The 288,358-nt window shown below is 36.1% G+C and overlaps 3 protein-coding genes across 7 annotated transcripts in view; 2 read left to right on the top strand and 1 right to left on the bottom strand.

Moving 5' to 3' along the window:
• Positions 1-17,187: 17,187 nt before the first annotated feature.
• On the top strand, positions 17,188-64,719 carry LOC145674192 (ATPase WRNIP1-like). Of its 2 annotated transcripts, none has more exons than XM_081744025.1 (9): positions 17,188-17,314; positions 33,127-33,315; positions 45,201-45,398; positions 45,665-45,894; positions 50,540-50,717; positions 53,322-53,505; positions 56,122-56,236; positions 59,346-59,476; positions 64,534-64,719. In XM_081744025.1, exons 2-9 carry the CDS (start codon positions 33,184-33,186, stop codon positions 64,626-64,628), a joined length of 1,263 nt encoding a protein of 420 aa, XP_081600151.1. In that variant the 5' UTR covers positions 17,188-17,314; positions 33,127-33,183; the 3' UTR covers positions 64,629-64,719. The 2 variants fall into 2 exon arrangements, with proteins under 2 accessions (XP_081600151.1, XP_081600150.1); XM_081744024.1 differs by lacking the exon at positions 17,188-17,314 and adding an exon at positions 19,906-20,325.
• A 7,640-nt stretch (positions 64,720-72,359) lies between these two features.
• LOC145674197 (uncharacterized) lies at positions 72,360-145,984 on the bottom strand. Of its 2 annotated transcripts, none has more exons than XM_081744032.1 (9): positions 145,904-145,984; positions 124,033-124,215; positions 109,552-109,687; positions 105,939-106,113; positions 102,649-102,814; positions 100,968-101,064; positions 97,733-97,999; positions 78,136-78,774; positions 72,360-73,888 (listed from the first exon to the last, which is right to left on the bottom strand). In XM_081744032.1, the coding sequence occupies exons 2-9, from the start codon at positions 124,179-124,181 to the stop codon at positions 73,685-73,687; spliced, it is 1,833 nt and encodes a 610-aa protein (XP_081600158.1). In that variant the 5' UTR covers positions 124,182-124,215; positions 145,904-145,984; the 3' UTR covers positions 72,360-73,684. The 2 variants fall into 2 exon arrangements, with proteins under 2 accessions (XP_081600158.1, XP_081600161.1); XM_081744035.1 differs by having other exon boundaries at positions 124,033-124,210; positions 145,904-145,982.
• A 27,193-nt stretch (positions 145,985-173,177) lies between these two features.
• LOC145674205 (transforming growth factor beta receptor type 3-like) overlaps positions 173,178-288,358 on the top strand; it is a 118,973-nt gene continuing 3,792 nt past the window's right edge. The window contains exons 1-18 of one of the 3 annotated variants that reach the window (XM_081744037.1): positions 173,178-173,375; positions 198,652-198,712; positions 205,759-205,811; positions 211,658-211,769; positions 219,468-219,811; positions 224,250-224,415; positions 232,383-232,509; positions 233,743-233,929; positions 239,820-240,009; positions 241,279-241,422; positions 243,116-243,351; positions 252,984-253,154; positions 256,209-256,344; positions 259,877-260,046; positions 271,851-271,946; positions 273,018-273,153; positions 278,990-279,136; positions 284,655-288,358. The exon at positions 284,655-288,358 is cut by the window's right edge and continues 3,792 nt beyond it. In XM_081744037.1, coding sequence (XP_081600163.1) covers positions 211,682-211,769; positions 219,468-219,811; positions 224,250-224,415; positions 232,383-232,509; positions 233,743-233,929; positions 239,820-240,009; positions 241,279-241,422; positions 243,116-243,351; positions 252,984-253,154; positions 256,209-256,344; positions 259,877-260,046; positions 271,851-271,946; positions 273,018-273,153; positions 278,990-279,136; positions 284,655-284,764 — 2,448 coding nt within the window. In that variant the 5' untranslated portion in view covers positions 173,178-173,375; positions 198,652-198,712; positions 205,759-205,811; positions 211,658-211,681 and the 3' untranslated portion in view covers positions 284,765-288,358. Of the gene's footprint in view, positions 173,376-173,542; positions 173,827-198,651; positions 198,713-205,758; positions 205,812-211,657; positions 211,770-219,467; positions 219,812-224,249; positions 224,416-232,382; positions 232,510-233,742; positions 233,930-239,819; positions 240,010-241,278; positions 241,423-243,115; positions 243,352-252,983; positions 253,155-256,208; positions 256,345-259,876; positions 260,047-271,850; positions 271,947-273,017; positions 273,154-278,989; positions 279,137-284,654 lie in introns of those variants that run through there. The other 2 variants (XM_081744038.1, XM_081744040.1) reach the window with 2 other exon arrangements.

Below are 288,358 nucleotides of genomic sequence, written 5' to 3' on the forward strand. Positions count from 1 at the left end.
GTTGTCTACATAGTCTACACGGGAAAAGGTGCAATGTAGATTACGTATAGATTACAGTAGACAATCGCGTAGACGTAAAATTATAGTTTACGGCACATCACTGGTTTTGCACTATAGGCTAAAGAAGAGGCGGATGATTAATTAAAGTAAATTGTTATCTCGCAAGCCATTCTATTCTATCCTGAGATCACCGTGGCTCACTGATAAAGCTGTTCCCTCCGGTGTGTGGGGTTCCTGGTTTAATCCACTGCTAAATAAGTTTGTGGTGTACATCATTTTGTCCATGGGTTTTGTAGGGTACTCCCGTTTCCTCCCACACTCTCATTCCACACATTCTTTCATCATCATTTACTTGCCTTAATCATTCGTTTTCCTTAGATTAACGTGGAATGTTAAACTGCAAGATTTCTATTTTATACTATTATATTCTAAAATATGTTCTATATTATTCTTGACTGGCAAAAAATAATGATCTTTTTGAATTTTTTTGAGCTAGAGAAGAAAGGGAGTTAACACATCGATGGTGTTTGTCCACCATAAAGCCAATTTGGCGTAAATAGGAGAAAATCAGGCACCCCTTCCACCAGAGGTGAACGCTTTACCACTGAGCCAATACTACTTCAATAAGCAACAGATGAACATATATTTGCGAAAATACTGGTAACCCCAATTGAACGCAATCTGAGAAATGCTCCAGGGAATAATTCTTAGCCTCGGGGTATTTTCTCCTCGACTACACCTGAAATCATCACTGTTCGTCTATATCCTTAAGAGAAAACCATTAGTTAGTTAAATTTGAGTTGAGTTGATTTTGAGCTTAACATCCCATTCAGCAGCGAGGCTATATGAGACGTGCACCTACTGACTAACATGGAATCCGAACCACGTGAGCTCTTGGCGGGAATCGATCCCGGGTCTCCCACATCCTTTTGTTTACATGGAAGCTCAGAAAACCATTTGTATCTCTACGTCCATTTCAATAGTAGTGAAGCGAAAAATAGGTACCACTAAACAAGGGGGCCGATTTCTCTGTAACTTTGTGGGGGGGGGGCATTAAGGTGTATTTGGTTGGACAAGGAGTCTAAAGGATTTTAAGACAAATTCAAATTATGCCAAATATTGAATATTTATAAAAATACATTTGAGCATTCAGGGGGTCCGGGTCCCCCAGAATCGGCGCCCTTGCCACTAAGCTTTGTTGCATGTGGACAAGTGTTTCTACTGAAAGATGCAATGCATTTTCTTCCCAGAAAGAATCTACGTTCTTCTTTCTATACATGTATTGTATATACTGTAGCGAACATGCGAATAAAATGGAGTGAATTATACGTTTATTTTAACAATCATCTTTGAGTATCAAGAAATTCACATTTCTTGTGTGAAGCTGTAGACATCAAGTACGATTTCAGTACAAACTGTTATTCTGGAAATAGAAACGAAGATGTCACAGTAACACACTTTCTCCAGATTAAAATTAAAAACCTGTATGAGTAAACCAGGATGCTTATTCATATATAAGCCCAGAATTAGAAAGTTTACTCGTCCAGTCTTATCCATTTCACACGAGTGAATAGTGTGTCAACGCCGTCGCTCTGCGCGAGGATCCATAGGACCCGGCGCCAGTCTTCAGGGATGTAACTTCAAGAATCAGAGGTCCAGGTAGCTGATCCGGCCAGTCCGAGTGTCCAGAACCGTCTATACCCAGGACGACCTACAGGAAGGACTCCAAGGTTTCAGTCCAGATCCGCTGAAGGTAGACGCCAAAGGACAGCCGCCAGCCGAGTTCGAACCCAGGACTACAAGGTTCCAAGCCGAGCAGCGAGATCAGCGAGTCTGCGAGGCAACGCCATTGAGGAAAGAAGAAGAGGATCCAATTTCCCCGGCGGGTTTGAACCAAGGACCTCGTCAACCGAAGACAAGTGTTAGTGCGTCGCTTAAACGTTCTAAAAGCAATAACAGATTCGCAATCAGTAGCCAGTTCCTTGGACAGCATCAGGCAGTGATATACGTGAGTAGACAAAACCATATTTGAATTGTTTTCTCAAAGAGGTTCATTTGAGGAAAAAGGAAGTCATCACTCTATGACTACGCATAGCCTTGCATTGGCATGTTTTAACTTTCCCGTCTCGATCTAGCCTTCAGCTAACGAGACACCCGGTCATAAACCGAGACCCTTCTGGTCAATGTGTAGACCGGTGTAATCAGAAATTTAAATTCTTCCCCTTTGTTTAAAGAGCTCCGGATCTTTCAGTTTAATCATCCATCTTACCATCATCATCATCTGTTTTATAATAAAATATAAAAACCAACCTTTTAATCTTTTATTTACGTGACAGGCATCCCACTGATGCATAATTAACTTTTCATAACGGCAGTCATAGCACCTAAGTACCGTTATAATACCTAGGTACAGTTGCGAAATCCATTATGTGCAGTACAAAGAGTTTACAGTGCACTTTTTGTGTGTAAATAGTGTATTTAGATTGAATATAATATAGTACTTTGAGCTGATTATGAAACATTAAAATTGACCTTTTTGGCCAGTGCAGTTGAAAGTGATGGTAACAGCTTTATCCAATGTACCTGTACATACAGTATTTTGATAAAATAGATCAATGATCATCAAGAGTATGTTGAAACTACAGTGAGTGTAAAAAGTATTCATACAGGCAATATTTTTTTAAAGAATGAGATTTTATTCCGCTTCCATGATATGTAGGTCAAACTCACTGGGTGATTAAGAAAAGGTGTTCCGAAAGGAAGAATTGGGGGAAGTATAAACAGCAAATGCTATTCCGACCTTGGTTTACAGAGACAAAGAGGGAACGGTATGATAATCCATGAGCAGAAAGTATTCTTACAGTACCAGAACTTTAACATGAATACTTCGCTCTCTGTGTACAGAAACGAATGACGGGCATGTGAAGGCACTCTAGTTTGCTCTACATTCCCGTGCAATGCATTCAAGTTCACAATGTTACCGCGGACTTTGGGAGTGCTGCAGTATGGGGCATAAAGGTCCTAACATTGCAGAAGAGGAACGATGAATTATAATTCGTCTACATAACTAGTGTAAATTACTTTCATAAATTGCAAGCATTGTTGGTAGGCCTAGAGGGACTATTTAAAGTGTTACTGATAGAATGGGACAGAGAAAAACGTTGAAAAACGCACGTAGAACAGGTCGCCAGTGAAATTAAATACGCATTGTCAGTCCTTGATGGTTTGAAAAATTAAAAAAAGCATCCACGTCTGAGTGTGCAGGGCTTGCAAGTGAGCTTTATAATGAACTTAAAGTGCATATCTCACATTCTATCATTCACAATTACGTGAGAAAGCGCTTCTTTCATGTTGGGTAGCCCAAAGAAAATATTTTGTGAGTGAAGTCAATAGGAAAAAAACGTTGATATTTGCCAAAGCGCACTGAAATATACCACAAGAATTCTGGAACCCTGTGATATTTACGGATGAAAGCAAGTTCAACATATTTGCATCGGATGGACGAACCATCGTGTGGAGGCGAAGGAATGCAGAGTTTCAAAAACAAAACCTGAAACTCACAGTGAAATGTGGTGGTAGTTCTATTATGGTTTGGGGGTGTATGAGTGCCTCTGGTGTAGGGTCCTTGTATTTTATAGATGGTACGATGAACCATCATCAGTACATTGACATTTTAAAATCGAACCCCATTCATCTGCTGAACAAATGGGCTTTAGACATAACTTCATATTAATGCAGAACAATTATCCAAAGCATTCCACTTTAAACACACCTTCGGATCTTGTGCAATGCGCCAAAGTAGATGCCAACACCTCCCCAATCCTTCACATTTATCCAATTGAGTATCTATTGGACCAAGTTGACAAACAGATTAGAAAACGACCGATTTCCAATAAACAAGACTTGTAAAATGCTCTGCAAGAGGAATGGCAGAAAATTCCCTCATCAAAGACCAAAGATTTGGTAGCGTCAAAGCCAAAGCGTATTAAAGCTATTATAGCAGCAAAAGGATATCCCATAAACGACTAAAATAGCCCAATATGACGAAAACAAAGACATTAAGTAAAATGTATGAATACTTTTTGTTGATTAATATTTCTTTCTTTTCAATACCATTTTGAATTTACTGCACGCATATTAGCTTCTTTGTTTGCTACAATCCCAATTTGTTTCATATCAGTGTATTTTTGTGTTATCTTTCCTACACTTGAAGAGATAAAATACAAATTTTCAGTTCAACTGGTGTTTGCTCACCGTGATATGTTACATGTTACCATTTTCCAAGGTGTATGAATACTTTTTACATTCACTGTAACTACGAAATCGTATTACATCTAATTGAGCAACACTGTCAGTACTTCACGACGAACAGCAAGCAACAAAAAAGTTTATTTTGAAAGTAATCTGCTTCTAACACCGCGACTTCCTCTCTCTTCGCAAGAAGCAACCCTACCACGCAGGAAGGAAAAAAAAAACGCAAACATCTACGAAAGCAGGAGGAAAAGCGCGCGTACGGTTTTCTTTCTTTTACCATTCCCCGTGAACTCCAAGCGCCTTTGCAGAAGCAACCCTACCAATTCTCTCACACAAGCTGGCACTTTGTGATTCTCAATTCATTTCGATCACGCCAAGCAATTCAGTGGAAAGCACAAATGATTCATTAGAAGAATCGATTCATTTCTGGTAAGAATCATAATTCATTTGATTCACACCATGATTCGTTCATTATGATCGAATCGTTCATGATCGACACAACACTAAATAAGACTATTGTGAGACAAGAAACAGCTTCTAAGTTACAGTGCTCGGACTGTTTGAAGTTATGCCATCTCAAATGTGCTAAATTAGAAGAGACGGATTTAGAATTCATGAAATCAGTGAAACGGCCCTAGCGCTGCAAGATGGTTAATAAGACAAGAAGACGTAGCTTCCATTTAGAATCAGCTTCTTTACCAGAGACAGAATTGCCAACTCTTTCTGATGTGTTTAAGTTGTTACAAGAGCTAAAACAGGAAGTGTCAGATCTAAAGAGATCGAACATTGAAACTGAACGGGAACTTGGAAACTCGTTAGAACTGGCACATAAAAAGTTAGATGAAAACCCGATTTAATCAGGAAACAGGCGGAAACAATACAAACATGTTTAGCGTCTGTAGAACAATTAAAACAGGAAAATGTGACATTAAAGAAAAAATCACGGACATTGAACTGAGAATTGATGAGGTAGATCAATATAACAGACGAAATACATTAGAAATTTATGGTATTAACAAGCAAATTAATGAAAATATATTAGATATTGTAAGGTCTGTGGGGCGAGCATTAGATATGACTGTTACAGATGAAATGATCGATGCTTGCCACAGATTACCTGATTCATCCTCTGGTACTGGTGGTGATATTATTGTAAAATTTGTAAGGCGTACAGATAAAGAAATGTTCATTAAACAAAGAAAAGTGAAAAGAAATTTAAACACAGTACATTTGGGTTATACCTACAATCAGATGATTTAGGTTAATCACTCTCTTACGTCATACAGAAGACGTATCTTTGGTCAAGCTAGAAAGAAGCAACGCGAAAATAACTATGCTTACTTATGGGTTGATTATCCAGGGAATATAAAACTGAGAAAGAAAAAGGAAGATACGTTCGTGTATACTTTAAGAACACTCGAGGATGTTAACAACCTAGTTCCAACCTAATGGATACTTTAAGGATTGATATAGGGGTTTAAATACAAAGTGTCAGGAATTTTATTTAAATACATTAAGCAATAATTTTGATGTAATTGTTATTACCGAAAGTTGGCTGCACAGTAACTTTTATAATAATGAATTATTTGATGATAATTACAAGGTATATTGATGCGATAGAAATAGAAATAAACTTGGTGGTGGGGTGTTGATTGCAATAAGGGATAAGTTCGATTCCAAACTGATAGACTTGAAAAGCGAAACAGAATCTTTAGTTGTAAAAGTAGTTGTACATAGTGTATCATTGCATATTGTGACTGTATACTTTACACCTTCTTCTTCTATTGATAAGTATATGTCTTTTTATAACATGTTTGAGTCGCATCTGGAGTTTCAATATCGTAATATACTAGTTATTGATGATTTTAATTTACCTTTAATTAGTGATTCCAAATATGACTTACAAACCGAAGGTAGCGCATACAAAAATTTGCTAAATTTTATGAACCTGTATAATCTATTCACCTTGAATGATATTAAGAATAGCAATAACAAAACGCTTGATTTAGTTTTAACTAATATTTTAAATACTGTAGTAACTAGAGAAATAATGCCGATGGTATCTGAAGACAAGCAACATCCTGGTCTAAGAATATTAATAAGTACAAAAAGTAATCTTAGTAGGGTCAAGAACGAAACTATTTATTATAACAATTTTCGAAGAGCAGACTTTCTTCAATTGTACAGAATGTTGCGTGATATGAATTGGTCTGCCTTGTATAATGCAGATTGTGTAGAACTATCTATTAGCATATTTTATAATAAAATTAATGAAGTTTATTACTAGTACGGTTCCGAAAATACGAAAAAGAACAAGTAGAAGATATCTATGTTGGTTTACTAAAGAAATCATTAAGATGCTAAAATTAAAAGATTACTATCGGAAACATATTGCGATAGCGGAAGAATATAAGGAATTATTTAGGCAAACAAGGAAAAAGTAAAAACTATGATTAGTAAAGCATACTCAAATTATTTGCGAGAAATAGAAAATAATGTAAAATCTGATCCAAAATCTTTCTGGAACTTCTTAAATAACAAAAAAGTAAATCGTAATGTAATGAACTATTCAATGAAGTTTCAAGATATTCCTCTTGAAACTACAAGTGATATAGCGGAAGGATTTGCTAGATATTTTCAATCTATACACAGATAGCTCTGTACAACATACACATCACGAAAATATTCTACCTTTGTCACCGAACTCGTTATCATTAGGCCTAATTACTGATGTCGAGTATAAAAGTGTCAAAAGAAAACTGAAACCAAAACGCTCATGTGGTCCAGATGGAATACCTCCATATTTACTGAAAGCATGTTCAAATATCTTAATGCGACTGCTATGTACAATCTTTAATCTTATAATAAGCACTCAAGTATTTCCTGAAGACTGGAAAATAAAACGAATTTGCCCAATATTTAAGTCGGGTGATACGTGCAATATTGAAAATTACAGGCCAGTTGCTGTAATTTGCGCTCCGGCTAAGGTTTTGGAACATATCCTATATAGCAGAATTTTTAATCATGTAAAATGCTTTATAGATGTCAATCAACATGTATTTTACCCTGGTCGATCTACAACTACAAATTTAATTAATTTCGTTCAAGTTATACACAGTTCATTTTCAAATAAAACTAGGACACACACGATTTACTTGGATTTTAGTAAAGCCTTTGACAAAATAAATCATAGCATACTTTTAAATAAATTATCATCATATGGATTAACTCTACCTTTTTTAAATTTAATTAAATCATACTTATCTAGAAGGAAATATTTTGTTCAATACAAACAATCGAAATCATTAGAATACGTAGCTACCTTCAGGATCAAGGATCAAATCTGGGTCCATTATTTTTTCTATTGTGTATTAATGACTTACAGTTCTCAATAAAACATTCCAAATACCTTACGTATGCAGACGATGTAAAATTATTTAAAGAAGTAAGGTGTATTATAGATACTATAGAACTGCAAGAAGATCTTGATTTAGTATATAAATGGAGTGTAGAAACTAAGCTTAACCTTAATATTAAAAAATGTGCATTTATGATAATGTCAAGAGCGAAAGAGCAAATATTAATAAGAGCGAATATTAATTGTTATTCATATACTCTTAATGGTGAAAACATGAAAGAAATTACCACATGTAAAGATTTAGGGGTACAAATTACACGTAATTTATCATTTGATAACCATATCACTGAAGTGGTTCTTTATGCCTATACACAGCTTGGTTTCATTATACGGAACACCAGAAATTTAAATGATGTTGTAGCTATTTCTATGGTGTATAATAGCTTGGTTCGGACCAAAATAGAATATACATGCGTTGTTTTGGCTCCATATTATAAATCTCTTCAGGAGAAAATAGAAAGTATTCAAAAGAAATTCCTAAGGTATCTCTATTTTAAAACAATGGGAGCTTCCGCTATAAGAAACAAAATATCGTATAAAACCCTTCTAGATAAATTTAACTATGTTAGTTTGAGTAACAGACGTGTTTCTTCAACAATTATTTCTCTATAAAATTATGAATTCTTATGTTGACAATAGTAATTTCTTACAAAAAATTGGACTCAATGCTAGACCAGGCTATCTACGTAAGCGACATCTGTTGACTGTAGATGTTCCAAGAACTGAAATGTATAAAGGCTCATCATTATATAGAATGTGCAGTAGGTTTAATAGCATATCAGTATTAAACAAAGATCTAGATTTCGCATTACCTCTGTCTCTGTATACAAGGAAGTTGAAAAATATATTGTATTAGAATGTGAATACATGTATTTGCATATACATGTGTAAAGTAATTATTTGATTTTTAATGGTTTCTTTACTTGTAACACTCTTCACGTTCAATGGTTTATACCCCTACGATAGTTATTATTGTCGTTGTCAGATATCTACAGGAACTTTGTCAGTATCATTATATTTACTAATATGTATGATATTATATTATATGAACTATCTATATTATGTACCCTCTGTAATTGGAGATTCTATTCTCCGTTGAAGGACAATAAATAAATAAATAAATAAATAAATAAATTTCACCAGTGGATTTTGGCTACATAATAAATGAAGACCCTGTATAGCGAGATGCTGTTTTCCAGAACCAATCATTGTCCCAAGAATATATACAATTTTCACCTTTATTGCACTTCCAGCCTATGCCATGCATAAGTGTCGGAAGTTTTATAGAACGGCTTTATCCGTCCATTTGTTACCAGAGCAAAAACGGTAGCATATCGAGAAGCGGTTTCTTGCAGTCGTCTCGGAGCCCGAAGTGTTGAAATTAACCATTTCTGGTTTTAACATTTGTCACTATAAAACAAAAATGGTAATAGCGACGAGCAATTTTCTGATATCGATTTAGGATTCCAAGAGAACATATCGTCACAACCCGCAACACTCTTCCGGAACCGGAAATGCATGAGATTTACACTACTTTAGATTTCAATACATATATTCATAGAACAAAAACTAAGAGATATCGAGAAGGTTTTCTGCAATCGATTCAACGTCCCAAGAATAGATTTCACCTCCTTGCTTAACCCTCTATTTAAGCCGAAAGTGGTTCAAATTAACCATTCCCGGTTTCAATCTTCATAGTCATAGAACAAAAACCGTAAGGGATAGCTAGTAATGGCTTTTTGATACGGATTCAACGTCCGAGGAACAATTTATATTTTTGATCTTATTAATCTCTTGCAACCAGGAGTTCTAGTTGTACTACAAGTGTGAGTATTCAATTCAAAATCTTTTGAGTTTTACGTCCCACGGTTAGCCGGTTAGGCTAAAGGAGACGGTGATGATGAGTAATGAATGAAATGGTGGAATGAAGAAAGTGGGAGGAAACGGGAGAACCCCGAGAAAACCCACGCACGCGGTGTTTGTCCACCACAAAGTTCACTTGGCGGGAGCTGGGATCGAACCCGGGACCCCAAGCACCAGAGGTGACGCTCTACCACTGAGCCACCGCGGCCCCTGGTATTCAATTCACTTAGATTGGAAGTCTACCGTAGTTTCACGCTGTGAAACGAAAGTCACTTGTTTCTCTATTGGGAGAGATGTATTACAACATTCAGTTTCAATATTGATCACCATAGAGCAAGCAAGGTAATAGCGAGAAGCGTGAATTCAGTACCTTAAGAACAGACTATCTTAAGTTTTAACCTCTGGTAGAAGTTTACTACCGTTTCTAATTTCAATAGTGATCACCAAAGATCAAAAATGGTAAGAGATAGGGAGATATAGCTTTTTAAAATATGAATTTGGAATTCAAAGATTGTCATCTTGAACTTTATCCCTCTATGTAAACCGGAAGTAGTGAGAAATTTTCCAATTTCATAGTGAAAGAACAATAGTGGAAAGCAGTTTTTGGTATGGATTCTGTGCCACAACAGTAGTTTCCATCTCTATTGCCCTATTGCAACTGAAAGTGATAGATATTACAACCTCATGTTACAATATTGATTCTCGTGGAATGAGAAAGGCACTAAGGTGAAACCAATCTTTTTTATATATAATTTCATAATCAGGGCCGGATCCAGGATTTTCTGACGGAGGGTGTCCCAATAAATACCAGTACATTTGAATCAAATTTAAATGTTGTAAATGCCTATAGACATCTGTTATGTGTGTAAGGAATTGACTTAAAACTATTATTTTTGCAAAGCTCCGCTTTCTTTTAAGCCCGAAACGGAAACATGACATTAAATTTTACGAAAGTATTGCAATTTTCACTGCTAGCTTCTCAATTTTGATAGTGTATATTGACAACGGAGGGGGGTGCACGTGCTCCGGTGCATCCCCTTCTAAATCCGGCCCTGTTCATAATCCTAAGAAAAGATTTCAAGCCCTGCTCGCTGGTCTAGCGGATAGTGCATGTTCCTTTGATGGAGTGGTCCCGAATGGGAAAGCATTGAACATATTGTGGTGGTTCGGATTCCACTTTAAAATGTAGGTACACATTTTGTATAGTTTTGATACTGAAACGGTCACTAAAATTCAACAAACAACCAAATAACAAATACTTTATCTTAGCAGTATTCTTCTACTGAAAGAAGGCACTATGGCTCAGTGATAGAGCGCTTATATCCGGTGTGTTGGTCCCTGGTTTGATTCCCAGCCTAGTAAGTTTGTGTTGGATAATATCGTGTCCATGGGTTTTCTCGTGGTACTCTCGCTTTCTCCCACATTTTATTCCACTAATTCTTATATCATCATTCTATTGCTTTAATCATCCGTCTCCCTTAGCCTAAAGAGCGTAATCTTGTGACGTTAAACTGAAAGATTTAATTTTCTTCTACTGAAACTTGTAGTAGTAAAACCTAATGTGAAAATGAAAATCCACTGTTTTAAATTTGAATTCGCGTTTGAGGAGGTCATTATATTCAGATACAGCTCACAGATAACGAGAAGAACCCTAGCAGAAGTAGTGTGACGTAGGTATGGACTCGCCCATTTTTCGCACGGGGGTTTCAAATGACATCACGGAATAGCACACATATAACTTTACCCGGAGTGGCAGACGAGATCTAAGTATAGACCACACCTCAAAAACCGAAAACGGACTTGACCGTGCCTTTGACCTTTCCCCGCATCCCCTGTTTTACGGTTCTTCTCGTCATCTGTGAACTGTACTTACTATGTTACTTCTCTGGCCTACTGTATATAAAGTATCTTTTAAACAAATAAACCATTGAATAGTATTTTGTTAGTATTAAATTGATTATTTTTCAAAGCAGTTTTTTTTTTTTAGTTATAGAACAGAGGAACCTTTGGAATCAGTATCAGTACATATAACACTGGCCGACGTCAGTTTAGTTACAGAAAGGAGAACCTCTGATTCTGACTAATTTCAGGATGCTGAATTTGAAATTGATAGCCGTTTTACTACATTAGCTTGTATTTTGGCGTTATGCATTGTTGCCAATTTTGCCATTTTGTAGGGACTTCTTCAGTTGTCATCGATGTAACCGGTCTGACAATGCTATTTGAGTAAGAAATAAATTAGATTTTACTCAGTTGGCGACAGATAGGATATATATATATATATATATATATATATATATATATATATATATATATATATATATATATATATATATATATAAAACAATAAATACCGGGAGGACGGGGATGATTGAAATGCTTGACACTTGTGTCCCTTCCCTCCTTTGTGTTTAATATTACACCACTGAAACCGGTTTAAAAAATAGGGTCTATGTGGCAACAATGAGCGGCAAGATGACGCGGGCGAAAAAAGCGCCGACTGCGCCGTTATTGCGTGGCTCAGTCTTGCTCTTATGCATTTCAGTAAGTAATCTCTCAAGTGTATAAGTATTTTGTCGGGAGAATTGACTTGGAATTTTTACGTCAGTAACTTCAGTTTTATTTTACCTATTTTTAGAACTGTTGGCCTGTGTTTTCAGTATATTTTTAGCGGTTTTATGGGATAAGTGGTTGTGCTGTTGCTCTAAGTTTCGCTTTCCTCTGCAAAGTGTCAAGTTCTTCCCGCAGAGGATGTAAAAACTCCCCGGACAGATTTTGTTATATCTGTGGCATATTTATGGTTAAGTCGCAGATTAGATCGATAAATGATGACGTTAGAAAAGTATATTATTTTTATTTTGGCTGCAAGATCGGTGGTCAAGATAAAAGCTGGGTCCCTCATGTGTGTTGTTTGATGTGTTATGCGACTCTGACTGCCTGGCTTAAAGGAACCAAACGAAGGATGCCTTTTGCTGTTCCGATGATATGGAGGAAACCCCGCAATCATTATGATGATTGCTATTTCTGTATGACGAATACAGCAGGAAGTAACAAGAAGGAACAACGTGCCATCGAATACCCAAACTTGCAATCCTCAATCAGACCAGTGCCCCATGAAGAAAATTTACCTGTACCTATTCCGAAAGATTGGGAAACTATCGATATTACAGCGCCTACAGGAAGCGATGAGGACACCAACTCAATATCTGCAGATGAAGATCCGAGAGACAGTTCCTTCCACGTAAAAGATGAGCCTCACTTCATCCTACAACATGAGTTGAATGATTTAATGAGAGAGTTACAACTTTCGAAAGAGAAAGCTCAATTTTTGGGTGTTAGACTCAAAGAGTAGAATTTACTGGCTCCTGGAACTACTTACACTCACTACAGTAAAAGGAACGAGCCCTTTTCAGAATACTACAGAATGGAAGGTTTCCTTTGCGTATGCACGGACATCAATGGTATGATGAATGAATTACAAATTCAACATGATCCATCCGATTGGCGTATTTTCATAGATTCGTGTAAGTACAGTCTGAAACCAGTTTTACTTCATAAAGGAAATAAGCTGCCGTCTATTCCTGTGGCACACTCTGTTTCGATAAAAGAGACTTACGAGAATCTCGCACTCATTTTAAATGGCAAATTCGCGAAGATTTGAAAGTTATTGCAATATTACTTGGTCTGCAAGATGGATTTACAAAGTACTGTTGCTTTTTGTGTCTTTGGGTCTCAAGAGCCACAGGAAAACATTTTTCACAAAAGAGTGCCCCCCCCCCCAGGAGAAACATTTAAGCCTGGTACCAACAGTGCCAAGTATGAGCCTCTGATCGATCCAGCCAAGGTGCTGCTTCCACCTCTTCATATTAAGTTGGGCTTCATGAAGAATTTCGTAAAAGCTATGGACAAAGAAGGTGAAGGATTTAAGTATCTTAGACAGTGTTTTCCAAAACTAAGTGATGGTAAATTAAAAGAAGGAGAGTTCACAGGACCTGTTATTCGCAAACTTATCCATGACGAATTGTTTGAACAGAGTTTAAACGACAAAGAGTTAAATACCTGGCGTGCTTTTGTCCAAGTTGTAAAAGTTTTTTTTTTGGACAAAACTAAAGCTCGAAATTACGAAGCTCTGGTGCAACAACTTCTGGTTGCATATGAAACTCTGGGATGTCGCATGTCCTTGCAAATCCACTTTCTGCACTCCCACCTCAACTTCTTTGCAGAAAATCTTGCAGATGTAAGTGACGAAATGGGAGAACAGTTTCACCAGGATATAAGAACGGTGGAAACACGATATCAAGGACGTTGGGACCCTGAAATGATGGGGGACTATTGCTGGTTGATGAAAAGAGAGGCCCTAATATTTCATAAAAGAAAAAAAGTACAGCAGATGGTGTTATTTGCAGCTCTAAACATTAGACTTTATAAATTACTCTGTGTATGTAAATGCTAATAGGTCTACACTAACAGAATATATATAGCTTTTTAGTACTAATACACAAACAGAACATATAGTTTTTTTAACTGGTTTAATTCAATAAAATAATTTTAAGAATTTTAAAAACTGAATGTTGTTCTTGATCAACTGTCGACATGAAGTTGATTTCCTTTCGGCACACAAACAGCTCATTGGCCGGTACACTTCATGATAGCTCATTTTCCCTATTATGGTAAATCTGGCAACTATGCGTTACACAAAAATGCAACCTAATGTAGTAAAATGGATATCATATTCATATCCAGGGACCTAAAATTAGTCAGAATCAGTGAGTTTTGTTTCTGTAACTTTTCAAAAGTTTAAAAACTTCAGCCTGTGTAATCATTTTGTTTCATATTTTGTTAAAAGCAATTTATTACAGAGGTTTCTTGATACTATCACGATCAGTTTATAGAAGAACCTTCCTTTTGGTAATTACTTTGACATTTCAAAGGTCTTTCACACCATAAATACCAAAATGCTTCTTTACAAACTCTCTAATAGATATATTCATGGACATCCTTTTTTTCTGGATTGTTATCTCTCAGGAAGAGAATAACGCGTTAGTCTTACTCGATTCCTATCACCGTACAGTACCGTCTTATCCGGAATCACTCAGGAGAGTGTGCTGTGCCTACTTTTGTTCTTACTGTATGGACGATTTACCTACTATCTTTTCGTCCTCTTCATCAAATATTCTGCTTTTTGCTGATGAATGTAAACTGTTTAGAGTCATTAACTCTATAGGTGATTCTTCGTTACTTCAATCTGACATTAGATATGCTAAGTAACTGGTGTACTACATGGAATTTAGCTTTAAATCCCAACAAATGTTCTATTCTTTTTACCTCTTTAAAAAAGAATATACTTCTTTAGACTTACAATGTCAACAATATATCTATTAAACGTGTGTCATCTCAAAAAGATCTATTTGTTGTCTTTGGTGAAAAACTCTCCTTTACGGATCATATCTCATCGATCTCATCCAGAGCGATGAAATTATAGATTTCCCGAAATACAAAGTCTCCATGCTCTTACAATATTTTATAAGGCTTATATTTTCCCAATCATTGAATATTGTTCACCTGTATGGAATATGGCAGTACCCACTAACCTAATACCCGGCTCAGTGGTAAAGCGTTCACTTCTGGTGCATGGGTTCCCTGGTTCGATTACACCTCGCGCCAAGTGAACTTTGTGGTGGACAAACACTGTATGCGTGGGTTCCCTCGGTGTTCTCCCGTTTTCTCCCACTTCTTCATTCCACCATTTCATTCATTTCTCATCATCGCTGTCTCCTTTAGCATAACCGGCATAACCATGGGACATAAAACTCAAATATTTCATTTTTTCGAATATACAAGAACTAATTTGCAGTATTATACAATCAATTATCTAACATTACTCAGCAATAAAATCGATGTACTGGATTTACTGAATCACTTAAATATAGTTATAACCCCATCAGAAAGTCGCGGTCGGAAAGAGGGATTACCGCCGTCGACGGTGGCGGGCCGCCGAAGGCAGCCGGCACCCGTCCACGGCGGCACAACGATCTACTTGTTCAAAGTTGCCGACCTTTTGCCGAGGCGGCAAGCGGTCGAAAATCGTCAAGTAAAATTCCCTTTGCCGACTATTGCCGACCGTCAGAGCCGGCAAAACAATCGGAAAGGTCTCTTTCCGACCCTCTGCCGACTCCTTATGCCAGCCTCTTGTCAACGGTGGCTCCGGCGCATTTACTGCGCCTTTACGGTTGTTTGCCGACTGCTCGGCAAGACAACTTTCCGACGGCGGTGCCGGGGCATTTAATGCTCATTTCCGGCTGTTTGCCGACCGCTCGCCAAGGCAACTATTCGTAGCGGTCGAAAATCGCGCTGAAAGATGCCGGCGCCGGCAATCCGACCGCGGCATGTGGTCGGCATGGACAAATTGTCCGACTATAGGCGGCAGAATCCTGATGGGGAACTAGTGCTGCTTTGCTTAACAGCACAACACAATCAACTCCTATGAAATTCCTATGTTCAGAGTAATTCAGCATCAAATTCAATAGTTTGCCAATTCACGGTAGTTCCAGTCGATTGAAAACCGACAAATCACTTCAAATAATTATTAATATTATTAAATGATGTCTCGAAGAAGAAAGCCCTCCTCGCTAGTCTAGTGGCTACTGTGTCTGCCTTTGGTGCATGCGGTCCCGGCTTCCATTACCAGTAATGCATTACGGGCACCGGTAATGCATTACCGGTGTTAGAATACAAACACTTAATATGACAATTTTCACTTTCAATGCATTACAAAAGAAAGAAAAGGCTAGCGTTTAGAAATAATCAATCCAGACCATCAGTGGATATAGGTAACATCTTTTCTTATATTATCTATCAACTTTAAAAAAAAAAAAAAAAAAAAAAAAAAAAAAAACATTTAGAAAACGCACAATAATTACATATCCAATTATGAATGGTTCAGTATATATTAAAAAAAAACTGTTAAACAATAATCCTCTTCAAATTTGCAATAGTATATCATACTCATATTACTAAATCAAAAATTTTCCGGAATTATTTAAAGTTAATATCTGATTATGAACAGGGTGAATGTACTTTAAGGACTTATTTAACCTGAAAATATAGAAATTCTCAAAATATACATCAGAGGGAAAATTTCACAAAACATGAACTCGCTAATTTCAGTGTCAATGCTTGTCATGCACGTAACATTATTTAACATATTTCTTTTCTAATTACCTTTTCTACCCTTTTTTCTCAGTTTCAATCATTAGAAATATTTAAAAAGAAACATAAGTATTTGTTCCACTCTAATGTTTGCAGTTCCGAAATATTTCATCACTATTTTCGTTTTGCACATGGGTTCTTTAGGTATTTAGGCTACTTGTTGTTTGGAAAATAAAATAGCGATCACCATGGCAACGAGAAGGATGTGACGTCACACTATTTCAGTATATTATCCTTCTCCTTCAGCATAAAGGGCATAGACGTATAGACGTAGGACACTAAAAACTTCATATTATCTTTTTAATTTTCGAAGGAAAAACATTCTTTAGCTTTCATGCATGCTTCTTTAGGAAATATAATCCGGGGAGAAATAAAAATGTAAGAGGGATTATAGTGGGACAACATTGTCTAAAGGACATGGCCTGCACACGTGTAATATTTAATCGCAATTCAAATTAATCTTATCTCTGGGTGATAGATTGGCCAACTCCGATGGGACAAATCTCCTCGGAAGTATGAATGAAAGAAGTAGTTTCATTGCCAGGGACGGCTTTAGGATGTTAATTTTGGGTAGGTCCGCTTCCTCGCTTAATGATACACATTTCATTAACAGTAGTGGTTGATGCTATTTGCAGGGGTGTAGCCAAGGGGGGGGGCATCGGGGCTCGGCCCCCCAAATGGTTTCCTGGTCCCCCCAAATGACCAACTTTTAAAACATCATAGTAAAATTATCTCGCTTCATTCATTTAAAAGTAACAAAGTTTATTGACAATTAATAATTTATGGTAAAATAGTATGGAGAAATATTGTTTTTCCATACCGATCGAAATAGTATATATAGTATCTCTTCCTTATACCGATCGAAAAATAGGATACTTTTTTGTGACAGCAGATTACACAATTTACTGCGATTTATATTTGACAGTTTGAAGACAAACGTTTTAACAAGGTACTACAAATACAGCCATAAAACAAAGGTACTAAACTTATTTGTAAGTACAGTATATTTTATATGCTTTAACAAGTGTTTTAAAAGACATAGAGGATGGAAAATTTGGTGAGAAACAATGCTTTTATTCAATTTGGAGTTCATTCGCTCTCTTTTATTTCTACTCAGTATAATAAAATAATTCTGTTTTGTTTTAGTCACGAATAATATAATTTTTTTTTGTCAGGAAACCATAAAGAAATTAAGTGAAATTTCAAAGAAAATCCGTTTTGTGTAGATAGGTTCTGTATACAAGGTCTTAAATTTAAATATAAAGGTAACCAAGAAAAGTTTTGTTGCTTTTTGACCCACCACCTTCGAACATCGATATGTCACCTAACCTGGAAGATCAAAAATAGTCCCCATCAGCATCGACGACCTTCTGAAAACGTTCTGGAAGGCCATGCAATCCATCGCGGTAGAACTTGGTGGGCCGTGAAACGAAGAAAGTATGAGATGCATTTTGGACTTTTACTAGGGATTTGAACTGGCGTCCTCTAAGGTGATTCTCCAAAGAATGGAACAGGTGATAATCGGACGGTGCAATACCCGGGGAATATAGTGGTTGCAATATTGTTTCCCATCTAAGGCGGAAAATGGTGTCCTGAGTCATCCTAGCCGTAAACGAGGACCCATTTGCAATTCAGAAGTGATGGCTCCAGAGTTTTGAGTTTTTGTTGAGCACAGCTCAACTGCTGACAGTACACAGTTGAACTGGTACTCTGACCAGCTGGTAGCAGTTCCCGATGCACGATGCACCAAACACACAGAAGGACCTTCTTCTGGTACAGTGCTGGTTTCTGCTGTTTTGAAATCGGTTCATGGGATGCTAACCAATGATGACGGCGCCGTGGAGCTTCGTATAGGACACACTTTTTATCACATGTCAACTCCCTGTCCAGAAATGGCTCCGAAACAGTAAATAAACACAGGCGACTGCCGCGTTGCCTCTGGCCCGTAGTCAAAATATGAGAGACCCATCGACCCAACTTGTAGTGCTTCACAAGTTGATGGATGTGCTGCCGAATGGTTTCACTACATACTGAATTGTAGTCCCAGTTCCTCTTTGTACATGTGTTGGTCTTCTGGCAGGTGGTGTTTTCGGGTGTTTCGTCATCGTCCTTAAACTTGTTAAACCACCGCTGTACTGTCCGCGTCGTCACGACACCCTCACCAAAGGCCTGGCATATCTTATGACCCGGTACAGCGGCGATTGACCTCCATTTGAACTCGTTCAGCATACATGCTCTTATGACGCTCTGTGGATGTCCCATGTTCCCTCTGTCACTACGCAAGTTCACGGTGTGTCTGAATTGCCACAACCAGGTAGTATGTTGGATATACCCACACCAACAACTGACGTTCGCCTTACCTCCACTTGCATTCAACTCACAGTGTGAGGTCCAATTGAACACAGACCTTCACGAAAAGGGACAGAAATTTCTTGGTTACCTTTATAGTTATGCACAAAAGTATAGCGTTTGGTCCCGGGCAGTAGTTCATGATTAAGCATAATAAAAACTATATTGAATATAATTTATGGATAATAATAATAATAATAATAATAATAATAATAATAATAATAATAATAATAATAATAAGAAGAAGAAGAAGAAGAAGAAGAAGATAAAAGGTGTTTCTATTCTTCCAGAAGGAAACCAAAATTTTCCTTTCTTTCAGGCCTCAAAAACGCTAGCAGCAACACATTTTTTTTGGCTTTGTACATTCTAGCTGGCCCCCCCTCAAAAACGACGGGCCCCCCTACAGAAACCTGCTGGCTACACCCCTGGCTATTTGTTAAAATCAGGGATAATAGTGCGGGGGAACGGCGTTCCCCCACTTGCAAAAAATATGTATGACGTACTCCCAGTTTCTAAAAAAAAAAAAAAAAACTTAAAATGAGCAAAGATGGGCAAGTGGGACGGTTTGACGTCATGCCGCTACCTACCGTCCCCATACCTTTTTAGATTCACTTTTACCCCTGGTTAAAATAATTATCTACCATTAATATAAATATTTGAAAACATATTTACTCTTTATTGTATATTTTAGCGTTTATATATTTTTCAAAATTTTGGTGCAGAACCGTGTCTAACCGCTAAACCCGCCACTGTTCATTGCTTTCTAAAGAAGAAGGGAAATTATTTATCGAACAGGGATATTTTAAATACAATAAATGATGAAAGTAACTATAGCATCTGTGCAATCTGCAAAGTGCGGGAAAAAGTGGCGCAAGTGCAAGGTTCAAAATTAAGTCTTGTCGTGTCCTGTCAAGCTTGGGAGATTTATTTCATATTGACAAAATTGCGTGAATTAGTGAAATTGGAGTGACAATAAATTTAGTATGAGTTCATCTGAGAAAAATGGTGTGAACTGTCCCATATGTAATAAGTGTTTTTCAGTCAATGAAGTGGAGCAGCACGCAAATAGATGTATTTTCTTGAATTCTGAATCACCGAGCACATCTACGAAAAGATCGTATAATACAAATGACAGTCCAGAGAACGATGGTAAACGTATAAAATCCGATTTTGACAGTAACAGTTACCTAGAAGGTGATACGTCTACATCAGCAAATGGAAATTCAAATGAGGCAAGAATATAGGATTAATTTTTGTTATACAGGTTAAGAATACGGGGTTAAACTTGGACGACACTTAGTACAGTTGGAGATATCACTAGAAATGTGTTCAAAAAAATTAAAACTTCAGTACTTACGGGGTGCGTTGGGTTAATGGTCGACCATTCACCTCAGGCGAATGGGGTCCATGGTTCGATCCTAGCTTGCGCCAAGAAGGGTTTGTAGTAAACAAAACACCGTGTGCGTTTGTTTTCTCGATCTATTTTCATTCCACTGTTTCACCGTGGGACGCAAAACTGAAAGCTTTAATTTCTTTCAGTACTTAATCTCCTTGGAGCTGCAAAGCAATTACGTATGTATGTATACGCCACGAAACGAAGTTCGAAAACTGCACCAACTTCCATTCAGATTCACCACCAGGTGAAGTTGCGGGGTACATTCGCAGAGACACTCGTGTCGCGACGGTGGGTGTACAGGTCAAGGAAGACAAATGGGAAAAAAAGGGTTAAGTTTCCTTAAGTTAAGTGGGTAATCCGTTTCTAGCAAAATTTTGACATTTTACCGAAAAGAAATGGTTACGTTGCTCATCTGTGCTTTTTAAAATATAAAGAGGGCGGAAGTTGTGTTTATTTTTCTTTATAAGCGGCTATAAGCACAAAACTTTTTGGCAAGCGGAGGGAACTACTTCGCGCAAGGTTACCACATGGCTGCAGGTGTACAAAGACGTTCCAGTTGGTATCCCTACGCAGAGACGAGAAATTACACTCATATTATTTTCAACAAAATGGGTTCAAACTTCCCTAAACCTAAGTTAACCTTACCCTGCTTATTCCTACCTTACTCTGGGGGGCGCGGTGGCTCAGTGGTAGAGCGTAGGGCGAGCGGACTCCCTTGCTTGGGGTCCGTGGTTCGATCCCAGCTCGCGCCGTGTGGATTTTGTGGTGGACAAACATCGTGCTCGTGGGTTTTCTCGGGGTTCTCCCGTTTCCTCCCACTTTCTTCATTCCACCATTTCACTCATTTCTCATTATCACCGTCTCCTTTAGCCTAACCGGCATAACCGTGGGACGTTAAACTTAAAGATTTCATTTCATTTCATTTTCCTACCTTACTCTGCTCTACCTAACCCTACTCTATTATACTCTTTTAAAGCGACCCTAAAAATGGATGATTTTTAAATTTACGTAGCTGTTATTACGCTTTTTGTCGAAAACCAGGCGGACGACCAACTTCGGAGTAAACGCCAAAAGAAACACCAGCTTGTGCCAAGCAGAGCCCTGCAAACCCAGGTCCGATGACGGCCCGGCCCGGCCCGGCCCGAGGGCCAGGTTCTAACCGGGCCGGGCACATTCCGGGCCGAAACGGGCCGGGATGTTGGCAGCCTGTGTTAATCGTAATGTGTTTGGGAAATTAACTCTTTATTCAAGACTGTAAAGTACTGTACTTCTACTACTCTTATTATTACTACTACTGCTACTGCTATTATTATTATTATTATTATTATTAATAATAATAATAATACAATTACAACTATTACTATTACTACTACTACTGCTACTACTACAACTGCTACGACTTCGCGTCAGAGTTGACATGTCTGGTAGTACATACTTTACAATCTAATTACAGAAAAATCGAAGAAATACTAGTTATTATGGCCAGTCTGCGTAGAATGCGAACAGGTGCTTGACGAGGGGCAATGGTGGCTCAGTAGGTAAAGCATTCACATCTGGTGCTAGAGGTCGTCGGATCGATCCCTCCTCCTGTTATGTGAGCTTTGTGGTGGACAAACACAGTGAGCGTGGGAGTTTTTGGATTAGCCCGTTTTCGTCCACTGTCTTCATTCCACCAATTCATCCATCATCATCCATACGTCTTGAGCCGTAATTGCCTAAAGAACATATGAGAAAGTCAAGTCCTTGAACTACTAATTAGAATTTGTTCCGCTACCATTAGACCAAGGAAGCCGAAACCATGAACTGGCGTGTTCATAAGATTAGCGCAATTTGTAGTAATGTTCAATTAGCACGGCAGATTCCAAATCATATTACATGTTCCTGTATTCTTTATAATTCGATGCTACAATAATAATAACAAAAGACAATGATCAAATAAATCACCCAGACCCCAGAATCGATGAAGTGTTCCTGGAACGGTTCGTAACAAGAAAATAACAGAGCTATATGACGGAATGCGAGGCAGTAAATCAAAACAAAATCCACACATATCATTGTTGAACGAAAAATACCTCAAAAGTCCCCTGAATGATAAATGTATAGATATCAGCTATCAAAAATGCCTTTTAACATCACATATAATAGAAGGGATAGTTAATATTAAGAAAATGAAAATATAAGGTTTCCTAAGAAACCAATAGTGCAAAATGAACATCGCTTTACTGTATGTCCTTGTACGCATCGAATAGCACGGAAACAGAGTTAACAGTCTCAGGCTTTAGAGCATTTCTCCGTTCCTGAGTACTAAAAGCTCTTTGAGTAGACGCACTAGAAGCAGGAATGATGAGATACTGACGCGCTAATTTGCACAATTTTGGTAATGTTTGTTCTTGTTGCTTCCACCACTGCAGTATATCTAGTTCTCTTACACATGATGACATGTTGAGGTAGATGTCTACTTCATCATCAAATTCACCAGAGACTGAATGTCTATCTTCCCAATCCATTAGTTTATTCTTCTTGGTAGGTGGTTCCAAGTTATGCCAACTAGCCTAAAGGAGACGATGATGAGAAATAAATGAAAAAGTGGAATAAATAAAGTGGAAGGAAACAGGAGAACGCCGTGAACCCCCCACACGGTGTTTGTCCACCACAAAGTTCACTTGGCGAGAGCTCGGATCAAGCCAGGGATCTCATACACCAGAGGTGAACGCTCAACCACTGAGCCACCGTTCCAGGAACACCTAATCGACCGTGGCGATTTGGTGATTTATTTGATCATTATATTTTGTTATATTTGTAGCATCATACTATAAACAATACATGAACATGTAACACCATTCGATATTTGCCTTGCTAATTGAACATTACTACAAATTGCACTGATCTTATGAGCACGCCAGTTCATGGGTGTGGTCCAATGGTAGCGTACCAAATTCTGCTTACTAGGTCAAGTACTTTACTTTATCATACGTTCTTTAGGTAACTACGGCTCAGGCTATATGGATGATGATGGAATGAATTGGTGGAAAGAAAACAGTGGGAGGAAGCGGGACCACCCCAGAAACTCCCACGCACACGATGTTTGTCCACCACAAAGCTCACATAGCATGAGCAGGGATTGATCCGACGACCTCTAGCACCAGATGTGAGTGTTTTTTCTATTGAGCCACTGTTCTCTCTCGTAGGTCAAGCATCGGTTTACATTCTACGCAGACCGGCCATAATAACTAGCATTTCTCCATTTTATTCTGTACTTAGAAGGTAAATTCGGTACCACCAGACATGTCAACTCTGACGCGAAGTCGTAGCACTTGTAGTAGTATTAGCAGTGGTCGTAGTAGTAATAGTAGAAATAGTAATAGTAGTAGTAGAAGTAGTAATAGTTATAGTATTACCAGTACATCGCAGTCTTGAATAAACAATCAGTTTCCCAAACACATTACGATTAACATAGGCTGACAGTAAGACCGTACAAACACGGCAAAAATAGAGGTAGTGGAGGACATTAAAAAAACAAATAGGGTGACAACATTAGTTTCCGAACCGTTTTTCAGAGTATCCGGGCCGGCCCGGCCCGGTTAGGGCCCGGTCCACTTTGATATTACTTGAAACGGGTCGAGCCGGGCACCGGGCCGAACCGGGCGCGCCCGACCCGTGCAGGGCTCTGGTGCCAAGTGGTCACTTCAACCTGGCTTGATATATAACGAATGCATGGTAATTAACCAGTTTTTTTTTTTAGCAGTTTCTATATTATGTAAGAGAGAAACTTCCGCAGAAGGCGGCTCCGGATTGGACCTACAAGAGCCTATTTTATTGTTGTATTACTACTTATGTGTGATTATTTTAATACCTTAAATAGAATTACTTTCAGTTTCATTTTCCTTGTTCACTTGTAACTATTAACCACACATATTTCTTATTTTCTTTGCTCTCCTCTAGATACATATTTATCTGTGTTATATCACTGTGTAAAATTAGTACATTCAAACTGTTAAATGTTGCAAACTATACACTATTCAGAAATAACGAAAACAATGAATCCTTATTTTTTTCAGTTTCCAATCAGCACTAGAACAAAACCGTACTAGTGTTATATAAATATACTTTTAGATGCATACAAAGATACTTCTTTTGGCGCGGGAGACCCGGGTTCGATTCCCGGCGGGAGCTCATGTGGTTCGGATTCCACGTTAATCAGTAGGTCCACGTCTCATATAGCCTCGCTGCTGAACGGGACGATAAACTCAAAATCAATCAATCAAAGATACTTCTTTCTTGAACAAGATTGCCACGCAAGGAGATACTTGTATTCATGAAATATAAACTTTACTTAACAGGAAATGCACTCTTATTCTCCTAGAAATTGTTTCTTAAGGGAGGAGTTGCATCAATAAATGGAGATTGACTTTAAGAAGGTTGAGTATAAGTACATTGTGTACACATATAACGTAAAAATTGCAGTATATAAAACAAGAAATTAACTTGTGCAGAGTGTCTTCTAAAGGGCACGAATGCTATCTAACCAAGTCAGCACAGAATCGCAGCAGGGGTGCCCAAACGGAACCGATGGGGTACGTTCGTAAGGAGCAGCCGCGAGAGCGATAGTGGGTATATGCATAAACGAGGATAGTGGAAAAACACTTTGTATGGCTTAGAAATAGGTACCCTGAGTGTGACACAGCTTTGTTACACTTTTATGATCACTTTGTATACTGCCTTCACATGGCAGTTCATTTGATGTTTTCTTTATGGAGTATTAACGTGGTAAAAGGCACATTTTACGTCTCGTATTTCTGCCTTATTATACATGGAAGAGCTAAAATCCCAATATATTTTCCTTATTAGTTCAACCCTATTGTGAAATCAAGTGACATTTCTTCCGTAGATTTTACAAATTTATGCCCAATAAAATAGTATAGCACCCAAAGTGTTGCCCCATCTCCCCACATTTGGTTCAGGTGCAACTCGTCTTTTATTAGTTTCCGCTCTACATTTTGTTTTCCCTCAATTACTCCGGGATGCACGTCTCAGGTTAAACTAATAAGACAGAGGATTTGAAACAGTACCATGTTATGGTGTCTTATTAATACGCAAACTCATATAGTCCAGCATTTAACTTCGCTTTTCTCAATAATTAATCACGATACACTGATAACCTTCATTACCTTTTTCTTGGTATACTCATTTCGTCTGATTCTATTCATTTCTCCGTAAATTTTTATTTCGAGGTCATCTGCTGCTGTTCACCTTATGTAAGATACTAACTTACATATTTGCCATCTATAGAAATGGATTCCTTTAAACTTAATCTTCGTTTGTGAATTAACAATTTTAACCGTATTTCTTCTAAGAAAATGTCCCCGCATTCTTAATTTGCGCCTAGTTTTGTGTGTGGTGGTTCATGAATATAAAATTGAAGGGCATTAATTCCGTCAAAACCTGCAACCTTTTCCACATGACAATATTGAGTTATGAATAGCTTTGGTTAGTGTAGGTTTTGTCAACCTACCTTAGTACACTCATTTGGTGCGGTGGAACTTAGCCCAATTTTTAAGAATAGAATCAGGATTTTTTCATCACTTTTAGTAATAGTATGTTAATACTTCAAATTGAGAAGGTGGTCATTCGTATGGCGGATACTCATAATCGGTCTAAATATTGTGTAAAGAATTTTGATCTGATATTATTTTTCAAAAGTTGAGAGAAAACCCCAGGACTGAGACGGGAATCTAATCCGGATCTTTGACAAGACGTGCGTGTGTTGACCAGTATGTTACTTAGTCCGTTCTTTGAACAGTCAAATTCTTCGCTTGTGCGAGCCATGCTGGCAATGCGGGTATGGCTCAGGGAGCCAACTTGTAGCGTAGTGGTTGATGTACTGGCATGATAAACCGAAGTAACTGTGCATTTCTTGTTAAGTTGTTGAATTTTCATTAAATTCCAGCCTATGGAGAATACCGTGTAAAAAAGATCAGTTGATTCATTTTTCTCATTTCTGGAAAGTAAACTGTGCCTATATAACCACAGATGTCAGATTAGATTAGACTAGGTAAAGTATTCGTCTTTTTAAATCTCTATGTTTCGTGTGTTCTATTAGGTGCGGAATTTACAACCTAGTAATTCGCATGTTACTGAACGATTATTAAAGCTTGTGTTGCGATATAATGCGTAGCAACAATAGAAAATACATAAATGATGACATATTAACGCTTCCTCAACCCTAGAAAGTAAGTGACATACTTAAAAAAAATCATGTTATTGCATTAATTAGTTTGACATGTTCGAAGCAGATTTGAACAATTTCGGTTCCCAGTTTTTACTATGCGTACGCGAGGCCATAGTTGCTTTAGTAGCTATTGGTGGAATATGACTATAATATGATTTCTATTACTACCGTCAGGATACGAGGAGCCGAAACTGCCACACTGCTCTTCATGTAAATACTCTAAATCAGTGGTATTCAACTGGGGGTACGCGAAGATGTTTCTGAGGGTACGTAATGCTACTCCTGGGGATCAGCTGGAAATGTGTGTGAACAGTACACTGAAAATGAAATTCGATAACTTGTCAATTTGTGAGTTTTGTATTTATGCTCGAAAAGAGTACAATGAAATTAGTGACAGTGCTATTTCACAACTTCTTCCATTTTCATCAAAATATTTGTGTGAGCAGTGTTTCTCTGCATTAATATCAATAAGAAACGGAGCACTGAAATTGCTTGAATCCAGAATCAGCTCTTATTCTTTCACTCTCGAAGATTCGACCAAGAATCGAGGAGTTGGCGTCCCGGAAACAAGTTCAGTCATCTCATTAACAGGTTAGTTCTAAAGTTACTTTTAGATTTTAAATTTTTAACATTGTCCTCAGTGTACGAATTATCAAGGAGGAGAGGGGAAAGCCCTCCTCACAAGTAAACCTTACGTTTGGGTGAATCGAGTTGCTGACTGAGACACATATGAGAAAGTAGTAATAAATGTGGTCAGTATTTCAGTGAAGTTGTAGATGCGAAGCTCCAGGGGTTTAGGAGATACAGCTACCAGAACATCACATGGAAGTACAGAATAGTCTTCATACAGTTGGAGGTAAAAGCTCTGTAAGACCTCTTGTAATGATAAAAGGTGAATAACAAGTATATGGGTACATATTAGGACTAGGGGGAAGTCATATAGTAAAGGTATACCTGACGGCGGCCATCTTGAAATCCGCCATTTTGAATTAAGGTTAAGTTTTTAAAATAGGAATAGGGTCATGTGATACATGATTTAAGGCGCAAATTTAATCAGAAGAACAATGGTGATGTTAATTTTGATTTACGCGCAATTGATAAAAAGTTACAGGGAAATTAAATATTGTTGCAACATATGTATTAGTCCTTTACCCCACCTTGTAAATTTTGTTAATGATAATAATTAAATAAAAAGCAGGTGGATAAATATTAGGTCTATGGTAAGAGTTGCCTTGATGGCGGCCATGTTCAAATCCGCCATTTTGAATCAGACAAAAGTTTTAAACAAAACGCATAACATTGACACCTTATTAATAGCAAATTTTACAATAAATCCAACGGTATAACCATTTTGGCTTTATCATTAACCAGCATTTGTTATCGCATAAATAAGTTGCTAATTTAAGGAAAAATGACCAAAGTGGAATTGAGTCATAATTGAACTTGGGTCTTTCTTCCAGAAAAGTCCTCAATTAGTACAATCAATATGTAGTTCAGAAAAGAGTGCATGACTTGCACAAATGCTCTGCTCACAGTGAACACACCTGACAAAGGCAATCGAGTTACACTTGACACATTTGTCGTTAACAATTCCGTCAAAGCAGTAGTCGTAAGGAGCGATCCAACGTCCAGGTTCTGCATTCCAGTCTGATTGAAAGCGAATCGAATCATATTGCGAAAACGAGGAGCACTGAACTGGTAAATTGTAAACAACTGAAGTTGTATGAACCTATCACGGTGCCATATGTTCACGTCACTTTCTGTTACTGCTGTATCAGCCCGAAATCATCTATTGCATTACTCTATTCCCATTTAATTTTTTGCAGGTTAATGATAAAGCAAAAATGGTTATACCGTTGGATTTATGGTAAAATTTGCTATTAATAAGGTGTCAATGTTATGCGTTTTGTTTAAAACTTTTGTCTGATTCAAAATGGCGGATTTGAACATGGCCGCCATCAAGGCAACTCTTACCATAGACCTAATATTTATCCACCTGCTTTTTATTTAATTATTATCATTAACACAAAATTTACAATATGGGGTAAAGGACTAATACATATGCTGCAACAATATTTAATTTCCCTCTAACTTTTTACCAATTGCGCGTAAATCAAAATTAACATCACCATCGTTCTTCTGATTAAATTTGCGCCTTAAATCATGTATCACATGACCCTATTCCTATTTTAAAAACTTAACCTTAATTCAAAATGGCGGATTTTTAAGATGGCTGTCGTCAGGTATACCCTTACTATATGACTTCCCCCTAGTAATAATATGTACCCATATATTTGTTATTCACCTTTTGTCATTACAAGAGGTCTTACAGAGCTTTTACCTCCAACTGTATGAAGACTATTCTGTACTTCCATGTGATGTTCTGGTAGCTGTATCTCCTAAGCCCCTGGAGCTTCGCACCTACAACTTCACTGAAATACTGACCACATTTATTACTACTTTCTCATATATGTCTCAGTCAGCAACTCGATTCACCCAAACGTAAGGTTTACTTGTCAGTAGACTAGACCTCTCCCATATGTTTTGAAATTTCCCATATTAATTTTGTCGGATGTGTATTTTATCCCCCTGTAAATAGTGCTTTGATTGGCACACTGATTGTCCTTCTGTTGGGTCTCTTATTTGCCCTCCTTTTTAATCAACAGAACATGCGCATTAAGCTTAATAAGTTCATTTCGATTTAATTTCTTTTAAACACCTTCAGGGGTACACAATTGGATGACAAACTGTGTCTAGAGGTACGCGAGAGAGAAAAGGGTTAAATAGCACTGCTCTGAACCAATACACTTGCGACATCTGTTCTGAATTTCTTGCAAACAGGACTCCGACTACCCTTTTGATAGCGTTACAACTAGTTGCCTACTGAACACTTCGAAAACGATGTACCTTTAGGAGTTTTTGGAGAATGGATGGCGATCGGAGGATACGAGATCAGGTGGATAGAGTAGTCTAAAAATGTAAATTTCATTGTTCTTTCACCAGCAGATATGACGAAGTATGTAACATGCATTTCCATGACACAACTGTGGAGAGCTTTCTCTGACGTTTTTTCTTTTATGTTTTCTCTCAACTTCGCTAGCAAAGCACACTAAAACAGTGCATTGCATTGATAGTTGAACATTATTGGATGTAGTCTACTAGCAGCATTCTCTTCTTAACCTAAAAGATTGATGCCATATATTTCTGCATTCACTTTTGCACACGGAACTACTTTGGCCTGTAGAAAACACTGCCGAAATTCTTTAAGACTATTCCTTTGTTACAGAATCGTAAGAGTAGATCCATGTTCTATCACTATAGTTTATTCAAGGAACATTCAGTACTTCATGTAAACAAATACACGTGATGATTGTTTCGTTTTATTGGTTAAAAAGCCTTGGAACATTCATGCAGCAGTAGAAAACAGTCCATTGTTAGGTAAACTGTGTTTCAATGTTTTTGTTGCTTATAAGGCTCATCACCAGAAATACAATTTCCTGATAATTGAATGACAGAAACAACACTATATCTAAGAATTAAATTGAATTAATGCAGTAAGAGAGGATATGGATCGTAGAAAGTGACTTTGATCCACCTTACGCGCGAATCACAGTTTACAATACGGCCGCGTGCGGGGAATACGTAAAACACGACAGGGTACAAGCATGTGCTTCTCAAAAGAAGCACTGATCGATAGCCAATCATTCGATGACTGACGGAGTAATACCATTCTTTAATGTTTACATTAGGATCAGAATATTCGTTGAATGAACTTTAGTTACCAGTTTACTCAGGAAATATTGCTATTTGAAAAATATAACCAATGGCATACCTTCCTGACAACTGGTATGAAACTTTTAGAAACAATAGTTTTTACTAATGCGTAGAAAAAATGTCACACTTTTGATATTTTACTTGTAAGCTATTGTTACATCCTGGTTAAGACATGTTTTTTGATGACGTCTTCACGTGAACAAAGAATTATTTTTCTTTATATATATATATATATATATATATATATATATATATATATATATATATATATATATATATATAAAGAAAAATAATTCTTTGTTCACGTTAAGACGTCATCAAAAAACATGTCTTAACCAGGATATATATATATCGGCAGTCTTATATATATATATATATATATATATATATATATATATATATATATATATATATATATATATATATATATATATATATATATATGTCATTCTGAACCATGTACAGGACTCTTCTTTGTTCTCTTGATCTGAAATGAGTGATACTCTGTCCTTTGCATACTTTACTGTATTTTATAAAGATATCTTTTGAGGAGAAATTCACAATGAAAAAAACACCGAGAAACAGTTGGAGCAATTCAGTCTAGTAAGAAGTAGAACATAGGCAAAGCAGTTAACTTTTTGTTATTATTATTGTGACTACTTGGAGAAAATTGACTATATTTCCTTCTTAGCCGCCACTAGCAAGATATAAACGAAGCATATTCGTAGCGATAACGTGTAGAAATCATGTACCTTTCATACGTGTGATATATTGAAGCGCAAATAAAATTACATATATAGTTCTTGTACAGACATGGTTAGGAATATGATTTCTTTTTACCTTGAACTGTAGGTTCGAGGCATATCAGAGTTGATTATGAACATTAGTTTAGTCTAAATTGACATTTTAACCATCTTCTTTAAGGAATAAATATACACTAAACTTATGGTTTTATATATGATTAAATTGCTAATTTTAAATGTCTTGCTGTTATTAAATAGAAAACAATATACTCGTAAATTTTAGTGGACGATAATTAAAACTGTGCTATAATACTTCTGAATTTAAAAAAAAAAAAAAAAAAAAAAAAAAAAAACACTTTGAAGCAAGATTTGAAGCTTTCCTGGCGGCGTATATGATAAAGTTCTTCTCGGGCACCGGAATTTGTGGAATTATTCAGAATCACCTTAACTTCAACATACTTTCTATATGATGGACAGTACTATGAACAAACGGATGGAGTCGCCATGGGATCACCACTTTCACCAGCAGTCGCGAATTTCTTTCTGGAAGATTTTGAGCAAAAAGCATTAGAACTGACACCTTTCAAGCCGTCGTGTTTTTATAGATTCGTAGATGATACGTTTGTCATCTGGCCTCACGGGGAGAAGACACTGCATTTGTTCCTCGAATTTCTTAATAAACAACATAGTAATATCAAGTTCACAATGGAGATTGAAAAGGACGGATGCTTGCCATTCCTGGACATTCTCATCCGCCGGAAGCCCGATGGTAGTCTCGGCCATAGCGTCTACAGGAAACCTACTCACACTGACCTCTATCTCAATGGCAGCAATTTTCATCATAAGTCACAGCGAAACACCGTCATCAGGACACTAGCACATAGAGCGAAAGACATCTCAGACGAAGAATCCCTCCCTCGGGAACTGGATCATCTCAAGAAGACGCTACTCCAGAATAATTACAAGAAGCATGATATCAGTTTGGCCCTGAAAAGGACCTTTTCTGAACAGAGGAAATCCAAAGAAGAAACTGAAGAACCATTGAGTATAGCAGTTTTACCATACACTGGACAACTTACTGGAAAGATCTCCCGGATTCTGAAAAAACACAACATTAAGACCATACACAAGCCGCCACCAAAAATCAGGAACTTACTTCGCCCGATCAAAGATGACTTGGGCTTAAAGACACCAGGCGTGTATCGTATACCCTGTGAATGCGGAAAGGCTTATATAGGACAAACGGGACGCACCATTGAACAACGTTGCAGAGAACATGAAAATTACATTAGATTATTCCATCCAGAAAAATCAGGTTTAGCTGAACACAGTTTAACAGAAGGCCATAAAGTTTTATTTAAGGACACATCCATCATTACCAAGAGCACCAGTTACTGGACCAGGATAGTAGCCGAATCTCTTGCCATAGTTCATGAACCGAACAACGTTAATAGAGACACTGGATTTCAACTCAGCCCCCTGTGGAACCCGGTCATCAGTACCACAGCAAAGAAAATGACACACAAACATCCAGATAACCCTCAGCCAATCAATAGCACGGACTACGGAACATAGCCAGCCAATCACAGCTCCAGTTTTTCAGATTGAACCAGCCAATCAGGAACCAGCATTTTCAGCCAATCAGGAACCAGCATTTTCTCCAACCCAGAGTATATATTACTTATATCCGCTGATCTCTACATAATTGCCCTGATGACGAGAACGATGACAGCTCTCGAAACGTTGGCCTATCCACCAGTTTTCACCTGGCTGATTGCCCGAGAAGAACTTTATCAAAAAAAAACTTTGTTGTAGTTTTTCACAATTAACAATAAGAAGTTCGTATATTATCAACTGTTTCAACAAACCAAAATTTGTTCTGATTTTGCAGGTCTATGATAACTATGTACCAAATGTCGTCACTGGCTCGTCTCCACTTGCTGAGCAGATGAGACCCTCACAGCTTTGTCAGTACGTTGGGCAGGATCATGTTCTTGGCCGAGATAAAATTTTACGCAAGCTTATAGAGAGTCAAGAAATACCGAGTATGATTCTTTGGGGACCACCAGGATGTGGAAAGGTAATTTATTCTTTTGTTGTTTCTTTCTCTCTTGAAACGTTGCAGGCTGAAGTAACAACCTGTGATAAACGACTTCAGTATGTTAGTGCACAGGTATACCATTGATTTCTTTTAGGATTTTAGATTTGTGGATTTTCGACATGTATTGCCATTTAGCCTGTCACGTATGAGGGATTACGTCCCTGGACGAGCACGCTATCAGGGACGTATAAGTTAGGTTCACTCCGGCATTTGCCTGGTGTGAATGAGGAAAACCTCATTCAGGATGGCTGGCTTGAAAAACCTTTTTACACTTTCTCGACAGTGTGTTCCCACCGGGAATCGAATCCGGAATTGCTCGCACCGAAGGCGAGAGCGTTAAGGACTACGCGTTGATTTCATTACGAAAGGCAACACAGACGGTTGGTATTTAATTTATAGATTCATTATAGCTATGTAAAATACACCATCAATTAACTTTCTTAAATTGAATAATTTTTAAAATGAAACTTGTGTTAAAAACATTATTCAAAACATTTCCAATTGTGCCGGATTTGCTGTCTCTTGAACATAATTTATTTACTATTATAAAGTGTGAAGTTAACCGAAATGTCAAACTTACTCAATGAAGAAAAAATGGCATCTTTTGAACATGCATAAATTCCCAGTTTCTTTCATCATAAAGTACATCTTTAATTTAAAAGAAATTCTCTGTGGATTTGTCGTTTTCATACTGTGCTGAGCGTAAGTATCGGAAGTGTCTAATAGAGTGGTTATATCTGTCTGTCGACAGGTATCAGATCAAAAACGAGAGAAATCAAGAAGTGTCTTTATGGATTCGATTCAGTGTCCATAAATAGGTTCCAACTTTTCCGTTAACCCTTATTGAAACCGGAAATAGTAGAAACCAACCGTTTTCAGTTTCAACGTTTATCGCAACGTGACAAAAGCGGTACAGCAGTACAGCGTCAAGATCCATCTCCACCCGCAACACACTAATAAAACAGATAGTGGTAGACATTTACTAATACTTCCGGTTTCAGTATTGATTTCCTTACAGCAAAACGGTTATACATATATCGAGATTTTTTTTTTCGGATGGATTCAGCGTTCTATAAATACGTTCCATTTCTGTTAATCGTTAAAGAATAGGAACGGCAATACGTAGCAAGAAGCGGCTTTTTAAATCGATTCGGATCCCATAATAGATTCCATGTCCGTTAACTCTCAAATCAAGTGGTAGAAATCAATCGTTCCAGTTTCACTGTAAATCGCCATAGAGCTGAAAAGGTAATAGAAAAATAGAGAAACAGGTGCTTTTTTGAAAATGATTCAGCGTCTCAAGAAAACATGCCATCTTCAGCCGTAGTACTACAACAACCAGAAATCGTAAAAAATTAGTAGTAATTCCGGTTTCAATGTTGATCATAGGACAAAAACAGTAATAGATAGCGATAAACGGTTTTTTGGAAACTATTCATACTGCGGCGGCTATCCATAGGTCCTGTTCGATCGAAAAGGTCGAGAGCAAATTATTACTGAACTTTCTCAAATGGTAGTACTAGATTATTTCTGGCTTAGTCACATGTTCTGAAAACCGTGCGTTTTTTTTTTTTTTTTTTTGCAATATGGCCGCCAAGGTCAAAGGTCGCCGAAAACTTACTCTATATCAGAAATCTTTAAATATATTTAAAATGGTTGAGTTTTTTGAAAATAGCCTTCCACAAAAGTTGTTCAGAATTAAATTTCCAGCAAATTCACTATTTTTACATTTTGTCCAGTGGCGTAGCGTGTTCAAAAATTTAGGAGTGCACTATTTCCTAAACTATCTTATAAATACCTGAACCATCTCGTAAATCTCCATATGATAACGAGGTAAGGAGATATTTCAGGGCAGAAAGTTGGGGCATGTTCCTTCCTGTTCCACCTTTTCCCCCCGATGCGACGCTCTTGCTTAAAACCTACCTTTGTTGCAAAGATGCGCGCAAAGTTAAATGCTGATATATAACGTAAATATATACGCTACATTTTATTTTATTTACTTTTACGGTATTTAGTTAAATGTAAGTCATTGTAATTTCTCAGAGGTTTTATTTCATTTAGTAAAAGGAATCGTACTGTATTTAGAATAGCCAGTATTAACTAGTTCTCTTTGTATATAACCTACATTTTATATCTTCTTTCTCTAGTATGTGTTCTGAGTATGAATACTATTTATTTAAAAGAAAATAATTTTATTCTGCAAATATACTTAAATAACATTCTTGCTTATAAGCTTATTGTTTCCTAGAAGAATTAAATTTTAATATCGCAATTCTGAAATATGTATGAAAAATATTAATTTTGTTATTAGTATTATTAGTAACATTTTTGTGTTCATACAAAGAACTTATTGTATGAAGTTGATTGTATTGCTATTTTATCTTACTTTTAATTATATCTTTATTTTAATTGTATGTTTTGTTTTCCCTCCCATCACTTCCTATTGATTATGCTGAACGTACAAGGACTTTATTTCCATTTTTCTTTACAAAGTACAACACTTAGTTGGAATATAATTGCAATTGATGAACAAATAAAGTGATATTGAAGTATTATTTAGTTTAGAATATATACTTTTTTTACACGAATAGGTGCACTTAGATATGATTTATAAAAATAGACGTGACTCGATAACATCAAAATTACGTGAACGGATTTTTACATTCGCTGCTTTCACAACAGCATAATTGACAAGAAGACATGACATCAATGCGACATTTACAAGATGTTTCTTGCGCATTTTTGCAAGTGCAGGGGAATGGGAAGTCGGTAGGAAGAGTTCCAAGTGTCATTTCTGGTATCCATTCGCCATCATTGTATGTGTAGCCATGCTGAAATGGGTCGAGTTCTATGGCTTCATCAAGTATGTATTACCACTTGTAGCACTGAAAGTAAGCTCTTCTGATATGAAGATGTATCGAAGATGAGGTTGGCGGTAATTTGGAGAGATCGAGACGCTTCATGTAATGGTACTGGTGAATTCTATATTTATTCACCGATGAGAATTTACTTGCTGACAATTCTTCTTTGCAGAATTATGTCAGATGCGTGTCATGTTTTTTGCAGTGGTAACAGCAGAAAGTTTAATGTCAATTGTGCTCGTAGTGTCACATCCAGTTGGAGCGTGGGCTGCCGGTAAGACATCAATCACGGGGCTCCGCAAACATTCAGCAAGAATATAGATGGCGTCATAGCGTGAAGTGATCCGAGCGCTACATACTACCCATAATTCTACTAATCCGTGAGTTCTGAAGTCTTTCTAGTAATAATACAAGGCACAAATGAAGGCACCAGTATCAGATGGTGCAAGAATTATGCGCTTAATGCTCAAGTTGAAGACTGCATGCCTAATATGAAAAAATATCCGCTCATCAGCTTCTTCTAACTCGCATTGCAAATGAGGAGTATTATTTCCTTATTTATTATGCGAATGCTTCTTTCCCCCACAAATTTCTAACCCACCAAAACACACACCCGTGCCATGCAATTCATGACTCTGATTCATCAAATAGCCAAGAACATTTGCAGTCTGTACTTATTTTGGGAAGATGCCCAGAATCCATGCATATCTTTTAGCATTGGGGTTTTTGCCATTGATGGTAATTTCAATGGGTTGATTCTCACTTCTTCTGAGGCGTTCGTGCGATTTTACACTATCCTCTTTATACATGTACACATCGAATATGATATCTATGCTGCTTGATTCTTGTGCTATCGGTAAAATTTTACGCAAGATATGATGTGCAGAATCTCCAAACGTCATCAACAACTTTTCAGCCGACGCAGCAACAACACGGGCATGAAGTCAAATGCAGCTTAAGTAGCCAAAGAAGACGCAGAGGGAGTTGAAGTAGGCATTTCAAGCAGTTCTTTTTCCAGTTCCTGGGTCATTTCAGATTTGTTTGATTTGGACATGAAACCGCCTTTTCTTAGGAAGAACGAAGTTGATGTTATTTCGTACCACAATAAGCGATCGAGCGGGTATTCTCTCTCCCTAGCAATGTCAATAATCCTCATACTTTCAGATGTGTCCCTTATGATGTCAAATGTTCTTGTTTTCTTGTTAAGTTTTCGGTTCTTTTAATCCGCGCGAGAGGACTGAACAACTTGCCAATCCGTTTTCGATAATTAAAGAAATTAACGAATCATATTAAAGGTAATAACAGAAACTAAGATAAAATAAAATAACAATACAACCAACTTCATACAATAAGTTCTTTGTATGAACACAAAAATGTTACTAATAATACTAATAACAAAATTAATATTTTTCATACATATTTCAGAATTGCGATATTAAAATTTAATTCTTCTAGGAAACAATAAGCTTATAAGCAAGAATGTAATTTAAGTATATTTGCTGAATAAAATTATTTTCTTTTAAATAAATAGTATTCATACTCAGAACACAGACTTGAGAAAGAAGATATAAAAATGTAGGTTATATACAAAGAGAACTATTAATACTGGCTATTCTAAATACAGTACGATTCCTTTTACTAAATGAAATAAAACCTCTGAGAAATTACAATGACTTACATTTAACTAAATACCGTAAAAGTAAATAAAATAAAATGTAGCGTATACATTTATGTTATATATCAGCATTTAACTTTGCGCGCATTTTTGCAACAAAGGCAGGTTTTAAGCAAGAGCGTCGCATCGGGGGGAGAGGGTGGAACAGGGAGGAACATGCCCCAACTTTTTCCCCTGAAATATTTCCTTACCTCTTTTATCATATGAAAATTTATACGGTTCAGATATTTATAAGAGTCAGTTGAGAGTTGTAGTGAGAGGTTGTGACAGCGGGTAGCTCCAGGACGCATTGAACCGTGACGACATGAAAATAGAAATTCAGGCTTGGCGAGCGAGGATAGGCTTGTGGTATGGGAGAGTGAGATTGCAGTGTACCAACACACAGTGTGAACGAACTGTCTATTCAGGAGTATCTATTTCATGGGAATAGTAATTGCCGTGTTATTGATAATTGGTGGTGTGGAGTTAAACCCAGGCCTGGTTACATTAGAGGATATTATCTCTAAACTTGATGATTTGGACAAGAAAATATCAAACTTTCGTACAACAACGAATGATTTAGATAAACGGGTAGAATACTTGGCTGATGAATTAAGAACAGTGGAGAAAGAAAATAAAGAACTAAAAAGTCAAAATTTGATAGATAAACTTGAAAATTTCTCGCGTAGAAACAATCTTATATTCTACAATATTGAAGAGGGCCAAAAGGAAACATGGGAAGAAAGTGAAAATTTAATCAGGACCAAATTGAGTTGAATCAGTTTGATATAGACCGAGCTCACAGAATGGGTAAGGGAAAAATAGACCAATCATTACTAAATTTGCATTCTATAAAAGAAAAGAGGAAATACTGAAAAAATGCATACCGTGCCAAGGGGACACCTGTGCGTATAAGCGAAGATTTTTCCTATAGTGTTAGAGCCATTAGGAAAGAACTCAACGAATACCGGATTCAAGCTAAGGCATGCGGACAGAGGGCGCGAACGCAATTCGATAAACTTTATATTGATGGGAAACTTTATACTATCCAGGACCTACAAAATACCAATTATAGACAACTAAGTGATACAGTTGGTGCGTGTTCAGTGAGTATGAACAATAGAGACACTTCAAAGAATTCAGCAGTTGCAGGTGCTTCTTGTAGCGTGTGGTCACCTGCGGAGCATGTGGTGGTGAGTGATGAAGAATTTCCAGCTTTGAGACAAACAAGGAATGCAGCTTGAAGGGGGAGAGCTCAACCACGGCCTGGAGGAAGAGGCATCCCTTGACAAACAAGGGAGAATGACCTTCAACAAGGTAAAACTTCTCAAAGTGGGTGCAGTGATGTGTTACGTACTAATGACAGCAAGTGTGTTATAAATAACGCAAAAAAAGATCATTTTCTAATGTATTATATGAATGCAAGATCACTTAGGAACAAAGCATGTGAGTTTTCTAGCAATATTTCCTTGAACAATTATGATATCGTAGCAATAAGAGAGACTTGGTTATCTTCTGATTGTTTTGATTCAGAGTATTTCGATAACAGATACCTAGTGTATCGTAAAGATAGGGACTATAATACAAGTGGTGAAACAAGGGGGGGGGGGGGTTGCTGGCAGTTCAGAACCTGGAAGTAAGTCAAGGAGTTGTTACTGACCAGAGCCCAGAGGGCATTCTCGTGAAAACAATGATTAATTACCACTTTATATTTGTGGTGTGTATTTTAAACCAAACTCAGATCTTTTTCTTATACGAATATATATATATATATATTTTTTTTTCATTTTATCGAAAGTAACTGTACAATAGGTAGCACTATTCTCTTTGTGGGTGTGACATGAATTTGCATGAAATAACTGGTACAAATTTTGATTTTCTACAATCAATCAATAAATCCCAAAGTCTGTATCATTTTATGTTGTATCATAACATGGAGTCACTCAATAATGTTACAAATAGCTTAGGGAGAACACTGGATCTAGTAATAAGTAATATTTCAAATCTAACAGTAGTGAGAGAACCGCACCCATTAATTAAAGAGGATAATTACAACCCCTCTCTTTGTATAAGCTTTCCACATATTAAACTATCTAGACTGAAAAACAAAAGAAATATATTTGGTCTCAATTTTAAGAAAGGAAATTATATAAATCTTTACAATGAGTTAGCGAGAATAGACTGGCAATATCTAAATGAATATACGGACCCAAATAAAGCAGTAGAAGAATTCTATAACACCATTTATGACACATTCGAGAAGTGCATTCCCATGAAAAAATCAATGCCAAAAAGCTTTCCTTGCTGCTTTACTGAAAGTATAATACAAAAGATAAAACTTAAATGGCAACATCGCATAAAATGGCTCGAGGGGAGGAGAATGGCTAATTACCAATATCATTATAACGAGTACTGCAGGTTACGTAGAGAAGTGAAACGTGAAATAGCTATAGCACATAATGACTTTATCTTCAATGCTGAAAATAATATAACCCAAGACCCACAACATTTCTGGGCCTACATTAAAAATAAATCCCGACATCTTTCTACTGGGTCCATGACCTATGACGGACAGAGTCTGACTAAGACTGATGAAATTGCAAAAGCTTTTTCTCAACACTTCCAGTCCATTTACAATCAATCCTCTTCCTTAACTAAAAATTGTATTAACACACATAACAAAAAATATTTACATGAGGAATGCCATAATTTATTCCATATCATGAAAATTAGTATAGGAGACATTGAAAATGCAATAAAGAAACTGAAACCGAATAAAGCAACTGGGTCTGATAATATACCACCTTATATTGTGAAGGATTGTGGTAATATTTTGAAACATCCGCTATATACCTTATTTAATCTCTCAATAAGGACAAATGTTTTTCCAGATATATGGAAAGAATCAATAATATGCCCAGTCCCGAAACCCGGCAATAAAAATAGTATAGAAAACTATCGTGCAGTAACTATATTACCAACAATTGAAAAAGTATTTGAGGGTGTCATTTATGATCAAGTGATGCATCATGTTAAACCTGCAATTTCAATGTATCAACATGGCTTCCTACAGAAAAGATCCACGGTGACTAACTTAATTATAATTTCAGATTTCATAACCTCCTCTTTAGATAACAATGGACAAGTAGACGTTATATGTACGGATTTTAAAAAAAGCATTTGATACTGTGGAACATGATATATTAATTCAAAAACTTGTCACGTTCAATTTTAGTCCCCAAATGATAATTTTTTTCAATCTTACTTACATGAACATAGGCAATATGTATAAAGAATATAAAACTAAAAGCTTTCGCGTAAATTCTGGAGTCCCTCAGGAGTCTAATCTTGGGCCTCTATTGTTTTTATTATTTATTAATGATCTGCCACGTTATATTAAAAAATCTCATAAAATACTTTTTGCAGATGATTTAAAAATATTCGTAGATGTGAAATGTATAGATGACTGTCTACTCTTGCAACAAGATCTGACTAACATACTAAAATGGTGTACTAGCAATAGACTTACAGTAAATATTAATAAGTGTAAAACCATGACATACAGTAGACGTGAGAAAACGTATGACTTTACTTACACAATCAATGGAATAAGTTTAGAAAAATTAGATACAATTAAAGATTTAGGTATTTGACAAAAATTAACCTTTTCGCATCATGTGGCAAATACTACTAAGGATGCATATAGAAATCTTGGGTTTCTTATCAGGACAACCAAAGAATTTACGAATGTTGACTCTCTGAAAACGCTTTACTTTTCTTACGTAAGATCCAAACTTGAATATGCCTCACTTATTTGGAACACTTGCGTGAAAACACACAGTCAAAAAATTGAGCAGATTCAAAGCAAATTCATACGTTTTCTCACATAAAAAGGACAGGATTTTATCCAAAATACGAATCATATGATAATTTACTTGGAAACTTTATACTTCAGACACTTGAACAAAGACGGACGTTGAACGATCTGATTTTCTTGCACAGACTTTTGCACAACAAAATAGACTGTACAGAGATAATTACAAAGATAATGATACAGGTTCCAACCCTCAAAACACGCAAGGGAAATAGTGGCCTGTTCTACTGCAGGAAGGCACGTATAAATGCACTACATATGCCACCTACATGGAGAATTTGTGCTACATACAATAAAATCAGTAGGGATTATAAAGATGTAGATATATTTAATAGTTCTGAAAAGTTGTACAAAAGAGTAATACTGCATATTAAAAAAAAAAAAAAAGTAAACTGTATTATTTTAATTCAACATTTTGTATTATGTAATTATGTATTATTCAATTTTAATCGTATCAATTTTAAAATTATGTACTATATGTAGACACTGCAATTGGGCAGTAATGCCTGTTGTGTCGATAAATAAATAAATAGTTTAGGAAATAGTGCCCCCTAAATTTTTGATCACGTTACGTCACTGGACAAAAAAAGTAAAAATAATGAATTTGCTGGAAATTTAATTCTGAACAACTTTTGTGGAAGGCTATTTTTCAAAAAAAAAAAAAAAAAAAAAAACCCTCAACCATTTTAAATATATTTGAATATTTCTGATATAGAGTAAGTTTTTGGCGACCTTTGACCTTGGCGGCCATATTGCCAAAAAAAAAAAAAGGTTTTCAGAACATGTGACCAAGACAGAAATAATCCACTACTACCATTAGACAAAGTCCAATAATAATTTGCTATCGGAACCTCTACTAGGACCGGAAATGGTAGAAATTTACTGCTTCCGGTTTAAATATTCATCTCTATAGAGCAGAAACGGTAAGAGGTAGCGACAATAGGAATTTCAGATTTAATTGAGTTTCCCAAACTATAAAATATAGTGAGTAATGGCTTTCTGCTGTAGATTCAGAGTGCTAAGAATAAGTTTTATCTAACTAATTCTGTAGCCTATGGAACCCGGATGTTCAATGCCGTCTTCACTAAACTTTCCACTGACTTCCATCGTTAGCCAACTGGATCCAGTTTCTATTTTGTATTCCTATTTCTGCGAGATCCATCTTAATATTGTTCTCCCATCTGCGCCTAGATCTTCCTAATGTTCGTTTTCCGATTGGTCTTCCAGTTAAAACTTTAAAAGCGTTCCTACTTTCTTCCATTCTGGCTACGTGACCTGCCCACCTAGATTTGATGACCCTAACAATGTTTGGTAAACCGTATACATTATGTAGTTCCTCGTTACGAAGTTTCCCCCATTCCCCATTCCCGTTCCTCTTAGGTCCGAATATTCGTCTCAGGATCTTGTTCTCAAATACTTTCAATCTATGTTCGTCTCTTAGAGTTAGCGACCATGTTTCGCAACCATACAGAACAACATGCATAATTATCGTTTTATATATTTCAAGCTTCAAATTCCTAGACAGAATTCGCAACGAAAAGAGATTTTGAACTGAATAATAACACGAATTCCCAGCTTTTAGTCGACATTTAATTTCTTCATAAATATGGTTTTCGTCTGTTAATACTGATCCTAGATATTTGAAAGTATCCACTTTATCAAAAATATTATTTGATATTTTAACACATCCATCATTTGCCGTACTACAATCCCGACGCACTTCCATGTATTTAGTTTTCTCTGCATTTACTTCTAAACCCATGTCCCTACAAGCGTTTAATAAGGCCTCTGCATTTCTTTCTATTGTTCTATCATATCCTGTTAAATTTACATCATCAGCATATGCCATAGCCTAGTGGATACCATTCAACTCTAGGCTCTGATTGCTATGTTTGATTTTCCGTATAGCATACTCCAGGACAGAGTTGAATAATAATGGCGAGAACGCATCTCCTAGTTTCAGGCCATTCTTGACGTGAAAGCTCGTGGACAAAAATTTTCCTACTTGAACTTTATTTTAGAATTCATTCTCTATCTGTATCCCTCTATTGTAATCGGAAGTTACAGATCTGTTTCAATATTGGGTTCGCATAGTTTGGAAATCTACCATAGTTTCACGACTATGAAACGACAATCACTCGTTCATTTTTTTCAAACAAATTTAAGAAAATGAGATAATAAAATTTGGGTTTCATAACAGTTCAGCTACTAGAAAGTGTTGGAATTAAAAGTTATCCTGGAAGTAAAATGATTTTCATTCCGAAATAAGTTGGTCATCCATCGATTATTAGATTTTTTGAATTTTTTCTTATTGCAAGATACTAACTTGAGATTTCTCCAGTTAGTATTTTTTAGAATATGGTTATAATGTCTAGAACTCTGTGAGGTGCGAATCCGTTTAATATTAGTTTGATAATCCACCTATATTGTCTAGAAAAAATTAGTAACATTTCAAATTTAGTACATCATCTAAGGAGAAGTTAGAAGAAATAAATTTATATATGACTTACAAGGAGAAAGCAGACTTTGGTAAATACCACGAGTTATACTATGTCGTTATGTAAAAATGTTCTTGATGCTTCGTGTCTTTACCTATGAAGAGTAAAGGAAGAAGAGTGGGAAATCGCCTTTGGGAATATTTTATATATGCTATAGCCAAAGGAGATTTTCCCCCTTCATCCCCCTTGTAATTCGCACACTGTCCACAGAAATAGACAAGAAGCGTCAAGAACATTTTTGTTTTACATAACGATTGTGGTAACCATAATATAAGTTGTGATATCATATATTTATGGAATAGGTTACATTTTGTTGCTAGTTAACATTGAAAAGTGTTACAACTGATTTGAACATTTCTATTGTTTTATGCATTATAAACATATGGTGAATTAATATTTAACCTATTACAAATGCCTACTTATTGGCAAAAGCGAAAACCAAAGCTGACTCGATCGGGAATCGAACCCGAGACCCTTTGCACGTGAGTCATAATGCTCTTCACTCTGCTAGGCCGTCACTTGATAACTTGACGCGTCGTATCATTTATGCGGCGGGTCGGAAATATTAAGACGCATTTTCTAATCTATTTCTGGCTATTGCTCTCTCCCAGTTTGTGATATTAACACTTTGAATGTCCACTACTACCTCGCGAAGGATGGCCCCGAAGTTCATTTACCAAAGTCTGCTTTCTCCTTGTTAGAACCACAATAGGGAATTCCATAAATAACGACAGGGATAAACAGCGTATACATTTAGAGGCCTTCGTTTCCCCGAGTTGACCAATCTCCCTCCTTCCCCTTCCCCGATCTAAGAAAGATTAAATTACTATTGCCAATATGCTAAAATATTGTCCCAGTGCAGTCCCTTTATATTTGATTAACTCCCTACCCCAAGAAAATTTTATGCATACAGAGATTTCTGTGTATATTCTTTAATATATATATATATATATATGTATATTTTTTGTTTGTTCCAGACAACATTAGCACATATCATAGCAAAACAGTCAAAATCAAGGAGTCAAAACTTAAGATTTGTCAAACTATCTGCAACAATGTCCGGTGTGAATGACGTAAAGGAAGTTGTAAAAGTGGCTAAGAATGAATTGACTGCCTTCAAAAGAAGAACTATTCTTTTCATGGATGAAATTCATCGCTTCAACAAATTACAACAGGTATAACTGTATTAGAGTATTTTTTTTTTTCTTTTTTAAAAATCGGTTTAATTTTACCATAAAAGTACTAAAGTTTTCAGTTGTGAGTTACAAATTTCAATAGTATGAAAAGAAAAAAATCTAAGTTCTTTTCTTTTATCTTTTCCTAAATGAAAGAGCAAGTGAAAAAGGAGGGAGTAGACTTCGGTTTTTCTTTGAACCAAACTTACATGTTACCATCAATGAATTTCATGATCTATATAATTATTGATTTTCTTTTCTTTTAGGATATATTCTTACCACATGTGGAAAGTGGAACCATTATTCTTATTGGGGCGACGACCGAAAACCCTTCATTTAGCCTCAATTCTGCTCTCCTAAGTCGATGTAGAGTAATAGTTTTGGAGAAGTTAGGAGTAGACGATCTTCGTATAATTCTAGATCGAGCTGCCGAAGCTATAGGAGCTAAAATCATTGCTAACCAATCTAAAATTCCTGATAATGTTAAGAAATCAAGGTCATTACTATAACTAATTTATTATTAATGATATACATATTATTAATGATATATAAACTTAAACATCCATAAAATTAAATTTCACATACAGTTTCAAGACATATCCTGCCTCTTGTTCAGTATGTTTGATTAAGTTTCATTGCTAGACTGATTTTTAGAGATTTGTCGTAGTGATTAATTCTGAAAACTAATATTAGAATAACTGGTTTGATGACCTACAATACCACCAGTTTCATTGTTGCCAGCCAGCCAAATCTAAAGTTATATGTTTTTTTTTTTTTTTTTTTTTTTTTAAATTGCACTACATTAGGTTATTAGTTATTTCAAATCTACATTAACGATACCACATTCATTATTCAGTGTTACAAACTAAGGATACTACAATATTACGAACACCAAAATTTTGGAAGTCTACATCAGTAATAATGCAACTGATACGGACAGTATCCACAGTTCCTTGTTGTCGAATACTATGGCCATGATCTGATGTCTTTCGAATAAATAGGAACAACATTACACGGCATTGAAAATTTGTATTTTTGCAAGAGACTTTATCTCGAAAAAATACTTGGATAAGTAGCACGTTCAATCGTGTAGACAGTTTTCTATAGACGTAAAGATCATGTCGTTTACAGCAGTTACAGAGAACTTAATCTATATATATAAAAGAGAACGTACAAATCCTTTGTCCGCTCATCACGCTAATACGGCTGAACCAATTTCTTTTATTTTTGGGGGGTTATTAGGATTTGGACCCTAGATGGTTTTTATCATATCACTTTAATTTTCAATTACCAGTGTCTTGAGATAATTGACCATTCAGGTGTCCATTACGTACAAATCCTTTGTTAGTTCATCATAGGTATAAAAATAAACGTATTTATATGCAACCCGCATGACCGTGTCACTCGGCGGGTTAACATACATGACAGGCGTTATAATGGTTTTTATCATATCACTTGAAAGCGAAAAAGTAAAAATTATCTAAGTAACAAAGTTTATTGCGTTCGGGGGTGACCGCAGCGAAGCGGGGCGGGTTAACATAAATGACAGGCGATATAATGTTAACATTTACTGCAATCTTCTATGGTTTTTATCATATCACTTGAAAGCGAAAAAGTAAAAATTATCTAAGTAACAAAGTTTATTGCGTTCCGGGGTGACCGCAGCGAAGCGGGGTGAACGCTGCTAGTATTATATGTACGAAAAATTTTTTGTAATGTTATAGCAACAAAGAAAAGCAACAAATTCCCATAAATACGCTATTTTAAGCAGTATACGAATCAGTACATGTTTTTCAGATCTCCAGAACGGTTTGAGATATCAAATTGCTGTAAATGACATTATGGTCTTTCCATGTATTGAAAACCTCCGTGCGATTCGATGTGATACTTAAGCCATTTTTCAAAATAAAGCTTTTTTTAAAAACAAGTCGATACTTTTAACCTTTGTACGACTCGGTTAGGAGAGAAACATTATACAACGTTCTTACAGAACTTGGAATACCGAGAAAGCTAATTAGATTAATTAAGATATGTTTAAATGAATCCCAAAGTAAAGTCCGGGTAGGAAAATTTTTGTCCACGAGCTTTTACGTCGAAAATGGCCTGAAACAAGGAGATGCGTTGTCGCCATTATTATTTAACTTCGTTCTGGAATACGCTATAAGGAAAAATCAAAGATAGCAATCAGGGCCTACAGTTGAACGGTATTCACCAGGTTATGGCATATGCTGATGATGTAAATTTAATAGGGGATGATAGGAGAACAATAGAAAGAAATGCAGAGATCTTATTAAACTCTTGCAGGGACATGGGTTTAGAAGTAAATGTAGAAAAAACTAAATACATGGAAGTGCGTCGGGACCGGAATACAGCAAATTATGGATGCGTTAAAATATTAAATAATACTTTTGATAAAGTGGATAGTTTCAAATATCTAGGATCAATATTAACAGAGGAAAATCATATTCACGAAGAAATTAAATGTCCACTAAAAGCAGGGAATTCGTGTTATTATTCGGTTCAAAATCTCTTGTCGTCGCGAATTCTGTCGAGGAATTTGAAACTTAAAATATACAAAACGATAATTATGCCTGTTGTTCTGTATGGCTGCGAAGCATGGTCACTTACTCTGAGGGAAGAACATAGACTGAAAATATTTGAGAACAAGATCCTGAGACGAATATTCGGACCCAAGAGGAACGGGAATGGGGAATGGCGGAAACTTCATAACGAGGAACTACATAATTTATATGGTCTACCCAACATTGTTAGGGTCATCAAGTCTAGGAGGCTTAGGTGGGCGGGTCATGTAGCTAGAATGGAAGAAAGTAGAAACGCTTTCAAAGTCTTGACTGGAATACCAATCGGAAAACGACCATTAGGAAGACCTAGGCGCAGATGGGAGGACAATATTAAGATGGATCTCGCAGAGATTGGAATACAAAGTAGAAACTGGATGCAGTTAGCTAAGGATAGAAGTCAGTGGAGAGCTTTTGTGAACGTGGCATTGAACCTCCGGGTTCCATAGGCCATAGAGTTAGTTAGTTTTAACCTTTGTTTCTTTTTATTCGAAATACGTCATATCATGATCATTTTTCGACACTTTGTATGCATTGTCCCATCCGTCTCAGGTACTGTCTGATACAGAGATTTCCAGAATTTTGATGTCTGAGATCCTAGTTTGTAATGTTGAATAATAAGTGTAGTATTGGAAGTTTTTGTTTAACATGTATATTTGAAATATGTAACTATCTGACGTAGTGCCATTTGAAGAAAATATAACTTTATATTGGGTTGGCAACACTGTTAACTGGTGGTATTGCAGAGTGTCAAACACTGTCAATATTTGCATGCTACGGAATTTCAGCGTTTTTATCAATTAGTTTGAGTTACAGGGCCGTATCAAGATAAATGGTCCATCCTGTATATATATTTAACGGAGAAGATAACTGTTTATGTTGTAAATCACCTTTCGCATACAAATATTGGGATATTAATCATTACGTTTCTATTTGTCAGTACACACTACTAAAATGAAATAATGGAATTTTTAAATTTTACGTCCCACGATTATGCCGACTAGGCTAAATGAGACGGTGATGATAAGAAATGAATGAAGTAATCGAATAAAGAAAAGTGAGAGGAAACGGAATAACCCTGAGAAAACCCACGCACACGGTGTTTGTTCATCACGTTGCTCACTTAATACGAGCTGGGATCGAACCAAGGACTCCCTGTTCACCAAAGGGAAAAGCTCTACTACTGAGCAACCGCGGACTACTTACTTATAGTTACAAGTTCCAACTTAGTATGAAATAGTTGTAAGTAGCGAAGTTACTGATAATTATTGTGAATGTGAATGCATTACTTACACTGAATGCTCACTGAATTGTGACCACTATTTTGTTCCACTTTTTGTTCAGAAGAGGCCTGAACACGTCGTGGCATGGATTCTGGTTGTTGCTATAAGTTTCCACGGGGATCTGACACCATATATATATTCGTGGTGGCATCCCACATTAAGCACATAGATGTTGGAGCAGGAGTCATGGGGCGAAGAGCTCATTCCGCAACATCTCATATATGTTCTATAGAATTAAGATCAGGTGACGTAGAGGTCCAATTCATACGCCGCAGCTCCGTGGAATGTTTCTTAAGCCAGGCAAGTAAGTCTTCGTTTGGTGGCATCATGCATTGTCGCCCTGGAAAATGCTGTCTTTGTGTGGGTAGAAGTTTTGCATTGTAAGGTATACGTGATGCTCTAACACCTGCGGATCATAACGGATATCTTGCTGTGGTCCATACACACCAACGGTTTCAGTACATGCTAACAGAAGCATCCCAAACCCCGCCCTGAGCTGCCTGTACAGTACGCACTTTCACGAGGAGGGATCCATTGCTTCTTTCTGTTGGCGTCACTCATGTACACATCCGTCCCAGAGGAGTAGCACAAACCGTAATTTATTGTACCAACACATCCCCTCTTAAATCGTTCAAGACCCAATTAGCGTGTTCCTGTACCTGAGCGCGACGAAGTCGTTGGTGACGACTCGTAAGGAATGGGTGACGAGTGGGTCATTGTTGTGGAACTGCATGGGTGCCAGTGTAAGCCGTATAGTAGCATGGGATATGGGTATTGGTCATGTAATTTCCGGATACTGATGGTTCATTCGGCTGTCACGAGCTGTTTGGCGCGACGTTCGCCCCACGTTTTTAATTTCGTACGCCCCCGTTCCTACGCTACTTCCGTTTCTTGAAGACCGGTACCATTTTCTTTCCACTCCTTGTATACCTTCATTACGCAAGAACGGGCATACCCGACAAGTATTGCTGTTTGGGTTATTGAAGCACCTATTGCTCGGGTACCCACAATCATGCCCTATTAAAATGCGGATAAAGGATATCCACCTCCCATTATAACAGTGTGCTGTCTGCCAACATGTAGCCTGGAGTGTGTTCTTTCTCTGCGATACTACCAGACGGGGTGGTCATGTAATCAGCTCGGCGGTGAGCCACACTTTCTTGTGTAGAGGGATAGTCGTAATTCAGTGAGCATTCAGTGTATATACGAATACTTAAGATTTAGATTATTATAGTTAGTTATTTCTATTTGTCATTCTAAACTTTTTTTTCCCTCAAAGAATGCTAATAGAAGAAGCTACACTCCAGTGGTTAGCCGAAATCTGCGATGGAGATGCAAGAATTGCGTTGAATAGCTTACAAATGGCAGTTCAGTCACAAGAAGAAATGATCGAAAAAGCATCTAGAGGCTCACGACCTTTTGTGATAAGTTTGGACAGTATTAAGGAAGGCGTAAAGGTATTTTCAAAGCAAAAGAATATGTAAGGTCAATTAAGAAGGTTATATAAAAATTATATACAGAAAAAAATTCCACTAATGAAAATTTGAGCTGATGAAGCTTAGTGAAGAATAGAAACAAAATAACAGATTTAGATTGAATGTTTTAAGTAATTGGTTATACAAATCTCACTCGTTGGACAATCTCTGTGTAATTATTTGAATGTTGAAGCTTCCGATATTAATGGATTTCCTCCTGTCTCGTCAGGCGAGTATGTATAAGTAATTTCTGGAGAGTTATGGTGATTCACTGGGATATTATTGAATTTTACAGCGAGATTTGTATGTTGCAGCCTGACCAATGATATGAGCTTTGGGGTAACTATTATGTACTATGTGATTTCTCCCGGTGCATTATTTTACTTTCTATCAAGACATTAGCAGTTTCCTTTAGTATATGAGGTCTGCGAAACATTGAATTTAAAATGTCATCATTCAGAAAGAATACGAATAGATAAAAGGATAATAACAGAAATGTTTAATGATGTGGCATATATGAATAAGTTAGTCTTTGATAAATATAATTTTCGATTTGTTACATAATTAGATTTACTATAAATATGTTGAAAACAGTCGCAATTACTAAACTCAATTTAGAACTGATTTAAATAATGCTGTGTGTAGCAGACATAGATAAAGAATTTAATCTGTTACTTGCATATACGAGTGTTCTTACAAAAGTTTTAGGCCTAACTATAAAAGAAGTATCTGAGAGTTGAAGTATAGTGTTACTTTTCAGCATAGTCCTCTGATAATTCAAGGCACTTTGCCACCAAGTTTCAAGTGTGATTATACCACTAGTATTATAATTTATTAAAAAATAAAAAAAAATGTCGAAGCTGTCTAAAATAATGTCTGTGACACGCACGACTTTGTCAAAATGAAATTTTTCAACTTTCGAGGTTTGGAAACAATGAAAGTCAGGTGCTAAATTGGACGAATGAGGTAGGAGGGGAATATTCGAAGCCTCATTCGTAAATTTCGTTCTTGGCGACGATGACTTATGGCTGGGAGCATTGTTCTGATTGAAAACGACTTTCATTAAGTTTACCATGGGACTTCTGCCAAATATGATAGTAGGTTTCGTAGGAGTCTGCATATTAGTCTCCAGTTTCTGTTTACTCCCTTTGGAAGATTACCATCCTCTGAATCCCCAAAACAGTAACTATCATCGTCGTTACTGGGGGCACTGACTTGTTATTCATTGGAGGTGGTTGATGAGGAGTGTTTCCATTGTTTGGAAATGTGTTTTGTGACTGGAGTTAGTAATGGTGGATCTACGACTCATCTGTTACGAATCGAGTTAGAAAAGAATTTGGATTTGAGCGGAAAAGCTGAAGATTATTCCTTGAAATGTTACACTTGTCAGCTTTTGGTCAGGGGTTAAACATTTGCCACCGATCTCACTTAAACTTTTTCAATCCCAGATATTGGATCATACTGTCAACGCTCACTGTCTCAGCAATCTGCTTGATGGTCGATCGGCAGTCATTTATGAGACTTATTAGACATTGTTAATATTTTCCTGGGTTATTCCTCCAATTGGCTTTCTGGTGGAGGGTCATCTTCAATACTGGCTTTTTCTTTTGTAAACTGAGGTGCGCATTTCTTCATTATTGCATAAGAAGGGACATTATCACGTAGTGTACAAGTAACTAGGTCTTCCCTGTGTCAGTCGCGCTAAATCTTTTGTAGGAAGATGAGATAATAATAACATTTGCTCTCATTTTTTAGACTCCCAGATATTGGATGATACTGATACGCTCACTGTCTCAGCAATCTGCCTAATGGTCGATCGGCAATCATTTATGAGATATCATTGGACATAGTCATTATTTTCCTGAATTAGTTCTCCATTGGGCTTTCTGGTCGTAAATCATCTTCAATACTGGCTTTTGCTCTCGTAAATTGAGCTACCCATTTTTTTCATTGTGACATAAGAAGGGACATTATCTCGTATTGTACGAGTAACCAAGGTCGTTTTTGTGTCACGCGTTAATTCTTTCGTAGGTAGATAATCAATGGTAACAGTTGCCCTCACATTTTAGACTTCCTAAGTATGTTATGCGTAAGTGTCGGAAGTCTTATAGAACGGCTTTGTTCGTCCATCTGTCGATGGTATCAGAGCAAAAACGGTAAGAGATATGAAGTTTTTTTTTCTTTCTTCAAACGATTCAGCGTCCCAAGGGTATGTTCCTTCTTGTCCACAAGTTCTTTAAACCAGTAACCAGCATCTTTCTTAAATTATAAAGTTTTCCTGTGTTGAAATAGTTGCCTGAACTGTTGAGGAGTGTTGATCTGTTGATCCAAGTGTCATCAATATGTTGTGATCCAATACATAGTGTAAGTTCGTAAATTCAGTTAAATAACCCTTACGAATGATTTTATATATGTTTTTTTTTTTTTTTTTTTTCTGTGAAATTTAATTATTTATAATTCTGAAAATACATATACTCAACTCGATGCCATTAGGTATTTTAGAATTAACTATTGTTTTCGTTGATCAGTTAAGACTCTGACGAAGTAACTCATGCTTAGTTGCGTTTCAATTCCATTTCATTGCAGAAATCGCATCTTCTGTACGATAAGAAGGGAGAAGAACATTACAATACAATTTCAGCTTTACATAAGTCAATAAGAGCTAGTGATGATAATGCAGCATTGTATTGGTTAACTCGAATGTTAGAAGGTGGCGAAGACCCAGTATTCATTGCGCGGAGATTAGTGAGAGCAGCAAGCGAAGATATCGGTAAGGAAGAGCGTTAAAAATAATAAAGTTGATTTAATTTTTCAGTTTATAAGTTTGTATTTTATTATCGTAAATTAACTTGTAATAAGTGTGATGCAGGAATAAATATAATCTGTGTATGGCCATGCCCTAAAGTACCACGTTAAATGATGAGCTTACAGTTTGTATGTTTTGTATGAAGAAGGACATGTTGATGTAAGACATACGAATCACAGGATCAAAATCAATTCCTGTTTTAGATTGGTAGAAACAATGGAGACGAGGGAGGAGGAGCAGAAGCACATGCCATACTGAAGGGATTTACGGAAATGAAAATGATAGGGCAGTATGTTTCGATTACGTGAAGGAAGAAACACCGTGAAGACTTTACGGGAATTAAAATGAGTGGGGAGTATGTTTTGATTGCATGAAGGAAGAAACAATATGAAGACGCTTTTAGTAGTGGAAACTGACAATCTGGTGCGCTTGATTGGAAAAAGTGTACATAATTATTGGTGAAGTTGGTATTCACCATGAAACAGTTCAGCGTATTTCTACTGAGGGTTTGGGGCTGCGGTGGCTCAGCGGTAGGGCGTTCACCTCTTGTGCATGGTGTCCTTAATCTCTGTCCTTAACTAAAACCAGAAGCTAGAAATTCACTACAACTTTCGATTTCAATATTGATCTTCTTAGAGCAAAAACGATAAGAGGCAACGAGACGCGTTTTCTGGAATCGATTTTGTAATCAACTAAACATTTCAAGAATATATTCGATCTTCACTGTAATCTCTTTACTAAAACCGGAGTTGGTAGAAATCAACTAGCACTTCCGGTTTCCATGTTAATTGAAAAGATATCGCGTCTCACAATCAAACTCCTTTACGTGGTGTACACGTAACACGGCATCTTATTAAGATAATCTAATTTTCACAAATAATTCGTAAGAAGGGTGAAGAACATTACATAGTTCGATGAGAAGCAAAGTACTTTTTCGGGTTACTTTACTCTTCATTTCAGGACCATTTACCGACTGGTATTGACACATTTTGTATATAGTATTCATTGGTTAGTATGGGAATATAATGTTAAGATCGAAGTGCCATATTATTTAAAAAGACATCATTGATAACTTAATAGTATTACAAATCAAGAAAACATTTAATACAAGTAAAATTTAAAAATTAATAACGAGTAAACGTTAAGTGAAATTTACTCTTTACAAGCTTTCATCGACATTTTTCTATTCTCATTTCATCTCTCATAAACTGTTTTGTAAATTTCTTTTCATCTTGCTGTTCAGTTCAAACTGTATTTATTTATTTATTTATTTTATTTTATTTTTTTTTTAATTATGTACGTAGAAGTAAAAGTTTTGTTCAAGCATCGATGACTTGTGTCTAATTCTGGTTTGAATTACCTGTGTGTATTCTGTTTTGATTTGTCAGAAACTGTGAGATTCTTTAATGTATTTCTGGTGGATATTAAAGCTGTTTTAATATACCATGTTTGTTACATTTTATGTATGCCCAACTTTGTCGCCTGTGTTGCAATATTAAGTGTGACTAGAGTATTTTTCAACCTGTTGAAACTTTTTTTTTTTTTTTTTAAAGTATGATATGCTTATAACCGTTTTCGTTATCTGCTTTGAATAAAAATTCTGTTTCATTTAATTTTGTTTGTTTTTTAAAAACTTGAAAGTCCTTCTAAATATACTTTGTCTATTTCACAGCTTTAATATTGTAAGCGTGCTAAAAAAGAATTATACAAATACGCTGTGTTATCTGCTTTTTGTGTGTGGGAATGTGTATATGTATGGGTGAGCACTATTAGATTTTTTATTCTTTTTGATAAACAAGTAGTACTCTTCTGCGCTCGCATGCTTTCTTCTATTGTGGTCCGGGTTCGACTTTTGTAAAAGATACTTGCTTCGGATACAAACGCGAGTATGCATTTTCAATACCAATAGTTCGGATTTCACTTTAAACAGTAGGTTCCGTCTCCTATAGCCTAAGTGCCGAAAAGAGATTTTAAACTCTAAGCAGTCCAATCCAATGATAAACGTGTAGGTCTAGGAAGCTTATGTTGTTATTACTTCCCATTTCTTTCACATTCGTAATGTTTGGAAGCACTGAATGAAATTCTTGTAACAAACAAAATCGGAATTTTTCTTGTACAAAAGGGCTTCTACACCAACAGGTGAAACACAATATGCTTTTACATTGATTTTTATTTTTTTTACGTTGTAGCTTCTGCTCCGCCTCGTATCATACAGAAAAGAATCCGGTAGCCTAATACAGATAATAACCAGAACTCAAGACTCCATCCTTCCACTTGCCTCACGTTTTCGAGTAAGAGATGAAGAATAGAGAAGAGTTCTGATGTACACTTATTATAATCCATAGCAACAAAAATTACTGATTATTTTTGTTATGAATTCCTTTCAGGTTTCAATGTTTACTTAGATAAATTGTCGTGATGTATTTTCGTAAGTTAATCTTTGCTTTTATCTTTGTGGTGATGTGATTTTCGTTGTGCTACTAACACTGTAACTCGGAGCAAGACTTTCACATGACAATTTGTAATATATAAAATACTGTTCCAATCAGTAAATCAAAATTACACTTTCTTTTCGTTAAGGGTTGGCTGATCCAATAGCTTCAACGATGGCTGTTTCAGCAATGCAAGCCTGCCAGTTAGTTGGTATGCCAGAATGCGATGTGATACTAGCCCAGTGCGCTGTGTATTTGGCCAGGTAAAATTAATAAACTATATATATATTCTTTTATCGAGCAGGCTTATCCTTTATTAGAAGGTACCGTGTTCGAATCCCGCATTCTACCATCTTCTCTCAAGTTTTTTCCAGGATTTTACCCTCAGACGTACAAGCATATTTGGTTAGTACCTTTCAATATATAGATCCTGATTGACTTCGTTCCAGGAACCTTCCTTACGTGTCATTGCTAATTATTTCTCATATAAAATGACTGTAGAACTGTATCTGAAACTATATTATGAATAAATACAAAATTAACTGTCATGTTCTACATCTCCCGAAAAACTTGACTAGATAAACAATATATCAATTGGGTAACGGTGGTTAGCACACCGACTCCTGTCGCTTTTTTTTTTTCTTTCTTTCTTTTGACCGGAGTTTGCAACTTTTATTTCGAATGCATTTTCAGTTGCCTCTCGATTCTGAGTCAGTATCAGACACTTTGTACTCTCACCGCACCTGCACATAACAAACACATATGTGGTAGCCATTTGGCTTTGTATCTGTCAGTCTTGAATTTAGTAGATTTATCATTTCAGCGCAAAAGTTTTCACGTAATATTAACTTGCTCTTGTAATACCTTATCATTGTTGAAAATCATCGGTATTACTTCAAATATGTATACGATATATTTAGAGGTTTCATATAACGGGCTTCTAGAGGGCAGGCTACTAGTAGTTTGAAGTGTAGTTTTTAGGATTTAGAATCTAGGGATTAGATTTCTGAGCTTTCGGCATCTATGGCCATGTTAGCTTGCCACATATGAGGGATGACGTCCCTCGACAATTACACTATCCGAAGAAAGGGAAGGAAGGAAGCTGCCTGGGACTTCATGTTAGGTACCAGCCCGGCATTTGCCTGATGGGAATGAGGAAAACCGCATTCAGGATGGCTGGGCTGAAAAAGCTTTAACACCGAGTGGATGTGTAGTTTTTTATGCAAAGCCGTTGTTGTGTGGATCACAATCTGTCTGTCAGCAGCCAGACAACACAAGTGAGCATCTAGAGACAATTAAGTGGCTCTGAGCATGGGGCTACGAAAACCCCTTCTTAATGGGGTTACGAAAGCCCGGGTGGTCTTTCCGTTGAATTACCACTTGTGTGGGTAATAATGCATCAATAACCCATTCACAGTGTAGAAGATGGAGAGGCAGAGGGTTCCTACAGCAAACATCTGCAACGCACTACGAAGTATCTAGACATAAGGATCATTTGGGCCGCCCAAACTGACAGAACGGCGACCATAAGTGCAATCAGACCCACCGTAACCCCCATGTGAATGCACGAACACTAAACAGGCGATTACTCAGGCAGGTCTCCGTTCCAGCGTTTCTCTAGCACTCTTCGGTGATGTAGGAAGAGATTGTAGGGCGAGGCAAATGAAGGGTGGTGGTATTCAACGATGAGAGTCGTTGCTTTCGGGGACACAGTGGCACCCGTGTGCGTGTCCTTGGAAAATCCAGTGTATTCGCGCTCGCTATAGGGGAAACCTATACTTGGCACTCTGGTATGGAGGATAATAAGCTACACATTCCGTTTACTTCTGGTCTTCATTCAAGAGAGTATGGCTAATACGCCATACATTCGTGATATCAGCAGCCTTCTCCGATGTTATCTAGATACTTTGAGGAACTCTTTGTCTTCCTGCAGGATAACGTGCATTCTAATATCGCGAGCAGTTCAACGTCCCTTGCTTGGTATATACGTTTTTTTTTTCTGGCTTGGTATATCTTCGAATTCAAGCGTTATCGAACATGCGTTGGATATGTTGGAACAGCGCCTGACCACCAGCATGATTCCGGCAAATACTGTTTCCCCTAAGTACTGTGCTTATGAACACACTATATAATACAGTGGTGATATCACGGGCATGTCGTGGTTACTGCCGCATACTATTGTTGTCTTCTGGTTAACCAAATTTGGGCCAGATATGAAAAAACGATGTGTACGTATGTGCCAGAAATTAGCAGATGCTTTTAGTGAAAGTTTATTTCAGAAAGTTCCTTTCTTGTTTATAAACGGTATTAAGATATTAGTGATTCCAGAAATGTATTGATGCTTTCAAACCGTTTTTACCGAATCAAGTTTATTTAATACTTATACCTACAGTCAGAAAGAAGCGTTCTTTTGGTGAGTGAGAGACGGGGAGAGAATCTCGAAGTTTTAATATATATATATATATATATATATATATATATATATATATATATATATATATATATATATATATATATATATAATATATATGGGCGCTATGCAAATGATTCACGAAACAAAAGAAATTTCTAACTTTCGTATGTTATGCAAATGTTCGTGAATCATTTGCATAGTGCCCATTAATTAAAACTGTCATGTTCTCCATATACGGTATCTTTATTTTGGCATTCTACTTCTCTTAGTAGAACAATAGTATAGGAATTACAACTTTGCAGAAATTTAACAATTTCCTCGTAACTTTAGCTCGAAAACTAAACTAAACATAACATAACAACAACAACAACAACAACAACAACAAAAAAAGGGAGAGAGAGAGAGAAAGGATTGCTCAATAGTTAGCAAATAAACTCACACGTAACTTTTTTTGTTCCATTTGATAGAAGGAATCACCTCATGAAATATGTCCTTGTATTTTCTTTACGTTGGGTAATAACAGTTATTCCAAATAAAATGGACATTAATGTTGATGCAAAAGAAACTGAACAATATGTTAATCTATAAATAAGAAAGTACCATGAAAAAGATTGAAATGGAATTTATAGTATATTATGATGTCATGTTATCATTATGTCTTTCTGAGTTGTCAGCATTACATAAGAAGTCTTATCACTAGTTGGAAGTATTTTTCACGTCTGTGCTTTTAAAATCTTAATCGCTAAAAACACTTTCTTTTACGCTTTTACACTTATTTTTAAGAAAAGATACGTATAAGTACGAAGACATTTAATAAGCATACGTAGCGTTTTATGGTCATGTAAACATCTCGAATTATTTGATTCTTCATGTATTTGTGGAATTTTTTTTTTTTTTTCTTCTAACATGATGTTGTTCGGATTGTTTACATATTCATTTTATTGCGCATTATTTTATAGAGCTCCAAAATCAACAGAAGTATACTTGGCGTTAGAGAGAACCAAACAGTATATACGTGATCATAAAGGACCTTTGCCTGGTGTTCCGTTACATCTTCGTAATGCACCAACAAAACTTATGAAGGACCTTGGTAAGTGTATCTTAAAATCTCTGTAATACTTTTTAAAACAAATATAAATGTTAACTTAGAAAAGACTCACATCCAGTTCTACTATTTCTCTGTTAAAACTGCATACTATTTTTCCATAGTACTGCGCTGAGGCCATGAATGCTAATACTCTACTCCTACCGCAAACTTGAATACATTACTGAGACATTAGTTAGTTATTTTGGTCCTGTAACAGAGAAAACACAGAGTATTCAAAAAGCACTAAAAATATCGAGTATTTAGGAAGCACTAAAAATATTTAAACACTTTGAAGTTTAAACTATGTCCATTCACTTTTAAGGTGTGAAAATAGTATTCGTAAGATTTTTTGTCATCTTATGAGTTACTTTCCCTTCTTACTAACATCTTTCACTGAATACACATAACTGGGTTATTTTAACGGAAAAAGTGCATATAGTAAAAGATGTTATTAAGAAGTGAAAGTGTCTCATGACAAAAGAGCTCTTTCGTGGTTAAGCGGCTAGCGTACGCGCCTTTGGCGTGGGAGATCCGGGTTCAATTCCCGGCGGGAGCTTATGTGGTTCGGATTCCACGTTAATCAGTAGGTCCACGTCTCATATAGCCTCGCTGCTGAACGGGACGTAAAACTCAAAGCCAACTCAAAATGACAAAAATTCTTACGAATACTGTTTTCATACCTTAAAAGTGAATGGACATAGTTTAAAGTTTCAAGTGTTTAAATATTTGTAGTGCTTTTAGAATACTTAAGGTGTTTTCTTTATTACAGGACCAAAATCTATCTAATGTCTTCCAATTTACGGTAGTAGTGTTTGCGACCATGGCCCCAGAACGGGTCGAAATATCGAAGAACAGTATGAAGTTAAGAAATATAATAGCATCGGATGTAAGATGACCTGTGTCTTTTCTCTGTCAAATATGAATTCTAGAGAATCTAAAAGTTGTGTGTTCACTTAAAAAAAAATCCATTGTCTTAAATATGTGTATTTAATTATGTGTTCAGTTTCTTTTTTAACCTGAACAACATACTTTTGTTTTGTCTTGATATGAAAATGTGTCAATTCGCGAGTACTTCCCTATCTAAAATATACATTCTTAATTTAGGAACTATATACCTCTAAAGTTGCAATCACACTTAATTGTTTGCATACTTCCACAAAACATACAATCACCAAATTTCGCATACATGTTCATCATGTGATGTGAATAACGGGAAAATTCTGATATCTTGAAAAAGGCGACATTTCCATGTAAATGAAGGGTCGAAATTTTTCGTCGTTTCAAAATGCTGGTTTTTATAGTAATTGCACACATCATAGAAACGTCACATTTTGTCAGGCAGTGAAGCTAGGAACATAGTTTGTGTTAGAAAAAAGAGCATTAAAATTCGTTTTCGTTTGTCGTTTTCATTTGGCGGCGCAAATCGAGAAAATGTGAAATTTGTAATGGCTGTTGCTAGAACGTCGAAATTTCGAGCTGATGTTTATTCTGATGCCTAGTTTTCGAATGCGTGCTTAAATTTGAAAAAAAAAAAAATAGTAATCTTCGGGGTTAGAAAGTGTTAAAAATATTTTAAGGGGACGTCTAATTCTAGACAACTCGTAGATATGGTGGAAACACGAAATTGCGTTAGAATATGTAGATTGCAGCCTAAGTAAGGAGAAAAATCGGACATGTTGGAAAAGTCATCATCTTCGATTCAATATGGCGGCTCAAAAATTTGTAACCATGAAAATTGTAAGTTGTGCTCTCGGTAGGTAAGTCAGGTTTTGCTATATTATTAAGGATGAAGTGTAGTTTAAGTGAAGAAACAAATCATTGGAGAAGTCGCCATCTTGAATGCGAAGTTGCCATGTTGTTGAATTGGCTTGATCTGCCTTGTTATTTGCTAGAACAAATATAAATCAACGTAGTAACTTGGCTCTGAGGTATCTCGTCTGCTTTCTAAGTAGCAGGTCTGGGTTCGATTCCCAGCGAAACCTTGTTTTCACTTGCGTTTTTTTTCTTATCATCATTGCTTCGTGTTACCAAAGTACAGGGTGTCCGAGAAGTCCTTCCCTGATTACAGAAATTGATAACTCAGGCTAGAAATAAGATAGAAATATGAAACTGGTGTTGAATTGTTTACAAACTATAAAAGTTTTAGTCACATCAGTACACTTCCACATGAGCACCCTTGGTAGCACATCTAGGCGATATTCAATTTCCATCCACACATTAGCCAACATCACTGGAGGGATCGATGCAACGACTGTGGTTATTCGTTGCTGCAGGGTTTCAAGATCTGGTACACGTGTTCGGTAAACCTCATCCTTGACATAACCCCATAAAAAGAAGTCTAATGGGGTTATGTCAGGAGAGTGTGTCAGGAGCCTCCAACGTGTCTGCTAAGGTTCTTGGTCGACCAGACCTCGGAAGGTCAGCAACCGACCCTGTGTTCTTGAACTTCTCATACCAGGCTTTAATGCTCTTGACATCAGGTGGAGTCCTCCCAAATGTTGTCTGGAACTGTCTCTGCACCGTGATTGGTGATCGTGTCTCATGGTACCACAGGACACACTGTGCCTTCTCCTGGTTGGTTGGCATGGCTTCTTGGGCTTCTTACTTACGTACTACAAACCTAAAACAAAAAAAATTGAGACTTGGTAAAACAGAACAAACCTAACACAGACAAAAACTTTTATAGTTTGTAAACAATTCAACACCAGTTTCATATTTCTATCTTATTTCTAGCCTGAGTTATCAATTTCTGTAATCAGGGAAGGACTTCTCGGACACCCTGTAGTTTCTGTTTGTATTGCGCGAACAAAATATTTTCGTTATTATATCCGGAGATACTACATTCGTGTGAAGCTTCGAGACGACACGGAAGTCTTTAAATACAAACATATGTAGCTTTGGAGATGGGGCATCCCCTGTGTTTCTTTCAGAAACAATGTTCCGAGGGGCACATTTGGTATTCCGGGTGGCACTGCTAATAATATTCTATTTATTATGGTATTATAGATGTATTATTTTGGTCTTCTCCGGGGGCACTCACAGAGCTTGAGGGGACAGTGCCCCCAAAAATATACAGTTCTGGAAGAAACACTGGGCATCACTTTCTCGGTATAGTGTCCAGACCAGACAACAATACAGTTTGTCTCGCGACAACAGTGTGTGCCTCAAACCGGAAAGGATGCGAGAAATCGAAGAAAAAAAAATCTCCCTTTTATGACCCTTGTGGATTCTCGTTAAAATACATGCATATACCAATTTTGGAGTCTATAGCACAACTAGCCTCCAAACCGAAAGTACGTCAATATCTGAACAACTGTTTGGAAAATAGCCATAATAGATGCCGAAAAAGCATGATTATAAATTTTAAGCAGACTCACACACACACACACACACACAAACGCCTTTTGGCAGTTGTCTCGTCGGCAGCTTACATAGTTATAAATATGAGATACGTGGGAAAGTGCCACTTTCGATTCAATAGTTTGTCTGTTCGGCAAAGTGGAAATCAAATTCCATGCATAATAGACGTTCCAAGAAAGAAAAAAAGTAAGAGAAGTTGGAAGGTATTGAACCCGGGTCTCCTAGTTCGTAACCTCATATGTTTAGGCTGGACTACTCAATTTCTTACATTTTTAATCTTTTTTTTCTACTTACTGCTCACATAGTACATATGGGGCTAGTGTAGATGGAATTACACCTCTGAAGTCGAAATACTAATGACCTTATATATGTGCTCTTTTAAAGGATATCGTAATGAATAAAATGTCTTGTTAATTCTTTATATTAATGAATGGGATTTTGAAAAATTGGTTGTTATTATTTTTTTATTTTTATATAATTTAGTAGTGGGGAGAAACGCTGCAGTTTTTTTTTTTTTTTTTTTTTTTAATACGTGAATATGTTTGTTTGTTTGTAGCTTTCTTACTGTTTCCAAGAGTTATGTCTGTTGGATATCATAGTGTTTCAATGAGAGTTTTTTTTTTTTTTTTTGTATCGTTTTGTTTCCTTAGGTTAAATATGTGAGTACTTCAGTTTAATTATTCTTTCTATCTTCAAATGAAAGAGTATTTATATATATAAATTGGTGTAGTACATGATGTTTCAATACGGTTTGGTCTGATAGGTGAAATTTTATTTGTGAGATGCGTTTGACCATTCGTATTTGTTTTCAAACGCAGTATTTAAATGCGAGTAATAGTGTAAATCTAGGTTTTCTTTTACTATTTGTTAATGAGTAAAATGTCTAATTTTAGGGAATTATTATTGTTATATATCTGTAATGTCTAAACATAGTTAATTGTTCTCATACTTCCCGAAAACATAAAAACAGAACATTTCGCGACATGTTCAGCATGTCGTGTGAGTAACGGGACAATTCGGATATCGTGAGAAGGGCGCAATTTTCGTTGCAAATGAAGTGTGGAAATTGTTCATAGTTTCCAAACGCTTGTTTTTAAGGTAGTTCGCATGCTTGTGAATAGACTTGCTGTGCGTTATGTACCATGTGGAAGTAATAGAATGGTTATTATTGGACGTAGTAGCTTGGGCAAGAAGTAAGACGTCCGCTTACTAGTAGGACTTCCGGTTTCGATCTCAGAAAAAACTTGTTTTCCTCTCGTATTTTTTCCTTTCATGATTGTTTTGTATTAGAATCGTAGTTTGTATTAGAAATTAGAATCTTTTCTGGCTGAAAAAATTTGTGCGCCTTAGAAACTGCACTTGGATCGTTTGAACCTAGAGAAAGCATAAACTGTTTATCTTGTCAAAATTATTTTATGAGAAACCGAACTCAGTCTACGATGACCGAGTAATTTAAAATAAAATTTTAAAAAGCATCAGTAGAAGAAGAGGAAATGAAAGGAAGGGATTCACAGTCAGATGAAAGGAATTATCTGTATTCCCAACTTAAAGCAACATTGACACTATAAGTACTTTTGGAGGTCTCATTTTTGTTCTAAAAGAAAGAAAAATTCTAATTCTAGTTATATAAGTGCATAACAGATTTGTTGCCTTTCTGTTGTAACTAACTAGAATATTATTCTTGCTCTCATATGGGTCAGGTTACGGTAAAGGCTACTGTGTAGATCCGAAGAAAGTACCTTGGATGAAGTACCTTCCGGAAGGAATGGAGAACATAAACTTCTTTCAGAAGTAATTCCTGTACATTTCTATGCTGTATGTATATTTTCAATGTAAATAAGATAGTTATATTTCTGTTTTTAATAAAACCACAATTTTTTAAGACAGCTTTGAGTATTTTTTAAAATGAAATTAAAAATACGAAATACGCTCACTTAGTAAAGTTAATTCTTACATATTTTCTTCTGGTTTATCTCACTCTTTCTCTTAATATAAATGGCATGCTGTTTGTAATAGAGTTCCGAGCCATACATTTCGTCCTTCTTTTCATTTCTCGTCCTACCAGCTAAGATTATTCTAGAAAATACAAATTAAGTATGTAAGTAATTTAAAATGGGATGACATTGGGGAACTTCTTTATTTCTTAATGTATGGTGAATTGTTTCTTTTAATGTGTAGAAATTGTGTGGCCAAAATAGAACTTTGCTTATCATGTGAAACTGATGTTTAATACTTAACCAATTACGTATCCACTCAGTAGAAACAAACAAACAAACAAACAAACAAACAAACGCGCACACACACACACACACACACACAAATATATATACAGTGCGTTCCACGAATAACAGTAAGGTCCACCTCCTGAAGAAACGAAGGCAGATAGAAACATGAAACCTTTTGGAACCTTCAAGGAACTTAAAAGGCAACATTATGCTGAGAAGGAGAATCCCCCACAAGGAGGGCTAAAGGGGGTTACTGGGGGTAACTCAAAAATTTTAAATAGCAACCCCCATTGTGTGGTACCTCGTTTGAAAGGTAATCACGAGTAAAGACCACTTGTGAAAATTGTAAGTCGCTAGCATGTCCGTAGCCAACATGGCGGCCATCCGTAAAGGACGGTCGAAGTGCGTTCAACGAATAACACTAAAGCTCGTCTCCAGAAGAAACGAAGGCAGATAGAAACATGAAACCTTTTGGAACCTTCAAGGAACTTAAAAGGCAACATTATCCTGAGAAGGAGAATCCTCCACAAGGGGGGCTAAAGGAGGTTACTGGGGTAACTCAAAAATTTTAAATAGCAACCCCCATCGTGTAGTAGCTCGTTTGAAAGGTATCACGTGTATTGACCTGTTCTGGAAAGTGCATGTTGATTGCATGTTCGTAGCCAACATGGCTGCCATCCGTAAACTATGATCGAAGAAACATTGCAACCCTGTAAGCAGAGAGTAACATAGTATGATTTGGAACATATCTCATTAATGCAGGAGATGCTCGAAGTGTGCACCGCCCACTTCCTGGCAGTAATGTAAACGTTGGACGAACTCCTCTCGAACACGGGTAAAAGTCATTACCGGTATAGAATGACAGGCATCAACTATGCGTTGGCGCAACTCCGCAATGCTGTTCGGCTGCGTGCGGAACACTATAGTCTTCAAATAGCCCCAGAGAAAAAAGTCGGGTGGAACAAGGTCTGGCGAACGGGCTGGCCATTCAATGGTGCCGCGACGACCAATCCATCGTCGCGGAAACTCACTATCTAAATAGTCACGTACAAGGCGGTGAAAATGGGCAGGACAACCGTCATGCTGAAAAACGGGCGGAATCTCCAAATTCTTGCGGATTCTCTTCCATTGCCTCGACAATCAACGGTGCAATAAAGTCTTGCAGCAGCGCCAGGTACTTCTAACCCGTTAATATTCCATCGATGAAGAGGGGCCCGATTATGTGATTACCTAAGATACCCGCCCAGACATTCAGCGACTCTGGGTGTTGAGTGTTGCCTTCACGAAATACATGAGGGTTTGTGTCACACCAATATCGGCAGTTATGCCTGTTGACCTTGCCATTCAAGTAGAACGTACTCTCATCGCTGAAACACACATTTGTCAGCACAATGGTCCCACGTGCCAATGCCTCACACATCTGCTCACAAAACTCGATACGCATATGGGGATCATGTTCACTTAACTCCTGGGCCATATGTAGTTTGTATGGATGGAAGGTTGTTTTTTTTTTTTAATTTTTTTTTTTAAGATTCTGTATGTCGTTGTGCGTGACACACCATACGTTTGAGCCACAGTTGTTATGGACTGTTGAGGATGCACATTCAGCTCCGCCAACACTTGTATCTGTGTTTCTTCCGTAGCAACACTAGGGTTTCGAGGTTTTGGGGCATTGGTCACACTGCCTGTCGTAAAGAATTTGATTAATAAATGGCGTACAGAAGAAACACTAATTGGGTTGTGCACATTTTGTTCATTGAACAGCCGTGCTGTTGCACTGTACGAACGATTCGTAGCACCAAAGAGTAACACAATTTCAATTCTCTGTTCAAGAGACCACATTATGTATGCAATGTAGGATGGTCAAACGCACCAGCACAAACACACGTCTACGTCCTTCAGACCTACTGTTCCGGGTTGTAATGTAGCACACTGTTGGTCGGAAAAGCACATCTGATAGTGGTGCACGAGTAAACAGAGTAGCTTTGCTAAAGTACGTGTATCCAACACCAAAGCGCCTCCACGGGCAACTCGTCGTCATGAACTACATCTCCTCGTCCGTAAGAGTAGCAGTTCGACAGTAGCGCAATGGTAAAGTGTTGGTTCAGTACACGTGCGGTCCGGGGTTCGAGCCTCGGAGGGTTCAGATTTTTCAATAATAGTATGGTACTCTCTTTTCTATCGGTTTCAGTTCAATTTGCATGTTTTGTATTTGCAATACTGTTATAGTGTTAGTTGTGTGGTATGTGTATTGTGCATTCGTTCCGAACTAGACCTACGTTAGACTTTAGAGTTTGTTGTGGACACGGTCTGGTCTCTATACGCGATTACCTTTCAAACAAGGTACCACACGATGGGGTTGCTATTTAAAATTTTTGAGTTACCCCCAGTAACCCCCTTTAGCCCCCCTTGTGGGGGATTCTCCTTCTCAGCATAATGTTGCCTTTTAAGTTCCTTGAAGGTTCCAAAAGGTTTCATGTTTCTATCTGCCTTCGTTTCTTCTGGAGACGAGCTTTAGTGTTATTCGTTGAACGCATTTCGACCGTCCTTTACGGATGGCCGCCATGTTGGCTACGGACATGCTAGCGACTTACAATTTTCACAAGTGGTCTTTACTCGTGATTACCTTTCAAACGAGATACCACACGATGGGGGTTGCTATTTAAATTTTTTGAGTTACCCCCAGTAACCCCCTTTAGCCCTCCTTGTGGGGGATTCTCCTTCTCAGCATAATGTTGCCTTTTAAGTTCCTTGAAGGTTCCAAAAGGTTTCATGTTTCTATCTGCCTTCGTTTCTTCAGGAGGTGGACCTTAGTGTTATTCGTGGAACGCACTGTATATATCTTGTCCCATTCCCTTTGCACAGCTTTCCCAAGTCCTTCCACAGTTGTCACACCCCGTTTTCCCAAAGTCCGCTTAAGCAATCCACAAAAGCCCATAGGACTTGCATATGGAGATTTAACAGGTACCTCATTGAAAGGTATCACCTATATACCACTTGCCTCCTCCATCTCCCTGTAGAATTCGAGGGACGATCGTGAGGTATGTGATGAGGCCTTGTCCATGTGAATGCGCACAAGATTGGCGTCATTTCCGTACATTGTTGGACTCTCATGCTCGTTGATCGCCCGCATGATGTACTCCTGAAAATACTGCGAATTTATTTTGCAGTTCTTCGCCACCCTACGAATCTTCAGTTTACCTCGGTAACAATAGCCAGCAACGACCATGAACCCTTTTGGGATTGATTCTTTACAGACACGAACCCACCTTCTGAAGTTCTTGGCGCCTTCCTCCTGGTACATGATATGATGGCTCTCGGTTTGCCGCAGTTGGAAAGGTAAATCCATGCTTCATCGAGCGTTACGACGTGCATCCACCTTTGTTTTGCCAGATGCCGTTCATACAGCTTTCGGGCGTTACACTTTCGTTCCTTTGGTGGGCATCCGTGAGAAGATGGCCGCGAGCTTTCATGACTTTTTCCAGCTTGAGTTGATGGTGTAAGGTCCGGCTCACAGTCCCCAAAGACACGTCAAGACGATTAGCCATACACCTTTGTGTTGGCGGATTTTCTTACATTGCCATTTTGCGAAGTTTCCTCTACATGGTGGAGGTGGCCTTGGTGCATTTCCGCTTCCTAGGCAATTTCGTTGGTGATCCAAATGGTGGAGCTTCGTTGCCCTTGTACTTTTTAATAACATTTTTTATTCCACTTAAACTGATGTTGCAACCATTCTTCTTGCACCGTTTTCTAATAACAGAAACACTAAAGTGGGCATCATAAAGAGCCGTAACATAGCCTTCCCAAAACCGGCTTAGTTTGGGCGGCATTTTGGTCACAGAGCGGAAACCCACACACTTGGAAACAAGTTTAACACAACACTCACAACAATGGTCCTGTTTTGTGCGTTATTGTCGCCCGCGCGGAAAAACAACTCCGTTCCCAGGAAGCCACTGCACAACACTGCAGGATGCCACGAGCCAGGTCGGGTGAGTGCATTCTGGTCGGGAGGGGGAAGGAACGAAATTGACCAAACGTAGGCTGAACAACCTCTGTATATATATATAAAATCATTTTTATAGTGTAGTACAACTTCTAAATATATTTTAGTTAATATGTTAAAAAAATAATAATCGCGAATTCTTAGTGATTCGAATTTAGTAATTTATCTTTGCAGATGCCTTTATATTCTTTTTATTCTTAAATTTTCTAAGTATTCTGGATGGTAAGTAAACGCTTCTGAAGGACTAACATGGCTGTGTACTGACATATTGGAGGTGGGCGGAAGGTAATCTTTAATGGTATACCAAGCGACAAGAAACGGTCTGGTGATAAGAATAAACCTTGCAGAGTAATAAGGAAAATAGTTGGCCAGTAAGGTTGTGAAGCAGTTGAAGAGATGTTTTTTCATTGGTGTGTGTGTATGTATATGACTGGGGGTAGGGGGCGAAGGAGCATATAGAATGTTCCTGGACACTCTCGAAACGCCTGACACTTTGATGTTGATGTATTGATCCAACTATCAACAGTCCCCGAAGATGAGGGCCCCACCACAGTAGTCGTTAATTACCCAAGACTTCTGATCCAAAGCTGTTCAACTTTCCAACTGTATCTTATAGATTTCTGAGAATAAGTCCACCCATGATTTCTTTATTAATATCCAATCTTACTTGACAAACTATGGTCCTTAAGTGGACCTATCTAAAACCATAATTTTGCATTTTATTCATAAAACACACACACAACTAATTCTATCTTCTACCTAAAATCCTCAAACTCAGCTATCCGGGAACGAATCCTCGACCATCTTCTCCAGCTTCACTTCTATGCTTTTACATATACGTAAACACTTCGTATCTATCGCTCGCACTATCACCTAACTTATCACCAAATACCTTCCTAACCTCCATATGTCACTTAGTTATATACTACCAACAGTCCACTCAGGCATGGTTTCAACACTCTTGAAGAATTCCTAAATTACCCTTTGTAAAATAAATTGTCAGAAGCCTAACATACAATTCCTAATCATAATAGCTCCCAAGTGAAGCAGGATAGTACAGTGATATAGTGCTCACCTCTGGTGCAAGGGATCTCAGTTCGATCTCAGGACATGTGAATTTATGGTGGAGAACATCGTGTCAGTAGGTTTTCTCGAGACCCTTCCATTTCCACCCACATCCTCGTGCTACCATTTCTTTTATAATTATGCACTTTCATCAATCATCCATCTTCAACCTAAAGGACATAAACATAGCACATTAAGGTTGGTTTAAAAGGACAAGTTTTGCCGATAGATGTCACTACATTCTTCGTATCTCTCTCATGTATTTTTTACCTTTCAGAAAAATGCACGGCTTCTCTTATAAATGTCAACTTAGAGACTTCAAATTTTTAGAGAAGGAACTTCATAACCAATCGAAGGCAACAATCCGTGCCGATTTTTTATTTAGAATTTTCTTCATTGTTGAAATGGATATCCAAACCTTTAAAAATATAACTATTTCAACAATGAATAAAATTCTAAATAAATCGGCACGGATTGTTGTCTTCAATAGGTTATGAAGTTTCTTCTGTAAAAATTTGAGGTCTCTAGGTCGAAATTTATAAGAGAAATCGTGAATTTTCATGAAAGGTAAAAAATACATGAGAGAGATACGAAGACTGTAGTGACATCTAACGGCAAAGCTTGTTCCTTTACACCAACCGTAAACTAGAAGTTCCACTTTCATTTTTGCAGACTAGCTCACTTTATCCTCGCCATAAAGAACTTCGCAATTAAAAATAATTATCACATGTATCTTCAAACCAAGGGACACTTGTACGGCCCCTTCATATACCTGGCTATTCGTGGAACGCTTAAAACAAAAATCGTTCACTACTACTCTAAACTTTCATGTAGCCTCGATTTCCGCCACAGCTTCACCTTTCTTATGGGGCGTTTACACTTAGTCGATTTGCGTTCGATTCAGTTGAATTGACGTCACTTTCAACTTAATCGACCGTGTAAACGGGACTTCAACTTAATCGCTTGTTGATCGAAGGCGACTAATCGACTGGCAACTGAATTGAAAGACGTTCTATTTTCTGTGGTTGAAATAATTGAACACATCCATCGATCTAATTAGGTATAGTTGCTTCGATTTAGTGGCAAATGCAGCAAGTCGATTTAGTCGTGCGACTAAATCGACCAAGTGTAAACGCCCCATTACTGAGACATGATGCAGATGTAGAACTGACGACAAAGGTCCTGTGCAATTAAGACTTCTTTTCATCTAGGAACACAGCACCTCAATGAAATGATGAAAAAAAAAAAAAGTTCTTACGGAGATTAGATCGGTTACATATGGTACTTCAGCAATACCATCTTTCTTTCTTTTCTGTCTTTTTTGTAATTGTTTCAAGCTTTGAAAGGGAGTTCTTAAATGACATATCTAATTGTTTCATAGCATGGGCCCAGAAATAAGATTTTTGCTATTCGCTGTTGTTTTTCATTGAAATGGTGAAAAAAAAGTAGTGATCAATTTAGAACACTTCTTAAAAAGTAGAAAAATAAGACTGGATTGGGTAGCGTTTGCTACGATTGAGTTAGAAAGTGAACGTTTTGTCTGAAATTCAGTTATTGTATTTTAGTCATAAAAATGAATGTTTTTACTTCAGTGGGTCAAGTGATGCAATTCCCCGTTTCTTGACACATTTCAGATTCAGTACATAATAAATAAAATGCTTGATATACTGTAAATACACGTTCGAAACAGGGTACTAACTTGGATGCATTCTCAATTTTGACTTCCAAATTTTCTATACTTTTCAGACAACCTGTTGTTTTATCTCGAATTTATTTTTAAGCAATTGGCATTGAAAACACAAAATGAATAAAAACAAGGGAACAAGTTGACCCGAGATTCCCGGTGGGGACACTTGGTCGGAAGGGTGTTACAGCTTATTTAGGCCAGCCATCCTGAGTGACGTTTTTCCTGGGTTTTCCTCATTCACACCAGGCGAATGCCGGGATGATACCTAACGTAATGGTCCCAGGTCGCTTCCTTCTTTTCCCGCTCCTTTGCTTCTCTCTAATTTATCGGGCAGTGTGATCGCCGAGTGACGTCATCCCTCATATATGTAACGGGCTAAATGAACATAGATGTCGAAAGCCCAGAAATCTAATTTCTAATCCTAATCCTTTCTTCTATTCGTACTCAGTTACAGACAACCCTTCCAAGCATTGCAGATGACACCTTTACTATTGCACACATGTGTATTTAGTGTTTGAAACATTGCAACACAGATCGTATTTTCAGCTTTTATTTTTAATTTAACACACAAGAACGACATGGGCAAATTATTTGTAACTTCAACTAAACATACACAATTGAAGACACTACAAACAGAACAATAAGCACATAATTGCTTTACAAATTATATATACGTATATATTTGTAGTAATTTTAAAATACCTTCTGAATAATTCTTATTAGTTATAATTACATTACAATGATGATAATTTTAGTTTTCACAAAATGCATGCATATGATCTATTGTTCTTATATTTCGAAGGATTTTATTACTCTTGGTTATGGTTAGTTATTCACTTGCCTGTCATAACAAACAAACAAACAAAAATCATGATGCTTCAGTATATTCAATTCAAGAAAGACAACGAAATTGAAATACATTAGATATTACGATTAGTAATCATTAGTTTGAGACAATACATTATTAACTTATAAAAATGAAACAATAGTATTGGTAAACAAGTATTGATTCTTTTACTATATCTTCCACAATAATTCAAAATTTACAATTATTAGTAGTAAATATTTATTTTTATATATTTTTATTTATTTCTTCTAACAAGTACAGAGATAAACTTGAACAACTAACTAGGGCACACTAATGATATTTAAAGTGAAATACGGAGAAACAGCCAGTTTATACATTTTTAATATTGAAACTTCCATAATTAGGATATTCGGGAGTATTGTACAATATTTAGGTTACTTTTACTGCTTTAGTGGAATCGAAGAAATGCAAAATTGCACAGTTGTTATGTTTCTAGTAATTAATTACATTAAATAAATAGTAAATCTTACAACTTCATGTTCATGCTACTTTGAAAGTGTGAAGATAGTATTATGCATATCTAAGTCATGTTAAGTGTTAAAAGAGCTAGGTTTACTTACTTAATTTCATGTAGTCAGCAATAAAGACTTCGTCTACACATAGTCCATTGAAACAAGGGGAAAATTTGAGAAAAAATATTTTAACAGCAACAAAATTAAATATTTGAGATTACAGTTGGACTGAGTATAATTTCATTAGCCTCAAATGAATCTATATTTTTCCTTACATAAAACAATAACACTTTAGCAGTTAATTAAGCCATAAAAGAACGTTAAACCCTAAACTAACTAAATACACAAAGTTCTTATAGCCTAAGTTTTCAAAATTAGTCTTTAGACTTGCTTTTGCACTCTGTTTCATCAACTTTATTCCACGTAATCACAATTCATTATTTAAATAAGAGTAAGTACAACTTTTGACTGTAAATATATTGATTATAAACAACAAGTAGATATGATTATATTCTGAAAGCGTTGTAAATAACAAGATTCGTTTCCCTCTCTCATGTTAGTTTCAAGAAGTGTTTAACTTTTTGTATTAGCTCTGGTTTCTTGTCTTTCAGTTTACAAGGCACTCCTTTGTCCCGTAACCATGCAATCAGAGTGGTTACGTTAGCTTTTGCTAGCTGGTCTGTAGAAGCAAGAGCTTCAATGTCTATTTCTTGCTGTATTTGTGGTTTTGTTCGTTGTCTTTTAGGTACGGAATTCTGAAAAAAGAAAAAAAATATTACTTAATGTGTGTAGAATACAAGAATTTTAGTGTAAGTTACAGCTTTTCCTCTATTGAGATCCAATATTTGCTTCCTTGTTTCAGTAGCAAGGTAAAGACCATATCAGTGCCTTTAAAATACTGAATCCACATAAAAAAAAAGTTTCTCGCTGTTTTCAGTTATGTTCTATAGCAATCAATATTGGAATTGGAAGGGGAAGATCGGTCTCAATACAGGCCTAAGGGCGGACATGGAACCTATTGTTGAGTCTCCGAATCCATTGAAAGAAATTGCTCTTTCTCACTTTTTGATCTGACACTTGTCGATAAAACAATAATTCTGTAAGATTTACCATATTTATGCATTTGCAATCATAAAAAGAATTACATAATTAAAAAGAAATATTCAATTAAGAGCTTAGTCAGAGAAATATTGAAGCTTAAAATCATTGAGTAAGTGTAAAAATTGTACTGGCTTTTTTTAGAGAGAGGGGTGGGGAATGCCAATAAATTTTTTGGAGATATGGATCTTGAGGAATGTGCACCGCTGTTATATATTAAATCTACACTTAGCGGTTTTTCTTAATATGCTTTAGAAATTACACACAACTTTTAAATACCGTTTTGAATCGAATATTTGTGTATACATTCATGCGTGTTCACTAAAAACAAAAAAGTGGTTCACCATCATTTTCTAAATGATCTAAGTTTTCTTCGCTATTTTTATATTTTTTAAAGTACCTGAAACTACAGTTCAACGATGTAATTACATAAATATTTTACGGTAGACTAGTGAGGATTTGAATTCTAACATACATGGAATCTATGTTTAAAATTTTCTGTATAATTACGGTTTTTTCTTTCTTTTCTTTTCTCTCTTTCTTTCTTTTTTCTTTTTTTTTTCCCAAATCAAAACCTTCCATACCAAGGCAAGCGTTTTGCCACAGTGCCCCGGCTTTATGGCTTTGCAACTTCAAAATAAATTCCATGAATATATTCTACAATTTGTTACTAACAAAACAAATTTTAATGGAGAAAGGAATTTTTGACAATGCTTTAATAAAGCTTATTTTTCCTATAACTTTCATAATTTCTGTAAACTAATGAAAATGCCATTTATTCAGTTTAAAACTGCGAAACTGTATTCTAATAGCTGGATTTATTAAGATGTTATTGACAAAATAAACCTTTACTGTATGATAATGTAAATTTTACTGTGCTTAATTCAACTTCCTACATTTTAAAACATCAAGTACATATGAAGAGCTTGATTTGGCTGTAGTAGTATTAGTAGTAGTACGAATACTGAAAGGTGGATGTTTTCTTCAACTGCAATCTCGCAAGTGTTTATTTGTTTATGTCCGGACCGATTAATATGTTTATTTGGATCGAGGAACAAACTTCATTAATTTAGAATTATAAGGTAAACTTGTACTTAAATGAAATACAAATACAAATTTATTTAGTATTACTATTCTATTTACTAATTGTGAAAGAAATTCAACCATAATACTGTTTCATCAAGTACGTTTCACAATTATTCTATTTTAGTCTACTGAATAAAAGTCTCTATTTGTATAATACCACAATATTAACGTTTAACGAAAAGAAAATGTCCTAACAGTAGATAGATACTAATCGGTAGACCTCATTAAGCTGAACAGATTGATTATTGTGAGCGTAAGAAACGCATGCGTAGTTTTCGAAAAAAATCAAGAGAAATGAATTTGTTGATGCTGTACGAGAACAGTACCTATTAAAACGAAACTGGTCCTGAAAATTATTATAATCAGACTCTTATGACTCAAGATGCCAATACATGGTATAGGTAATGAGATATAGCCCAAAATTTCCGTTAGTTCTTAAACTTTTATTTCTGTTTAACCAAAATAATGTCAAAAGTTGATACATAAGTCAGCCGATAGATTAAACCAAGCTGAATAAAATGACATGCTTCTGTTTCACGTATATAGCTTTTGATAAAATCGCAAGAAAGAAAAAAGTTATGGCGCTAAAAGATATGCCATTTGTTGCCAATATTGATCAAGTATAACATTCTAGTTTATGGATTTATTTGCTTCGACTATTCTGGGCGTAAGTTATAAGTAAAAAGATGTTAAGAACAAATAATAAAGAAACTAGGTCTTCTTGTTTGATAACAATAAGAAATGATACGGGACGGGACTGTATACCTACTTTTGGGCCACCCCGTGTGTATATATATATATATATATATATATATATCGGGTGTTCTAAAAATGTCGCCAACAGACTACAGAGCACTATTCTATAAGTCAATATATATATATATATATATATATATATATATATATATATATATATATATATATATATATATATATATATATATATTTGTATCTTTCGGGTCCTCGTCTGGAGACATGAATTGCACTATGTGGCAACGTCGCAAATAAAGAAACATAGAGTAGGTCTACCACTCTATCAAATAGTTACATCAACTTATTCCAGAAGACAGCTAAAGTCGTTATAGATTGACACTAGCATCACTTATTAGTGTAGCAATCAATTTAACTGTTTAATGTATTTGTAAAGTAATGTTAATTATTCCAAGTTAATCTGCGACGTTTGTAAAATTTTGATTTCCCATAGCGGCTGAAGGAGGGAATACCATTATGCAGGGTGTCCGGAATAGGACTGGCGGTTTTTACAAGTGTATAGTTTTAATATGGTCAGAAAAAAAAAAAAAAACATTTTAAAGAAGAACTCAAAAAAGTTTATTTGGCCTTACTTACAAGTCATTCTAACTCAGTGGAACTCCACGTGAGCTCCATTTGTGACTCTTTCAATATCTAGCCTGAAGTCAATCTCTCCACTTACTCTGTAACATGTGAGGTGTTACTAAAGGAATTGCATTCCTAATATGGTTCTTCAGTTCATCAAGGTTATGCACCTTTTCACCAGAATACATAAGGTCTTTCAAATACCCCCACAGGAAGAAGTCCAAGAGAGTAACATCAGGAGAGCATGAAGGCCACCTAATGGGCCTATCCAACAGCCAGGAAATTCAGTATCAAGGTACTCCCTCACGTGTAGGCTCCAATGTGGCGGGTCACCATCCACTTGGAATATCACTTGAGGTTGCAAATGTTGTAACTGGGGAACAGCAAAGTGTTGAAGCATGTCTAGGAACACATTTCCTGTTATGGTTTGCTCTATGAACAAGAAGGGGCCTATAACTGCATTATGTGTTAAAGCACATCAAACATTCAATTTGGGACTGTCTCCAGAATGTTCTATGTACGCATGGGGAATCTCAGATCCCCATATCCTAACATTGTGTCTGTTAACACAGGCAGACAAGTGAGAAGTTGCTTCATCAGAAAAAACAACGTTCAATAGGAAATTACGGTCATAACCAATCCTGTCCAGAATTTCAGTAGCAAATGCTAGTCTCTGTGGCTTGTCATTGGGCTTAATTTCTTGCAATAATTGCACCTTATACGCGCGCAAACCTAATCGTTTGTGTACCACATCGTGCACTGTTGATTTGGACTTGCCAATTGCCTGCTCGCTGCGCGAATTGACTTCCTCGGGCTATGTGAGAAACACACTCTTATTGCTTCCTAATTTTCTTCAGACACACGCGATTTACCACCGCTGTGTTGTTTCACTACACTACCCGTTGATAAAAATTGATCCTTCCACGCCTGAATACTGTTGCATGTTGGAGAATCCTTGTGAAAAACAAATCGAAAGTTTTGTTGAACTTAAACAACACTTTTTGTCTCTGCAAACCACCACACGCATTGCGCCTTTTCGACTACCGACGCCATTTCTGTTTATCGGCGATACTAGCGCCGTCACTGGTAGTTGTTCAAATATGAAAATTTGCTGAACAAAACTTTTCGAGTTTTCCTTCAATATAAATGATTTTCTTCTTCTGTATCTCTGACCATATTAAAACTATACACTTTTAAAAACTGTCAGACCCATTCCGGACACCGTATATAACATTTTCGCTTTATTTTGGCCTGTAGAATAGTGCTCTGTGTTCGTGGACGCCTTTTTTGGAACACCCGATATATATATATATAATTATTATATATTTCATTATAATATCTTATTAACTAAATTATATTATTGCTTTTTGTGCTCTCCTAACGGTAACACTCATATTTCTAACAATAACAGATTTTCCTAACAGTTACGAACATACTACTTGTAAATACTTTAAATAAATAAATATTGTAGATAATTAGTTACCTGATTTATTGGTGTTTCTCTCGCCAAATTAACGTCATTTTGTCTTGGAACATAAGTGGAAGTAGGTATACTTTTTCTTTTCGTGGATCCTTGACGATTTCTCATATCTGTTGCCTCTGAACTTTGCGAATTGGAACACAAAGTTCGGAACATAATACCAGACGAAGTAAGGTTTGTCTTCTTGATAACGTCGGTGCTAGAAGAAACAGCATTTGAGCTTGTGATTGTAGCAGGTTTAGATGCTCCTGTTATTTCATTTATGTTTATGGGTACACGTTTTGGTTTGAAAATAGGAACAACAATAGTTTTCATTGCTTGTTGCTTTGTAGGTGCTTCTGCTAATTTAGGGGTAGAGTGAGGAAAAAATCGTGGAGGACTGTCAGCACAGGTAGGCGATTTAGATGTTGTAGAGACCTCGATTGTCTTCGGTGCAGACGCTGTCTCACTACTTCGTTGTTTTTTCTCTCTTTCATTGCACGCTTTCTTGACGGGGACTCCACTCTTTCTGCCTTCGTCAGATATCATGGAAACCTGAGAAGAACTCCGCATATTTCTGTAGGACGTTCTTTGTGGGATGTTAAGTGCGTTTTGTACAAGTCCTAACTTAGGGTCACAAATTAAGTTTGGTTTTTCCACTTCCTGCAAAGCAATAACAATTTAAAACCAAGAGATAAATTTATTTTTACAACTACTGAAAGTAACAAATATAAGAAAAACCCTGTTTCAAAAAGAAACGTATTTCGAATGCATATGTTTATTAAACTTTAAGACATACGAATATGAAATTTTACACACATATTTACGAACGTCTCAAGTTCAAATTTTAAATTACAGATGTTCAATATGCCCTCCATCAGCAACACGAACAATATCACATCGATACTCAAATTCCTCCCATACTCGGGCAAGCATGCCCTGCGTCACTGATGTTATGGGAGTACGGATCCGATGGTGCTTGGGGTCTCGCGTTCCAACCCTGATCCCGCCAAGTGAACTTTGTGGTGGACAAACACCGTGTGCGTGGGTTTTTTCGGGGTTCTTTCGTTTCCTCCCACTTTCTTCATTCCACCGTTTCATTCATTTCTCATCTTCACCGTCTCCTTTAGCCTAACCGGCATAACCGTGGGACGTAAAACTCAAAAATTTCATTTCATTTCAGTACGGATCCGGTTCTTCAACTCTTCCAGGTTCTGTGGGAGTGGTGGTACATAAACGTTGTCTTTAACGAAACCCCACAGGAAGAAGTCAGAGGGTGACAAATCCGGTGACCGTGGAGGCTAGCTGAGACATACTAAGTCGCCAGCTCCTTGACGACCAATCCAACGGTTCGGTAGAGTTTCATTCAGATATTCACGCACTTGGCGACTCCACTGAGGGGATGCCCTGTCTTGTTGAAAAACGAAGTTGTCTTCGTGCAGCCTCGGAAACAACCAGTTTTGTAACATAGCGAGATACTGCTGACTGTTAACCGTGTTTCCATTAAAGAAGAATGGGCCGTAAACAGATGATCGGGATATCGCACAAAACACACTGACTTTGGACGAATCTCGTACATGTTCAATGACTGCATGTGGGTTCTGTAGGCCCCAAATTCGAACATTTTGTTCATTTACCTGACCACTAACACGGAAAGTCGCTTCATCACTGAACACGGTGCGTTGTGCAAAAGTGTTATCATTGTGAATCTCGTTACAAAGTGCCACACGTTTGCGATTGTCATTAGGACGCAGAGCTTGTAACAGTTGTAACTTGTACGGCATCATAACCAACCGACGTCTCAAAACACGCCAAATTGTTGTTGTCGGCACTTGTAACTCCTAACTGGCACGACGAGGTGATTTTCAAAGACTACGTTGGAAAGTAGTTTGAATTCGTGCAACATTTTCTTTAGGAACACGAGGGCGGCCAGGACTCTTTCCTTTACATACACATCCTGTATCGACAAACTGTCGATACCATCTGCGAATGTTCCACCCATTCGGAGGATCAATTTGGTACCTCAACCTGAAACGTCTTTGCACTGTAATCACGGAATTGTATGAAGGAACCACCGTATTTTCCGGTATATAAGCCACACTCACTTTCTCTCGGAAGACAAGTAACTAAAATGGGATGCGTCTAATACAAGAATTTTGGGTATTTAAATGTCAATAAGTTTTCCCGATTCTATGCTGTTTTTTTAAGTCTTCCTTTCTTCCTTACAGTGTGCAATAGAATTCCAGTTATGTACAGTTCAGTAACTTAAAGCAATAACTGCAGTTTAGATACAATCATTCTATTTATGCAATTTCAGTGTGTACGCATTTCTGTGGACACGCATGTTGCCATTCCCAAAAATGCGTTTACACAGTTCACTCCACATTCTTTGAGTGCGTTTTATATGCCGGTAAATATGGTACTATTTAGCAATCTTAATGTCTCAGTTTTTAATTTTTTTTCGTGTCCCATCACTGCCTTGAAGAATTCAGAGTATTTAACTTACCTACGTTTCATAAGCGAACTTACCATCGTTGCTTTATTTAAATATTTCTCACATGTTGAATATTCCAACAATGCATTTTCGCCATCCACATATCCGAAAAAAATCTTAGAATGTTTTTTTAAAAATAACAAATAATTGAATAGTCAAATTAACACATGCGTGTTCTCGGAAACGTAACATGACCAAAAATTTTGGGGAGCATTATATCTACAGAGAACTCATGACTTACCAATATATATATATATATATATATATATATATATTTGAAGAATGGAGGAATTTACTTGTTCTCGCTTCAGTTTAATAGAAATCTAAAACTTCAAAGACGAAAATTAGATTTAAGTAATACAGCAGGCTGGGTAGAACAAGACCTTTACACTTTATGAAATACATTAAAGATTCTATATTCTAGTCAATGAAGTAGGATTCTGCTCCCAGAAGACGTAGCAAATCTTTTCAACACTCGACTAAGTTCCTCAGTTTTTATAAAATCGATAGTTGATTTCTGTTCAATGGCCAAAGAACAAGTTTAGAATCTTCCTTCGCTTATCGTATTCCGCAGGTGAGAAGGATCGTTCAGCTTTTGGTGGAAGTAAATGGCGATGACAAAGCTATTTCAAATTACTAACACATCTGTAGCATACGTATGTAGATAATGCTGAAAAATAAATTGTTATCAGCTTCCACCAAGGAGGAATGATTTGTGTCATTCAACGTAAAAATGAGTTGTGCATAGCTTTAATAAAATCAAAGTTGGGAATGAAACTTGGGCTATGCTTGTAAAACTCTAGAACAGTTGATGTTGCCTTTTCATTCAGTGGATCTCAGCTAAAGTTCACACTGAGTATCCTGGAGTAGTCATTTTTTGTAAATCGGTTCTTTTATTAAAGAATTATATTAACTTGGTAACAAATATTATTTTGTAATCCTCTTCACTGAAGAAAAGGGAAAATCTGTCTGTAACTATCATCTAACTTTCTTAGAATTTGTGTGTTCCCCTTACTGCTACCAGCACTGCGTCCTTGCATGTTTGAATAAGGAAAATTGGAATAATGATTAAAAATAAATATTAGAGGAATTTTAATAGCACTTGTGTAAACTACAAACAGTGTACCTTCCACACTAGTACGTGTATCAGTATTAAATAAATACAAGGAAACATAAATCGATAAATAAAGTATACATAATAGGGAAAACTTTTATGATCACAGCAAACGCTATCGAGATACGTTTGTAAAAAAATACAAAAAAAAATACATGCAGTTTTTTTAAAATTGAAAATCTAAGAAACAAGGATTCGAGCATTACAAAATGGTTGAACTGCATGTTATGTAGAATCTAATGGTAACAAAAATGCAGTCTTTTTAATTAGAAAGTTACAGTTATGAAGCATAAGGCGATAAAACAAACAGAATTTACAGTTTATCTTGAAAGACCGTTGTAACTTCTAAAATGACATACAGTCTACGTAAAACACGCTAAAATTTTGTACAATGCAAATTTCTACAAGGGAAAATTATTTAACATATTGGAATACCACCGTAATAATAGTGTTACCAATAAAGTTGTATTTTTTTAATGGCACTACGTCAGATTTCATATTTCAAATCTACTTGTTAAACGGAAACTTATATTACATTTATTATTCAGTTACATTCTAAGGACACTGTACTACTACAAACATCCAAATTTTCGAAGCCTCTACCAAATATGATAATACAAATAAGATAGTCAATGCAATGCACATCCGAAATACCGTAGTGTCAAATACTATTATCATGATATGATGTATTTCGAACAAATAAGGAAAAGTTACAAAATATCAATAGCATATCCAAATGAAGCTTTCTGTGTTTTAGCCTTCCCTAGAACAAGATATTATGAAGAAATAAACATTTACCATATTAAGGTTGCGTACACTACTGCAAGGGATTGAAATTTTGACTTTACCTAAGGGAGAGACTGATCTACTCAACCTCCCCCACTCCTCTTAGTGCTGTGACATTGAAAATGGATTTTGCGTACATGCAGTATGTTCCATTTGTGATTCTGACATTTGTCTTACGACACATTTTCTTTAGCTCCCAGCGTAAGCATACGCAGGACTGGATTAATGGTTTTGGGGCCCTGGAGCCGACCATTTCAAAGGGGTTCTATGTTACGAATAATTCCAGCGCATACATTTTCTTTGCTGCCTTCCACAGCCTCATAGGCTTGTCGAAACACCGAGAACTTTGCTGTAATATTTTAAGGTGCTTCAAGTTTACAATAATTAGTTTAATTGCATTCATCATTAACAGTTAAATGCGCATATACTGCAGTGTAACACACAAATGCCAAATACAAACCAAATGGTCAACAGTCCCTGTAAAAACACTAATAGAGTAAAAGCAGAAAAATCATATACAAATAGGTAAAGCTGTACAAGGCTACATTGTTAGAAGAGTTTTCTTCCTACATTTTTACTCTGTAAAGGATTCTAGGGATGGGCACGAGTCGAGCTAAAACTCGACTCAACTCGAAGCGAATTCGAGTCGAGTCAAAGGTAATTTTCTAGAGTCGAGTTCCGAACCGAGTCACTGTTTTGAGATGGAGTTGAGTTTGATAAATGGCTCGCTCATTTAGCTCGCTTTAACTCATTTTGAAATCATTACTTGATTAGAATGGAAAGCGCAACCTATGAGAAATGTAAGTATTTTGTCTCGTCTATGGATTTTTATAAGAGACAGCCTCAAATGTTGTGAAGACCAATATAAGTACACACTGTAGTTCTTATCGCCAAGCCTGCGACCTGCAGGGTCGAAGTTTTGATTCCAAGCAGAAGCCCAACCTGGGTAGTGATGTCAACCGGCTCAGCTTGGTTCAACTGAGCGAACAGCTTGAGCCGGCTCGGTTGAGATGAGGCACCGACTCGGCTCAGGTGAGCTGTTGGCTCGGCTCGATAGTGAATGAGCTGTAAACCTAGCCGTTGACAATTCTAAAGCCGGGCCGAGCAGTTTTGAACATGTTTGGCCGTCGCCCTATAACTTTTAACAATTTTTGGCTCGAGCCCGGTATTTGCTTCTTCGGAACTCAAACACAGAACCTCGTGAACAATGTCCTTGCCACCTAGACTTCACGACTACCGAGGTCAGCAGTCAACAAGTTTTTATTATTCGGATACAAACCGTCTATCTTTCATGTTTATACACGGTGTTGTTGTTATAATAATAATAAGAAGAAGAAAAAGAAGACAAAGTAGTAGTAGTAGTAGTAGTAGTAGTAGTAGTAGTAGTAGTAATAAGTATCATTGATAATTATATTGTCTATGTAGAATACTTAAAGAAAGTTCTTGAAACTACACACAGCATTTGGCTCGACTCGACTCGAAACTCGAGTCAAATTCGAGTCGAGTTGGAGGAAATTTTTCGAGTCGAGCTCAAAGATGTCTGTTTCTAGTCGAGTCGAGTTTCAATGAAAACTCGCTCGTGCCCATCCCTAAAGGATTCTATTACATCATTAAACGATACTCTCTGACCAAACATGATTCAATAGATAACAGAGCAAGAGCATTAAGCTTCTGCTACGTCATGTTTGACCTCACTCAAGATTTTAGCCAGTTAAGAAGAACCAGTTTTAGCCAGTAGAACTTAAAGTTTAGAAAAGGATCTTTCGCCAGTACAATTTGTAACAAAAAGAGATAGATAAATTTTGTACACAATGCAGACATTTGGGAAAACTGTTACTTTCATATAATATCAAAAGTATTTTACTTGCTTTGGACATTCTCATTAGCAATAAGAGTGTGTGTATACAATAAGAAATGACGAAACTCTTCGTAAAAATTCGAGTCCACGTCACTATTGTATTTTAGAATAAAATCACTGATGGCTCGAGTTAAATCCTCTTCGTTCATGGAGTTAAATTTGGCAAGAAATCCGAAAGTCTCGTGAAGATTTTTGTATTGAGCTATCCTTCGCTGTAGTTCTGAAGTGAGTGTATCTATGATCGGAAAGAACATTTCCACACGAAATTTATCACTCCTAATAACACCGCTTCTTCTGTGCCACTTTCGTCTAAATGTTCCTTTTTATAGATTTTTCTTTTCATTTCATTACTGTACTTCTGCATGATTTCACAGATCTTTCCATTTCGGTAAACTTTTCTCAGAGGGAAGAAACGTAACTTATCAAGTACATTGACCGCAGTTCCTAGCTCCAAATTTTCACTTTGGAGATACTGACTAGTTTTATCCATTCTGCTTAAAATAACATCCCATAATGTTAACATGAAATAGGTTTCAAGAGTAGTCACTTCTGCAAAATGTTTTTCACATCCTGATGTGTTTCATTGTTTTTCATTGGATCTTCTGTGGTGAATGCTAACACATTGTTCATAGTGGCAAAATATTTCCTGACAACGTGCTGTATTGCTGTTAGTAGACCACCTTGTTCCAGAGTTTCCAAAGTTGCCAGTATTTTCTTTGTTTCGTTAAATTCTTTTTTCTAGCAAATGTCATCGGTGTGTTGATAAACTAAAGAAATTATATATATTTTTTTTGTTGTCATGATTTCCACATAGATGCGTGTTTGTTGCGTAACCAGCCTTTAAACTAATGCCTGTAAATGTGGGAAGTACATTTACAGATAACACTGTATTAGGAAATAAGGGTCACGTTGTAAAATCCTCGTTACTACACGATATAATATGATCTTAATACCATTATTGATTGAAGATAAGAATACTGATGCTGTATTTGATTCTGCTTCATAGATATCAATAATCAGAGAGGATTTAGTTTCACCTAAGGCTAAGATATTGAATATCTACACAAGAATAAAAGGAATTACTCAGAAGTCTCTTTTGATAAACTTGATAGCAATTGTACGTTGCAAAATAAATGGGAGAACATTTTATCGTGCTTTTAGCGCGTTAAGTAATATTTTCAAAGGTATGTTGTTAGGGTATAACTTTTTAGTATCTCAAGAGAGCCCAAATTGCTTTGAATAAGAACGTTTTATTGTTAAGGAGTTTCGGAAACCTCCTAGATTTGCTCTAAGTAACGACAGAAATATTTCAAAGGAATGGTCACCACAAGCTAATTTGGTTTGTATTAGAGGTCCAAAATACCTCCTCCTTCACAAAATAAGTATCGTGTAGACGCTGGCGGAAGAAGACTGAACTCTAGTGAAACCGCGAGCTGGAAAAAAATAGCATGGGTCTGAAGTCTATAATAAGTTGATTGCTATATTCTAGTATTAAAGAGCCGGATCTAAGCCAAAGTTTGTTGGCAATTAGCCCATCATCAAAGGAATAAAAATCGCTATATTTGATGGCTGAGCTCGGCCAGGAAAAGGCTTGACTTTGCCCGCTTTGCATGTTATACATTATTTCTCGGAAACTACTGGCCAGATCTAAACCCAATTTGGTGGGCAAGTATTGTCTAAGGTATAGAGATCGTTATATTTGATAGCTGAACTCGGCCAGGAACAGGCTCAGCTCGACTCAGCTGGACTTTTTCGGTAACTAATGACCGCATCTGAAGGAAATTTGGTGGGTAAAGAGCCCATCGTCTAAGCAATCGCCACTATACTTGGTGGTCGAGCTCGACTAGAGACAGGCTAGGCTCGACTCGGCAAGAGTCTTTGTTCCACAGCTTTGCTCACCTGAGCTCTTGAGTTCGGTTCAAAGAGTATGTTCCCCTTGTTATAATTTAGCATCTAGTCATAATCAAATAACTTCCCAGAAACTCTAAATTTAACCCTATATAAAATTTCAACATATTAGTTATGTGCAGTATTCTTCATCTTTTCAATCTCTCTATGACGTATGTATCAAAATTTACTAATTGCCGCTGCGAATAGAAAGCATTAAACAATGTGTGTTGGCAGTGTGGATTAAAGAAGAGATTCATTCTGTGATCTAGAAGTGGGCAAATGGCCTTGCTTCTGTCGACATCCACAGGAAGCTGGTATTGTTTATGGTGACTGTAATGTCAATGGAAATGGTGCGAAGGTGATGCAAATTGTTTCCTGAAGGACGAACAAATATTTTCGATGAAGATCGGCCCGGTGCCCGTCGTTAGTTAGTGATGCAATATTGGATGACAAAGTGAGTGTTCTGGTGTTGTCCAACCGAAAAATCAATGTTTGTGAAGCAGCCGCTGATTTGAACATTTCTGTCGAGATTGCGCATAAAATCATCCACGAAACCCTGGGATACGCGAAGGTTTCATCGCAATGGGTCCCGTAATAACTCACTGAACACCATCACAACACGGGCATGGCCTATTGCCTGGATTCTCTGACCCGGTACCACAATGAAGGGAACAATTTTCTCTGCGTATTGTTTCTAAAGATGAAAGCTTCGTTTATCACTACACTCCAGAATTCAAGCGGACATCGATAGAATAGAAACACGTCTCCTGTGAGGAAAAAGTTCAGGTTCAATCATCTACAGGAAAACATTCTTGTGACTATCTTTTGGGACTCCAAGCGAATAGTGCTCACAGAGTTTTTGAAGAAAGGGGAAACAGTCAATGCTACACGTCATTGCCAAACATTGGAGAAAATAAAAAACGTAATTCGCCACAAACATCCTTTCTGTCGCTGTCATTCTTCTGGAGGGCATTGCTCGTCCCCATTCGACAACACTAACACAGGCTAAACCTGAAGAAATGAAATAGGAAAGGTTACTGCAAACTTCCTACAGCTCTGACTTGGCCCCGAGTGACTTTCACTTGTTTCCTCAGGTTAAGTCCCAGCTGCAAGGTCAATCTTTTTGAGAATGATTTGGAGGTTCAGACAGCTGTGAAAAGTGTTCATTCCCTGGATCCCCAGTTTTCTGCAGATGGATTTCAAGAACTTGTGCAACGATGGGACAAATGCTTGTGCCGCCTTAGAGATTATGTTGATAAGTGAGAAAGGACCATGCTGTTTGGTGCAACTTGATTTTTTTCTGTACCTCAAGAAAACGTTTTTGGCATCATACGGAAACATTTTCCTTGAACGACCCACGTATATATCCCGTACAATTCGTCACTGACACTTTGCGAAATACTTTCCTCAGGTTCAATCGGTTCTGAATGTGTGTTACTTCCACTGCTACAGAGCAATTGTTCAGCTGGCAGTAAATTACAATGTGCAATTTTTACGAGTTTTTCAGGATCGGCACTTGTGTTCTTATATATCACAGCAAAAAGTCTTTCAGCAGGAACAATGTATCTTGTGGACTTGATTCCTTTTAGTTGCTGTAAGTTCACGTCCATGAAATGTGTAACAAACGGAAGGTCGTATTTGGCTACGTCTTGGTGCGATATAAAAAGGCATTCAATTTGATGGGTATTTTTGATTGCGACGGAATGGGAATCACTGTTTTCAAGAGGCTTTCTTGGACTATAATTTCACAAAACTAACTTTGGTTGTATCCACTTGGAGAACAGTTATGAAAATTTACAGCTATTTACAACGTTTCATATTATCGATAAGAAATGGAATGTCATTAGAAACTATGTGCTTTTAAAATGTTCGAAATAGGTGACAGCATTAATTTATAGTAATAATTGTAAATTTTTGTAATTTTATTCTGTATATGACCACACAAATAGCATTTTAATTTCGATTCGTTTAATACCAGCAATTACACGGGTTGAATTTGTTAATGATATGCCTTTTTTTTATTACTCTTAAGGGTTGGTGGTGTGATATTATTGTTTTAAATGTGCATGCCCCAACAGAAGATAAAGATGACGATATAAAAGACAGTGTTTAACAAAGAAGTAGATGAACGAGTATTTGTCCAACTCTCGCAATACCATATGAAAATTCTAATAGGAGATTTCAATGCGAAAGAGAAAGAGAGTCTGCATAACAAAAGTAATGACAACGGCGTTAGAATCGTGACCTTAGCAACATCAAATACCTTATCGTGAAGAATACAAAATTCCCATATCGCGATGTTCATAAACACACATGGGCCTCGCTAGATGGAAGAAAACACAATCAAATTGAACACGTATTAGTAGATAGAAAAAGACAGTCTAGCATTAACTGATGTTTGGCCGTTCAGATGATCTGACTGTAACACTGATCACTATTTGGTAGCAGCGATAATAAAAGAGATTACCGTTGAATAAAGGAAATATTCAACATCTAAAAACGAAGAGGTTTATTTTAAAGAATTAGAGGAGAACCAGGCTAGAGAGGAATACCAGATTGAGAGGAATAGATTCTCGTTTTTAGAAGTTTTTTGAGAGCACTAGTGTTGAGGATACTTGGGTTCAAATTAAGGATAACAGTAAAATTTCAGCTAGAGAAAAAATGGGGCACGCGGAAATACGTAGGAGCAAAGCATGGTTCGACTAGGAATGTATTAAATTAGCGAAGAAGGGAAAACAGGCGAAACTGCGTTGGGTATAAAAATCGAACAATATAACTACATAAAATTACGTTGACATTAGATGGGAAACTTCCAAAATGTATAGAACAAAGGAACGCGATTTTTTGAAGGCTAAAATTAATGAACTTGAAGATAATAGTTAAAAAAAAAAAAAAATCGAGACATGTATAAGAGCAGCATCGAATTTAAGGCTATCAACCTCGCGCGTATAATTTAAAGAGAAATGACGGAACAATTCTCACTGATACAGATGGCATCTTGAATAGATTGAAAGATTTTTTGACGATTTGCTTAACACGCAGCCAAAAACTAATGTTTGTGGTGAAAGGGAAATGCACACAGCAGAACCATCACTATAAAGAAAAGAAACACAAATCTCCTGGTATAGACGAAATTCCGGCTGAGTTAATTTTAGCTGGAGGCGAAAAATTATGGTACAAGATACAGAAACCCACTCTCTTTATCCGGAACAAGGAGGAATTATCACAAGATTGGAAAGAATGAATCTTTGTTCCGTTTCAAAGGCGACAAAGCAAATTGTAATAATTATCGAAATGTAATAATTCTCTTCTGTCAACATCCTATAAAATCAGCTCAAACATTCTATTATCAAGACTGATCCCATACGCAAATGAAGTTATTGGAGATTATTATTAGTGCGGATTTATACGAAATCGATGAACTATCAACCAAATATTTACCATTCGACAAATACTCTAAAGGAAGTGGGAATACAATACCCCGGTATATCATTTATTGATTTTAGAAAGGCTTACGAATCTTTCAGGAAAGAAATATTGTACGACATATTTGTAGAATTTGGAATATCGAAGAAGCTAGTTAGAGTAATTAAGGTATGCTTAAATGAATCCCAAAGTAAAGTCCGAGTAGGAACATTCTTGTCCACGAGCTTCCACGTCGAGAATGACATGAAACAAGGAGATGCGTTGTCGACATTATTATTCAACTTTATTCTGGAGTATGCTACCGTATAAGGAAAATCAAATATAGCAACCAGAGCCTAGAGCTAAATTGTATTTACCAGGTTATGGTGTATACTGATAATTTAAATCTGATAGGAGAACAATACAAAGAAATGGAGAGGCCTTATTAAACTCTTGCAGGTTTAGAAGTAAATGCAGAATGAACTAAATACTTGAACGTTTGCTGGGATCATAATACAACAAATTATGGATGCGTCAAAGTATCAAATAATACTTTCGATAAAGTGAATACTTTCAAGCATCTAGGATCAAAATCTTATCCACAAAGAACGTAAATGTCGACTGAAAGCAGGGAATTCGTGTTATTATTCAGTTCAAAATCTTTTGTCGTCGCGAATTATGTCGAGGAATTTGAAGTTTAAAATATATAAAACGATAATCATACCTGTTGTTCTGTATGGTTGCGAAACATTGTCACTTACTTTAAGGGAAGAATGCAGACCGAAAATATTTGAGAATCAAATCCTGAAACGAATTCGGACCCAAAAGGAATGGGAATGGGCAATAGCGGAAACTTCATAACGAGGAATTGCATAATTTATACCCCTTGCCAAACATTGTTAAAGTCATCAAATCTAGGAGGCTCAGGGAAGCAGTTATGTAGCGAGAATGGAATAAAGTAGCAACGCTTTCAAAGTTGTGACTAAAAATCCAATACGGAAACGCACATTAGGAAAGCCTAGGCCCAGATGGATCTCTCGAAAATAGTAATACAAAGTAGAAACTAGATCCACTGGGTAGGGATACAACTCATTGTAGAGGCTTTATGAACGTGGCATTGAACTTCCGGGCTCAATAGGCCATAGAGTTAGTTAGTTCTTTTACAGTAAAAATATTTTGTGAAGTATAACGGGAATTCAAAAGGAGCCTTCTTTGTGAATTTCGATGGAGGTGAATATGTTTAATGTTTGTATTTAAAATCCAAAATATAGTTTAGCTAGTACATATGTTTGAAATTATAGTAATTCCTTAATTCCTTAATGAATGAAATTTCTGAATTTAAGATTATTTATTATTAATTAACATATTGAAAGTACACTAACACACGTTCACACAAACACAAAACACAGCTAGATACGTGTGCACAGAAATATATCCTGGCAATAAAAATAGTTGATGGAGAAACAATATCAATAAATTCCTTCAAATTGGAAGCATTTTATATGTCAATTTAATAAATAAAGAAAAATCACTCATAGTTATCAGTGTTAAGACGAAATTCGTTGGATTAAGTTCTGACCCCTTAAGCCCCTATTCTACTAGTTCGAAAATATTATTATAATCTAATTTTCATATCTTCATTCTTATCATCGTGATTAATCCGATTGGATACAAAAGCATGATTAACTAAGCAAATTCATCACCATCACGACGACGAACACGTATTTCAGATTTTGACCGTTCCCGATTTTGAAACCGCTCCTGCGTATATTATAAATCATTACTCGGCTTTGTATATCGCATTGTCATTAACAAATCAAAGTAATAAGTAAAAATTTGTTTTGACTCTCATTGAAACGTGTGAATTGTGAGCGGAGCGAGCAAAAAAATTTTTTAATAAATGTATTTCTTTGCAAACCGACAACAACATTGATTTAGTAGGGCGCCAATACTCATACAGGGTACCGCATTATTTGCTCTTTTCCAACACTTTTTCTTTCTTCTTGCCCGTTCGGCGCCCCCTTGCTATCAGCGCCCGGGGCGACTACCCCGCTCTCCCCCCTCTAGCTGCGGCTCTGGTTGATGTAATTTTTAGTGGGAAAAATTAATATTTTCATATTCATTTTTAATCCTTGTGTAATAAAAACGAGTAAAATAAAACAAATATGTAATAGAAATGGGCAAACATTAAGTATAATTCAAGGAACAGCATATTAAGTCATAATTTAGGAAAAAAGCATAATAAAGCATAAGGGTAAGGAAAAGCAAAGCACAATATACAAAGCATAAAGTTGGTTGCCCTATTGATGATTAAATCATTGAAGACGGCTACTTCGAAAGTACCATGGTTTTTCGTGTCAGATATCACTCCGTAACTTCGCTCTTCAATGTTAAGTATGGTACTGATGTGTAAACGGTGACAGTAGGATCGGCTGCGTTTGACCAGTGGGCAGCCATAACTACGTTTTTATGCTTAATTGCGTAATTTTATGTAAAATATGTCTGCAGAACCACTTCATGCACATGGAGCCCCACTTTCATTTCTTCTTTGAAGGTACTCAGTTCCTGGTTTTATCTTCTTTCGTTGTATGTATGACGCCGACACACCTGTCCAGTTCTGTCACATATTATTGAAAGTCTCAATGAACAGATTTTAGGTTGCCTTTTTTCCACTGATAAACTTCAATCAGTTCCTCAGGATCTTCTGGTTCACACAACGGTCATTGCATGTACCTTTGATGTTCATACAGATCATGCACTTATTAATCATGCATACCTCACTCTCTGGATCGCAAACACTTTCCTCAACAAACACGTTCTTTGCCATTGGTAGATGGTCCTGGCGCGACATTATTCAACGTTTTGCACTTTTCCTATTCTCAGCACATAGTTCTTGCGACTGAAACAACATAAATTTGTCTCTTACAACTTTGCTGCAAAGCTTTAATTTTCTCTGCTTCAATTTACGCATATTGTTTGTGTGACTAAATTAATTTTCTTAAGATTGCATAGAGTAACACGATACTTAATATGCAATAGATATTATTATTCGCCGTGACGTACGTAACAAATACCGCTACTAGCAATGCCTACCCACATAGAGCTGATTATTTCTGTTTTGGCCTGGAAGGTAAGACGATATTTCTATGAAGAATGGTGAAAGTATTGCGCACATGCTGTGTGGGAAAATAACTGAACGATGCTCTTGTCTTTCTATTTCAAAAACGCACATTAATGCACTTTTTGTTAAAAAGAAGCTAATTACTTTACAATAGACAACAATTTCATAACATTCTGCAAAACATGTAACTACACGTCATTCTCTCTCTATAGATGTATACAAGGGCGCTCATCAGGGGGGCAAGGTGGGGCGCTCGCCCCCCAGAGGAAATTGTACTTCAGAATATCGAAAATCCAATAGAATTTTTACATTAGTTACAGCAAAATTTGAAACTATTTTTGAAACGTCGCTTATACTTGCCCCCCTTGGAAACCACAACATGGGCGCCCTTGGATGTATAGCATGTTATGGTGGAAGCATTATGGGTTTTGCCCTTCAGTGTCCTGACTTATTTGCTTTTACCCTAGCAGCACTGTTAATCTTGATATTGCAGAGCAGGGGTGCCCATCCCCCCCAAAACTGATGGCGCACTCCCCCCCAAAGTGATGCCACTTTTGAGCTTGTTTTCAGTTTACCGCAGGCCCTGGAAAATGTAATCGCACAAACAGAAAACTATACAAAATATTATCATTAATTCATTTATTATACATTATGTAGCAATTGAACAGCATTACTTATTAAGTGTCGTACATGGTATAAATAAGAAATAAATAAATGCTCCCAGCAGAAAATGGGTAAATTAGCTACACAAAGCGATAAACCGACCAGCCCATCCTTTCATATAGCAACTTGCGCGGTACTTCATTCATAGAGTTTCTAAGCAGGGGTAGGGGGATTCATTCTCGAGATTTAAAAAAAAAATCGCATCGTGTTCCAATGTTATTCTGACGACAGCTAAATTACTTATTCGACATTAGAGTAAAATTCTTCCCCAATTTTTTTCTCGATGGCACAGCTTGCGCCATTCATCCCTCGTGTGGGCGGCCCTTCTCTCTTAAAACAAACCAACCTTTCCTTTCATACGGCTACTTGCGCGGTACTTCATTCATCGAGTATCGAAGCAGGGGGTACGGGGGTTCACCCCGGAAAATTTTTGAAAATTAGCTTCTCCAAATCGTGTTTTAATGCTATTCCGACAGTAAAATTGCTAGTTCGAAAGTAGAGTAAAATCCCCCCCAAAATTTTTCTCAATGGCGCAGCTTGCGCCATACATCCCCCCTGTGGGCGGCCCTGTTGCAGAGTATATATCGTCGGTGAAGTGGCGTATCTTGATTTTTACGATTTTTCAGGAGAACGATTTAAAGTTTTTTGCTGATCATAATTAGCTTTGTGTTCATTTGATTTTTATTATATAAATTTCAAATTCTGTACAATAAGAGTATGATTATTGTTACATGTAAGGAAAAGTTACGTGCTAAAAATGTTTTAATTTCCACTGGAAAACTCTGCTGGAAGTGCTGGAATCACTTACGCCCTTTCGCCTTTTCATTTTAAAGATCAAGATTAAAGTTACGCCCCACAAATAAATGTGAAAAATAAGATTGGTCTGGTATGTAGAGATACTTTTTTCTAAAATTTCTCCGTTAATAAGAAGCATTTAATAATTATTATAATATAATAATATATTTTTACTATTATTATAACTTTTTATTGTAATTGTTATTGTAATAACTATTATAATAATTGTATTAAATTAACATCTTTATTTATTGGCGATTCATGCAATCATATCTATTACCAGTGCTGCTGAACATAGTATTTGAAATAAATGAATAAACTACAGAAATGAATAATGGATAACGAAATTTAAGATATAGTAACACTAGTACAATTGTAACATGAAAACTGAGAAAAACTATATTACTGTAAAGTCTGTTACAATAGCAAATTTTAAAGAGTTTTTTTGAAAATAACTTTCAATGTGGAAGATTTTTGTAGAAAGACGCAAACTCGGGGTCTCTCACTAGAGGCATATCTCCTTCACACAAAGACATTAAATCCGCATACTTCTGTGGTAGAATCTTGGGGGGACATGAGTGAAGACACTTCAGAGTTTTGGTGAATATAACGTTCCTTGGTAGCGAGATGCTTCGATAAACCATATTTAAAAGGCTGTGTTTCAAATAAATCTTGTCTGGTTGATCCTTGATCACCATTAGTTCTCGTATGTCTGTCCAGTCAATTCCTTCACCATTATCATCCTTCCTTACAGATAGAATCCTCAGATTAGAAGCCACATCTCGGAAATCCAAGAAATCATTGTATCCAAGAGAATGCACGGTATATGGTTTAGCAGATCGTGCAAGTCTAAAAATTGGTAGTAGCTGTGTTGCAATGAAGACATTTCCAGCTGTTTTTAGTGCCGTCGAAATGGTTGAATGAACAGTCTCCTTCATTCTGTCCGTGGTACGATTCAAAGAAATTTAGAGTTATTACTCTGATATGCTGCACCGTAGTAACAGTGTAGAGCATCATGGCTGCAACTATTGAGTTTTTGTTCTGCCCTGTACAACCATCAGCAAACAAGTAAACTTCTTCAACTTGTTTTTCATTCAATTCACGAAGAAAATTGTGTAGGCAAGTGGAGATTTCGCATGCACCTCTGTGGCTTGCTCCTTCGTGCCAAACAAAACATTGACATTCCCTTGTCTTCAGATCATACACAGTCAAATTGTATGTTGATAGTCGTCTTTTATAAAATAGTTTGCTTTCATTTGAAATTGGAAGATAAATGACTTGTTGCAAATCAAACACTGCAGCAACAGTCTTGCATTGGAAGTCCGGTGAATACTTAGCTTCCATTTTCTTCCTTCTTACTGCATCCTTCTCGGCGATATGTTTTTGATATTTGTCAGCTAGTTCACTTTTCTTCTGTTCATCTCCTTCCAGGAAGTTGCTACACAGATCACATGTATCCTTTTTCGGTCGATGAAAAGAAAGGTTCATGCTTTTGAAGATTTTTCTGTATGTCTGGTAAGTTGGTAAAGGAGTGATTTCATCTTTATGATCCTGAATGAATATTCTATACATTTTACTTTTTGTCAAATCTGAATGCAGATACTGTCTTTTCGTATTTTTCCTGCAGTAATGAGATTCGACTTTTGAAAATCTCTTTATGTGTTCTGTTATCATTTTCTCTATTATTTTATCCCTTTCCAGTTGGCTCTGACGTCTTCCTCCTCTCTTTTCTTTCTCAATGATACCTGAGTCTCTTCTTTTAGCTAGAGCAGTTCGCATAGTTTTCTCTGATACTGACATTGTGTTTAAAAACATGGTTTTACACACGGACACTTCTTCTTCCTTCTTTGGTAAAAAGTAATAATTTGTTTTTGATCTTCGAGATTCTTCATTTTGCGTAGTTTTGTGTTTAACGTCAGAAATCTTTACATATCTGTTGATAAATTCTCGCTGAAGTTGAAGGTCACCACTCGCATAAAAGTCCTGAAAATTTTTTTTGTCTTTCCGCATCTGTGATTCTTTACCAAACTTTTCACACTTTCTATCACATCTTGCTTTCACATTTCTTCTCGGAACTAACTTTTTTGTGTATAGGTCAACATACGATTCACCCTTGCTTCGTAAATCCTTGGCAATACTTCTCTTTCTCTTCCGACAACCTTTTTCTTCACTCAATAAATGCTCCTCTTCTCTTGGAGATCCTTCCATTTCATAACTTTCTGGCCGTAGATCCACATTTACATCACCTCCGCATTTCTCTCTCACTTGTGTCTTCACATTACACGAATGTTCAGAGTTCATGCTGATTTTCACAATTCAATGGTTTGTCGAAATGTCTCCAGCACAACATACTGCACAACAGACATGCACCGAACACTTCCCTTTCACAACCTTGTACTTCACACTCCGCTTTATATGTTGGATCAAGGTTAGAGTCGTCCCCATCACAATATAGAATATCAGTGGGATTTAAAATTAAATTTTCGTTTACTTTCTTTCCTTGTATTAATTGTATAAGGGGAACATCATCTTCAGAATTCTCAATTTCAGTGTCACCACCTGTTGCAGTTACATTTTTCCTCATTGACACGTCAGAACACTCTGTGTCTTTCACTATTCCACAATACCACTTTTTATCCGGTAACCAATACATCTTCACACGACAACCAACAGTAATTTCCTTCCCTGAAACACACATCAATTCCTTATCTGCTACAACATTCAGTCCTCCAGTATCCCACTCTACTAGCACATCCATCTTGATAACAACTTCCTCCAACAAAAGCCAGCTGCACAATGCTATTATTCTATATTATAAGTTAAGAAAACTGGAATACGATCATACATCAGTACAGAAAACTGACGGAAACCACTACGTAAATATTGCTTCCGCACTTTTAAACAAAAGAAACCTTGGCGGATTGTCAACAAAGCTTGAAAAATGTTTTTTTCTTTCTGTGGCGGCATTGCAAACAAAGACTTTACCAATATAAGCTTACGCCCGTACGCGGTTTTATTTCTTATCAGCTACTGAAGAAACAAAAAAATGGCGAACGAGCTTATCTTACTTACGCCCCTTGGAAGATTTTTTTATATCGAAAATTTCAAGATACGCCAAGGGTTAGGTGCTTTATCTCCGGAACCAGTGGGAATTCAGCCACGAAATTTTGACAGGTAACAGAGGTGGTTAGTCATATATGAATGATAGGCATAACTCAAAAACGTAATTTTTCAAGTTACGCCACTTCGCCCCTTCACCGACGATATATCAAATAATTTACCGTGTCAATATTTGCATCGTACAAAATTTCAGCGTTAAATGTTGCAAAGGCTTTCAGGACAGATGGTTCACTTTGTATAGTGCATCTACAGATGGTTACAAGTGAAAGTAAGAACAGGTATACACTTATGTCTTCAACTGCACACTGTATGAGAAAGATAATGAATGAATAAATAAAGAGGATCATATAACAGTTAATTTATTAAATTTCTTACCTGATTAGCTTGATATAATTTGCAGCGAGCATATCCCCAGCAAGAATTAATGGCAAAAGGTTCGCCACAAAGTTTTGCACACTTTCTACTTATAGTTTCAATAAATGATCGTAATACTGAGCTATAATATGCGTGCTCTAGGACAACCAATGGTTGCGGCTGAAGGCAGATATGTGGATATGTGTACTCAGTATTGTTCACGAATGATCCAAATCCAACAGTGAAATAAATAATATTTTCTGGATTCTCAGGTAGTCTGTACCCATACTGAAACAAATATTCATTTTTAGTGTAGCCATAACATTTTTTACCTTTTGATATTCAGCACTATTCTGCATTAGCTTATATTTAATTAGGTATATCCTTATGGCTCTACATTAAGATCACTCTCACGACTTTTTAAAAAATTTAATGAATAACTTAAAAGACACTGAAGAATATCAAAAATATAGAAAGTAAACGAGGTATTATCTACTAAATGCTATTAAATAAACTAATAACTCTCTGCAAATCACGATTAAGTAGCCTAAATTAATAACTATCTACAAAACGCTATTAAATAAACTAATTACCAATTCCAGGCCTTTTCTTACAGACCATAAATTTGAGTGCGCAATGTATGACACCATAATTGCTGGACACCCAAATTTATACACAATACGGAGAGTGTTGGAAACAATTATTAGGTCATTTAATATCTAGATACTATTTGGCTCACTATCTACATTCTTGATATTCTTCATTGTCTCTTTAAGTTATTCCCTAAATTAAAAAAAGAAAATAGGTGAACTTAAGGAAGAACCTTAAGTCAATTTATAACTCCGTTTAAATCTTCTTACAATAGTTCGAACAATATTGTGGGATCAATAGTTTTAACAGGACCGGATTAACCCATCTGGAGGCCCGGGGCTAGAAAAAAATGTGGCCCCTGCTGACTTCACTTAATACATTTCTGTGAAAATACAAAGTAGGTATACAGTAGGAAAGTTAAATGAATACACGTAGTTCTACGACATCAGCCATGCTATGCGCTTGAGGACATTGTATTCTACCTTCACAATTCTATCCGACTCCACATATACAGAGTTTATAAACAGACAGAATTTATTGACATAAAAGGAACATAACCTATTGCGCGTCTATGCAGTGACTTAAATTTTCTGCCGAACTGGGACTGGAATTAGATGAGACTGCAGAATGGTTCTATTCAGGAAGAAATTATAAACAACAATTCTCATGCACTATATTCGATCTTCTTTTTTAAAACTGATTTATGCTAATTTATTAAGAAGGCGGATGTTAAACGACAAAATTTGTTTCATATTCCTGGTTATATTTTCTCTTATGATGATGGTTGTATCTTGCATGATTCTTTAGACAGCTACTTGAGATTTTGATCAGAGTGGAGGCCCAGGTCTACACGCCCCCTTCTTAATCTGGTCCTTAGTTGTAAGAGCTTCAAGTCATCAGCAAATGCTGTTATTGTTAGATATCTGAAGAGAGAGCTCATTGATAATAATAATAAAAAAGAAAGAAATGTAGTGGACCAAGATTGGATTCTTGAAGAACACCAATTTAGTTTAATTTAAAATTTTATTTTCTATATATAATTTACCTATTAAGCCTCAGAAGCTCATGAAGTAAAATCTAAAAAGTCCCCATCCCCCTAGGCAAGCAGACAATCTCATTCGTCTTGCTAATCTTTCCCTTTGTGCTGTCTCGTGTAAAGCACTTCATTCCATATTTCAACTCCATTAATAGTAACTTAACCATAATAATTTATGTTATTTTCTTTATTTCATGTCATCGCACTTGTCATTTCTATAATATTAATGGTCACGTTGTGCCATATTTCGTGTTTTGTTTAACTCTGTTTATCATAATGAAATTAATACTTGCTGAACGTCTATATAAATATCTTGTGTTTTATGTATCTACTTACCACATCAAATATTAAGGAACGCAAAGTTCTTTAAATCTTATTAGTTATATGAACACAGAATAAACAATTCATCCCTTAGACCAATCAGCAACCTAAAAGTCCTATCTCATTGCATCTCTTCCCTAAAAGAGACCTAGCCTCTCAGCTAGCAATTATAAAAAGTCTGTATAAGTAACATTACGCATCCGTTGTTATCTAGTTCAGTGAATGCGATGTAAAATCTGCTACTAAGACAAGATTAGGGTGCGAACTTCTGAGAAGATTGGGAGGCAATTCCCCTAACTTCATAGTTTTGGAAGAAAATTCACTCAACTAATAACTTACTGGTAGTGAATAAAGTGACATTATTATCGCAAGTTTGCAAATTAATTCCAGTAATTCACAAGTTATTAACTTGCAATTAATAGGTGAACTAGTGGTTGGCAATAACGATACTCTTAATCTTACATAATTATAGATGTTCAAATACGTTAATTTTCTATGTCGAAAGATTTCAGTGTGAAGAATGTTTTTCTTTTTTTAAACTCTTCTTGCTCCATTCCTCTCCACTTCGAACATTATGATTTCACGCCCTGGACAAGATAATTTCTTATTGATCTTCTACATAATATGTTGATGTTCTGAAATTAGCAGCTTTATATGAGTCATCCACTTCAGAAATATTTTATGAAAAATAATATTGCAATCAACATATAATTTCGTGTATTTAATGTTTATTGTTATTAATACGATATTCAGAGTGGACATATCTTGCTATTTTCCAAGCACTTGAGAAATTAAGTAAGTTTAAATAGAATTTATAAAATGAATTTGGAACTTTTAATTTATTTTGGTGTTTTCACTACGGCAAAATGCAACAGAAAAATGCATTAATCGTTCTACAAAGATTTTAAAAAAAGAAACTAGAATAAAAAATTATGTTCAAAAAGTATAAAAATGGGATCGCATTGGCTCAGTGGTATAGCTCTTACTTCCGGTGCGCGGTGTTCCTGATTCAATCCTTGCTCTCGCCAAGTAGGCTTTGTAGTGGGGAAACACTGTGCGTGGGTTTTCTCGAAGTCTTCCACCTTCCTCCTTTTTCATCATTCCACCAGTTCGTTCACTATCATTAACACCGTCTCGGAGCATAATTGTGGAACGTTGAACACACACAAAATGTAGAAACATCAATTTTGTATTTACTTCATAAAAACGAACTAGGATTTTCTAAACACTTATATGAATATATACAATTGGACGAATTCGTAACAATATTAAACAACATTAAATAAGTTTGTCCAAATAAAATCTTACGCTATTTTTCCAATGCCTTTTAAGATCCTTGTAACTTGAATAAGGACAACTTTCAGGAATTTGCCGGCTGATTGAAATTATTTGAGCAGTCTTCATACTGAAAATATAAAAAAGTAGAAGGGAAACACCTTATATAGTATAAATAAGTAGATAATTTTAGTTTTGAGGAAATAATATATAACAAACTAACATTTTACAAACATGTCTAATTTTTTTAAATAATTGGAAAGTCAGACAACAGTACCTGAAACAAAGATGCAAAATAGTATTACAGAGATACGTCTATATTTCGAGAAAATATTGAATATACTATATAATACTTTTCAGAAACTTTTCGTTTCTGCAAATTAACTTTTTCTGATTAATTTAAAATTTCGTGTGAATATATATATGTATTACATAATTCAAAATTCAGTTGTAAAACGAAAAGTGCGACCTCAAGAACAACTTAATTCTTAATAAACCATCGTGGATTGGGTAAGCCTACCTGTTTAGGATTATTAGACGTTTCATTTCACAAAAATTTGTGATTCTTCTATAACATTTATTATTACAAAAGAAAAAAGCGATAGTGATATTAGTTCAATTGAATCAACCACAAATCGACTATGGGAAAACTGTCTCCTTAACTACGTCAAATCGGCTTAGTGGGCTGTTTAAACAAGAACTTGGGCGAATTAACTTGCAACTGGATTGAAAGAAATTTGAGGTCAATTCAATCCGATCGGTAGTGAAAATGTTTAGAATATCCCCGCGCGTGGTATAAACATGTACATTCACCCGTGGCCGTTTTAGGGGCCCATAATTCCTAAAAGGGATTTTTCCCTTGTTTCCCTTTCCACGTACATTACGGGGCCATGGGCATTATACGATTTAAAGCTGATTTTATTCTGAGGAAAATGACAGAACTAAGAATTTCCGATGAATAGTACTGAAGCAGCAGCTACTTTACTGAAAGTCTACCCCAAAGTGTTAAAAGGGTTAAGTTCTAAAATACCATTTTTTATCTCTAAATATTAAAAAAAAATCTTAATCCTAAACAGTTAAACAATAATGTTTTAAAACTGTTTTCCTTGCTATTACAATTCGGGCTTCGTTGTACAAATATTCTGCTAAATTATGAATGTTGCTATCGTAGCCTGTTGATTGCATTCAGTTCACTACAAATCTAAAATTACCTATGAATTCTGAAACACCTAGAGAAAAAATGCTAGTAACCAACATTTAATTTTGGTTCAAACAGTTGAATAAAACGAGTAATTACAATTGGCTTAGCCGAAACAGAGAACGGCAAGTTAATTAGACATGTGGGTAAATCGAATAAATAAGAAACTCTTTAATGGATCCTATTTCTTTCTTTTCTCAATGTATCAGTTCATTTTATAGCATGTTTCATGTTTGTACGTTTTCAATAAGCAGAGAAATTCTCCCTTTCCAAGCCTTGCAGCCAAAGAACGACCCTGTGATCAACACATTATTATTATTATTATTATTATTATTATTATTATTATTATTATTATTATTATTATTATTATTATTATTATTATTATTATTATTATTATTATTATTTGTAAGATAAACCTCTATATTATAGTCATCGAAAGAGATATTCCATTCGCATCCAAATTATGTCCGCTCTGAAGAAATACACAATTGACCTATTTTGCTCATAAGTACTTACCTTGGAAGAACATGGACTCTAGCATTACTTAGAGAAATTCCGAGAATTGTAGACGAAGGGTCTGACAGGAACTTTTTCACACTTTCTGCGTTGCGAATGTAGTCATTTAACTTCACTTCTGTGAGATGAATCTTAAATGGCCAAACAATGACGTGTACGTCGTCATCTGTTTATACAAAAAATAAATAATTAAAAATAAAATAAATAAATAAATAAAATAAATAAAAATAAAGTATTTATCAAAAGATTTAATATGTTGATGCATATTATGTAATAAAGAACCATAATTTAGTCACCATCATAAAGTATTCTGCCATTATTGGTAGGTCACTTGCCGCAACTAAAAAAGTCCATGCACCATGGTCTTCAGTTAACTTTTTTGTCTTCACGTACGATTTTTCTGTTTATTATCGCACATCAATTGTGGTCTTCTTCACCCCCTCCCTCTCTTTGCTACCCCCTCCAGCATGTCCTTCATGATACAGTTTCTTCTCAGCCAATGTTCCAACCAGTTCTCTCTTTTTTTTTCAATTACATCTAAAATTGTCCTTTTCTCCCCCCCCACACTATTTCTAAGACCTCATTTAGTTTCTGTTCGACCCCAACTAGCTCTCCCCATTCTTCTCCACACTCACAATTCGAAGGCTTCTATTCCATAATTTAATCGCTTTTGTGTAATACCTATGTTTATCCTCCAAACAGTACAGTACTTCACACGAAGCAAATTTTAAATCTATTTCTCAACTCTTTATTCAGTGAGCCACACAATAGACTTTTCTTCCTCTTAAATGCTTTTTCGCTATTTCTATCCTTGCTTTTATTTTACGTTTGTACTTATGTCAGCATTAATAATTCTACCCAGGTAGCGGAAACTAGTCACCTGTTCTATTTTCTACTCTCTTACTTCTATATTTGACACGACCGTTTTGTTCCAATCACCATTACTCTTGTTTCTCTAACATTTATTTTCATCCCATATTCTTTACAACCCTTCCTCAAGTCTTCTTGATTTTCTTTTCAGACTCCGGAAGCGTCATATCAGTTGCAAACTGTATACACTGCATCATTCTACCCCTACCGAAATACCATCTTCATTATGTAGGCTCTCTTTCACTATCTTTTCTAGACGTTAAATAATATCGACAAGAGACTTTTCTGTCGAAATCCCCTTCCAATTGCACTTTCCTCTGTCACGTATTCCTCTTGGCTCAATATAAGCTTCTTATGAGTCTTCGGTCTTCCCATTTCAATCCAACTTTCTTTAGAATTCTCATTCTCAATACCAGTTCATCCGCCTCTTCTAGATCACTAAATACAACATGCACCTATTTCCCCTTTTCTATAAATTTTCCCCAATTACTTTTAATAAACCAAGTGCATCTGTTGTGCCCTCACCCGAACTTCTCCTAATCCTGAACTGATCCTCATCAACTTCTTCCTTTGTTCTTCCATACATCTTCTGTTCAGTGTCCGAAACAATTTTTGCACCATGCTATATAAGACTAATACTTCTGTAATCTTCACATCTCTTTGGATTCGATTTCCTAGTCAACGATATCATGACCGTCTTCAGGAAGTATTTTGGGTACTCTTCTGCCTCATATATTTTATTGCAGAGTCCGAATAATTCTTTCTTGCCTTTGTCTCCCGTATTCTTAATGAGTTTGATTAGTATATTATCTATCCCGGTTGCCTTTCCATTCCTAATCTCGGATATAGCTTTTTAAAACTTATCCCGGAGAATATTAAACTCTATATCATCCTCGCGTAATTCATTTTTTTTTACTTCGTCTAGATCACGCGATCTATTTCTAGTCCCATACACAGTGGCGTATTTAAGGGGGCCTTCGGGCTTAAGACCCCGGAATTTTATTTACTATTTTAAAGTAAATGAAATATCTTGAAGAATTTCCACATTTCCAGGAATAAAGTTAGCAAAACCCCCCTCCCGAAACAAAATCATAATTACGCCACTGCTTTACAAGTCTTCAACATATTCTATTCATTTTCCTAAAACTTCACTCCATTCTTATTTTATACTTTTTTGCGGGGGATACTCCCATTTTTTCTCAAATCCTCATTGCACCAATTCTTCTAAAATCGTTACGGATGTCTGCCTTCTTTAACACACAGGTTATGATTTTAAGTCATGAACCAGCACATGTAATGATTTTATTTTATTTGTTTTTATTTTATCCACTACATTCAATCCCTGCTGTATTTATGCAGTTTCGCACAACACATCAAAAATCCTTTGCCATCTTGATTCTGTTCACAATATTGATGGTCTGTCAATGACTTTTTGTTACTTGATGGCACGTCGGTCCATCTGTTATGAATCGGACCCATCTGTCCTAATGGAATATTCGGGACACCCAATTCCAGGTGGGAGGATTCCCTTGCACCGCCATTGTACGATTCAGAATCATGCATTTTTAGATAGAGCAGATTACAATTCTAAGACAGTAACATGTCACCTCAGCTCAATGGCTAATAGTTTTGGAGATATTCGCCCCCAAAGTTCATTTCCTCATAGTTTTGGCAGCCCTAACTAAGAAACTACTTCTAACCACAGTGAACTTTCTTTTCCTTATTTTGATTTGAGGAATCACCTGTTTCTGATTGTCGGTTTAGTTCATTAACAACCTGTGTACGCAAACCAACCCGGGATATCTTAAACAAAACACAGTGAACAGTTTTCGAATTAGGTAACAGACTATCAATTGCCGCTTTTTACTATAATAACTGTTTTTTCTAATGTATATTAATCTAGTCTGTGAATTTACTAAGCATGGTATGCAAAAGCAAGAATATACTTACAGAAAAGAAACCTCATCTGCCACCCGTAGGGTTCACATTTTGCCCTAAATGAAAATGTCTGAATTCTCCACTGATCACTTTGAGCATGTTACTCTATATCTGCAGAAGTTATGCTTAGCGGGTCATTGTTCGAAAATCGTATCTACTAAATATTATTTACAGAAATTATTTAGACAATGCCCAGACTAAATTTCTTAATAAGTCATTTGGGTGTACAGGTGGATGTCAATTGCTGTCTCTGGTTATATATATATATATATATATATATATATATATATATATATATATATATAAACTAATGAAAATAGTGAAACTACTTATATCGAACAGTTTTGCCATTTCCTCCATCACTCTACCTGTTCCGAAAGCAAAGTCTGAAATGACAATGTTGAACACGCCTCTCGTTTCTACAAATATAGCTAAGTGCTACAATAATTTTAAGATTGTGCACTATTTCTGTTGTTACTTACTGTTCACAGCAATGTCTAACTTCACTGCATTTTGAAAACCTTTAGTTGTAAGGAAATTCCTTCCCTCAATTAGATAGTTTTCCACTTGATTCCAAAATGGAGTTACCTTGGTAATGATCGTATATTTAATACACGATTCATAAATCTCGTTTGACAAGTGAATTAAACAGGAGAACTGAAAAATAAAATTATACATGAGAACTGAAAAGTAAAGTATTACAATAGAAGTCATAGCAATTTAAGTTTAAAAGTGATGGTATTTTGCAGTGGCGGTTGTAGGGGTAGTGACAAGGCGGCATACTAGTATCTATAGATATTAAAATCAGTGTTCCGTCTAGGCATACTTAAGGAGGAAGCATATTTTGACCCCTTCTGAGTTGGCCAACCGCCTGTTCCCCAGGCTAAGATGTGATTACATGTCATTCTTATGCAAGTGCATCCTTTAGAAGTAATCTGAGTTGTAGGGAGTGACTGTAATTTCAATAGTAAAAAATAGGGCAACTTAAGAAAGAGTTGGTGCAAAAGTTTATTTTGGAATACGCAACATATTACAAGAAAAATCAATTATGGTCTTTTATAGTGACAAAAGAATTATACTTGAGTTCTATCCTATTCTTATTTTATACTTGAAAAAATCGAAACAATCTTTTGTGACCTTAAAATGAGACAATTCCGGTTAGTCGGGATATATGGTTACCCTACTTACTGTAGCCCTCTCACATTTTGATTTTGCATCCCCAAATAAAATTATCTGGATGAAAACTTGATTAAAATAAAGAGAGATTGTAGTAATTTGTTATTACAGTTCCATTAAGAATACAAAACATATGTATTAAATTTTATAACGGTGTTCCAATCACTCCCGCAATGATCTACTGGGTTCACTTTCTACAGTTGTATCCATTATTTTGTAGCAATTTCCGATTTCTCTAGGACACTTACGGGTAACGATTCTTACGCACAACTGCCTTACTTTAGAATCGTAAATTTCCACTGCATTTTGCTTTATGTAGAGTTGCTTTGCAGCACCAGCTGCACTCTTTTAAAAAGCCATATATTTTTAATTAACTTTATAAACTCCTTTGTATTAACCCTTTTACATACAGAAGTATCACATTTATGTATTATTATTGTTCCTTTATTGTAAATATATTTATGTAGATTTGGCTTATAATTGTAGCGTTAAATGTGGATATATGTATCTTTTTTAAAGCTCTGCTTAAGTGAATTTTGTGTTACCGCACTGAATTTTCACTGTCAAAATATTTAAATTTAGATTTAGATTTCTTATCGTTCTTTAAAAAAGTAAGGAAATCTTAAAGAAAATGAAGACGGGAAAAATGATAGATCCAGATAGCATACTAATAAAAACATAGAAGATTTTGGGACTACAAGGTATAAATATCGTATTGAATCTGATGCAGAAAATTTATGAACATGAAAAAATGCCAAGTCAATGGAGGAGTAGTGATATTGTATTCATTTTTTTAGGGCAACGAGAATGTAATGGCTGTGGAAACTACAGAGGAATCAAACTAATGTCACATACGATAAAGATTTGGGAGAAAATTGTATTTTGCAGATTACGGGAGGAAGTAATGTACATCAATAGAAGAAGACCAGTTTGGAGGATATGTTACAACGGAGGCAATTTCTATATTAAGACAAACTAGGAAAAATCATCAGAAAAAACAAAACGGATTGTATTCTTTATTAATTTGAAAAAGACCTACGACAGAGTACCACATCAGAAAGTATGGAGATGTTTAAGGAAGAAAGGAGTGCCAGAGAAATACGTAAAGATACCCTAAGATAATAGTGTGGGATTAACTAACTAAATCCCTGTTCAGGTTGAATTATACCAAGGCTCAACCTTAAGTCCGTACCTCTTCAACATTGTCATGGATATTATAGCGGAAGATGTTAGGGATGAAGCTTCCTGTTGTATGATGTTTGCCGATGATATTGTCCTGGGCAACACAAACAGGGAAGTTTACCAATGATATTGTCCTATGTATCACAGGGAAGAAGTTGAAGGGAAACTAGAGAGTTGGGGAAAGTATTTGGAAGACAGAGATCTAAAATTTAGTGGAAACAAAACTAAATAATTATCTCGAATTTAATGGAGAAGGAAATGGGGAAGTAAGGCTACAAGAAGAAAGATTGCATGAAGAGATTTCTTTTTAAATATTTAGGCTCATATGTTGCCAAGAATGGTGACTTGGACATGGAAATAACACAGAGAATGAAAGAGGGATGTTGAAATTGAAAGAAAGTATTTGGAATTATGTGACCCCAAAGTAACGGTAAAGAATAAAGGGATGATTTACAAAATAGTGGTGAACTCAGCAATGATTTAGAAAGCAGAAACACGACCAATAAAGAAAGAACAGGAAAAAATGATTGAATCTTACCGAACTAAGAATGTTACGCTGGGATAACAAGAAGAGCCAGAGTGAGAAATGTGAGTGTAAGGGAAACAACCAAGGTTGTCGAGACATCTAAGAAGATCCCAGAAAGAAGAATGCAGTGGTATAGTCATTTAATGAGAAGTACAAATGACGATGGGGTAAGAATAGTAATGCAATAGAAGTGAATGGGAAGGGAAGTAGGGGAGACCAAGAAGGACATCGTTAGGAATGATCTCAAAGAGAGAATTATTAAGATGAAGAACTCTGAGACAGGGCTTTATGTAAAGAACTCAGCAGAAACGTCGACCCCACTTGAATGGGAAAAGACGAAGATAAAGTTTTCAACATCAATATAACAGGTGTAGAACTTGTCAGTAATTATAAGAATACAAGTAATACTAATACAATAAAATACAAATTACTTAATATGTTTACAATTGCAGTAGATAGTGCAAAAATATATAAAATAATTTCAGCACATAATACTTAAACTTCGAAGATAATACTATAATAATACATAGAACAATATAGTATTTAAACAGCTAGATGGTTTTACATTAATTGTGGTTTCTATGCTTATTCAAAAATGGTTCAAGATTTTATGGAGATATTGTATTTTTGCTTATGTATGTCATTGAGAAAATGCCATGGAGAAAAAAAAAGACCTGAAACTATATCACATATCTATCTACTGTATATATTATTTTTTTCCTTTCTTTCCTGTTTGCTTTCTAAATTATGTTGCTTTATATTATTTTTATGAACAAATACTTGTCTGGGTAATATAGTAAAAATACTTATTTAAGTCTCAAAATGTGGGAATATGCCCAGAAAACATTCTGGAGATTTGACATATAAGAAAAAAACAAAATAATTTATTAGAAAACTAGAAAATGTATGATCGATAAAATGCCATTTTATCTATTGTAATGAGGATTTCGGACGAGAGAGTTTGACTCAATATACCCCTTCAATGAGACGGCCTCCACAGACTCTTTCGGATGGGGCAGCTATGAAGGAGGTGAAGGCTAAATCAGAATAATAGATGTCACGAGAACAGATGAATACTTCATCCTATAAAATTATTTTGAACAGAAACACTAAGGAAATTTAATTAACTATGGGCAGATCTTATGAAATAGAAATACTTTATTATTATTATTATTATTATTATTATTATTATTATTAAATTCGAATCTTACCTCCATCCCTATTTTCTTGAATTGCTCCTCAATTTTCTTAGTTGCGAAATACTCTTTGCTAAGAACAACGTAAATCTTCATTGGATCTCCAAGGACAGGTGTCGCCATAACATTCTCATCAGAGAAAATCAAGTACCTACAAGAATAAGAGTAACATTTATCAAATGAAGTTAAAAAGGAGAACCACCGTTTTGGCCTCTCAAGTGCGAAACAAAATAGTTCTGAGTGTGACAATAGATGATTTTAAAACAAGAAACAAGAAAAAAATCAAATACGATATGAAGAGCCAGGCAAGGGCGCGAAGTTTGTTAAAATAAACCTGAAACTATTAAAAGTCTGTGAAACAATATAAAACCGATACCAATGAAAAGAATTTATTGACAGAAGCAAAATGATATAGATTTCCCTTATCGTACATGCCTGAAATGCAATTCAATGCATTATCATAAGTATTCTGTTATTACTGGCAGGTCACTTGATGCAAATTGAGAAGCTTCAATGCACATCGATCTTCAGCTCGGGGCTTCAAGTTCTGCCTATTCAAAATTCGCCTAATACCTCCTAGTTACGCAACCGTCAATCAAAGCGATGCCACCAAGTTAATTTTCTTATTAGGCGAAAGTTGATTTTATTAAACACTTTGTTTAGCTCACATACGTTCGTAGCCCTGCACCTCATTAATAGTTAACATTTCCTCTTGCAACTATTTTCGCGCTCTTATTAAATAGTCCAATACGTTGGCGGAAATTTTGACAGACCCAGCAAAAATTAGTAGCTTATTGAAACTTGTAGAATAGTTTGCTTTCATCGAATATATCCTAAAAGGAAGACCCGAACATCCCTCTTGAGCTTCATCCAAGTGGTTGTCGTATACAATTTGGCGGCTACCGTCTATAGAACAATCATATTTTCCTTGACTTCTTACCTTAGGTTCAATTCTACGATCTTGGAACTTACAACAAAATATTTTGTGAATAAAATTTCCTTTGTTTGATATATAATTCATCTCTGTAGGTCAGGTAGATACAAAGTTACAAATATTAGAATAGGTTTGATTCAGTAGTAGGGATAGGGGTTGGCCCGACTGTCAGCAAAAATTTAGAGTTACCTTGGTCCGGGCCAACGCCCCCCTTCCCCGAGCCAAATTTTGGGGATCAAGGGTCAAGGTCAACTTTCGACACAGGGCTCTGTACCCAGGGGTGGCCTACCTAAGGTTCATCTTGTTCCATTTCATGGGTATACGTAAATTGCCAAAAATATAAATTTCCGTTGTTTTTGACTCCCCTTTTGAAGAGACCATATTACCTTATATGGTTGTATTGATATGTACAGGGGTCCATTTCCCTTCATAGGACATGGGTACATCGATGCTCTCCCTCTTAAATTTTGGAAGGAATACCTAGGATCACCCCTTAAATCTGGGAATTGTAAAAAACGGTAATTGGTAAATGTTTTCTAGGGCCCACTGTAAAGTTGGGTGGTCCATCTCTTCCCTCTCATGAGTAAAAAAAAAAAAAAAAGTAATTTCGGAGGGTCTTGCTTCCCCTTGATGAGGCCTCATTATCTTATATGGCACGTGGGGTCATTGGTTCGATCCCAGCTTCCGGCAAGTGGGCTTTGTGGTGGACAAACACTGTGCATAAGTTTTTTCGGGGTTCTCTCGTTTCCTCCCACTTTAGTCATTCCGTGATCATCATCCACCTCATCATACCGTTTTCATTAGAGTCAGTGCATATTCAGCAAAAAAAAATAGAAGAAGAAGAAAGAGAGAGAGAGAGAGAGATGTTAAAATAACAAAAATGACTACTACTTTAGCATGTTACTTATATGAGATTTTAACAACCAGAACATTGCCTTTCGAGCATATTACAAATAAGCAGTAACTGGCATTGAGAATTCGCATTGGATTTTATTGCTTGCTATGACTGAGCAATGCATTACGCAGTATATTTGGCATTTATGCCAAGTAACAAATAACATACTATGTTTTCTACAGGGTGTCCAATATACAATGCGACCCGGAGTTTGGGATAGTAGAACTTTTGAACCAGAAGCGGTCCAAAAATAGTGGTTATACCAAAATGAAACTTTGTTCATGCATTTATTTTTAAACTAGGAACCAATGATTGAAGTACAATAGGAACCACATAGTGTTGCCAGATGTAATCGAAGGTGTAAATCAATTTTTTTACAAGTCACGTAAATTGACTCATAACTCATACGTGTAAATGTTCTGTCGTTAATTTTCAGTTTGTATAGTTGGAGTAGCTTTGGAAACTATGGAATGGAAAAAAGAATTTTTCATTTTCACCGGATGAGGCTTCTGTAAGGGGTTACTAGGGAAAACGTTGTTTTCATAGATTAACATTCTGAATTGGCAGCAGTGCTGATGTTTCAGTGCATCAAAAGGTCTGTTATAGGTCTGTCTACATTATGGAATTCCTGAAAACAATGAAAAAGAAACTTTGAAATTATCGTGATAAAACTTTTACTTACATGCACCCGGCAACACTGCTATTCATTGAATCAAAACGAGGGCACTTCCAGAATCTGCAGTAGAACTGACAATTCTGATTTACACCTTCGGTTACATCTGGCAACACTGTGTGGACTTCAATCGTTGCTTCCTCGTTTAAAAATATATGCATGAACAAGGTTTCATTTTGGTATAACCATTATTTGTGGACTGCTTCCGGTTCAAAAGTTCTACTATCCCAAACTCCGGGTTGCATTGTATATTGGACACCCTGTATAATATGCCGCGAAAATAGCTTTGTAAGCCTTTGAATTGTTTGACAAATTACATGAGTAGCAGTTCTACCATCTGTTGTTCTTATATCCTAGCACATAAGAGCAACAAATACGAACAGTATTTATTTTAACACATTATTTTTTGCTATGTAATCATGAAACGTTAAACTAAAAAAACGAAACATTTTATGAACTTTTTGTTAACTCTTTAAATTGGTTCTGAACACTGATTGGCTCGACAGAACAGACTCAGCTAATCATAACAAAAGTTGACAAAAGTGAAACTAAACATCAAAAATCCCTTTCCCTCCCTGGTCCGGCAGAAAACTGTTTTGTTACTAAAACAGATTTGTTCAAGCCAAATTTATTTTTACATGAAAGAGTACACCTTAAACTATTTTTCGAGATAGTTTCCACCAATGTTCAAACACTTGTCATAGCAGGTGACAATCATGTACAAACCTTCCTCAAATAAACATCTCGCCAATGAGGACAACCATAACTCACAGCTTTTTTTCTTTCTTGTGTCGTCGTCAATTTTAAAGCGCTTACCGCCGAGCTCGCGATTGAGGTGCAGAAACAATTGGTAGTCAGACAGTTGCCAAGTTCGGACTGTACGGCGAGTGGTCAAACTGCTCCCAACCAAATCGTCGTATTAACGATTGGGTGGCACTAGTAGTATGGAGACGAGCATTGTCATGAAGCAAGTCAACTTCTTTATTGACCATTACTTTCCTTTTGTTTCGGATTGCATACCGAAGTTTTCTCAGAGTTTCACAGTATCGTTCGGCATTGATGGTTCACCCCTGAGTACGAAGTCAACCAGCGAAACCCCAAACCACTGTGCACGTGAGTTTTTGTGCCGACATTGTCGTTTTGAACTTTTGCTTTGTGGGAAATCCTGTGTGTTGCCATTCCATTGAGTGTTGTTTCGATTCTGGGGTGACATGGCGAAACCACGTTTCGTCACCAGTCACGATTTGGTTTTAAAAGTTCTCTCCTTCCTCGCTGTAGGGCTTCAAAACACTGCAAGTCGTTTTGTTTTGTGAATGTCTATGATCATTTTCGAAACCCAGCGGGAGCACAGTTTGCGACAACCTAAGCGGTCGGTAACAATCTCATGCAAAACAGTTCCCGAAACTAGTGTTGTAAATAGAAAAAAAACCGTTCGTATTTTTTCAGAAATGTACGTTTTTTTTAGAAAAAAAAACATTGCCTCTCGTTTTTTTTCTAAATTTCGTTTTTTTTCAAATAGTCATTTGTAATGCATCTTACGTCTATTTAAGTATGAAATATTTTTATGTAGGTGTAATCACCGTAAAATGCAACATAAATTAAATGCTAGATACTGATACGCTACAAATATTTTACAATTTACATGAATACCATACCTATTAACAATTCGGGTTTCAGCAGTTTTCATCAATATCAACTAAGAAATAAAAGTAGAAATGAAATTTTGTTTTTTCGTGAAAGCAGGCCTTTAATAAGTACGAAAATAATGTCACGAACAGTATAAAATTCAAATAACTTGTCTAAAGGTAAAAACTAATACTAATTTGCTTAATAGTATTTTTCTAAATGTCATATATAAATAATTTGTCGAATAGATATATATGATATGCATATCAGTTGCATATGATATGCACTACCATATATGCAACACGTGCATTTGCGTGGAGTGGCAAGTTTGGATGGTCCGGCAAAATCTGTCATAAGTATATTATTTAAATGAAATATTTCTTGTTGGAAACATACTTCATGATGATGGTAGTTACATTTACTAAGCTGACCTTCTATTTGAATACTACATTCATAAATTATGTTTAGGTTGCATTAGTTTAAGGCCACATGGACAATGCTAAAGCAAATGGTCGAATAAATCGGAGCACAAATTGCTTGATTGTTGCCAAATGCAAGAATTCAATTCTCGAATAGTAGTGAATTTCTGTTCCATTTAGTAAGTTATCACAGTTTTGATATGACAACTAGTCTTGTTTTTGTCAGAAACAAGTTCCTTATCATTGAAGATAAAAACAAGTTTTTTTTTTAAATGTTAGAAGATATAGAAGAAAAATCAAGAAATAAAGATAAAAGAGCTAGTTGCACTGGAATTGCAAACTTACACATTGAGATTGAAGCTCAATAGTGAATTCTATAAAAAGGATTACCATCTTTCCTCTACAGGTATGTTTGCTTTATCTTTCACTAACATAATAGATTAATATTTTTTTTTAAAAAAAAGACACAACGGGATTGCATTTTTAGTAAGTATTTAAGCCTTTCTGAGTGCAACTGCATTTACCCTCACCTTTGTTGTTCATGCTGGAGTAGTATACTTAAAACCATGACTTTTAAGATTTGTTCTTTCTGGAGAAAGGGGGAGGCGGCAAATTATGCCATTGCATGGGGCGACAAATTGACTAGGTCCGGCCCTGATGATATGTATATAAAAGACATGAATATAGGATGACACAATTTGAAGTAATACAGGGTGTTTCAAAATTAATATTAGGGTTTTGAAACTTTGCAATATCTATTACAATTAACTTATAATTATAAATATTATCAAATAAAAGAGCAACTCAAACAGTTTTGTACGCACGCATGCACATGCATTGTTTCCTCTGTCTGCCGTTACAAAGAGCTAGTAGCAAAGATGGAGACTAGAGAGCAGAAGGCTGTTTGTGTTTTAATAAAAACTGAATCTGTACAGGGCAACCGTCTCTGTGAAGAATATTAAGGAGACGCTTGCAACTACGTCCTTATCGTTTGCAGTTGCTACAGGTTTAAAGCCTACGGACTACAGTTTACGTGCCAATTTCGCAAGTGAAATATTGCTGCATAACAATGAAGATTTTCTGGATCGTGGCGTCTTCAGTGATAAATCGACATTTCACCTAAGAGCTAATGTGAACACTCATAATATTTGTATCTGGCCGTCAGCAAATCCTCAGGAGATGGTACACTTGAAACGAGACTCCCCTAAATTGAATGTGTTTTGTGCCATATGGCGGAAAGTTTATGGGCCTTTCTCGCCTATCGACTAGATGTGTGCCGTGTGAGAAATGAATCTCACATTGAACACTTGTAGCAAAGACTGTTGAGGTGCTTTTTTACTTGATGCATTGCTTATAATTGTACGTAATATGTAATAAGTACTATTAAGACTTAAAACCCCAAAATTCATTTTGAAACACCCTGCATTTCTCATCAACAGTGTTGGAACTAAGATGTAAAAAGGAGAGTAAATTTTCCTTATAAAGTTATTGATTACAACAACGATATTATTATTAGTCAAGACTATAACTACAACAACAACACGAGTTAGTAGTCAAAAAAATGTAATCAAATGTATACTCGGTGGCCCAGGTGGCCAAAGTGGCACACACGGGTGTGTCATTTGTTTAATCCACTCCTGTGTGGACACTAATTAAGATATCGGGATATTATTCTTCCAAATTTTGGTTGGACTATAGTTTATCATATTTTTTTCTTCTGGTGTCGAATTTCCTTCTCAAATTTCACCCCAGTCAAAAATTCGAGAATTTTCTGATTTCGAATTTCCTTTACTACTTTTTTCCTTGTAGCTTCCTTCGTTGTAGAAAGACCTCGTTAAGACTTGCCAGATAGATACCTCGGGTGGATACCTAATTGTTGACATCAATTGGACGGGCCTGCGCGCAGTGTTGCCAATTAGGGAAATTAACATTTTCCTAAATTTGGGCAAAAAATTAGAAATTTTTGTTTATAAATCCGTACCTACACGTCCGAGTGCAAGTCAACTTACGCCAATCGAACATTTGTCCTTACTTAACAAACGTAAGTTCAGATCGTTACAATGAGGTAATTAGGGAACGCACGAAAAATTCGTATTTACGTTCTAACCTTGATTTTTCTAGTTTTTCCCTACTTTTCTGTTTACCGTAATATATTTTTGGTAATTAGAAGTTTTGTTCCTTAAATATCGTCATAATACTTGTAGGATATATTAGCGGTGTATCAATGTTTAATTTAAGATAGTTTACGTCTGTCTGGTAGCAGTGTTACCAGCTACAGAAAATTTTAATTCCAGATTTTAGGGGGAAATTTTGGAAAAAAATATCTGTTTTGTCTCTATTATTTCCCTCTTGTTGGCTATATCGGACCAAACGTACCAGTATCTGGAAGTCTTGTCTTTGCTCTACACTACGCACTATAGAAAGTTTCAATAGGATAATTAGGGGAAGTACAGTTGAGGTTTACAGTAGACCTTGTTCTCTAATTGGGAAGATAACTGTGATTTTTTTAAAGGTAGAATGAGATTTTTTTATTGACATGCTTACTTTATTAGATATCGTCACAATACTTGTAGGATATATTAGAGGGATACCAAAGCTTATTTTAAGATGTTTGTGTGTGTCTGATAGTAGTGTTGCCAGCTACAGAAAATTTTAATTCCAGATTTTAGGGGCAAATTTTGGAAAAAAATCCCTTTTTTATTTCTATTATTTCCTTCTTGTTGGCTACATTCGAACAAACGTAACAGTGTCTAACAGCCTCATCCTTAGCCTACACAGCGCACCATAAAAAGTTTCACTAGAATAATTTGGGAAAGTACAGTTGAGGTTTATAATAAACCATATTCTGTAAATGGTAAGAAAATGGTGAATTTCTGAGGTAGAATGAGATTTTTTAAAAATTTCATGCTTACTTTGTTATAAATCACCATGATAGTTGTAGGATATATTCTTGGTGTACTAAGGTTTATTTTCAGATAGTTTTCGCCTGTATGTTGGCAGTGTTTCCAGCCAAAACAATTAATTTCTACTTTTAGGTGAAAAATTCGGAAAATTTCCTTTTCCCCTCTATTATTACCCTCTTACTGGCTACATTGAAACAAACGTACCACTACCTGAAAGCTTCCTCTTTGCCCTACAGAACGCACCATAAAAAGTTTCAATAGGACAATTAGAGAAGCTGTAGCCCCGGCATATTTGATTTTTGCTTGTAAGGCGTAAAAAGTGTCAAAATTTCATGTGTATGATAGAATTTTTTCTTTCCCTCTTTGGATGGAAGCAAGCGACTTCAGGATTTCACTGCACCTTGTCAACACACCAAAGATTCTTTTAGGTGATTTGAACCCATATATCAGGATTGGTACTAGATACAAAAAATTTTGAAATTCCGTTAGGGAATTTTTTGTAAATTTTCACCCCTACATTTCCCTCAATAATTTCCCACCCATTGGCAACACTGCAATGCAACTTACACCAAAAAATAATCACATCCATTTTCTAAAAAACAAGGCCTTAACCATATCAATCGAATGAATGGTTTTTGAGCAATAAGTCACTAACTGGAAATGTAGGAAAACGCCAAAAATGACCTGGGGCCGAAAGGAATAATCACACAATTTTGCTAGTATATAGGTAGAAAGAAACAAAAGATTTGTAAGTTACGAGGGCTTCGACTCAAGTTCTGTTGATTATTTCAATAATCTGTAACGTAAATCAATAAATAATAGTTGCCAGAAAAAAAAAACAGACATTTGAAAAAAAACATGAAAAAGAACGATGTTTTTTATTGAAAAAAAAACTTCACAGAAAAAAAACCGTTTTTTTACAACACTACCCGAAACTTAAAGAAACTCATCTGAAAGCATTATCATTGTGCACCGTCTTTTTCACGAATTTTCTCATTCACGTTCCTTACCAACTCATCAGTCACAACAGAAGACCGTCTATTTCGTGGTTCGTTGTAATACATTGAACCGCCCTTCATTCAACTGCCTTATCTACTTTCGCACCATTCCATCACTCATTGCATTTTCACCGTAAGTATCTACAATTTGACGATGAATTTCGGCCGGCGTAACGTTCCTTGCATTCAGAAACTGAATAACAGAACAAATTTTACAGTCGACTTGTTCAGCAATTGTTTTAAACGTTGTGAACAATCACAGGACACTGTACACTAGCGACAACTCAACCGTACTGGCGTCAGTGGAGAAGCAATGAACCAGTGAAACTAGCGCGCATGCGGGGAGCACCGATACTAGCGCTGGTGGAGTTCAAACGAAACGGTGCGTTCTTACGGACACAGACGAGATGTTTCATTGAGGACGGTTTGGACAGGTTGGCCATCCGCTCTGACAAATATTTGAACATTTGTGGAAACTATGTCGAAAAATAGTTTAAGGTGTGCTTTTTCATGTAAAAATTTATTGGTTTGAGCAATTCTATTTTAGTATTTTTTTAAAAAAAAAAAACTGTACCTACTTTCCAGACACGTCTCGTGTTTTTTTCCCCGTTTCATTAATATAACAACTGGTACATTCACTACACCTTATCATGTAAATCACTCCTCTTCTTTCCGTAAGCTCTTCTTATCTTTCTTCATTCCCTTCTTGCTTCTTCTTTACGCGTAACACATCCAATAGTCTCTTACTCTCTTTCCTGTACGTTGAAACGCTCCCAAATTTCTTCAGTGCTCTCTTATGTCCGTCTTCCCCCATACATTCTGTTCCTCACCATCTTCCACCCTTCTTTTCTTCCCTCCATCTTCGTAAGTTTCTTTTCTATTTTGGTCCTTTCTTATCCTTTCCATCCTTAGCTTCCCTTTATGATATCCGATGGTCTCCAATTCTTGTAAAATTTCTCCATATCTTCTTCTGCCTTCCTTCTGTTACTACTAATCCACATGACCCTCTCTTTTATATTTTCTATGAAGTTCCTCTTTGTTGATCGATTAAAATCGCTCCTTCTATGACAGTTATCTGATGCACACTTCTTCTGGAACAATTCTGTGACTAACTCGTCTCCCAGCCTACTTATTTTAATATCTGAAAACACAATGGCCCATTTCTCTACTACTTCCAATTTGAGTTCTACGCCATTCTCCTGATCTATTTCCTTCACAAATATGTTAAGTTGCCTATGAGTATCCTTCCATATCCCGAAGCAATCATCGACATACCTGTTGAAAAACAAGCTTGTCCTGTCTCTCCTTTTCTTTTGGCTTCCTTTCCCATAGGTTCATAACTATCTCCGCCAATACCTGACTCATTCTTGGTCCTATGCTCAGGCCCTCTTTGATTCTTGTTAACTTCTCTCCTATAACGCAGAAACTGTCTTCAAGGTTTCTTTGAGTTTTTCAACACCCAACTGCGTATTTTTTCTCTTTCCTACCATTTCCTCTATCACTGCTTTCAATATTCAAGCTCGGGAACATTGCCATCGTTCACATCAATGCTAAACAACGACGTTCTTCCCTTTATAATTCCATGTTATCCAGTCTGTCCTTAAGCTCCTTAGAATTTTTAACACTATAACACTCCTGGTCTCTCCTTAAACCTTCGACTACCCTCTTGACCTTCTCCTCCAGCAGTTCACACACATTCCCTCGGCAATCAAGCGCCGGCCTTTGTTTTATTACTTCTTTATGTATCTTAGGAAATCCTTTTATTACTGGAATTCTTCCTTCCTAATTTAAACCTGCTTGGTAACCTTCCTTCTTTAAAGAGCAAGCCATCCTCTCTTTCATTTCTCCCCTTAAGTCTCCCCCTATAACTTCATATGTTCCATCACACAGATCATCTAAATTTGTCTTGTACCATTGCTTTCCCAAAACTACCACTGCACCCTCTTTGTCTGATTGTTACACTATTATATTATTCCTCTTACTCAATTTTTAAGTGTCACCTTAGCTTCTTTAGCAAGGTTTCCTCTTTCCTTTTTATGTTCTTCCATCGTCACAGCCTTTTTCCTAATTTTGTCTCTCTTCTCTTTATCTTCAACCTGCTAATGGTCTGTTCAAGAGGATAAATAAGAGGTAAGACCTGAACCTGCCATATGCTCTTCAATAACACGCATGATGTTCAGAGCTATATGAATCCTCCAAGTTTGATCATAAGTTATGCAGGCATAGCCATTCACACATGCTAATGATTTTGCTTTGCAGTAAAGATTTTCATCAAAAGTTAAAACTGTTCTTCCACATTCAATCTGTCCTCTTTGATTTTGAACGTCCAGACTTGTAACAACTGCCCGTAACAAAACATCGCACAGCTCATGTTACTGACACGTACGGCCGATTTAATTGCGCGCCGCACATAACACCGTAAAATCATGTTATGGTGTTCTGTGTGGCTGAGTTCCGACTTCCCAGTGAAGCCTGTCTTTCTCTGTCACATCAAAGAATGTTAACGTGTAATGAATGGCATATGTTAGTCTTTACGCTTTTCGCACATACACGCGTAATATCAATTCGTAGACAGTCAAGGACTCCGAATTTGAAAATCAGTCGGGTACTTCCACAATTCAAGACTTGGAAATCTCGGAGTATGAAACAAGGGAGTCATTTGGGAAAGGCAGAGGGATACTCCCCTCCTGAGTTTCAGAAATACATGCTTTTTAGCAAATTGTATAATAATATACTAATAAATTAAAGAGAAACTATTATATCGGTGGACAATCTTGCCCCCTCTTCTGGCTAAACTTGAAATGACGCTACTAGTAAGGAATAGCAAGCAGGCTTACCGGGGGTACTTCTTGGAAAATCTTGAAAATTGGCTCACTTGAAAATGCAGTTTTTAGGTATTTTTGAATGAGAATAAATTTTCTTTTCTTCTTTTTTCACAGTGGTAAATATGTATTCTTGAATAAAACTATGGCGGCGTAACTAGGAAGGTTCTAAGGTTTTTATCCCCAATTGAAGTTCTTGTCATTCCATTCTGAACACCGACCATTTGTAATATAAGGAATTTGATTTGTTTTAGCTGAAAATAGTACAGAGAAACACTCATTTAATTTAAGACTTAAAAAGTCCTCAGTGATTTAGTTCCGGAATTTTAAAGTGTTTTCATTGCTGGTAAAGCTTACCCTCTCTCCGTCCTATGAAAATATCGGCCCTATCATTTAAGAAACCGGTGAAATATAAGAAGTTTCCATTTTTTACTTTATTGTTCTTTATATCTCTTTCTCTGTTTTTCTCTTTGTTGTGTGGTTGCTGAGCACACCCACAAAAATTCTGGGGAAATGGTCGAGCACCAGAGAATCCCCGGAACCGGCACCCCTACACACTAGTCGTTCCGGTGTCCAGCGATGGAGAGTCGCAAAAAGAAGTGCTTGCGTTGATCGATTAACAACACAGAGCTGTTCTGTGAGATAGCAGACATCCTGCTTACTACAATCAATTAAAGAAAAATGATGCTTGGAAGGAAATCGCCCATGATTTGTTAAAATCGATGGAGGAGATTAACTGTAAGAATATGGAATTTTTAATTACAGCTTTTAGTACAGAGAGGCCGAAATTGAAGGAATACATGGGGACGGGAAAAATTTAGTATTTAAAATAAATTTTTGAAAACGTACAAATTCACAAACAAAAAACATACATTACTCTAGTTTTTATATCGTTATTTGTTAAACACACACACACTTCTCTTTCATTATTGTGAATGAATTGTTTTTTCCTAATCGTATTTCTTATTTGTTATTATTACCGGTATTTTTGTTAATTTTTCTACTTGCTGTCAATTATAATTTTAAAAATTAGTTTCACTTTTATTGACCACTAAATCAATAAAATGTAGCTAGCAGCAGCCAATTCCACAGAGGAGGACATTATCTCTACTGAACTACGAAAAAGCTCGATAATACAAAACATATGTTACTGGTTACAGTGTGGGCTGACTGTCTACATTTTAGGAATCCCCGAAATATAACAGAACATCGTAACATAATGCCGCATATCGTATCGCACATGTTACTCTGTATGCGCATTGTTCACCTCTGGTGCATGGGGTTCCGGGTTGAAATCCTGCTCCTGCCAAGTGAACTTTGTGGTGGACAAACACCATGTGCGTGGGTTTCCTCGGGGTTCTCCTGTTTCCTCCCACTTTCTTCATTCCATCATTTCATTCATTGCTCATCATCACCGTCTTCTTTAGCCTAGCCGGCATAATCGTGGGACGTAAAACTAAAAAATTTCATTTCATTTTCTGTGCGAGCATTTGTTAGAAGTCTGGACAAAGCTTTACACTTTTTTGACTACAGTCCAGTGGTGGCATTCAGCTGGCATGCACCAGTTCGCCCGAATCGGTTGTTAAAATTGACTTTTCACCTCTAGATCCATTACTTATGGAAAAAAAACTAAGTATATAGAACAAAGCTAAGCAATAAGTCTTGCAATATTTTCACAACCCAAACTGCAGGCGTGTGTATACGCCGTAATCGAATGTAAGATCAAAGTGGCCCAAGAGGTAGTGTGGCAAGCTGACTATTTAACACGGAGACCGACTCCGTCAGTATCTTCAGTCAGTTTTTAGTGGCAGTGGCAATGAGTACTCAACATCTGATACGTGAACTGTTACTGGGCGAGGTCGAACTTGCGGGCATAACATTGCGACAGCAACCGAAAGGATTTGTCATGCGAAAAGGCAAAATGCAGTGAGCCACAACACAGTAACTCGTTGGATCCAGAAATTTCGTGCAGGCTGTAAAATTATCGAAGATCAGTCAAAGTCCAGTCTCCACAAGGTAACAAATTCTGAGGTCATACGGCACATCATTGAGGAAAATTCATCCACAGCACATGACGATTGTCAAAATCAACTTGGCATGTCCCAGTCATTGTAGTGCGCCACCTTCATTAACTTGGGAAAAATCATGAGGATCTACCACATTGTGCCACATGAGTTCATCCTAGCACAGGCCCAGAGAAGAGTGAATGTGAGAAGACAATATTACAAAATTCGCGTGATGTGCGTTTCATGAAACGGATTATCACATGCGACGAAAAGTGGATGTTTTTCCGAAATCTGACTATGCAAGAAAAGTAGTTGAGCAAGGGCCAACTTTCAGAACTGGTCATCAAATAGGGCTGTTTCGAGCATGAGGTCATGCTCTGTGTGTGCTGAAACTATGAAGGGCTAATTCACTTGGAGTTCGTTCCTAACAATCGTACTATCAATGCCACCCTTTATTCCGAACAGTTGCAGCGGAGGTATGCTGCACTACCTGCTGCAACAGGATAACGCAAAAACACATTCTGCTCATAAACTGCAACAAACATTTCAGGAACTTGATAGCACACCTAATATATAGTCTTGACCCTGCCCCTACGGATTACTACCTGTTTCTATCCATAATGCACTTCTCAAAATCATGGTTCTTCGCCAACCAACAGGAGGAGGAAATAGAAGTGACCGACTTCTTTGTCTCCAAGGGCAAGACGTGGAATCAAGCAACTGCCAGGAAGATGGCTATACAAGTGTGTCTTGCACCAAAATACGAGTATTCCAAGATTTATGACTGATACTTGTACTATTTTTTTAAAAAATAAAGGTGTTATATGACTTAATCCTAGTCGCCCTTACTAGTGAAGTTAAATCTTTCAGTTTAACGTCCCACGATTATGCTCCTTAGCCTAAAAGAGACGGATAGATGACTAAGGCAAGTGAAAATGATGGAAAAATTGGTGGAATGAAATTCTGGAAGGAAACGAGAGGATCTTGGGAAAATTCACGGACACGATATTGTCCACCACAAACTTTCTTGGCCAGAGATGGAACCAGGGATCCATGCACCAGAGGTAAGCGCCCCACTATTAAGCCACCGTGTTCCGTTTCACCCTTTGTATTAACACTAAATTATTTTACTATACTAATCATAGAACGGATTTTTAAATGATTTGAATGATTTCACTGCTACAGTCCTGAAACAAAACCAACATATGAAGCCTACTTACCTACATCTAGTTTTCTGACGGTGAAATAGTGTGCTCATATTACCAACAGTCGCAGGTTGTACATTTACTGCAAGACAACACAATTGTTCTGCCTTAGGGGCAGTTGCACAGACGATAGTCTTCAAAGGGCCACTTGGTGATTCTTCCATTTTCCTTGGTTCACAAATTAAACTGCAGTCTACGCTATGAAAAGAAAATGCATTTGTAATGATGCAGAAAAGCAGGTATACAATAGTAATACAACGTAGAAAAAATATTCGTAGCATACGTATATGATTTTGGAAAGTTAATTTCATTAAGCTCAATTAAATGATCGTGGTATTTGTTGCGATTCGTACTTATCTAATGTTTTTATATTTCCCGTAAAAGGCTTTCTTCCGGTTTTTTAATACATAAGAAATATGATACTAATAGGCGCTTTTAAAATATTCTTTATGAGTTAGTGTAACTTTAAAAAATATATCAGAGGAACTGAATTGTCACACACTTTTAACAATGCAATCTAACGATGTAACTTAGTATTCAGAGAGGAAATTCATCAAAAACTTACTCCAATCTTATGTCTAAGAATAATTTGATTTTGGCATCTTGGCCTTCGATGCTGACACACTGATTTAAAAACCACCAAAACTCCAAGTGTCTTGAATTTCAATATGACCTGCAAGGAATTTTAAGAATGTGGAACTTCTAGGAGATGCATAGCCTTCATTAAAATACAGTTAAAAGGTAACAAAGATACATGTAATATATTTGATTCGTTGGATTTAGGTTTTGGCGCCGAGGCTAAATGACACAAGAACCTACACCATAATGTGGATCCGAACCACATGATCAACGGCATTGAGATGTGGGAAGGAAATGGGAATACTACCACATTATCTTTTTCCCAGAAGGGACGAAGGAGGAGAATAAATAAATATGATGGTTCTTCCTGAGGTAAAAAAATCCGGAGGTAAAATAGTCCTCCGTTCGGATCTCCGAGTGCGGACTACTACGGGAAGAATCATCAGAGGACAAAATAATAACTTTCATTTCAGCATGGGAACCTGGAACGTATGAACTCTACGACGCGAGGGAAAACTTGAAAATTTAAAAGTGGAAATGGACAAATGTAAAGTGGACATAGTGGGCTTGAGTGAAGTGAAATGGCCAGGGAAAGATGAGATAGTATCGGGAAATAACAGAATATACTATTCGGGTGGCGATAAGGTCGAGAATGGTGTCGAGATAGCAATGAAGAACGAAGTAAAAACAAGTGTAACCAAAGTGGAATACTGCAGTGACCGCTTGATGTTTGTAAAACTACATGCAAAACCAGTGGATATTATGATAATATAAGTGTATATGCCAACAACCGACCATAATGATAACGAAGTAGAAGTAATGTATGATCAGATCAGTGACATATTGCATCAGGAAGGAAGAGGTACAGTCAACGCCATAGTAATGGGAGACTTCAACAGCGTAGTAGGAGAAGGAGCTGCGAATAAGGTAGTGGGACCATTTGGACTAGGTAGAAGAAACGAACGAGGTCAAATGCTTATCGACTTCTGTAGGCAACATGATCTAGTGGTGATGAATAAATCAAGAAAAGAAAACAACGTGGTTTAAAAGAAAAACCAAGAAAAGAAAACCTGTACACGTGGAAAAGTCCAGGAGATAAGAAATGCTACCAAATCGATTACATTCTTGTGAAGCAATGTTTTAGGCATAGTGTACGACAAGTGAAGACATGCCAGGAGCGGACATTGATTCGGATCACAATCTCCTGGTGGCGGAATAGTAGGGGAACAAAATTGATAAAGTTGCACAGAAAATGAATCCGTAGGAAATTCATTGCCAAAAGCGGCGACAGTTATTTTCTGTAAGTCCTTGCATCTAAGACTTAGAAAAGTATTGTTGCCAACGTGACAAGTAGGTGTGTTGGTCGCCATATTGAATCAAAAATGGCGGATCCAAAATTCATTAAATACTTAAATTCAATTGAAATATTGGCGTATGTGGATAGAAAATTAAAGATTGAAACATCCACAATGTATTAAAAGGTAAGAAAATATATAATACAGAAACATTTGAGGCCAATGAAGATGAAAGTGCAATACGTAAGCGTTATATTAAAATTTATTATAATATATGTATGTATAAAAGTATATGCAGAAGGTAGTTTTCTTATTCCTTTGTTTTCTTTTACTTTTGCAGGTTCTAATTAAAATAATGAAAAGTTGAGATGGACCCCGTTGGAACACTTAGCCCTGCAAAGCGAAAAAAAATATTCATCTGATTGCCTACAGTGTATTATATGTTTGCAGCCAGATATGGAGGATGTACTCAGCCGAAGTACTCCTAGTGCTGTAGCGAGACTAAAGGAAACAATAGCAGAGTGGAGTGCAGTCTCGCAATATGACATTGAGTATGGTGCTATTCTAGAAAGACTTCAACGATCAGTAATCCGTGCTTGTGATAGTGCAGACATTATATTTTGGCATCGTACATGTTACAGTTCTTTTACTCATAAAGGACACATTCAAAGACTAATAAAAAAGGCAAATAACAATGTGAGTAAAGATATGAACCCAATACAACAAACATCAACTGAAATATCAGGCTCTTTACGCAGATCGACAGTGCCCGCAGTGGACTGGAAAAAGTGCATCATTTGTCAAAAGCATGTACATAAAAGAAAGGTATGTCAAGTCCAGACAGTGCAGTCAATGGAAGCAATACGTAAATTAGCACAAACGAACGATGTTCTAAGGTGTCGCGTTGGTTCTGTAGATCTAATCGCAGCAGAAGCAAATTATCACCCCGAATGCAGACGAGAGGAGCAAAGAAGAGAAGGAAACAAGGAAGCAGTAAATGACAGTCCAAAACAATCCGTCTCAAAGGAAGATCCATTGTATGACCTTATTGATGAACTTGATGTTGGATTTGCTAAAAAGTTTGTTTACAGCATGGAAGATATTCGTGAAAGATACTGCGAGCTATGTGAGAGAAGTAGCATTGAAAGACCAAACATATCTCTTAAAAAAATGAAACAAATACTTGAGAATCACTATGGAGAAAGTATAACATTTCAAAAGCAAAGACGACCTAATCTTCCTCTTCTAGTATTTCCATCAATCGAAGTAGGTAAAGCAGTAGAAGCTGTTGTCACGTCCCAACAGAATGAACAAGAAAATGATACCCTTAAGTGGAAAGGAGAATATTCTGATATACGAATATTGTACCACGCAGCTTTAATGATTAAAGAGGCCTTAAATCAGACTCCAGGGGTAAAAGAATACAGTAATCTTTCAAAAGAAAATGCGCATAAGTGTGTTCCAGACACACTATACACGTTTCTCCGTTTTATTTTCGAAGATGCTCAAAAATGCTTAAGAGATGAAAGCAGAGAAAATGCAGTAAGAGAAAGGGATATACTCAACTTTGGCCAAGATATTCTTTACATCCACTCGAAATGTAAGAAGCGTACACCAAAGCATATTGGTATAGGTATGGCAGTACACCATGCAACAAGATCTAAGAAGTTGGTACAATTATTGTATTTTGCAAGGTGCAGTATACCATACACTGTGGTAAGACAAATTGCAACTTCTATAGCGAAACAAAATGTTGAGCAATTCTTGAAAAATGGTGTAGTTATCCCCAGAAACCTTGTACCTCACCAATTTCTCCAATTTGCTTTAGACAACATTGATATTATAGAGGACACTCTAGATGGAAAACAAACATTTCATGCTACACAATGGTAGTTTATCAAAAGGGTCCACTGCAGGAAAAGAAAAGCATCGATGTTCCGAATCTAGTTGGAAGAGACAGAACATTGCCTACAGTTCCTGATGACTTCACCAAAATAATCCATGCGAAGCTACTGAACAGGAAACATATGAAGCCATTGACACATGCATCAATCACTGCATGCTGCGATGCAAGAGAACATGGTATTAGAAAAATGGAATCTGAACTTCCATGGATATTAAGCAGAGCTGCTTCTAACACTCAAGAAAATTTATCTGTCTCAGCTTGGACATCGTTCAACCAGAAGCTCACTGATGATGACACTCCAGTTACTATCGTTGGGTTTTGTCCAATTCTGCCAGCACCAGCTTCAGATTATGATACAATTTGGACAGCTATAATGAGATGCAAGTTGATTTCACAACATTTGGGCCAGCAGCACACTGTCATAACATTTGATCAGGCTCTTTACTGTAAAGCAAATGAGTTGGTATGGTCAAATGAAGAAGAAACCCGTGGCGTGATAATTAGACTTGGAGGATTTTACATGATTATGGTGTACTTGTCAGCTTTAGGCCAACAGTTTGCTGGTTCAGGTCTGGAAGACTGTTGGATTGAAAGTGGAATTTTCTCAGAAGTCACATCGTCAAATAATGAAAGGTAAAATGTATAACCGTGCGATCTGAGCTCACAAACTTACCTTTGAAGCTATTTGACATATATTGATTAATGAATTTGTAGATTGGTTGAACAATTCAGGTCGAGGATGTGAATATGATGTTGTAGAGGAATACGCATTAAGAATTGCTACATCTTTCAACAATGGAGATTATGAATAAGTTAGAAGCACAGTGAAGGAGTTAACTTGTAGTCTTCCTGCATTTGTAACAAAACTACAGGAATTTGTAGATGAGCATGTAAATCAGTTAACTTTCGGATTTTGGTTGACTTACTTGGAGGCAGTGAATACACTTCTCAGCTTTATAAGAGCTGAACGTGAGGGAAACTGGCATAAACACTTAGAAGCTTTCGAAAATATGCTACCTTTGATTGCTGCTGACAACCATACAAACTACACCAGATGGGGGCCAGTTTGCCTTACATGCATGCGAGATTTGCCACACTTTGCCACAGAAGTTTATGCAGAGTTTACTGATGGTCATTTTGGTGTCAAAAGAAGCAAGCTGCCGTTTGTAAAGATAGCAACTGATCAAGCCATTGAACATGTCAACAAGATTTGCAAGGTAGCAGGTGGTATAATAAACATTACTCGGAATGAATCTGCCAGACAGCGATGGGAACTCAGTTTCAATGAACTTGGACATCTGGCTGAAGAGGTAAATAAGCTCTTCAACATTGACATTCAAACACCGTTCAGCCACAATGAACAACATAAGAAACGACTAGAGAGGGACATCACCGATGTAGCATTAATAAAAGAACAACTTGTGCGCTTTCAACTGTTTCGTGATTTCAACAATGATTTCAGAGTGATATCAACAGGAGATGTAATCCCGGAACATACTGCACATGACATTCTCAATGCTTTTGAAAATGGCAAAAGGATTATTGACACTATCATTAAGACACGTCTAATTCCTGAATCCCAAGTTAATATGTTTGAGACTATACCAAAATCAAACCAAAAAACATTCAAAGACATAACGTCACAACGAAGTAAGTCAAAAGTAAGACATCTGGAGTCTGACACACAAGTTAATCAGCGACTAATTACATACATAGCCCGATATCCAAATGTTGATTTTCGATTTCTCTTACAACATGAGTTGTTTGAATATCCTCCATCCCTGTTCAGATCGGACTTTTCACCTATCATTGGTCATAAGGCTGCTTTATTTCAGCTTCTAACACAAAATACAGTAGCCACTGCAAAAAAAAAAAAAAAAAGAATCATCAGTGCTCATTAGCACTGATTATTGATGGTATGGCTTGTGTGCACAAGGTTGGTAAACCAAAGAGTGGTAAAACTTTTGGAGACCTTGCAGATTCTTTCACTGAATTTATATTTTCCAATTATTCAGCAACATGCACTAGGATTGATGTTGTTTTTGATAGGTATGTCTCACCGTCTATTAAATCAAGTACAAGAAATTTTAGATCAGGAAACGCTTTACCCATTAGAAGGATGATCCAAGACAGAGGAACGCCACTTCCTGCATCATGGAGGTATTTTATGTCGCTGCCGCAGAACAAAGAGAACCTTCTAAGTTTTATCAGTGAGGAACTTCTTAAACATTCAAAAAGATTACCAGACAATAAGGTACTAATTCTTGGATCGGAGACATCCCGGACCTTCATTCAGATCAAGAAGAAGCAGACACAAGGATGTTGTTGCTTGGGAAACATGCTTTAGATGAAGGATTTGCATCGCTTATCTTTTCTAGCGACGATACAGATGTATTCGTCCTTCTTGTGTGGCATAATTTATGTCCTCGCGTATGGATGAAGAGAAGCAACCCAACTAGATTAATACCAATCCATAAGATTGTATCTGATATGCCATGTGGTATACGGTCCTCTTTGCTTGCATTTCACAGCATGACAAGCTGTGATACAACCAGTCAAATAAGTAGGCATGGGAAGAAGTCAGCTTGGAAAGTATATTAAGACAACTATGAATTACGAACATCTATGGGACTGGAAAATGAAGTTGTTTCTGATGTGTTCAAGAGAATTGAATATTTCGTTGTCCTCCTTTTCCACTCGAAACCCACTGTATCCGAAGTAAATGATCTTAGATTGAAGCTCTTTCATCAAGGAAAGACTATTCAACAACTGCTGCCAACAGAGGATGCTTTACGCCAGCATATCAATCGAGCAAACTATCAAACGATCGTTTGGAAGAGAGCACTTCAGCAATATCAAAAGCTTCCATCACCTACAGATTGTGGCTGGCAAACGAAAGGGATATCCTACGTACCAATTATGACAATGCTTCCACCAGTTCCTACAGAATATTTGCGTATCACAAGCTGTAAGTGCAAAAAAGAATGTAAATCATCATCTTGTTCATGTAAATATGCAAGACGTTCATGCTCTCCAGCGTGTGACTGTTATAAACAAGTGTGCTAAAATGAGTATGTATCTCAAGACAACTTATCAGACTCAGAAACTGAAGTGAGCGATGAAGAATCGTACTGATTATAGATGACACTGTGAGAATTCAGAAATGAAACGTTCTTTTTGTTTTACAATTACAGTCTTATAATTAACTTTCAGTCCGCTTTCATGTAATGTATTCGATTGAAATACTTTTCAATTTAAAGTATTAACAAAACCGTAACACTAGTACCTCTAACTAGGAATTTCAGTAAGGTGATCTTACAATCTTGACCTTAAACACAAACAAATGGCTTAAACAATGTATACAATTATTTTCATTTTTTGTAAGCATCCTGAGCTTTCATTTGATACCACACATGACTACATTCTGATAAGCATGTATTACGTAATTTGTCATTATTTACGCCATCTTTGAACCAACATGGCGGCCACCCTACCAGTTGCCGAGGTTGGCAACATTACTTTTCTAGCTCTTTATACCAATGTCTATTAAGATAAAATAGTTGCCACTTTTGGCAATGAGAATCCTACGGGGTGACACATTTCTACATTTTGTTACCCTACTAGAAGTGCAAACCTGGTTAAAGTCGATCAAGAAAATGGGAGGAGAAATCGAAAATGGAACTTAGAGTAAGTAAGAAAGTGATGTGATGTGAAAGAAGAAATCGAAGAAAAATTCTGTGCAATGGGCGATGTGGTTGACAATATAGAGAATAGTTGGGGAAAAGTTAAACAGACTACTTGACACACTCCACAATAACATTGGCAGGATGGAAAGAGCACCGAGAAAACCATGGATAACTGAAGCAATGCTTTAAAAGATGGAAGAACGCAGAAGGGTAAAAAAACACGGACATGAATGAATACAGAAGACTGAATAATAAATTGAGAAGAGAAACAGACAAAGCCAAAGAAATGTACATGGAGCAGATATGTGAAGAAATAATGGAACTTCAACAGCGCGGCAGATAAGATCTGATGTGCCAGAAAGCACAAGAGTTAGGAGGGAAAGCTAACAAAAGTACACGAACGTTCGATATCGAAGATCAACAACGTAATATAACCACTGACCATCAAAGAATCCTTAGAATTTGGGAGGAATACATAAAAGATCTGTGTGATCAGAAGAACCGCCCCAAAGATATTGCGATCGAAGCAGAAGAAGAGGTGGATGATGATGAAGAAGGACCCAGTATATTGAAAAGTGAAGTAGTACAAGCAATCAAAGACATGCGAAGGAGAAAGGCCACTGGAGACATTGACATATCAGTAGATTTGCTCAAGGAATTAGGAGACAACGCAATGAAAGTACTGACTTCACGTATTAACAAGATCTACCTGAGAGGAGAATGGCCAAAGGATTTTCTTGATGTTACAATGATTGTATTGCCCAAGAAAGAGCAAGCAAAGAAGTGCAGCGATCACAGAACAATAATCTGATTTCTCACACAGGAAAGATTATTGCACGCATACTGAACAGGCGGTTGGAAAGTAAGGTAGATGAAAGGTTAGAAGAAGATCAATTTAGATTCCGGAAAGGAAAAGGCACCAGAGATGCTATTGGATTGATGAGAATTATATCAGAAAGAATTCTTTATGTAAAGGAAGAGTTGTGTTTGTGCTTCATCGACTGGCGAAAAGCTTTCGACCGAGTTAATTGGACGAAACTTCTGAAAATACTTAAAGAAATCGGAGTCAACTGGAGAGATCGACGACTCATTCAAAACCTGTACATAGGACAACGAGTGAAGTTGCGCTTGAATGAAGGAAAAACCAATAGTGTGGCGATTGGAAGAGGAGTCAGACAAGGATGTAGTTTGTCACCCAATTATTCAACATTTATAGTGAATGTTTAATGAAGGAAGCATTAATGGGAATTAGAGATTTCAAGATTGGAGGGCAGATCATTAACAAGATCAGATATGCAGATGATACGGTTATAATAGCTAAAACCGAAGGAGGACTGCAGGAGATGATTGACAAAATAGTTGACACTGAAAAACTGTATGGAATGGAAATTAACATCGAAAAGTCGAAAGTCATGAGCATTCCCGTGAAAATACGCCCTTACGGATCAGAGTAGAACAAAAAGAACTTGAAGCGGTCGATAATTTCAAGTATCTGGGAAGTATTTTGACGAGACGCTTACTGCACCAAAGAGATCAGGTCAAGAATTGCCATAGCTAAAGAAGCATTCAACAAGAAAAGATCACTCTGAACTAGCAGGCTCAATATTAGACTTAAGAAGAAGTTGGTCAAGTGCTATATATGGAGCATTGGACTGTATGGTTCAGAGACTTGGACATTACGGAAGTTAGAGAATAAATATTTAGAGAGCTTTGAAATGTGGTGTTGGAGGAAGATGGAGAAAATAAAATAGACAGAGAGAGCAACAAACGAAGATGTTTTAAAACGGATAGGAGAGGAGAGGACACTTCTAGCCACCATCCTTCGTAGAAAAGCCAATTGGATTGGACACATCTTGCGAAGAAATTGTCTTCTTCACACTGCCATAGAAGGAAAGATGGAAGGGAAGCGAGTAATAGGAAGAAGAAGAACACAGCTGATCGATGATTTGAAAGATGAAAGAAAATATTGAGAGTTAAAAGAGGAAGCTGAAGATCGACAAAAGTGGAAGAAACATTTCCAGGTCCAAGTCTAAAATTTAAAAAAAATCCTCATTAGTCCCAGGACATGCCAAAAGGCATAATAATAATAATAATAATAATAATAATAATAATAATAATAATAATAATAATAATAATAATAATAATAATAATAATAATAATAATGCAATTATTAAAATTTCAAGCTATGTTATGCATAAGTGTCGGAAATCTTATTGAACGATTTTGTCTTCCGTCCATCTGTCGACAGGTATCAGAAACACCGAGATGCGATTTCTTGGAATTAGTCATTTCAGGTTTCAACGTTTATCGCCATAGAACGAAAACGATAACAGCGAGAAACTGTTTTTCGCAAATGGTTCAGCGTTTCAGGATAATAAATAATGACTATCAATTTAACTCTACTAAAACCGGAAGTGGTTTAAATTTACTATTACTGCCAGTTTCATTACCAGTTTGACCGTTTATCGCCATAGGACGAAAACGGTAAGACCAAGCAGGACCGGTTCTAGACATTTCTTAAGTGTAAGCAAACAATATTTAGGCGCCCCGACCTAAATCATAATAAAAAGAGTAGAAATCTGTAATGAACAAAAATTCTTCAAATAATTGTTACAATTGAAAATTTCTTCAATATATGTAGTCTCCCTGTGAATATTAACGAAAAATGGCGAAATTATAACTAATTGACTATAGATGAAAACTGACAAAAGTTCCAATTTTAATATATTTTTTTATTATTACTATTAAATAAGCACAAGACACAACTAAGATATATACCTAAGCTGTATTTTGACAAGTACAATTAAAAAGTCGAACAGAATAAAACTTATGAGTTACAAGTCTAACATTAACATAGGTTTGGTTTTGACAAAGAAGTATGCTCTTATGCTTCATTAAAAGCACATTTACATAGTATTTTCTAGTGACACGTTTATGGTAATCAGCTTAATTTCTCGTTTTCTTTTTTACTGAAAAGTTCATGTTATAAATAGTATTTAAATACACTTTTCTTGCTGACAAAATATCTTATCATTGCATCCGTATCCATTTCACTGAGTATGTCATTTTCAATGGCCATCAAAGCTAGTTCATTAAATCGTTCTTGAGATATAGTTGATCTCAAATAATTCTTTATTAATTTTAGCTGAATTAGTTTAATACACAACAAATGGCAAAAGTGCGTGCCTTAATCGATATTTAATTTGTCCGATCCAATGGCGGAACTTCCGGTTACCTCACAAAAATTCTTTTTAGTGTCCCTCAGGCATATAAAAGAATTCAGTGTTTCATGTCTCTTTCCAACACATACTTTCGAAATCAAGCAATGTAAACACAAGCAGTGGGGCACCCACGATTTCTCTTTTGGGTTCGAAGATTTTTGAAGTATCCTAAAAAATGCAAATAACTTTGTGTATTTTCCCCATGAAATTGTGCTAATTTTCTTAAAAATTAAAAGTTCTGGGAGATCCAAATTCTCGGACCACAACCGTCGGTGTATCCCTGAACAGAAGTAACTAATAATCAAAACTCTATTTTGCATTAAGACTGTTACCAAATGTTTAAAAAATATCGCTCCATCTAAATTTAATACAAGAGAATGAATTGATAATGATTTTTACACTGTTATAATACAACTAGCGTATGTATACGTTGCTGTGATTGTCAGTGAGAGTTCTAAAAAAAAAAAAAAAAAAAAAAAAAAAAGTGTTACTTAAAATCCTAATGACCTTTCGATTACAGTTTCGTTTTCGAATACAGTCACCCTAGTTATATATGCATATACTGTGTGAAAACTAATTGTATTCAAACAAATTCTGAAATACATTAAATTTATCCCAAACCCGTAACCGAAGAGGCCGTATGCATTTCATTTTAATTTAAAAATTAAATTACTGCAATCAAGTAAAACAAACTTAGTTTCAAAAGCATACTGTCTATAAGCAATATGTGTAGTTGTTTTCCTTTGTTTGTTGATCCATCTTTGGCAATGATATCCTCTAGCAAGGTCGCGGAAGGGTTGTTGGGAGAAGAATGAAGTTGTATTTTGTGCATATGGTGGGATTGTGCAAAAAATGCCACTATCTCCAGTCGTACTGCCGTAGTGCTTAATTTAAAGTTTATTGAAAAGCTAAATTTCCGTACATTTTATCTCATATTCGTAGAATCTCCCTTTTACCCTCTTTTAAAATTCTTTCCTAAATCTCCCTTCGCCGCGGAAAATTTTCCTCAAACTAGCATCACTTGTGAGTGTGGCATTAACACCAATTGATGTACGAGCCCATTTCAATTGTAAAGATGTGTTTTACAGCCAACCACTCAAAGATTCGACTTGATTATCCTTTAGATGTATTTTACCTGTATCTTAGTCTGTACAATATTTATTTGGAGCTATTTGGAAAATCTTTTATCATAGCATTTTCTCTAATAAATATTAACATTTAAAACACAAAATACATAATCCAGTTTGGCACCCACTTCACCTGGCGCCTCCTGCGAACTACGTGTTCGCGGATTCAAGATCCGGCCCTGACAACAAGAAACGGTTTTATGCAAACAATTCAGCATCTCAAGACAATATATCATGACTATCCACAACACTACTAAAACCGAAAGTTTTAATGCTGATTTCTGTAGAGCAAAAATGGTAAAGATACAGTTTTCTGCAATCGATTCAGGTTCCCATAATGGATTCATTTCCTACGTTGAAGCTCTGTTCAAACGAGAAATGGTTAAAATTAGCCATTTCCAGTTTTAGCGTTATCCAACATAACAAACATGGTAAAGATAGTGAGAAGCAGTTTTTTGCAAACGATCCAGCTTCTTAAGGCAACGCGCCATGACTATCCAAAACAATGTACGAAAACCAGAAATGGTTCAAATTTACTTCCTATTTCAATACTGATTTTTACAGTGCAAAAAAGGTAATAAATATGGTGATGCTGTATTTTACAATTGACTCACCGTCCCAAGAATAGGTTACATTCTCTATTAACCTTCTATTCAAACCAGAAGTAGTACAAATAAACTGTTTTCTGTTTCAATATTTATCGTTATAGAACAAAAGTGCTATATATCGGGTGTTGCAAAATAAGTGTTACAACGCTTGGGAGGTGACTCCTGCCACTGAGACAAAAAAAAAAATCTCTTGAACTTTCGGCTATCGGACATAGTTTCGGATCTACAAAGTGACGAAAGCGTGGGAAAATGACTTTCGGACGCCAATTGTTCGGAAACTATTTAACATAAAGAGAGCGGGTAAAAAATTCACTGAAGAACTCATACCTGCTGTATTGAATTTTGCATGTTTCACAATCCTATCATGCACGCGCAAGGGATTCCCCAAAGTAACGTAGGGAATCCCGAATAATTCGCCAAATGAAAATTGGTCTAAATGGATATGAATTGATAGGGTTTCAATAATTCTTTTGTATTAAGTCGATATCTGGAACAAATACAAAATGGCGGACACTTTCATGCTCGTTGTGTGTGGTTGCATAATCACCAGGTACGGATGCTGGCCGATAGTGACGTTCTGAGTATTAAGTGAGTATTGGTGAATTTGTACTCAAATGCTCTAGAAAGACATCTGAAGTGTCGGTAGAGCACAACTGATGAAGCAGGGTGATTCACATGTGTGGAAATATTAACGAGAAATGCCCAGAAATGCACTCATATTAAGTAAACGTTAGTTCAAATCGTCGGAAATGTAAGGATTAGCGTCAAGAACATGAAAGCCATTGCCAATTCACCAATAATATTCCCTTAAACCGAGGCAATATGATGTGCACGGTTGCATACCAATAAGGATGCAACAACTGAGGCCAAGTTGAAATTGTGCAAGGGGACTCACAAAGAAACTGGGTAAACTAAAGGAATGTCACTAGTGGGATCGCATGATCGATATTGAAATGTGGCCAATGTGTGTGTTGATATCGACATGTAGTTAATGGACAAATGCCAACATGTCCCACTACTGCTGGGACACCGCCTCACGTGCAAAAACTAGGAAAATAACGTTGTACATTCTGCTAATACATCTACTGCACTTTTTGGTAGAACGTAACTAGAACACGATTGTATCAATGTCTCTCTTTGTTTGAGACATTGTCCCACAGTCGACACATATGAAAAGATATCTCTTAATTCATGGTTCAAATTCTGATAAAGCGTGAAAATAACGAACTCGTATAATGTCCCACGTCTTCTGGGACATATGACGTACTCAAAATATAGGAAAATACCTCCAGAAATTCTTATCTTATACACAGTACACATGCCAATACAAAGACGAAAATGAACCAATTTAGCACACATAACACTATAGCTGGAACACCATACATGTGGAAAATAAAACGACATGAGAAACAGAAAGAAACGTCTTAAAGCTCTGATTGTTTACAATTGTGCAGTAGGAGTAATAAAATGAAACACACAAGCATGTCGGGAGGCTGTACAAGAGCGCTTGCCAAACAAAGTGGGTACTCCTCAAAGAAATGAATACAGAGAAAATGAGACTTCCTCGAGCCTCAGGGCTAGAGCGCTCGCTTTCGATCGCGCGGTCGCAGTTTCCAATCCTACTGGGAGCCCACGGCCTCACATTCCAGACCCGAGTAGTTATTTTCCTATTTTTCGCACGTGGGACGGTGTCCCAGCAGTAGTGGGACATGTTGACATTTGTCCATTAACTACATGTCGATATCAATACACACATTGGCCACATTCCAGTATCGATCATGTGATCCCACTAGTGACATTCCTTTAGTTTACCCAGTTTCTTTGTGAGTCCCCTTGCACAATTTCAACTTGGCCTCAGTTGTTGCATCCTTATTGGTATGCAACCGTGCACATCATATTGCCTCGGTTTAAGGGAATATTATTGGTGAATTGGCAATGGCTTTCATGTTCTTGACGCTAATCCTTACATTTCCGACGATTTGAACTAACGTTTACTTAATATGAGTGCATTTCTGGGCATTTCTCGTTAATATTTCCACACATGTGATCACCCTGCTTCATCAGTTGTGCTCTACCGACACTCCAGATGTCTTTCTAGAGCATTTGAGTACAAATTCGATACACTTAATACTCAGAACGTCACTGTTGGCCAGCATCCGTACCTGGCAATTATGCAACCACACACAACGGGCAAGGTGTCCGCCATTTTGTATTTGTCCCAGATATCGACTTAATACAAACGAATTATTGTTACCTGGTAGAAACCCTATCAATTCATATCCATTTAGACCAATTTTCGTTTGGCGGATTATCCGGGATTCCCTACGTTACTTTGGGGAATCCCTTGCGCGTGCATGATAGGATTGTGAAACATGCAAAATTCAATACAGCAGGTATGAGTTCTTCAGTGAATTTTTTACCCGCTCTCTTTATGTTAAATAGTTTCCGAACAATTGGCGTCCGAAAGTCATTTTCCCACGTTTTCGGCACCTTGTAGATTCGAAACTATGTCCGATAGCCGAAAGTGCAAGAGAACTTTTTTTCTTGTCTCAGTGGCAGGAGTCACCTCCCAAGCGTTGTAACACTTATTTTGCAACACCCGATATAGGCTATATAGGGAGTTTTTTTTTTTTTTTTTTCAATCAATTTAGGATTTCAAGAGAACATATCATCACGACCTTCAACACTCTACCAAAATCAGAAGTGTTGCAGTTTACTACTACTTCTGGTTTCAATACTGATTTTCGTAGAGGAAAACGGTAAGAGATAACGAAATGTTTCTTGCAATCGAATCAGGTTCCGAAAAGTAGGTTCTATCTTATCCCTTAATCTTCTATTAAATCCAGAAGTGGTTAAAATTAATCATTCCCGTTTTCAAGAGTTATCGCCATAGAAGAAAATAGTAATAAATAGCGACAAACTTTTCTGCAATCGATCCAATGTTTCAAGACAGCACCTGCCTTCCCCAACCTGCAACACTCTACTAAAACCGAAAGTTATTCAAATTTAATATCTACCACTTGTGATTTCAATACTAATTTTCATAGAGCGAAAACGGTAAGAGATATCGACATGCAGTTTTTTGCAATTGATTCAAGGTGCCAAGAATGAGTTCCGTCCCTTTCCATAACCTTTATTCAACCCGGAAGTGGTTAATATTACCCGTTTCCGGTTTCAACGTGTATCGCCACAGCAGGGCATTTTTAAAGCTACCTTTTTGTATCCAAATGGATACCCAGGCCCAGCACTTGGATACCCAGGCCCAACAGTTTGGATACCCAGTGCACTTAATACATCTTTAAATTACTGGAAGAGTACTTGAACAATAAATTACTTGAATTACTTGTAAGTTTAAAATCACTTCAATATACTTTGGTTTTGTGTCTATATGTATTCTGTGGGTAGGTATAAAATTGGAGAGCTTCATTCTTGAAATTTCAAATCCTCTTTCCTTCATTTCGTGTACTCATTTATCTATTCGAGATACTAACACTTTCATTCTACTCTAATACAGAGAAAATTAATAGACCGACTAAATAGATAGAAAGGTTGAAGCAGAACTCTCACATATAACAGTCCAAATGACGTTTGGCTTATATATCTTTTGAATAGTCTGAGAAAAAATAACAGAAAACAACTTGCTATTTGGATATTTAATTTTTATGAAGTGAATTTTTTACTTATTTTTAGCTTACAACACTGTTTTGGTTCGTTACAATTAAAACTCATTATTTCTGATAAAAAATTGTAAAAAGGACTTTTACACTTTAGGGGAACACCTTGCGTTGCGACGATAGCCAGTTCTGACCTAGCAAGTTTAGATAGAAAACGGCAAGATTTAGAGCAAGGAGCTGCTGATTCAGAGTGTCGATGCCGACATCCTTACTGTTTGGTGTGTTTACCACAGATCTGATCTTGGAATGGAGGACATGTTGGACTTTGTTCCTGAAATGACATTGACTGTGTCAAGTTTGAAAAATGTTACAATGTATTTCAGAACATCGAAAATAAAAGCAAAAATGCTGCACAAAACAATGGCTAATTTCCATACTTTTCTTGCCTACTTCAAGGTTACGGTTTGGTGAACACTTGCATACATTCATTGTCGCCGTACTCCACAACTTTCCTCGATGCAAGATGGTTTGGGAGGCAATTGTCATGGAAGGGGAGAAGAAGGATCGAGCTGCTGCCAACGGAATGTTAGACGCGTGGGCCGAAAATTCCATACAGTTTAAACTAACAGTTCTCATGCATGACATCACCAGTATCTTCCAGAAGATGCAGAATATTCTTTAACAATCTGATTTTCTACTGATTGATGTTCTTACAGGAGGGATGTAGCATTAAGGAAACTGACCTTAATGTTGGAGAATCCCTTTTCCGGTGGAAAGGAGGACTGCGTAGCTAGCGACAACGTGAGGGACGATGAACAGAGGCTACAGTGTCGTACAAATCATAATGTGCATGCGACTCGTCGGAACAGAAACTGGGAAGCTGTTCGACTGAACATAGAAGATGACGGCATTCTCAACTCCATTTAGACTACGTTGTCCGCATCTACAGCACAGTCGATTATAAATGCTGCTCGTCCATTAGTACAAGAAATTTTTGGAAAAGAAGTACAGACTTTTGCCTCAAATGTATGCGACAGCTGGCCAGGAATTAAAGAAGTACCATTACTGGTGGATAATGCTGATGCAGAAATGGAATATTCTGTGAGACTGAGAAGACTATTACCAGTCTCCTCTGGAATGCTGCAGAAACTTCTTGCTGCCTTACTTGCAATGTCGCCTCACAGCAAGTCAGTTGAACGAATTGTTTCACACTATAACCAACCTCGCAGTATTCATCATTTGTCGACGAGAAAACAAGACATGCGCTAAATTGAACGGGTACTGCAAACTATAACCCAAGGCTGGCTGTAGCGGAGTTCTTGAAGCAAAATGACAGACGGGAGAGCAGGCCTGATAGTGGTATCTATAAAAGGAGGGACTTTGTGAAGATGTTTTTCAGAGTTGAATAATCTGTTACATTCAAAATCAACATATTTATATCACATAGACCTATGCAATGTGTTATCAGTCATTGCCCTTTATTCGATGATAGTAGATCATGTATCAATTGCTGACAGTAATACAGGTGTTAAGACTGCTAGTAATATTAACGGCTCCATCAAACCTATGGTAACTAGATGAGAAACTTACTCAATTATATTCTAAACATATAAGAAAACAAATAATGCAGAACACATTCAGATGCAGAGTGTAAAAATAATAGCAGAAGTATAACTAATAACAACTGGGATAACACGGCTTTAAAGTACTTGTGGAACCAAACAATGTGAAACAACTTCAGCTTTAAAGTGTCAAAATAATAGCAAAAGTATAATCATTAACAAATAGCCTAAAATGCTTTAATACAGATAAGAAACCAAATAATATGGGACATTTTAAAATTTGAAGTGTGAAAATAATTCTAGAAATTAACCAGTTACAAGTGGAATAACACGCTTTAAAACAGGCGAAAAACCAAACAATGTGAAACAGATTGATATTTAAAGTGTAAAATGATAGCAGAAGTGGAACCACTAACAAAAAGGCTTACATACTATGATTTAAACCATTGATAATATTTAAACCATAAAGATAATTTTTTTATTACATTGTTTCTTTAAAAAATAAATTAGTAATAATATTTAGTATTGAATACATGCATATATACATAAAATGATTTCGTTAGGGAAATGTTTAGTCAAGTTTACGTATTATTTCCTTGTTAAGCAGTTTGTGTCTTGTATTGTGTGCTTTGTATCCTCTCCATCTGTTATCAGTCGCGTTTCTTTGCATTGTCTTGTCTATGTCGAATTTAAAAATATAATTATAAAAATAAATAAATAAAGGAAAATATCCAATTATGGTTTTATGTTTAAGTACTGGCCTGAAGGAGGATCTGAGCCAAAATGTAAAAAAAACATATGTCCGCTCCTGTATTGGTGGCGATGTGTTGAATCGGAAATGAAACGGTTTAGCAGAAGTGTGACGAATACCTCATTTTGTATGTCATTATTTCAAAAGTGTACATTATCCAAAAATGCAATTTAAAACATCTCTGTGTGTTTGAATTTTGCTATGTGTGTGTCAAGGCCCCCTTTTGTACCTGGATACCCAGTAGCGATTTCTTAAAAAATGCACTGCGCCACAGAACAAAAATGATATTAGCTAGCGACAAGCTGTTTTCTGCAAACGATTCACGGCCTCAAGAGAACTATCATCACAACCCGCAACATTCTAGCAAAATTGGAAGTGGTTGTAATCTACTAATATTTCCGGTTTCAATACTGATTTCCGTAGAGCAAAAACAGTAAAAGATATCGAGATGCTTTTCTTTTTAAACGATTCAGCTTCCCAAGAGTAGGTCCTGTCCCCTCCTTTGAGCATTCATCTAAACCGGGAGTGGTTCAATTTAAAGATTTCCGGTTTCAATTTTTATTGCCATAGAACAAAAACCGTAATTGGTTTTTGATATTGCAACGAAGGTGTATGCTTCAAGATTGAGTATTGAATTTCCATAGTTTAGAAAGTATACCGTAATTTCACAATGTGAAATGAAACTCACTTGTTTCTAAATGAAACTGGCACAGTTTTCAATTAAAATTATTTTACGTTATTATGTGGAACCATATAAGGGTTTTGTTATATTTGAATTCTGAATATCATATAACTATCTCTCTCCGTCCCCCGTAGAGAAATCGTAAAATGTTCCGTTTTTCCTTTCTGAAAAAATCTAGCAACCCTTTTTGAACCATAATCAGCTTCAACAAACATTCACAATACTAATAAGGCTTGTTTCCAACTATTCTTTCAATGTATCATTTTTTTAAATATATCAACGTAAGTATTTATACTTAGCGCACCAATGCCGTGGTGGCTCAGTGGTAGAGCGCTCATTTTTGGTACAAGGAGTCCTGGTTTGATCCCAGCTTCCGCTAAATGGTCTTTGTAGTGGACAAACACTGTGTGTATGGGTCAGAGGCACACCCTCGGAGATCCACCGAGTCCCAAAACTTCTTAACTCAACATACATTTGTATACTTCCTTAATATAACTATACTTGTTTAACAGGGAAATGATTGGTGTAGTATGAACATTGAATTGTACACTTCATATGTACTCTTTCTCTTATGAAAACAATCTAGTTCTACCTAGTATCATTTTTCCTGAAAATATAGATGGAAGTATTTACAATTACTTAACGTGTACAGAACATTACATAGACGTAGTAGTTTGTAGTATTGGACACACTCAAAGCTTGGACTCCCCAACAAGCGCGCCTGGTATCAGTTTTCTCGAAGTTCTCCAGTTTCCTTATACCTTCGTCATTCCACTCTCGTTACTGGCGTCTTCGTTAGCCTCGGTACATAATTCTGAGATGGTAAAGAAGCGAGACATAGTTCATAAGCGGGAGCATGTAAAACTCCTCGTAGCTATGTGGTTAGTGTACATGTTTTCAGCGCGGGAAACTCAGGTTCGATTCCCGATGGCAAGGAGTCCAATGGCGTCTTGCATCATAACATACAGTGCTGGACCAACGTGGCGTTGCCCACCCCAGTGCCTCGGTAGCGCCAGATGAAGATGTGGCCATTGCTGCAGACAGGAGCAGGATTCGTCTGAAAAGAGGCTATCTTGGTATTATTCTCCCCATGTGTGACGTTTGCGGCACTATTGTAGTCTCCCATACCTATGCTGTACAGTAAGCGGAAGCCGCAGCGATGGGCGCTGTGTAAATATGCCTTGCTCTGTCAGACTACGTAGAACTGTTCGTGGGGACACTGGGCACTGTGTAACAGCCTCCAGTGCTTGCGTCATTGTGTGTGATGGGGCTGTACAATTCACTACAACCATACGCACAACCAATCTGTCCTCACGGCCCATGGTATGGCGTGATCACTGGATCCGGCATGTCACTACATAGTGCTTTCCTAGAGCCATAGAGTCCATATATGCCCACTGGAGCTATATTCCTTCCAATACGGGGACTAATGTCGCGGAAGGATAAATCACACTCACGAAACGCCACTATTCGTTCGGAAAAGGCGCAAAATGCTGCATTCGACGATGAGGCATTTTTTGATCATATGCACACACTCATGTATACTAACCTTCGCCATAATCATAGGACGTTAAATTGAGATTTCATTTCATTTTACAAGAACTTTTGTCTACCACTGAACTATGGCTATTTGACCGGCCTTCAATTGCAACCACTAGATGTCATACCCGGCGTCTCTGCTGCTTCACGGCGCTGTCGTGCTAATCAATTATTGGACTCCCTACTATGCAAGGATGTTATAAAATAGAGGATCTGCCCTTAAACAAAATCTTGAAGCCATACGTCACAGTTTCGCCACCCCTACTCTGCCCACTCTATCCAATAAGATTCCAATGTTTTGAGCCAACAATCATGGCGGAAACGAAAGTAGCCAATCAGACGGTGGCGAAAACGAGAGTAGCCAATCAGGCGTGCCGATGCTCGGTTGTTTTTTGGCTTCATTGATTTAGTAGGATGAAGATACATACGGGCAAATCCTCTATTTTATAACATCCTTGCTACTATGTCTCTTTCTTGGTTTTTCACTTTTAATGGCAAGCAATGTATAACTTTGAGTTTAAAAAACTCTCTTATGGTTGTTCCATTTGACTTATATAATAGGGCATAAACTAACATTTTTTAAAACTGCGGTGTGTTCCTTTAAACGATACTTAAAATACACCAAGTAGTTGATTGATCAATATAAAGTTTTAAACGTTGAACATGTAGACAACACATACAAACAAAGTAAAGGCAATGCATAAATTCGAATATTATTGTAAAAAGAATAAAAAAAAGCATTGATAAAATTAAAATATTAAAGTGAAAGTCTAGGGAAAAAAATGAGAAAAGAAAGATAAGAGGAACATCGAGGGCCCATTTGAACTACGGTTATATATTTGGAAGTTTATTATTTGGGTAGTTGAAATATTAAGTTTGTTTTCTATATAAGAAAGAAATAATAAAAAAAAACTATTAATCATATAACCATTTCCTGTAACATAACGTAGTAATTTACGCTAGATTTTCTATAAGAAATATTTAAACCTACATCCCTCTAAAATATTACTCAGTTCTAATATCTCAATAATTAATTATGTTGAAATAAACTACTATTATTTTAAATATATACGATATATGTCATATGTCGTGAAGGTATCGTTTTGAACGAAGTTAAATACAATTAACTGCCATCATAAAGACAAATAATTCGAATTACATATACAGAATTTTCAAATAAAGTAATGACACGAGAAAGAAACTATTCATTATTAATTAAAAACACCTTCATCACCGTACACATTTTAATTGGAATATTGAATTGCAGTACTGAACTAAATTAAATATTTATTACACCCTAAACAATTTTAACTCACTTTTACTATTACAAAATGTTTATATTTAGTCTGCGAATTATTTACACTGTCCTTCTAACGATCAGACACAACGCCAAAATCTGGTTTCTTTGACAGTGATACCAGACAAATAGTTGCATCTTTCATAGGTTCAGTATATAGTCACTAGATGTAGCATAAGTAGCACTGAGCCGACCCCAAATTGAATGATATTTTACCACATTATGGAGATTGTATTAAAAAATGCTACGTTATGAAAATGTCTTGAAATCCGCCCATCATATTTGTCAACACTAGAGGATTCGCTTGTTCATAGTTATGTTTGTGATGGAATATATTTTTTGTATAGTTGTTAATCAATTTTTGTAGAATCTTTTTTTTTATACATTAGAAACATAAAGATTTGCATTAATGATACTGATGATACTGAAATAACAAATTATAGTTTTAATGATTTAGAAGAATAACGGAACTGAAGCTTGACCAGAGATTGCTGACTGATTTTACCCTAATGCAAGCGTTATGCTGCAATGTATAATTAATTCGTGATTCATCTATGTTATTTGCCGTGTTATAGTCTATCTTTTGCCGTCGTTTTGCCGTATTAATCAACAGAGTTGCCAACTAACCGTTTGATAAGAGAACTAAATTTCTTATCCTCCACTCTGAACTTGTTCTTAAAAATGCAAACGTATAAATATTTTTGTAGAAAGAAACTGGCGTGCAATTTACTTTTTCTTGGAAAGTCTTTACTTCACTGGTATTTGTTTTCTTTTATTCCCAGACTCCATGCAGTTCAACGAGTTTGTGTATTTCGAAGATAATAATTTACGAAAAAAAAAAAAATCCCTACATCTTTAGCATTTTAATATATTGAGATCCAGATTATAAGTGAAATGTCCTTTACTTTATAACTTATAGCTTAGGGCTTTTTGATACGATCATAGTTTCCATCACACATTGTATTAGTTTCCATCAAACTAAAGCCTGAGCGTAAATGAAATGAAAATTAAAACTTCTAGTTTTACGTTCCACAATTATAATTTTTAAGCTAAGGGAGATAAATTATTATTTTAAAAACTGGTGAAATGAGAATGTGGATGAAGACGTGAGAACATCGAGAAAACGAACGGATACAATGTTGTCCACCATGGGCGCACGAAGGGGGAAAGAGGACCCCCTGGCTCACGAAAATGTATGCGTAATATAGCAAACCACGTATATTAAATACCAGAAATACCAGACATAATATAGAAACCATGGAGATACTCCCTAGAAAATTTTCTTCGGGCGCCACTGCTGTCCACCACAAACTCACGTGCCCGGAAATCGAACTAGGGATAAAGGTGAACTTCATGATTTGAATTATATGCTATTTTAGGCTGTATTTAACATTGGATCAATATTATTTTTCCATACAGCATTATTTCAAAGAAAATAAGTAAAGGTCTGTGCAGCAGTAGTAATATCATCAGCGTCACTTTTGGATTGAAATATTGCACTATCATCATGTTCATCACCATAGACATATCGAATGGTGGTTGTCGCCCAATAAAATTAAAGTTCTTTAGAAGTAACGTTTACATGCTCAAATTGTGAAAAGTATTATCAATGTTTTAATACAGAGTAAAATAAGTTCATACGTTTGTATTAGTAGTGGATAAAAGTTTGCGTCTCATTTAAATTTTTAGTGCGTAAGGTAACCAAACGTAAATACCATCATTTTAATAATCCAGTGTCCAGTGTCATAATTACTAAATAAGGAGATGACAATCTTGTTTCTGGCACATTAATGGTACTTTTAACTTAAGAACAACTACATGTTTTTGTTTTCTTAAGTCAAGTGAGGTTTTACATCTTCAAGTAGTATAGTAATTTTATTTTACCTAGAATCACTTCAAGAGCTTTGGTAATTTTATTTATTTATTTGTTTGTTATTCGTGAATTTATTTTATATGTACTTTGTAGCATTTTATATGTATTATGTATATATTTTATATATACCGGTACGTGATTCATTTGATACCACAATGCAGATTTAAACAATATTATGTATTGATGACAAAACTATTCGTAAACAGGCATTCGGCTCATCCGTGCTAACGTTTATTGTGGTTTTTGTGCAGGTCAATTTTAGACACACATCTCGAAATTATTCTTGAAAAATTATAATTCTCTCACTAATGTCCTTTTTATTGTCCTTCAAAAGATTTGCACTGGGCGACATAACATTATCCCACTTAGCCCACTGGCAGATCCAAAGGGGGGCGGAGGGGGCGACCGCCCTTCCCCAAAAGGTCTGGATTTTACTTCCAGGATGCATCGTTCCAAAATACAAATATGATCTTTTCCCGACCGATTCAATATGTGAGACAAGCCTAGCAGAGTCTAATCAAAATATTTGGTACCGTACTTAGTAGTGCTTAATACAGAATACTTGAAGTGCGAATACTTCTGTCCCTAGTTCCTTGAGGCGGTCACCATAAGCCCCAAAGGAGCGAGAATATGATTCATTCGTTGGACGAACAGCTGTAGGAAGGAGGGTAAGGCGCCTTAGCCTCACTCTTTGAACTAAAAAGATATATTTTAAAATTGTGTCCTACAAAAAGGATATGGAAATGGAATTCAGGTTCCAAAACTTCAAGTACCTTTATCTTGAATAAAGAGAAATATAGAATCTTCAGCGTTCCTTACCGAAAAGCTCTCTGAATCTGAGACTTTTCGGTTGGTTGATTGATTGACATGTATTTACATCGTTTGTCAAATGCGATGCTTCACAGAACCAGAACTAGAGTTTAAAGTTGGATCTGAATCACTGTAGTGCTTTGGATGCTCACTCACCGGGAATCAAACCACAGAACCTCATGCATCAAAGATCAAAGATACGTTCGCTAGCCACTAAATCAACAAGAGAGCCGTGACCTTTGCGGTTCAAACACGGAAACATTAGGAAGGCACCAGTGATTCATTGTGACTTTTAATGGGAATACATCTTTTCTTGGGAAATAACACAAGCTGTTATATAAAAGACCAAGTCCTGAGTGAATAACTGATCGCATAGGCTAAACCACTCACACTAGAAACTTGGAATTCGGACAGTAGATAAGATTTGTGACGTAGGGTATCATTAAGGAAGGATTTCTTGGAAATTCGTAGAAAGGAAGGGGGTGGCCATCTCTCCGAATCCCTTAATAATGGAGACTTGAAATTTGGATTTCTCATTTTAATTAATTTGACACGCGTTTCAACATTTTTTGATACTTTAGTAAAAGGGGGGAAAGAAAAGAGGGGCGGGATTGCAATTATTATAATAAGATATCAATATCTAAGAATCTTCGAAGGTTAGAAACATGAAATTTAACGTATGGACTTCTCACTCCAAATAATTGAAAAGGTATTTATGCGTTTTTGATATTTTACATACAAAGAGAGAAAAGGGATGGAAATAATTATTATTATTTGGTCTAGGAATTAATTCGTGCGGGTGGACAAGAGATGGCGCAACGAACGGAGCGTCCCACAGTTCCGTGTATCCACACATGCGTTGCAAACCTCTGTCATCGCGTATCGTTCGTAGTATAGGGCAGTGGATTAAAGCGTCAACAACACCAGTTTGTAGTTAAGTGAACATGGCGCAATTTGTGCCTGATAAAGTGTTTTTGCGGGGTGTCCTGCTGCATTACTTTAACATGCAGAAAAGTGCGACTGAAAGTCATCGTATTTTGGTGGAAGTGTATGGTGACCATGCTCTAGCTGAGCGAACGTGTCAGAAGTGGTTTGCACGGTTTAGAAGTGGTGATTTCGGCTTGGCAGACCAAGAGCGAGCTGGACAGGCAAAAAAAATTCAGGACGAAGAATTGACAGCATTGCTCGAGCAGGATTCGTGTCAAACGCAGGAACAACTTGCAGCAGCATTAGGCGTTGATCAAACAACAGTCTCCAAACGCTTGAAAGCCATGGGAATGATTCAAAAGATGTCACATTGGGCTCCACATGAATTGAAAGACAGAGACATTAAAGACGAAAAACCATTTGCGAATTGCTGCTTCAACGACAGAGCAGAAAGGGGTTTCTGCATCGAATTATTACGGGTGATGAGAAGTGGATCCATTACGAGAACCCTAAACGAAAAAAGGCCTGGGTGAAACCAGGTGAACCAGGTCCATCACAACCAAAACGAGATATTCACTGTGCAAAGGTTATGCTGTGCATATGGTGGGATATGAAAGGTGTGGTGTACTATGAGCTGCTGCAACCGGGTGAAACTATGAATGGAGAACGTTATCGACGACAATTAATGCGTTTGAAGCAAGCTCTGGCCAGAACACGACCAGAATGGGAGAACAGACATGATAAACTTATTGTTCAACATGATAACGCTCGCCCACATGTCGCAAAACCGGTCAAAACCTATTTAGAAAATGTCGGATGGGAAGTTTTACCCCACCCGCCGTATTCACCAGACGTTGCTCCTTCGGACTACTACTTGTTCTATTGCATGAACAACGATTTGATTGGACAGCGGTTTACTTCTTCAGAAGATATCGTAACATGGGTCTCTGACTGGATCGCTTCCAAGGATGAGGACTTCTTTCGCCACGGAATCCGTACATTGCCTGACAGATGGGCGAAAGCGGTGGCTAGCGATGGACAATATTTTTCTTAAGGTATTTATGTATTTTGTGTTTGTACTACAGCTTCAATGTGTGCGTACCAACCGCACGAATTAATTCCTAGACCAAATATTATTATTATTATTATTATTATTATTATTATTATTATTATTATTATTATTATTATTATTATTATTATTATTATTAAGATACCCATATCTCGGGATAGCTTACGGTTAGAGACATGAAAGTTGGTAGGTTAATTTTTCATTTAAAATAATTAAACATGTATTTGAGCGTTTTTTGCCACTTAACGTGGGAGTGACTCATTAAAATACCTTACGAGGTGTTTGAAGTTTGTGATAGAGTTTTAGTTCAATCCAATGCTATATGAAAGAGAGAGGAGGAAGAAAGCGAAATAGTGTGCCACAGTAGCACGTAGGAGCATTTGCTATACTATGTGAGGCCTTATGCAGAGCAAATTGGTTGTCTGGGGGCGAAGCCCTACCTAGGCGAAGACTAGAATAATATAATTTTATTATTGTTGTAAGCATAGCTATAATTATACTATGTTTCCAACAACTACATGTAAGAAATTACCTAATAGAGCCAATTTCCAACTCCCTATTCCTAGTCTGGTATAATGCTTTTTTTCTTTACGTACTCAATTATACCACTGCATAAAATGTGTATTCGTACAAAATACCCTATACAGAGCATCAACCGAAAGAACATTTCCAACACTAAAAAGGTTGAATACATGGCTACGGTCCCGGATGGGTGCAGATCGACTTAGTAAGGGTGCACTACACACGCACCGAGACAAACGTAGATTACGATCGTGTCATCGACAAATTTGCCAGGAACAAGACAGGGCATAGATTTGAGTTTGTGTTGTAACTTTCACAGAGATGGACTGCAAGGTGACTAAGGCCGTTGTGTGGTTTCCACCCGTCGTGGTTTTTGCTCGTAATTATTTTCAACTCGTGAATATTCCCCAAAAGTCATGAGTCTGAGTCTAAAGTTGAACTCCTTGGGTGTATCTAAATCGCAAACAAAATCGAGAAAGATGAGCAAACTCGAAAAAGTTTTTGAAATTGCTTTTTTAAATCTTTAACTGAAACAAAAGGGCACAACTACAATCGTAAAAAAAAATGTGTACCGGTATATAGGCTATATTATATTTTTAATAAACAGTTATATATTATACATATATTTGTTTGTTTAACGTCCTACGGTTGTGCCAGAACGGCTAATGGAGACATGGACCTACTGATTATAGTGGAATCCAGATCACTTTTTCGTTTAACTGTACCCCCACCGGGAATCGAACCCGGGATCACGCGAGCCAACGGCAAGCGTGTTAGCCATTAGACCAAACGGCGTCCATATTATATCTGAGATGAAAGGAAAACAAGTTATACGTACTTTATTCTCAATTGGTAATTTCGTTTAAAGGTGAGAATTTTTCAAAATTAAATTTTAATTTGCATTTTTTTTCAAATATCTGATATTGTCAAATAATGTTGCCAGTCGGTATATTTTAGGAAATATAATTTGTGTGCAGTAATGAACGGAGACATCACTTTGATTTTACATTTCTGATCATCTTTCGTTCATTTTAGTGTAGGCTATGCTCATCTTTCAGTTTTTTTTACTAGTCATACATTATAATGGCTTATATTGTGATTCTATATAATTTTAATTCATGTAAAATTCATAAACATTTCGTTCTAGATCCGACAAAATTTCTTTTGAGTTTGTGTAAGTGAAAGTTTAGTATTGATATTTTTATTATTACGTTATTTACAGTATATTATTGAATAAATTGTCCATTTACGTTCGTAGTGATTTATATGGTTAAGGAATACTGCAACTTATTATATTTATATACCTAGGTAGGATTTATATTCACAATTCATTTCTTTATACGTTACTGCTGTAGTTTAACTTCAAACCATCGCTCTGGGTTCCAGTTAATAGTACAGTACAAGGTTTAAATGCAGTGATGATTAGTATATGTATTAGAAAGTGTATCCATTTCATTTTCCTGTACCTGATCTATGTGCCCTTGAAAGCGCAGGCCAGTTCTTTTAAGGCAAAAACCATAACATTCTTATTTTGGGGGAAAGCCACGTAATTCATGTTCGGGCAACCACTACCACGGGGAATAATCACGGAGCCACTAAACGTCCATGGAGTTCAGTTTGAATATTATATTTCTTTCTTTTCAGTTTTCAATTTACTGAATATTATCTGATATAAACAGGAACGAAAGCAATATGTAAAGATTGCTTCCCTATAGTTTGGCCTATTTGGAACACTGGGTTCCATTTACTATTAAACATCAATTTATAATTAATTATTGTATTTTTTAAGCTACCAAGAAATGTACATAGAAATATTGTGTCTTTTGTTATTTGTTGACATTTTATATTATTCTTTATGCATGTATACTTTTGTTGTCTATTTTTGCTCACACCGAGTCTGTCGTTTTTATCAATTGCTGTCCCGCAATTGTTATTCAAAATGTAAATGATTAGAGAAAATTTTACACTCTTTCGTTAAAATGAATGCCATCGTCAATACAGTACTTTCTTTTGTGCAGGTACTGTGCAAGACAGCGTATCTGACATATTGCGGTGACTAGTAAATCACCGAAAGTGAGTATTTAATTTAAATCTACAGAAAGAATATTTTCACACACACACACACACACACACACACACACACACACATATATATATATATATATATATATATATATATATATATATATATATATATATATATATATATATATATATATATATATATATATATATAAACAAATTCGAGTCCCAAACTGGAATCTGGGAATCAGGTTTAGCTACCCCCCCCCTCCAGTCCCGCATTCATATGCGTCCGATTCTTGAAAAGTAAAATTCTGGACACCTTGAGGCTACACTCATCTTCCAGGAAGCGAACCCCCCCCCCCCAAAACGACCCTTCTGGATCCGCTAGTGACTTAGCCTAGATGAAATTCAAGGGAACCACCATTACAATTCTTTCACGATTTGCGTACACAACTTACTTATTACTATTACGTGATTTTCTTAAATTGTGTTTAACATTCACATATAATATACTGACGTTCTGTCAACAATTACCAAACCTCGGATGTTAAATTTTAAACAATAATTAACATGAGTAAAAGTGGATCTGAAAAAATTGGGGACGCATGACGTCAAGCCGCCCCCTTTCATTCTTACTCACTTTTACCTCTGTAATATATATATATATATATATGATTTATTTTAATGTAATTATTTTATACAGGGTGTCCGAGAAGTGCTTCCCTGATTACAGAAATTGATAACTCAGGCTAGAAATAAGATAGAAATATGAAATTGGTGTTGAATTGTTTACAAACTATAAAAGTTTTTGTCTGTGTTAGGTTTGTTCTGTTTTGAATCTTGAAACCCTGCAGCAACGAATAACCACAGTCGTTGCATCGATCCCTCCAGTGATGTTGGCTAATGTGTGGATGGAAATTGAATATCGCCTAGATGTGCTACGTGCTACCAAGGGTGCTTATGTGGAAGTGTACTGATGTGACCAAAACTTTTATAGTTTGTAAACAATTCAACACCACTTTCATATTTCTATCTTATTTCTAGCCTGAGTTATCACTTTCTGTAATCAGGGAAGGACTTATCGGACACCCTGTATAAATATTCATGCATTCACAAATTATAAGATAAAACTATATTCGGTCCATGTTCCGTTAAGGGGGTCCAAAATTACACTGGACCCCCTTAAGCTAACCTAACCTAACCTGACCTAACCTAACGTAACCTAACCTACCTAATATAACGTTGTATCATGTAATCAAACAAAAATCAATACAAAGAAGCGGTGTCAAAGACACTGGACCCCCTTAACGGAAGTATATTTCTTAGATGAGATTTAATTTCAAGTCATTCTTGCCAATAACAAATGTGGTGACTGTAGAAAAAAGGAACAAATTAATTCAAAGAAATTAAATTAAATAAAATAAATAACATCCAATGGGAACAAAACCATATAACGTAACGATAATAATTATAACAAGATGGTTAAGTTTATGTATGCCATGAAAAAAACATTTAGTAGGGCCTAACAAGAATTAGCAAATAAATATGTAAAATAATTAATACTGCCAATGGTGGTGCATTACACCACTTATCATTATTGCATTATTTATTATATTATGTTACTATTACATTTATTACATGATATTATTACTTTTATTACATTAAAATTACCATACTACTTGAAGATGTAAAACCTCAATTGAGTTAAGCGCTTTTCTCACGTTAGTACATGGACCACTCTAAGAATCATTAAACTGAAACAAAAAAACTTACAAACCAAAACATTTTTATTCAGAATCGGCCATATTGGGTAGACGTACATCTTTTGCAAGAGATACATCATTGACAGCTAAGCTAGCGTCCATACGCTTCTGACACTTTTGGAATGTCTTTGAAGATTTGTCATTAGATGTGAACTTGAAAAAATGCCTACGGTGATTACTTCTTTGTTCGTCATTAAATGATCGTAAAGCAGCCTTTAAAAGTGGAATTAGCCAAAAGTCACTGGGTGCAAGATCCGAGCTGTATGCTGGATGCGGGAAAATGTCCATTTTTCTCTTCTTTGCGTAATGCTGAAAATCCCATGCGGTTTGAGGGCGTGCATTCTCGTGGTGCTATATGAATGAGTTCTTCAAATGTAGCCTTTTTATGCTATGTGCTGGCGCAGAGTCTCAACCACTTATTTGTACTACACTGTATTCACCGTGTGCCTGGGCCGAACAATGTGTTGATACATCATACATCTTCGATCCCAAAATGCGATTAGCATCATCTTACCTGCGCTTTTGATCTGAGTTGAACGTCCCGTTCAGCAGCGTGCCTATATGAGCCCTGCACTTTTTTTGCTGCCGCACTTTCTTCTTGCGAGGCAACTGTAGCGACTGCTATGTTCTGCTTTCCTGTTTTCTAGCGAGTCACAGTCATGGATCCATGTTTCATCGGCAGTTATGATTCGATTCAAAATGAGGGGATCATCTTCCATACGTCTTTTCCACAGGTTGCAAACGTCCATACGCTGCTGCATCTGTTCTGCTGTAATAAAATTAAGTACTCATGGGGAGCAGAGCTCCTCTGTGGCTAAGCGGTTAGTGTACGCGCCTTTGGCGTGGGAGACCCGGGTTCGATTCCCGGCGGGAGCTCATGTGGTTCGGATTCCACGTTAATCAGTAGGTCCACGTCTCATATAGCCTCGCTGCTGAAAGGGACGCTAAACTAAAATCAACTCAACTCATGGGGAGCAAACCTTCTTCATTTTCAAATGATCATGCAAAATTCGGTGGATGGTGTCCTTCGATATGTCCAAATGTGCACTTAGCGCTCTCACAGACATATGCCTATCATCACGAATAATTGCTGCAACAGCATTCACAGGCGTCTTCTTAATCACGGGTGGTCTTTGTCCAGAACGCGATAGCGAAGCGCCTGATTCAGGCCCATTTTCGAACAACTTGTACCATCGTTACACTGTGGCTGTAGTCAGTCTGTCTTGATCGGCATATGCCTGTTGAAACATTCCATATGTTTCCGCAGCACTTTTACCTAAACGTCAACAAAATATTATGGCATGTCGTTGTTAATCTTGAATACTTATCGCGAAAAGCAGTCTTATACACAAAAACCTGGAGAAGTAAACGGAACACGTTACACGTAAATCAATATAGCTGCTCACTATCGTAGTTTAGAAACATGGAGAACTTGCTACGGATACCGAATTGGTCATCCTACACGACGAGGCTAGTGCCGAGACCGTAAACAGTGTTACCAATTCAGGAAAAACTGTACATCACCTTTTCTGCTACAACCTTTGTGTATACAGATGCACTGACCATTCGTTTCCCCAATTATCTCATGATGAAAAAGTTAAACGAAAGCTACCAGTTGACAATTATGCCTTGGAGCAGGCACGTAGCCAAGGGGTGGGTCCGGGGGGTCCGGACCCCCCCCTTCGAGACCAGAAATAAAAAAAAAATATGGAAGAACGAAACAAAAAGAAACAAGAAATAGGAAGAATCAGCGTTAAAAATAAAGATAAAATATAAAGATAAAAATAAAGCTAAAAATAAAAATAATTTTTCGTCATCGCATCCTTCCAGTATCAAACATGTTATTTCAGAAAAGGTTTTCTACTGCTCCTTTAACTTGTCATTTGGAACAGACAGTAATTGACGGAATAATAAAACAAAAAAGCTATGTGGAAAGCAAGCCCTGTTATCATTTGATTCAACAGAGAAAGGAACGCAGATATTATAAAATATTTTACAAGACATTATTGGATACGTAGTTTTTTAAATATTTGAGAGCATAATGAAAGGAAAATTGTTATATTTGGATGAACAGAAGAAGGAACGTAGATATTGTAATTTTTTAAAAACATATTTTTATAAATATTCTTTTATTCGAGATTTCTTCATAGTTTGTTACTAAAATACTTACTAACATGCATGGGCGCCGATCCTGAGGGGCCGAGGGGGCCCGTCCCCCACAGGTCATGTGGGCCCCCTTGTTGTATTTATGAATATACAATGTATTGACATAATTTGAATGCAATTTGTCTTAAAATATTCATATATGCCTTCTGCATCTGAATGGACCCCCCCCCCCCAATTTACAGAGAAATCGGCGCCCTTACTAACATGTCATAATTTTAAAGTCTTAACATACCAATATATGTTGCTAGTAAAATGTTTAAATTGATCAGGCCCCTGGTGTGATAACCACAATATTTCATATCATACTCCCCCCCCCCCATCACGAAATCCTGACTAAACGAACCAATATATGTTACTAGTAAATTAGTTTAGAATAATCGAACTCTGGTGTGATAACCACAGTATTTCATGTCTCGGACCCCCCCTATTACGAAATCCTGGCTACGTGCCTGCTGGAGGCTAAATAAAGTGATAATAATGAACGAAACGATAGAATGAAGAAAGTGGGAGAAAACAGAAGTACACAAGGAATCCAACGCAATGGTGGTTGCCCACTACAAGGTCCATGTGATGCGAGCTGTAGACCTCATCACCATTTATCCTACACTCTACCGCTGTCCTACCGCGGCCCTTCACGATGGAGGAATAGCATCAGAAAATCTTACTGGTCTAATTGAAAGTAGAACCAGAAACACGCTATGAAGTCGCATGCGGTAATAATTCAGCTAAGCAGGCCAATATATTTAAAAAAAAAAATGAGCAAACTGTTTCTTTTTTGATGTTGGTACTCTCACCTTCAAATGGTACATTTTGATACTTATGATGACGAAAAAGAGCTCCTTGCCCCAAATACAAAAAAATAATTCAGTACCTAACCAATTTGTTGAAATCTTATGTAGGGTTAGCGGGAGTATCTAAAAACTAAGTTCTGTTTTTAACATGACTGCGTAATACTTGTAATTAATTATAAGAAAAGTAGTATTATCGAGTATCACAAACAAAATATACTAGATATGAGCAGAATCAATTTTTAATATCACTATACTAAGAATTATAGGCTTAAGCATGTCAGCCCCTTCCCTACGTCATTGGTCTACAATGTGGATTAGGATTTATGAATATATTGGTCTTTCCGGATTCCGGCTTTTTGGGCTATTTTTTAGACTTACAGTCAAGCAGCTACTGCATCGTCACTATTTATCCTAGGATCATGGTTCATACCTCATTCTCTTCAGAATGGAGCTGGCTTTCAAATGGTACCACTTGCATGCTCATACCATATACCAGGAGCGGGGAAAATGATGTCAAAGGGAAAATTTCGGAGGGATTTTTTCTCGCAATTTGGGCCCCTCTGGAGCGGCCCTGTGTGAACGTAGCCATCTAAAAAAAATCTGATAAATAGTACTTGGTCTGAATATGTGTGCCAAATTTCAAGTTTCTATCTTGAATACCAAGGGCGGGAGAAATTTTATCAGGAATTCCCACCATGCCCCAAATTACCGTAAAACAACATGATCTCAGGAAAAAAAATTCCTGAGACATCCCTAATTACCCTAGGGTCATGTTTCGCCCATCATTCTCTTCAGTATAGAACTGCCTTTCAGGCGGTATAACTCACGTGTCTCCATCATGTATCTAAGGCGGGAAAATCCCGAAAAAAGGGATTTTTTGGTCTAAATATCCTTTTTTTCAACTTTTAGCCCCCTGGACCCCCTTGTTTTAACGCAGGGATCTGAAAAAAATCTGGTAAATACTACTCGGTGGGCTGAATGTTTATGCACAATTTCAATTTTCCAGGTGTAAAAGTAAGCCCGCCAAAAAAAAAAAAATATACCGACAATGTCCCATATTCCCGTATACAGAGGGAAATTTTTAAACATTCCATGAGACATCCCTAATTATCCTAGGGTCATGTTTCGCCCATCATTCTCTTCAGTATAGAACTGCCTTTCAGGCGGTATGACTCACGTGTCTCCATCATGTATCTAAGGCGGGAAAACCCCGTGAAAGGAATTTTTTTGGTAAAAATTTCCCTTTTTCAACGTTTAGCCCCTCTGTACCCCCCTGTTTTAACGCAGAAACCTGAAAAAAATTTGGTAACTACTACTCGGTGGACTGAATGTTTGTGCACAATTTCAATCTTCTAGGTGCAAAAATAAGCCCGAAAAAAATAATACCGAAAATGTCCAAAATTTCCCTATACAGAACTATATTTTGATAAAAATTCCCTGACACTTCTCTAATTACCCTAGGGCCATGTATCGCACATCATTCTCTTCAGAATAGAACTGCCTTTCAGGCGGTACCATTCACTTGCCTCCATCATGTATCTAAGGCGGGAAAATCACGAAGAAAGGGATTTTTTGGTAAAAATATTCCTTTTTTCAACTCTTTGACCCTCTGGATCCCCCCTCTCTGTTTTAACGCAGAAATCTGAAAAAAAAAATCTGGTAAATACTACTCGGTGGAATGAATGTTTGTGCAAAATTTCAATTTTCTAGTGCAAAAATTAGCCCGCCAAAGATACTTTACATAACCCCCCCAAAAAAATATTACACGAAAAAATATATTTTAGAATTATGACGTCATCACCTCCTATGTCTCGACGCAGGAAGGTGTGAAACCATACGTAATGTCTTCTACAATGCCTCTGGACTTTAAAAAAAAAAAAAAAAAAAAACGGACGAAAAAGCTTAAATAGGAGAGTTATAACGCAATGTACCATGAAACACCCGTATGGTACAAATTGTACCATGAAATCCCCAAAGGGTTAGAATTTATGAATATATTGGTATTCAACAAGTACAATCATTCGTATTTTCGAACAAAAATGATAGTCGAACCGTTTAATATAATATTTTAGATTGTTTACTACTAAACAGGAGCAAGTTAGTAAATGTGGTCTTTACGAAAGTCAAGGAAGAATATTTTAACAATAAACTTAGATTCCATTTGTTATTGAAAACTTTTCTTTGAAGAGAAACGATAATAATACTTGGTTATGTTTAAAATGAAAAGTGATATTACTCATTTTGGGTCACAAATAGAGAAAATAATTGATTTTTAGCTGTTATAACAAATTGTCATTTATGCTTAATTAGTACTTAAAAGTGTCTCTTTATTCCCCAACTTCCTCTATGGATAAACACCACCTTTACCTTAGACACTTATGTGTCGGGTGGGGAGGATTGCGTGCTACAGTGAAATTTAGAGCTGTGTCGGTGGTAGTTCACTACCAGAAGGGCCACCCCTACCGAATTGGTCTAAATGGAGTAGCCAGACGAAGAGTGTTCTGGGAGAAGGCAGCAGTTCTCCAGTAGCCAAGTTGGCGGAAATCATAGTGATTGGTACGGCAACTTGGACATTAGTCCCAGGCGTGGTCAGAGTGACTTTAACGGCTGGGATACTGCGGTGTGGAAGGCAACGGGAAAGCACCACTCTATTTTCCCTAGTTTGCTAGCAGCGAAAAGAGAACATATGAACAATGGTCTTTCGCAGGTCAAAATGTAGTTCCGGAGGTAAAATATCCCCCCATTCGGATCTCCGGGAGGGGGATGGCTTGGGAAGGACTATTGGACGAGAAAGTAATAATAGGGGGAAGACAAACAGAGAAAGAAAGACAAGGAAGAGCAAAAGATTTAGGATAGGGACATGGAACGTACGTACTATGTTACAGGGAGGAAAATTAGAAAATCTTAAAGAAGAAATGAAACAAAATAATTTAGATTTGGTAGGAGTTTGTGAAGTTAGATAGGAAGGTAATGGGGTATTGAACAGCGAAGGATATAGAATGTTTTACTCAGGTAATGAAAAGGGCGGTCATAATGGCGTAGGAATAATTCTTGGAAAGCGCTTAAAGGAGAAGGTAGTGAAAGTAGAATTTATTGATGATAGAGTTATGATGTTAAGACTTAAAGGGAAAACGAAGGATCTAGTGGTGATACAGACATATGCACCGACGACTTCGCATGCAAATGAAGAAGTAGAGGAAAATTATGAGAAAATAGAAGAAATTATAGATAGGGAGAAGAAGGGTGCATGCATAATTCTAATGGGAGATTTCAATGCAGTTGTGGGAGAAAAACAGGAAGGTAGTATCGTAGGCAAATATGGTTTAGGCGAAAGAAATGAAAGGGGAGAGGGACTGGTGAATTTCTGTAGACAGAATTCACTAGTAATTGGGAACACTTGGTTCAATCAGCACAAGAGAAGGAGATATACATGGAAATCACCAATAGACGGCGGAAGATATCAGATAGACTACGTTATGATTCAGGACAGGTATCGGAATAGCTTAAAGAACGCGAAGACCCTTCCCGGGGCTGATATTTTCTCTGATCATAATCTTGTGCTGGCCGAAGTAGATATTCAACTGAAAAATGTAGGCAGAAGAAAAGTAGGTAACAAAGTGTTGAATACTGAAAAGTTGAAAAACGAGGAAATTAGAAATCTTTTCGCTGAAAAATTCGAAGAAAAATGTTCAAACGAGGAAAGGATAGGCGCAGGTAGTAACGCACGGTGGGAACATATTAAACGTTGCTTACAGCAGGCTGCAGAAGAAGCAGTAGGTTACCGCGAACACAAAACTGCTAAGAAACCATGGGTTACAGAGCAGATGTTGCAGAAAATGAGGGAGAGGAAGATGTGGAAACAGGTTGATACAGAAGAGGGCAGAAAGATGTACAGAAAGTTAAATAATGAATTACGAAGAGAAACAGACAAAGCGAGGGAAGAGTTTTACAAAAGAAAATGCGAGGACATAGAAGAATTAGAAAGAGTTGGGAAATATGAGGAAATGTACAAGGAGGTGAAATCTATGGAATTTCGGAGGAAACAAGGGAGTATCATGATGGCAGTAGAAAATAAGAATGGGAAGGTAGTCAGCGAGAGAAATGAGGTCATAGGAAGGTGGAAAGAATACGTTGAAGACTTATATGAGAGTAGGGATAGACCGTGTAGCCTAAATGTTGAAGTGGAAAATGAAGTAGGCGAGGATGATAAAGGATTTAGTATTCTTCGGGATGAGTTTGAAAAGGCTATATCTGAGATTAGGAATGGAAAGGCAACAGGAATAGATAACATACCAATTGAATTCATTAAAAATATAGGAGACAAGGGAAAGAAAGAATTGTGGCGACTATGCAATGAAATATATGAAACAGGAGAATGGCCAAGAGACTTTCTGAAAACGATCATGATACCGATGGCTAAGAAATCGAACCCAAAGAGATGTGAGGATTATAGAACTATTAGTCTCATATCTCATGCAGCTAAAATTCTGCTCCGAATACTGAACAGAAGGTTATATGGAAGAACAAATAAAGATGTTGAGGAAGAGCAGTTCGGGTTCAGAAGAGGCAAGGGCACAAGAGATGCTATTGGATTATTGAGGGTGATCGGTGAAAGATTTATAGAAAAAGGGAAAGAGGTGTATGTTGTATTTATTGATCTAGAAAAGGCTTTTGACCGCGTGAATTGGGAATTGTTGTTGGGAGTTCTAACAAAGATAGGGTTGGAATGGAAAGATAGAAGACTCATAAGAAACTTATACATGAACCAACAAGTAAGTGTTAGGATAGGGGAAGAACTGACGGAAGAGAGTGCAATTGGAAGGGGAGTTCGACAAGGATGCTGCCTCTCGCCAACACTGTTTAATGTCTATCTAGAAGAGATAGTGAAAAAGAGCCTACATGATGATGATGGCATTTCGGTAGGAGGTAGAATGATTAGATGCATAAGATTTGCAGACGATATGGCCCTTGTTGCAGAATCTGAAAAGAAAATCAATAAAATGTTAGAAAAAATGAGAAGGGGCTTTGAAGAATATGGGATGAAAATAAATGTTAGAAAGACAAAAGCCATGGTGATTGGAACGAAGGGGTCTGTGTCAAATATAAAAGTGGGAGGGGAGAAAATAGAACAAGTGAATAGTTTTCGATACCTGGGTAGTGTTCTTAGTAATGACATGAATTGCGAACGTGAAATAAAAGCAAGGATAGGAATGGCGAAAGAAGCCTTTAAAAGAAAGAAAAGTCTGTTTTGTGGGACCTTGAACAAAGAGTTGAGAAAAAGACTCATAAAATGCTTCGTGTGGAGTGTTGTGCTATATGGGGCGGAAACGTGGACATTGCGTAAGGGTGACGAAAATCGACTGGAAGCCTTCGAAATGTGGGTGTGGAGAAGAATGGAAAGAATTAGTTGGGTAGAGCGGAAAACGAATGAGAGAGTGTTAGAAGTGGTGGGTGAGAAAAGAACACTTTTAGATATTATTAGGAAGAGGAAGAGAAACTGGTTGGGACATAGCCTAAGAAGAGATTGTATCATGAGGGACGTCCTAGAGGGTATGGTGGCGGGAAAGAGAGGGAGGGGGCGAAAGAGACTACAATTAATGGATGATATTAAAACAGAAAGATCATACGCGAAGACGAAAAGGTTAGCGGAGGATCGTGGAGCATGGAAGCTTCTCAGCTGCGGCAAGTGACCTGCCAATAAAGGCAGAATACCTATGATGATGATGATGATCCTCTATGGAATTCATTGTGGCTTTTCCTGAACAGGATCCTAAAACATGAATATTTAGATAAAGCGTGCAATAGATCTTGTGTAAATCCTCGACTTGATTACGATCGTGTAGTCCCGTTTGGCCGAATCCTGTTTCGCCGAACGACCTTACAGCTATTTAGATCAAAACTCTTATCAAATCTTATCTTCGGCGAAACGGATATCCCGTTTGGCCGAATCCCCTTTCGCCGAAAATGGAGTTAGGGAGGGATTTTTCCTTGAGAGTCAGAGAAAGAATTTCCTTGACGGATTGAAACAATTTCGTGCACAACGACGATAAGTAAAACTCGAACTAGCCCCCCTTTTATTATCAGTAATGTGTACTTTCTAATACATAATGTGGTTTATTTTTTATATAAACATACCATATAATTTAAATAAATTTTATATGGGATTTATTGAAAATCATGCATACAAGTACATATTATTGATCATGGTATCCACCAAAATCTTTCGCAGTTCATTACTTTTCTTGAATTATTCTCACTTCACGGTTGCAGTTCCTTCACTATGCAGTTCTTAAATTAATAATAATAATTAAAAAAAACTTCAGTACATTTGAAAGGGAACTTAACGAACTGATTAAGAGAATCTACAATTTCATAAGAGAAAACAAAAATTAAAGGTTATATTTTCCCTTGTGATGAATGTTCTTATAAAAAGTGTATTATATTTACAGAAAATATATTCAATTCTACCTAGTGGTTTGCTAGGGCTTTCCTTTTATTTTAAGCAGGCTTACCAAGAAATACCTTATTAACTGCGTTAAATTGCTACAGTGTACCACCAAAATTAATGGGGTTTCCAGGGCGATGATGTTGATTTGTAGGTTTCATGACAGTACAATGAACTTAAGATCAGTGACTAAACATGTTATTCAAGTTCATGTTTTCATTTATAATTTGTATTGTTTCCCATTTTGACACTGAAATTGGGTCTTTGTGTTCTGTTAAGAAGCTCCAACCTGCTGATAATATATTTAACCAAGAAACGTAGACCCTTCTTGAAAAAGCGGCAAAAGCCCAGCTGCTGATCCTGAAGATGTGTTGACAATTCTGCCAGTCTTCATCTTTTCCAACGTAGAGAGAATTTCTTCATAATGTTAAACAACTCCTACTATTAGACTGAGCCTACAAATTCACCTAGTGGGACACAAAGTTTTAATGTTTACAGTTTGAAAAAATGAAATGAAATCTTTTAGTTTTACGTCCCACGGTTATGCTGGTTAGGCTAAAGGAGACGGTTTTACAATATTTGAGACCAGACCACCAGCATTAGCCTCGGTCAGGCCAGAAAATCTTGACCTCATTGAAAGTGATTGAGAAAACAGTACTCCTAGTTTATACACCCACTTCAAAGAGTTTCTCACTACTTCTGACACCCTACAGGCACCCTTAACAACAAGATTAGTACTGTGAGCTCCACAATGTACGTACAAGGCATGAAGTTGCTCTTTACATATGATAGATGGAACACTAATGTTTGCACCACTCGTATTTCCAGAATCATCATAAGCATGTCCTTTGAGTTGAGCAATGGGAAGCTGGAGTCTCACCATCTCACCCAGAATAACTGAAGTTATAAACTAACCAATAGTTTTTTGATATACTGTAGAACCCAAGAAAACTTTCATGAGGACGGAGATCTTCATAAACTCACCTGGCACAAATACTTAATTGTTCTTCACCATTCACATCACAGAAACCATCAGATACGATAGAGAACAGGGTTTTGAGATTTTTTTTTTTTTTTTTTTTTTTTTACATATATGAAAAGCAATTTCTTGCTCTATGGTTTCGAGATGTTCTGGATTTTGACATCCATGAAATTACATTTCTTCATGTTTCTCTTTATCAAGCTCTTCAATTGTGGAAAATCTTCAGAGCGAAGGCTCATCAACTGAAATAAATTCCTGAACCGGGAGTCATGTTCTCTAAATGCGAGTCCTTGTCTTGCAAGAAAAACATATGCTTGAGATTACATTTTTTCCAAGAATTTCCTGGCTTTCAGTTGTTCATCTAAAATTTGTCTGTTTGGTTGGATTTCTATGGGATTTTTTCTCTGCGTGTAGCGCAGGACAGCCAGTTTATGGCATTCTGAAGTTTCATGTACATGGAATTTCTCTTTAGCCTTCTTCCAATTGCAAAATCCTAAAGTAGAGAAAGCGTCTTCCATGGTTTTAGTAAGATTTTTTTTAAATGTTTTTCAAGATGTCCATACAGTAAAAACAGAAAATGATGTTAATTTTGGATCAACGTGCAGCCATGGAAGGAACCAAGTTGGCACAAATTTCAATGTTCGACCTTTCAGAGACTGTTGTGGAAAATTTGTAGGTAACGCTACAATCTAATTGGGCTTTGAAAGTTTCGAAGGGTGGGGAGAATCTGAACCACTTGCTAGACGTGGAGATTGAGAGGTTTCTTCTATAGACATTGATGGTGATGGTGACCGATACAATATTTGAATTTCCATTGTTAGTTTGAAGTTGTAATCCATCAGCTGAACTATCGTTTGAGTTAATTTTTCTCTTCCTTTCTTCAATAATGGCACTGCCTTGGCCCACGTGCTGTCTTCTTTTCTTTTTCTTATGACAAATTGATCCATTTCAAACAATAAAACAACACTAAACAGAAACAACAGATGAAAAACTTCATATCAACGTTACATTCACAGTAACACACATGGACACAGCTGTCTAAATAAGACCTACGTACGATACCGCACACGAAGAAAAAGGTCTTATATAGTTTTGTATCATATTGCCGAAGCTAAACACACTGTTGTAAGTCTTCCATCGATTGTCCAGGTTGGCGCAATAATAGTGGTATTGTTACACGAAGACGATGCAGCAAGAGTCGGTATATTAAATATTTAAAAAATTATTCCACATTTTCACTTTTCTCTTTGTAATGCTATAAATGCAGAGGGAAAGGAATCTTTTTAGGTACTTCGTAGAAAGCGACATTTTATTTCTTGCAGCTACCGCTTTCTTGGAAGACTAAAGTCTCAAGGCAGAAATATTTGAAACTGAGCATGAAACTTTTGATAAGTACTAAGTGAAATTCGAAATATTTTTGCCTTGGAAGCAAGTTGTAAATCTTGCACAAAGCGGTAGCAGTTCAAAATAAAGACACACTAAGAATTACTTTCAATTAGAATTTACTATTTTCATAAAGATAGTAGCTCAGCCTGCGGTCACTACACAGCGCATCATTCACATATGAGCATGAATCTCCTTGCCATTCCTCACATCTGTACATGTTTTACAGACAGAAGTGAAGGACGTCTTGATAGAAATCGGCAAGGGGTATCATAAAGGGGAGATATTTTCGATTATTTTTTCAATATCTTTCACCGTTTGCATTGAGCCTACTTCCGGTTGGAGGTTCTAATTCATGTATGATCAGAGTTTTCTTTCTTCTTGCATGCAGTATGTAATAAGGAAATATAGTACACACGATTATTTATAATGTCAGTGATGTATGTTGTTCATTGGGCAAAATACTCCAAACAATAGTCATCTTAGACTGGAGAAATAATTAGCCTTCGTTTTTCATTACCATTTGACCATGAAGCAAAAGGCCGGTGAGGTACACTAACCTCGTATACAAATGCGCGGTGTTGGAATGTATAACTCGTAGGATATAATACTTTTTAAAATTTTCAATATTTCCGTGTACTCCTTAAAATACAATAAAGAAATAACGACATTAAAAAATATCCAATTAGAACTCAACAATCTTCACAAAATTTACAATCGATCAGTGAAAACGGTATCTTTCCAGAGCTTCTGGTTTCCGAGATATCATTGTTAAAAGAATTTGCCACAAACATATAAATATCCACAACCATATAAACTTTTCTTGACCACAAACATATAAATGTAGCATTTTAATATATAGATATTTAAACATTTTCTTTTTGCTGCAATTGAATGTGTGCACGCTTTATGGTAGTTTTCGACATACAATACAGTGTCGCTACTTTCTGTACTTCATTTATATACCCTGGTAATTGTTACCGAATTTTCTTCAATGAAACTGTAATTCCAGGAATTGTTAATTGACAATCGACGTTCCCATTCCAGTATTTCATAATTTTTGCCGAGATATTTGGGGAAGAATTCCTGCTATACAATTTTCTGGGGGGGGGGCACAATTCCCTCCTAGAAAATTTCTGAGGGAGACGAGTCCCCCTCATCCCCCCCGGCTGACACCTCCATGGTGAGGGTATGTTGCCTAAAAGATGGCACTTCTGTTTACATAATGACTCAAAACCATGGAAGAGCTTCTCCGTAGTTACGGGTGAAGGGATCTCATAGGGAGGCGTTTCACCTACCCCCAACTTTCTAAGAAAAATAAAACACATATCTTAATGTTGTATTATAGAGAGTTATACACGAAAATGCTCAAAAAGCGAGCTTTTATATTAACAGTTTTTAAATAATTTCCCACGGAAAAACTCCCGGATCCCCACCTGACTGAAGGGATTGCAGACCACCGGATAGTCTACCTTCCGGCAAGACAAACCCTAAATATACCCATGCTCAAAATACATATGCATTAAGGCAAGAAGACGCACACATACATAAAGAAGAAGCAATTGAATATGGCACAACAAAATATAAAAGTAAAACATAATGGAAAAACATAAAATTATTTAGAACACCTTGCCAGAAAATTTATTGGTTTAAGGCTCCCCACAATGGCTTTATCCCTGGAGGTTGGTTGTTGTTTCGCCTCCGTTTCATGCTGTTGACATAATCTGCACTTGTGTCGCTTTCCAACCCAGAATTTCACAAATTTTTCTGGCTTAAACTGTAACACCGAAGGTCTAATTAGTTTTCAAGGAGAGTAGGCTATTTACAGACGGCACTTTAAGTTGATTCCTCGTACGTTGTTCATTACAATAAATGACCTTTCAGATTCAGCTGTTGATATGATTATAGTGTCTATTGCTTTCATAAGTGATTTCAGATCATGTGGAGCAATGTCGTCACTCACATACTGTCTAAACTGTGTAATAGTTTTTCTCAAATCGATTCCGAACTTTTGAGGAAGAAATCTAATTTTTCCCGTCGCCAAAGCAAACATCTCTGTTCGTAGCATCAGGCCATATTTGTCATAGCATTAGGCAAAGTTTCTAAGTTTAATATGAACTCATCATACAGTCAAGAAGATTGCAGTTACATGAAATATTCAATTTTTGATGAACTCTTGAATAATTTTAAGACACTGCATGTGAGCTGTAGATGTTTTATGATTGGAAAGATTTTTTTTCGAATAGCCTGACGTTTTTGAGCATCTGTGCTTCCAAATACTTCTACTGTTCACGTACACAATTTATTTGAAATTCTAACTCTTTCAGATTTGAGTTCTTGCATAAGAGCAAGGGGTGAGCTTCTTTGTAAATACCACATTTTAGAAACAAAAGGTAAAAAAAAAAAAAAATAAAAAATAAAAAATAAAAAAAAAATAAAATAAAAATAAAAAAATATCGATGTTGCTAACTCAGAAATTATTTCTGCATAAGAAATAAAACCTTTGGAGGTCAAAGTTATTCGTCAATTACTCTGTATAAAAATGGATTTACTAAATATATATTAGCATTCATTTTCCAATAATGGTATGTCTTGATCACTGGAAAACCAGAGGCGGTATGTCTTCATCCCTAAAAACCAGAGGCGGTATGCCATACCACCGCATACCGTCTCACTTTGACCATTGAGGGGACATCAATTTCATCTAACTCTCCTTTGTGGCAATCGGACACAAATCATCATATTTCTCCCCAAAAGACACATTTCAAATCGGATTATTCGGGGAGACATAACGAGTGAGGAACTTAGGAAAAAGTTATTAGTTTAATGAAGCATTTAGGCGTTAGGCCTATAGATCTGATCTAGGTAGAAAAAGACTTCTTTTCTTTCTTAATAAATATTGTATTCATATGTAAATATTGTATGACAATATTTCTCTTCATCAACAGAATACAGTATTAGATATTCAAACATAATAATTTTACAGGTTGAGAGTTTTGAAATTTTCTTTTTCCGAGTGAATCTAAGTAGAATTCGTACAGTGGCTCACAAAACTATTCGGACATATGGAAAAGAAATTAAATTACCTTCAATATGTGAAGGAAATACATTTAATTACTGCTATTAAATATGTCAGATACAGAAGTACATGTCAGAGATTACATAATAAAAAAATGACTTTATTAACTTTAAAGATACAGAAATGAAAATATAACACAACAAAACTATTCGGACACCTTGCTCAGGAAATAATAATATTAATAATAAAACAATGAAACCAAAAAGTTAGTACCTTGTGGCCTTGCCTTTCTTCTTATGAAAAACTTCCTGTAGTCTAATAGGCACGCTTTGAACCAGTTTTCTGGTGTATTCAGGAGAGATTTTCCTCCATGCTTCTCATAATCTGTCTCTCAGATGTTCCTTATGGGGCGTTTACACTTGGTCGATTTAGTCGCACGGCTAAATCGACTCGCTGCATTTGCGACTAAATCGAAGCAACTAGACCGAATGAGATCGATGGATGTGTTCAATTGTTTCAACCGAAATTGAATGCTCCTTGTCGACTCGCTCTCCTCTGGTCGATTCGAAATCGACTGGCAATTTTAAAGATGTCCAAGCAAAAAGTAATTGGTACAATTTGCGGTGTTATAGCAAAAGAAAATAGAATCGACCACAGAAAATAGAACGTCTTTCAATTCAGTTGCTAGTCGATTAGTCGCTTTCGATCAACAAGCGATTAAGTTGAAGTCCTGTTTACACGGTCGATTAAGTTGAAAGTGACGTCAATTCAACTGAATCGAACGCAAATCGACTAAGTGTAAACGCCCCATTAGACTTTATGGGCGTCTTTCGCACCTCCTTCTCCAACTTATCCCACAGATTTCCTATGACGTTCATGTCAGGTGATTGGGGAGGTGGATGGAGCACTTTTGGACAGTTGTATAAAAACCAAAGCTGCACAACGTGAAATGTGTGGTTTGGGTCGTTATCTTGGTAGAATATAAAAGTATTGATTAAGCCAAGCTTTTCTGCACTTTTCTTCAAATTGTCTCTCAAGATGCGAAGATAGACATCTTTATTCATTGTCTCATCAATAAATACTAATTCACCTACACTTTTGGCGGATATACAGCCCCACACCATGATATGTCCACCACCGTGTTTCACAGTAGCTTGTATATTCTTTTCCAGAAGCTCCTCATTTGGTTTCGCCACATCATAATTCTCCCGTCTGATCCACATATATTGAATTTCGATCCATCAGCAAAAATTACCCTATTCCACCATTTTTCGTCTTTTTCTATATGTTGTCTAGCAAATGCTTCTCTTTTTCTTTGGTTTGCCTTACTTATATACGTTTTTTTTTTTTTCTCTCGCGACGCGGCCATGAAAATTTAGCCTTCTCAATATTCTACGAACAGTTTCTACACTCGCTTGCTTCCCTAACTCTGCAGTTGTGCAGTTACAGTATATTCGGAGCACTTAGACGAAGATTCTTCTCCACTTTTCTCACTATGAATTGTTCTTCTCTGGGGGAAAACTTCCTTGGGTGTCCTCCCGCGGGACACAGTTCGAGCCTATCCTCTTTATTGAACTGTTTGACTATATCGTACGCCGTACTTTTCTTCATTTGTAACATTTCCGCAATTTGACGGCAACTCTTGCCCTTTGCGTGGTGGTAGACAATCAGCTGGCGCTGATCAAACGTGCTGTTCTTGCCTCTCTATCCCATTGAGCACGCTATAATTGCTTTCTTCAATACACATATATACAAAGATTAAGTTCTGGACGTTGTTTCTGAAACGTACAGTAACTATTTACGCCCTCTTTCTGCATTCCAAAGTACTATTATTGCGTTACCATTAATTGCTGTCCGAAAAGTTTTGTGGTGCCATATTTTCCTTTCTTTATGTTTAATGTCACTAGTAACTTTTACTTTTGTGCTAAAATGAAGGGTTTTGTGCTTTTCTGTTGCCTAACACATATTTTTTTATATTTCATACTTCAACTCACTAATTGTATTTATGTCTTTCACAGTATCAACATTTATGCATGGAATTTCTGTGTGTCCGAATAGTTTTGTGAGTCACTGTACACAACTTCTATGTATTTCTGTGATTTTATAGGATTTTTAATGTAGATATTTATACGCCTCAGTAATATACGCAAGTAGGCATTTTTTTAAAAGGGGGACCGCTAGCCTCCTGCAACCGAGAGCCAACAGCAATGACAAGCCGCCCCTGCCTGAAGGGGTCTGAGCTCCCAAGTTCCAGTGTCTATGCTATTGTGTGATCAGGGACGTAGCCAGGATTTCGTAATAGGGGGGTCCGTGACGAAATATTGCGGTTATCACGCCAGTGCTCGATCATTCTGAACTATTTTACTGTAAACATATATTGGTTCATTGAGCTAGGATTTCGTAATGCTAGGGGGGGATAACATGAAATACTCTGGTTACACACCAGGGACTCGATCAATCTAAACTATTTTAGTGGCAACACGTATATTGGTTTGTTAGGACAATAAAATGAGAATATGCTAGTAAGTATTTCAATAATGAACTATCTCTCGAGTAAAAGAATATAAAAGTATTTAAAAAGATATAATATTCCGAGTTTCTTAAGTTCTTCTAAGAGTCTATCTGATCGAACCGGTTTCTCGATCATCATTTGTTGTCCATAGAATTAGCATGGAGCTAGATGGAATTTGGAATGCTCCGTTACAATAATATTCATTTTCAACTTGACCCCCCCCCCCACACACACAGTTTCCTCTACACAAAGCTCCTCATAAGAAAAGAGTAACCATACGCTTGCTGTAGCTTTATATTTTTAACGCTGATTCTTCTTTTTCTCGTTTCTTATTGTTTCATCCTTCCTTATTTTTTTTTACATTTCTGGTTCCGACCCCCCGGACCACCCCATGGCTACGTGCCTGGTGTGATGGACTAGAGCCTTATAACACCAGGATTATTATTATTTTTATTCAGGCTAGTGTAAATATTCTATGTAGTTGCGACAGTCTTTCGGAAGCAAATTACATTTGAATAAATACCCTAAGCAAACCACTAACTAGAGGTATTTCGTAGCCATGTGGTTTCTCTATGGACAGTCTTTCGTTCGATTACCGATGAGAAAACGATTCGGACCGTAAAGTAAATTAAAGCGCTCTCTGTCATGTGATTTCGATGCGGAAGGAAGAAAGAAGGAACAAAAAAATGAAAAAAAAAAAATAATCAAACACGATTTGTCAAGATAACATTATCACTATACTTAAGATCATTCTCTAAGTTAATTTTACCGCAATTTACGTACGGAAGTCAAGTAACAGAAATATCCTTACGTACGGAAGCACATACTAACTTCAGAATAAAGAAGTATAAGAAAAAAAGATAAAAGCTAATGGAATGTAACGAACATCTGATTGCCTACAACATTTACATGCTTCATTGGAACACCAATTTCACCAAGTATTTCTGTGTAGTAGAGTCCTCTAGCGTCAAAGCTCCGAAACGCGAGCTAATGTCTGTATTCATTTTCCTTTCTTCGCCCCAAGCTGAGCGTAGAGAAGATAAGGGTCAATGGTTGACAAGAACTAGTAGTTGCGTCATAACTTGAACTTACTATTTGTAACGCGTAGTGCGTGTTTTAGTTTGCGTTGAAGTTTGTGTAGTACAAGTGCGAAGTGTACATTGTAAAATTGACATATGTAGATGTAAATGGTGTTTATAAAATGGTAAGGAAGTGTTTTGTGGTAAACTTGTCTTTTACATCAATGCGGTAGTTTTGTTTCGGAAGGAGGTTGTAACTTTTTTTCTTCTTTGGGCATAAGTGATTTTATGGTAGTATTACAGAGTAAGAAATGAATTCATTAAGGGAAATCATACTTAACAACTTTATGAGAAATAGTGATGAATATGAAAGGTGGCTAAAAGGAATCCGGAAATGTAAACATTCAAAGTGATGCGAAATGAGCTGTTCATCTTTTCAGGCTCGAGAGAAATGAGATGATAATGTCATCCAAGTTTGCATAAATACTGTAGAATCCTCGTTCTCCGGGTATTGCGAAATTGACCTTGAAGAGTTACTAACATTAATTGTAGGTTTGTTTGGACATTTTGCGATGTTCAACACTGAAGTTGGCCTCATTGTACTTCATTGATTAATGGTTTTAAGTCACTAAAATGGTACGGAGAGTACGAGTGTTTGTTTATGTGTGTGTTCTTGAAAATAGCATCACGTAGCTTGTGGAATGGATTTCTGTGTACTAATTTCTAAAGTTAGATGATATAATATGTGACAAATAACAGTAAATAAATGAGGTTTTATCTTAGTAACCAGTCAGACATTTTCGTATCATCTGTTTACGTAAAATGTAAACATTAACTCGTTGCGAAGCACGATATAGACGGTGGTTAATTGTATTTAACCATGATGAAGTCAAAACTATTCAAATATTTACATCCGCGTTATTTATTATGTACTGTGGTAACATAATCATGGTTAAGAAGTATTGAATTGAGATTTATATTAGTGATACTAACAAATACACAGACTTTTAATTAAAATTGTCACTTGGTGAAATGTTTCGTGGAGATAAGGAATATGACGACCACTTAAGAAAAATATTTTTCATTAATTGCTTTACTTTAAATAATTCTCTAGTATGTGCTAGTGTGTTATTTTTTAGGCATGTGCGCAAGTAACTACTTGCAGATTGATCATGTGCCGGCAGACTGACATACCATGAAAACAATTGTTTATGCAGAAAATAAATACGGCAAGGTTCTAGATTACTGGTCCCCCCTTCCATTGATCAGTAATAAAGACAGAAGTCAACGTGCCCTGCGGGACTTTAACCCGCCTTCACTCGCTAACGCTCGCTCGGCTGTACTGTGTAAATTAAATGTATAAACTTTAGTACAGAAAGAAATCAACCCAGCTACTAACCTACATGGAGGACCAGTAATCTAGGACCTTCCCATAAAATACATTTACGCCATTGATCTCCGCCAGCTTTTCAGAATGACAAATTAAAAATGTGCGTAAAGCCCAAATTAGCTTCCACTAGATGGCCACTGAAAAGCACGAATGGAACTAGATCGCTACAGTGGAGCCCCAAAGGGGCGATACGTTATTATATGATGTTAGTCATTGGGGCCGATTAAATATTGACTTATGTGATTGCAACGCATCTTTGCTATTAATTTACGATGAACAACGAGGTCAATTAAATATCGTCCTTGCGAATCTTTGCGATCAAAGTCTCGCAAAATTTTTCTTCGTTTGCGATGTGTTGGCAATTTTACTTTGAGTTGAATTAACATACCTATGTTAGTCAAATCCGAAATGAAAGCTTGTGGTTTTGTACAATTTTGCTTGCTATCTGCAGAAAATTTCACCGAACGATACCGGTATTCGCGAGGCATAAAGGTAATACCTCATAGTGAGTGGCGGAGTTAGCAATATAGGCAATGTAGCATGTTTGTTCAGAATAAATTTGGGTTCAAGACTTTCAATATGACAAATTTAGCTTCAAGATCATTACACAAATTCCGAAAAAATACTTTAACATTGTTTGTCGGAAATTGATCGCAAAGGTGCGTTGCGATCTCGCAAGTCAATATTTGACCGGCCCCACTATCACGCCACAGATATTTGTCTTGCCGTCAGGTTAGGACAAGTACTTTAACAAGTTTAATACCTTATGAAGACATTTTTAATTTAATGAATCATGTACAAATATATATATTTGTGTTACTAAATGTAAATACGGCTGTTGTATGTGTTGTTTACTTTGTCTTAATTATTACAAAGATATAGTTTTTATTGTAAAAAAAATAAATAATAATATCAATTTGGGGGTCTACTGGACCCCCGCGCGGGTACTGGTGTTACAAAAAAGGGCGCGAGTACTTGCGGGTTAAATGTTGTGTTTTTTGTGAACTGGCACGTTTTACCAGTAAATTTTCCTAAAAGTAGCCTCATATTCCCTATTTGTCTATTAGATTTGTATCAAGTCATGTTCACAATGAGGATACCGGTTATTTTAAGTCATGTAAGAAGTTTTTATATTTTTGAGATGAAAATAATGAAATGAAATCTTTAAGTTCTGCGGTCCCACGGTGATGCCGGCTAGGCAAAGGAGTCGGCGATGGTGAGAAATGAATAAAGAAAGTAGGAGGAAACGGGAGAGCCCTGAAAAAACTACGCACACGGTGTTTGTTCACCACAAAGGTCACTTGGCGCGAACTGCGATCGAACCAAGGATCCAATGCACCGGAGGTGAATGCTGTGCCACAGCCCCGTGTCCCCTTTTACATTTTTGAGCTTAACTTTCCACAATTTATGCACCGACGTTAAGGAATGATAATGGTGGAACGATGAAATTGGGAGGAGAAAGGAGGACCCGAGACGCATACGGTGTTTGTCCACCACAAAACCCGTTCAGCGGGAGGTGGAATCTATCCAGGGGCTTGAGGAGCCAGAAGTGAGCGCCTTACCTCTAAGCCATCACAGTTTGTGTAGATATTAAAAATTGTGTTATCATTGTGAATGACTGCATATATAACGTAAACATCACCTTATTTAGTAAAAAGATAAGGCGTAAAATGTTGGTCATGTGGATGTTTTGGTTTTATCATCAATAGTTGGGAATGTGACTCATGTAAGGTTTTCAAATAAATTATTCAATGCATATAAAGAATATGAGCCCTAGTAGCTATTTTACTACATATACCTTCCGTGCTTTATGAAATAGACTTGTAAAGACGCAGAATAATTATTACTAGCTGAAGTGCGCGCTCTGCGCATTCATATATGGGCATGAATCTTCTTGTCATTCCTCACAACATCTGTACATGTCCCTTTACAGACACAAGTGAAAGTCGTCTTTAGGGATGTACCGTACCTATTTTTTCACCGATACTGAAGATGCCGATACTTTTGGACACATTTATATATATCAGGGATTTTCATAATGATGAAATGATCAACATTGTAATAGGATATATTAGGTATAATGCCAAAATTTGACATACAAAGACAAAAAGCATAGGTTCCACACACAAAAAAATATATTTCCTCTAAATTTAATCCGGCTCACAGAAAATGAACTAAGAAGCAGCAAATACATATATAGTGTAAACTTAATTCTAAGAGCAAACTACGCATATTAAATATCAGACGTAATATAGCAACTATGGAATGGGCCCTTCCTAGAAAATTTTCTTCGGGCGTCCATGATCCTGACTGAGGACCTTTGGTTTTTCTTTACCACTATTTTGGAGGGACTAAAAATATCAGTTGAATACCAGTAGTGCAAATCTAAGGCGTACACGTGCATAAAGGAATCCATTTTATAATTGATGATAATTTAGATCAACTTTAAAAAAAAAAAAATGTCACTGTTAATACTAAACAAATTGAAAATAGTTCAGAAAATGTATTGGTAAATATTGGTGTCCATTGCCGATACCGATACTCCCAAAAGTGGCTGGTATCACCGATACCGATATTCGGTACATTCCTAGACGTCTTGATGAAAATCTGCAAGGGGTGCCATAAAGGGGAGGTTTTTTCGATTATTTTTTCAATATCACATCGTTTTCAAAGTTTGAGCCTACTTCCGGTTGGAGTTTCTAATTCATGTATGATCAGTATTTTCTTCTTGCATGCAGTATGTAATAAGCAAATACATTACACACACAATTAATTATAATGTCAGTGATGTATCGTGTTCATTTGGCAAAATACTCCAAACAATAAAGATTCATCTTAGACTGGAGAAATTGTTAGTCATTCGTTTTTCATTGTCATTTGGCCACGAAACAAGCAGCTGAGAGATATACAACTCCTGTATACATATGTGTGGGGTTGGAATGTATAACTCGTAGGATATGATGTTTCTTAAAAAGATACAACAGTTTAATAAAAAAAAAAAAAAATGACTGTTATGTGTTGTAAATATTCAATTAGAACTAAACAATCTACCCAAAATTCACAATCGATCAGTGAAAACGGCAGTTTTGTAGAGCCTATGGTTCCCAAGAACTCACTGTCAAAAGGATTGGCCACAAACATATAAATGTCCACAAGTAGATAAACTTTTCTTGACAATACACATAGACCTAGAATTTTAATATATAGATAGGTGACGTCGCATTCCTCGGTGCAGGTTAGTCTTGGGAGGGCATAACAGTTATAGCAACAAAGAGAGCGTCATATTTTATTTTATCTTTTTATTAAAGAATATTTTTCTGACGAAGAATATTCAACCTGTGCTAAGTTATTACTTCAAGCAACATTTCTGGTTCAGAACAGAGCAGAGCTTGAGAGTCCGTTTGGGTGTGCGTGAGTAGTGAGCAGACGCGAATTGACGGTGGGTAAGCGCCTGAATGAAAACAAGTGTCGAAAACGTGCACCGAATTTTGATAAGTAGTTACTAGAAGCTAACTTTAGAAATAATAGCAGTGTAATTATGCTTAATTGTATGTTTACAATTTTTTACTGTGGCTATTTTGCATTAATTACGTGCTGGGCCCTATACCTTGCATTGCAAATTTGAACACACGAACTCTTCACATTAAACACATGTGAAGAGAAAGTAGATCACCGCACCTTTTTTTTTTTTTTTTTTTTTAATAATTAATGTAATATTGCATCGTACACGCTGTTATTTTTATTTAGATAATACCTTTTAGGTTTGATAGGTCTAACACGTTTTACGTGTAAATTATGGCAGTCAGTCGCATAGATTCGTAAGTTTCATGTAAAACAAACCTCCGAGAAGGGGAAAAGAGAGTTAAATACTATACAGAGTGGTTCCCTTATGGAAGAATGCATCATAGGTGGTGTTGAATATTTTCTGTGATTGTGGACCATTGTAGATAACATGTTTCATTTGTAAATTTTGCAAATACTTGGGCCCATATCCATTATTCGTTTCATGTTCAATAAACGTACTATATATAAACATATTATAATTTTTCCGGAAGGAAAAGGAAACTTCATTAGTGAGGTGTCCGAGAAGTCCTTCCCTGATTACAGAAATTGATAACTCAGGCTAGAAATAAGATAGAAATATGAAACTGGTGTTGAATTGTTTGCAAACTATAAAAGTTTTTGTCTGTGTTAGGTTTGTTCTGTTTTACCAAGTTTGGACGTCCGTGCCTATCTCGATAGGACATTTCCTGGGCGATGGATTGGTCGTGATGGACCAACAGCTTGGCCTCCACGCTCTCCTGACATAACCCCATTAGACTTCTTTTTATGGTGTTATGTCAAGGATGAGGTCTACCGAACACGTGTACCAGATCTTGAAACCCTGCAGCAACGAATAACCACAGTCGTTGCATCGATCCCCCCAGTGATGTTGGCTAATGTGTAGATGGAAATTGAATATCGCCTAGATGTGCTACGTGCTACCAAGGGTGCTCATGTGGAAGTGTACTGATGTGACCAAAACTTTTATAGTTTGTAAACAATTCAACACCAGTTTCATATTTCTATCTTATTTCTAGCCTGAGTTATCAGTTTCTGTAATCAGGGGAGGACTTCGCGGACACCCTGTACATTAAAAGGCTACAGTATGTAATGTTTTAGGATGTTCGTTGGGTTTCGTTATTTGTATTACCTTTAATGACCTATATATTACTTAGTATAATAGGTGTAATTTTATTTAAAATTTCCTTAGCTGGTCTCTTAATAAGATCGGGATTAAACTCTACACCTACAAAGTGGTAGGTTAGGTTAGGGTCTTATGGCTTAAGTTTCACAGACGGAAATTATTGATAAGATTTTAAAAAAATCATAGTTTAGTATGTTACCTTGCTATACAGCAACGATTGTTTTAGATTATCTTACCGAAAGAATTTTTGTTGTTTTTGTCTTTCGTCCTTAGTATTTTTCTTGTATAATATGTTTTACTTTTAGGTATCATATTCTTAATAAGTACGCGTGCTACTTTTATTATTATTATTATTATTGCGGAAAAGTAGTATCTTGAAACTTAAATGTTTCCAACTCCTTACTATTAGAAGGTGACATAACTTTTTTGCTGTTATGGCATTGTGATATAGAATGCAGCTTATAGACTGCTAACAAAATTTCATGAACAGCTTAGTTTTGTTTATTATATGATAAAAATGATAAGTAACCTGTGTTTTTGTATTCTGATTCCTCTATAGGTGTAAATTCAATGGAATTGAAGTCTTAGTAGAAATGAGTGGCTATTAAGAAAATGTACAGGGTGTCCAATATACAATGGAACCCGGAGTTTGGGATAGTAGAACTTTTGAACCTGAAGTGATACACGAATAATGGTTATACCAAAATGAAGCCTTGTTCATGCATATATTTTTAAACTAAGAAGCAACGATTGAAGTACACTAGGAACCACACAGTGTTGCCAGATGTAACTGAAGGTGTAAAAATTGTTTTTTTGCAAAACATGTAAATTGACTCATAACTCATACGTATGGATGTTCTGTCGTTAATTTTCAGTTTGTTTAATTAGAGTTGCTTGGAAACTGGAGAAAAAAAATCTACCGATAACTAATCGGATGAGGCCTCTGTAAACTAGGGAAATCGCACTTTTCATAAATTAACACTCTGAATTGGCAACTTTGCTGATGTTTCAGTGCATCAAAAGGTGTGTTAAGGACCTGTCTACATTATGCAATTCCTGAAAACAATAAAAAACAAACTTTGAAATTATCATTGTAAAACGTTTACTTACATGCACCCGGCAACAGTGCTACTATCAGAAATGAGTTGCCAGCTCTACAGCGGATGTTGGGAGTGTCCCGTGTTTTGATTCAAACACTGGTTCACACGTTTCACCTGGATGACAGGAACTTTACGAAGATTAGAAGTGTTAATGTTCTCAGTGACACTGCAAATGTTCATTTCCAGGTCTTGAATAGTTCGAGGATTGTTCTTGTAACCTCTAGCTTTAAATAGCCCCATAGAAATGAATAGCAGTGTTGCCGGGTGCATGTTAGTAAACGTTTTATCGTGATAATTTCAGTTTGTTTTTCATTGTTTTCAGGAATTGCATAATGTAGACAGATAATTAACACACCTTTTGATGCACTGAAACATCAGCAGGGTTACCAATTCAGAGTTAATTTATGAAAGCTACGATTTCCCTAGTTCCTCCTTACAGAGGCCTCATCCGATTAATTATCGGTAGAAATGAAAAATTCTTTTTTTCTGCCCCATAGTTTCCAAGCTACTCCAACTAAACAAACTGAAAATTAACGACTGAACATCCATACTTATAAGTCAATTTACATGTTTTGCAAAAAATATATATATATATATATATATATATATATATATATATATATATATTTACACTTTCGGTTACATCTGGCAACACTGTGTGGTTCCTAGAGTACTTCAGTCGTTGCTTCCTAGTTTAAAAATATAAGCATGAACAAGGCTTCATTTTGGTATAACCATTATTTGTGTATCACTTAAGGTTCAAAATTTCTACTATCCCAAACTCAGGGTTGCATTGTGGGCATACTAAACCGGAGTTGGTGAATGGACATACTAAACCGGAGACATGGGTTCAGTTCTCGGTCAGTCACATTTTATCCTTTAAATGCCATTAGCTTGAACCTTATGTGTTTGAAGATTTAGGCCAACATTTTATATCGGTGGTTTGATGGGTGGAAGCCTGACCCCAAAATCATTTACTTCATATTTGCTGATGGATGCTGTAGAATTATTATTAATATTATTAAGGATTCTGTCTGTTAGCAGGTCCTTGGGACTAATGAGTTTTGTGTGGGGGTGGGGGTGTTTCTCCCTCGTTTCTCAATCTTCAACTTCCTCTTTTAGCTTTCAATATTGTATTCTATGTTTCTAATCATTGATCAGTTGTGTTCTTCTACTCCTCGTTTTCTTTCCATTTTTCCCTTCATGGCAGCATGAACAGTATGATAATTTCTTCGCAAGATGTGTCCAATCCAATTGGCTTTCCTACGAAAGATACTGCCTAAAACCATCCTGTTCTCTCCTACTCGTTTTAAAACTATTTGTTACTCACTGAAAAAAAGTAATGTGGTAGTATTCCCATTTCCTTCCCACATCTATGTCTTTGACCACTTTGTGGTTGCGCAGAGTTTTAAGACCTTTTCCCATTCTAAGGAAAAGAAGGTGCCCTCACCTCTACCTGCTCATCCGTCCTCTGAGCAGGGTTGTGAAAAACCCAGTTGATGAAGAAAAAAAAACAATCCAGTAGGTTTTATTGGGCAATGTTGGTGTTTTCTTAAACTTTGTATCTATATTTAAAGTCATATTTCTTCTTAAAATACCATTTAAGCATTCATATTCTATTGTACACATCAAACTATGGAATTCCCTTGCGGAGCCGCGGTGGTTTACCTCTGGCGCAGGTTCCTAGTTCGATCACAACTCCCGTCAAGTGCGCTTTGTAGTGGACAAAGACCGTGTGCATGGGTTTTCTCTGCATTCTCCCGTTTCCTTCCACTTTCGTCATGCCACCATTATCATCCATCTCATTATCAGTTTCCCTTAGCCCCGGTGCATAATCATACGACATTGAATTAAACTTAAAAATAACAATAAAAGAAATAAAATAATGTGAGACAAGGAATCTGTGAACCCCATCCGCGTTTCATTGTACACACTTTGTACCATTGACACTCGCTTATATTTTGATTTCTAGAAAGAAGGAAGTACACAGTTTTCTAGAGTACCGGTAACAAAGAATTGAATAATTTATGTAATACGGAATAGAAATAAAATGTCCTCTAACACTCAAAATTTATATCCCTTAGCCAGCCGTCCTGACTGAAGATATTTTTAGTTTCCCTTAAAACATGCAGACAAATACTGGGATAGTAACTAAAGTTCAGGTGATAGACGTAAGAAAAATGACTAAATATTGAATGAATGTTATTTTCCTAATATATATATCAGGGTGGATTGATTTAAATCACTTGATTTTTTAAATAAAAGTCGTTGATTTAAATCTAATTCCAAAATAAATTAATTTAAAGTGAAAATAAGTAAAATCCCGTTTCTGTTTTGTTATTTCGGTTATGGAAGTTAATAATCATAATACAATGAGACTCAAATATACAGTATGTATAGCATAGTATGAAAACAAGTGTCATGCAGAGGATGATTAGGGAAAATCCCGTTTTGAACAGGTAACGGAGCAATTCTGCTTTCTTCTTTTCGCAACATTGGGTTTGGGTTTTAAAATCAACTATTCCAACGAAGAAATCACCATCGATATTTAAGACGAAAATTCTTTTTTGTGCGTGACTGTTTGTTTGTTCCCAGATAATAGGGCGTATTTAGAGGGGTCCTATCACCTCTCCATTTTTTTTTGGGGGGGGGGTTAATTTTATAATTTTAGGCGAAATTTATGTATTTTATGCCGCAAGCTAGTTCTGAGTTTTTAAAAATTGGTCCTGCCAAATATCAGTAACTTTTGTGAAAAAAAAAAGTGTCATTTTGATAAACGTTGCTGTACTTTTTCCTTTATGCTTAACCTTTTAAATTATATCACCTATTTTTAGGTGATATGGTAGAATCTTCATTATTCGGTTAAAAAAGTACCAATAAGGCTTTTTACTTCGTTTTCTTCAAAAATGGAGGCATTTTAGAACACGTTACATATGTTTCCATGCCTTTCTGCGTTGAGGCATAGTGTGTGATGACGTCAGAAATTTAAAAATATATTTTTTGTTATGAATATTATTATTTTTTGGCGGGTTACACTTTGCATTCAGAAGACTGAAATTTTGCACACTCGTTCAGTGCACCCCTTTATAATTTTCAGATGTTTTCAGATCTCTGCGTGGAAACAGCGGGGTCCAGAGGAGCAAAAGTATTTAAAAATAAGGATATTTTTTAACAAAAGTAGCTTTTTTCGTGATTTTCCCGCCTCAGATGGAGACATATGAATGGTACCGTTTAAAAGGCTGTTCTATTCTGAAGAAAATGATGTACTACTATGCTCCTAGGATAAATAGGGATGTCCCAGGAAACTGTTACCTGAGATCCTGTTTTATACGGGAATCTGGGGTATTTGGGGAATATTATTTTTCTCGGGCCTACTTTTGCACCTACAAGATTGAAAAGTTGCACATTTTCTCAGTGCACCCCTCAGTATTTTTCAGATTTGTTTCAGATCTCTTCCTTAAAACAGGTGGAGGGGTCCACAAAGGTAAAAATTTAAGAAAAAAGATATTTTAACAGAAAATTCCTTTTTCCGTGATTTACCCGCCCCAGATACATGATGGAGACATTTGAAGGGTACCGTTTGAAAATTTGTTTTATTCTGAAGAGAATAATGTACAAATCATGATCCTAGGGTAAATAGGGATGTCTGAGGAAATTTTTATATTACATCCGGGTCATCTGGGGCATTCTGCGAATGTTCTTAACTCATTGTTAAATAGTTTCCTCACCCTTACTACTCAAGATAGAAGCTTGAAATTTTGTACACACATTTAGTACACCCCTTAGTATTTCCCAGTTGATCTTAACATCTGTGCGTTAACACAGGGGAATCCAGAGGGGATCAAAATTTAAGAAAGATAAAGAAATGCCGATTAGTCTCAAAATTTCCCGCTTCAGAGGCATGATAGGGAAATGTGAAAGTTACCGTTTCAAAAACTGTTCTATTCTAAAGAGAGAGATGTATGTACCATGATCCTAGGATAAATCGGGATGATGCTGTAGCTGCTTGACTGAGAGTCTATAATTTACCTTTAAAAAGATACATAATTTAAAAGTGTTAAGAAACATTGTTTAGAATAGATATAGGTTAACGATTGGGGATAATTCAAAATTCAACCCCAATACTTTCACTTAAATGGCATAATTAGCAATTAATACTAATTCCTAATGCTTTTTCTTCAGTTTGCGACTTGTATTATACGAGAAGAAAGATTTGATTTAATTCAAAAGAATCAACAAAAATGATTTTTTAAAAAAATCATGATTTTATTCCACCCTGCAATGTCAATAAATAAATAAAGAGAAAAAACAGAGGAGGGGAATCCAGAGGGGATCTTTTTTTTTTTTTTTTAAATGCCGATTACTCTCAAAATTTCCCGCTTCAGGGACATGATAGGGAAATGTGAATGTTCCCGTTTCAAAAGCTATTCTATTCTAAAGAGAGAGATGAATGTACCATGATCCTAGGATAAATAGGGATGATGCTGTAGCTGCTTAACTGAAAGTCTATAATTTACCTTTAAAAGAGCCATAATTTAAACGGGTTAAGAAACATTGTTTGGGATTGATATAGGTTAACGATTGGGAATAAATAAAAAAATCGATTTAAATCAAAAAAATCAACAAAAATGATTTTTTTAAAAAAAATTATGAATTTTTTCCACCCTGCAATGTCAATAAATAAATAAATGAATAAATAAATAAATAAATAGAGAGAAAAAACAGAGCAGGGGAATCCAGAGGGGGATTTTTTTTTAAATGCCGATTACTCTCAAAATTTCCTACTTCAGGGACATGATAGGGAAATGTGAATGTTCCCGTTTCAAAAGCTATTCTATTCTAAAGAGAGTGATGAATGTACCATGATCCTAGGGATAAATAGGGATGATGCTGTAGCTGCTTAACTGAAAGTCTATAATTTACCTTTAAAAAGAGCCATAATTTAAACGGGTTAAGAAACATTGTTTGGGATTGACATAGGTTAACGATTGGGAATAATTCAAAATTTAACCCCAATACTTTCACTTAAATGGCATAATTAGCATTTAATACTAATCACTAATGCTTTTTCTTCAGTTCGCGATTTGTATTATACGAGGAAAAAGATTTGATTTAAATAAAAAAAAATCGATTTAAATAAAAAAAATCAACAAAAATGATTTTTTTTTTAAATTGAATTTTTTTCCACCCTGATATATATATGAATGGAAATGTTGGATATGGATTTTCTTTTTCTCATTTTTAGTTGCCAATTTTCTTGCCAATCAGATAGATTTCACGATTAAAGGGCTTTTTGACGTACAATAATTGTACTATGTTTCACATACTCCACCAGATATGTAAGAAGATTTAGAAAAGTTTCACGATCTGATTACCATTAGTAGTAGAATAGATGTATATCTTTAGTAATTTTCTTTTTCAAGTGAAACGTTCACGAATTTTGTATTTAGACATCTTACTTTTAATGAGACGTGTATACCGAATTTCATCTTCCTAACTTGACGTGCTCATTAGGTGCTGTAATTTTGGCTGAAATAATGAACTGCCTCTGCGTTCATTACGAGAAGCCAAAATAACACAATAAATGACAATAATAATAAACTGTTCCAAAATTCATTTCAAACTGTTCAACCGTTTCCCCGTGATAAGATCACAAACAACGGGCAATATCGCTTTCAATTTCAAGAAAAAATATAGAAAATGTCTCTCTTTCCCCCTTAAAATGGAAATTCTTAAAAACGTTGGAACACATGCCCACCTATTTTTAGTGAGGAATTTATATATCGAGTTTTATTTTCCTAACTTGACAGAATCGTGAGATTTTAAGACATAGATTTTGACCCTCTGCTTCCCCGCTTCCATAGAATATGCATTTTAATCAAAGTAACATTATTAAAAACCCAGTTCAAGGTACGAGATAACTTCAACTAAAAATTCATTCCAAATGGTTTAACCGTTTACTCGTGATGCGAACACAAACAAGATCCTTTTCACTTTTATATAATAGATTATAGTTGAACAGTGTTACAGCCTATTTGACTGAGCGCAAACAAAATTTCAAACATTTTTTCTTTACAGTGGGATTTTCTTCTGGTGATAAATACATATTTTAAGCCAGTTCTGAAGCTAGACATATACTAAAAAAGCACGATTAAAAAAGTAATTACAATTACATTAAGGTAATTATTTCAGTCCAAGTTCTGAAATATATTTTTGGGGGGGAATTATTGTATGTTTTTTATGGGTCACTCCATGTCAAATCATCTAATTTTAAAATACGAGCGTGCTTCAATGTCTCAGATTCCCTTCAATTTTTTTTTTTCATACATTAATACCAATGAAATTATGCTAAATTAATTTTTTCCGATTTTTTTGGACGAGAAATGGGCCAGGGGAAAAATTTTTGAAAAATGTGAATTTTGCTTCAATTTTACTTTTTGGCACTCAGCATCGTGGAACTAAATTACTACAATTTCCTTATTTTTGAAGTTATTGGACTCATCCAGGTGTCAAATGAAAGCTTAATTTTTGCTCTTTCAGCAGATACAAAGCAAATTTTAGTTAGTTTTTTTTAAAAAAAAACAAATTGTGTCGTTGCTCAAAAGTTACAACTATGAAACTTTTAAAACTTTCTTTGTACATTCATCTTAAAAGTACATGGTATGGTTAAAATATAAAGAGGGTGTTTTTTGTGTTTTTGTAATTATTATTTTTTATGTACGGAAATATACAGTTTTAAGTTTTGTTACAAATTGTGTCATTGCTCTTAAGTTACAACTATGAAACTTTTGAAACTTTTTAAATAGAATCATCTTAGGACATACATGTTATGGCTAAAAAATAAAAATGGTGCTTTTGGTACGTTTTAAATTATTTTCTTGGTATTTTACATGTATGGAAATTAGTTTTGTTTTGTTACAAATTGTGTTATTTCTCATAAGTTAAGAGAATCTGAGACATTGAAGCACAGTGCTCCAGGTGATTTGACATGGAATGACCCTTATGTGTTTCAACCCCCCCCCCCCAATCCGAAAAAAGAAAACTGGGAAAATTCTAACAACGGTGCTTCTGAGGAGACTATTGGCATCTGGTAGAGGTTGACTTCTTATCCCTGGAGTCAGTTGGTTCTTACCTTGGCCGTCTAAGACGTTGCCCGCTTTCTGTCGCGAAGAGATTTTACTTCATTTGGACGAGAGCGGAAGACATTTATCAAACCTCTCCGACACTTGATACATATCTATCTATTAAAATGCTACAATAGCAATTAAGAGTGACTGAGCTCCAACCTATAACTTTAGCTTTCAAACCTTTGATTTACGGTTATTTGTGATTTTACGTTTATAACAGACAAATATTTTTAAAAAGGTGTACTTAAATAAATTACTTAAAGAGATCTTTTTCACAAAGTTTATCCTTTCAAATTATTGTTCAAAGACTGCATTTTAATAAGCCTTCTCCGAAATAAATGCAAATGAATTGTGCTGCCATATCTGGAGTTTTTAAAACTATACGTTTGTGGACGTTTATATGTTTGTGGAAAATCCTTTCGACAGTGAGATCTCGGAAACTACAGGCTCTAGAAAGATGGCGTTTTCACTGAACGATTGCAAATTTTGCGTAGATTGTCCAGTTCTAACTCAATATTTAAAAAACATGGCCATTATTTATTTATTACATTTTTACGAGTACACTGGAAGTATTAAAATTAAAAAAAAAGCATATCCTACCTATTATACATTCCAACACCATATAATTGTATATAGGGGCTGCATATCTCTCAAGTGTTTGTTTCATGGCCAAATTTTAATGAAAACGAAGCATAACAATTTCTCCAGTCTAAGTTGAATCTTTATTGTTTGGAGTGTTTTGCCCAATGAACACCATATATCACTGACATTATAATTGATTGTAATCTAAAAAGAAATCTCCCCTTTACGGTATCTCTTACCAAGACTTCTTTCACTTGTGTCTGCAAAGGAACATGTACAGATGTGAGGAATGACAAGGAGATTCATGCTCATATATGAATGATGCGCTGTGTAAAGAGCGCAGGTTCAGCTAGTCTATATATTAAAATGCTAGGTTTATATATTTGTCCCCAATCCTTTCGACAGTGAGATCTCGAAAACCACTTGTGCTAGAAACGTGCCGTTTTCGGAGGTCAATTCCAAATTTTGTGTAGATTGTCCAGTTCTCTTTCAATTTTTCAAAAACCGTGTCGTTATTGGCTTATTTTAAAATGTATAAAACGATAATCATGCCTGTTGTTCTGTATGGTTGCGAAATATGGTCTCTGACTCGGAACGAAGAACATAGATTGAAAGTATTTGAGAACAAGATCCTGAGACTAATATTCGGACCCAAGAGAAAGGGGAATAGGGAATGGCGGAATCTTCATAACGAGGAACTACATAGTTTATACGGTTTATCCAACATTGTTAAGGTCATCAAATCTAGGTGGGCAGGTCATGTAGCCAGGATGGAAGAAAGAACGAACGCTTTCAAAATCTTAACTGGAAGACCGCTGGAAAACGACCATTAGGAAGACCAAGGCGCAGATGGGAGGACAATATTAAGATGGATCTCGCAGAAATAGGAACACAAAGTAGAAACTGGATCCAATTGGCTAAGGATAGAAGTCAGTGGAGAGCTTTTGTGAACGCGGCATTGAACCTCCGGGTTCCATAGGCCATAGAGTTACTTAGTTTATGTATTTGCTTAGTACATACTACTGTACATGCAAGAAGAAAGAAAACACAGATCGTACATTAATTAAAAACTGCAACCGGAAGTAGGCTCAAATCTTGCAAACGGTACGAGATATTGAAAAAGTAATCGAAAAAAAATCTCCCCTGTACGGTATCTCTTACCAAGGCTTCTTTCACTTGTGTCTGCAAAGGGACATGTACAGATGTGAGGTTCATGCTCATATATGAATGATGCGCTGTGTAAAGAGCGCAGGCTTAGCTAGTCTATATATTAAAGTGCTAGGTTTATATATTTGTCCCCAATCCTTTCGACAGTGAGATCTCGAAAATCACTTGTGCTAGAAACGTGCCGTTTTCGGGGGTCAATTCCAAATTTTGTGTAGATTGTCCAGTTCTCTTTCAATTTTTCAAAAACCGTGTCGTTATTGTTCTATTCAACATTTTAGGGGCCGTTTTGAGTCCATAAGATTAACATTGTTGCAGGCCGAAACCACGCTATAGGCAACCAGTAGAGAAGTTACGTATGGCGGGTTGATGGACATTGCAGGCTTGAATCTGTGTGGCAAAACCTAATGCATGCTGGCACCTTGACTGGGTGTGATGACGGGCAACAAAGGCATCAAGAGACCCAATGAAGCGTACTCGGACGGATATGGATTAAAAAAAAAAAAAAAAAAAAAAAAAAAATCCGCTTGATATGTTACCTCTACAAATTTGCTAGAAACTCACTCCAACATCTATACATAGCAGTTCACTTCTTTGTGAGTCTCCTACCCTTTACTCGTGTAAGGAGACTGCACAATGGGAAGGATATTTATGGTTATAACAGAAAAATGCGCTGAGTAGACAGCGCAGGTTCAGCTAGTACTTGGTTAAAATATTTACTCTGAGATTTCTAAGGTGGTGGTTTGTAATTCGTGTTTCATTATATTCTATAGTGTTTTTTCTTTTTTACTTCTTCATATATTAATATACACCGTCTAAGATTAAGGTTAACTTCATTTCGAGGGGAACACGGTAGTAGAGCGCTTACCTCTCGTGCATGGGGCCCGTAGCTCGATCCAGGGCCAAGTAAGTTTGTGGTAGACAGCGTCATATTCGTGGGTTTTCTCGGGGTACTGCCGTTTCCACCTCCTTTCTCATTTCATCACATCTTCCACCATCATTCACTTGTCTTAATCATCCTCTCCCTTAACTTAAGGGTTAAATTGTGGGACGTTAAATTGAAAGATTTCATTTCATTTTCACTTTATTTCGAACGTTAAGTTTCGTAAATGTTATATTGTGTGTGATTAAGAATTTATTTCAGTTCCAGACAAATACGCAATAACTCTTAATTCTCTCAATCTTTTCTCCTTTTATCGATTTGTGATGTATTTCTAAATATATAAAGTTAACCAAGAAAGTTCTGTAGCTTTTTGGGGAGGTTTGTGTTCAATTGGCCCTCACACCGTGAGTTGAATGCGAATGGAGATAAGGCGAAGGTCAGTTGTTAGTGTGGGTATATCCGACATACTACATGCTTGCAGCAGTCCAGTTACATCGTGAACTTGCGTAAGGGCAGAGTGAACATTTGACCTCCACAGAGAGTGATAAGGGCGTGTATACTTTGCGAGTTCAAACTGAGGTCAAACGCCGCTGCAGCGGGGCGGAAGATATACCAGTCCTTTGGTGAGGGTGTCGTGACTACGCGGACAGTGCAACGGTGGTTAAACAAGTTTAAGGACGGTGACAGAAACACTCGAAGACGCACCACAAAAGATCAACACATGTACAAAATGAAGATCTTCAGGCAGCAATTGAGGCAAACAATGGCCAAACTTGTGAGGAATTGGGACTACAATTCAGTGTGAGTGGAGAAATCATTCGGTACCACCTCCATCAACTTGGGAAGCACAACAAATTGGGTCGATGGGTCTCACATGATTTGACACCGGGCCAAAAGGTAACGCGACACCTGTTTCTTTGTTGTTTCGTCTGAGAAAGAAGCCATTTAGCTATTTCTGGACAGGGTATTGACATTCGATGAGAGGTGGGTCCTGTACGAAGCTCCATGGCGCCGTCATCATTGGTTAGCATCCTATGAACCGGTTCCAAAACAGCCGAAACCAGCACTGCATCAGAAGGTCCTCCTGTGTGTTTGATGGACTGCTCGCGACATCGTAGATCGGAAAAATGATACTGTCTGGTTTTGCGAATTCTTTCGTAGTGCTGAATCAAATTTCCCTCGTGTATCAGCCATTCTTAATTTTGTGAGGAAGGAACAAAATACTTTCTGGGACAACGTGAAGACCACTCTGATTTTACTTACAATGAGTCACAGCAGTCGACGGTATCATTAGAGAATTAAGCTCCAGTCTCTCGTTAACTATCGATTCTTGAGCACGTTTTTCTTTTACATCTTAGAATCAATCACTCATGAATATAATTCAGCTATCAGACTGAGTGAATAAGCTGATCTTCTTCAAACACTTCAAGCACTTAAGTTTCCACCCACTAACTGGATAAGTTGTACTATTCCATAGATTAGGGCTGCACTACATCATAGCTCCAAACTAATGAGCTGGACACTTCTAAACGCCTTTTGAAACATCTCTATTTTACTGTCATCACAAATTGTATCCATTCTTCAATCTTTTTGGAGTTTTAGATGTTGGTTTTTTATTGCCGCGGTGTCTTCAGAGATACCATACGATGTTCTTATTCCATAACTTTCAAACAGGTAATATTCCTTCTATTTAGCACAAGTCTCTTCTATATTTTGCTTGTATCTTCCACGAGTAGTGATCTTTAAAATATCCCTGGACTTGTGTTCTCCTGCAAAGAAAAGAACAAGATATTATTTTTCATCGAAAGCAAAGTAGGAAGGTTGTTGAAAGCCCCACAACCTCGTCAAGGTCTCTTCCTCTGTGAGGGCCTACTTTTGACTGGAGAGGGACGTAAGATCATATGCACCATACTATCTTACGCCGGAGAACCAGATTCTAGCAAATTCCTTGATATTTCACTTAGCAAACCCTTTGGAATTCCTTTAATGCCAAAGGTTTTGCTGCGATACTTTATCAAGTAACTTGCTAGTGGATGATGATGAGATGAAGGGTGGGGGAATTCTAACAAATTCCTTGGTATTACGACGCAAACCCTTTGGTATTCTTTCAATCCCAATGATTTTGCTGCGATACTTTACCAAAGAATTCGTTATTATCAGATAAAAAGGAAACAGAATGATGAAGTAGAAGGATGCTAATGTGTGTGTGTGTGTGTGTGTGTAGAGGATTGTTGAAGATGATAAGGAAATTTGAAAGAAAGTGTTAGTGTAAGCAATGAGGGAAAATGAAAATAAATGAATAAAATGCTGCTATGGTTATAAAGGAACATTGTTGTATTTTTTATTTTATTTTTTGCTCTTAAGTCGACATTTTTTTTAAAAAAAAAATATTGTTTCATCACTATTGTTGTATTTTTGAGACAAATTTCGCACCAACGAAACAATACTTTCCCTTTTCAAGTTAAATCTCACGTAGGTTGTAAATTGTGGTGGTATTTCTGGATTTATGACAACTAGTTTACGCGTGCTTATAAAGAAATGCATTTCTGTTGTATTTGTAAAATGACATATTCACTAAAACACTATATCAGATAGTCTAAAATGTATTGAGCCTTTTGCAAATGAAATGGCATCTGTGTACAAAATCTCAGAGTATATGAGTCGCAGTGGGTTAGACCCAGGCTTGCCAACCATACGATAATTTATCGAGATATACGGTCATTTAAGCCTTAATGATACAGTGAAACCTGTCAACTTGGCTACCTGCTTATCTTGGCCTAGTTTGTCTTGAACCTGCATTTTCCCATAAGACATTCGTTACTTACTACTCTATAAGTTGGCCACCTGTCTATCTTGGAAGTTGGCCACACTGAAGCAGTGTTTACCCTATGATCATAATGATAAATTTACCTGCGTATCTTGGCCACGAAAAATATAGTTTTGTTATTTTTCTTAACTCTTTCGAATTCCCATATGAGAGGCAAATGTTCTGTATTTGTGACTGGACATAAAGAAGCATCGATTCGCACGATTTGTTCTTGGAGGTCAATGGCCAGAACACTCACTCATAAAAGGGTGGTGAAGGAAGATGTGAATAAGAAAAAGCACGTACAGGAGTTCAGAAAATGGTTGTACGTATTTGTTTACCCTGTCTGTTTTGGTAAAACCATTAGCTATATCGGCTCCTTTCATCAGTGGGAAGCTTTAGTAATTCCGGAAAATTCTCAAGGTTAAAGCTCAATTGTCATTTATTGGCACCTGACTGCATGTCAAAAGGTAGCGGAGGTTTTGAGATATGAATTCCCTCAAGATTTTCTCAAAACATCTTTTGCTCCGAGGGAAACACTTCTAGCTCATTAATAATAGGTAGTTAAGTACAATATTAGAATGTGCATATCTGCCGAAAAGAATAAAGCAGATATGTTAAGAATGAACCACCATTCAGTAACAACTGAAAAGAAGTCATATAAATTGCATATGAATTTCTCAATTTATAACATAGGAATTTTCTTGTTTTCAATCTGAATAACTCAGTGCGCTATAATATCAATTTCAATAAACTGCGTACATACACTTCTATTTCATGGTTGTTTGTGTTATTGTGTTTTCAATCCGAATAATCCAATATACCAGACTAGTTTTCAGGAAGAGAAAGGTATGCATATATATTAAACATACTATCAAGAGCGCCGATCCTGGGGGGGGGGGGGCGAGGGGACCCGGGCCCCCCAAAGCTTATGTGGCCCTATTTTATTTATGAGTATTCAATATTTGGTGTAATTTGTCTTAAAATCTTCATATATATACCTTCTGCATCTGAATGGGCCCTCCCAAATTTACAGAGAAATCGGCGCTCTTGCATGCTATAGTAATATTTTCTAGTACTGTATATTTTTATGATTACTCTATATACATTATTTATAAGTATCTGTCGTGCCACTGCTTATTAAAATTTTACAATCAAGTAATATTAGAAATCCTATTCTAAAAATACACAAATCACACTTATTTTCTGTAAGTTGGCCACTTTTCTATGGAACCGATGGTGGCCAGCATAGACAGGTTTCACTGTATATACGATAATGCCCTTATGATAATAGGTGAATATACGATAATTTTAAAATACACACGTTTTTGTAGGCTTTGAATGATCAAATAAATTGCAGATGTGCACTAAATAATAATAAAACACACACAATAAGGGTTTTTACAGTCATTTCCGATCAAATAAATGGATAACGATTTGCGAATTGGCAAATGGCAACCTTGCATCCATTCTTTAAATTCAACTATGTTTAGGAGGGGATGGAAATATTGTTTTGTTCAAAGTACAGTAGTGTTAATAAGGATCAAAAAAATTGAGGACAGTGACGCCGATTTGGAGTTGGAAACTGAAGATGGCTAAATAAGTTTATTATTTATTATTAGTAGTATTATACTTGTTTCTACAGTTATCACGTGCACAACGAATATACGATTTTTTTTTTAATATACGATAATTTTAGAAACGAAAATTGATAATTTTTTCTCTGAAGATGGCAACTCTGGCCACACTTAGTCATTTGCAAGTGGTAGTCTATATATTAAAGTGCTAGGTTTATATGTTTGTCCCCAATCCTTTCGACGATGAGATCTCGAAAACCACTAGTGCTAGAAACGTGCTGTTGTCGGGAGTCAATTCCAAATTTTGCGTAGATTGTTCAGTTTTCATTCAAATTTTCAAAAAACCGTATCGTTATTGTTCTATTCAACATCTTAGGGGCCATTTTGAGCCCATAAGATTAACATTGTTGCAGGCCGAAACTACGGTATTAGGCAAACAATAGAGAATTTACGTATGGCGGGTTGACGGACATTACAGGCGCTTTGCTTAAATCTCAGTGGCAAAACCTATTGCATGCTCGCAACTTCAAAGGCTTCAAGAGGCGCACTGAGGCGTATCGGACGGATATGGATTTATCAGAAAAGAAAATATTTCCGCTTGATATGTGTTACTTTTACAGATTTGCTACAAACTCATTCCAGCATCTATACATAGCAATTCACTTCCTTTGTGAGTCTCCTATTCTTTACTTGTGTGAGCAAGGAGACATGCACAGTGGGAAGGAGATTCATGGTCATAATAGAACGATGCGCTGAGTAGACAGCACAGGTTCAGCTAGTTACCAATTAAAATGAAATTCTGGTTTTGTATTCCAAAAGAACATTGTATTATATTAAATGATTTCAGCCCGCTCTAGGGTCTTCATCAGACTCTTCTCCCGCTGCTGTAAACATTCTCGAACCACCAAAATTAAGACTATGAAGAAACCAATTGAGAATGCGCGAAGAGTCGAAGTAGAACGAACTTAAAAAAGTATTTTTTCGGAATTTGTATGAAATTGTATATTAAATTTATTTGATTACATTCAATATATAATACACTTACATATTTGGAACCTGCATATTAGTTGATGTATTGAATTAGCTGTATTGAAAAGAAAAGAAAATATCATCGTATATATACTGAAAATTCAGATATAACTAGTGGCCACCGGTTAATATTCGGTACCAAAATATTCACCATGTTCTTAGGTATTGATCAACGCCAATATCATTTCTCTATGACTTACGGTTCCCAAGATCCTTAAATCCCCCGAAATTGGAATGTTTTTGGCCAATATCTCGAGAATGGTAAGAGTGATGCGAAAAATTCCATCACTTCTTGAAGATAGTTTTTTATGCTGTATCGAATGGAGGGTTCAAAACTGAAAATTCGGAAATAACACACACACACACACACACAGACATAGAGAATTCAGTAACAAAGTTTGGAAATCATAAATTGTTATGGAGGCTAATTTGTAGGACCTCTCAAAAATTTCAGCAGAACCTTTTGACACCTGTTGAGTTTGCTAAAGGGCATTGAAAGCTTTTAAATTTCTATTAACTTTTATATGTATTTAAATTTCATAGGTAAGAACTTCTTTTTAGTTATTTCTGGATGAGGATTGTAGGTAATGGGAAAAATTTTTGTTACTAAAACCATTTTTCAAAATGTCTTTGGAAGAACATACGTATTTAAATATTCGCACAACTTTTCTATCGTCATTAATGGCATACTTTGTAAATAGTATTTATACTATTTAAATGCTTATAGTTCTTTTTCCAATAATGGAAGCTTACAGATGAAGATGTGATGTTCTAGAAACTACACAAAATTTATTTATTGTTGGTTTTTAAACGTCTTAATTGTGATGGTTCATGGATGTGATGTCCCTCATGTGGATTAATATTCAACCATAAGTATAGCAGCGGCATTAGTGTTGTGAAGGCCTGGAAAAAATCCGGAAATTTTGTTAAAAAAAAAAAGTTGTTTACAATTTTTCCCGAGCCTGGAAAAAAAATTGGAATGTTTTGAAAAAAAAAATTTTGAATCTTTTACTATATTATGCTTTTAAAATAAACTATTTTATATTTACTAGTTTACAGTTAAGATCATTGAGTACTTATGTTTCTTGTATTAGAATAAGGAAGTTTTGTGGCAACAAATGTATGTGCACCACTTATCCAAATACTTTAAAGTTAGCACCGTGGTAGAATGGAGTTATGACTATAAAAGAAACTAAAATATAACCCTAGTTAGATTAATCGATATACACGCATGTAAATTATCTTCAGCAATCTTATGAAGTTCCCGCTTGATGGCGCGATAACCATTACGAAATACGTTAGCGTTATGTAGAACAAAATTGATGCAAGAGTTTTTGTTTCTGTAGTGGTAATTCTTCGAGATCTTAAATCATATCATCGCCGTAGGTATTCTGCCATTATTGGCAGGGCATTTCCCACAACCGAGAAGCTTTTAAGCACCACGGCCTTCAGCTAATCTCTTTGTCTTCATGTGCGGTTTCTTTTATTTTTGTTTTAATGTCATCGATTGTAGCCTCTTTCACCACCTCCTCTTTTTCCTGCCATCATACCTTCTACCATGTCTCTCATGATTTAAATCATATGACTAATTCAAAATACTTATATTTGAAAAAAATCAACACTAATTTATACAAAGGCATTGTTTATTAGTTCGAAGCTTTGTTTTATTGTGTAAAATACGCTGTGCTTTCAATCGAAAGCTTTTACAATGCACACCAATGAAGAAACGACATTTTTCATGGAATAAGAAATGCATGGAAGGGTTTAGATTTCTTAATGTAGAATTGTCTACATTTCAACTACAGACGAAAGCTGACAGATATTTTTTCACATATTTTTGCATGAAGCAAGGTGCTGTTTTGTTTGTATATGATATCAGTGTATATCTATTTCAATGCTGTATTTTTTTTCTGGTTTGTCTGACGTGTTGCTATCATCAATTATTTTTTCCCTTAATTAATAATTTTATTTTTTAAAAAATCTGCCTGACGCATATTTGAACCTCCAGTCATCGACTTTAGCAGCTTCGTCGTTACTATTATTTTACCACTGGACTAAATGCCTGGTTGCTATTAGAATTCATTTGGTGGCTTACATAGGGAGACAAAGAAGTTTGTTGTTTACATATTTCAATTGAAAATTTCCCCTTTTTACTTTATGTATTTTATATTTTAATATATACTTGGTAGAGATAGTAATAGTCTGGGACTTAATTCTTTACTAGATTTATTTTATAAATATTATAAAACTTTGTAAGTCAAAGAGAATATATTAGAAGTTATTATTATAAGTGAAGGTGAAGGAAGGAAATATTTTTGCACGGAAATCCTTTAGCTTATGGCAGCCTTCAGGGCGTCTGTAGCGATTGTAGGATACGGTATTTTGGTAACCTCCTTAGCTCATGGTAGCTTCCAGGATTTGGGCAAGCTAATACTCTTTTGTTCAGGGCGACCTCAGAAACAGGTGTAGGTTATATAGTTAGTGGTTAACTGATATTTTGGTTTTCTTTAGGTCCATTTTTATAAGTGATTTTTGAGTGGCTCGTTTCTCGTGGGGTTTCGTCGTGCTGGCTTGGTGTCTTCCTGTTTATTTCATCTGTATCGTCTGCTTGTATTGATGATTGTAAAAATAGCACGTGTTATATGGATATAACATGTGCTCGCACTGAAAGGTGGAGCTCCGTACAACAATATATATATGTAAATCGATGTTTAGATTTAAATATTAGGATGCTGCAGCTAATATTTATGTAATTCCATGATGAAGCAACTGGATAAAATTTAAGAAAATGTTCTGTACATGGATCTAAATCCACGATTGAAATCTTTTGCTTGTAATTTTATTATTTTATACTCTTGTTAAACAAAATATTGAAAATAAATGGGTCAGTATTGTTTGCTTTTATTGAAACCTTCAAACATTTCGAGTATATAAAGAAAACTGAGATAATTCTAACATCATACATAATACGCGACATTTTTTCTGCACATCATGGTACGTATTCGTTCTTTTTTTTTCCTTTTTTAAATGTAAGTAATGTGTTTTATATATATATATAAACGTGTAAATACAAAGGCAAGTGAGTGTGATGTAATTTTAATTGTTTGTAATTGCAGGTGCTAGTGAATCGAAGGACAAATTCAGTGTTTGAGTGTGAAGAAGGCTTTTCTGTTCATTGTAAGTCTGTTTATTACTTCATTTTAATTCTATTTTGTTGATGGACGTAATCTGGGTATTTACTGCAGTCTTTTATTTATTTATTTATTTATTCATTTATTTATTTAATAATATAAATTTCATTTTAAATTTTCAGTGATTCCGGAATCCTAATAATAATGTATTTTCCATTTAGTTTGTATTTTCTGTTCAATTCACGGAGTTTTGAAATGTTTTATTATGTTTTTGGTAGAACCGTTGTTTGGGTTCATTAGAATAAGAATGTCTATCGAGTAATATTGTGTTTTTGTTCCAAGTTTTACTAGTTTGTTCACATTGTTCATATGTATTATTTTTGTTTAAACCGAAGTTTTTGATTAAAAGTATTTCAACTGTAGATATTGTTTATTTTGTGTATTTTTTCTAAACTAAATTTTCATTGTTTCTAATATCATTTATTAATTGAGCCCGTACTCTATAACTAGAGATTTAAGCCTGTCCTTCGTGTTATATATATATGGCGAAGTTAAGCTTCTCTTTTTAGTCTTCAGGGTCGTTTATTGGGAAAAGGATTGGTAACGGAAGTAGTGAGAGAGACTTAATACTTTAATTGAGATCCAAAAGAATGGCTTCATTTCAAAATTGTTTCTGCGTGCTAAGTAGGTCTAATTGTTATTTTGCTTTGTTCCATTTAATTATTATGAACATTAAAGCAGTTTATACAAAATTTCGAAATTATGTGGCTAATTTCAAAGGTTTGGTGAATGGCAAAAGCTTTTTCAGCCTCCTTCCCGGCAATTTCCTTAGGGTTGCATTTTACAAGACTCAGTCTTATCTATATACCAAAGTGTGCACTCTCTTTAAATATCCATGTTGTACAATCCTCCTGTACTGGCAAAACGAATTGTATAAAGAAAATTGGGGTACGAAGGTGCACTTTACATACCTACTAATTGAGCATTCATATTGCTTATTCAGTAAAGTGGAGCCATAAAATGTGCAGTATCAAACCTTTGTTGTAGAGGCATTCTTCAAGAATGGAATTCTGTATTGAAAACGCAGTGTCTTTTTCATAGTTATTTTCATGTGACGTGCCATAGGCGTATTCGTAGCTGCAACATCATCTTATTTGGGTGCAGCACTTCGTTTTGATAGCATCCACTACGAATAGGACACCACTTGGCCATGTTCGAACAATGAGGACACCAAAAATCATTGAACGAGTAAAGTTAGCTGTTCTTAGGACCCTACATCATTCTGTTAGCTAGCATGCTGTAGTGTTGGGAGATTTCGGATCGACAGGTCCCTACAAGATGATTGTGCAGGAGCTGCATGATGTTGATTGTGTTCAGCGTGAGGTTTGAAGAAAGAATGGTGGAAATGTCGAATTAAACGATTATTCTGTTATGATAAGGCACATTTCCATTTGAAGGGATGTGATAACAGTCATGATTTTCGTTATTGGGGACCGGCAAAACCACAGGAGCTTCATAAACGGCCGCCTTACAGCTCACGAGTGACGGTGTGACGGGATTAACTGCTTTTGACGTCATGGTATTTTTTTTTAAATTGAAGATGAAAAATGTGTAACTGAGAATTCTGATCGCAATGATGAAGAATCTTATTCAAACGTAATTTTAACGGCATATGGTAAATCAACAGGAACTATGGTTCCAACAAGATGCAGTCGCGGCTCTCACATCTAGAGCTTCTGTGGCTGTTGTTCGTCAATGTTTTACAGGATACGGGTCATTTCCTGGTTTGATACATAGCACTACCCTCTACGATCACCTCATCTGTCCATCTGTGACTGTTTCCTGTGGGTTTATCTAGAATCCAAAGCATACGTGAATAAAACTACATTTCACGACTTGAAACTTGCCATAAAAGAGAAACGTGCCAACCTTGATGGAAAAATGTTCAACGTACTGTCCGTGACTTTTGAGAGAGGCACCGGACGTGCACAGGAGCAGACGGAGTTATTTAAATTACAATATTGTAAAGCATTGTCATAGTAAATAATTACTTGTATTTCTGTCCCAATACATTTCTTTAACTGTGAAAATGTAGTGGGTTATTTTTATTTTAAAACTGTCCACTCTTTTACTGGAATCTATATATGTATAAGAAATTGCAGACCCTTGGCATAAAGTGAAGATTTCAATTAGCCAAACAAGATTCATGTTTCTTTAATTTAATTCGATGTACAGGACTGGATAAGAATAATGTGTTTTTTTCAAAGACAGGTGGGCCAAATTTTCTTTGAATAAGAGTCATGCATATGAATGCCATCGGTTTATGTTGTTGATCGAACGTATTAAACAGATTCAATTTTTACTTTAATATTGGTTTCTGCAACGTATTTCTAAGCACACTAACTGATGTATTTCTGTAGACACTTTTCTGTATGATATATTAGATGCATATGTATTTGATAAATGCAAGAACAATCAGTTTTTCCAACATCAGATTTTCAATATTGAATTTCAGAGGATAAAGATGCTTGACTTCGACAAGTTGGAACCTGAGGCTTCTGTTAGTAGCGAACGTACTGACACAATAACTTTCCGATCCCTGACCTCTTGTCACATCTTCACATTACAATATAGAGGAAGGTTTTTAACTTGAGTAATAGATCATAATGGGTTCTCATAAATTTGCTAAGTTCATGAATTATAACATAAAAGGTGGCCCATTTGCCGTTGCCTCAAGATGACCCCACAGGTAATAAGTCCAATGGTGATAAATCAGGTGATCTGGCAGGCTATTTCACTGGCTGACGTCGACAACCCATCGACCATGAAATTGTTTATCCAGATACTGACGAACCTGCAGTCCATGATGAGGTGGCGCTCCATAATGTTGGTAAAATAACAGAAAGCCTCCACCCGGGACCAACACCGAGGAAAGAATGAGCTCTAAAATATTCAACTAACACTGCAGTTAAAGTGCCAGGGATAAGAAATGGGCAAATGATACATTCCCCCAGATTTCTATCCACACTATAATTTTACCGGCACCAATCCTTTTACATAGATCTGTCCATTGGGGTTATCTGCAGACCAATAGCGTATATATTATTTGTTTATCTCCTATGTAACAAAAATTAGCTTCATCAGTGTGTAAAATTTGCACTGTAAAGCTAGTGTGAAGTATCTGTCTATTGGAAATGAAGTGACTGTGTATTTGATATAAAGAAACATGAACTTTTGAAAACTTATGAAAGAAAACTTTGACTAGAAGTGTACATTCTCAGACACTTGTTGTAATGCATATTTGTTAAATAAACTCGACTAGCTTCCTTCTTTCCTTTCCGCATACCTTCGAGCACAGCCTGATACTTCCCGATTAAGTCATCATTCTTGAGTTGGACAAAACTAGGAGGAACAGAACAACAAGGGGTATTCAACATACGATCAAGAGAGGTGCAGGATCATCGGAGAGAAGCGGATCCCACCGTTGGAGGACCACCGACTCCACAAGTCAAAGAGTACCATTCTGTTGGTTTATCACCACAGATTCAACAAGTTCCAGCAGTCTAGTAGAATGAAGATGTAAGAGGACAACATCGCAAAGACGCATCATCGACGCCCCTTGCAGTTCAACAGGATTAAGATCCAGATGTTGACTGTCACCAGCTAATCCAGACTTCTCCAGATATTCATTCCAGATGACCAGGACGACACCAGCTTCATTGGATATGTCAGGCTAGTGCTCATCCCTTATCTTTTAGTCATAACCTTTCTCTTTCTCTCACCCTTTCCCCCAACTAGTCATTTTCTAAATTGGAAGCATTTGAATTTTATTTAAATTCAACCACAATTCTACAGTTAAGTACCGTGTTGTGCATCAGTTCCATCCCCATTTGGTTACATTTATTTATTTCGTATTCTGAGCTATAACTGATGACACAGCACCGGCACACTAGGGTCTCCCGTAATTGTTCCATTGGCTACTCACAAAATTGCACTCTTTGATCTGGTCATTCTCAGAGAGGTGCAGTTGCAGCTTGTAAGAATGCCACTTATGCATCTATAACACCCCTTAAACGGAGATTTGGCTGATGTGGCATTCCAGTGATAATCTGTATGTGCTGCACTGTGGAGTCTTAAACGATGCGAGCACTGCCATAGCTGTGCGTTCATCAGGGGCAGTTGTAGGCCTACCTGATCGTGGTCTGTCCTCGACTGTGCCACTGCAACGTGCGAAACTGGGGCATGTTGAGAGTGTTTTTTGATTAAAATCACGAGCTACAGCACAGGCACTACTACCATCCCACATCTTGACAATCTCGATGCCGTCGGCTTTGGCTAATGGCGCGGTTCAGCAATAAGAGAAATTTGATTTTCATGCAAGGGCGCCGATTTCTCAGTAAATTTGGGATGGGGTGGGGATTCAAATACAGAAGGTGTATATATATATATATATATATATATATATATATATATATATATATATATATATATATATATATATATATATATATATATATATATATATATATATATATATATAATATGAAGATTTTAAGACAAATTGCACTCAAATTATGCCAAATATTATATATTCACAAATACAATAGGGGACCCGGGCCCCCTCGGCCTCTTCCAGGATCGGCGCCCTTGGCTTCATGTGACTATAACTTTAGTTATTACAGTTATGTTAAATCGGATTACACCATTGAGTTTTTCTTAAACTCATAGTCCTATTTTATATATCACATGCAGGGTGGATTGATTTAAATCAGATTCCGAAATAAATTAATTTGAAGTGAAAATAAGTGAATTCCCGTTTCTGTTCTGTTATTTCGATTGTGAAAGATACAGTAATAATATAAGAAGCAAAACGTAAAGCAGCCAGATTGTATAAGTATAAAGCATCAAATTTTTAGAGCAGTTGCATCATATTGGACTGAAGTCGAGGTCAACTTATATGTTAGGCTTCTAAAATATTATCTGGCCTAAGTCCTTTCGTGCAATATATATTTTTAATTAATTCAAGATGTTTGTACATAAAAGTGCCTTATAAAATTTCGTATATTTTTAATTTTTCATTTAGTTTTATTCATGTTACGGAGTACTGACAAATTTCTGTTTCGGCTGCGGCACTTCGCCACTTAATTCATTGCTATTGTTATCTTGTTATATTAGCTTTACATATATTGCCTGATATGAAGAACATTAGTACTAGTACTAGCCTATGTAGTATAAAACATTTGATAGGATTGTTCTCTGTGAATAAAACTGACACTTAGTATAAACAAAAATTTTTACACTAAACACAGTTTTGTAATAATACTATAGCACATCAGAAACATATAAAACAAAATTAGTATAATTCGTTGTCTACTTTTCACATTAAGGTACGCTTTGTTTACTTGTTTATACAAAAAGACCAACTTTGACGTCTTTTTTGTGCCTAAACGAATTCCAATTTTAGAATGGATCATTCCGAAACCGGAAAAAATACCACTATTCTCTAGCGACTGCAGGAGTGAGAGAGTGTTTGGCTGTTCTGGGAAGCGGACTGGGTGGCGTAGTGGTTAATGCATCGGTACGGTATGCCGGAGGTTCCGGGTTCGAGTCCCAGTCCAGTCAAGCCACTTTTTCACTCTTTGTAAGTTGTTTAATTCGCGCCTACAGAGGATTGTGGTGTGTAAAATAAATCGGTTGTTTCCTCCTTTCATTAATATATTTGATATGAGCATTCTTTATATTTGTAGAGTCGTAATGGATTTTTTTATCAATTATTTTATTTGCTCGAAATTCTTAGAAGTTAAATAAATAAATACACTACCCCTTACCTGATGTTATGTTGAATGCTATGCATCCATCTTGAGGCAAGTGACGATCGAGTTTGGGAACGCCTCTCTACAAATTACATAGGAAAATATTAAAATATATGAAATATAATAATAATCTTTTCTTTTAATTAAAATTATGGACTATTTTATTTCTTGCGATATCATAAATTCATTCACTTATGGAATTGGGAGTTTTAAATTACGTATTATAAATTTGTGTAGCTCTGACCTTAACAGAAGGAGGTGAGCGCAGTGCGTAGAAGGAAGAAAATATGTGACCAACGAATCGGGAGGAGAGACTCATAAATGTAGATTTTACGTGTATAAATTTAAATTCGAACTTCATAACCTATTTATAAACTGGGGTTTAGGTTAAGCTGATTAAAGTTAAATAAAAAGGGGCTCTCTGCAAAATCTATTCAACCTTAATTTGGTAAAAACCCAACGTTAAGTTACTTAAGGCCAATGTTGATATGGGCCCGAGGAAAACCTGATTAATAGAACAATCGATGATTTAAGCTGCAAACCATGTAAAGATGGTTTTCGAAGTTCAGTACTTCATTGAACTATGAGGAAGAGAGAGAAGAGATAAAAAAAAAATAAATGAATGACAACTCTCAGGAATTGAAAATAGTATAAGTAAATCATGAAGCGCAAAGTTGTCAATTTTTGTAAAGTAAACATTTTAAATAAATGATTAAATGTATAATAATTTAGGCCTAAATAAATTAATGGTTAATAATATGGTTGATGATAAGAATCAATCTCAGACAAAGAGAGAAAAGAAGAAAGAAAAAATAGCTTTCACAAAAAAATTTTGCAAATACTGTAATAAACTTTACCTTTGACTCATAGCATCTGAGTAGTGATTTAGTCCGTTCATCAGAAATTCCAGCAACTTGGTGAAGTGACTTCGCAGCTACGAAACTTTCTTAAGTACTGTCAGTTAGTAATACCATATGAGACTTTATATTATATTATTTTCCTTTTTAGTTACTTTAAGCTGTCTTAAGTTGTATCATTGCACTAGCATTCCCATTAAATAATGTGTTTCAATTTTGAGATATTTTAGAAAATTAAGGTTTCCAGCGTTTCTCCAGTGTTGTTGATAAAGGAAAGTTGTTAGTCATTACTAGATATTACAGTCGTGGAAGTATATTTAACCTCTTTACTACACTACGTTATCTACAATTTTATAAATATCTTAATCTATATTGTAGATATTAAATTTAATGTTAACGATGTCGTTTCTTTTTTCTTAAAGGTATCCCATGAATACAAAGCCATTTGTGTCCTTGGGTCCAGTATGTGAAAGATGTAAGTATTGTATCCTGATGTTTAATTTTATTCGATAAATCAGACTTTGATTGATCTGTGCATTATCTGCATATACAGTATTATTCCAACGATAGTTTAGGTGAAAAAGGTAAAGATATTTTTTCTGAGTTTGGTGTCTATTTTTACCTACTTTCTCTGCGCATTTGTAATTCTGTATCCGTTACGTATTTTAGAATATTGAAATTGTACGTTTTATTTGCACGTATGCACCCTTACAAATCGAAATTCATTAATTAAAAAAGAAACTCCAATTCTAAAATCTCTAAAATGTTTCTTTCATATTGGCTATAGTAGAAAACTTACTACTGTTTCCTTCATGTTGGGCATAATAGCTCAGTAGTAGAGCATTCATCCTAAGTATTTAAATATTCTGTTTACGGTTCTCAAAAGGAGCCCTATAAAAGAGAAAGCAATTTTTTCTCTTTCTGTAAATGTGATTGTACTATTACTGTCTAACAACAGTTGATATTACTTACTGTATTAATTTCCCCAAGCTAGCTCTAAACTCAGAACATTGACTGTATACAGGGTGTTTCAAAACAACACCGACAGCGTTTGGGAGGTGATTCTGACACCAAGATAAGACTAAAAGTTTAGACCAACCTGGGTGCACAAATGCTTTCTTTCGGAGTTATAGGCTGCCGAAAACATGAAAATATGAACTTTAAAGGTCCATAGCTCCAAAATTATGAAATCTACCGTAGTCGAGTCAAGACTTCACTTAGGAACTGAACACCACTGCTCACTTTTCCCGACGTTTTTTCTTCAGAGCCTTCTTCAGCTCAGTCAAATAGTTGGAATAAACCCCAGCATTGATGGTTTCACCCTTTTTAAGATATTTGATAAGGATGACACCGTCCTTATCCCAAAACACTGATGCAAGCACTTTCCCAGCTAACCTTTGATCTACTGAAATCGCCGTTGGAGTAGTAGTCTGAAGAAGGAAGTGATATACTTCCGAAACTGCAACATTTCTAGTTAATTTATAATAAAGATTATAGACAGCCTTGTAAGAAAGTTGTATTTAGTTTGTCGTTGGATACTATTTAAAATACACAATGGTTATTTTAACATATGAAACAACAGGATTATTCTTTCATATGCCTTGAAATTTGCCAGTTTCTCTTCCTGACAAATTCTTCCAAAAGGTAGAATTATCATGAAATTTACTTAAAATAGTTCTTCTGGGTCTAATTTGAACATAGATCATTTTTGTTTCGTTTAACGTCCAACGTTTATGTACCTAGGCTAAAGGAGACGGTGTTATTAAGATGGAAAATAATGGCAGAATTAAGAAAGTGGGAGAAAACGAGAGAATTCTGAGAATATCCGTGCTTATGGTATTTCTTCACCACAAAGTCTAGAGACCTCACACACCAGAGATAGAAGTAACAAAGAAATCATTATATGTATTGTAGAGGTTCATAATTTTTAAAGATTTTTTCCTCACTGTGTTTTATTTTGAATACTAATTACACAGTTACTGGCTGAAGAACTTTACAGAAAATAAATTACAAAAGTCTTTACCTGTTTTCCTGACAAAAATATTATTTTTCAGATCACAGCATAAAAAAAAAAAAAAAAAGAAAGAAAAAAGTAACTCGTCTTATGCATTGCAAAATTTATTCAAGTTTTGGTTTATTTTCTGCTAGGTTGTAACATTGACACTGCAAGTAAATGTGATTGTACTTTGTTCCCTGAATTACAGTTCCCTCTCAACCTCCTATGCAAAAGACGGGGCGGATGAATTACACGTTAAAGCAGGAAACAGCAGAATGTTTTGAAATAAATTACCGTGCTGACTTCAATGGGGTTTTCATAAATTACTCATTAGTTTTGGCTCCAAAGAAGGTAACTGGACAAAGATATGTTTTGGGGACACTCGAGTTGACAGTGAAACAGTTAGCAAATCGCGGCAAGCAGAAGGTTAATCATTGTAGTCTCTTTGTAGTTAATGATATTTTCTTTTCTTCCATCACTTACGTAATCGTTTCAGATTAAAAATATAAGTAATGTATCACATTTGGGACTTAAAATTAACATAATTCTCTTATTGTAGCTATTTTGTTTCTCTATAACGAAACTATCGTATGCATACTGCTATATTATCGTTCAGTTTCCACCCCTAACTGTGACAGAAATGCTAGGAAAAAGCATTTTTGTGTGACTAGAACTGTACAGGTCACACGATGTGAGTAAAGGACACCGGGGAGAGAGAGAGAGAGAGAGAGAGCGTGTATGACTGTTTTAAGAGCGAACTATGTGGCGTAGTGGTTCACGCAGCGGCGCGGTATGCCGAAGATCCCGGGTTGGGGTCTCGGTCCAGTCATGCACTTTTTCACGCTGTTTGTATTATTGAATTCGCACCTACAAAAGATTTGGTTCTGTAAGAAATAAGTTTAAATTGGTTGTTTCCTCCTTTCATTAATATAGTTAGCATTTGGGTTAACCTGGATGTTTATCATTTAATTTCTATTCAAATACACATCGTAAGGGAGTGGGAAAAGGAGTTCAAATTTTCCTTATAATACCTATTCTTTCTATGCGAAGAACGGGCATTTCAGCTGCTCTCTTCTCTATAAATAAAAATGAATGTAACGATGTTTGACTTCCAACTCCTTCCGGACCTTCTGTACCGATTTTGATGGTTTCGGCACATGACCTAACTCAGGGTGTGTTACGTAAGTTTTCCCAAGAAGGTTCCTTAGGGAGATAAAAATTCTCAAAGTAACGGAATTCCAATGCTAACGTATTGGGTAAGATTTGACAATAGGCTTATTTTGTTTATTTGAATTGCTTAGCAACCAGTTTTCCTTTTTTCTTTCTTTTTTTTTTATGTGTAAAAACATTTAAACTTTATTTCTGGGATTTTAACGCAATTGGTTATATTATAACCGATTGCAAAATATGATTCTCTTTTAAATATGCAACTAAGTAGTATTAACTAAGAAAGTAATAATGGTTAGAGGTTTGTGCAAGCGAGTTTCAGTGGAAAGTTTTGTAAAAAATGGGATGCATATCCTAACGGGGATAGAGAGGTTCAAAATTTGTGTCAAAAGTATCGAGTATCGTATGCTTTTTTACCATTACATTTTCATTGAGATGCGTATCCTAGGGAGGAAAGAGAGTTCAGATACTTTCCACAAGCCTATTTTCTTGTGCGAAGAACTGATATTTTACCTAGTTTATCTTTGAAAAAAAAAAAAAAAAAAAAGTAACTATGTTTGGCAGTTTACCAGCCGACCTCCTTGACCACTGTACGATTTTGCTATATACAGGGAATTACATAAATGTAGCACAATATTTTGGGAACAGATTGAACAGATTTCTCACTGAAAATAAGAAAAAAGTTCATATGGACCTGTGCTCAAAAGTGGATAGTTTCTGAGTTATAGGGTACCGAAATCGTGAAATAAGAGAACTTTTAAAAGTTCATAGCTTCACTACTATTGGTCTTATCGTAGTCGGCTCACTGAGGAACTGGTATGTGAACTATCCAGATATCCTTGTTTAAGAATGCTTCAATACTTGGACACCAATTTTTAGAGAGATAGGGAGAGAGTTATAAAGTACTCCCAAATAGCCTCCCTAAAATGATTGTGCAAGTACCAGAGGTTCTGAAAGATGGATATTTGGATGGTTCACATACCAGTTCTTGTGATGTCTACGATACGCCCCATAGTAGTGGAGCTATGAACTTTTAAAGTTCACTTCTTTCACGATTTCGGCACCCTATAACTCCGAAACTATCCACTTTTGAGCATAGTCCATATGAACTTTTTTTTCTTATTTTGATGTGAGGAATCTATTTCCAAAATATTGTGATACATTTACGTAACACCCTATATATATATATATATATAATATGTATAAAATGTATTATATATATGCATAAAATGTATTATTGTACATATATACTGTATATTATATATATAATGTGTGTGTGTGTGTGCAGTTTGCAAAGTAGCAACCAATTCTAAACGTGCATATTCTACTGTGATTGTTTACTAATTAAGATGTTGAAAAAGTAACGCTAAAATTAACATATATTGTTTGTCTTTCGTCTAATCTTCGTGTATTAAATTCGCGAGATTACGGTAACCGCCAGGTCTTAGGTGTTGGGAGAACAATCATGTACTTCTATTGAGTAACTTATCACATGTGAAAAACATCTCGCAGAAATATCGGGAAGCTTGTGATTTTGTTTTCATTGTAACGTCACTTTATAAAAGAAACGGAAAACTTTCGTACTTTGCCAATTTGTTAAAAAAAAAAAAGGAAGAACATTTATATTTAATTCTTTTTTTAAAAATAAAAGATTAGCTTAATAAAATTGTCTTTTTGAAAAACAAAATCCTTTTTTTTTTTCAACATTGCTGTTTTGCCACCCACGTTCATATGATGTTAACAGCATTGCTTCTCATCTTATTTTGTTAATCTTTTTTTTAACTGTTTAACGTGCATTTAGTGTCATTCATTATCTCCAAAAAAGAATGTACTCTTAAAAAAAAAAGTCGACCCCCTAATCTGATAGTAGAATTCTTTATATACCCAGCCCCCGCCAAGTGAACTTTGTGGTGGACAAACACCGTGCTCGTGGGTTTTCTCGGGGTTCTCCCGTTTCCTCCCACTTTCTTCATTCCACCATTTCACTCATCTCTCATCATCACCGTCTCCTTTAGCCTAACCTGCATAACCGTGGGGCGTAAAACTTAATGATTTCATTTCATTTCTTTATATACCAAAAGCAAAGTAATATATTAGTGTTTTTTTTTTACCTATCTTAAAAAAAAATCAATTTAAGCGCCCGTCGTGATACGGCGGATATCTAGTCGATGGTCCATTTCCTCCCATACTCGAAGCAATATGTCTCTTGTAACGGCAACAAAGGCTTCTATGATCCGCTCTCGCAGCTCCCTCCGTCAGATTTCGAGGCAATGATGAGATTAAGACGCGGTCTTCGATAAAGTCCCATAAAAAGAAGTCGCATGCTGCCATGTCTGGAGACCTCGGGGACCATCTCAACAATGCTTCATCATCAGGACCAGTGTGACATATCCATGGCCCATAAAGCTTCGTTCTGCACATGCCAACAAAGACGTTCAACTTTGTATAATCTCTGACATACCCAATGATTCGCCGAGGGTGTTCAGAAACCAAAATTCGAACATATATATCGATTTTGCCGTTGATATGGAAGGTCGCCTCATTACTGAAGACTACCGTGTCTCTAAAATCATGTTTGAAAAATAAAAATATTACAGAATAAAATACACGTATCTGTGGAACTTGCAAAAAAATGTTTTACTTCTTTAATAGTAAGGGCTAACTTGTAACATGCCAACCTTGTTTCTTGAAGTAATACTATATAATTTTTTCGACGAAAAAAAAAATCAGCTTTGCGGTAAATCTCATTGCAAACGCTGTACTCCACAATATTTGACTCAAACGTGGTAGTCTTATATTTTGGCCTCTACAGTGTGTGGTGGGGATGGCATCAGAATCAGTTTTGTAATGTAATTATAAAGTGTTTGTTTTATAGTGTTAGCAAGATTAGTTTTTAATTTGTTTACAGATTAAATATTCTCCATTATTTTGTAATTTACTGTTAGTTGTTCCAGAGCTATATTTAGAAATTAAAATAAGTTTTGTTTATATTATTTTTGTATACATCATATGTCAGAAAGCATAAAGTACCTCTTGTTTTCTGTGTTGTTAACATGTAAATTGAAACAGTTTCAGAGAATAGAGAATGCCAAAAATAGGCGAGTTTCTAATTTCATATTATAATTTTGTAATTATTGTTTTTCTTATTTTCTTTTTAGTAGATCTGTGCAGTATTTGGATGGATGTTCCCTTCAATTATGGCACCCATAACACTACTGTTGTTTGGGTTAAGCCTATTACTACTTTGTTGCCATGTGGTTAGAAGTGAAGGTACGTAAATTACTTAGATTGTTTTGAATTATACTAGTATAATCTTCTCAGGGTCGAAGTTGGCAAAGAAAGAAAGAAAAAAAAATAGTAGGTAATTCCAATCACGGAAAGTAAATCGTAATCTTGACGAACGATATTAATTTTATCTATCATCCAGAGACAAAACGATTTTTTTATAGGTACTTAACTTGCTCTTATGTATCCTGTTAGGATTAGTGTTTTCTTTTAAGTTGTTTTATCGTTGAATTTTACTGACTGTTACATGCATTATTAAGATGTAGGTAAGAAATAGATTTAGCGGAGTGGGATGGATGGGAATTAATCACGCATATAATAACAGTATACAATGTATGTAAATACACTCTTGAGATCTGCAATGTGAGTCTTGACAGTATATGATTCACGATATTCTAGTTTCGACGATTTTTTTTTTTTTTTTTTTAATGAATCCGTAATAGGATATAGAAGAGCAGGGTATCTCCTGAGTTCATTTATAAGACATGTCTTCAAGCGACTTACATTAATAAAGAATCCTGTATACTTTCACCGGATCTATTTACCTCAAATCAGAGGAAAAGAACATCTAATTTTTATATCTTTTCAAGCCGATGAAGGACCTGAGATGAATAATATATACTGGACGAATTGTAAAAGTAATTTGCCAATATTATTTTTTGCAATATTTTGCTCGAGGCCAAGATTTTTTTAAATGACTATTTTTTGAAATGATTTTTTTTTTTTTTACTTGTAATCTGGCACTACCATTTTGTTGTAGTTTGTACACACTGATTCTACGAAACAGACAAACCTGCTTACGTATAGTAGTAGAAGCTATGTACATGCTGTTCCATAAAGAATGACTGCACTCTTTATTGCTGTTTTGAGGCAAACATTTTCTAAGTCCAACTTCAAGTATCTTCCGAAAAAAGTAAATCAAGTTCGAACTTCCAAGCCAACCTTTGCAATCGGGAAAAGTTGTGCAGATGTGTTTTTCTACTTTTAAATATAATCAGACTTGTTACTAAGTGTAGAAAAAAGTAACATTGATTGAAATACTTAATGATACAATATTTCGAAACCATGTATTAATGTCAGCACATACTTGTTTGTCATTTAGCTTTCCATACGTAAAAGAACATTTATGTAAGGAACTTTTCCAATGAAAGCAAACACAGAGAATATAGTTCTCGCATTGATAGTAAAGTTAAAAAGAGAAAGGAGAAAGAAAGCCACAGAATTTGCAACGGATAAGAATGGCATTGAGAAAAAGCGGAATGGCTATTACTCACCGCAAAAAAATATGTAGCAGAATTTTCTTCTACATGCAACAGGTAGCGCTTTTGAAAGATGCTACTTCCTTCATCAGCCTGTGGTAGACTTAAAAAAAAAAAAAAAAAAAAAAAAAAAAAAAAAAAAAAAAACGAAGGATGGTTAAAAATTGGTTAAAAGAAAAACTACTGTTGCATGTAGAAGAAAATTCTGCTACATATTTTTTGCGGCGAGTAATAGCCATTCCGCTTTTTCTCATTCAATATAATCACCGCTCGCAGTATTGTGATAAGAATGGCATTGTTTGGAACTTCAGTTAGCTATATATCGTTAGAAGGAAATTGGCCATAGTCGTCATGTTAGCTCAGTGGTAAACAATGAGACTTCAAATTATAAGATCGTGAGTTCGATTCCCGTTTGGGTCAAAAAATATTTTGTATGAAATTCTATCTTCCTCAATGTATGAAAATCATATAAAATAATTACAATAGAATAAAGCGGTTGTATATATACCCATATAATCATTTCAGGACATAAGTAATTCTTATATTTAAAATGTAACATCTGAGATGTGGATGTGTTAACACAATGTCTGTATATTATATGTGAATATTAAATTCAAATTAAGAAGATTGTGTAATAGCAAGTTGTGTAGTGTATTTATGTGCAGCTATTTGTCATACGGGGATTACTTCTCAATATTCTCATTACAGCAAGTAATTTACGTTCTTGAAAGGTAAAGAGAATATGTGGGTATAAACAGAAATTATACAAACTCGAATCTTGGTTCCAGACACAAAACTCACGAACCCGAAAACCATAAACAGGAAATCATGTCTAAGAGACTTATTTATACTTTAGAAAGAAGGCAGAATGGGATTTCTTCCAAAGGATTTCAGTTCAATACTCTGCAATGCTTTTGTATATGGAAGTGGTCTCTTTCTCTCCGCCTCTTGTATATACGAGGGAGGGTGAAGTGAATGCCTTAAAAGCGCAGTAAATGTTAGAATGTAACAATAAAAAGGAAATCTTACCTCTTATTTTTCAACGTAGTCCCCTTGACGTTCAATGCAAGTATTCCACCGTTTCGGAAGTGCATGGATACCTCGGTGGAAGAATTCTTTTGATCGAGATTGTAGCCACTCATGCACCGCATTTTTCACCTCTTCATCACTATTAAAATGTTTGCTGCCCATCGATCTAAACAAATGAGTCATTGGGGCAAGGTCTGGTGAATAGGGTGGATGAATGAGACACCAAATTTGATGTCATCGGTAGTGTCAACGGTCAAACGGGCAGTATGATGTAGGACCTATCTTGCTGATACCTTATTGAAATGCAGAACATTATGCACAATGTGTTGAGCTAACCCGAAGCTAATCTTCATTATTGTTGCGATTTCTTTCAGGGTAACACGCCTGTTGTCCTTTACAGGCTATTCCACTAGCGCAATGTTGTTGTGGGTCACTACGCGTTGAGCCCGTCCCGGTCGAGGAGCATCCTCCACAGATGTTACGCCACTTTTAAACTTCCTACACCATTCGTATACTTGCTGCAGGGACAAACACGAATCACCATACTTTGCTGCCATCCTGCGATAAATTTCAATTGGTTTCACCTTCACTACTCAAAAACCGGATCACCCAACGCTGTTCTAATGCGGTGCATGTGGACAGTGGGGCGGTCATCTTGAACATTTAAAATTTATAATAAACTTTTAAGGTTTTCATTTGATCCTCCTCGTATATATATATATATATATATATATATATAGACTGGACCAAAAGTAGATATACAGTCGTGTACTGGTCAGCTCATTGCATTTTATATCATTTCTTATTGTTATCCATTAGGTAGACTTAATAGACTTAGTTTCTTTTTTATTTGTTCTTAATGCGTTTTTACTTACATCTTAAGCTCGGAAGAGCCGAAGCAAATAAACCCATAAACTAGAATGTTATACTTAACCCTTTCCGGATCCTTGGTACAATTTGTACCATACGCATTTTTCATGGTACATTGCGCTATTTCTCTTCTATTTGAGCTTTTTCGTCCGGTTTTTTTTTTTGTTTGTTTTTGTTTTTGTTTTTCAAGTCCAGAGACATTGTAGAAGACATTACATATGGTTTCAGACCGTACTGCGTCCAGACATAGGAGGTGATGACGTCATAATCTTAAAATGTATTTTTTCCCTTTTTAAGCCTATGTTCATTATTTTTTGGCGGGCTTATTTTTGAACGTGGAAGATTGAAATTTTGCACAAAAATTCAGTCCACCGAGTAGTATTTACCAGATTTTTTGTTCCGATGTCAGTGTTAAAACAGGGGGGGAACTAGAGGGGCAAAGGGTTAAAAAAGGGATATTTTTACCCCAAAAATCCCGTTTTTCGTGATTTTCCTGCCTCACATACACGATGGGGACACGTGAGTCATACCGTCTGAAAGGCAGTTCCATTCTGAAGAGATCGAGGGTCGAATTATTATTCTAGGGTAATTAGGGCCGTCTCAGTGAATTTGTATGCAAATATACTTCTGTATAGGGTAAAAGTGGGGCATGGTAGGGAAATGTTTTCTGGCGGGCCTATTTTTTCACGTAGAAGATCGAAATTTTGCACAAACATTCAGTCCACCGAGTAGTATTTACCTGAAGTTTTTTTCCGATTTCTGCGTGAAAACAGGGGGGTCCAGAGGGGCAAAAGTTGAAAAAAGGGATTTTTAGACCCGAAAAATCCCTTTCTTCGGGATTTCCCCCCTTTACATACATGATAGACACACGTGAGTCATACCGTCTGAAAGGCAGTTCTCTTCTGAAGAGAATGATGGGCGAAACATGACCCTAGGGTAATTAGGGATGTCTCAGGAATTTTTTTCCCTGAGATCATGGTGTTTTGCGGTAGTTTTGGGCATGGTGGGAATTTCTGATAAAATTTCTCCCGCCCTTACTATTCAAGATAGAAACTTGAAATTTGGTACACACATTTAGTTTACGAAGTACTATTCATGAGATTTTTTGGAGGTCTCTACGTTCACACAGGGGGGGGGGGGGGGCAGGGGGTCCAAAGTTGGACCAAAAAAAATTTCCCCATCAAAATTTTCCCTTTGACATCAATTTTCCCTCTCCTGGTATATGTATGGGCATGGAAGTGATACCATTTGAAAGCCTGCTCTATTCTGAAGAGAATGAGGTATGAACCATGATCCTAGGATAAATAGTGACGATGCAGTAGCTGCTTGACTGAAAGTTTAAAAAATAGCCCAAAATGCCAGGATCCGGAAAGGGTTAATCAATGCAGGGGTGTATACCTACTTTTGGGCCATATATATAGAGAGAGGGTGGCCCAAAAGTAGATATACACCGACTGGTAATACATAGGGTACTGATAGGTATATATATACTGTGACTGGTAATTTGATTCATTCCATCCAAGGAGTTATTCTACAAGTACTTTGGAAGATTTTTGCCTCTATGAATCGGGGGACACAAATCAATAGTTTCTGAGTAATTTGCACATATGTGATTTCTTTGAAATTTCCCGGTTAACGAGAAGGTTTTACCCTGACCTGTTTTCAAAGATCTTAGAGCAATGAAATTGTACATGTGTAATTCTTCATACCTATGTAGGTCATGTGGTAATGTACAGCTCGTAACTCTGCACCGTTGCTATGCTATAGATCTGAACGTAAAGTAAGGTGTAATTGTCCAAAATCCATTACTCAGAAAGCAGCATGGCAACCTCGCAGAAGTACTTGCTCCTAGGAAATGACTGCATGGTTGGGAAGAGAAGGTGTGTGATCAAGAGAAAACGCGAACTATGACGTATTTCATAGCCAACATTCAAGCAGGGAACGTGTACGTTGTTTTCCAGGAGGCGGACACCTTTTGTCAGCATGGCACCTCTGGGATTTCACAAAATCCTGTAATGCACGCATAGTATATCCTGGCAGTGTGGCATAGTATATTCTGGTAATTGTGGTACCCTTAGCTTGGAAAGCAAGTAGAAATACCCTATGCTGATTCAAAATAAAACATGATTATTACTTTGGTTGCTCAGAGTTGAACATAAACTTTTACGTTCTGAGTTATTAAAGGGATGTATTTGATTGCTATTTCTTTCTTTCTTTCCTTCCTTCCTTTTTTCTTTCTTTCTTTTCTTTCCCTTCCTTTCCTCCTTTCTTTCTCTTTCTTTCTTTCTTTCTTTCTAGGAATTGACTCAAGGAAGGGTTCGAGGTGGGTCTAGGATTAGGAAAAGAATTAGCCTTGATCTTCTAGAAGGTACCATCCCAGCCTTCGCCTGGTAGGAGTGAAGAAAACCAGGAAATACCTTGTCAAACTAATGACCGTGCCAATATACCACCACCAAAGGAAGTTCGTGTTCAACTCTGAACAACCAAAGTGATGATCACGTTCCACGTAAGAATAAAGAAAACATGTCGTCTAACATGCATATAGCACCTTCCTTTTATTTTTAATTCGGGCGAAATAGACCGTAAGTTTTGAAGCATCCTATCCAACAGTATAAAATTCTTCTAAGATTCCTTCGGATGTTTTGATAATCATGACACCAGACATCCAGTTTTCGCATTCATTTAATTTGATCACACTTTTAAAAGACAATATAAAAATTATTAGACCCTCATGAAGAGTTAATCTCATATACTACACTACTTCGTAATGAATCAGTGAAATAGTTGTTATCCTTTTAATTTCTATCTCTTTCCCTCTCTCTCTCTCTCTCTCTCTCTCTCTCTCTCTCTCTCTCTTTTTTTTTTTTTTTTTTTTTTTAATATTTAAATCTTTACAATTTCCTCGTCTCTTATGAAAGACCATGCAATGATCTGAAGCATAAGGAACTTAATATCTTAAATGAGTACAAGACAACTGCTTTCTTCTTTTTTTTTCTTTTTTTTTGTGATATAATGAACATTCCAGCCTATTTTTCTAAAATGACACAACTATTTGACGATGATTGTTCAAGGAAAGATGAAAAATAATTGTGAGTTGGCAACACTGATAGTGGAAAGAATGGCATTTGAGTCTTCTATAAGAAAATAGTCCACAGCAGAAGCAATATATTCTGGTAATGAATGTATTGTTAAGGCATGCTAAGAATATTTCGGATCCAAATAAAGGGATATCTCTACATGCTATAGAAATCTTGAGTCAAAATCAGAATTTTAAAAGAAATCGATTGCCAATAATGACAAAACACGCGCACCACACTTTAATATGTAGCACAGGCAAGCAGGTAGGTTACGGCTTCTCCGAGTTATTGTAATAAACATAAATAGGGCAAAATAGTAAGTGCCGGAGAAAAGCAAATAGCTTATCAATAGTGTTATTTATTCTGTTGCTAAGACCTTAAGTAGCTAATTTTCATGTTCTTATAGAATAGAATGTCCACATTACCTATTTATTTACTAATTTCGTATGATTGAAGTTACTATTTGTGTGTTTGCGTGTTAGCACGCTACACAAGCTGAGGAAATACATGAAGAAATATAACCTAAGGGGAAAAGGTATAAGGTGCATCCATGGATTTTCTGAATGGCTTAGGTAATACTCGTGGATGAAAAATAAAATAACTTCTCATAGAGATATGTATATACTTGCTGTTATATACCAGTGTCATTTCTTAGTCTTTCAATTGGTGATAATATTGTCATAATTTACTGTGATTTCAGCTGTAATTCGGAAAAAATACGTTTGGTCCCTCTTAGAGGAAGACGAGGTTGTTGAACATTGGCTATTTTGCCCCATGTAAGGACGGTAGTGTGAGAATGAGATGATAAGCCCACGTCTCAATATAAGCACATTCTACAGCAGAAATATTGCGGGAAGCAGACAAAATACTTTATCTTTCCTTTTCGCCAGCCGTTAAACACTTGTGCGCGCAGTGATTCAATATAGAGTTACGCGGTTTGTTTCGAAGGCTACAAAGCTTCGTGAAAACAAATTTTAGTCATGCAATTTAGAGCATGACTATTAAATACAATTCATGCAATGTAGAGACAAAAGTATCATATTTAATAGTCAAAGGAATTTGTAAGTGTTAAAAGAAACTTGGATCATCCACCTCTTTCTCTCTCAAATTTCATAACTTTGTTTCTAGGTAGAATTGTGACGAACAAATGTGTCTCGTCTGTGCTTCTTTGGAGGGTGTTTTTAAGCTTATATATTCAAACGTGCTGTTTGCTCTTAAGCGATTATATTTAAATGTTAAAAGGAAAGTGTGTATTCAGGTTTTTTTCTTCTTTCTTTTCCTTCTTTAAACTTTCGTGATACATGTGAGCTCTGTTTACAACGTGGTCTTCCAGCAGTTTGAATTTTCTTGTTTATTTTAACCATTATTTTACTTTATAAAATGTTTTCTTGAAAGTGCTGACTGCGTATATAATAATACTGTATTATTGTTTTTCTTCTGTTTTACAGATCCCGTATTATGTGTAGTTAGATCTCCTTTGGTAACACCATACTTTACTCCGTGGTACGACCAACCCCGTCCTGCGCGAGGTTGTTCTTCTCGCCAAGTAAATGAGCTCTCCCAAGAGGTACATGTATTGCATCTGTTCGTGGGAGAATGGAATAACACAGGGAACAACAATTTAATGCCTTCAGTGGAGGTTATTGTAGACGGTCTTCATTCGATAGATAATGGTTCCTATGTACAAAATGAAACTGATACAAATTTGGTATTAATTCTTAGGTCAGATAGACCTGTAAAATGGAAAATTGATGGTATTGGGCTCAAAAATACATCTGAGCATATTGTATTGGTAAGTATTTGGAATCTGTTGCTTCGTTGTAAATGTAGATTTATGTTCTGTTTGTTAATGATTTGTCTCGAGAATCGCCCTGGAAGCATTTCTAATTGTGTATTCAGATAACACAATTTAGAGATAATTATGGGACGATTCTTACATAGATCCATATCAAATAGTCGCGCAGTCCATCGTTTTAATTTTTCTATGTAGTTACATCATTAATTTACATTCATAGATTTAAAGTGCATTCGGAACTATAAAAGAAATAATAATTGTAGGATTTATATGCCCCTGATTCGTTGACCGAAATATCCACAAACTTGGTTTGGCACTACAACTCATAAACAGGTGACATGTCCGTAGGGGTTGGAGAAAATAAAAGCCAAAACACAGAAAAACTACCTTGCTCACTTGGCTTGACCTTGGTAAGTCAGTTGCTTAAAGCAGCGTTTCTCAAACTGGACCACAGACCACAAGTAGTTCTTGAAGTCTACCCTTTGTGAGCGTCTTAGATTGAACATTAGTTCAAAAAAGACATAAAGTAAAAGTAAGGATCTGAAACAAATGTACATTATACAGATAATAAGTTATAATTTAATATGACAAAGATTATGCCAATTCTGATAGCTTATAATTCTTGATAGCCTTTAGTTATTAAAATAAAAAGTAATATGTATTTTCTTATATAAATACTATTATACATTTAAGGGAATTTTGATTAATACTATTTTAAAACTAAAAGTAAGCTGATATATAGTAGTTCATAAAACATTCTGACTCATTAAAGAGGTTTCCATTTAAAAGAAGTGTGAGAAACGCTCAGGTAGAGCAACCACTATCAGATCAGGGCTCGTGTTAGTGCTCGTCAGTGCAAGTGTTTCTATGTATTTATTTTCGTAATAATTTGCTTATACAGGTATCAGTAAACTATATGACTTATCAATATGTTCCGTCTTTCTGTAAATAACTAAGAAATTCGCTTAATAATTTGCTTATACAAGTATCAATAAACTATATAGCTTATCACTATCTTTCTTGATATTGTAAATAATTAAGATATTAGCATTTATGATTGTTCAGCTTGATTCAACGCATTACTATCATCAGAAATAGTTCTACAATTATGTTCATCTTGTGTAAGTTGTGTCAGAACAACAACAGGTGGGAGAATACGGAAAATATGGAAATTACACTTTACACTACTTTCACTGCTGAAATGAATTCGTCCTTTCTATCATAACATCACTTGCGAGAAGTAAACACAAAGTATAGTATTCTGGTGATGGTGACCCGCAGGATATATCAGTAATTAAAGGCTAACAAGAATATTTTATAATAATCACTAATGTAATATAGCATATTTATAGAAGAAAAACGTGTTAGTGCATCACGCTGTTTCCTGACAATAAAAAAATTCCCCTCATACGTGTTGCTACGTGATGCCAACGGATGTTGCTAGTATGCGGACAGTTAACAGATTAGAACTATAGTGACGATTCAGTTGCAAGTTATAAACTATATTGTGTGGGTTTAGTTATTTCAAAATAGGTCAAGAGTCGTCACTAGGGTTGGAGTGGTTTCAACCAAGTTAAGGAAAAATCTCACAAATCAGGTGAACTTCATTCTGACAATTTTTCTCGCATGCAAACCGAGTAGTGATTCGAATCCGACTGTAAGGTTAAGGTTGTCAGATTTTTCAGAGAGAAAAAAGGAGGATATTACGGTTTTAGAAAAAAAAAAAAAGTGTGATATTGAGAATACATACAGTATATAACGAACATATATGGTTTCACACAATAATAATTTTGATTGGAAACTGAGTCAATTTCATTAAAAACAATTGCAACACGTAGAACACTAGAAAGTATATTACATTTTCCAGTGGGAGATCACGTGGCTCGGATTCCACGTTAAAACGAAAGTCCTCGTCTTATATAAACCTTCGTGCTGAAAGAGACATTGCATTCAAATTTAACCAGTTAGCATATTACAGAAATCTTTGTTGCCTTTTTAACTGTATTCGAATGAAGACTGCATTACTAATCATTTTTTGTATGTTAAAAAGTACTTGCAAGACATAACGAAATTCACAAACACTTGCAGATTTTTTTTCTTGACAGTTTGACAATCGATAAATCCAAACTCCGATATAATCGAGACGATGTTGACAGACGAAGGCTAAGATGCTAAAACTAAATTGTTTTTAATCATAAAGTTCGGTTTTTACCTTAAAGATATGAGGTAAAAGCGCAACTTGGTGAACTTTCTGAATACTAAGTTAAATCGTTGGGTTACGTCGTTAACAGTATGAGAAATCAGTTGTTCTAATTAAAAATAATAATAATAAAAAAAACTGTAACAAAATCGTATAAAACATTTTAAAAATGTTATTTATTATAAAAAGGGAAGAAATAGTTTTACGGAAAAATAAAAACGTATAACATGCCAGAAAAATGTAGAACTTACGTAAGACTTAGCCATCCTATTTATGCTGTAGCTTCTGTCTGTAACGTCATTGTTACGTAAAGACGTTAAGGCCAAACAAACTTATTTCTACCCATTTGCAATCTAAACAGATAAAGTAAATTATTTAAACCCAAAAACTTGGCTTAAGCTTCCTTAAAAAAAAAAAAAAAAAAAAAAAAAAAAAAAAAAAAAAAAAAAAAAAAAAATAGTTTTTGCCAATCCTAGTCGGAACCGTATTTAGATTCGAGCATTAATGTTTGTGTATTTATACTGTAATATATTGTGATTATTTAATTGCATCTTGAACTGTATTGATTCAATTTAATTATTTGAAAACAGCGTGATACTAAGCACAAACATGTGTTGCTTTATATTATTATTATAAGAACCATAACCATATTTAGATTTGAGCATTAATAATTGTTTAACTGATTAATTGGTGGGGAAAGAAATAAACTTGTAAATAAGTTCGAATTTAACCTAATGTGTATAGCAACCCCAAGGCTGGGACGCAGCGACTAATATACACTGATGGTTATCAAAATAATAGAAAAAATAAGAAAAAAAAAGTCCAATTTATGAGATTAATATGGCGTTGGTCACCCTCAGAACAGCCCTGATGCGACGTGGAATGGAGTCATAGAAGTAATGGGTGATAGCAAGTGAAATACGAACCATTCCGCATGCGAGAGAGGATCACTCCGTTCGGTGCGAGAGAGGATGGAGGTGGAAATTGCACCGGATTCGTGTCTCCAAAACGGACCATAAGTGTTCAGTTACGCTCAAGTCCAGGGATTGGGCGGTATCGGAACATCAGATCTTGCCAAAACAACTCAAGCTATGTGAATGGGCACATCATGATCCTGGAATATGCGTAATTGCCGGGTAACATCTGTACCATAGGATGCACATGATCCTCTTAAAATAGTAACATTATCACGGACGGTGACATGATCGATAATCATCAGCACAGGATATTGTGGTCCACAGCATTACACAGCCGTCTGCCGTGTTTTACGGTTGGGTGGGGACATTGCGGATCAGTCGCTTGTTCGGGCGTACATCACACACAAACACAGCCCTCAGTTTGATATAAGGTGAATGATGACTCACCCAATAATATTACACCTTTTCCGTCATCAGCAGTCTATTTTGCATATTTGCGGCATCATTGGCGTCGTGCTAAAGCGTTATTGTTAACGGTTTCGCTTTTGCATCCTGACCCCTTATGTCCGCGTCACGTAACTCACGGCGGACTGTGATTCTCAACACAGGCTGTAGGAGGTGCTGCTTGAATTCTGTCACTTGCACCGCAACCGCATGACGGTTATAAGTGGTGATCCACATTAATGCTTGGTGGTACTTATCACTGAGAGTTTTTTCCGACCAATGTTCCTTCTTGCCTATGTGATTTTGTTGTAACTTTTGTAGGCTGTCATCACCTTGAACACTATCCTTCGCGACAATCGCATTTTCAGTGTTCGTCACGCTCATACCGCTTAACCGAGCACCAAAATTTGTCCTCGTTAGAAATCAGAGAGGTCACCCATTTTACACTATCACCGTCTGCTCAGTTTACTGCACACTGATGTTCTGCTGCTCCTCACGTAGTCCTAACACACCACCATCAACAGCCTAGACATCTGACGTGTTTCGAAGTTAATCCATTTCTATGATTTTGATAACCATCTATATATATTCATAGTAATATAATCAATGGCATGTAGATGGTAGTATCGTATGTGTAAGTTTTCTCATTTGATTTTTTTAATTATTATTATTTCCTTCCATTACTTTCATTTTTCTGTGCAGAACGTACCGCGAAGCATTGAACTAAAGATTTCATTTTATTTTGATTTACAAAATGTATGATTAAAATTTTACATATTTATTTTCAATCGAGTGCTTGCAGGCCATAGTTACGAGGTATGTTTGAAATGTAATGTTCTGAAATTCTGATAGGTATTTTTTCTTTTCTTTTCAGATCGGCGAAGACTCTTCTGTTGAGAGTAATTTTAGCGTTAATCTAACGAAAATAACGTGGCCCAATAAGACAGCCTTGTTGGAGTACATTAAAGAGGAATTCAATGTTATTACGTCGTACACCGAAATTGACACTGCCAATTACATCACGTTGAAAGTGGGTTATGGTGAGTTTAGTTTCACAGTAGTTATTTAGAATGAAACCAGCAATGTGTTATAACATATTTTTCTAATTGAAAGTAGTTTTAAATAATTAAAACAACGAAGAACAGAGGCAAGTGGAACGTGCAGCTTCTTGCGCCCCGTACTAGAATGTCCGATAGGGTCCTGTATGAACACATCCTGATTTTATCACGAAACGCTGGTCTTTGCTCACCTACATATCTGCGGTATCCATGTTGTCACTGGATCCGAGATAGAAACTACTTTCGTCGATAAATACTACCCAGTCGTTTCGCCACAGCAGTCTCTTTCGACTTCACCAAAGACATTCAATAGTAATTGTAATTGTATGAAAAGAACACAAGAGCGTGGAATTACCTCCAACAATCGATTGTATAATGTTTATGTACTAGTATAAAGGAAGAGGGGGGGGGGGGTTATCACAGTTGTTCTGATCGCACTGCCAGCGTGAACAGTACTTCTGCCCAGGGACTCCTCGATGAGTAGTGGATGCACCGGGAGGAAGGAAGGCCATGTTTGTTGTGAGAGATCTCTGCCTCCCATGGGTTACAGTCGACGCGAGGGGAAATTGTGCGGGGTTGCCATTCAGTTTCTCGCAGCCCTACCGTATGTCCTCACTCGAAATCATTTAATTATTCACTACATATTATCTGTCGTCAATCGTGGCATACAGACATAGACTAGTAGTCTATATACAACGGATCTTCACACAAAACTACACAGTCAACATTTTATCTTCAATGTACTGGCGGCATATTCTCTACAGGTACACACTCTATGGTGCGAATTTCTTTCGAATCGAATTAGAGTCCATCCTTTTTTTCACAGAAACAGTTTAATTGATAAAAATGACAAATGCCGAATTTGAGAGTCCAACATATTAAACTCGCAGTTCGACATAGATCCTGAAGAAATGAATTAGAAAGAGGCAACCGAAATAATTAAATAACAAAGAGGGTTGAGCATGTATCAAATTTGCAGATTTAGAGAGCCTCCGTGCAAGGTAAATAAAGATTGTAGTGCAGTTACGAAGGTTTTGTGCAACCTTCATCCAAGATAGTGGAAGTAGAATTTCAATAATTGCCTTACAATTAAATCTAAACTCACTACTTCATCCAAGATAGTGGAAGTAGAATTTCAATAATTGCCTTACAATTAAATCTAAACTCACTATCTCATTTCTTAAATTAAAATTGAAAATAAGAGATATGGGCCACCATACTACAAACTTTCTCACTCGTGTTTCTTAAATTAATTAATAAATTGTGACATATTGTAGGATTATTATCATTTTAATGAAATGTGATCAGAATTATTATGCAAGTTGTGGGAAATCTTATCTGAAATAAACTCACCCCTTCAGTAAACCAGGCCTTTTGGGTTCTTCACCAAAAGTTAGATTATTCCATACGCTAGGTTTAGTAATATAATATTTCATAGACAAAATACCATGACAGTTTCTACAGATAATTTTGTTTAAAAAAGGCAGAACAAAGCACCTAAATATAAACTACCTTTCCTAAAATTTTGGTGAAAATGGCTTAGACTGTGTTATAGAAACATCATATATTAAAAAAAGTGCTTTAATTATAATTTCAAAATGGGTTGTAAAATTGTTACAAAATTGGGTAAGGACCATGCTTGGTTGCAAGAATTCTACTATATCTGAAAGTATATAGTTTTTCGGAGATTTTTAATTAGGTTTTAAAATGGCTCTGTTTTCATGCAATTGTGAAAAACTTACTTTGGTAGCTCCTTAGTTCAGACAAAATAATATTTGGTGGCTTGTATGTTTTAGCTTCAGAACGAAGTTAACGAGAAAGAGTTTTGAGTAAGCAACCTCAGTTATATATATATATATATATATATATATATATGTATAAACTACTTAGGCGGTTGTCTGTCTGTTGCGAAACGCCTAAACTTCATTCTAACAAGACTCTTAACTTTTTAAAAAATAGCTATTTTTTTAATAGCTAAAAACTTTTTTTTGGATACAGTGTAGAGATTTAACAAAATATTGGGTTCATGAGAAGTTATTTAGTGGTGTATTCTAAAAAAGTTATTTCTGGTCCGTAACCATCTTGGCTAACTAGTAGAACTAAAGTTTTTGGCCCGAAGTGTAAAAGGAACCCATTAACTTACAACTTCGGAGAAGTAAGTTTGCTACGAAAAAACTCATATTGAGATAATGATATTAATACGGAAATCTGCAATATTGAATGCTAACAGCAGTGCATCTAATTTAGATGTGACTTTGCGGAAAGATTTTCGAGATTAACATGCGAAATTATAAATTATTTACCTCATTTTCGTATTTACTTCAAAATAAAAAGGTTAGCGTGGGAGCACCTAACATACAGCAAAGACCTGCCAATGATGGCAGGATACTTACAGTGTATAAAATAAATTACAAGAAAATGGTGAATACATTGCACAGTATAAATGAAAATAAGTTGTTACAACTTTCGTTGACCCAATGCATGAAATGTGCGAGCGGCCCCGGGTTTGATTCCCGGTGGGGTCACTCGGTCGAAAAAGTGTAACAGCTTTTTCAGGCCAGCCATCCTGACTGAGGTTTTCCTGGGTTTTCCTCATTCACACCAGGCAAATGCCGGGGTGGTACCTAACTTATAGGTCTCAGGCCGCTTCCTTCCTTTCCCAATCCTTTATTCCTTCCCTTTCCCCGGATTGTGTGCTCGCCGAGGGACGTCATCCCTCAAGTCGTGAAGGGCTAAATGGCCTTAGATGCCGAAAGCCCAGAAATCCAAATCCTAAAACCCAATGCATGAAATAGTGAGGGATGGATACGAAGGAAAGTTAAATTACGAAGGGCAGTAGGAAAGTTTTACAGTACGATCTTATTTTTTATACTTTTTCAAAGTACTTTCCATCACACATTACACACTTTTCAATTCTTTGAAACCAATCATCGAAGAAACTGCCATCTTCAGCAGAGATCTGGGCACACACATCGTCCCAAGCCCTTAGTAGGGCGTCATCGTTTGTAAAACGCCTTCCTTTCAGTCTGGTCTTCACAAGAGAGATCACCGCGAAGTCACAGGGAGCGAGATCTGGACTGCACGGAGGGTGCTCTAACAGTTTTAGTCCAGTGCTGGCCAAATACTCTGAGCAAACTTTTAAACGGTGCGCTGGAGCGTTATCGTGGTGCCCAACCATGTGCCCATCCTTGAATTTTGGCGCAACTGTTTGAGAGCTGTAAGAAATTTAGGCAGACATTTCTCGTTATACTACTTCTTTGTGACTGTCTTCTGTGTTTCTAAGACAACTCGCTCGAATATTCCTCGCACACAAAAAAATACCGCCACCATTCTCTTCACTGATGTGGACTTTCGAACAGCCACGGGGGTCTCCTCATCTTCGAACACCCACACTTTGATTTGAGGTGGACGGTCAGGACGTCATAGTAATAAAACAAAGTTTCGTCGCCTGTCACAATACTGTTCACAGAAGAAGATTTTCCATTTTTAAATTTTTTCAACATTTCACGGTACCATGAAACACGGTGTGTCATCTGCTCGTCGGTCAAGTCATGAGGTACGCAAAGGGTACAAAGTTTTCTAACTCGAAGGTGATCGCGGAGAATAACACGAACTGCTCTTGCATTAATGCCCAAGCATACCTCTATTTGATACGTAACCCTTCTATCTGTCTCAAGCATTTTCCTTACAGCAGCAATGTTTTGTTCAGTCACAGATGAAGATGGCCGAGCTGACCTTGGAGCGTCTTCAAGGCTGAAATTTCCTTTTTGAAACTTTCGGTACCACCTAAATATCGTTGTACGATGAGGACAATCCTCTCCAAGCACAGGTCCTTCCTCTAAACACTGGTCAACGCTTAAACCACGTGCAAAATTGTAGCGCCAAATTTCCCGGTATTCAGTTTTTGACCATGACGACATCTCCTTCTCATTTCACTAACACAGCTGAAAATCAACTGACATTGAGACAGTGACTAGAGCTTCTACAGTGTGCAGGTTTGAACATGTCTAAACACGCACTAAGTTGCAAATTCCTGTGATGATCCGTTCTGTTCTATTGCAAAACTTTCCTAGTGCCCTTTGTAAACAACAGAAAAGTAGCTGCGAAGCGTTCAGCTGGGCGCCAGAAATGTACTTAACAAAGCACCTAAATAGCAAATCAATGCAAACGTTTCGGCAACAAATTATTACTATTCTCAGGGTGCATTCTTTAATAACTCTCTGCTAAGTTCTCTTTTTTGAATTTTAGTGAATAACAATATATATATATATATATATATATAAGTACCCCGGACAAAAAAATTAGTCACCCCCTCTTGGTACTTACGTTAATACCGTGTAGCGCCGCTCCTGGCCTGGATGCGGTCGGGAAGGGAGTTCACAAGGGTTTGCAAGGCCGTCACATCCAGTTGAACCCACCAACGGAGGATAATATCACGCAATTCCACCAAACGTCGGGGATGCTGATGTCGACGTTTCACCCGCTGTTCCAACTGGCCCCACAGATGCTCAATTGGATTGAAGTCCGGCGATTTTGCGGACCATTCGAGGTGTGGTAGGGTACCTGAGTGTTCCTCAAACCAGTCACATATGGGTCCAGCTCTGTGAACCCTGCTGTTGTTGTCTTGAAAAATGGGGGTGTCTATAGCAAAGTCATCGCGAAGAAAGTGACTGAAGGGCAACACCTGCTCGTCCAGGATGTTCAAATAAACGTGCTGGTTCATGTTCATGGACATCTCAATGAGTGGGCCCAGCCCATAGTACGAAAAACACCCCAGAACATGACAGACCCATCCCCGGCCTGGACCTGACCTTCCACACACTGCGGGTGAAATGCTTCATGTGGCCGTCGGTGGACATGACGCCGGGCGTCATTCGAATACCGGGAAAATCGTGATTCGGCAGACCTTATGACACGGCGCCAGTCTGGTAGTGTCCATGTTTTGATTATTGGCCCACTGCAGTCGAGCAACTTCATGTGCATGTGTGAGCAGTGGCCATTTGGAGGTACCCGACTCCATATGTTCATTGCATGCAGTTCCCATCGCAATGTTCTCTCGCTGACAGGTTGGACTGGGCCTGCATTCACGGACTGCAGTAATTCATGGCGGGTTTGGAAGCGATTTCGATTCACAAGCTTGACAACCCGTCTTCGAGCCCGATCTGTGAGTATCTTTCCGACCACAGTTCTGGCGTCGTGTTTCATGACCACTTGTGTTACACCACTGCTTGTAGACACGTTGAACAGTCGCCGCGAAACACCAACAAATCGGGCAACTTCCATCACTGTGTGGCCATAGGCACGGCCAAACACGATTGTCCCTTTTTGTCAACTCCGTCACGTCCGCGCTCTTCTCTATCTTGCCGCACACACACCGCTTTGATCGATTCTGTGTCACTCCACAGTAATGCCCTCTAATCGCCTCGAGGCATTGTAGGCACGTTTGGCCATGTGATTCGACCAATACGCCATCTGTACCTGTTTGGCGACACAGCCTTGCTCTTGCGCGGGGGTGACTAAATTTTTGTCCGGGGTGCTTATAATATAATATAATGTAGGAAGTAAGCTAGATAGCGTATGCAAGATGTTGTTCTTAAGATTTTTCACATAATATATAAATAAGGGTGCCCAACGATTATGAAGTCTTACACTACGCGTCCAAATGTTTGGCTTATCAGGAAAGCTTTGGAAACGGGTATTAATTCAAATAACAGCAATTTGGAGGTACTAAAGGAATGAGCTTAGGAAAGAGCCTTGGGGTATTTGCATTGCTTGTTAAATTGCCTTGTTAACGTATGCTATCTTCTTATGATTTTCATCTAAAATTTAAGCAGTAGAACATCAAAACAGTAGAGATAATTATTAGTGATAATTAAAACATTTCTTTTGAGTTTCATGGGTTTTAACCGATGAAGTTTTTAAATTGAGTGTTTTTATAATAGTCTTTAAACAGATGTGTGTAAGTTACATATCGATACACAACAATCATTACAATTCTATCATACTTTACCCTGAATAACCAGTGCGAATATCAGTCAGAATCGCAAGGAAGAGACCTTTAAAATCTGCGTCTTCTTCTCAGCATTAAATTATTTCTACTGTTTTGATAAAAATAATGAGAAGATATTCTGGATAAAAATAATGAGAAGGTAGCATACTTTATTAACAAAGAAATTTAATAGCAAATATTCAAGAATCATAAACGTTATTTCTGCAATGGAGTAAAGTGATTACAATATGTGGTTCTACAAGGTGTCTCAGAAGTCTTATGACACAGGGTAACTCTGTTATTATCAGAGTTACAACAAAATGTAAGAGGAAAAACCGTCTCCAAATATGATGCTTTCAATCTAAAGTGAAGGAGTTTTTTTTTTGTTTTAAATCGGTCGAGCTGTTTGGGCTGTACAATCTTTATGCGCCTATGAAAATGCAACGTTGCTATTTACCTGGACCCACAACATAAGTAAATGAAGTTACTGTTTGAAATGAGGGCTAACCATCGACACGTTAGCGTAAAAATAGTAACTTCATTCACTTATGTTGTGGATCCAGGTAAATCGCAACGTTGCATTTTCATGTAACATTAAGCACATAAAAAGTGTACACTTGTACAGCCCAAACGACTCGTCCGATTAAAAAAAAAAAATCTTCACTTTAGATTAAAAACATTATATTTGGAAACGGTTTCCCCTCTTACATTTTGTTGTAACTCTGATAATAACAGAGTTAGCCTATGTCAGGGGACTTTTGAGACACTGTTCGGGATGCATGCACGAAAGCATTTCCCATTATTTACTAAACCTTCCTTGCGCCTCGCTACTTGTTGTTTGTTTAGAGGAATGAATCGTAACCTGATTAAAATATAGCTAATTTAATTAACAAAATATTTAATATACACTAGTGGACACAGGTATGTATGTGAAGTTCTCACTGAATGTTTTTATTGCAGCACAATAGTTCGACACAAGACACATCCACCACACACGTTTCGACTGTCCAAAAAACATACACACACTGCCCTTCGTGGCAGCTCATGTTCACTTTCTACAAAAAAGGGGGAGAAAAAGGCCATCCTTCGAGAGCGAAGGGAGCCAAGGACACTGACCATAGCCTGACATGTATTCTGCTACGCTATAGCTGTTCAGACTTAATATTTTGTAAAAGAAAAATACTCAACAGACACCCTGTATTAGTAACAGACTTTAGGAATTAGATTTCTGGGCTTTGGGCATCGATGGCCATTTTGCCCGTTACGTTTGAGGGATGATGTCCCTCGGCGAGCACACTATCCGGGGAAATGGAAGGAAGAAAGGATTGGAGAAGAAAGGAAGCGGCCTGGGACCAAGAAGTTAGGTGCCACCCCGGCATTTGCCTGGTGTGAATGAGGAAAACCACATTCAGAGTAGCTGACCTGAAAAAGTGTTTTACACTTTCGGCCGAGTGCCCCCACCGGGAATCGAATCCGGGACCGCTCGCACCGAAGGCGAGAACCTTTGCGACTACGCTACGCGGGACCACAAGTAACAGACTTCTTAATGGTCACAATTTGTCGCTGGAATGTTTTTGCCATGTAGGTGATTACGTGAATACATTTTTGTTTTGATTAGTTGATATGAATCGTATTACATCAATAAAAATTATTATAAAGAAATTTTGTATGGATTGCAATATAGCTCACATGTAGACGCTTTACAGTTCCTTCTCCGTGTCTAATAAACGTTTACCAAAGGTACTTATACCAATGTATTTTATAGGCGTTGCTTTGTTATGTTTGTACTATTTTCTGGTCAATAATTTTTTGTCCGCACTCATCCCGCGATTCCTAATTGCTTCAATTATAGAAACGTATTTTTTCTTTACGTTCTTTCTTCTCAAGTGTGAATCATTATTTACGAACACTTATATTTGCATTTATTATGTAATACATATTTAACTTTATATTACTGCAGGTTCACAAGATTCGGATGAGTGTGATTTAAAATCTCTGCAGGGAAGTCGTGTAGTAACTGCGTCGCAGAAGGTAGAACAAAAAACCGAAGGATGCTTCCATGAAGACTATATTGGTTCCAAAAGCTGGTAAGTAATAATAATAATAATAATAATAATAATAATAATAATAACGTGTTCTGCAGTATTAAACAGTTCACGGCTGCACTTTGTTGCTAATATAGCATATGGCTAATGACTCGAATAACTAAACGGATACTTGAACTTAAACTGCTATTCTAGCGGTGAACTGTCTCGTAACTGCTGATGTTTCTGAGTTATTTTTAGTTCGAGTTTTTTACATTCGTTTGTTACACAGCACTACTGTATCTATACTCTGTTTTCGCTTTACTTTAAAGTGAAATCTTTACTAAGATTAAAGAAACTACGAAATTACTTAATTATATTACACAACTTTACGACATGGCCATTCAGCCTCTCACAACCGTTCCGTACGTCAACGCTTGAAATCATTTCATTATTCATTAGGTCATCGTCTGGCTTGCAGATGGAGACTTGTAATTTATATACAACGAATTTACATATGTAATAACACTCACCTTTTTATTAAGTATAAGAAATTTTTTCCTGTGGGTGTTACACAATATAGAAAGCCGAAATTGCCTTGATTTGAATAAATTTCATTAGAATACATTAGATATAGACGAACAATATTATTGTTGAAACAATTGGATCTGGCTTAAATGAAATAGCTAAAATGGAACTGAGGCCGGTAATGTGTAAGTAAAATGGGATATTTTATTAGGGTTAGCAACTCTGCTTATAGCGCTAAGGCATGCAAAAATGCCATAATATAATTCATGTAATGCGACTAAGAGTTGAAAAAAAGTAGGTGAGGAGAGATAATGGTGCTACGGAGAGTGACCTTGATACCCTGGTTTAAAGTGAACTAATATACCAGTGTACAGAACATAAATTAATAGCAAAATTATAGGCAAAACTATTGGCTACGAAGAACACATAAGAAATAGAATTCATAATGAAGTGGTTCAATACACACACAAGGTATATTTTTCTAATCTAAAATGGAACATTTCAAACTAAAAATGAAAATTAATAAACACTATATAATAATAGTAAGAAATACAGATTTCGAATCTGAAGACCCGTGAAAACAGATATAATTTCAAAATACACCTAAGACATGTGGAAAACATCTGTATTTCCAAATTAGGTCAATATATACAGATTGAATTGTTTAGACCATTATGTTTAAAATATTGTAAGTAACATGTGTCATAGTATTTTATTTGCTAACCGTTTAGTGTTTTAAAAATATAATAGAAATAATTTGATTTTCAGCGATGTGTATGTTGTGGAGATGGATCCAGGAACACGAAGCCAACCAAATCCAGTACCTGTTATTGTTTTACTACAGGGTGAAGGGCCTAAACCCATACCACGTAATGTCACACTTGTGCTCAAATCCCGCCATCGAATCAAGTGGCAATTTGGTTCTCAGGGTGTAGAGGGCGAAGTGGTCTTAGTTGTAAGTTATTTTATTTAAGTATGTAAATAATTAAGATTAGATATGAATTGAAATAATTTTTGTAAGTACATGATATTGAATGTATGTATAATACATATCTGATTAACAAAAGGAAACAAAATAGACATAATTAAAGTACGGGGAGAGACCACAGAGTAACGCGTACTTTTATTTTTCCTCAAAAAGTTTCATAGATACCTAGGTAGTGTGTACGCCATGAAGATATCGGTATCTGACCTGTTTCTCAACAGAAAACAGAAATGCTTGACACATTTCTCGCTGCATGTCACTAGTTTTAGAATACTTGATCATAGAGCTTCATTTTTTAAGGTTATTTTCTCCTTGTCTTTTTTTTTTTCTTTCTTTCTTCTTGTTTCAACTCAGGCACAAGTAACTGGTGTTAGCCGTTCGAAATAAACCCCAACTTTGCGCACATATGCTGGCTACTGTGTTGCGTTCACAAAACAAATTCTTACGGTACATCATGGACTGGTATATGGGGACTGTTTTGAAGGCATTTCTGATTGGTTTCATCACAATATTTTTTTCTTTTTTGGGCGCCGTAATTTCGTTTTTCGGCCTTATATGCGTCGTACTGAGATCTATATGCTAGAATCACCAGTGAACTGAAAATACTTCAAATTGAATTCATAAGGTTGAAATTTGCTTGACTACAAATGTACGTATCATATTTACATATAGATATATTATTAAATGTTAACAATGTATATAAAAGTATGTAAATAATAGTCATATGGAATATTCGCTGTTTGTATGATAAACACAATATATTAACGAACCAGTTGTAATATTTTCCATAAATAGAAGCTTTGCTTTGTATATAATTAAATACAAACTTATTAATTGCTGAGCAAATATTTTTTAAACATTTGTTTTAATATTTTTTTTGTTTTATTAATGTTAAGTTGTAATTTGTTTTGTTTATAAATATAAAAAATAATTAATTTTTTAATGTAAATATATTTTTTTGCTCAGCAGATAAGTTTGTATTTAATTAACAAACCAGGCTTGGAAATCGTGATTAAAAAAAAAAAAAAAAAAAAAAAAAAGCTGACACTTCCCAAGTAGAGAAACAGAAGCATTTACTATTTATACCGCATTGAGGCTATTAGTTGATAGTGCATTTAGACATGAAAAATCATTCTAAAACCTTTGTCTGATTCGTCTGCCATTATCTGTTTGATGGCCAAGAAAGTTTATAATTGAAGTATAGGTCTTAAATGTGGGGAAGAGTTGTTAACATTAACTAAAAGATACAGCTAATCGTACAGTGCGAATTAACTAAAAGATACAACTAGCCTTATAGCGCCCATGCCTTTATTTTTGCGATATGATTTCAAGGGCCTCGCGTTCTCTCACCTTCGGACGCTAAGTGTACAAAAAACAATAGCACAGAACTTTATTTCATAATTAACAATACATAAAACACAAGTCATGAAAAGAAAAATTACTATCTAACAATCGTACTACTCATGTGTACCGAAAATATTAAGAATCTTAATAGAAATAACTGAAGTCAGAAATACAACTGTCAGTATATACTTTACAGATTATAAGTGTATGTAGATTTTACCACTTCGTAACTCTGTGATGGAATTTTTAAAATATCACGCCCCTGGGTATATGCATAATGGGAATTGAAAAGTACGTTCAGTTTCATATTAATTCAAATTTTTGAATGAAACCATTGATAATACAGTCCCAATTCTTGTCTAGGTTGTCTTCATCCAAATATAACCTCTTTCGATTTTATATATTCGCAATAAGACTTAAACACATTCCTTTCAATATACGAGATTTTTTTGCCCTTTGTGATACTATGATTAGACACACGTAGATGTTTGGATAGACCTGAAACCGCAGAATTCTGATGGTTAGAGTCCCTTGATCCTAGTGTCAAAATTTATCTTAGTCATGCTAATGTATGAGCCTTGACATTGACAAATAGCTTCGTAGATTCCTATGTGTATAAGACTTTTGACATTGTTTTTAAAGCCTGTAAAATGTTTCTTGATATTATTTGGAGATTTAGAACTTGCTTTTAAACTTTCTTTACAATTTCAATCCATTTGTTACCAGAATTATTGAAAACTTAATGATTGGATATCCAAAGCTCATTTTGTCAGTTTTTCCAAAGTACCCCAAGAATATCCATTCACTTCTCTCAATTAAAAAACAACTTCAATGTTAACAAAAAATTGGCTACTTACCAACGATTCCTCCCTTGAAAAATTTAAAGATTTTTACGTTTCGGAACTCTCAGCTGGTTCCTTCCTCAGTGGCAAGGTAAAAAGGATTAAAACGGAAAGGAGTAAAACCAGGAATACATACCACTATATAAAAGTAACGTACAAAAAAGATCCTGAGATGAAAAGAGCAGAGTGAAAAAAGAATGAACTGAATAAAATACTGAATAAAACTGAATAACTGAATACCTTATTTAGTATTCAGTACCTTTGTACGTTACTTTTATATAGTGGTATGTATTCCTGGTTTTACTCCTTTTCTCTCCTTTCCGTTTTAATCCTTTTTACCTTGCCACTGAGGAAGAAACCAGCTGAGAGTTCCGAAACGTCAAAATCTTTAAATTTTTCAAGGGAGGATTCATTGGTAAGTAGGCAATTTTTTGTTAATTTTGAATATCCCCCCATGCGCCTATGCAATCATAACTTCAATGTTACTTTTGCTTTCCTCCTGCCGGTCTATAATTGTAGAAAAAAATTTCATTCATAAGTTAGCTTTAATTTTGAACGATTAAACTGATTTACTGCGTGAAATTCTGTATAGATTTTATGTGAATTTGTTATTCTTTCGACTGAGCGTTAAATGAAGGAAGTCCACTTTATTAACACTTAAACTCAATCGTAAATTAAATTTTTGGATGTATAGAATTCAATTCGGGAGGCACAACTATGCAATTGTTCATTATTTTATAAACTATAACTACGTCATCTACATATCTGTAATACTTGATATATTTGTACTGTTCTCTTTTCAAAACGTTGCATTCAAAATGATTCATAACTATATTAGCCAGTAATGGAAATAATGGGTTACCCACAGCTAGTCCATCCATCTGTTTATATATATATCTTACCTTAGAACTTAAAGTAATTGGTGTTTAGACAAGTCTCCTACATTTTTATTATTTCGTAAATTTCTAAAGCATTAAGTTTATTGTTTTAACCAAAGTGTAGTAAATTCTAAGGTTAAATTTATCGGAATAGAGTGACAATTGTCAACACGCTTATGTTTACGTTAATTAAGTTTCATGATATTTTCGGTATGTGTAAATGATAGGATTATTTATTATTTGGCTACTATTTTTCATATCATAATTTGCGTTGGCTGTATGTATTATTATAATTATGGACTAAGAAATGAGAGCAGGAGCGATTTGGAAATCATATCACTGACATACAAGGGGTCTACAAATCTGGAAATCAAGGAAAGGGGTTTGGCGTAGGATTTTTTTCTTCTTGCTTATATTTTGGGATAAACCGACAGTTCAAACATAGGAGCCCAATGAACTATATGAAGCAAGTTAGAAGCAGTTAATCTAAGTAGTTTTGTTACTTATTAACATCAGTTAACGTTTTGTGCATATTTTAATATTTTGTACGGTGTAACTTTTTTTTTTTTTTCATATTTAACAAGTTTGTAACAAAATTATTATTGTAGTAACTTTAGAGCAATAAGTAGATGAACATAGTTATTACCAGGGCCCGGATCTTGTTGACAAGTCAACTTTTTTCTGTTACTCATAGGACAAGGCAAGTTCAAATAAAAACATTATCCATCAACTCTTGGTTCTAAAAATATATTTTTTTAGGGTCAACTTTTGGTCACTTTCTGCCGTTTTGAAGTTTTAGGTCAATTTTTAATATTTTAAGGTAACTTTTAGGTCACTTATGGTCTTTTTATTCTTTTTCTTCTACATAAGGAAATCTTAAAATGAAAACTGTTTACGGATTTAAAAACAAGAAGTTAAATGATTTTTTTTCCTGCTTCCTGATTATTGGGGTGGAAAAACTCCATTCCTAACAAGTGAGTGAACACTAGGCTGTAGCTAGTTGACGAGGGCTGGGGGTTCGTAAGTGGCCAAAGCAGATGGTTCTGGTTGTTTACTACAATGGATATTACTACGTGAATAACTAAAAATAGATTAGAAGATGTTCAAAGGTTTTAAAAAGGCTTTTTATCTATTATTCTGGTGTATACAATCTACACTTGCAAACTTTTATTCTTTAACTGTGCTTCCTAGTTTCAATTCGAGAGTGAATTGATGGTTTCAGTATGTAGAATGCCGAGGTCTAAACCATCTACAGCTTCTCATTTAAGACATTGTTTCCGAATTTGGTGAGGATGTTTTTAGTACTGACGGTACAATATTGTTTTTCAAGGCATGTGAAGTAAAAGTGGTAGCAGAGAAAAGAGACACTGTACAAAAGCATATCAGAAGCGAAAAACATTTACAGGCAGTTGAAAACAAACATAAAACCAAGTGTTCGCAGTTGTTACTTGCGGAGAGTGCTTTGTATAGTAAAGGCAAATCCTTAGTTTTCAAAAGAGTTGTGTGAAGGTTTTGTGTCTTCAAATATTTCTCTTTGGAAACTCAACAATGTGAAATTGCGGGATTTCCTGGAACGTCATACAGGTCGTTTCATTCCAGACGAAACCAATCTTAGGAAAAAATACATGCCAAAGTGTAACGAGGACACAATAAGAAAAATAAGAGAGGAACTTTGGACTCAGATAATTTTTGTTTCTATAGACAGACTAGTGATGTGAAGGAACGCTATATAGTCAATTTTATTGTTGGGGCAATGAAAGCCGACGAACCTAGCAAAATATTTTTGCTAACTGTTGACGTGTTGGAATCTGTCAACCATTTTACAATATGTAGATTTTCGATAAATCGATATCCCTACTTTGGCCTGAAGGTGTCCAACATGGCCATGTTGTTTTTGTAACAGATGCTGCTCCGTACATAATTAAGGCCGCTAATTCAATAAAATCGTAACAATATTTACAGTTATCTTCTGCAATGCTGAATAAGGTATGAGCTAAATTTTCTGACGATTACAAAGTTCCTGAGTTAGTTTGTTGTATCACAGCTTATAAAATGTTTATATGTTGCTTAACTGGATATAGACCTATATATCTGTAATTCAAATATGAAATGCTAAGCTATTTACTAAATTGGTCAGAGTTTAGTTTTAATATTATTGCTTTTTTAAATCAAAGACACAAATGATCAATGAACTGCAACTAACTAAATCAGAACTTTTGAAAATGAGTGAGAAATAGTAATTAAAATCCAATAAATATTCAAAAAATGTCAATGTTTTAATGAAATAAACGTTTAAAAAACTGCAAGTTTTAAGGTCAACTTTTGTCAATTTTAGGGTCATTTTACAGGAATTTTAGTGTCATTTTATAGGTCACTTTTTAGAAAATTTTAGGTCAACAAAATCCGGGTCCTGGTTATTACTATTAGCTTTCATGTAGTGCTACTTAGCTATATCGGATGTCATAATATTTATTCAAGAGCTAAAATAGCAATTCTTTCGTTAGTTTGCTTCTTTGCCTATCACTGTTACTAAATGCCACATGTCAGAATAAATGGTTGATCTGACACCTGGGAACAAGGAAAAAGTCCTGAATATATATATATATATTGTTTAAACCCTGTGACAAATACACTGGCACTGTAAGGTTAGCTATATCTTTTAGTTAAGACAACTGCCAAACGGCTTCTTATTTCATTTCAGTGGTTAGGTTATGTTAGATTTTCTTCCGAATGTTTATGTGCAACATTCTGTTTGTTTTATATTCGTGTTTGTTAAAGTTTTGTGCTCTGTTCCAGAGTAACAATGAGGTGGAAAATACTGCTTTAGGTAAGCATCAGGACGTGCATGTAGTTTCTAAATTCTTACCTGATGGTTTGGCTGACTTGTTGCTCTCAGTTACCATTGACTACGGACCTCCTATTCTATATGCCAAGACAGGACAGGCTTCCACAATGAGATTGCTTGTAGGCAGTCGTGATAAAGCGGGTAAGTTGCAAATGCGAAATAGTTTAATGATACCAACACAGTGGTTGTTTTATTCGCTTCTGCTGCTTCATTAAAGCACTGCACAAATCACTTTTTACACTTTTTTTTTCACTTAAAAGAGGAAGAAGAAGAAGAACGTAATCAAATTTCAGTGTGTAAGACTTTCTTGAAGCGCTGCTTATTGTATTTGTAGTATTCACTTGACTAAATCTATTATATGATGTTTGGTTAACAGATTAAATTTCTCTACAACACGAGAAATTATAGAAAGTACTATTCGGAAGTAAAGAGTTTCTTCAATTTGTGTATTTGTCTGTATGTTAAAATTTTGGAGAAGACGTCACAGAATTTTTGAGAACTCAGGTATGTTATCTTAAATATAGTTTCATCTGGGTAAACGATATGTTCAGATTTTATGTATTGCTCAGCAGCTAACTAGAGTCCGCTCTGAGAAAACGAACTCATAACTTATTATGATTCTAAATAATTCGAGGTTTTGAGCCAGCTTCAAAATTTGAAAGTCTAAAGTCTTATAAAGATATTTAAGTTAGTTAAATAGAAGGAACAGAAGTTTATAGTAGCTAGTTTGACTTCAAGATTTTTTGTAAAATATCATGTTATTTAAGAGAAGAACGTATTAATGAGTAGACTTATAGTACTATGGTTGGTACCAATACCTTGTAAAACTGTAATTGTTTTCGTTATTTTTAACAGTTTGGAATACAATTAAAGTGACGATAAGTGTAGTGACACTTGTACACTTTAGTACCGATACTTTTCAGTAACACAAAAATTGCTTAAATTTTAAATTAACTGAAAAATTTGAATTGGTGAACAACTTTTCAAAACTGATGAATTGGAAAATATGCCGAAGTGTAACATGTAAAAATGTTCATGCTCTCTGTATAAAATTTATTTTCTCTATATAAAATTATGTTTTTTGTTCAGTCTCATACAGTACTATATGAGAACCTTCTCGTCTTCTGTTTTACTGTGATGAAATTCTCAAATATACAGCCTAGGGAAAAGTTTTTAAAAGTAATGTTCACAGTAATTTTGCTAATGTTTACAGCTGGATTTGTTATATGTCTTTTATCAATAATTATGGGTAAATGGATCAATATATAGTTTTATTTTAAACTAACAACTTAAATTATGTACAAGAACTCATTTTTAAACGTTATTATAAAGTCGTGCTTTTGGTGTATGAATTCCGTAGCAAAAGGTATCACTTTCCTCGTTTATGGCATTTAAAAATATTTGTCGTAGGTTATAAAAATGGGGCCAAAGAAGAGGTACCTCATGTGGCGACGCAAGACGAGGAGTTATTTTCTAGTAGAGGAAAAGCACGACATGAAGTTTCCTTGCATAATCTGAGTGGCTCTGGGTTGAAAATTGACTCTCGGTTTGGAGGTAAGTATTTGTAAAATGAAGATAGAATTTTTAGGAACCTAAGAACGTGAACAAGTTACACAGGAGTGTGAGTGGAATGCTAATTGTACAGATTTTTCTTCAAGAATTGCTGGGCTGTGTTACTTGTTTCAGAACGTTGAGAAAAAAGTCCATCCGAATCACCATATGTTAGCATCATTATTATTTTTTTAAATGTACCTGGACGACAATATGTGAACATTGGAAGAGGCCAAAAGATTACAGAATGTTCAAGACATGTTAAGGGATAAGCGTAATGGACTATTACATTATAATTTAATATATGCAGCTATACAGTATGTATCCGAGAGTCATGCACAGTAACGAAGTGTCACGACTTAGTAAACTCACTGTACTTGGTAGGTTTACTTGTATATTTATCTAAATCTGAAATACAGGTGGGTTGTCTCCTTAGCTTCTACATCAGCGTTGCATTACGCATGATGATAATTTCCTAAATGTGGAAGGTAAGCTAATTTACTAGCTTCATATTCTTGCTGTATTCACATTTTGGGTGTCATGTCACACAGCACCTTTTAGGCTATATTAGAATTTTATAACCTAATTTATGTACCACTACACTCAATTCACTAGAATTTAAATTATTACAAGCACTTTTTCTAAGTTTACAGCTTGATAATTTTTTTTATTATATATATACGAAGCACATGGTTTAGTTACGAAGCACATGGTTTAATAGAGTCTTTACAACAAGCTTACACTCCCGATAAAGGAACTTTTTCCCACCTTCACTTCCATTTACAACAGGAGCATCCTTTCACAGCGGTTCTAAACATAATAGACTTCCAACACTCGTACTTTTTTGCAGTTATAGTCTCGGTTGCAGAGCTGCTATCTCTTAAAGAAACTAAAAAATATGTTGTAAACTGAATTCCTTACAATGTAGATCCATGATTACTTGTATAAGATTCTTTTTAAAACTAATTTCAAGAAAGATACTCGATTACTCTAATTTAGATATTGCGAATGAAATTAATTCAAATATGAAACAACAATAACAATTTTAACCGAAAACAATTCCAAAATGAGAATAAATATGAAAAATGAAATACTTGTAACGAGTAAACGTTACAATGTCACGACATGCTAATTTGCTTACTTACATACTATAGTACTTAGTATATTTGTTTTAAATACTACAGCACTACAGCTTATTTACTGTAGTTAATAAGGATATTTGCATAAATAAGTGTTTATATGCTACATTATGTGCATTCGCGATGCGTTTGTGTGTCGGGTTTTTTTACCCTCCCTGGCATCTGTCTTTTGTTCCCCCTTGGAAAAAATTGTGCAGGCGTCCCTGCTTAGAGAGTCCATTTCAAATTTTGTATGGCAAGAACATTGAACAACCACGATAAACTTGTTCAAATGAAAACAAGAACACAGAATGGTCGATGCTGTCAATTAATTTCCATTTTTCTTGCTTATGTAAAAAGTCACTTCCTGACAGAAGTCAAGGCAGTGGGAAATAAACTGTGAAAGATTACTTTCCAAGACAGATTTCTCTCAATAAGAACTTGCTGAATTTTTCGTAACCTTTAATTGGAATCAGGAATATCACTTAGACTTACCATGGTTCCCCTTTGAAAGTTGAAATCTTTGCAGAAGTAAGAAAAATACAATTCTTTGATGCATTTGTGTATTTTCTTTTCAGATTTCAGTCCAGGCGCCATTCTTAAGGGTATCATGCAGTTACGATGTGAGCCAAGGTACATTGTGATTGCTTTTCCATATAGAGATGTTGAAGATCTTGGTGTTACAAGCATGACATTGGCTGATCGTTCCTGTAAAGCACAACGTAACAAAACTCATTGGTTTCTTCACAGTCCTATGACTTCCTGTGGGAGTATTAGCCATACTAATGGAAAGAAGACAATTATAACGAATACCGTAAGTACAAGTTGGATTGTTGAATGATATGTTTAATTTGTTGTAGGGTGCAGTTGGAGAAGGGACATTCCATGTCAAAACAAGAAGTCATCAGACTTAACCATCTCAGATTTTTGTAAAAATTGGTACACAGCTTTATTACAATGGGAGGTAAAAAAATCTCAAATATTACCTCTCTCCTTCTGAAAGTGTCCCCATACAGGGTGTTCAAAAATGTCAAAAAAGGGCATTTTTTCAGTTACAGTGATTATTAAAAATTGTCATAAAGTGGTTAACATGTGCACTAGAGACATGAAACAAACACCATTGGAAAGCTTAAAGATTGCTCTACAAGTTGTATTATATTTAAAAAATCTGTAAAATAAAAAATAACACTTCAAAAATTCAAATTAAAATTTGAATTTTGAATTTCGCATAGAAATGTCCCTCTGAAGTGGTTCAAAATTGTTCAGATTCTGGCCTCATATTTGTGCTAAAACACCACAAATTTTCATTTTGAGCATTCAATGGGATCCGATTCAAAATTCAACATAAACCAATCATTACACAATATTGACCATTTGAATATCTGGGTTCAGATCGATAACCATTTGTCTGTAGCTGTTTACCTGCAGCATCAAAAGAATTTATAGTCAGTTCCATTTGTTTCTTGATGTATTCATTTGAATTTACACAATTATCCACCTTTCGAGTTATTTAGAGAGGTATTACGCTTCCAAACGTACTCAATACAGGTCATTATTCTTGTTAGTCAATATGGATGTTTCTAAATTTATATTGGCTACATTGATACATGTTATTTTCATTCCTTTGTTTCGACTGGTCACAGACATGTGGAAGTGCATAATTGAAATAGGAAAAGGAATTTATTGACTAACTGTTTGTGCTGAAAGTATATGATGTGATTGTGAACAGTGTCACTGTGTTTCATAACGTATTTGATACAAATATTGTGAAAGGGATGGAAATATATCCCTCCGTTTCATAATAAGTTCTGTAACAGCAATCCTGAAACAAAGGAATGAAAATAACATGTATCAATGTAGCCAACATAAATTTAGAAACATCCATACTGACTAACAAGAATAATGGCCTGTATTGATTACTGTTCGGAAACGTAATACCTCTCTAAATAACTCAAAAGATGGATAATTGTGTAAATTCAAATGAATACATCAAGAAACAAATTAAATTGAATATAAATTCCTTTGGTGCTGCAGGTAAATAGCTACAGACAAATGGTTATCGATCTGAACCCAGATATTTACATGGTCAATATCGTGCAATGCTTGGTTTATGTTGAATTTTGAATCCTATCCCATTGAGTGCCCAAAATAAAACTTTGTGGTGTTTTAGTACAGAACAAGACTACGTTCTGAACAATTTTGAACAAATTCAGAGGGACATTTATATGCAAAATTCAAATTTTAAATTGAATTTTTGAAGTGTTATTTTTTATTTTACAGATTTTTAAATATAATACAACTCGTAGAGCAATCTTTAAGCTTTCCATTGGTGTTTGTTTCATGTCTCTGGTGCACATATTAACCATTTTATGACAATTTTTAATAATCACTGTAACTGAAAAAATGCCCCTTTTGACATTTTTTAACACCCTGTATGGGGACACTTTCAGAAGGAGAGGTAATATTTGGGATTTTTTCATCTCCCATTGTAATAAAGCTGTGCACCAATTTTTTTTACAAAAATCTAAGATCGTCAGGTCAGATTTTGTCATTTCATTGGTTGATTTCACATGGAATGTCCCAGAATGCGAGCTATATGCCAAAAACATTTAGTTAATAAACTACAAAGTATTGAATGGTATGTGGTCCCGCGTATCATAGTCGCTAACGATCTCGCTGTCGGCGCGAGGGGTCCCGGATTCGATTCCCGGTGGGAGCACTCAGTCGAAAAAGTGTAAAACGTTTTTTTCAGACCAACCACCCTGAATGAGATTTTCTTGGGTTTTCCTCATTCACACCAGGCAAATGCTGGGGTGCTACCTAACTTATAGACCCAGGCCGCTTGTTTCCTTTTCCAATCCTTTCTTCCTTCCCTTTCCTCGGATAGTGTGATCGCCGAGGGACTTCATCCCTCAAACATGACGAGCTAAATGGCCTTAGATGCCGAAAGCCCAGAAATCTAAATTCTAAATCCCCATTGAATGGTATATGTGTGTAAGTGGATTGGGAAAATAGAAAATTATATTCTAAATTCATTGAAGTGGTTAGAAAACTACCTATGATTTTGCATTAAGCAAGTTCAGTAATGTTTTGGAAGTTGAAACTATATATATTCATGATCTGTTGAAACACAAGAAATGGGATCAAGAGTTTTAAGAAGTTTTTAAATATTTTCTGATCTGGTTCCAAGGTTTAATTGACTCACCTCCAGTCAAGGCATGTGATAGGTTCATCCTTCCCACTGATCTAGTGGCTAGCGCATATGTCTTTGGTGAACGTGGTCATAGGTTTCATTCCCGATGGTAGAGCACAAAAAATTTAATTTCACAATCAGTCACCTTTAGCTTTAAGGGCATAACTGTGGGACATTAAACTAAAATAAACAAATGCGTATGATTGGTTCATTAAGTAATTTCTACGAGAACGTGTTATATGGTAGTTCAATGAACTTTTGTTTGGAGACGGGTGATGTGTGGGTAAGTCTTTTGACAGCCAATCAGTGAAATAGGTTTTCGGTGTTTATGAGAACTTTCAGTACTTAGTTGTCATACGTATATAAAGAGATTAAAACGATCGGAGAGAGTGATTGTATGTTGTACTTTATAAGAATATTGACCGTTTGTAATAATCTCCAAACGATTATAACAAAGAGTGTGTAGGGGATTAGTTTGTATTTCGCACGGAAGGTAATTTCCATGAACTCTTTAAAAGGGAAACTGACTGGGATACAGTCAAATTCAAAAATAGTACTTTCGTGTATTACATGGTTAGAATAGTGAGAATGGGTAACAGATTTAAAATACTTTCGAATTTGGGAGGGAAGAATGGTCAATTGAACACTACCTGTCGAGTAGAAGCTTCTTATGTACAAAGGACGATGCTCAGTGGAGAATCATACAATCGGCTGTTTACAATCAAAACCTCAAGTTAATGGCCCTGCAGTATAGTAGAAGTTATTCCGTAGGAGTGAAGAAGAATGCTCTTCTGTACCTCTTCAGAGTCTACAAAGACTAGTTAGTTTTCAAGGACGTCAACGAATGCTGGGAACCAAACTCATAGACGTCTATCAGCGATGCATAGTGGAACCTCATACAACACCTGTTTTTTATGCATAGTGCGTCAACAGAAACTTGACGGCATTAGGAATGTTTTGTCCATTTGGATTCATACTATATTTGTATTGTGTTCGTACAATCTAGAATTTCCCAAGTTATATAGTTCTTATGTAACGTGCTTACTAAAGTAAACTGTAGGTTTTCATATTAGTGCCTCGTACTGGCCACGTGGCTTCGATCGCATGAGTTGGAGATACCCACGGAGTTATCAGTGCTGAAAAGGACGTTAAGTTTAGTGTGCCCTGTTACACGTCTGTTTGCTCTGCAAGGAAAGTTTTGATAATATTACAAGCTTGTTTCGTAACAGTTTGTTATTGTTAGAAGTCTTTTCCTCTTTATGATGTTTTCTAGTTTGATGCACAGGATCAGAAACATTGTAGTCGTATTAGAAAACCAAACAACTCCCCCCCCCCCAAAAAAAAAAAATCATCTGTAGTTTTTAGTTTACGGTTCAATCCAGATTTCTTGAGGTATTGTTTTTCCTTCCACTTAACAAATTATTTCATTACTTCTGTAGCCTAACACACGTAAGCGTGGAACTTCAGAATTTAATTTTATGCGATTAAAAGACACAAAGAATTCATTTGAAACATGGCGTTACCTTGTACCTCTTTTTCTTCCAATTAGTGGATATTTCGACATACGTGAAAAATTGTCTTTGGTATCGGTTTATACTGCGTCTTTGGACTCTTTCTTTACGTTTTCTAATGTGGTTGTGAGCTTACTTTAAAATACAATTTTACGTAAAATATTCCGTAATCTTTGTTACGGTTTATGCTTATCACTTATTCACCGACACTGTAATTTTTCCTATCTACTCATTTTCTGTATAGCGAGTGAGCGTATACGATAGAAAGTTTGTAAAATAAGTTCCGTTTCGATTTTTCTCCTCGGCAGCGCTACGATCGCAGTTCAATCATGCGCACTAGTTACTCTGATCCAAGCTGGATGAAATGACGCCATTTTGAGATCGCTTTGTGTTGTGTATTGTTCGTAGTGATTGTTTATAGTGGCAGCGTTGATAAAAATCCCGCAGCTTGTGAACTTAGACCTGTGATTCTTTTTCTGAAAGTGAAGAACGTAAAACCAAGTGACATTCATCTACAAATCTGCGAGGTTTACGGAGAGAAAATGCAATGAGTGATTCAATGGTGAGAAGATGGGTCCGACAATTTAAGGAAAAGCGTGATCAACTGCATGACGAAGAACGATATGGGCGTCCATTTGTGGTTTCTGATAAACTGGTGAGTGCAGTCGAAGAAAGGATTAAGAACAACCATAGGTTTACGATTAATGCTCTTAGTTTTGAATTTCCACAAATTTCACGAACAGTATTTTACGAGATTGTTACTGGAAAACTGGGTTTTCGTAAACTTGGCGCACGTTGGGTGCCTAAACTTCTTACTGAAGAAAACAAAAAACAACAGATGGGCAACACACTTGGTTTTCTGACACGTTATCATGATGATGGCGAGAACTTTTTTTTTTTTTTTTTAAATCGCAGATAGTCACGGGGGATGAAACTTGGGTTGCTTACGACACCCCTGAAACGAAACGGCAATCCATGGAGTGGAAGCACACTTCGTCCCAACAAAGGTTAAACTAAAGCAATTCTTGACACCCCGAAAAGTCATATACACACTGTTTTTGAACAGACAAGGCATTGTACGAATTTAAGTTTTACCACGAGGTGCAACAGTCAATAAAAATGTTTATGACGAGATGCTTAAACAATTGCGCCGTGCAACAGAACAAGCGCAGAGGAATGCTTTCCAAAGGTATGGTTTCCATTCACGACAACGCCCGATCAGACACTGTGAATGTGACCAAACAACTTGAAAGCTTGGCTGGGACGTTTTTGGCCATCCTCCGTTCAGTTCCGACTTCACTCTTAGCGATTTCCATCTCTTTCTGCATCTGAAGTCTTTCCTTGGTGGTAAGCGCTTCAACAACGATGAGTTAAAAGAACATGTTACCAAATGGTTGACAACACAGGTGGCAACATTCTATGACGCAGGAATACATAAACTTATACCACACTATGAAAAATGCGTGGAAAATTTACGGGAGCTATGTGGAAAAGTAGTGTAAGTGTTATTGATTTTTGTGAAATACATTTCTCTCTTTATCTGTACTCGATTTCTTTTTTTATTACCAAACAGAACTTACTTTCCGAACGAACGTTGTACTCTATGTACAGTTTAAGCTCATAATAATACAAGTGTATATATTCTAGGAATAAGTGTGCACAATAGTCACAAAAATGAAAACAATTTCTTAATTAATACAAAGTAAAATATAAGTGTAGCACTTCACAAAATCTGTAATCGAATCGACCAGATTTGTACATAAAGTGAGTATATAGGCTCAATTATAGCATCAGTAAGTAGTTGATAAGCATAAATCGCAACAAAGATTACGGAATACTTTGCATAAAATTGTATTTTAAAGTAAGCTCAAAACCCCATTAGAAAATGTAAAAGAAAGAGTTCGGCAACGTAGCATAAACCCATATCGAAGATCTCCAATATCCAGTTAATGGAAGAAAACAAATGTATTACAGGGAGCTGGCTTTAATGCGAGGCTGAGGAATTCAGAGTTGATTGACAGGTGCCCCATCCCCGTTATCAAGAAACGGTCACTCGATGGTCCTAGGCAGGGTTGCCAGTGCGCTGTAAAAAAATCACCTAATACTCACTTAATTCAAAGAGTTTATGTAAACTGTGCAATCCCAGCGAAAGATTTTTTTTTAAAATTTGCATAAGCAGTTACCGTATTTGAAAACATTTTGCATATTACTCAACTTCTATATTTTATAACTACACGCGTGGCGGAGCGGTCTAGCATTTTAGTCTTTGCAACATAAAGGGTCAATTCCCCTGGGGATAGTTAAATGCAATGGTTCAAATCCCGCTTTATTCAAGAAAAATGTAGGCCCTACATTTAGAAGCTTCTAAGCTCGTTTAGAGCGTTAATTCTTAATAATAATAATAATAAATATTAATTCTTATTAATAATAATTATATCTAAGAATATTCCGCTATTTCGAAGAAATTTTGTTGGCTCTAAAAATAGCATTGTCTTCGTATGATATATTTATTAACAATCTAATTACACAGCTTATACATAACACTTGAAATATATAAATTATATACATAATTTCCTATTAACAGTTTAGAAGTGCAATGAAGAATATACCGGTATGTGTTGTGTTTAAGTTCGATTAATCATTATCACTAGAGACCAGATGTTTAGACATTAAAACCTGGAAAATAGGTGGGCAAATAGGCACTTAAAATTTACAAAATAGGCAGCAAAATAGGTGCTAAAATTTAACTGAAAACAATGAAGATAAATACTCAATACAATTTTAAAAAAATTAAGTCATAAATAATGTTCAAAGAATATAGAAACGTGTATACGTGGACACACGCAAATTAGACTGTGATAACAGATGCTTCAGTTTTTTTCTCCCTCGCTTCTTCGTCGCACTGCACTATGACCTTTCTTATTACTTCTCTAGCTTCGCTGTGTATAGTTTGCCCTCTCTTATGCTGTGAAGCCATTGTCAAATGAATAATAAGCAACAAAACCGCGACCACAACAACACTCAACAAATAATCAACTAACTCTTCAGAATTACATTAATGTGACTTTTTTTTAAGCCTGGCAACGCTGATATATAGGAGGAGAGTAAATGAGTGTCGCAAGAGTCAGGCAGAAAAATGTTGAAAATTTTCCCCCTCTACCTCAGCCCCCGCTGGTAAACAAGCTAGCTCCCTATAATATAAGGTAAAGCTACGTTTCTTATACGTACCCTGTATATTGTTGTAAAGGCCTGAAAAAAACAACGGAAATTTGGGTGAAAAACAGATTTTTACCTTTTTTCCCGAACTTGAAAAAAAATGGAAAAAAATTGGGAAAAATTGAAATTTTCGAATATTTTACTACGTTACGCTTTTAAAATGAAAACTATTTTATATTTACTAGTTTACAGTTAAGATCAATGAGTAGTTATATTTCTTGTTTTAGGATAGGGAAATTTTGTGGCAACAGCTATATTTGCACCACTCCTTTAAAGTAAGCACCTCGATAGAATGGAGTTATGACTACAAAAGATACTAAAATATAATCCTGGTTAAATGAATTAATATAGACGTATTTAAATTATCTTAAGTAATATTATAAAGTTACCGTTTTACAGCAGGAAAGTGTTAAAATAACACTACCAGAATCATATTAGTTATAACCAGTATATTAAAATCAAATATATATTTTATGGCGATACGTATCTTCCTTGTACTGTGTAAAATTTCCGGAGATTTTGAACCCATTACAAAAAATCTTTTGTTCGGAAACATTGGCAAAAACTGGAAAATATAATTTAAAAACTATTTCTTCGCCTAATGCTAATCTTATTTGCTGTAACATGTCTGCAGAATGTATACAATGTATTGCGCTAGCAGGAAAAATATTTAAAGCAACAGCTTTTAATTTTACTTTTTAGTTTTCTGATTTCTGATAAAAATCCCTCTTTATTATTTGTATATTTTTCGAACAACTCAAAAACAGAGATGATCTTATTTACATGTACACACATACGCCGTACAAGTGCGTGAATTTGAGCAGCGACAAATATATTAATAAATTTAACATGTGTAACTTCCGTTCGTTTGTATTAAAGACTAGCAGAATACCCGTTCTTCGCACGGGAAGAATACGTTTCATTTTAGGTATAAGGGGCACCAATAAACGCAGGGACTCCAAAAACTATGAATTCGACACTAGTATCAGTCACTTTCAATTACTTCTACATGTCACCCTCCCCCTTTACTAGTACTAATGGGGCTGAATTTGAATTTAAACGGCACCGGAAGTGTCACTGTTCATCTCAACCACCCCTAAAACTATGGTACACTAATATCTGCCATTTTCCATCATTTTTTTTTATATATATATCCACCCCTTCTCCCTCTCCCGAGTTGCGGCGCTGAATTTGGATTGAAACAACTTCGGAAGTTACTGTTCATCTCAGAACCCCCAAATACCATGGTTTCGACACTAATATCGGACACCTCTCCCCGCCCCCAAGTTACGAGGATGAATTTTGATTTAAACGGCATCGGAAGTGTTACTGTTCATTTCAGCGACCCTAAAAACTATGGATTCGACACTAATATCGGTCATTTTCAAACATATTTATATATCTTCTCTCCCCCAGTGTTTCTTCCAAACATATTTTTAGGGGGGCCTCAATTTTTATTTAAACAGCATCGGAAGTGTTACTTTTCATCTCAGCATCCCCGAAAATTATGGATTCGATACTGATATCGGCTATTTTCCATCATTTTTTACATATCTCCCCTTCCCCCAAGTTGCAGAGCTGAATTTGAATTTAAGGTTCATCGGAAACGTCACTGTTCATCTTAGCAACCCCAAAAACTATGGGTTCGACACCAAGATCGGTAATTTTAAATATATATATCCGCACTTCCTTCCTCCAAGTTAGATAATTTGTCGCACTAGAAAACAGGTATTTGTTTACTTACAAAATTTTGTACATAAAGTTTATAGTAAATTCTGTATTTGAATATTAAATGATAGTAATTATATGTCTAAGTGCATGAGTATTAGTGAAATTTACCTACTGCTCTTTCTTTTAAGAAATAATTTGGTTAAAATTTACAAAATTTCACCAGATCAAAGAGCACATTATGGACTCAGTTTAATTCAAGAGCCCTAATTGTTGCAAAACAGAAAGGCTTCATGATGGTAGATGTGTATGCAATTGTAAAAGTTCTGTGATTAATGCACATCCAGGTGTAAACGACTAAAAGGCACATAAAGGAAATGAGTGCAGACTATTAATTTTCAAGAATAATTACAATTTTATTTTCGAATACTACTACTACTACTACTTTTTTTTTTTTTTTTTTTTTTTTTTTTTTTTTTAATATTTGCTATATTGAAATTTCTCAACTTACATTTTTCACGCGTTCGAGAAAAAAAGATCCCATTACTAGTAAAACTAACCTAATAGAATTTTTTTTTTATTTTCCCAATTTTCCGGAAAGAACCCGTAAAAAACGTATTTTTACCAGCAGGTTCAAAATTTCCGGAAATTTTACAACACTAACCCTGTAACTTCAGGAAGTAAATAATGAATTCATTTCTTTGACAATGTTTTTTCTGCACATGATAAAATTTAAGAAAAATAATATAATGTTTTAAATGTGCTGAATATAATAATATTTTGCATACCGAAATGTATTCAATTTCTCAGATGTATAAACGTTTCTTTGAAATATGACTAATAACTCCTGTTTCACAGGTGCATGTGAAGTTGTCTCGAATTGAGAGTGATGATGAAGATTTTGAAGCTTCTGGAGCATTTGATGATATGTTAGAAGATGATGGTATTTCAGTGCAGTGTGACTATAGTCCTGCTTCTCTAGTTCCCATTGATGTTCCTGGAGAGTCATTAGAAGACGAAGACTTTATGGTAAGATTTTTAGTTGATCCTCAACGTAGATGATTTGATTTGAAATTGTACGAAATAGTATATTTATGAATAAATAGTCTAAAACGATAGGGGTGTTATAAAGTCCCTGCTATAAAAGAAATGCTCATAACTTTTTTTTTAAATAATGATATTGCAGTGAAATAAATATTAAGATATTTATTGAGACTTAAATTTTTGTATTATCATCCATAGATACACCGCCACTCTTTCAGCTGGGCTCCGCTGACATCCATACAATCCTGCAACCTCCGTCGAAATCCGTGAATGATATTCCGTCTGACGTCGTCAGAAATGTCATTGAACACTTCACTAATCTTAGCTTTCAGGTCCTGCGGGTCCTTTGGTTTTTCCGCATACACCTGTGTCTTAACGTGACCACATAACCAAAAATCACAGGGTGTCAAATCTGGGGACCTGGGGGTCAAGGGATGGGCCTCTGCCCCCAATTCACCATCAGGTAGCTCACAGCCAAGGTAGTCCCTGACGACTTGTGCAAAATGTTGCAAAATGCAAAATATTTTGCTGGTAGTGGAAGCGATCCTTGATTTAGAGCTTGACCAATTCGGGCTTCAGGAAATTTGTAATCATTTGAAGGTATATTTCCCCTGCAAAATGTTTTCGTCGAAGAAAAACGTGCCTATGAGGTGGTCCATTGATACGGCACACCACACATTCCTCATCATTGTGATAGTGTTGATAGTGTCGCACAATTTAAAATGTATTTCACTACAATATCATTATTTTTTTAAAAGTTATAAGCATTTGTTTTATAGCAAGGAATGTATAACAGCCCTGTATTTTTTTACTATTTATTGATAATAATCATTTACTTGCGTTTGTTTACTGTGGATTTAAGGTAATATTTTCTATTAAACTAGTACTTAGTGATAAAGAATGTAAAGGTGATCCAGAATTTTTCACAAAGAAAAGAATTATATTGCCAAACGAAAGTCGTAAAATTGAAATTGTTCTTACCATGAACTGGTTTGATGCAAGAATAAGATTTTAATTTGTGTCTTAGTATCTTCCAAATTAATCTAATTTGTATCTTCCTAATTGATAAGTTGTAAGAAACTTTTTTAGCAGTTGTAAGATACAAAATTAAGAGACGTAGTATGTACTTTGCTGATAGTATTTGAAAATAAAATCCTGGTGTGAATATTCGGGTCCAGGAGGAACGGGAATGGGGAATAGAGAAAACTTCATAGCGAGGAGCAATATAATTGAAGGTGCAATTTGGATAAGGGCGTATCGACCTATTTCCGGTAAAATGAGATATACATATTTTCTGCAAGTTTGAGCATGTCCGTATGTGTCTAGGTAGTGTTAAGGTAATATCTCTACTCCGTAGCGAGCACCTGTCTCCAAAAATGGTGTGCGAATACGTTGGTTAATTGGGTAAGGGCGTTTGCTTTCCTGCTCTCCTGAAAAATCTAAGAATTGCTAGTTACGCCCTTATCCAAATTTACCCCTCAATTTATACCGTTTCCAAATATTGTTAGGGTCACTAAGTCTAGGAGGCTCAAGTGAACAAGTCATGTGGGCAGAATAGAAGAAAGTAGGAGCACTTTCAAAATTTTAACTGGAAACCCAACCGGAATAGACAGAAAGAAGAATCTCGCAGAAATAGGAGTACAAAGTAGAAACTGGATCCAGTTAGTTAAGGACAGAAGTCAATAGAGAGCATTTATGAATGCGACATTGAACCTCCGGGTTCCATAAGCCATATAGTTAGTGAGTTAGTTAATATGAAATTTTTTAGCCATCACTATTAATACTTAGGAATATTAATTACTTTTCTTTTCAGCAACAATGTTATATAAAATCAACATTAATACTTCAGTCAAAAAGAGCATATTAATAATAATGTTTCTTCATTCGGTTAAAGAAAATTTTGAATGGTTATTTACGTACCAAAAGTACAAACTATAATAATAGACTGATACAAACATTTATAAAACAAAAGGTTTGATTTTATAATATTGGCAGGGCTTATAGTGAGGCATTTTTTTTTTATAAATAAAAGTTACTTTTTTTTTTTTTTTTCAAATTTGTTACTAAAAGTTACGTTTTTTGGGAGCTATAGTGACTTTTTCGTGTGATTTATGTTTTGCATTGGCAGTTTTCTAAGAAAGATATAAAAAGAAATGGAAGAAGACAGAAACTTGTTACTCAGCTTTATTCTCACTTCTAAAGCACAGTGGATGGTTGGTGGATGCTTAAGCTCGCAAGGTGGGGTTGAGAATCCTTCTGTGTGTATTCTTTCTTCTGTCATAATAGTCTTTTAGTTTTTTCTCGTAATTAACGCTCCGCTCAACGGTGTGTGTGTGTGCGGGGGGGGGGGGGGGGAAAGGGGTTCATCATGTTCGTCTTGTGTATGCTTCTTGTATGTTCTTCGTAAGAGTAGATGATGAATTTGAATATTTCATGGCTTTAAGAACTCTCAATGCTAAGTTAAATATAATGTCTGGGATGAAGAAATTCGGAAATAGGCCAGAACTGGTTCCACTTACTCAGAAGCTTCTTACATCTGCTAAGTCTGCTTATCGTAACTACAAAGCATACTTAGAAAACCTAAGAAAGGAGGAAGCTCAAAAAGAAGAAGTAAAGAAGAAAAATGAAACAAAACAACAAAGAGAGAGGTGATGGAAAAATTGACAAAGGAAAAAAGGGGCATCATGAGATTTTGGTCACTTTTTGGTGTGCTCTTGGTCACTTTTCAACTATTTACAAGAGACCTGACCACTATAAGCCCTGTATTGCATATAACCGAGCAATATGTATTGCAGTCAGTAAAGACACCATAGATAGTATGATAATTTTTCGTTGTCTAGAGCACTTGTTTTATAATATTGTTTTGAGTACTGGACCTCCATTAAACGAGAACTTCCAATATCCTGTTTATTTCTTTATTAGTCACCGCATTGAAGAAAAATGAAAACTTCCTGGCCATCTTAAGTCAAACATCTTCAGTTCTCTCACAGTATAGCTTACATTTACTCATATTTCTTTTTATCTTTTCTATTGCTATAGGGTGGTCATGTGTCGGAATTATATCACATGGAAGTATATTATGACAAAGAGCACAAACACGAAGTAGATTTTAAAAGCGGTCAGGCCGAAGTTGAGTATGATGAATCTCTTTACATAAAAACATGGATTGACGCACGTAAGTAGCTGTTTTTTTTTTTCTTTGTATATTTTTTCTAAATGTTATTCATTCCAAGAGAATGCAGTATTTGCAGATCTACTTAAGTTTTATAGTCTAAATCTAGGATTAAGAACAACTAAGTTTATTATAGCATTTTTATTTCTTCTTTTTTTTCTGTATACCTAATTGATAGATTATTTGCTAAATAAATTGTGAAATCATAAGTAAACCTATAGCAAATGGACGAGAAATGTTCGCTGCAGGATTCTTACAAATCTGGAATGGAAATTCTGGAAATGTCAAGGAAAACGAAATGATAAGTACGTAAGCTGCGAATCAGGTAAAGTTAGGGATTTTGCTTAGGAAATGATTCCCCCTCCCCCCTCCGTTTGCCTATTTGTTTAGATAAGCTGATAATTCATACACGGTAGCACAGTGAAGTAAGACTGAAGCAGTCAGTCGAAATAATTGTGTTACTTAGTAGTATCATATAACATTTCTTTTTACATTTTTATGTGTTGTACAATATTAGTTTTTATTTATTTATTTATTTATTTATTTTACATTTAACAAATTTGGGGGGAAATTATTGTTGTAGTAATAATTTTACGTAGATTTTATTCTTATAAATGCATAAACATAGTTATTGTTTTTTTTTTTTCATTTTAACATTTTGTACAAAATAATTATACATTTAACATAAATAATAATTTTTAAAAAATTGAACAAAAAATGGAGTTTAGAGAATTGGCATTGGCAGCTGTAATATCCCCTTACCAAATATTTATTATGTCTACTTTTAAATACTGCATGTGCAGAAAGAAAACGTTCTTTCAATATCCTATTTTCATGGAATTTGGGTAAAAATTTAAATATATCATTAAAATAATTGACTTATTCTTTATTTACTACATTTTTTAGAAGCCCGTCTCATTTTCTTTCAAAGTGACTGAAGCAGTATTTTCAAACTTCCGTGGAAATCCTAATGTTACATCCGCTTGTTGGGGAGAAGGGAGGCCAATTTGTTCGAGAAAAAAAAAAAAAAAAAAAAAAAAAGATTTATTCAGTAGTTTTCAAATAGCAATTCTGTGGTTAGCTTACGTATTTGCTTGTTTGCTGTTATTAACCAGCTCATTCTTGCTCATTCTCATTATTAACCAGCTCAGCTGTTTGCTCTTACAGGCATTCTTCATTATTGGAGCTTTTATCTTAATTGACTCGGGTCAGGGAAAACAGTTGGTCTGCCACCTAGAAATCAGAAAAAAAAGAAAAAAAAACACTGAAAATCTTCATATAAATTATTTTAACATTAAGATGATAATGAATATATTATGGGCACATCATAACATTAGTAATATTTTAATTATTTTACCATCTGTACTAAAAGCTTATTTACTGATAATACTAGAGGATACATAAAGTTCCGAGGAGTTTACATATAAAGTTCTTACTTTGGATCTCAGGTTAGGTGATATACCTAGACTGTTTCAGTGTGTCTAGTTTAGCAATTATAAGAAGTTACTGACGACAAACAGTCTGAATAGATCACCTAACTTGAGATACAAGGTTAAGAACGTTATATGTACTGAAAGTAGTCAGTGTGACATTTTTAATGGAGCTCATCCAGCAATGACTTTAGTTCCAATGAATTATTCTTACGTTATAAATTATAGTTATTTCTGTTGAGCACTGGGTTTCGTACTCAGGAAATACTTGTAGGAAAGCGACAACTTTCAGTTATACTTGCCTTATTTAGTAAATAGGTAAAGTAATCTAATACGTACAATTAAGTACAGTACCTTAATGATGTATGACGTGAAAAAATCCTGATCATTAATTACGTCATTTCGGAGTAGTGTTTTTATTTGTTGATTATCAGTATCTTTGTTTATTAATACTGTATTGAAAGAAGCAAGTGATAATTAAGTACCTTAAGTATTATCTCAGTCGATTTCACTACAGAAACACTTAAACTTTCAGAAGCCTGCTCTTGTACAATATAGAAATATTAAAATCAAAGATTTTTATTTTTATCTTTCTCACTTCTTTATTATGCTTTAACACGACCGTCATTCGTTTAAAAATTAATTATACATATATGAAAATTTATTTTAAAAACTCAAGAATCGCAGCTGTTTTTTACAATATTTGATGAGTAAATGAAATCACAAATTAAGACCTTTCTGATAGACTTCCTTTCTGATAGTCCAGAATTATAAATTAGTTTTATTCCGAAGTCTAATTTGCACTAAGTTGAAAAGTTACGTATGGTACATATGTCTAATTATAGAGTTTATCTTCTCGTGCTGCTGCGAGGTTATATGAAACGTAGACCTACTGCTTAACGTGAAATCTGAACCACATGAGCTTTCACCGGGAATCGAATCCGGGTCTCCGACGCCCAAAGTGCGTACGCTAACCATATACCCACAAGAGAGTTCTCTTATCTCCATAATACTGATATTTTCCTTTTGATCAAAAACTAGCTTCTGTTTTCAGATCTTTAATTTGTAAACAAGTAAGACAATGTATACACACAAAATCGGTACAATCGTATTAACATAAATAAGAGTATTTTTTTTTTTTAACTAACTGTCCGTTTATGTTCTCTAATTACAGACTAAATGGGTATTTTGTTCAGAAGAAAAAAATATTCCCTCTATAGAAAAAAAGAAAAACTAAGTTGGAATATATATAAAAATTATAATAATTCCATCGAGAATAAAAATAAGTAAATAAGCATGCCTTTGATCAGCAGATTGAAGGAAAGTTTTTTTTCACATGGTTTGAGTGTAGTTTTCTAATCACCAAGAAACAGTAAAAAAAATTCAATAAGATACAACAATATATTTTCGGAACTTTATTTATTTTTTTTTTTTTTCTCCAGACATGTTCATTCAGGAATCATATATTGGCATGACAAAATAACTTAAACGAAAATTAAAGAACATACCAGAGAAACCAAATACAGTGAACATCTCAACATCAGACTGAATGAAATGAGAGAGAGAGTCGTCGAAATTACAGGGAATGTATAGCATATATGGTGCATTACACACACACACACACACACACATATATATATATATATATATATATATATATATATATATATATATTGAAAATTAAGTTTTCCGTCTTATATTAAAACGAAGAAAACAAATTTTGAGTTAGGTGAATTCGAAAGACCGATTCTTGACCATCTACACCTTTACTGTCGTAGCTGAAACTAAGAAAATTCGTGCGATTAATTAGCTTTATACGAAACTGTACCTCTATGAGGGCAAGGACGTAGGGTGATAGGACATTTGAATCGTTGAATTTTTAAGATCTGTGCGTTTGCCATATTCCATATATCATTTATCAGTTCTTTCTGAACCTTTTAGTTCTGTCAATTGAGGGCGCTTTCAAGCGAAAATTTGGAATCACACTTTCCGGTAGGATGTTCATTGTTCAAGAAGATACGATATATATATATATATATTTGTGTTATTGTTGTTCAAGATTCTGTATAAGATTTTGTATAGTTACATGTTTATGATATTTTCAGATGCTGTTATTCAGGTCGTAACGGAGGAGTGTTGGATCTCTAATTCTTCAGACCCTCTTGTCAAAGCATTCCATATTTCTCTCATCCGGAATTCTTGCCCAGCTGATCTATCTGTTAAAATTCAGGAGATCTCGACAGGTGGATCTCTGCATGGTAGATTTAGTTTTCAGGTGGGACATTTTTACAGCATATTATGTAGTTTACAGTTGCAATTTTCTGTTGAAGAATATCCATTAAAGGTCTTATCCATTCAGGCACTTACATAGTTTTAAATTACTTTGGTTCAGTGAAAAGAGAATATAAACTAGAGGGAACGTAAATCGAAAATTAATTATTTAATTTAAATATTGCTGTCAAATAAAACTGTATAAGCTCTTGTGGGCAAATGAACGAAGGTATATAAATAAGAGAAAAATCAATTCGTCTTTCACACTCATGTATTTAAATATCGAGAGTGCTTATCTAAAAGTTCTGAAAGAGTTAAAAGAAAATGAGTTACATTGATTACATACAGTGTTATTGCGTTTTATTTTAGTCAAGTAAAAAAGCGGTGCTGCAATTAGAATATTTTGCGTACTGGGTAAAGACTAAAATACTAGATTGATAATAAGACACTTAATACATATCACGGATAGTGGCAGGCATAGTGAATGGTCTGCGGCACTACCACTACTCCAACAACAGGACGTTCTAGTCATGAGTTCAAACCCTACTCAGGGCATGTTAGCTTGGTACCATCGTTTAATAGTTTCTTTTTACGTATAAGAGACATTTGCGGGACGCAAAACTCAAACATTCGATGGGAGCTGAGACATTTTGGATCTTCTATCAACCGGTAATATCAAGTAGTGAGGAACAATAATTAATTTCGGAGCAAACCGGATTGATATGTGGTCTCTTATTTATTAGCGATTGTAGGTTTTTTTTTTTTTTTTTTTTTTTTTTTTTTTAATGCAATCCATCTTTCTTTTCTTTCAACAGCACGTGGGAAATCTTAATACTTTGCTTGAAATAGAAATCGAAAGATTTGAATCTTATTTGCGAAAGAAGATTCAAATTCGTGTGATTTAAGTATATCTAATAAGAATACATCGCTTTTAAAACAGAGGTGGCCGCTAAGTTTTTAAATAAGGCTGTACATGTGGATAATATCCTAACGTTGAACTGTAGTTTTTCATACATACTAGCAAACATAAAATAAAGGGTATCCAAAAATGGGAAACCAGCGGAGTACCATGGAAATGCATACGTAGGGTAATGTTGTGATCGTAAAGATAATTTTGGGGGAAACTTCTCAACCACTTTGCTAAAGTGATTATCACCTTAAAATCCACCATCTTTGCTGTTAGAATTTCCAAATGGAAACATGAGCGTGTAGTACATGACAAACCACCAGAGAATGATTGAAAGCTTGATGAAAACCTTTATTTTCCAAACTGGGATCCGTTTTTAAGTTACAAAATCAAGCATTTTTCCTTCTTGCGGATATCTGGTAGCCTTAAATGATTAGTTCGAAATTGCCACCATCGTGTATCATGTTTAGGTTTGTCTCATCACTCAGTCCTAGTGCACCGTACGTAGAAAGTCCACTGTAACACTTGCACGACATTTTACAATTCTGCCTGTCATTTGAGTAGCACCTCAAATTTATTCGGAATAGAACAGTGACTGTAAAGTCACTGGTTAAGGAACTTCCAGAGGCGTGGAAACTTAAGGCGCAAATATTATGCAGGTGTCTGTCGGTTACGAAAGTCACGAAAGTCATGGAAAAATCACGAAATCAGAAAACGGTCATGAAAGTCAAGAACAAGTCACGAAGTTTAGCTTTTGGGTCAGGATTTCTTTTATCTATACAAATATAAGTATAGACTGGAAAAGTTGGTTCTATAAAACGTCAAAATTCACCGCCAGAAATGTCTATGGTCGGCTTTAAACGCTACCAGATCGCAAGCAAAACACGCTTCTATCGCATGCATGAAAATTCGGTCCAATTCGCACGAAAATTCATTGTTGACAATGTTACTAAAGTTTATGGTTTGGGAAGGAAAAAATCACTAAATTTCATTTTGGAATTTTAGTAGACACCCTATTATGTCACACTGCGGCCAAAATTTAGAGGTGGATTTATACAATGTTGGTTCCCCACTGCAGTAAAAGAGCAGTTTGGATGTGCAATGAGCACTTTCAGGCCCATTGCTAGTTTTGTACATATATGCATATATTTAAAGGAAATTTAATATTCGTATTATTTCTTGTTTATTAATACATATATAATTAGGTTAAAAACCAGCGCTGGTAAAACTATTATAGATTGGTATTTTTTCTATTAATCTTTATATAAATTTATATATTCATGTGTGCATTTATGTATTGTGTAATGTATGTATATATATGTGTATATGTTAACCTTTAAAAGTTATTCTTTTCAGTTAAAAAAAAAAAAAAATAATTCCAAGTAAGGCAAAAGTTCAGTAGCTAGCTAGCTCATTTGGAAACACTGTTAAGCTCAGTGACAGTTTCTTCTCGTCGTAGCGGAGAGGGGGAAAGCTGTTAGATCGTATATAAGTAAGAAGGGAATGGCAGCGAGGAGGCAGATTTTGGATTCTTTTGATAGAATCGAGACGGAATTTTTAGCGGGAGGAGCTTTCGTGCTCCTTGGGTCTCTTTTGCCTCGCGACTTTTCTTTTAAGTCAGAGCAGGGGTACAGCCGAAAGAGATGGCTGTGTATAGGGTCAACCTTTAGACTTGTTAAGCGGAATACGAATCAGAATAATTGAGTTCTGGTTGTATGTCCATGGGTAAGGTCTAAGGATAGGTTCGATTCCCGGTTAGGAATATTTTAAGAAATGAATTGTAGTAGGGATTTTTAGATCTATTGTTACAACGTTCCTTCCGAACGCTGTATGTTTTCAGAAATTTTCTCTATTTTGATTTTAGGGAAGGCTGTTGCTATGGCAACCGAGCCGGATGAGTAATATATATACTTTTTTTTTTTTTGGTTAGTTGTTTTTGATTAACCGATTAGAATTTTCACAGCTGATTCCTCATATAAGGGGATGGTAGGCTGTGGTTTGATTTGAATTTAATTCCTACTACCGAGCCTGAGAGAAGGTGCTTTATTCCTAAATGAAGGAATTTTCCATTTCCCTTTACCTTTTTGAAGTCTGTTAACTAGCTGATTTCATTAAGGGTTGTCCAATAAAGGGCGATTCCTGAATTAGGGACTTAGGCCAGACAGTTCTCAGAATGTTGGGTCTGTCTTTAGAGTATGTGAGGTTCATGATGGCTTGTACGAGGACGCATGTTCAGAACCTCTCTTAAGGAATTTTAGACAAATTTTAAAGGAAGCTTCATGTTTGGGGCGAACTGTTATTTAAGGTTTTACATAGGTGGGGACCTCTGGGTCTAGAGGTGTACCTGAACGAAATTTTTTTTTTTTTTATTAGAGAAATCATTTTCATTAAGGGATATTAATCTCAGAGGACCTTTTTTTTTTGTTTTGTTCTGATTTTGAAATTTTGAATAAACTAGTCTACTTGGAAAAGTCTGATTGATATAAAATTCCCTGAACCTTGGGTATTGATATTAAGTTTATTGTTTACTAGTTACCTAGACGATTAGTAAGCACATTTATTTATATTATGTGAGTGTCTCACGAATTAATTTTCAGGTTTTGAAGCGTAGTATAAGATAGTAGTCGGAACATACTATATGATATACGTGTTATATAGGGCACATCGCATAATTTTGGTGGCTGCTGTCCAGGATATTAGACTTTTCTTTTAAGTAGTATATGCGTTTAAGATCAGGGAAGATACTGAGAAACATGGAGTCCAATTCTATTGAATTAGAAGCTTTAAGACAAGCTCTGGGAATGGAAGGAACCGAACAGTTGAGCGCTGAGTCTCTATTAGATTTTATTAGGAATTTGAAAGACTCACAAAATACACGAAGAAGTGAAAACGCTAGTTGCTCGTGTAGACAAGATTTTGAGGAGGTGAAATTACAGCTTTCTCATTTTTCTGGGGATCCGTCGCAAGATCCATTTGAGTTTTTGTCTAGTTTAGAAGACTTTGCGGCGCATAAACAAGTCTCGTTAGAGATTATTCTAGAAAGAGTCGTGCCAAAAGTCTTAGAGCGAGAAAGTAAGGAATGGTTCCAGTTCAAGAAGCCATTCGCAAATTTTGCGGAATTCAAAGACAGCTTCCTTAAAGAATATTTTAGTTTTAATTATAAGGAAGAGATTGAATCGCAGTTAGTGAGTAGGATTCAGAAACCAAGTGAATCTCTAGCGCGTTTTGTTAGGGAGATGTCACTTTTGTTTAAGAGATTGCCTGACCCTCCACGGGAAGTAGAACAAGTAAAGAAAATTTTGACCAAGGTACACCCAAAGTATAAGGTCTATTTACATGAAAAAGAGTTTTCGGGACTGAAACAGCTAGAAGCGTATGCTTTAAAAATACAGTTATATTTATTGGAGGAATTGAATTATGTAAAGTCGCATGAGGTTGAACAGAAAAGGGCAGACTTAGCTGTAGTTGCTGCAAAGGGGACAGTTTTAGACAGTGCGCCGGAAATTAGAGCAGAAGCTCTAAACCCAGCTGTTTTTAAGAGACAAGATAAAGTTGTAGGCGAGAATACTAAGGAAAAACAGCCGATAAAATGCTTTTTCTACAAATCTGACGGGCATAAAAAATCAGTCTGCGAAAAGTTTAAAAAGTTGAAGAAAAATGCAGGAAAAGAGAACGTATCTGCAGCCACTTTTGTTAGGAAATTAGCGACAAGTAAAAATGCACCGCCATATATATTTGGATATTTCTATAGGCAGCCGACAGAACTTTTCTTGGATTCTGGGAGCCAAATATCTATTACAGATGGAAACACTGCTAGGAGATGGGAAAAACAGGGCGCTCGAAGTAAAAAAATAAAGCAGGAAATTTCGTTAGCCTCAGGGCATGTTTTCGCACACAAACTTGTTTTTCCAACTTTCTGTATAAAGAAAAAGAAATTGTCGCATCCATTTTATGTTTTAGAGTCGGCTAACATTCCCGTTATAGTTGGAAATGATCTGTTAACGAAAGCCAAAATAGAATTACACATGTGTAAAAATGGTTGGCGTTTTCAGAATGAAGAGAAACTAACAGGTTTTATTGAGCCACAAAGACATAACACTAACAAAGGGAGGTGCAATAATAGGGCAAATATGCGAGCACAAGACATGGGGTCAGCCTTTTCTTCTGAAATGAAAGAAGGAGGGAAAAAGGTGTCTGGTAGCGTTGCAGAATCTCCACAGAGAGAGAGGAAATTGAGGACCGATTGGGAAGAAAAGAAAAGGAATAACGGATCAGGTCATTTTTTACGGCCGCGTCGGCCAAAGACAAAACCTCCGGGGCCAGGGAACCACTAATAAAGGCTACTATTCTGGGGGGAGAAACCTATCTTTATGCGGATAGCGGGAGCTCTCTCTCCTATGTGTCGCAAAAGGAAGCAGAAAAGTGGGAAGCCCAAGGTTGCAAATTCAGAAAGGACACTTTGTTTTTGTCTTTAGCCCAGGGGACAGCTATTTCTCATAAGAGCACTATTGTCGATGTTTTTATTAGGGGTATCCGTATAAGACAAAAGTTCCATCTCCTCCCCCTCCTCATAAAAGACGCGATTGTGGGCAGGGATTTTCTCCAGAAAAGTAAAATTGTTCTTTATATTTCTCAGAATGGCTGGAATATAGACGATGGTTTACAGTCTGTTTGTGTTTTTGACTCTGAGAAGAAAGAAAAAAGGTCGAACTTGGAGGACTCTTTGTATATTCAAGAAGGAAAGGACACCGTTATAGAACAGATGTTGTCTCGTGTCACTATTGATAAAGATACAAAAGAGAGGTTGAAAGGAATTTTGGAGAAACACAGAGAGGCTTTTAGCCATAAACCGGGACTTACACATCTAATAAAACATAACATAAATGTTCGGAATCCAAAACCATTTTCATCTAAATTGAGGCCGCTCTCTTTTGAGAAGAGAAAAATAATGGAAGAGGTTCTTGACCAAATGGAAAAGGATGGGATCATTGAAAAAACACTTCATTCCAAATATATCAGTGCTCCTATTTTACATCAAAAGAAAAATGGGGATTATAAGCTAATAATGGACTCGAGAGTTTTGAATTCTATGACTGAGGGTCAAAAATACAGTCTTCCTAGTATGACAGAAGCTCTTTCTTATTTAGGAAATAAGCGTTATTTTATATCACTGGATATTATATTTGCTTTCTCACAAATTGAGTTTGATGAGCAGAGTAAGGAATTTACTACCTTTATTACGCATAAGGGCTTATTTAGGTTCACAAAAGGCTGCTACGGAATCAAGGATCTTCCGCATAGTCTGGCTAAGCTCATGCAATTGGTGCTTAAGGAACTTTATTTTACTAAAGTTATAGTATACTATGATGACATCCTATGTGGCGGAGAAACAAAAGAAGAGCTTCTCGAAATTTTAGATGAGACGTTAAAGAGAATTAAAGAGGCTGGGTTAACACTAAATCCTGATAAGGCGGTATTTTTCGCTCAAGACATTGAATTTCTTGGCCACCGTATTAGGCCTGGGTATATTTTTTGTACTGAAGAAAAGATCAAAATGGCCAAACAGTTTCAGAGGCCAAGAAATGTAAAACAAGTCCAAGCGCTTTTAGGCTTTTTTAATTTTTTTCATTTTCGGATTAAGGGGATTGCTGAAATTTTAGCGCCAATAACAGATCTTTTGAAGAAAGATAAACCGTTTATATGGACTCAAGTACATGAAGAAGCGTTGAATAAATTAAAGGAGGCTCTAGCAGAAGACCCCATGCTTCTCCTACCAAAAATGGGGGAGCCGTACCACATATTTGTAGATGGCTCTAGTATCGCGTCGGGGTACACTCTGTGTCAAAAAGATGACCAGGGGAAACTGGGGGTAGTGGCCTATGGGTCCAGGAAGTTATCACCGGTACAGGCGAAGTACAGCGCAACACATCTCGAACTTTTGGCAATAGTATTAGCTTTAGAGAAGTTTGAAATTTTCTTGATGCATGCACCTGTCGTGTATGTGTACACTGACCACAAACCGATTTTGACTATTCTTAAGTCGAGTAAAATCTCTCCGATGTTAAGTCGCTGGGCTGCGAGAATTTCTCGATTTCCTGTGGTTTTGAAATTCTTGCCGGGAAAGAAACAGCCAGTAGATATGCTTTCTAGATTAGAAGGAAATTATACAGAAGGGCCAGAATTTGAGGGTTCCGCTGAAGCAAATGATTTACTTCCTCTTGAGTCAGAAAGTGACAAGGGCTTTCTGAAGGTGGAAGTAGAGGGCCAGAAGTTGATAGATATTCAGGATCTTCCTTCAAATGATTTATTTTTCATAGATGTTCAGAGGACTAAGGAGATAAAAACTCTGAAGAAGGAACTGAAGAGGAAGCGAAACGATGAAATTCCTCTGAGTGGTAGGTCGTGCTACATTACAGACAGGGAGAAGTTACAGTTCATGTCTGAGTTACCTTTTAATATTTTGGCTATAAGTAAGGTCGAACAAGTTGAGGAATTTCCAAATTCTTATGATTTACAAGATTTCGAAAAATGGCGACAATTACAAAGGGCTGACACGCTTCTTGGTAAATTGATTGATTATAAATGCGGAGAGAAAAGAAATTTTTCCAGGCGACTTAAACAGACTTTGAGACAGCTCGATAGAGTTACCTTCTTTAATGAAGAGAATATTTTGATGAGGACTGTCAAAATTAAGGGGGAAGAAAAGGATGTAATATGGGTACCAGATAAACTGCGGGCCACAGTTTGTAAAGCAGCCCATATAGAGAAGGAGTCAGGGCATCCGTCCTTCGTAGAAACTTTAGATAAAATCAGAAGTCGTTTTTTCTGGAAAGAAATGAAGAAGAATGTTAGGGATTTCACGAAGGCTTGCGTCCCGTGTAGCATTTTTAAAGAAAATATAAATACGAAGTTCGGATATATGGAGAGTTCCTTAGTAAAAGCACCCGGAGAAGTCCTGTATGCGGACAATCTAGGTCCTATCACAAAAACTAAAGTAGGAGGGTATCGATATTGTTTAGTATTGGTAGATGCTTTCACAAGGTTGGTGAAACTTTTCCCTCTTCGAAGGCTTACAGCAAAGATTATGGTTGAATGTATTCTGACTTTTTTCTCAGAATTTGGAACATACAAACGGTTAGTGACGGATAATCACAGTATTTTCAATAGTGAAATTTGGAAAAGGGCCATGGAGAGCTTAGGGGCCAGATACAGTTTTATCAGTTCATATAGGGCGCGTGCTAACAAGGCTGAAAAGGCAATAAAGGACGTTAAATGTCTTTTAGGCATATATAATGCAAAGCACGAGAACTGGAATCAGGATTTAAAATTAATTGAATTCGCTCTGAATTCAAAGAAATGTTCGAGCACTGGGTACTCTGCATTTTATTTACATTTTGGCAGGGAGCTTCGACATCCTTGGTTAGATTTAGAAACCAAGAAAGAGAAGGAAACAAGTTTGAATGTCGATCACCCGAAATATGTGGCCGAGTTGAAGAACAGGTTGGAGAAAGCTTACCAACGGGCAAACAAAATTCAGGAAGAGAAGCATAGAGCATATGGGAAGATTTATAATAAGGGAAGACGACCAAGTCCTTTTAAAGTAGGACAAGATATATGGCTGAGAGTCATTAGGATTTCCTCGCCTACTCAGAATATTAGCGCATCGTTGGCGAATCGATATTCTGGTCCATGGTGTATACAGAGTCAGGTAGCCGCCAACACATTTTTGGTAAGGAACAAGTGGTCCGGGAGGACAGTAAAAACCAATGCAGATATGATGAAACCTGTTTTTAAAGCTCCCGACTTTGCTAAACACGTCGTCGAATTACAAGCAGAGTACGCGAAGGAAATCAGTCCGAACGAAATAAAGAAGAAAGATGGGGGGAGAGTAAAACTACCCACCGACCCTGTAGTTTGATTTTTTTTCTTTTTTTTTTTTTTTGAAGTTGGATTTTGTAAACAACAACCTTCCTTAGAGATGTTTTTATTTTAGCTAGTTCAAGCTGAGTTAGCTCGAGAGCAGTTCACGTCACGAGACGAGACCGTAAAGTTCAGAGCCTTAGTTTCTCTAAAGTACATTCAGACAGCATGTCTCTCCAGACTAGGTCAGTATACGTAGGTGCTAGACCTAACCCTGAAGACCCGTTAAAGCTTCAGTTATTATGTCACGTTGATGCACCGAAAAACAATAAAAGAAGAGCAAGGTTTGCTCAAGATGAAACTTCAAGTTCAAAAAGAAGCCGAGTGGAAGTGGCCGAAATGACACTGAAGGATATTCGTAACATGCAGTGCGAGCGGAAAAAAGAGGAGGGGCGCCATTCTTTTGAGCATCTTCCGGGTCCCTCAAGAACGCAACACGAGGACGAGGATTTCATAGACCTTTTTACGGACGGAGAAGGACTGGGAATTCCAAGGACTCCAGGGAAAAACATCAGGTTTCCGGAGAGAAAAGAAGAAGCATCCCAAATCAGGAGGAAGCTGGATCTTTAAGGATTGATTGTAAGTCAATAATTCTCTTTTTTTTCAGGAAAGTGTTATTTGGTTCAAATTGATTCGTGAACTGTACGAGACTTTAGACTTTCGAGGCAGCCATAAGTCCTCGAGACAAATTATCAATTCTGATTTTTTTTTTTAGTGTGTGTTGTAAATAATTGTGCTGATTGTGTGTTTTTGAAGTGAATTTTCCCTCAATGTGAACGGGGGAAAAAACTTCCGGACTTCAGACTTTTGGGCACTCATAAGTCCCAAATTCAATAACTTATCAAAGTTTAAGTGAGTGTATGTGAAATTTGTGTTTGTGTTTCGAAAGTGATTTTTTCCCTTAATGTATTCGGGGGAAAAAGACTGGAAGAGACTATGAACTGAGAAAGTTAAGTGGAAAACACAGTTTTTCTTTTTTTTTCTCTCTTTTTTTTTAAAGGTCGCGGTATATGCAATGAGCACTTTCAGGCCCATTGCTAGTTTTGTACATATATGCATATATTTAAAGGAAATTTAATATTCGTATTATTTCTTGTTTATTAATACATATATAATTAGGTTAAAAACCAGCGCTGGTAAAACTATTATAGATTGGTATTTTTTCTATTAATCTTTATATAAATTTATATATTCATGTGTGCATTTATGTATTGTGTAATGTATGTATATATATGTGTATATGTTAACCTTTAAAAGTTATTCTTTTCAGTTAAAAAAAAAAAAAAAATAATTCCAAGTAAGGCAAAAGTTCAGTAGCTAGCTAGCTCATTTGGAAACACTGTTAAGCTCAGTGACACTTTCTTCTCGTCGTAGCGGAGAGGGGGAAAGCTGTTAGATCGTATATAAGTAAGAAGGGAATGGCAGCGAGGAGGCAGATTTTGGATTCTTTTGATAGAATCGAGACGGAATTTTTAGCGGGAGGAGCTTTCGTGCTCCTTGGGTCTCTTTTGCTTCGCGACTTTTCTTTTAAGTCAGAGCAGGGGTACAGCCGAAAGAGATGGCTGTGTATAGGGTCAACCTTTAGACTTGTTAAGCGGAATACGAATCAGAATAATTGAGTTCTGGTTGTATGTCATGGGTAAGGTCTAAGGATAGGTTCGATTCCCGGTTAGGAATATTTTAAGAAATGAATTGTAGTAGGGATTTTTAGATCTATTGTTACAACGTTCCTTCCGAACGCTGTATGTTTTCAGAAATTTTCTCTATTTTGATTTTAGGGAAGGCTGTTGCTATGGCAACCGAGCCGGATGAGTAATATATATACTTTTTTTTTTTTTTTTTTTTTGGTTAGTTGTTTTTGATTAACCGATTAGAATTTTCACAGCTGATTCCTCATATAAGGGGATGGTAGGCTGTGGTTTGATTTGAATTTAATTCCTACTACCGAGCCTGAGAGAAGGTGCTTTATTCCTAAATGAAGGAATTTTCCATTTCCCTTTACCTTTTTGAAGTCTGTTAGCTAGCTGATTTCCTTAAGGGTTGTCCAATAAAGGGCGATTCCTGAATTAGGGACTTAGGCCAGACAGTTCTCAGAATGTTGGGTCTGTCTTTAGAGTATGTGAGGTTCATGATGGCTTGTACGAGGACGCATGTTCAGAACCTCTCTTAAGGAATTTTAGACAAATTTTAAAGGAAGCTTCATGTTTGGGGCGAACTGTTATTTAAGGTTTTACATAGGTGGGGACCTCTGGGTCTAGAGGTGTACCTGAACGAAATTTTTTTTTTTGATTAGAGAAATCATTTTCATTAAGGGATATTAATCTCAGAGGACCTTTTTTTTTGTTTTGTTCTGATTTTGAAATTTTGAATAAACTAGTCTACTTGGAAAAGTCTGATTGATATAAAATTCCCTGAACCTTGGGTATTGATATTAAGTTTATTGTTTACTAGTTACCTAGACGATTAGTAAGCAAATTTATTTATATTATGTGAGTGTCTCACGAATTAATTTTCAGGTTTTGAAGCGTAGTATAAGATAGTAGTCGGAACATACTATATGATATACGTGTTATATAGGGCACATCGCAGATGCGGAGAATCGTCAACACTGTTTGACCTCAGCACACTCGTAAACTTGTATTCGACTCATATAGTTTCACCGTTTTGAACTGTTAGGTGGCGATGAATTTCAATCAGTCTAATTCCTTCACCCAATAGAAATCTGAGGAGAAAGAGTGTCGCCATCTTTTTAACCATTTCTCAGCGTCTCATACGAGACGCATGCGTGCTGATTCGAGCTATAAATAAGTCTAGGATGCCACCATAAAGTAACATATAACTGTTGTATTTTAGACTTTTTATACATTTTTTCCGGTAATTATAGAGCGAGCCGTGTAATTTAGAATGAAAGATGAAATTCATTTCTAATAACGTGGATCTTAGCTTTGTATTTTTTCTTATTTATTTATTTTTTTTTTCAGGTGAGTAAAGACTATAAAGGAAACCCGATCTATCTTCATTGTCGGCTGGGACTGTGTACCTCAGATTCAGAAAAGGCTCAGGGGAATCTCATAAAGGTATGTAACAATATTTAAATTTTTTAAAATAATTTTACAAAGCAAGTTACATGTTTTGTGACACGAATAGTTGTGTCATCGACTATATAGTTAAAGTTACTTTAGTTAGGTTGGTGGAGGAGGCGGAGTAAAGTGCGAATTAATCAGATATATCTCCTGAATCCATATTAACTAGATACTTGGGAGGACAGTGTTTCTCTACTGGTCCCTATCTCAGCATATGACCCAACAGTTTGCATTAAAACTCATCTCTAAGGTTAAGAATCGCACATTTGGACTTGAATGAACTTTCCATAATGGGCCTCATTTCCTGCAATCAGTGATTTCGTTATTTACTGTTAATTCTGCTAAGTAAATGAAACAAATAAAATAAATTTAAAGAAATTATTCTGATACTAATAACACAATGACGTACAATAACCAATTTCAGAATGCGCACGTTCACTTCGAAAGAAAAATTATTATCACGAAGTAGTAATTGCGTATTTCCCTCCGAAAGGATATGCTTTGATATTTCTTTTAATAATACAATAGTTATATCAGAACAGTTGATATTTTCTTTTATAGTCGAATAGAAGAGCTTCCTTCCTTGAACGACAATTGGGCTAATAATTTTGTTTATTTGTAGAGCAGTTTCTATTCTTTGGTGCCTTTCCTAGATGATAACTGTCTATTCTTGTATTCCTAGCTTTAAGTAGAACTCAAGATTCACACTGTTCCGTGAATATTTCGACTTCCTTACTTTTAACAAATGGTAGGGAGTAGGAAGTGGCGTGGATAAGCCAGTGAGATTTCGGTGTTAACTAGCGAGAGTTAAGAAATTTCCACCCAGAGTTTGGGATGATAATAAATTGCTACACACTCTATTTATATTTGCTCTTAAACCTGATATGCTTCTTGTTTGTAGGTATGTTGGTAGTGAGTTATTAAGTGTAGAAAATTTGAAATAAACGACGTGATAAAAGTAGATTTAGTTTTTAATATTTCACGTTATTGTAAACTTGATTCTTGCAATATAGTTTATGGAGTTAAAAGGTAAGTGTATATAAATCGAGGGCTTTTTTGTTACAGTGTGTTGATCCGAAACAGTATTGCTCTGGAAAGAACTTGCGACCATACTTAGATACTGTTGTATCTACGGCACAACAGTGGTCAACGAGGGGTCCCATGAAGCTAGTTGCAAAGAGAAAGAAACTAATAACGTCAAGTAAGTAACGTACAAATGATATGTTTTCTCTGGGAAATGAGTAATGGAATGAGAATGTGTAATGAGTACTGATTTAATATCAATATATATATATATATAAATGTTTTGTAGGTAGAGTCAAATAACGGACCGAGATTTAGCCCTTCACCTATTTCATTATAAAAAGATACTTTTTGTGTCTACAAAAGTTCTTATAACAGTCTCTATTATGACCAAGGTTGAAGGTTATATTGTCTTGTGCTGGGAACCCTTTCGCTTCATAGCAGCCACTAGGGTTATCCAAGGATACGGTTCTTGGAGACCTCAGCTCATAGCAGCCTTCTTGAGGTACGGTATTATTAAAGGAAAACCCCTTCACTTCATAGCAGTCTCCTGGGTTATTAGGATAAGTTTACGATCAACAGTCAACTGATGCTTGATTCCTTCGTGGTTCCTCTTCTATGTGTCCTCTTCAGGTGGCTCGTCTTCCTTCGTGTGGGTCCGTCTCATTTCGGTTTCCTTCCTGTCTTCATCTTTAGTGTATCGTCTGCTTGTTTGTAAATATCAACACGTGTCGTTATGAGCATGTGCTTGTGTTGTGATGTGGGGATCCTTACAACATATATATATATATATATATATATATATATATATATATATATATATATATATACACAGCGTTTTATTTCTAAAAATAAAGGTGCCGGTACGCTGAACCTGCTGTTCATAGTGGTTAAAAAGTTGCGTACATTTCAGGATATTATTAATCATAATAATGATGTCCAGTAGCATATCATTATAGTCTTGTAACTAAAAACTCTTACCTACATATATATAAAGTTGCTTTAAAATGTCTGATTCTTAGATTTTAATTTTATAATACAATAAACGTAATAATAATATTTCTTAGTAATTGTTTCTTGCTTTTTCTCTTTCTGTAAACGGGCGAAAATAAGCTGCTATTGTTTGTTTCCAAAAGGCATCAAGAGATCTACAAATACTGAATTTCAATGACAACACACATATAGTACATTGTTCACATAATGTTCTTCAGAGTACTGGTCGTGCTAACATTTTGTTCTACAAACCTCTAATGAATTAATGGGCAAACTTTACGAAAAAAAGTCTAGGAGATGTTTACACTTTAACCTCTTCCTAATAATGAACAAAAAGAATTAATTGGATACATTAAATTGGGAACTGAGTAAAGGCTTTTCTGCAGAGGAAGTACAGAAGTGGAGTCTCAACAGAATTTTTGTACTGGCTTTTTTAGTTGAGTTCAGTTCAGTTTAGAAGAGGAAATATTCTGTTCTCATTAAAAAGGCGCCGGTACGTCGTACCGTTGCATACCGCCAGGTAAACTTACAAAAAATACTTCTCGACTGTAAAAAAAAAAAAAAAAAAATAAAAATAAAAAAAAAAAAAATGGAAATCTGAAAAGTGGATTAATACAGAAGGTTAGTCAGTTTGTATCCGAATGATTTGACAACCCTGATTTTACCCGTATAATACTATCAGAAACATGAAAACTGGCTGTTATCAGTGTTTTGTTTCAGCTTGCAGGTGCCGGGATACTGTGTTGGTGCTAGTGAAATCTCGCGGAAAGTGAACCATTATTGGAACACCTCATCAAAGCTCTTTCCCACCTAGATTTTTTATACAACCTAATAGTGAAACAGGGTCGGGAAAATATTTAATAATTTATGATTACAGCTAAATATATCGTGTCCAGGCAAACATTAAATGTTTCCCATGTAGAAACAGCAGATACTTTGTGTAATTCGTCGATTGGCAGGCCAGGAGAGTCCCAACAATGTGACGTGGCCGAGATATTAAATCTGGCGCAGTCCATTATCAGCCAGATTGCGACCACCCTACGAACTTCCTGCCGCGCCACATTGCTGAACGTGTAAGACAAACTGCCACAAACTATACGGAAGATAACTCGGAGGAAGGCCAGAATGGAAGACTGTTCTCATATTGGATGAGGCCTGTGATAACGTTCGAGCAACTACATAACCGCAACATCTCTGAGAAGGGAGTACCAAATCGCAGGAATTTGCGATTGTCGCCGGATACATTTACGCGGGAAGATTGGAGGTAAGTGATGTAACGTGAACAAAACGTGAAGATGAATGCTTCCTACTGCCAAGAATTCATCATAACCCCAATATATCGGAAGGACATTTCTCGGAGCCAACTGGAACCAGGTGCGGATCCACATGGTTAGAGCGCGCGAGAGCGTGCACTCCTCCGGTTTTATTACGATATGAAGGAAGAAATGGGAATGAGTGATATCCCCTTTCATGGCGTTCCTGCCAAAGTCCTGACGCCAGCCCACTCGATTTCTGCGCATTTGGACTATTAAAAACGATGTCTACTTGGTTTGTTAAAAAACTGCAGAGAGAAATAGGATAGAATTCCTATACCTATGCTCCAGTGTAGTTTGTTGCAGTGGAAATCGAGCGATAATCCATAATGTTAGTGGGTTTTATAGAACACAATTAGTGGTGGCAGCTCAGCTATTCATAGGGTAAATACACTTTAAAATTGGTAAGATATAAGCAGAACAATATTTTGTAGATCCGCTGAAGACGTGTCTTTTTCATAGATGTAGCTGCCAGTGACTGAAAAGAAAACTGTGGCACAATAATGATTTGACAGTCGTGAATCCAGATAATGATAATTTTTTATCTAAATAAAATGAAACATCTTAAGATGTACGTTACCAATAAATGAGAAAGAACCAACGGTCATGCCACTAGTAAAAAATATTTACACGTGGATAAATTTCTAATTGCGCTTTTTATACTAACTTGAGGATCCCGAATTCAATGGAATTATTTTAGAACTTATCCGTCAATGTGATCATGAGAAAAATGATCTCAAGGTTGGGATCTTTGGAGTACCGCTTATGCCAATGGTAAAGATGTCCGCGCTTCGATACATTTCTAATTGGACTTTCTTACCAATATGAGGATCCTGAATCCGATGACTATTTTTAAACTTATCTATCCGTGGGTTCAGCATCCGGGGGTCCATTGGCATCTGCGGCGCCACCCAAGATTCCAACTTTGAGGTCATTTTTCTCGTGATTCCCATTCACGGATATGTTTAAAAACAGCTCTATTGGATTTAAAGTTCTGAAATTAGTATGAAAACAGCAATTAGAAATGTATCGAAGCGTGGGTATCTTTACCTTGGCATAAGCGGTACTTCAAAGGTCTCAGCTTTGAAGTAATTCTTCTCGTAACACAATAAACGGATGTTTTAAAGTAATTCCATTGGATTCAGCATTTCCAAATTAACATGAAAATCGCACTTAGAAATTTATCCATCTAGGCACTTGTTATTAGTGGCATAATCGTTTGTTCTTTGGTAGTTTAGTACATACTATTCATGTTATGTAGAAGTCCATCTATCATTTTAAGCAAAGGAGACAATTTTTGTAGATATCAAACAGCTTTTCTCATTATATTGTAGTCTCTGGATCAGGACATCAGCAATCAGTAATCTTGTCTTTCTCTCTAAGTTTGCAATACCGTTTCATGCAAGATGTTATTTACTATTATGCACAGTTTCTCAGTAATTGCTTACGTGTATTGCAACATATTTTGACTTAACCTAAAAAAAATCACTGTCTTCAAATCTTTATTTGTCTATAACGTCATTATTTCTGCCCATTAGCTTGTGCAGTTTCAGAAATGACTGCTTTCAAGAGATCTACTAAATTTACATACACAGTATTTAGTCATTTGCTAAGACATAATTTTCTTAACCCGTTTTACACTTGGGAAATGATGTCTTAGGAACTAATACTTGTTTTTATATCGCGTATTTCTTGTCAGTGAAAAGTTGTGGAGTAGTTAAATGAGCAACATATTTTTTTCTTTCTTTAATACCTGGGAATGACATTACCTCAAATCCCATGTTAACGTGAAGCGTTTAACTGCAGTTTTACAATCTATATGTAATCCACTCATTTAACACAATAGAAAGTTCTATAATTGTAATTTTTCACCGGTGGGACTACAGTAGGTATACCAGTGTCAGATATAGAATGGGCAAAAAGTAGCTATACACTGCTACTTTTAGATGTATTGAATGCACCAGTTGTGGGCGGTATGGTTTTGATTTAAGCGTACGCATTTGGCATCGCTAGAACGTTCTTGGTATGGATAATTCGATAAAAGCACGCCATGTAGACTTCTTTGGACTGTTTACTGATGTTAGAGCCACCGTTTAATTTTATTATCTTCAGTTATAGAAGTCTTATGACGACTAGATTTCGGTGCATTAGCCACCGAATCTGTTATTTCAATGTGATATATCTTCTTATGTGATATATTGCCTGGCGTGAAGGTGTGTGTGTGTGGGGGGGGGGGGGAGTGATTACTGGTAAAAGCTCCTTGCCTCGCACCTGATTGGCATTTTCACATTTCCAGTAGTGCTTTAGTATCCACTTTTTGCTTCTAATTTAAATTGTTTGCCGTTGGTAGTAATTACCTGTAAATAATAATAATAATAATAATAATAATAATAATAATAATAATAATAATAATAATAATAATTAAAAAATAAAAATAAAATAAAACAGACAATAAAAAGCAAAACCGACATGTGAGGAAATAGCTTAAAAAATATTTCTAAAACGTAGATAAAGGGTATAGAATACTGGTGTGGAATTAGTGTTTCGAAAAATTAGATCTAAAACGTGAAACCAATAGTGGATCAACTATAAGGCTACTTTTGGCCCACTCATTATTTCAGAAGAGACGTCTTTGTGCCCTGTAATGAATTGTATGTATTTATATCAAGCAAGGACTAATTGTTATACGACGCGAAAGTATACTCACATAAATTCTTCTGTAGATATTTGCTGATGTGTGCTGTAGGATGCATATTTGATATTTAAAAGAGCCTAAAATTCCAGTATTAAAGGCTTCTTTGGCCCTTTCTTGGTGTATAGTATTCCTCTATGTTGCTAACCTTCTAACATTATGAAGTTAATTTCACTCCGGAAAATGCTATAACTCATGTGAAGTAAAAACGTACATAATATCATTACATACTTCTATGTTATGTGGGATAAAAATGTTGAAATGCTCCTCTTGGAAAATCGGTACTGGGTACACAAGTGATCCCAAATTCAACATGGAGGTCGCAGTCTCCCTTGTCGATAAGAATTCTCGAAGAAAATTACATTGCGGTGTGTTTCATAACTGTTTGATATGCCGGAAATACGTTCCAATAATACTGTCAATTATTAAATGGCCAAAATAAACAGTTCCAACACACTGTTAAATATATTGATTGTTCTGTGAACATAAGTTTGGAAATCATAGCACCTTCAGTAGATACTTGAAAGAGACATTGCCAGACATATTTCTCCTTCCTTTGCATTACATATCAAGTTCCCAAGTGCAACGATGATGTGTTAAGGTATGTTTATAAATAAATGAGCAAGTGGACTTTTGAAATGTGTATTAAAGAATTGAATACTCTAAAGTAATCTCATTCCAAGAGAGAGAGAGAGTTTGTAATAAAGCACAAATACTACATTATTTCATAGTTCTATTTGCCTTCTCACTTGCATGTTCTGATTTTGGTTCTAGACTCAACATCGATATTTCGCACTAGTATCTTCTACGCAAGATATTGAAAATTAAGTCTAAAAATCAGGACAAGTGAAAAAGTAAGGAAAATCAGAATTACCTATTTTGTATAATAAAACATGTTACTGGGATCATTTCTTTAACTTCTATATTTGATATTTTCTTGTTTGCATGAATATATATATATATATGTATGTGTGTGTGTGTAATTATTATTATTGATTTTGCTTTTCTGATTTCAGCCACACCAACATCTCCACCAACCTTACATAGAACACCACTCGTAGTTGTCGGAGTATCAACTGAAGTAGCTGTTGGTATTGCTCTTGCTTCCTTTGCCATTGGAGTAGGATTAACAGGGACCTTGTGGTGTATTAACCTTAAAACAGGTGAGCTTTGAGTCCGTAAGATAAGGTTTAATTTCCTTAAATGATTGCACATTTTCTAGCGTATTTACGAGGCGCATCCAGAAAGTAACTTTCTTAAAGGCCTTGAACAGAAATAAAACACAATTGAACGGAAACATTTATTCTAACAGATACAGAATGTGTTTAGCTATTTTTCAACGTATTCACCCCCGGAATTGAATTCAGACATTTATCATACCGTGGGACCAACTTGTCTATACCTGTGTCATAAAACTAGGCCGTCTGAGATTGGAACCACTGTGTGACAACCTCCTTCGCTTCTCCGTTATTCTGAAAATACTCGTGCTGACCTGACAGGAATTTCTTGGGGTGTAAGAACAGATGCTGGTTTGCTTTGTGATCTGGAGTCAATTGTTTCGGCACCTATCTGGCACACAACTTCTTGAACAACAGGCGCTCCGTGACAGTGGTGTGCGATAAGGAGCGGAAAATCTGTGGGAACTGACCACTGAGTTCCGTCATTGTGAAGCGATGATTCTACATGGATTTCAATCGGCGTTATGCCCTGTGCATTGAAAAACTTTATCACTGCTCGCACTTCACACGCGGCGGGAGCTGAAATAGGAATGTCCATCTTCAACCACTGCTGCGACGCTACTGAGAGAACTAGAGAAGTTCCGCTGGCGCATGCGCCATTCTAAGACCTTACTCTCTCATGTACACTCAGTTGCTTCGCGCAACATACGGTTTCTAGGTATGGTACGCGTGGGAAAGTTACTTTCTGGATGCGCCGCGTATTTTGTTTTACTGATTTGGGGTGTGGGAAAGCTGAGTGAAATTCATAAATGAAGTGAAATGCATGGTATCTTCACAAGATCTGACACATTTGAATATTTAATAAATCAGAAAGTAATGAAAACAAATACGAGGTGCTACCCAAAATACCCGAGATTTTTTTATCGGGTAAACCAGTGGCAGTACGACATTCCGCCGTCAGATGTGTCGAGGTACATGTATTAGCTACTGCACCACAAAGTTACGTCATCGTTGGCACAGTCAGTTGTGAGTTGTAGTTGTGCATGTCAAGACGTGTTTCAGTGCTTTTGCGACTTGTCAAATGGCTGACTTTAAGTAGCAACGGATTTGGATCAAGTTCTGTGTCAATTTGAAGAAAACTGCAGCCGAAACCCACCGCATGCTGAAAGAGGCATTTGGTGAGAGTGCACTGAGTCAGGTAAGAGCATTTGAGTAGTTTCAAAGAAGGCCGCGAGTCTGTAGAAGATGACAAACATTCTGGTCGACCGTCAACATGCACAACACCGGAAATAATCATGAAAGTGCGTGATGTGATTCGCGAAGACAGAAGGCAGACAATTCACGATGTTTGTAACAGACTTCGACGGTTATACGGTACATGTCAACGAATTCTGTCCGATGAACTGAACATGAGACGGATTGCAACGACATTTGTCCCTCACCTTCTCAGCATCGACTAAAAAACCTCAGGATTCAGGCGTGCACTGAGCTGCAACAAAGAGTTCGAGAGCGTCCAAACTTCTTATCCAGTCATTACAGGTGGTTAATCTTTGGGACCCGGAAACGAAGCAGCAATCATCACAATGGAAGACGCCATCCTCTCCAAGACCGAAAAAACTCGACAAGTTCGCAGCAACATCAAGTCGATGCCAATCAATTTTTTCGACATTTGAGGAATTGTGCATAAGGAATTTGTTCTACCTGGTCAGAATGTTTGTGGGAAGTTTTATTGCGAGGTTTTGAAGAGACTGAGGGAAGATGCTCGGCACAAACGACCAGAGCTGTAGCAAACGAAAGACTGGTTGCTGCACCATGACAACGCGCTCGCGCACATCTTGCTTGTGATGGAATTCCTGGCCAAAAACAAGATGGCAGCGATTCCCCACCCTTCTTACCCCCTGACCTAACCCTGTGCGACTCCTACCTCTTCCCGAAGATGAAACTCGCATTGAAAGGGCTACGTTTGACTCCACTGAAGACACCCAAGTGGAATCGCAACGGGTCCTGAACACCCTTCACCCTGCGGACTTCCAGGAGTGCTTCCAGAAGTGGGAACAATGCTGGGGTCGTTGCATTTGCATTCATGCCGGAGGGAACTACTTTGAAGGTGACGGAGAACGTTAGGACGTAAGTATAGTTTTCCGATTTTCACAGTGGCATTCTCGGATATTTTGGGTAGCACCTCGTAAAATGGTAACAGTGATAAATATATATTTGGTCTAGGAATTAATTCGTGCGGGTGGACAAGAGATGGCGCAACGAACGGAGCGTCCCACAGTTCCGTGTATCCACACATGTGTTGCAAACCCCTGTCATCGCGTATCGTTCGTAGTATAGGGCAGTGGATTAAAGCGTCAACAACACCAGTTTGTAGTTAAGTGAACATGGCGCAATTTGTGCCTGATAAAGTGTTTTTGCGGGGTGTCCTGCTGCATTACTTTAACATGCAGAAAAGTGCGACTGAAAGTCATCGTATTTTGGTGGAAGTGTATGGTGACCATGCTCTAGCTGAGCGAACGTGTCAGAAGTGGTTTGCACGGTTTAGAAGTGGTGATTTCGGCTTGGCAGACCAAGAGCGAGCTGGACAGCCAAAAAAATTTCAAGACGAAGAATTGACAGCATTGCTCGAGCAGGATTCGTGTCAAACGCAGGAACAACTTGCAGCAGCATTAGGCGTTGATCAAACAACAGTCTCCAAACGCTTGAAAGCCATGGGAATGATTCAAAAGATGTCACATTGGGTTCCACATGAATTGAAAGACAGAGACGTTGAAAGACGAAAAACCATTTGCGAATTGCTGCTTCAACGACAGAGCAGAAAGGGGTTTCTGCATCGAATTATTACGGGTGATGAGAAGTGGATCCATTACGAGAACCCTAAACGAAAAAAGGCCTGGGTGAAACCAGGTGAACCAGGTCCATCACAACCAAAACGAGATATTCACTGTGCAAAGGTTATGCTGTGCATATGGTGGGATATGAAAGGTGTGGTGTACTCTGCTGCAACCGGGTGAAACTATGAATGGAGAACGTTATCGACGACAATTAATGCGTTTGAAGCAAGCTCTGGCCAGAACACGACCAGAATGGGAGAACAGACATGATAAACTTATTGTTCAACATGATAACGCTCGCCCACATGTCGCAAAACCGGTCAAAACCTATTTAGAAAATGTCGGATGGGAAGTTTTACCTCACCCGCCGTTTTCACCAGACGTTGCTTCTTCGGACTACTACTTGTTCGATTGCATGAACAACGATTTGATTGGACAGCGGTTTACTTCTTCAGAAGATATCGAAACATGGGTCTCTGACTGGATCGCTTCCAAGGATGAGGACTTCTTTCGCCACGGAATCCGTACATTGCTTGACAGATGGGCGAAAGTGGTGGCTAGCGATGGACAATATTTTTCTTAAGGTATTTATGTATTTTGTGTTTGTACTACAGCTTCAATGTGTGCGTACCAACCGCACGAATTCATTCCTAGACCAAATAAATCCCAAAATTTTATACTTTATGACAAGAACTCATGGATGTTTCAGAACACGTTAAGAGAAAATGTGTCGTACCTTAGAAACGAAAGTTTCTAGATAGGAATATATACTATTGATTGATTATAATATCGACGTAGAGTAATAATAGTAGTACAGGGCTCATAGTGAGGAACTTTTTTTTAACTAAAAGTTACTTTTTTGGGGGGACAAAGTCGGCAGTTTTCTAAGAAAAATATTATAAAAATAAATGGAAAAAGGCAGAAACTTGTTATTATTACTCTTCTGAAAACTTCAGTACTTGCTGCCATGTGAACCAAGTCAACTTTATTCTCACTTCAGTTTTTATTCTTTCTAAAGCACAGTGGATGGTTAGTGGGTGCTTAAGCTCTCAAGGTGGGTTTGAGAGCCCTTGAAGTCCATAATAAGGGTATAAACATAATCCAAGTTATTAGCTTTGATCTTATTGTGTTAAGGAAGAACGACATATATTACCTGTTTACATTTCACTTTTGATTGTATGCGGAATGTTGGTAGATATTTTGGTCACTTTTTAGTAACTTTTTCATGTGCTTTTGGTCACTTTTCAACTATTTAGAAGAGATCAGACCACTATGAGCCCTGGTAGTATGAATATAAAATAGAATAAGATAATTAATGAAACAGTAAATAAATAAAATGAAATAATAATATGATCAACAAATGAAGCGGTGAAATAAAGCTAATAGAAAAAGGAATATTATTCGCAGCTACCAGATATCGTTTTCCTATATTGTAGTTACATAACGTCCACAAATAAAAAAATAAAAAGAGCATCTTCCGGTGTAAACATGCAGGAGTTTATAACTAGTTTCACTTCAGGTGTATGTTTATGTGGTACTTCATTTTCGGTAACTGCTGGACAGATCTGAACCAAATTTGATGGGCAAGTAGCCTAAGGTCTAAGGAATCAGAGATCGCTATATTTGGTGGCTAGGCTCGGTTAGGGACAGGCTTAGTTCGACTCGACTCGTATAGGTACTTTATTTTCGGATCTGAGCCAAATTCGGCGGGCAAGGAGCCCATTCTCTTAAGAAAGAAAGATTGCTGGGCGGGCTCGGCTCGCCTTGTATGCCGTACTTTATTTCTCAATAACTATTATCTGGATGAGAACCAAATTTGATGGTCAGGTAGCCTATTAGTTATGACAATAAACCGCACTTTTGGTACCAGTCCCTTTCTATTTTTTAGCCAGACCTCGTATATAGGGTTTCAGTTGAAGGCTATTACAGATAAGATTAAAGTTGTTTGAACAGTACTTACCATTAAAAAAAAAGAAAAAAGTTCAAATGTAATTTATCTTTTTTCAAGATTTCTATAGAGTGGCTATAGTTTAGAACAGTGGTTCCTAATCTAGGGGCATGAAAAGCGAGCAAGAGGAGACTAGTGACAGACATAAGTTATATTTGTAACCACACATATTACGAATGTTGTAACAGAGGGGCGTTAAATTAAATATACAAACATAAAATGACTGTTGAATAATAACTGTGGTTCTATTAAAGAACAAGGCCGGTGAAAAGTAATATTACACTACTGTGGTATACAGAAGTTTTCTTGGAAATAAGTATAAATTGATGAGAATTTATTATTATTATTATTATTATTATTATTATTATTATTATTATTATTATTATTATTATTATTATTATTTATTTATTTATTTATTTATTTATTTATTTATTTATTAAACCTTTGAGAATTCAGTGCTGCATCTAAAATCACAAAAGAGACCAGACTAAGGGGAAAGGAGGGGATGTGAAGGATGCAGGGTTCAAAAATGGGGGAAGGCGACAACAGACAAGTAAACAAATTTGGGAACCATTGGTTTAAAGAAAGGTACTCATATCTGTAGAAGGAAACCGTAAGGAGATATTTCTTCTCAATGAAAGTTTTCGTTACGAAAAAGTTGTAAAATAATTGTGCAGAGAAGCATACCGTATATATGTATTATTTTGCTTTCTTTCTGCAGATCCTTTCAGAAGACGGCGAGACAAACAAATACAAAGAATTTCAGGGTGCAACTTATCTCCACATAGTGGCTGCTCCACTACAAACTCTCAGGCACCGATGACTACCTGAAAGTGTCCATCAACGCATTTTTTTTTTCCGAAGCACAAAGAATAACAAATGAAGGTGAACTACACATACCATTGTTCAGGAGAATATACCTCAGTTTTCCATATTTGCTCAATAGAGGTCTAAACCGCACTAAGAGGACAGTCACCTGATCATTGTTAGGGAAGAAGAAGAAGAAGAAGTAACTTAAGTACCTGTTCAAACAGTAAAAGCTGACTTTTTTATTTATAGCATCAGTATTTTACTGGTCAACTCATTTTGAAATATTCAGCAAGCCATCCCGTACAAAGAACCAGATGGCAGCAGATGAATGAAACATACTACTACTACTACTCAGGGCCCTTTGTAAAACTCTAGGTTAAGTTTATATTGTATATAGATTTATTCTTTTTTTTTTCTTGGTTCTCGGTGTTGTAGTGGCAAGTTTAAAAACAAGGAAGAAGAAAAACTTGCAAAACTTACTAATTATGTATTAGGAAGAAAAAGACGAAAGCAATTGAAGTTTTTGGTTTTTGTAGTATTATTCGGAAGATGTATTAGTACTGTTCTGAGTTAAGTATTCAAAGGATTTTTTCTTGTCTTAGAAGTAAAAGAAAGAAAATAAGAACTACGGTAAGAGTTAAAAAGTATGTATTTCGAAAGTATTTTTTTTCTTCACGTAGGAGGAAATGAAAATAACGATGTAAATTGAGATGAACTGTTTGATAACTAAACTGTGTATATGTGCTTCTACGTATATTTTCCATATTGCAGCTAAGCATAAGAAGATAGAGAAAAAAAACAAACAAATAGTAAAACAACTTTTGTCTCTCTTTCTTGCTGACCAAATTAAGAAAACTAAAACATTCAAGCATAGACATGCCAATATTGTTACACTATGACCTCATTTGCAAACTGTTGTCATGTACAAATGTTTGATGTGGGTGTATACATGAGAATAGTGAGCGATAAATGTTGAATGTATTTTTTTTAGAGAATGTGGATATATATGTATGTGTGTGTGTATATGTGTGTGCTTATTATATGAGGGAATGTATGTATACTAGAGAGTAGATGAATGCTATGTGTATATATAGAGATGAGAAATATATGTAATACAATAGTACGCCTATTAATACGCGTCTGACTGCTAAAATATGCGATTTTTTCTGTTCAGATATGCCAATATACTCTTGTACTTAGGCGCTGGAAAGATTTTTTCTTTCCTTGTTTAATATGTTAACTAGTACATACTATAAAATTTTAGAACATTCTCGAAGAATAAACTTTTGAGAGTTAATTCATGATAACATATTCTAGTCTTCTTTAAGTTCTTTCTAATGCCTGTTTGCGAAAAATTGCTAAATTGTTGAAGAACTTACAGTAATACAACAAGGAATAAGGTATACATTATTATTATTATTATTATTATTATTATTATTATTATTATTATTATTATTTGAAAAGTGGGCAGGGGCTGCAGTGGCTCAGTTAGAGCGTTCACCTCTGGTGTGGGGTTCCTGGTTCGATCCCAGCTCACACCAAGTGAAGTTTTTGGTGGACAGACACCGTATGCGTGGCTTTTCTCGGAATCCTCCTTTCCACTTTCTTCATGCCGCTGTTTCATTCATTTCTCATCATCATCGTCTGCTTTAGGCTAGCCGGCATAATCGTGGGACGTAAAACAAAGATTTCATTTCATTTCATTTCTTGAGCTAATCGACTCAGAATGCTGGGCAGTTTGGGAGGCCTGAGTTCTAACTAATCTAGTGTCTTCGCAACTAGGTATTTCCCATCTTTTGTTTCCTTGATTGTGTTTTCATAACTCTTGGGAAAACTATAAACGTCTCTTGCGAAGGGCTAGACATTCTTACTGTTCAAAATCTGGAACATGGTAGTTTAATTGTTGAACGCTCATATCCGGTACGAAGGTCATTGATCCAATCCCAGTCCATGTGAATTTTTGGTGAATAAGATAGTTATCGTGTTTTCTCGGTATTCTCCCAATTTCTTCTACTTTTCTCATTCCATCAACTATTTCATCCTCATTGATTTCCATTTTTGTCTAATCTTTAGTCTAAAATGTAATAAGCACAGCGTGATCCACATCGTACAAAAATCATCCTAAATATATATATATATTTTTTTTTTCTAAAATCATATAACGAGGTTTTTGACTTTTTAATTCACGGCAGCAAGGCTTGTGACGTCATTTGTATTTCTGTCTCTGCAATAATTTGACATTTTGCTGAAGACAGTAATTTCAAAGAATAACAACAAATATTTAGGCGCAAAGTTCTTGTATTTGAGGTTTCGTTAATATTACTGTGTCATGAGTATTTTTTAGAATAAAAATATTGCCATCCTTTTTGCAAAGATTTTGTTTTTTGTATGTAATTTAGGAAAAAAAAAGACTAAATTGCGCATTAAGCAAAAGAGTTATTCATGTACTTTCTGAATGTTTGCCTTGCGTTTGATTTTCGATAGAAATGTGTTAAAATCAAATCCTGTGTTAAACTGTAGTCTATGATCTCACATTGAAAAGTACTTTTCAATATTCTGTGAAACAAATGGAAAACTACTCGAAGTGGAGGGAAAACAAGAGTTTTTTTTTTTTTTTTTTTTTTTTTTTTTTAACAAAAAAGTTAGTTTTGAAGTTTACGCATAACGAAACTAACATGACCAGTGGCATTTATCTCATGTGTGTTAGGTAAGCAGTACATACCCAAAGATGAAACCCACACACTTAACTTTTTATTATTATTATTATTATTATTATTTTTATTATTATTATTATTATTATTATTATTATTATTATTATTATTATTATTATTATTATTATTAATAATAATAATAATAATAATAATAATAATAATAATAATAATAATAATAATAATAATAATAATAATAATAATAATAATAATAATAATTGCAACCGCTTTCCCTAAAATCGCTCTTTTGGTTTCCTTTCGTGACATTTAAACTTAATAGTTGTTGCAAATTTCTCATACCGTCACTAGAAACCTGGACAATAGCATAAGTATTGTCCTCTAGCGTCATTCTTTGGTACTGCTTGCAGGTTTGGAAGCAGTTCTTTATATATTCTTTGTATTGCTTACCTTGCTGAAAGCTATAGCAGAGAGACTGAAAAAGTGTCAGATCTCGTCATCATTGGAGAAAATGTGTACTAAAACTAGTCAAAAAATCATTTATAAATTGTATTGGGTGTATCTATTTTACTGCGGTATTCGGTTGTTTAATAATGTAGTGATATACTTGAATCTTGTGCAGTGTATAGGAGGAAGGTATGCAATAGCAGTTTCTGATTATTGCAGTAGAAGCAAGAAGCCTGTCAATCGAGTTAGGAACTAGATGTAATTGTGACTGCGTAGTTTCTGATCTTCGGCGGTAAATTTTGCTTCTCGAGCATCGAAAAGAAAACGATAGTTTTGCTGAATGGTTGTCCAACTCCTCAACGTAATATTTCCCGTAATGAAAACGTGCAAGCAGTAATTACGCAAAATTTATACTTGATCGTGTGCTTGATAAACAAAAAAAAAAAATAAGTGATCAGCAACATAAGGAGCGCGATCTAAAAACAGAGACATTATGAAACCT

This window comes from Thermobia domestica, chromosome 2, assembly GCF_964235325.1.
Source record: "Thermobia domestica chromosome 2, izTheDome1.hap1.1, whole genome shotgun sequence".
NCBI lineage: Eukaryota > Metazoa > Arthropoda > Insecta > Zygentoma > Lepismatidae > Thermobia > Thermobia domestica.

What these genes read in the sequence shown, in the direction of transcription:
- LOC145674192 (XM_081744024.1), top strand. Translation starts at nt 20,077, where the DNA reads ATGAGTTCATCTGAGAAAAATGGTGTGAACTGTCCCATATGTAATAAG. An exon ending in CAAATGGAAATTCAAATGAG is followed by an intron (nt 20,326 to 33,126) that starts GCAAGAATATAG and finishes CTGATTTTGCAG; the next exon opens with GTCTATGATAACTATGTACC. An exon ending in GCTTCAACAAATTACAACAG is followed by an intron (nt 45,399 to 45,664) that starts GTATAACTGTAT and finishes CTTTTCTTTTAG; the next exon opens with GATATATTCTTACCACATGT.
- LOC145674197 (XM_081744032.1), bottom strand. Translation starts at nt 124,181, where the DNA reads ATGGAAGAATCACCAAGTGGCCCTTTGAAGACTATCGTCTGTGCAACT. An exon ending in CGTCAGAAAACTAGATGTAG is followed by an intron (nt 109,688 to 124,032) that starts GTAAGTAGGCTT and finishes TTATTCTTGTAG; the next exon opens with GTACTTGATTTTCTCTGATG. An exon ending in AGAGTCCATGTTCTTCCAAG is followed by an intron (nt 101,065 to 102,648) that starts GTAAGTACTTAT and finishes TTATATTTTCAG; the next exon opens with TATGAAGACTGCTCAAATAA.